Source organism: Loxodonta africana, chromosome 1 (genome assembly GCF_030014295.1).
Source record: "Loxodonta africana isolate mLoxAfr1 chromosome 1, mLoxAfr1.hap2, whole genome shotgun sequence".
NCBI classification, from domain to species: domain Eukaryota; kingdom Metazoa; phylum Chordata; class Mammalia; order Proboscidea; family Elephantidae; genus Loxodonta; species Loxodonta africana.
This window is the reverse complement of record NC_087342.1, coordinates 24,870,737-25,131,381: the sequence shown is the minus strand read 5'-3', so window position 1 is coordinate 25,131,381 and position 260,645 is coordinate 24,870,737. Positions and strand designations below refer to the sequence as shown.

General features: G+C 40.2%; 1 protein-coding gene across 1 annotated transcript; it reads right to left on the bottom strand.

Annotated features, from left to right (window-relative positions):
- Positions 1–68,720: 68,720 nt before the first annotated feature.
- On the bottom strand, positions 68,721–239,304 carry P3H2 (prolyl 3-hydroxylase 2). The gene is made up of 15 exons (XM_003412919.3): positions 238,840–239,304; positions 106,846–106,998; positions 105,658–105,847; positions 101,874–102,005; positions 99,278–99,420; positions 98,839–98,928; positions 96,778–96,818; positions 95,873–95,967; positions 89,002–89,129; positions 87,732–87,827; positions 86,681–86,831; positions 85,517–85,634; positions 82,784–82,859; positions 77,333–77,473; positions 68,721–70,879 (listed from the first exon to the last, which is right to left on the bottom strand). The coding sequence occupies exons 1-15, from the start codon at positions 239,302–239,304 to the stop codon at positions 70,787–70,789; spliced, it is 2,112 nt and encodes a 703-aa protein (XP_003412967.1). The 3' UTR covers positions 68,721–70,786.
- Positions 239,305–260,645: the final 21,341 nt, after the last annotated feature.

The following is a 260,645-nucleotide window of genomic DNA, read 5'->3' as shown; positions in this document are numbered from 1 at the left end:
ACCTTAGACTTAAAAAGAATTCAACAGACTAACATATATAATGTCAGCTTGCTTTTCAATTTATAGATGTAATCACGTTATGAAGATACTCATACAGTCATATCGGCAAGGTAGGCTCAGCTTAAGCTAGGAGTATCAATAGATTCCAATTCTTTTTCCTGAAAATATAGAAAATGGATTCCAAGAAATGAAATTGTTGATAGAATGCTGCCATTTGAATAAAAGAAAATTAAAGAATTATGAACTTCCCATTAATCAATGATGATGTAGAGTATATCAGTGATTAATGATGTTCACAGTTCTCGCCAGTATAATGCCATTATAATGTGACATTTTGGACCCCAATTTAGTTTTGGATTTCTCTTTTGAGCAGTTGTAATCATTTGTTACAGTTGTAACCATTTGCATTGCATAATGTGTTTTAGATTTATAGGAGGGCCCAACAAACCCTATGATAATTGCCTGAAAATGAGTTAGATGCTTTTTTAAAAAAAGTGGCTTTTCTTTTCACTTCAGAAGAAGTGAACTGTTAAATCAGAAGATACGTATAAACAGCCAGCAGTACCCTAGACTCTAATGATGATGGTGAAATTGGTGTTATAAATTAAATCTCAGACCCAATGTGATGATATCCTAGGTGAATTTTCTCAAACACAAGGTTCAATGATTGATCAATATTGTTCTGAAGCTAAAAAAGATATGTAGTCATCTCATTCTGTTAGTCATTTAATAGGAATTATTTCTCTGTATAATATTTTGAGACAATAACCTGATCATTCTGTTTTTCTGAAAGGATGTTATGACAGTATTCTTTCATCCCTTATGATGCTTATGCACCAAACTGTACCCCCTAGGGTTCACCAGTGGACACATGCCGAAGGCAGGGCTGTGTCAAAGATAACTGGAATGAAACGAAGGATACAGAAATTTTAAACTCATCGGATTTATCCTAATTGGTGTTTCTAAATCTAAAAGTGTTTTACAATTTGGAGCAAAGAAGATGGTCATCCCCTCCGTGACAAAATTATGAGCCATCAAAAGTTCCAAAATTATTTTCAAGTATTTCATTTTGGAGTTGCAAGTGCAAGAAGAACAACCAGAAGTAACGACAATCTAGAAACTAGCAGAAACGTATTTGAAATCAGTTTTACGAGATGGATGTGTACCAGAGTACATGATAAATGATGAACAGTTCGTTGCATTCAGAGGATATCTGCTCTTTTGTGTGTATGTACCTCTGAAATAGGAGCCCTGGTGGTACAGTGATTAAGAGCTTGGCGGCTAACCAAAAGGTCAGCAGTTTGAATCCACCAGCTGCTCCTTCGAAACCCTATGGGGCAGTTCTACTCTGTCCTATGGAGTAGCTATGAGTTAATAATAAAGAACAAAATTTTAGGTTTGCTGTGGAATCGACTGGAAGGCAATGTTTATTTGTTTATGCTTGATTTCTTATTAAAATTTCTCATGTTTTTCACTACCTCCTTACTCTTCTGTAAAAAGCTCTCGTGAAATTGCTTAAAATATAAAAAATAAAAAAAAGTTTATTGAACCCAGATCCTAAATGATGCCTTTTTTTTCCTGATATACTGAGCATTATTAGAATAAATTACCTAATATTAATCGTTAAAAAACACCAAAGACCTAATGTTGATTAAATATGCTTAAGTTAGGTCAGATTTACACAGGCTGTCTCAGATCCAACAACTACATTTCTGCTTTTGTGTGAAGCTTCTGGATGACCTAAAAAGGTAGCCAAGGGATCCTAGTTGATACGCAATGCACTTCTCATGGCAAAATGAAGGTATGAAATAAAGGATTGTACATGAGTGGTGGATACACATTGGAGCCTTCCAAGACCCTGGGAAGACACCCATAATATTGAGTCGGAGCACCCGCTCTCTAGCGGGAGGCAGTGTTCATTCTTCCTTCAGCCATTTTTTCTCCTTCACGTTACTAGGTAAACTAGAATATAAGATACCTCCAAGCCTTGAATACAGATTCCTACCATCCTCTTTGTACCCATAAGAATCTTACTGTCCATTAACACGTCTCTGAATTTGATTGACACATCTCTTTTTTTTCTTCCCTTGATGCTTCATACTTATTCCAAAATCAGTTATACAGATGAATAGATTTTCATGGAAATGGGGGGAGGCAGAGTGGACATTGTAATGAATGACGTATGGTGAGTTGGGCCAGGTTCTTAACTTTCTGCACCTCAGTTTCAGCATCTGTAAAATGAGGGCTTTGAAACCCTAACTTGTGTTTCAGTAATATCCTTTCTGGGGGAGAACTGAAGGATGGCATAAAACATCTCTGCATTATAAACATAAGGTTACTGTTTGAAAACAATTTCCTCTGTTAAAGCTATAAAACCCACTGCTGTCCAGTCGATTCTGACTCATCATGACCCTATAGGACAGAGTAGAACTGCCCCATAGGGTTCCCAAGGCTGTAAATCTTTCTGGAAACAAACTGCCACTTCTTTCTCATGAGGAGGAGATGGTGGGTTCGAACTGCTGACCTTTCTGTAAGCAGCCAAGCGTTTAACCACTGCACCAGTAGGCTCCTTCTTTAAAGTCATAATCTTCACTAAACGGGGAACTAAAAGTATCTGGAAACTTGTTCCTTCTTTAGAGAAACTTCTTAGATCCCTACACCTTTTTTTTTTTTTTTTTTTCCGTCAGAGAAGAGTAGTTCATTAGTTTAAAGTGGTGCTTTTAGAGTCTGTGTTGGGTGTGCCCTTGACATTTATAAGATTTGTAACTCCCTTCACTAATCCTGAACCTGTCTATGTGCCAAGTGGACAGCAAGTACAGGCAGGTGAATTTCCCTTTTGCGATTCTAGAGGAGAATCTTCAGCTGAGGACCTTGGAGGAATAGCATTTTGTAATTTGAGTAAAAGTTGGATACAGAGGGTGAATTGTTGGGAAGAAGTTTCTAGCAGAGAAAACTTAACTTAGGGAGCAACAGATACGAAATTAAGCATTTTGCGGGCACTTTAGTTTGTCTGACATTTGCTCTATAATCTTGACAATATGGCAATTGGATCTGTACAACAAACTATGGTGATTTTGAAAAATAGATTGATATCCTTCAACTCTAGGTACTACCTTCTACAAATCATGTCCCTGTTGAGCATTCTGTCCTACCATTTATTTAGCTCAGTTCACATCATTTGTGTCCAATTTTCCTCCAATTTACCAATACCTTCCATTGAATATTGCTGTACCCCATTAATGGCAGCCCTGGTAGCGTAGTGGTTAACTGTTTGGCTGCTAACCAAAAGGATGGCCGTTCGAATCCACCATCTGCTCCTTGGAAACCCTATTAGGCAGTTCTACTCTGTCCTATAGGGTCGCTGAGTTGGAATCAACTTGAAAGCAACAGGTTTGGTTTCTTTTGGTGCCCCATTAATGAGTAAAGATTAGAGAAAGCACTCAACAATACCTAGGATAGAGCAAAGTTGGAACTTTAAATGAGAATGAAAGGAGAAAGAACACAAAGATCAGCCCACTGTCAGGTTTTGGGTTGTGAAATAATAGAGAAAATTCTGCTGTGTCATTCCGCGAGGCCTCCTGCCAAATGCATTTTGGAAAAGTTCAGAAAGTTTGTTCTCAGGAATTCTGGAAGTCAAGAGGCATCAAGGCACCAGCACATTTGGTGTATTAGAATAAATTCTTGGCTTTGTAAAAACCCAGCAGAGAAGTCATAAAAGAATGCTCTAATAGTACCCTTTTGTGAATCTCACCCAGGCAGGAGAAGCCTAGGAAATATTTGTGTAAAACCTGGTGTTCAAAATGGCTCTCAGGCCACTGGGAAGTTTTTTGTTTAGTTTTGGTTTTGTTTTGGGGTTTTTTTTTTTTTTTGGCTATTTAAAATTTTTTTTTTTAACTATTTTTGTAATAGAGACATCTCAACTTCCTTTTCCCTTCCTTTTTTTTTTTTTTTTCCTTTCTCAGGGACTCTAAGGTGTTCTCACCCTAAGAGACTTACTACTAAGCAGCATAAACTCTCAGTAAAATATGAAACTTGTCCTTAGAAAATCCCCTTTCCCTGCCTGTTTCTCTTTCTTCCTCTTTGCCCAAGACATCTGCATTTTACTCCGTCTTCCACTCAAACCTTATGTTCCTGCTTGGCTGGCGATTCCCTCTATGGTGCGTAGGGCACCAGGATTATTTGCATTTTGCCAGGAGTTTTGAATCATTTCTAGGAGGTCATTGCTTGCTACTTCATTTATCAGCCCCTACCCTGAGGCCTCTGATACCTTCAGATTTACATGCAGGACAGGAAATCACGTGTAAGCTGGTCTCACCAAAGGCTCAGCAGAAGGCACCATATTGTCCCATTACTGGCTAGTGTTCAATCAACATTTGGGTATCAATGGAAGTTCTGTCTTCTCCTACACTGCCCTACTTCTTTACTGGCTTAATATCCTATTCACGGTAACCTAGCTTGGCTGCTTCACCCCTTCATCTTTCACCTCCTTAGCCTCATTAATTCTTGTCCTGGGGTACAATACCACAGTTCTTTCCTCATCATCACAGCCTCTGTAACACCTTGACCTCCCTTGGTGAGGGTAATAGGAGCGGTGAATGTCTGCCTGTCTCATGAGTGTCATGCATTCTTTCCTCCCCCCAGGAAAAGAGCTCCCCTGTCTCTTGGCTGAAAGACTACTTTCTTACAAACTCCACTCTAATTATTTCCATGGTACTCTTGTGTAATGCCAGGCTCTCCTCCTCACTTTGGCTGAGTTGGGTGCATTCATGGTGAGATCAGAGGTGGTAAACTTTGGTGAGGTAAGAGAATCTGTCGGTGAGGCAGAGCTTGTCAAATGTCTGCACAGAGGTGGCACGTGGGCTTTGTTGCTATGAGAGCTCTCTTTGTGTTTCCTGGCCAAAGGGTTACTCAACTTCCCTCAATACCCTCTGGTCAGTGCAAAAGTCTGTGGGAAATTCAGAGCGTAAGAAAGACACAGCCCTAGAATCATAGAAGCACAGACTAAGAAGGATCTTAAGAATCATCTAGTCCAACTCCTTACTTTATGGAGTAGGAAACTGAGTTTCAGACAGGAAATGGAACTATCCAGAATCTCATAGCAAGGCTGCATTCAACTAGCCAAAAGCAAGTAAGAGCCAGCTAGGCCACACACCTTCCTTTCTCATTTTCAGTGAAATCCAGTCCAACCTCTACTTAGGAGAGGTCTCTCTTCCATGCCAGAGTAAGACCCTTATTGTTTTTGCTGTTTTTATTATTACTCTCTCTTTCTCAGTGGAACTAGGGTGCTGCTTACAAGCAGGTCTTTCTCTGTTTGCTTTATTGTATTTCCATCCCCCATGCTAGTGTTTGTCCACGAACACCCAAGGCCTTAAGCAGTCCTTGGAATTCAAACAAGGAGGTGTGTTAGACCCAATCTGGATTTTATGTTCTTGGTGCTGTGCAAATGATCTCCTTCTGCCTCTGCCACTTGTTTAATCCTTTTGATTTTTTTTTTGCTTTTGATTATGAATACAAAGGAAAACTTGGTGGCTTAGAGGTTAAGTGTTCAGTTGCTAACCCAAAGGTCAGCAGTTTGAATTCACCAGGCACTCCTTGGAAACCCTGTGGGGCTGTTTTACTGTGTCCTATAGGGTTACTATGAGTTGGAATTTACTAGACTGCAATGGGTTTGGTTTTTTATTTTTATGAATACAAAAGAAAATTTTCACTGTGGTACCTGGGTTAAGGATGAACAATAAATTTGCCTACCCTTAAGAAAGAAAACGAAAAGGAAAAATTCATATATATAAGTATACTTCTCAGCTACTGCCAGTTAGACCACCTATCTATCAAAAATTTCTTCTGGAAAAATCCAGGTTTTTCTTGACCCAAGAGCAACATCATTTTAGCCCTAGGTCTGGCACCCCTTAGAGAGACTGAGGCAAATGTCCTTCCCAGATGGACAATCTCCTAAAGCCAGGGGAAGACTAGGTCTAATAATTTTGTACCACATCTTTCATACTACAGGACTTTAGAAAGTCTGTTTGGATGACTTGTGATGGGTTGATTTCATGCTACCTCATTGATTGTTCTGACCTCCTAGCCTATAGGCAATAGTGCAGACCTGAAAGGCAATATAATCTGACTTGGGCACATCATGTATATACCAGAGGCATCCAGACACCATCATCCCCCGATAGGCACCTCAGGAATACCGTAGACCACCTCCAACCAGCCCAGGGCTTCCCTAACTGGCAAACCCAGACATCTTCTCTAGCCAATCAACCATGCTTGGAGCCTTTGCTTTCCTAATGTGGGATAGAGACCAACATGCACTCTCTGGCTTTAAAAGACTTACCCATTCCTCCCCTGAATCTCATTCTTAACAACCTACCTAGACTCTGTGCTGGATTGGTTTGCTTCTGGACAGTAAAACTTTGTCACTAAAGACTCAGTGTTTTGTCTATATGCTCGGCCTCAAGTCGAGTCCGGCTCACGGCAACCCCGTATGTTACAAAGTAAAACTGCTTCATAGGGTTTTCTCGGCTATAATCTTTACATGAGGAAACTTTACATAGATCAAGAGGCAGTTGTTTGGACAGAACAAGGGAATACTTATTGGTTTAAAGTCAGGAAAGGTGTGCATCAGGGTTGTATTCTTTCACCATACCTATTTAATCTGTACGCTGAACAAGTAATACGAGAAGCTGGACTATACAAAGAAGAATGGGGCATCAGGATTGGAGGAAGACTCATTAACAACCTGCATTATGCAGGTTACACAACCTTGCTTGCTGAAAGTGAAGAGGACTTGAAGCACTTACTAATGAAGATCAAAGACCACAGCCTTCAGTATGGCTTACACCTCAACATAAAGAAAACAAAAATCCTCACAACTGGACCAGTGAGCAACATCATGATAAAGGGAGAAAAGATTGAAGTTGTCAAGGATTTCATTTTACTTGGATCCACAATCAACAGCCATGGAAGCAGCAGTCAAGAAATCAAAACAGCTATTGCATTGGGCAAATCTGCTGCAAAAGACCCCTTCAAAGTGTTGAAGAGCAAAGATGTCACCCTGAAGACCAAGGTGCACCTGACCCAAGCCATGGTATTTTCAATCGCAGCATATGCATGTGAAAGCTGGACAATGAATAAGGAAGACTGAAGAAGAGTTGATGCCTTTGAATTGTGGTGTTGGCAAAGAATACTGAATATACCATGGACTGCCAGAAGAACGAACAAATCTGTTTTGGAAGAAGTGTGGCCAGAATGCTCCTTAGAGGCAAGGATGGCAAGACTGCGTCTTACGTACTTTGGACATGTTGTCAGGAGGGATCAGTCCCTGGAGAAGGACACCATGCTTGGCAGAGTACAGGGTCAGCGGAAAAGAGGAAGACCCTCAACCAGGTGGATTGACACAGTGGCTGCAACAATGAGCTCAAGCATAACAACGATTGTAAGGATGGCGCAGGACGGGGCAGTGTTTCGTTCTGTTGTGCATAGGGTCGCTATGCGTCAGAACTAACTCGACCGCACCTAACAACAACAACAATCTTTACAGAAGCAGATTGATAGAGCTTTCTCTTGCAGCACCGCTCGGTGGGTTTGAACCACTAATTTTTAGGTTAGCAGTTGATTGCAAACCATTTGTGCCACCCAGGAACCCTCTTTGGTCTATAATAGTCATTTTTTCCTTTAACAATTGGGAAAGTCAGAAATAAGGTGTACAGAGAAGATGTTATATGCACAAAACTAGATTCCTTGAAGACAAGGACAAACTAATGGAGTGAGTCTTGGAGACCTGGGTTTTGACTATAGGTTTGCTAATCACTAAAGGTCAGTTGAAAGTTCTGGTGGTGTAGTGGTTAAGAATTATGGCTGCTAACCAAAAAGTTGGCAGTTCAAATCCACCAGGCACTCCTTGGAAACCCTATGGGACAGTTCTACCCTGTCCTCCAGGGTCGCTATGTGTCAGAATTGACTTATCGGCAAGGGGTTTGGGCTTTCGATTTTAAAGGTCAGTTTAGGTCAATCAAATATAGTGTAAGGGTCTCATCAGTCACAGGGTCTAGACAGATACTTACAAACACAAATTCCTTCAGGGGCTGATAATTTAGTGTAAATGCCTGAAGTGGACTGGACACAAGACAGCACATTATTAGGCTGATTTTATTAGGACTAATTGCAACATTGAAAGGAGCCCTGGTTGTACAGTGGTTAAAGCAGTTAGCTGCTAACTGAAAGGTTAGCAGTTTAAACCCATCAGCTGCTTCACGGGAGAAAGATGTGGCAGTCTGCTTCCGTAAAGATTAATAGCCTTGGAAACCCTATGGGGCAGTTCTACTCTGAGTTGGAATTGACTTCATGGCAATGGGTTTTTTGGTTTAATCATAATGTCAGACAAGCTGTACTGCCTTTAATACTCAGTACAGACCAAAGAAAATGGTCAAATACAAAATGGCCTTATATAGCCAGCAACAAAGCTCTTTGCAACCTTAGTATTTCGCATTGAATCTTGTCTACGGAAAATGTGTGTTGAATAAGAGGATAAATGAGAGCTTAGGCTCTGTAGTCAGATTCCCTATGTTCCCAACCTGACTTCATCACTTGGCAGGCTTGGAAAAGTTACTTGACATTCTCTTTGCCTCATGTGTAAAATGGGAACATTTCTGGTACAACCTAACTTTGTTGTGAGACTACCCATAATCCATAGCTGTCGAGTCAATTCCAACTCATTGTGACTCTATAGGACAGAGTAGAGCTGCCCCATAGGGTTTCCAAGGAGTGACTGGTGGATTGGAACTACTGACCTTTTGACTAGTAGCCAAAAGCTTAACCACTTGTGTTATCAGGGCTCCATTGTGAGGTGAGATGAATTAATACTGCAAAACATTTTTTAAGAATGGCCTAACATGTATTTAATGACCTCACAGTGACAGTTTTATTTATTTATTTATTTTAATGAGAAGACCTCCATGTGTCTGCTGTGGGTGAATCCTTGGATTTTTTTTTTTTTTTTTTTTTTAGGTTATTCATTAAAAAAAAATGAAGATTAGCAAAGCAAAAGAAGGTCTGGTAAAAGGTCTTACGGTTTAGATTGACTATATTAAGAAAGAATTCATCTTTATACTGTTCATTTATACTGATTCACAATTTTCTAAGAAATTTCATATAAATTATATTTTGACTCCAAAGAACAGCCCTTGAAATAGGTAGAGCAAGCATTATTTGCTGCATTTGACAGTTGAGGAAGCTGAGCCTCTGAGAGGTTACATGCATGTCCAAGTTCGCAAAGCCAGTTAGTGGTAGGATCTGGGGTCGCACCAAGTCTTTTGGTTCCAATTCAGAGCTCTTTTCCATGGCACCTCTATCTCCAAATCAGCACATAATTTTTTAGTATGTCATTTCCCTGAACCTGAATGCACACATACATCCAGGAAGCTTAAGCCTGTGGTCTGGCACTAGGTGGGACAGGATAAGTGTTCTAGAATCTGTCAGCCTCAGATTACACCAATGCACCCAGGTTCCTCAAGCCCTTCGTTGAAGGAAAACTCTTCGATGGTTGGCCATTGCCAACAGGATAACGGCCATCTACAGCCTGTCACTGGTTTACTCCTTAAGTCTAATTCCATCTGATCCTCCAGCCAACCTCGGCTGCTCAGTATTTTCTGCTAAAATGTAGCATCACAAGGCAGGATTCCTTTTATCGTTCACTGATGAATCCCAACCTAGTAGACACTTAATAACTATTTGTAGAATGAGCAAACTATCCCTGAATTTTCATACTCCTGTGCATTTACTATGCTATTCTCTCCAACAGAATGGCTGGACCCTTCCCTCACCTGTCTCAACATATCTTTCAGAGTGCTGCCTCTCCTTCAAGAACTAAGTCCAATCACACCTCCACAACAAGCTTTCTTGATTGCGGGCCACTAGAATGACTATATATAACACTCAGTTTTGTCCCTGTTTTATGATACATTACTGATGGACCTCTGCCACTTAGTTTGATCTTGTTTTTGTTCCTGAAAGCTAAAAAGCATTTTAAATATTGTGAGGCAGAAAACGAATATAACCTCTACACTTCAGAAAAAATATACATACATAAATCCCTCACTTAACGTTCAGTTACACTGCCTGTCTGTCAAACATTCCTTTTGAAAAGCCCAGGTGCTTTTTGACACAAGATAGATGATGCTTGCCTGAAACCACTCACTAAACATTTATTTTTTTTAGCACAGGCACGCAATCTAATTGGTCAGTGGGTGTGTTCTGAATGGTTTGTGCACATTCTATTAGGGTTATTAAATATTTTTAATATAACCTTTGTCTTTTTGGATGTTACCAAAATCAGCTTTGTGGTTTGGTTTTGTTTTGTAGACACATATACATTGAAAGCTCCTTGTTCACTGTGGCCATTTAATACTCAATTTTCTACTCCAAACCCTAGAGGAAGTTCTTAAACGTTGTTGTTATTGTGTGCCATCAAGTCAATTCCTACTCATATCTACCCCTTGTGACAGAGTAGAACTGCCCCATAGGATTTTCTAGGCTGTAATTCTTTAGAAGCAGGCTGCCAGGTCTTTCTCCCAAGGAGCTGCTGGGTGGGTTCAAACCATCAGTCCTTCAGATACCAACCTAGTTTCGTGCCATCAGAGCTCCTGGTTTAAAACCTGCTGTTGTTGTTGTGTGTTGTCCAGTTGATTCTGACTCATAGGGACCATATAAGACAGAGTTGAACTGCCTCATAGGGTGTTCTAGGCTGTAATCTTTAGAGAAAAAGACTGCCACACCTTTCTCCTACACAGAGCAGCTGGTCAGTTCCAACTACCAACCTTTCGGTTAGCAGTCGAGGGCTTAACCATTGAGCCACCAGGGCTTCTTCTCTTAAAACATACTAGGTGCTTAATAAAGGTTTGATAGATTATTTTTTAAGTTAATAATAAATACTGTGAAAAAATGCAGGTAATATGTTTTTCTTCCTCTAGAGTGGTTTTTAGTAGAAGGAAGGGAAAAGGTAGACAGTAAATGGTATATTCAAAGTGTATCTTCACACAAACATATATTTCTTTCTGTAAATTTTCCTTTTTAATTACACTGATGTGTGGCATCAGCTGTGGTTCAGCTTCTGTGTGTAAAAGGCAAGAACTGTGGCAATGAGATGGCTCTTTGTTTCCAGCTGGGAAGTACTCTCTTGGGGGTTTGCAGCTCTGACCGGCCATTGGCATCTTCAACTGGACTCTTTCTGGAAAGTGAAGCCCCACTAGTACCTACCGCATCTTCTCCCCAACTGGTCATTGGCTTGCCGGTGGCACGCTTCCTACTGAAGAAGAAGGATGTAGTGTCAACAAAGAAAACCTTACCTTCTATGATGCCATATGGAATTTTCATCAATAAACTTAGAATGTGTACTATAAAAAAAAATGGAAAACTTTAAAAAAATAATACAACACTCATCCATTTACCTATCCCCCTCGAACCTATGATTAACATTTTTTCATATTTACTACAAACCAATGTCTGTGCGTGCACACGCAACTGTGTGCATTTTAATAAATCAAGCACTCCATCTACAGGCCTATATAGCTTTCCCTGTCATTTCCCCACATGAACTCAGACCAAGAATTTAGAGTATTTCCTCCATTCCATTTTTATGTCGATTTCCATTGTAGTTGTTGTTGTTAGTTGCGGTCAAGTTGATTCTGACTCACGGCAACTCCATGTGTGCGGAGTAGAACTGCTCCCTAGGGTTTTCATTGTACAGATAGATACATTCTCATAGACATAGAATAATAATCATAAACATAATTATAACAGCTGCCACCATCTATTGAGGTCTATTATTTACATTGAGCTTCTCTTATACAACCCTGGAAATTAAGTGTTGATATTGCCATGTTACACACAAAAAAGCAGAGATCCAATGACTTGAAACAACTTGCCCAAGGTCACACAGACAGTAAATAAAAGAAACAGGATTAAAACACACTTTTTTTTTTTTTTTTTTTAAACTGCAAAGCTCTGTTCTTCTCTCTGTATCTCACTGCCTCTTTTGACATGGTTGAATAAAACACGTGCCAATGCTACTGGGCCTGGAAGATCATAATGGCCACTGTATGCCAGTGTCTATGAGTATCTTCAGGAGTGAGATAAACCTGATCCTTGCCCTTTAGGTGCTCATAGTCTAGGGTTTGGGAGAAGGTAGTGGATGTTACAGATGTATAAACAAATATCTATAAGGCTTTCCAGAGTGAGAAGGAGACATAAGCAATTAAGTAGAGCCTGGAGGAAAAAAGATGCTTTAGATTAGGGAGTTTGAGGGTAATGTCGGAGAGAAAGAAGTATTTGGACTATCTCATGGGATGAATAGCACAAGCAAAGCTGTGAGGGTGTGGCAATGTAGGGAGTCAGGCAATAGGTGGCTTCATTTGGCTGGGAACATACACAAAGGTGTATGAATAAAGGCCAGGAGGAGTCCCTGGATGGTGCAAATGGTCAATGCACTCAGCTGTTAAACAAAATTTGGAGGTTCAAGACCACCTAAAGGTGCCATGGAAGGAAGGTCTGGTAACCTATTTCAGAAAAATCAGTCACTGAAAACCCTATGGAGCACAGTTCTACTCTGACACACGTGGGACCAGCATGAGTAGGAATCAACTATGTGGCAACTGCCGTTGGTGGTGGAAAGGCCAGGAAGGAGAGACCACTGCACCTACTTTGGGAGTTTTTGCCTCTGAAAAGATTACAGTTTCAGAAAATGCCTAGTTTCCTGGTGCTCTACAACTCAGTTAAACATCTAAAAATTACCAGTGGGGCTGGCCACTCCTTATAACATTCAGACAGTGGCTCAGTTACCCCTGGAGCATCTTGTAGTTTCTATAATTTTTCAAGATGTGGGGAGGGAGCAGAAAATCTCTAATGCCCTGGAATCAGTGACATACATGGAGTTGCTCATTCTGTGTTGACACCAGATGATCCAGAAACCATTAAATGTCCATAGAATTCTTCATACTACTGAAAGAATTTCAAAATTGTAGAATCTTGTCAATGGCTGAGCTCATAGAGACCACCTCATCCTGGGTCTCCTCACAACCAGTGTAATACTCTTTCATTCACTCCGTGGTGGTGGTTCCTAAATGCTTCTCTGATTTTCTTGGGCAAAGGATAGTTCAGTTTGTCTTGAACCAAGCAATAGTACACTAGCACCATCCTGACAGTGAAATTACTTCCTAGGATGTTAGGTGAGAACTACAATCTGCGTTCCCTGTTCAGGTCTTCTTTCCGGAAACCCCCCTAGTGTTTGAGAACCCCAGGTGGGCCTGAAGGGAGAGGACCTGTGTCATCAGATGCAGTCAGCTTGTGCCACTGCACCCACATAGCACTGTACCTGGAGGTTCCTAATGCATAGACAGAGATAACACAGGGGAAGGTGACTTAACTTCCCTGGGCTCAGTTGGAGAGACAGTTCCCATCAGCCTTGGAAAATGCCTGCATTCTTCAAAGGTCTTAAGTATTCATGTCTTTCCAATATAGCCGAAGGTTTTCCTTGAAAGGAAACCCAATGTGCTTTTTTGCGGCAAAGTTAATCCCACTGAAAGCTTCTTCAATTAAAGCAAACTCTAGGGGCCAAGATACAGACAAGTGAATTAAGCCTTGGTGACTCAGCTCCTCCTTCCTCTCTGCCTTTGTCTACCAGCCAGGAATGTGGGGAGGAAATGAGTTAGGTCAAATCTCTGCTTGAACTCCAGGAAGCAAAGGAACCAGGACCTATCCACGCCCAAGGTTATTTTCCTGCAAAATGCTATTACTTTACAGTAAGGCTTCCCTTGCACTTGGCTACAGTGAGTAAGAATCTTGCATTTACAAGTCTTGGAAGAATGTGAATGGAGAGAAAGGCATGGATGCCTATCAAAAGACTACTGAGGTGTGGCCATATTATTCTTATTGACATTAAACGGGAATTGGGTGAGTCACTATTTTAGGTAAGATCCTCTAACATCAGACCCAGAAACAAGAATTCCTAATGTACAAATGATTTATTAACAAAGTGCTGCAAGGAAAAAAACAGTAAGAAAGTGGGGGAAGGAGGATAGGAAGGGGAGCGGGGAGCCAACAAAGCAAGGATAGTGTTAGGTAAAGTCCTGGAGACAGAAGCTTCAATGTGAATTTCAAAATAAATTACCTCAAAGTTGTTCCAGTGTGGGACCACGGAGCTTGAGCTTTCAAAATCCTGTACCTCCAGTCATTGGCAAAGAGCCATCCCTGGGGTATGTAAGCTTCCAGACAATTCCAGCTTTCTCTGTGTTCCAGTAAAGGACTCCAGTCGCCCAGGGGAAGTTCTCCAAAAGAAGTCACAATTGCTGACTGTGGGAAGTGAAACATGCCCAAGCCCAAGGGCACACATGAAAAAAAAAAAAAAAAATTAATCTGAAAAAAAAAAAGTTTTAAAGGCACCTTTTTTAGGGTCACTATGAGTTGGAATCAACTCAACTGCAAGGGGTATGTTTTTTGGGGGTTAGACCTTAACACCAATAGCATACTATCACTAAAACCAAAAACCAAACCCAGTGCCGCCGAGTCGATTCTGGCTCAGAGCGACCCTATAGGACAGAGTAGAACTGCCCCATAGGGTTTCCAAAGAGCACGGGGAGGATTTGAACTGCCGACCTTTTGTTTAACAAAAGGTAGCACTTAACCATTACGCCACCAACGTTTCCTACATCCCCTCAAATTTTCTTTTGACTTGGAACTCTCTGTTCAAGACAGTTACCTTCATTTATCAATTTTCAGGCACTGCCAGATGCTTTCATGTATAGTCTGGCGTACTACATATGCTTTATTATGTATGGTATAGCAAGATCATTGGAGCTCGTCAGTCTTTGGGTTAAATCTTGTTTCATCCACTTACTGGCTGTGTGACCTTACTTAAGTTACTTCACCTCTCTCTGACTCAATTTCCTCATTAAGTAGGGAAGTGGTTGCCAGAAACAAGTGACATGACCAAGTGCAACTTTCAACCCAATCACACCAAATGGTAAAGTCACAAAAAATGTTGATTATTAATAATGATGATGATAACAATAATAACAACACAACTCTATAAGGCAGAAAAGGTATTATCTAGATTCTACACATGAGCAACTGAGGCTTGGAGTTATTATTTGAACAAGAAAAGAGAGCTAATAACTGCTGTTGTTAGTTGCCACCCTGTCCATTCTGACTCATGGCAACCTCACAAATGCAGAGTAGAACTGCTTGATAGGGTTTTCACGGCTGTGACCTTTCAGAAGCAGATCCCCAGGCCTTATGCCTGAGGCACCTCTGTGTGGGTTTGAACCAGCAACCTTTCTGTCAGTAGCCCAACGCTTAGCCATTTGTGCTACCCAAGGACTCATATAACTACTAAAGCATCAATATTTAATATGGTCCTCAGTCACCTGATTATCCCTGAGACTCTTTCAGGGATCTGTGAGGTCAAAACTACTTTCATAGTATTACCGAGACATGAGTTGCCTTTTTCGTTGTGTTGAAATTTGCACTGAAAAGGCAAACTTAATGATGGGTAAAAACCTTCTGTCACCTTCTCATGGATCTTCACCATCACACATTCACAGGGAAAAAAAAAAAGCCACAATTTTCTTGAAGAAGTAAAAAAAGTATTAAAAATTATTAAATCTCATTATAAATATTCTATGCATGAAATGGGAGGTATGTATAGAACACTTCCGAATATGGTTTGAGTAGTGAGCTGCACTACCTGCTTTTTTTCTGTGGACCATCATTTTACTTGAAAGACTATGTGCAATGTGATTAATTACTTTTGCATGTGGCCTTTCTAGCCGTGGTCTTGTAACTCCCACCCAGGTGACTGTGTGATAGGATAATTGTAGCCTACCAAGGGGATTGGTCAGTTTTGCCTTAAAAGAGAGCCAATTCCAGAGCAGAGAGGAGGAGACCACCACCACCACCACCACCACCACCACCACCACCACCACCACCACCACCACCAACCACCACCACCACCACCACCAACTACCACCACCACCACCACCACCACCAACCACCACCACCACCAACCACCACCACCACCACCACCACCACCACCACCACCACCACCACCACCACCACCACCACCAGGGGAAGAGAGCCAGTAGGAGAGACCCAGCAGCAGGAAATGGTACGGTGGGCTTCTCGGCCCATGGAGAGAGAAAGCAGAGTGCCTTTGGGCAGAGGCTGAGGGCCAGGGAGAGGCATTCCCATGAGCATAGCTGGGGAGAGTCTATCCTGATGGAAGAACTGTATCCTGAGTGTTCCTGAACCCGAATGGTAACTGTTACTTCCCATAATCATGAATGTGGTCTGTGAGTTCTGTGTCACCACTGCAATGAATTAGAGAGTGCTGTGAGGAATGGCTGGGTTCAGAATTAGTAAAGATGGATTGTCTGGGCTCTGCCTCATGGGAGTCAGCCTTGCACTATTGATCTTGGGTCTCCTTTCCCCTTGTGGGATTGGAGGAGATTAGGCACTGCCCCCAAGCCGTTTTTACACTATGGTTATTCAGGACATGGATTTGGCTGATATTTTCTTGCAAATGAATAAAGTGAACCTGGTGGCATTTGTTACCAGTGATAAAATTCAAACTTTCAAGCAAAAATTAGAATTTTAGAAAACTTGTGTCTGCCGCTGTGATCTTGACAGCTTCCCAGCACTTACTGATTTTTCTAATAAAATCAGTGACGATGAAAATATGAATAATGTGATTTTTTGGATAGTGTGGACACCATCTGAATGATCTACTAAATTCAGTGAACCGATTTTTTGCTACATGGCCAATGCATTATGTTACAAAATCACACATGGATAGAAGAGCCACACAAAATACAAAATAGATCAATAAATTTTAATGTAACAGAATATAAAAGGTACTACTTTCAGACAATATAGTTTCAGATTTCACATCACACATAGCCTTAAGAAACTATCCCTTGTTGAGTTGCAGTGCAGTATAAAAATGAAATATGCAAAATTATCTGTAAAAGCTATTGAACTACTCTCTTTTTCAACAATACATCTACATAATGCTATATCTCTTCATATACTTCAAAACAACATATTGCAGAGACTGAATGTAGAAGCCATAAGAGAATCTATCTGTTTATTAAACCAGACGATGCCGCTCTTCTAAAGTTTTTGTTTTGGAAGATATAGTTATTCTTCCTAAAAAAAGAAATGTTATTTTTGTTAACATGTAATGGATTTATTATCGTTATTTTGAAATAAAAATATATTTTTAAATTTCCACTTTTCATTCCTCATAGGCAAAATGTTGATAGACACAACACACATGAACAAAAACTTTCTGAAGTCCTCAATAATTTGTAAGAATGTAAGAGATTCTGATCAAAGAGTTTGAGAGCCACTAAAATAGAGTATTTAAACTCAATCTTAGCACTCTAAGTCCATGGTTCTTTCCAATGACAACATAGTTATCTTCCAGGAAGTTTCTGGAGTAGGAATATTGGACATAGGTTGAATCTATATTTGTTAATAAAGCAGTATCAAATTTTGTGGCTTAGAATTCCAGGAACCATTGATTTTGCCAGCTGATCCATGCTCGATAATGAATGGAAGAGTATATGGTCCTTCATAGCTCAAGTCAGGGTGCTTGGGTTCTAGTCTTGCCACTTTTGGCAAACTATTTTTCCTTTTCAGAACTCAGTTCCCCAGCTGTGAAATAGGAAGTTTAGGCTATACGACCCTTGGTAGCCTTCCAATTCTACCATGTTCTTCATTTATTTATTCATTTGTATGACAAATATTTATTGAACTCCTATTAGGTGTTCTTCTAGGGGCAAGACTTACAGAGATGATAGACAAAGACCTTACCTCACAGAGGTTTATGTTCTAGTAAAGAGATAAATAATAAGCATGCAAATGAGTCTATAATGTCAGTTACCGATGCAAGGCCAAAAGAAAAGCGTAGGGTTGAAGAAGGAAATTATTAATTAGATATGATGGCCAAGAAAAGCCTGTGTGGTAAAATCAACTGAGCAGAGAACTGAAGTGAAGAGGTGAGCCATGTAATGATCTGTGGAGTCATGCTCTGGGAAGAGGCAATATTAAGAGCAAAGGCTGGGGATAGAAATATATTTATTTGTCTTGTGCAAGAAATAGGAAGAAGTGTGGCTCCAACAGAGTGAAGCAAGCCAAGAGTAGCAGGAGATAATGTCAGAGAGACTGGTAGGCACCATATCAGGTCATGTGGAGCCAAGTAACCCATGGTAAGGACCCAGGAAAATCAATACCAAATCAGTTTCTAGGAACAACCCTGGAGCTCACATAATTCTCAAGTTCAATGAACAAACTAAACTCCAATTGTCAACATGGGTTACTCATTCATTCACGTTACAATGCTGTCTTTTCGATAATAAGAGCAAAACATGTTCATATAAGTAATCTGTAATGTAAAGATACACTACCAGTGAGTCTTTGATATTTAGTAGACCCTTTTTCCCAGTTTCCAGTTTGTATCTTTAGTTCTCTGCCTTTTGAGTATAGCCTCTCCCATTCCACTGACTGTTCTAGAGTGGTTGTATGTAGCAAGCCCTCCTGGTTTCCTAGAAGCATACTTACATATTGTTGGGAATTAATTTTTTGTATGTATTTATTTTCACAGGATGTTCCTCTGCTTACACACCTCTGATGGCCCCTCATTGACTCCAGATTGAATTTCAACCTCTTAGACGAGTATGATTTCATGCCTTTGCTCCTTGAGGAGTCTCTGGGTGGTGTAAATGATTAACGCACTAGACTGCTAAACAAAAGGTTTGATATTCGAGTCCACTCAGAGGTGCCTTGGAAGAAAGATCTGGTGACCTACTTCCAAAAAATCAGCTATTGGAAACCCTATGAACGAGAAGGCAGAGGGGACAGGATCTGGTGAACGGACATGGGGAATACAGAGCAGAGAGAAGGAGCGTGCGGTCGTATTGCAGGCGAGCAACCAGGGTCATAGAACAATGTGTGTGTAAGTTTTCGTATGAGAAACTGACTTGAATTGTAAACTTTCGCTTAAAGCACAACGACACCAACAGCAAAAAGAAAACCCTATGGAGCACAGTTCTACTCTGACACACATGGGGTCACCAGGAGTTGAAACTGACTCTGTGGAAGCTGGTACTGTTACTGGAACCATTCCCTGGACCAGGCGGAAACAGTTATTTCCAACATAAGGGAGCCATCTGTCCTAATGCAACTAGCCTTCACTCTCCCTCAAAGGCACCATGCCCCATCCTTACCTCTGTGCCATTGTTTACTTCTTTTATTTGCTTAAGTGTTATGCTTCTCTGAAGGCCAAGTTCAAGACCTACCTCTGTAGTCAGGCCTTTTCTGGCTACCCAGCCTGCACTGATCATGCCCTCATCTGAGTTACTTCTGTGGTTGTAATATTTAGCAAATATTCCCTTGGATCATTACTGATCTTTTGAAAAATGAATCTGGCTTTACAGACCAACTATAGCTTCTTGAAGGTAGAGGCTATGCCTTACATGTCTTTGTACTCCACACTCTCTGCATATAGCACTTGGCTGTCTCATTGGTAATTCAAGCTCATCATCGTTCAATCATCCTTTGTCCGCACCTCCTTCTATGCCCAGTAAGCCTAGTCTTCACTTTGTTACCAGTTGTAGCATATTGAATCACAGCCCACAAATTTAGACGTGCAAGAAATTCAATGTTTTAATTTTTATTAAAACTTGATTTAATTTTTATTTCAAGCTCGCAGTTTGTCAATATGGGAGAAACAGTCTTGGTCAAGTCAGGCTTTCTTCTTCTTTGTCTGAAGTTCAGTCTGAATTGTGGTGGGATTGCAGGTCTGTCTACTCAGCCATCTGTCCACTCAGATATCCACTACGGATTTCATCATCCCATCTAGTCCTCAGTCATCAATTAGTGAAAATCATTTCTGAAAGATTAATTTTTCCCATGCCTATGGCGACACAGGCATCTCTCTCTCTCCATGGCAGGCTTAGGAGCATGCTAACCTTTCTGATCCTGTTTAGGGTACCATCTGCCTAAACTCACAAACAACCATGTCCATATGGAAGTGTTGTTAATTTCCCAGTACTCCCATTTTGGAGCAAAGAACATGGCTACTTTCTCCAATGCCCACCAATGCCTATATATTCATCTTTCCTTCTGAGTGATAATGGGATACTCTGTAAACTTGAAACTCAAACCACTCCCAGAGATCACCTTTTAGCCAAGTGACAGATTGGCCCATAAAATAAATAATATCACCAGTGAATATTGTATTTATCAAGAGGAAACCAAATGGTAAACATTTACCCTAGACCAAAGATGAGAAGGCAAAGGGTGGAGAGGGGGAAGGTAGCGAGGCTAGATTAATGGAAAGAGAGCAACCAAAATGGAAATAATAAGAACACTGATATATTGCGAAGAATGTAACCAATGTCACTGAATGATGTGTAGAGAAATTGTTACATGAAAACCTAATTTCCTGTGTAAACTTTCACCAAAAATACAATAAAACATTTAAAAAAAATAACACAACAAAAATTTCTATGGGCTGGAGGAATCCAACTCTCATCTTCTTCTAAGTATTTTTTTCTGTGCTCAAATCCTCTAAGCTACTTTAAGAGATTTAAAACCGAAATCCAGGTAAACACTAGCAAGTAATAATCTAATTCTTGTCTTGAAACTTCTCTATCTTAAGGCAATAAGGCCAGGATCAATTATTGTCTCGATTAGTCCCATGTGTGCACATGTAGATTAAATTACCAGAAAAAAATTGATCATGGGTTTAAAATGTTTTCCTGTCACAATTATTGTAGTAAGTAGCATCATCTTCTACTTCTCATCTACCTAATCCAACAACTTGGGAGTCATTTTAGGCTTCTTTTTGCCCATTTCAATTAGTCTTGATAGGCATAAAAACAAATGATAATGCTATCCATCTGCTGGATTGACTTATAATTTTCTTTTTCTTTGGGAATCTTATTTTCTTTACACTAGAGAGCATATTATCTCTCTAAAAACCCACTATATATTGTCATGCAGGTTGAGAACTGTACATGGGCACGACAACCAAAGATTGTAACCTTTTTTTTAGATATCTTATATACCATATATATATATATATGTCCTATACATCTTATATATATATCTGTTGTATACTTATTACAACAGTCAATATACAATGATAATTTTTGAACAGTCAGAAGTAAAGAGTCTTGAGAAAAGGGCACCAATTTATTATTTATACAGTTTCCATGTAGGCTACGGGCCATTCTTAGTCCTAAATATCAAAGAGCCCTTAATTTGGCCCTTAAAGTTGCAATTTTAAGAACCATCTGAGCTCTGTACTTCATTCATACCAGCAGGCTATAAGAGTGCACCAAGGGTCATCATTTAGTTAGAAATAAAAAAGACATGACACCAAAAACCCCAGGCCTCTTGCTTCCTTCAACAATTGTATATTAATGTATGCAAAACACAATAATAGGCACCAACATAAAAGGGACCAAAGCAAGATTATAGAATTACATTGGGCCTGGCCTTCAGCTTCAGAACATTCACAATCTATTTGATAAACTGACACAGAAGCAGAGTTACAGTATAATATGACAAAAGCTATGACCAATGTAGGGGCAAAGTGCTGAAGGAACACCAAGGAAATGACTAACTCTGCCTTAGGGGGAAGAAGAAGGCTTCAGTGAGGAAGTGGCATTTGACCTGGGTCTTTAGAATGAATGGGGACTCTCCAGGCAAAGAATGCATGGAATTCATTCCAGAAAGAGAAAAAGCACATTTATATTTCAGATAAATGTAGGATTCTGCTACAAAATACTAACTGTGCTGGAGTCTGGGGTGCGTGAAGTGGGAAGAGGGATGACAAAAGGCAAATCTGGCAAGGCTAGATAGAGTCTGGTAAGATCATGGAAGGCTCTGTCTGCCAGGACTTCTAACTTGGGCTATGTATGAAAAGGAGCAGAGAAATACAACAGGTAAAGAAATTTCGCAAAATGTTGGGAGGAGTGAGGTATTCTAGGAGCTGGGTTTTGGAAATATCTCTCTGGCAGCACTGCAAAGACAGATTGGAAGAAAGTAAAGGACCAGTCAAGGAGGTAGTCCAGGTAGGGAAGGACTAACCTAACTTCTGGAAATCCTTAGGAACCTCTGGACTTGCAGGTTATCAACAATGGAAAAGCCATAATTGTCATGACAGCAAGAATCTCACTCTAAGATTCCTGTTCTCTCCCCAGCACCAAGAAGCCAGTGTTACCAATTCACTATGTACCATCCACTCATGAGGTCAGCAAAGGGTGGAGAAATTTATTTATAATACCTTTATTATTGGCTCTTGCAGAATTGTGCTTCTTCCTTTCCAGCGCATTTATCTTGATTGGTAATTTTTCTTTCCTAAGTATGACTGTGGCGTAGTAGTTAAGTGCTACGGCTGCTAACCAAAAGGTGGGCAGTTTGAATCCTCTAGGCGCTTCTTGGAAACTCTACGGGGCAGTTCTACTCTGTCCTATAAGTTAGCTATGAGGCGGAATAGACTTGACAGCAGTGGGTTTGGTTTTTTTAAGTATGATTACTTGATAAATATTTGCTGATCCTCTCTAGCCTCTAAGCTCCAGAAGATCAGGGGTTGTGACTATATTTTTCTTATCACTCTATTTCTGGAAGTTAGCAGAGAGCCTGTCATACAGTAGGTGCTCAATAAATGTTTGCTGAAGGAATGTTAACTGAAAGAATGAGAAACAGTTGAAGTGGTGGTATGCTACCTGGAAACATGGATCGCTTTTGCTTGTTTTTCAACACGGTAAACAAAATATTCATTGGTGATTCAATTTCTCCTTAATATATACAGTTTTTCTTATTCTCTATATTCACATTTTCTCTCTAACACTGCATTTAAACATTAGCTCTGAACATTAAGTCCCAGAACTGAAATTCACATCAAACGGGAAGCAAACTTGACCAACTTATTTTATTCTGTAAACTCTAAAATCCCAAAATAAAATAAGACCAGCTGCTGAATCTGGCTTTGATTTTTGATATTCTTTCTTTGCCTTGATCCTTTCTTTTATTTTTCTTCTGTAACCAGAGAGACCTTCTTTAACCTAAGGGGAACAATTTTTCAATCATAGCTTTAAATTTGATGAGATTCCATTAAAAAGTTCCATGCATGTCCTACTTCCAACAGGCACTCACATAAAGAGACAGTCGAAGCAGTTCATTACAGGCAGCAAGATTAAGGGAGAAGATTACACAACAAAACCACCCACATTCAGTTTTGCAAGTCTAACAGTCAGCCTGAGTCATCACACTAGAGCGGGCCTGCATTCCGTTCCAACTCGTGGCTTCAGCTACACCATTCAAGACACAAGAAACTAAAATATTACTACTGGTGACCGAAAAGGCAGGTGTGTTTCCCTTTGCTTGGTTACACTCATCCCTGGAGGCAGTCATTATTTCTTGCTTTTTGCTTAGTAAACACATCTCTTGGGAGGTAATTAAAGAACAAGTACAAATATTAATATCACCAAAGAATAACACTTGGTCGTATTTCCTCCAGGAGAATCACTGGCATAAGAATAAGTAGTTTTTAGATCAGCCTTACCCACCCTTAGTTCATCCCCACAACAATATCCCACATTATCTATTCCATTCTTTAGACAGATTCTTCTCTCAAAATGCCCTATTTTTCTCTTCTTTATACCTTTATTCTTGTTGCTACCTTAGCTCAGAGTAATCACCCTCTGCTAGTAATTCTACTTATTCTTCATATGTCTGCTCAATGCTACCCCCTCCATGGAATTTCTCCCTCATCATTCCATACAAACTGTATTATGACTTTATTTGTATTCCTGCAGCAGGTTGTTTATGTATCTCTTACATATTCTTTCTACTTTCTTTTATTCCGGTCACTGGTTTGTCTAGTTATTTTCCCCTTATATGATTTCAAGTCAAGGAATGTAGAATTCATTCCCATAGGTCTACTTAGAACTCAATTGGTGCCTTAAATAATATAGGGAGCTGATAATAAATGATGAATGAATGAATTCTAGAAGGCATTTCAGAATATTAACAATAATGTACACATATTGTAAATTATTCTCAAGTGTTTTTTAGAATTCATTCATTCATCATTCATCCATTCATTCAACACAATTAAATTACAAATAGAAGAGGTATTTGTTACAGGAGCAAGAAATAAACATACAAAGCAAGGTTAATAAACTTATAATATTTGAGCATTAAGCTTAGCATTGAAGTTCCTGGAAGAAATGGGAAAAGAAGAGAAATAATGGATTACATAACTCTTATGATTCTTTAGGAGTAAAGGCAAACTGAAAATAGACCATTCCTCACAAAGATTGAAACTTAGCCTGAAATTATTACAATCCCTTATAAAATTCAAATTATCTGCTTCTAACCTATATGTGATCCAAAAGAAAATAAAAGATAGTCCAGAAAAAAAGATATACAGAGGTGCATATTTTATATGCAATGTCCAGCAATGAATCCAAAATTATAGATTATTCCAGGAGATAGATCAAAATGGTCAAAATCTAAGACAAAAATAAATAAATAAACCCTAGAAACAGTCCTACAGGTGAAACACACAGAGAAAAAAGATAAAAGAATTCTGCAAAACTCACAAAAGAAATTAAGCCACAGATTCAAAAAGCTTTATGTACCTCAGTCCGGATAAATATAAATAAAACCACACTTAGACACAGCAAAGTAAAATTTCTAAAAACCAATGGCAAAAGAAAATCTTAAAATCATCCAGAAAAATGGGCACATTTCTTTCAAAAAAGCATCAAAAAGACTGATAACCTAGCTCTTCAATTAAATGATGAAAGCCAGAAAAGAACAGAATAATATTTTTTAATTACTGAAAAATAAAAATCATAATTTAATATTGTATGTTGTTGTTGTTATTGTTAGGTGTCAAGTTGGTTCCGACTCAGCCATCCTATGTACAACAGAACAAACACTGCCAGGTCGGGCACCATCCTCATAATCATTGTTATGCTTGAGGCTGTTGCTGCAGCCACTGTGTCAATTCATCTCAATGAAGGTCTTCCTCTTTTTCACTGACCCTCTATCAAGCATGATGTCCTTCTCCAGGGACTGATCCCTCTTGATAACATGTCCAAAGTATGTGAGAATGCTTCTAAAGAGCATTCTGGCTGTACATTTGCCAAGACAGAATTGTTCATTCTTTTGGCAGTCTCTGGAATATTCAATATTCTTCACCAACACTATAATTCAAAGACTTCAGTTCTTCTGTCTTCCTCATTCATTGTCCAGCTTTCACATGCATATGAGCTGATCGAAAACACCATGGCTTGGGTCAGGCACACCTTAGTCTTTAAAGTGACATCTTTGCTTTTGAACACTCGAAAGAGGTCCTTTGCAGCTGATTTGCCCAATGCAATGTGTCTTTTGATTTCTTGACTGCTGCTTCCATGGATGTTGATTGTGAATCCAAGTAAAATGAAAGTCTTGGTGACTTCAATCTTTTCTCCATTTATCGTGATATTGCTTGTTGGGCCAGCTGTGAGGATCTTTGTTTTCTTTACATTCAGGTGTGATCCATGCTGAAGGCTGTAGTCTTTGATTTTCATCAGTAAGTGCTTCAAGTCCCCTTCATTTACAGCAAGCAAGGTTGTGTCATCTGCATATCACAGGTTATTAAGGAGTCTTCCTCCGATCCTGATGCCTCTTTCTTCCCCATATAGTCCAGCTTTTCTGATTATTTGTTCAGCATACAAATTGAATAAGTATTGTGAAAGGGTACAACCCTGATGCACACTTTTTCTGACCTTAAACCACACAGTATTCCCTTGTTGTGTTCAAATGACTGCCTCCTAATCCATGTACGGGTTCCTCAAGAGCACAATTAAATGCTCTGGAATTCTAATTCTTCATGATATTATACATAATTTGTTATGATCCACATAGCTGAATGTCTTTGCATAGTCAATAAAACACAGGTAAACATCCTTCTGGTATTCTCTGCTTTCAGCCAGGATCCATCTGACATCAGCAATGATATCCCTGGTTTCACCTCCTCTTCTGAAACTGGCTTGAATTTCTGGCAGTTCCTTGTATACTAAGTAAGTACATCTTTCAAATAAAATAAATTTTCATATTAAAGAGTGAAAAAATTCATTGTTAGCAGACAGGCCCTAAAAAGTACACTAAAGGTCATTCATTTGGGTAGAAGGAAAACGATCCTAGACAAAAATAAGTAAGAGGGGGAAAAAGTAAATAAAAAGGTAAATACGTAGGCAAAAAGAAATGAATACTGATTGTACAAAACAATAATGGTATTCAATGAGAGGTCTACCATATACGTATAATTAAAATACTTGACAATAATACCACAAAAGACAGGAAGGTGGGAAATGGAATTGAACTGGAAATCCTTGCATTTTTGGAGATGTGGAAAAAATGCTAATTTAGAGTAGACACTAATAATTAAAGACTCATGTTGTAATCTCTAAGGTAAACTTTAAAAGAAAAGAAAGAAGAATTTAAAACCAATAATAGGTGAGAAAATAAAATAATATTTGAAAAATATATATAACTAATCCAAAAGAAAGGAACAAAAGAGAAAAAAGGGAACAAAGAACAGATGGAACAAACGAAAAGCAAATAGCAAGGTGATAGATTTCATTTTAAAAGTATCATTGATAAATAACCTGTGAACAGACAAAATATTTCAAACTGTATAAAAATAAAAATACGTATTCAATTTATAAGAGCAAAATCTTAAACATAAGGATACGGAGAGGTTGAAAGTAAAGAACAGAAATAAGACACTATGCAAATATTAACCAAAATTTACCTGGTGTAACAATATTTTTTTTTAACAATATTAATAAGAAATAGATTTTTAAGGCAATAAGCATTATTAGAAATAAAAAGAAACAATAATTATAACAATTATAAAGCTGTCTTCTACTTTACCTAATAACACCATCTTAAGATTATATGTATATAATACACATATGTGTATATATATAAAATAGGTATCAACCACTAAATAATTTTAAAAGAAATAATAGATATGCTAATGAAGATAAAATGGAATCATATAAAATTCTCAATGAAAACCAGAGAAGGTGGGGAAAAAAAAGCAAAAAGAAACAAGAAATAAGGAAAAAAACAAACAAGCAACCAAAGAGTTAAAAACATGGTGTATATTAATCCAACTATACTAATAACTACGTTCTATGTGAATGGTCTGAATAGAGATATTCAAGTGGAGAAAGAAACGAGATGCAACTACATGTTGCCTACAAGAAACCTATTTTAAATATAAAGATTCAGATAGGTTAAAAGTAAAGATACACCGGGGTAACTTCAATAAAAAGAAAGGTGGGAGTAGCTATATTAATTACAGATAACCCGCTGAACTCGAGTCAATTCCAACTCATAGCAACCCTATAGGACAGAGTAGAACCGTCTCATAGGATTTCCAAGGAGTGGCTGGTGGATTCGAACTGCCAACCTTTTGGTTAGCAGATTTAGTTCTTAACCACTGCGCCACCAGGACTCCATTACAGACAAAGCGGGCTTTGATACAAGGACAATTATCAATGATAAAGGAGGCATTACATGATGATAAAAGGATCAGTTATTTAAGAAGACATAACAATCCTTAATCTGTATGCACCCAACAGCAACATCCAAATATGTGAGACAAAAATTGACAGAACTGCGAGGATAAATAGACAAATCAGTATTAGAGTTGGAGACTTCAAAACTTTTCTGTCAGCAATTGACAGATCAAGCAGGCAGAAAATCAGTGAGGTTATAATTGACCTGAATAGCATTATCGATCAATTCAATCTAATGGACATTTATAGAATACTTCATCCAACAACAGCAGATCACATGTTTTTCTCAAGCTTATATGGAACATTCACCAAAAAGACCACATTCTGGACAGTAAAACATACCTTAACAAATTTTCAGTAGTTGAACTTATACAAAGTATGTTCTCAGACCATAAATGAATTACGATGGAAATCACTAACAGATATTTAGGTGAAACATCTCTAAATATTTTCAGATTGAACAACACACTTCTAAATAACACATGGATCAAAAAAGTCTGAAAGCAAATTAAGTACTTGGAACTAAATGAAATCCAATATCTGTGGTATGCAGTGAAAGAAGAATTAAGAAATTTAGAATTGAAAGTATACATTAGAAAAGAAGGACTATTTAAAATTAATAATCTCATCTTCCACTCTAGGAAACTAGAGAAAGAAGAATAACGTAGCCCTAAAGCAAGCAGGAGGAAAGAAATAATAAACTCAGTGCAGAAATTAATGAAATTAGAAACCAGAAACAATAGAGAAAACCAACTAAAGGAACACTCGTTCTTTGAAAATTTCAGTAAAATTGATCAATAAAACCTTTAGCCAGCTAAGGAACAACAACAAAGAGAGAGAGAGAGAGTGAAGACACAAATTGCCAATATCAGAAGTGAAAGAGTTCACCATTACAAATCCCAATGTTGATGTTCAACCATTTCAGGAGGTGGCATATGATCAGGAACCTATGGTACTGAAGGAAGAGGTACAAGCTGCACTGAAGGCATTGGCAAAAAACAAGGCTCCAGGAATTGATGGAATACCTATTGAGATGTTTCAACAAACAGGTGCACCGCTGTTGTGCTCTTGTCTACGCCAAGAAATTTGGAAGACAACTACTTGGCCAACCTACTGAAGAGATCCATATTTATGCCTATTCCAAAAAAAGGTAATCCAACCAAATGTGGAAATTATTGAACAATATCATTAATATCACCCAAAAGTAAAATCTTGCTGAAGATAATTCAAAAGCAGTTGCAGCAGTACGTTGACAAGGAACTGGCAGAAATTCAAGCCAGATCCAGAAGAGTACATGGAACCAGAGATATCATTGCTGATGTCAGATGGATCCTGGCTGAAAGCAGAGAATACTGGAAAAATGTTGTCTTAGGCTGGGTTCCCTAGAGAAGCAAAACCAGTAAATCATATAAATATATATATAAAATGCCACCAGGTTTTCCCATAAAATATATATAGAGAGAGATTTATATCAAGGAAATGGCTCACACAATTGTAGAGGCTGGAACCTCCCAAGTCTGTGGATCAGGATAGAGGCTTCTCCAGATTCATGTAGCTACAGAGGCTGGTGAATCCAAGATCAGCAGGTCAGAGAGCAGAGCTCCTGCCCACAGGCTGTGAAGATTGACAAATCCCAAGATTGGCAGGCAAGACCACAAGGCTTCTCTTGATTCACATAGCTGCAGGGGCTGGTGAACCCAAGATCAGCAGGTTGGAGAGCAGGGCTCCTGCTCTCAGGCTGTGAAGATCAATGAATCCCAAGATCAGCAGATAAGCTGACAGCTCAAGTTCCAAGAACAGGAGGTCAGACCAACAAGAGGCAGCTGCAGGATCCAAGGTGAGAAAAAAAGCCAGAAAGCTGCATATATTCAGATGCAGTCCACACACCCGAGGAAATTCCCTTTCAACTGACTGGTTACTCACACCAGATCCCATCATGGGAGTGACCACATATAAATACTGAAAATCATGGCCCAGCCAAGCTGACACTCAATCTTAACCATCACAGATGTTTACCTGTGTTTTATTAACTATGCAATAGCATTGGACTGTGTGGATCATAAAAAATTATGGACAACATTTCAAAGAATGGGGATTCCAGGATACTTAATTGTGCTCATGAGGAACCCATACATAGACCAAGAGGCAGCCACTCAAATAGAACAAGGGAATACTGGGTTGTTTGAAGTCAGTAAAGGTTGTATCCTTTTACCATACTTATTCAATCTGTACGCTGAGCAAATAATCTGAGAAGCTGGACTACAAGAAGAAGAATGGGGCATCAGGAGTGAAGGAAGACTCTTTAACAACCTGTGTTATACAGATGATACAACCTTACTTGCTAAAAATGAAGAGGACTTGAAGCACCGATGAAAATCAAAGACCACAGCCTTCAGTATGGCTTACACTTGAACATAAAGAATACAAAAATCCTTACAACTGGACCAATAAGCAACATCATGGAAAATGGAGAAAAGATTGAAGTTGTCAAGGGTTTCATTTTACTTGGATCCACAATTAACATCCAGGGAAGCAGCAGTCAAGAAATAAAATGATGCCTTGCATTGGGCAAATCTGCTGCAGAAGACCTCTTTAAAGGACTCAAAAGCAAAGATGTCACTCTAAGGACTAAGGTGCGCCTGACCCAAGCTGTGGTGTTTTCAATTGCCTCAGATGCATGCAAAAGCTGGACAATGAATAAGGAAGACCGAAGAAGAATTGATGCCTTTGAACTATGGTGTTGGCAAAGAATATTGAATATTCCATGGACTGCCAAAAGAATGAACAAATCTGTCTTGGCAGTACAGCCAGAATGCTCCTAGGAAGCAAGGATGGCAAGATTTCGTCTCATACACTTTGAACATGTTATCTAGAGAGATCAGTCCCTGGAGAATGACATTATGTTTGGTAAAGTAGAGGGTCAATGAAAAAGAGGAAGGCCCTTAACAAGATGGATTGACGCCATGGTTGCAACAATGGGCTCAAGCATAACAATGATTATGAGGATGGCGCAGAAGTGGGCAGTGTTTTGTTCTGTTGTACATAGCTGACTTGGTAGCACCTAAAAACAAATTCCAAGGACATTAATAGCATATGAAGAAATACAATGAACAATTCTATGTTGGATACCCTAGAAAACAAATGGGCCAATTCCCTGAAAGACACAAACACATAAGGAAAAATATTCTGAGTATGTTTATGTCTATCAAAGAAATTGAGTTTCTTTGACAGATACAAGCATATTAGTAATATAATTATATTACTATCCAAAAAAAAATCAGTTCTAGATGGTTTCACTGATAAATTCTACCAAATATGAGAAAGAAATTACGCCAATTCTTCAGGATCTCTTCCCGAAAATAGAGGCAGAGGAAACATTAACTCATTCTATGAAGTCAGAGTGACCCTAACACTGTTACCGCAATTTTGCGAGATAGAGCCACCTGTCGCAAATAGCCTATTCTTGAGACAGGGGTGAGGTGGGTAGCAAGAGCTTTATTAGATATACCGGTATATGGAGACAGAGGGGAATGATCTCCTCCTAAAGTCATCTGTCTCACCAGACTATCAAACATGTTGATCTTTTCCTGCCATTATCCCATCAGCTCAGGGAGTAGGTGGCACCACCCCTCGTCTTATTTAACAGGCTTAGATCAATATCACTTGTTTTCCACAGTCTTAGAGGAAACATTGGTTAACACTTAACCATTTGGGGAGCTAACATCAGGATCTTACTTGGAGGCAGGGATGGGCTAGGGGAGGGAAAGGAGAGAAAGAAGAAGGAAAAAAAATTGGCTCAGGTACTATTCAAGATATGGCTGAGCAGCCTGTTTCAATACCAGAGCCAGATAAAGATAATACAAAGAAAGTAAACTATTGTCCAACATCACTGATGAACGTAGATGCAAACATCCTCAATAAAACACAAGCAAATTCAATTCAATAATGCATAAAAGGAATTATACACCACACCAAGTGTTATTTATTCCAAGTATGCATGCTAGTTCAACATTTGAAAATCCATCAGTGTCATCCACCTCAACAAAAGGCTAACAAACACCTTTGACAAAATCCGACACCCATTCATGATAAAAATTCTTAGCAATCTAGGTATAGAGAGGAGATTCCTCAACTTGATAAATAACATCTCCAAAAAAACATGTAGGTATCATCATATTTTAGTGGTGAAAACTGAAGTAAGAGGACTTAACACAACACATATAATATGCAAATATAGTCAATGTACAAGTTGTAAAGACAATTCAATTGAGAAAGCACAGTTTTACAAAAAATCATTCAGGAATAATTGAATACCCATTTGCAAAAAAAAAAAAAAAAAAGAACCTAGACACAGACCTCACACTTTTCATAAAAATTGACTTAAAATTGGTCATAGACTTAAATTTAAAATGCAAAAGTATGAAACTCCTGGAAGAACAGATAAGAGAAAACCTACGTGACTTGGAGATTTGTGATGAGTTTTTAGATACAATACTAAATCCATAAAAATCCATGAAAAAAATTGGCAAATTAGATGTTATTAAAATTAAAAACTTCTGCTTTCTGAAAGACAATGTTAAGAGACTGAAATTACAGGCCACAGACTGGGAGAAAATGCTTGCATAAAGGACTTGTACCCAAAACATACAAAGATTGCTTAAAACTCAAAAAATAAGAAACGAACTACCCAACTAAAACACAATGGGCAAAAAATGTGGACAGACACCTCGCCAAAGCAAATACATAGATGGCAAATAAGCATATGAAAAGATGCTCAATGTCCTTTGTCGCTGTTGTTTTTAGGTGCCCTCAAGTTGATATTCTACTCATAGCGATCCCATGTGATAGTAGAACTGCCCCCAGAGGGTATTCTAGGTCATAATCTTTACAGTGGAGCCCTGATGGCGTGGTGATTATGGACTACGGTTAACTTGTGCTGCTAACCAAAAGTTCTGCTGTTTGAATCCACCAGCTGCTCATTGGAAACCCTACAAGGCAGTTTTATTCTGTCCCATAGCATCTCTATAAGCCAGGATTGACTCTAGATGGCAATGGGTTTGGTTTTTGATTTTTTAAACTTTTTATGAGAGCAGATCGCCAGGTCTTTCTCCCATGGAACCACTGAGCAGGTTTGAACTGCCAAGCTTTCAGTTCACAGCTGGTTAGCTGCTAAACACTTAACCTTTGCAACACTAGGGCTCATCAACCCACTGCTGATGAGTCGATTTCCACTCATAGGATCCTATAGGACAGAGTTAGAGCTGCCCCATAGGGTTTCCAAGGCAGTAATTTCCAAGACTGCCACAGCTGGAGTTGCTGGTGGGATCAAACCACTGACCTTTCAGTTAGCAACCAAGTACTTAATCACTGCACCATCAGGGCCCCTCGGGGGTTCATAGTGATTGCAAATTAAAACAACAACGAGATACTACATCACACCTATTAGAATGGCTTCAAACAAACTAGCAAGGCCAATTTCTGACAAGGCTACAACAAAAACTCTCATTCATTGCTGGTGGGAATGCAAAATAGTACAGTCACTTTGGAAGACAGTTTAGCAGAAGCTTACAAAGCTAAACTTAGTCTTACCATACAATCTAACAATCACACTCTTAAGTATACACTCATCTGATTTAAAAATGTATATAAATACCAAAATCTGCACGGAAATGTTTATAGCTGCTTTATTTGTGGTTACCAGAAAGCCTGGAAGTAACCAAGATGTCCTTCAGCAGGCGAATGGGTAAACAAACTGTAGTATATCTATACAACAGGATGCTATTCACTGATAAAAAGAATGAGCTATTAATCCATGAAAAGACGTGGAGGAATGTTAAATGCATATTGCTAACTGAAAGAAGTCAGTCTGAAAAAGCAACATTTTATATGAATCCAACATTCTGGAAAAGGAAGAACTATATAGAGACTAAAAAATTATAAAGAGAGAGGTTGGCTGGGGTTTGGCAGGAGAGGGTTAAAGAGGTGATGCACAGGTAATTTTGCAAAGTGAAACTATATTCTATGATACTGTAATGGAGGATATATGATATTACACACTTGTCAAAACCCATAGGACTTTATAGCACAAAGAGTGAACCATACTGTATGCCAATTAAAAAAAAAAAATTCAGGAGGTTGGGTGGATCCCAGGAAGAATGCAGGTTATGACAAGAATATAAAACTATATTAAAAGTGTCTGAAACAAGATCACTGAAGGAGGTGGGGGAAAAAGTGCTGATCTAATTAACTTTAGAAATAAGTGGAATTTCTAAAACTAATAGCAAAAGAAACTGTGCATAAGCTCTGTACCCATGGGGGTCCAAAAAACAAAAAGCCAAACCCACTGCTGTCAAGTTGATTCTGACTCGTAGCAGCCCTACAGGGCAGAGTAGAACTGCCCCATAGAGGTTCCAAGGAGCGCCTGGTGGATTTGAACTGCCAGACTTTTGGTTAGCAGACGTAGGTCCTAACCACTACACCACCAGGGTTTTCCCACCCATGGGGGTACAAGTTACCAATTGCTTATCTGTAAACTCCCACTCCAATAGTAGGAAATCTGGCTCCCAACATCCATCCTCCAACTCATTTGTCTAATTCCTGCCTACACGTTTAGGAGTATCATAATTGGTAACTCACGAGGGTACAGGAAGTGCTCAAAGAAAAAAAAAATTCCCATAATGCTGAGGGTATATCAAAGGGACAAAGAGCCAAGTGAAAACTTCCAATGGCTACAGCTAGAACAATTTTAGCAACAAAATTAAGTAATATCGAGTTATACCTCAGGGTATAAATTAAATATCCACAAGTCAATACTAATATAAATAATTGAATAAATAAATAATGGAGCTGAAGAGACAAAGCTTTCATGCAGGATTCCAAATAATTTATGTTGATGCTCTGCCTTTGTGGAGTTTCATTAGCTTGACCTAAAGAACTTGGTCTTTCTCCTTGGTCATAAGAGATAATTCCTAAAACTTTGGAATTTTCCAATTAGTTTAAGTGTTCTCCATAAGGACTCCAAAATGGACAAGTTACACAGGAAAAGTAACTCTGGGGTAGGAGCTGGCTAGACTAGAGGAATTCACCTTGTGATGATCACCTGTTGACATGGCAAGAGGGATCCACCTCCCGATGAATCACCTCATGATGATCACCTCACATGACATGGCAAAAATCCTCAATAAAAACTCTGGGACTGAATTTCCATGAGCTTCCTGGCTGGCAAAAGATATTTACTTTTGGGAGGGTGATTTTCCCTCTTTGGGACACAGAAGCTTTGCATTGGGAAACCTCCCAGACCTTGGTCCATGTGTCTCTTCTTTGTAATAAAGGCATAATTGTAATTAGAATGCTTTCCATGAGTTCTGTGAGTAGGTCCAGTGAATTGCCTAACCCAAGGGAGTAGTGGGAGCCAGGAGGTCAGAAATAAGGGAGTTGAGGGCCCCCGAGATTGAGGCTGGTATTCTGAGGGAGTAGAGGGAACCCCCAATTTTGTAGCCAGCAGGTCAGAAGTGAGGGGATCCCACAGGACTCCCAAGATTATGGCTGGCACCTGAATTCTTAGGTCTACTTGGCTGTCTGGAGTATTGTGTCTTTTAACTTGCAAGATCTCACCTAGCTCCAGGTGGTTAGAGTCAGAGGAAGAAGCGCTGCATGTGTAGCTGGTGTCAGGACACAGAAGTAAAATGTGTGTAATATACCAATATTAAAAATATAATAATAGAATATTATGAAAAACTTTATTCCAATAAATTTGACAACTTAGATGAAATAAACAAATTTCTTGAAATACAAAAACTACCAAAGCTCACTCAAGAAGCAATAGATAATTGAATAGTTCTGTTTCTATTAAGAAAATTGAATTTTTACTTAAAAAGCCACCCACAAAGAAATCTTTAGGTCAACCCAGATGGCAGTGTAGTGAATTCCACAAAATATTTAAGGAAGAAATAATACCAGTTCTATAGAAAATCTTCTCAAATAATTGAAGAGTTTACTTCCAATTAATTCTATGAAGCTAACATTACTCTGAATCTAAAACAAAAGACATTAGAAGAATGGAAAAAAAGAAGAAAAACAAATTTTCAAGTATGCAAAATACATCTACCAAGATAGATCATATTATGAACCACAAAAAGTTTCAGTTTACATAAAAAAGTTAAAATTATTCCAAGCATGTGTTCTAACCACAACAGAATTAAATCAGAAAATAATAACATATATATCTAAAAAGTCCCTAAATACTTTGAAAGTAAACAATTTACTCATAGGTCAAAGAAGAAATCACAAGGAAAACGAGAAATTATTTTGAATTTAAGGAAAATGAAAACACAGAATCTCAAAACTGGACGCAACTCAAGCAGTACTGTGTTGAGAGTTTCCAAAATCACCCCCAAATAAAATCAGCAAAGGGAAAAGGTGCAAAGTCTGGAGGAAACCAGGCACAAGCTTCCAAGTGTCCTGTCCCAGTGAAGTCACACAGAACACAATTAACTCCCCCCAACGAGGAGTTGTGGCAACACATGTGAAATGTTGTCTACCAAGGAAGCCCATTAGAGACTCAGCGCTCAAGGCTTTTATTGGGGCTGGTTACATAGGTATCCTCTGCCTAACCAAAAACAAAAAAAATCAAACCCATTGCCATCAAGTCAATTCTGATTCATAGCGACCTTGTAGGACAGAGTATAGGGTTTCCAAGGAGCGGCTGGTAGACTCAAATTGCTGACCTTTCATTTAGCAGTTGATCTCTTAGTCGCTGCACCATCAGGGCTCTGCCTAACATGTACCAAAAATGCCATCCTCCCAGAAGAAAAGCAGTTGTTCAATATAAACCGTATTGTTTGCAGAAACAGTTTAGGCAGAGTGAGCTGCTCTTACCAGTTAGGTTTGTGGGAAGCCTCCTGAAATCTAACTTTCCAGGTGTCAGCCAAGGTCCAACCTTGCAAGTTAGGCTTTGTAAGGATAGCAGTCTCAGGCCTGCTATATCTTTTCTGCACACATTCTTAAAGAGAAATTTTAACTTTAAATGTTTATATTAGAAAAATAGAGGGCCAAAAAGCTTTGACATTAAGAAGCTAGAAAAATAAGAGTAAACTCAACAGTGGAAGCAGAAGAAAGGAAATAATAAAGATAAAAGTATAAATGAAAGAATTAGAAAATGAACAAAGGATAAAAATAAATCAATTAGGCCAGGCTGGTTCTTTGAAAAGGTTAACACAAGTCAGCCTATCTAGACTGAATAAGAAAAAGAGAGAACACACAAAATATCAATATCAAGAATGAAAGAAAGGATATCACTGAAAAACCTACTAACATTAAGAGGATAATAAGTGGATATTTTAAATAAATTTATGCCAACATTTAGGTAATCTAGGTGATCGTCTGTTGGCACAATGATAAAAGCCCTTTACTACTAACTGAAAGGTCAGAGGTTCAAACCCACCAGCTGCTTCATGGGAGATCATGGTGATCTGCTCCCATAAAGATTACAGCCTAGTAAACCCTATGGGGCAGTTCTACTCTGTCATATAGGGTCACTATGAGTCAGAGTCTACTTGACAGCACCCAACAACAACAGATGAAATGAACTACTTTGTTGAATGAAACTAAAACTGACACAAAAGAAATAGAAAAGCCAAACAGCCTGACATCTGTTAGAGAAATTGAACTTATAATTAAACCTTCACCCAAGTAGGAGTCCCTGGGTGGAGTAAAAGATTAACAGACTCGTTGGTAACCGAAAGGTTGATGGTTGGAGCCCGCCCAGAGGCCCCTTGGAAGTAAGGCCTGGAAATCTACTTCTGAAAAATCAGCTATTGAATACCCTGTGGAGCACAGCTCTACTCTGACACATATGGAGTTGCACTGAGTTGGAATCAACTTGTTGGTAACTGGTTCACCCAAATAAAACTCCAGTCCCAGATAGCTTCACCAGTGAATTATATCAGACATGTATACAAAAAAATAAAATCAATCATATACAATTTTTTTTCATAAAATAGAAGACTGGTGAATTAGTTTCATGATGCTAGCATTATACTGATACCAAAACCAGATGAAGACATTAAATGAAAAAGGGTGAAAGATCAATGTTTTTCATGAGCACAGATGCAAAAATTCTTATCAAAATATTAGCAACTTGAATCCAGCAATATATAGCAATGATAATAAACCATACAAAAAATGGAGTTATCCCAAGAATGCAAGAATCATTGAGAATTAGACAATCAATCACAGTAATTCATAGTATAAACAGAATACTTAAGAAAAATTATCATTTCAATGGATACAGAGAAAGCATTTACAAAATCCAACAGCCATTCATGATAACTCTCATCAAATCAGGAATAGAAGGTAACTTCTGCAACTTGATAAAGGGAATCAAATTGAAGTAGAAGCTCACTTCATACTTAATGGTAACAGAAAATGTGAAAACTGCACTGATACATGTAAAAGAAGGTTTGAAGAAAACAAGGGAATTATCTTTTTGTATTTTGTTTGTGAATTGACAATAATTAACTGCTGTTGCAGGCAAGGCCAAATGAGTACTTTATTCATTTCGATGTAAGTATATATTAGTGCAGTCTTTAGAAAAGCAAGTTGATCAACATGTTGAAGGAGCTTTAAAATAATCATATCCTTTGACCTAGAGTTTTTACTTCCTAGGGTCTACTAGAGAATCTTATCAAAGATGTAGGTAAATATTTATGTATAAGAAAGTTCACTGAATAAAAAAAATAATAATGATCATAGAACCATTTACTAAACTTGAACTTTAAAATTCTGATACTTGTAATTTTATAACTTTCCTTATAGAGTGCACTATTTACCTCCAAAACTATTTAGGATTTTTTTTCTCTTTCCTCTTCTTATGAAGAGAAAGGAAAGGCATTTAACTATTCTCCTATCTGTTTTTAAACTAGGAAAGAAGGAGTCACCTATTGGTGGCAAAACTGGTCTGGGGAGGCTCTCAACTTGTGGGCAGATAAAGAGAGAAACAATAAGTATGTTCCTCAAGGAGCTCCAAGGAAGAAAACATTCTGTGAACCTGCCCTATCTTTGGATAGCTTGATCAAGATCTTTATTCTATTCCAGAGAACATTTATGTGACAAGTGCTAATCAGAAGCTGGGGCTCTAGGTTCTACCATTTGGACTCTCTCTTTTAAGATAAGGGTCCTTTTCTCTCCATACACTTTTGGGTCACTTCACCCATCTTCTCTAGATTCTAGGTGCTATCTCAACCTAGTGCTTTTTTTTTTTTTTTTTTTTTTTATCATTTTACATTATCTGCAGAGGTGCACAGTTCACTAAATAAAAATAACTTTATAATTTTATAACCCCAAGCCATACACATGTGTATGCACACATATACATGCATACATATGTATGAACATACACGTACATTATATTCTACATATAAAAAAAAATTTTTATATACACATTATAAATGTCTATATGTCTATAAAGGAGCCCTGGTGGCACAGTGCTTAAGAACTCAGCTGCTAACCAAAAAGATCAGCAGTTGGAATCCACCAGCAGTTCCTTGGAAACACTATGGGGCAGTTCTACTCTGTTCTACAGGGTCACTATGAGTCAAAATCAACTTGAGGGCAATGAGGTTTTTTTTCTGGTATTTTTATGTGTCTGTATATGCATTATATATCTATATATATACACATTATATAGACATGCATTATATATATGCATTATATATCTATATATATACACATTATATAGACATGCATTATATACATACACACATACATTTTTTTATACATTATATAGACATGCATTATATACATACATATATACATATATATGCATGAATAATATATACACACATAATTATCGCAACATTGCTTAATATGAAGTATAAGCTCAAGGGACCCAGGAAGGATCCTCTGAGCAGTGAGGATTTGCGCTGAGACCTCACCCTATAATAACAACACAAAAACAAACACAAACATTCTAAATAGCCAATAAGAAGAGATTGTTCAAGCGAATTGTGGTATCAGTATATTATGGAATATTTTCCACTGAACCAGTTATGTTTATGAGCAATGGCCATGAGAACGCTTCACAACTGTGCACAGTAGGTATTCAAAATGTTTGTTGAATTAATTTATATTTTGTATCTTTTGTTATATTGTCATAATACAATATATACAAGTTAATATACTGCTTTTTTTCGTTTATCACTATATGAGCATGTCCATAAACATTCTTTGAACACATGGCTTTTAAGTGACTACTATATTTCTTTACATATTTATTAGTTAATAAATTACAGCTAGTGATAAAAAAATATATATTATGCTAGACCTATGGTAAAAATACAGACAGTATTTTTCCCAGATTTATCTCATTGTACCGTATTGATAAATATGATAAAAGGAATTTCCTCTTGAGGTTTATACATCTGTGTTTAGAAAAATAAAGTGCCCAACTGAGAATTCTCTAATTCTCCAAGGCTACTCTCTTGGTCATCTGGTGCTGCTATGACAGAAGTTCCCCAAGTGGACGGCTTTAACAAACAGAAACTTATTCTCTCACAGTCTAGTAGGCTGGAAGTCTGAATTCAAGGTACCAGCTCCAGGGGAAGGCTTTCTCTCTCTGTTGGCTCTGGAGGAAGGTCCTTGTCATCAATCTTCCTCCTGTCTAGGAGCTTCTCAGTGCAGGGGTCCCCAGTCCAAAGCACGAGCTCTGCTTCTGGCACTACTTTCTTGGCGGTATGAGGTCCACCTATTTCCCTCCTTGCTTCTCTCTTTTATATCTCAAAAGAGATTGACTCAAATTACAACCTAATCTTGTAGATTGAATCCTGCCTCATCAACATAACTTCCTCTAACCCTGCCTCATTAACATCATAGAGGCAGGATTTATAACACATCGGAAAATCACATCAGAACAAAATGGTGAACAATCTCACAACGCTGGGAATCACAGCCTAGCCAAGTTGACACACATTTTGAGGGGGGACACAATTCAATCCATAGCAGCCATCAAAGAAGACCCCATTGGATCTACTATGAAATTATCATATTTATATAAAATTAGTTTATTCTGCTCTTTCACACTGAATATATCATTTGTATCTTAAAACAACCTTATTAGGTAGGTATGCTAAGCGTTGATCCCATTTTGGAAATGAAGAAACTGAGATCAGAGAATGTAAGTGATTTATACAAAGTCTTAATGCTAATTAGTGGTGGCACAATGGATCTATTCTTCTGATTCTGAATCCAGTTAACGTTCTCTTCACTATATCTTGTAGTCTCTCCGAATATTGTTCTGTGACAAATGGAAAACCTTAATAAAACGGTTTTGCCAAAGAAGCACAAAACCACGCCTCGACTATACATAACCAGTACCTATAAACAAAACCAGTACCTATACAGAAGTATAAATACTTGTTTTGCAATTCTGGTTTTTACCGGGTTTGTCTGGCTGACCTTGAGATATCTTGAAATTCTAGGAGGATTATTTCTAATGCCTCAACTTCCAGTTTTTGAGGAATGTTCTAGGGTCTCACTTTGCAATAGAATTGGTAGAAAAGACTTGACAGATTACCAACCTGAATTCTAATGTTTAGTGCAAAGAATCATAAGAATCTAGATTGAGAGTGGGACTATGGGCAGCACCGTTTGAGTACCCAAGTATTTCTCCACAAAGCTGTTACCATTAACTTTCATATAATCATGTAATCTGCACCCTTTACTCCAAGGAGGACGTTGACTAATGGAAGAAGATACCAAAGAAGGAATAGGACATTGGCAGCTGACCAGCTGTGTGACTTTTATACCTACAATAAAATGGAGAGAACAATACCTGTCTGGACCAGGACACACCATCATTGTGTCAATGATATTGAATAACAGACATGAGAATGTTCTGAAAACCGAATGCCAAAAAAAGGGCATTGATTGGATTAGTGGTTGTCAAACTCTACTTCTCATTAGAAGAACCTGGATGGGGGCTTTTACTATTTCTGATGCCCAGGCATTGGCATGTTTTTTTTTAAAACTCCCCAAGGGACTCCCATGTGCAACCAAGTTTGAGAACCAAATGATTAGACCAAACCTTGCATTATCACCTCCGTGTGTGGTTCAATCTCATTAGAAATGACTAAACTCCGATAAACCACTGCCGTAAAATTGCTGTATTGGGTACTATGGAATCCATTTTACTCTCACCATAAATCAGCAGTGCTTTATGACGGGCATGAGGAGAGTTGCCAAATGGGACATTTTCTTATTGCCCTTCAATATGGCTTCTTCTAGGTACTAACTAAACTTGGATTAAGGAAATTGACAATCAAGTCAGGGGAGTCTCAGGAGAACAGCTGTCATACTGTACTGTGCCTCGAGGGAAAAAACCAACCCTCACTTCTGGGAATGCTTAGTCACAGACCACATATCCATCCACCTTACCAACTGCTCAGCTCCATTTCTCTTCAGGTGAGACTGAGTCACTTTTTCAGAAGGGTGACAGCAATAGAACATGGTAGAAAAGAGATATGTTACCAACACAGTTATAAGGATAGCTTATCTCACTTAATTTATTCAACGTACATGCCTCTGGGTACAATTAGTTCAGAAAACCATTAAATTATTCAGGCACCAGTCTAGATAAGGCCCTTTACCTCATAAAAGATTCATTTCAGTTTAAGGGAGGCAATGGTTTGTTCCTGATAGAGATCTACACCTAATACCTAACCCTATCATGAAAGTAAGAAGAAGCACCATGTGACTAAGGGAGCATGTCAAATCAAAATGCACCTGGCAATAGACTTTATTTGTCACTCACAGTCCCCTGATAGCTTCAGAGATATTTGGACCTACAATATTGCTTCATGTCTCTTCATATTTACCTGCACCAGAGGGTCAGTCTCACCAACCCACTCTCTTAACTGTTCTGGCAGAATATATGTCATCTTGGAATTATCTCCAACCCCATTCTACCACCCTCACCACCACTAATTCTCTCTGGAACATCACCAAATGGCAACTTTCTTTTCCACAGCCTTTTAAAATTTAATTCCATGTAAGGAATGTGAAGAGCTATATGTGGGTGTAGCCATATAACTGTGAGTAGTTTATTTACTGTCTCTGAGTCTCATTTTCCTCAACTCTAAAATGGGGATAGAAATTCTGACTCTAGTACTTCAATAAAATATCAGGCTCTTACAATGGAATTTTAAAGTGAAGAAGGTACTTTTTAAACTATAAAATTTCTGCAAATGATATTACTATTATCAATATCTAGGAGCCCGAGATAGCCAAGGAGTCCTGGTGGAGCAGTGGTTAAAAGCTTATCTGCTAAGCCAAAGGTCAGCAATTCGAATCCACCAACCACTCTTTGGAAACCCTATGAGGCAGTTCTACTCTGTCCTATAGAGTTGCTATGAGTCGGAATCCACTGGATGGCAATAGGTTTGTTTTTTGCTTGTTCATTTTAAAATACCCAAAGGATTTCTTTCTTCCTGTGGAATATCATTCCGTTATCCTATCTTCTGAAGAAGTCCCAGTGTATCAGGACCCAAATCAGAATGACTCCCTGTATTTGGCCATTCTGCAGCTCCCATTTTTGAGCAAGGCAACCTTAGTGTGATGTAGTAGCAAGAACATTGGATAATCCAATTTCCTTACCGGTGAAAATAGAGATTAAAAGACCTATTTCAAAGTTTTATTTTAGGCTTTACGTGGCATAATGTATGTGAAAGTTCCTCATAAATCTTAAGCTATATTAATAAATCATAAAACTAGACAATCATGATACAGGATGAAGGTTCTTACTCATTAGGAAGCTGCATACCCTTCATCAGGCAAGTCTCTGGGTTAATCAGGGTTTAGTCTCATCTCCATATCTCTGGAACGAGTGGTTATAATACTGAAGATCTAGGGTCTAGATATTGGCCCGGATTAGAGTCGGAGCCAATGGCCTTTAAGTCATTCCAAGTCCACCTCACACACATTCACATCCACACCTTTTATCGCACCCAGCATCTGGGTTTTCACTTTGATCCTTGCTTCCAAGACCCTCTTGTCCTTCTTCTTCTTTCCTGTTAATCTCTTCTTTTCTGTCAATAATCCTTTTGGGTCTGTAAAAATAATTGTTACAACAAGGTTTTATCCTTAACTTCTTTTCTTCTCCTTCCATACGTTTTTGTGAGAAAAGCTTATCCTTGTTCATAGTTTTGACTATGCACACACGTTTATTAAGAGTATACTATCAGTCAGTCATTGTGCTTTATGCAGATGACTCCTAAATCTATATCTATAGTGCTTCAATTTCTCTTTATTTCTAGTCCCATAATTTCAGCTCCCTCCTAGACATCTCCTGGAATGCCCATTAGCATAAATACATATATGTGCAGAATGTTTATAAATATATATAAACAAACTTCATGGTGCCTAACAAAAAAAACACCAAACCCTCTGCCACTGAGTTGATTCCAACTCATGGCAATCCCATGCACTACACAGTAGGACTGCTCCATACAGTTTTCTTGCTTGTAGTCTTTATGGAAGCAGATCACAAGTCCTTTCTTCCACAGTGCTGCTGAGTGGGTTCGAACCTCCAACCTTTAGGTTAGTAGATGGCCACAAACTGTTTGTCTACCCAAGGACTTAATAAAACCCAAGCCCATTGCCACTGAATAGATCCCAACTCATGGCAACTCTATGCTATGTGTTAGAGAGCAGCAACAAGCATATAACTGTTTCTTGAAGATGTTGAACAGGAAAGTTGACACCTCCTTATACAGCCAAGGGTAGGGAAGGTTGGGAAATAAGAACATTAAAAACAACATGAGAGATAAAGCAAGAGGAATAGCAACATTAAGAAACATGTATAGACACTGATGGCTGTTGGGTGGTTCCCAACCACCCTGGTGTAAAATTACATCAAATAATTAAGTTGGGAGATGGAGTGGAAGAATCTTTGAGAGCCACCTTGGGCTTGGCTTCATGTTACTTCTAAGACAGAATAGCCTGAAGTCTCAGAGTGAAAAGATGTGGGCTTTTTTTGAGAAAGATCTAATGGCTCAGCTCCTACCTTTTCCCCCTTTCCTCCCTTTTGATTTGTTGGACTATTTTGGGAATACTAGTCTTACTGTAAATTTTAGGTAAAGAGGTGAAACTTCCATGAAAATTTTAGAGAATGACATGATTAAGACCTATGGAATGGTTAGGAGATAAAATGAATTTTCAAAAGCTGGAATTTTTATGTTGTCTTATTTGTTCCCATTTATTTTCTTACGCACATGCTTCTCCAAGTGGTATGCTTTTCAGTGCCTGGCAAACTCATACTCATCCTACCAGACCCAATTCAGATTTAACTCCCATGTGAAACCTTTACTGATCCTCTTGGGTTGTTACTAAGGCTTTTTGTATAGAGCTTCATTTATAGCAATTATTGTTGTTGTTAGCTGCCATCAAGTTGGTTCCGACTCACAGTGACCCCATGTGTTCAGAATAGAATTGCTCCGTCAGGTTTTCAAGGCTGTGACCTTTCAGAAGCAGACCCTCAGGCCTGTCTTCCGAGGCTCCTTTGGGTGGGTTCAAATTACCAACCTTTTGACTAGTAGTCGAGGGCTTAACTGTTTGTACCACTCAGTGACACCTATAGCAATTGTTACAGAGCATTTAATATTTTAAGGTCAGCCTTTCCAATAGACCTGAGAGTCAGGGTATCTAATTCATCTTTGTTTTTCCTATAGCATGTACCACAGCCCTTGACACATTAAGGCCAGATAGTATACTTAGGAGCAGACAATCTATACTAATACAATTTTTAAAAAATGAGTTAGTGAATTGGTCGGCATCTTCCCTTCCCTTCTTGACACTAGGGTGTAACTAGTACTTTCTCCCGCACTCTGAGGGCCTGCCACACCCATGCTATGTCCTCATGGCTGGCCCCGTGGGAAGTTGCCTGGCCTTTGCCATGTAGGTCACCCACTTGTTTGGCTGGGGAGTGATCAGGTCTGGGAGCTGAGAGACAACTCCACCACTGCATCATGGTGCCCCTGGGCTCTATGGCTCCACTCCTTGTGAAAGGTTTCTCTGTAGCATTCCTACGAGGTGAGTTTTCTAATTAGCTTTGCCTTATAAGGTGCCAGAGGGGACTGTTGGTCAGCATTGGGGCCCACAGATTGGGAAACAGAGGCCAAGAGACTTGGCCTAAGGCTATTGGGTGGGCTGAAGTCTTACAGCTAACATCTGGTGAGAATTGAATGACTCAGTGCTCTATTCCCCACCCCAGGTGTCCTCACCCAACTGCTCTCTTCATTCTACCAGACCTGGACCTCAATAGCATGACACAGAGTGATGTGATTCTGGACTGTGCTACTGGCCATGTATTGCACTGGAACAGAAAGGCATAGTTTAAATGATTTTTGTTTTTAAATGGCTGTAAGAGAACAGAATGATTCTCCGCATACCCTTTGAATCAGCATCTTTGGGACTATTGTCTGGTAAGACCTAAGAGTTTACAGAGTGGGTAAGAAATTGACTAGTGACTAAACAGCAGTAACACTCACTCAGTATGCTTTTTGACTATCTAAAGCTCTTTTGTAGGGCACTGCAGACAGCCTTAGTAGAGATGTACTTTTTTTTTACTATATTTCTTTAGAACAAAATTCATAAATTAGTCAGTGTTCAAAATTAGAAAATAAGGGAAAAAAAAGTGTTAATTTATAATCCCACCTCTAGAAGTAATCATTGTTGATATTAAGGTATTTCTCTTTTCCATTTTTTTAACACAGTTCTTCCTACCATGAGAAAGGGGTAATTATGATCTCAATTTTATGGGTGAGAAACTGAGTCTCCAGGATGGCTGTAAGAATAGGAATTGAGAGATTAAGTAGTTTTACTCACTTCTTATGTGATCATGGTCTAAATCTTAAATTTTCTCCAAGTTCTTAATATCCTCGGAAACCTTGGTTGTGTAGTGGTTAAGAGTTTAGCCGCTAACCAAAATATCGGCAGTTCAAATCCATCAGGTGCTCCTTGACAACCCTATGGGGCAGTTCTACTCTGTCCTATCGGATTGTTATGAGTTGGTCTTGACAGCAATGGGTTTGGTTTTTTGTTTTTGTTTTTTAATGTCCTCACCTAAAGAAGGTAAGAGAATTCAGAGGTAATGTCAACACAAGCTCCAAGCCTTGAGGTGAGAGTTGATCCATAAATTCCAAATATTAGTGTGATGAAGAGTTCATGCATATTTAAAGGGCAGAGTCACCAGTTAAATTAACCCTTAACCTCAGACATGCTGCCAGGATTCCTATGAACTAAAGGACTGTTTAGTGAATTAATTTTTAACCTCATCCACATCCTTTTTCATTTTGCCCAAATTTTCAAGTTGTCGGGGTCTAAGAAGGAAATGGAATGAGATGGCTCTAATTAAAGACAGTGAGAAAAGGGGATCTGATGTCATTTTGATCCAAGAAATATCCAATGAGTGGAACATTACATCGACTAGTCCTACATTAGTTAGCTGAGCTTAAAGGGTAGTTTTCTGCATTTGAATTATCGCATGTTTCATGATTTGAACATACCTATTAAAAAAAAAAATTTTTTTTTTTTTATTCTGTAGGTCTCACACCCTTTCTCCTGATGCCCAGGAAACTGAACCAGAAATAGGGAGAGATTGCAGGGGATAAAAATACCTGCCCTGGGCAGATGGAATGGCACCCACCTTCACTACTTACATCTCCAGACTGGGAGAGCTACAGTAGTTGGAAAAGCAAGAGACATCTAGTTTTGTGTGTTACCGACCTGTGATCTCTTGAGATTTTCTTTGTTGTTTTTGTTAGCCTGTGCCAAGTCAGCTTCTGAGTCCTGGGGACCCTTGACTCATGGCTACCTCATACACAAATGCTAAATGGAACACTGCCCAATCCTGCACCATCCCCAGGATCGGTTGAGGACCAGCCCATTGTGATCCACAGGGCTTTCACTGGCTGATTTTTAGAAGTAGATATCCAGGCCTTTCCTCCTAGTCTTAGTCTGGAAGCTCCACTGAAACCTATTCAGCATCATAGCAACACGCAAGGCTCCCCTGACAGACAGGTGGTGGCTGCACATGACGTACAGTGGCCAGAAATTGAACCTAGGTCTCCCATGTGGAGAGGCAGAATCCTGCCACTGAACCACAACTGCCCCCTGAGATTTTCTTACCATCTTTTTATTTTGTCTGAAAGTCACCTTCTACTTAGGGGAGAACTTTGATTCTATAGGACCAGAGGGACTAAGTAAAATCTGGAAGAAAGGGGTAAGGGCTGGAAGTGTAGGCTTCATCTTGGGCTCTGGGCTCAGGGAGAGAGAAGGTCTTCTTATATACTTACTTCTCAGTGATATAATCCTGTTTAGGGTGGAAAGGAAGAGGCTTTCAGGATAGAAGTTCTGTTCGGAATAAAGACTGGGCATTAGTGGAGCATTCCATGTACTGTATTATATTGTGGATTGGCAGCAAAAGATAGAGAGCACCTCAGATACTTAATCTATAAAAATGTCTAACACTGGTGAGTAATGGTGAGTAAATGGTGATGATGATGATATGGATGATCATAATAGCTGCTATTGAGTGTGTTCTGTATGCTAGGCAATTGATGTCCATTATTCTGTCTACAGCTCTGTGACATAGATATCATTTGTTCCATTGTAGAGATGAGGAAGATAATATTCACGTGGAAGGTAAACAGCTCTTCCAAGATCATCCAGCTAGTAACTGGGCCAGAATTTGGGGCTTTTCTTTCACCACTTACTCTCCCCAATTTGGCTTTAAAGCCTTGAGTTTGGTCCTTTACCACTCTGCAGGCCCTCAGCAGAGACTGCAGAACTCAAAAGCAGGGTTCTCTGGAGACTCCTGCACCTAAAGTGTCTGGGTCCCTGATCGGAGAAGCCCTCACAAGCAGAGCCAACCTCACTGGGTGGTACAGTTAGATGATGTTATGCAACAAAGGATGTAAGACTGAAGGGAAGACTTTCTGTTGTTGTTGTTCGGTCGTGTCAAGTCAATTCTGACTCAGAGCTACCCCCACGTGACAGAACTACTCCACAGGGTTTTTGAATCTTTATGGAAGCAGATCTCCAGTACTTTCTCCCATAGAGCTGCTGGGTGGGTTGCAAATTATTTCTTCAGGTGTCCACAAAGAGAAGACAGGCAGAGAGTCTCAGGATGATGGGGAGAAGGAGCTGCAATGTGACCTGGCAGAAGTAGGAGACCTATAACTATTTCCTGGATCCTTCAGGGCAGGTCACAGCTCACTTCACTTCCTTCAGCCCCAGACAAGTCTCAAGTCCTTTATTTATTTATTTTTTATTTAGAAAAGAGATTATCTTTCAGACAAAAGTGGCACCAACATCCTGCCACCCTGATTTAAAAGCAGGACGAAGATAAAATGATTTCTCTATCCCTCACGGCCTGCAATGCCAACACCTCCGAGGGAAATGGCCCTCTTCCAGCGGCAATCCAGGCTCCACCTTTGAAGCTGCTTTTAAACCTATTTGCTTGCAGCGTTCCAATAAGACGTGTGCTCCCTGCTCCAGACTGGTCAGGCTAGGCTGCTTATGCTGAGACCATGGCTGGCTTCTCAGGAGAACAACCACAAATGTTAATTACATCAACCCAATTAGCAGCAGCAACCACCTTGTGCAAGCCAGGCTCACCTGCAGTCTTACCCACTTCTGGAAAAGGGCCCCCAGGGCTTCGGGGGAAGCTGGTGAGTCGGGAGGCTAAATGTTTAGTAGTGCCCTCCTCCCAGAACCCTCTTGTCTTGGAGGTAAGTGAGGCAACTGGAAACAGACCAATCTCTTACACCATGGTCTACTAAGAAGCCTGCAGATCATAATGGTTTTTGGATTATTCCGTTGGGTAGGAACAGAGTCTTCCCTCAGCAGCTAGTGAATGATCAGAGGTGGAGTTTTATCAGATGGTGCCTTCGGTAATGAGGCAGTGTCTGCCCTACCTGTAACAGAACATTGACTGGGACAGAGTCCCCTCTATGGAAGGTGACATGTGAGCTGAAGAATGTAACGTGGCAGCTACTTTCCTTGGCTCCACACTCATACTTTGCGCCTCTACAGGGAATCACAAGTGTTGGGTTCAAAGGCAAAATCTCATCACCCACCCACAAGCTTCTTACCTTGAGCAAGTTACTTAAGTTCTCTGAGGCTTGATCTCTTTTATTTGTTAATAAATATTGAAATTTTGTTAAAATTCTACAAAAGTATACAGAGCCGGCCAACAAATCAGTGATTGCCAAGGAGTGGGGATAGGTTGGTTAGCAGCCAAACTTTTAACCATTGAGCCACCAGGGCTCCAAAGGGGTAGTAGGAAGCAATTTGGGGGGAGTGATGGGACAGTTCTATGTTATAGTTTGGTGGTGGCCACATAAGTACGCATTTGTCAAAACCCATGGGACTGTACATCAAAAAGAGTGAATTTAACTACATAAATTAAAAAAATAAAATTTTCTAAAAGTTTGATAAAAAATAACTTTGCAAAAGTCAGTTACAAGCATAAAAATGATAAAGGTTTGAAAGTTCCTAGCAGAGTGAGTGGCCCATAAAATGTTCTAAATATGTATCAGATTTTTTTCCCTTTCCCTCTAGTCTGTTTTCCTCATCCATAAAATAGGAATAAAAGTATTACTTCTCAGAGCATAGAAAGTCTTCTCTTCTTCACAAGCATGGCAAGAATCCTATAAGATTAAAATGCTAATACTTTATAAGCAGTCAAGATGCAGCAATTCCTTCACTTATTCATTCACTCATTCATTTACATGTTTTGAATGCTTTCATGGTGTTAGGCCCTGTGTTAAGAGCTCCTTAGTCACGACAGAGCCAGTACCTCCCCTCATGTAGCTCACAGTCTGGGGATGGAGCAGAGACAGAAACATTAATGCAATGACTATTACATGAGGCTGTAGAAGCATTTCTAAGGTGCATCCAATGCAGACTTCGGAAAATCAGAGAAGACTCCTGGAAGAAAATAGTATCTAAAATGAGGCAGGGAAGACAGGAGATAGGCCAAAAAAGAAGCAAGGAAGGAGGAAGAGTATTGCGATTTGAGGAAACAATCTATAGACATATTGGAAAGTGACGGAGACCAGGTCATCCAGAAAGAGTGCATCTTCCAGTCTCGATGAGGTTGCAGATGATTTATTTTGAAGATTCAAGTCTTACATAGGGGTTGGACCAAGTGACCACGAGGGAGCCTTCTATTCCCATGCGTATAAAATTCTTTGATGATTCTTGGCTCCCTGTTTATGGTCCCACCCGTGATCAGCTAGGACCTCAGCTCTTTGCTTCCCCTTGTGCCTGGATCAAACTCTGCGAAAATGTTTCCCTTGAGGAGTGTAACCTTTCAGTTCCCTTGCATTTGCTTTTGCATAATCACCAGCTTCCAACCTGGAGTTTTCATCACCAGATGGGAGGTGACAGGAATTATGAAAGGGATTCAAATCCTCTCAAGCTGCTAGATGATGTCAACCTAATTACTAGAGACAGCATTATCTGTAGGTCAATGCCCCTTAGAAGCAGTCTGCACCTGTGTGGATCTGGGTGGAATTCCTTGATGTGACACTTACCTGGTAGAAATTCTGCTCTCCTGGCCCCTTTTTTTCCCACCTTAAAAAGAAGCAGTATTAGCAGTGGGACAAAGCCTCAGTAGCCTTAAAAATAAGTTTCAGCAACTACAAGAAAACCCTGCAACTTTGGATTCTATTGTTGAATAAATATTTAAAGGCTAAGACTGATATTCCACTGTTATGCACCAGAATGGCTATGCCAGTTATTAAATAATCCCGGATCATTTACAAATAGTCATGTCCTCCAGCCCCAGACCCTAGACTACCCCATTCCCTGGTCACCTCCATCTCTCCTCCTCCAGTACTTATGGGACCTTCTCAGAATCCAGGAACTGAAAGGATAAGGCCTGACATAGAGGGATCCCTTGGATCCTTCCCTAATGATTTACTTTTTCAGGTTGGTTAGAACTTACTGGTTGTTATATGCTGCAAATATCACCTTTTTTGAGTACAGAGGATAGCTGATAAAGTAGAAGATGGCTACCTAGCTGTCTTAGTTCTCTAGTCTGTTAGTGCTACTATAACAGAAATACCACAAGCAGGTGACTTTAACAAACAGGAATTTATTCTTTCACAGTTTAGAAGGTTAGAAGTCCAAATTCAGGGTGCCAGCTCTAGAGGAACACTTTTCCTCTCTGTTGGCTCTAGAGAAAGATCTTTGTCTATTCTGAGCTTCTGCTCCTGGGGGGTCTTCATGTAACTTGGCATCTCTCTTCCTCCAACTCTACTACTTAGCCTGTTTATTTAATCTGTTTTATATCTCAAAAGTGATTAACTCAAGACACACCTTAATTCTGTATCACTAACATAACAAATACAACCTAATCTTCATTAACATAACCTAATCCTGCATCATTAACATAACAAACACAACACATTCACAAATGGGATTATAACCACAGACAGAAATTAGGATTCACAACATATCACAAAATGGAGGGTAATTACATCAGATCACAAAATGGAAGACAACCACAAAAGACTGGAATTCATGGCCTAGCCAAATTAGTACATATTTTGGGGGGACACATTTCAATCCATGACACTAGTTCATTGTCTTGGGCAAATAGTCTCTCTGAGACTTCATTACTCAATAAAAACAAAAACTCCCATCTAAAACCCATTGCCAAGTCGATTCTGACTCATAGCCACCCTATAGGACAGAGTAGAACTGCCCCATAGGGTTTCCAAGGAGCAGCTGGTGGATTCAAGCTGCCAACCTTTTGTTTAGCAGCCTCCTTCTTAATCACTGCACCACCAGGGCTCCAAAACTAGAAACAATTGCCATTTTATTAGATATGTGGAGTTACTGGGCTAGTTCCTATCTAAGGTCTCTTCCACCCTTAACATTTTATGATTCTGTAAACTAAGAAGACATTTATATTCTTGAGTCTGAAGTCTGACTAGTTGCAGTACTGATCTAGAGGAGAGACTTGATAGTCTGCATTTGGATATGAGTAGAGATTTCTGAGAACCATAAATCTATAGTAACTATCATAGACCTACAGTAAGTGCCATAAATCTACAATGAGCACCATAGATCTATAGTGAGAATCATAGACCTGGAGTGCTTTAGAGCTGGCAGTGACTTCGAGCTTACCCAGAAGAGCTTTTGGAATGTATTACTACACAGAGCTCAAGGGATACCACAGAGCAAGACGAGGAGGGGCAAGTGGACGTAGCTCCAAATTCCTAACCTCTGGTTCAACTCAAGCAGCCCTGATTATCCCTGTCTCACACAGTGGTAAATATTGGCAGTTTGAATCCACCAGGTGCCCCTTGGAAACTCTATGGGGCAGTCCTACTCTGTCCTACAGGGTTGCTATGAGTTGGAATCGACTCGACGGCAACTTTTTTTTTTAAGCAGATGAAGAAACCAAGGACCAGAAAGGTAAAGCTACAAGAACATGCAGAAGGCATTGTAGAAAGAACAGTGTCTTTAGCCCAGGTCTCCAGTCTGGACATCATTGCTTCTTCTTCCATTTCATGATGAGGCAGCAGTAAAATGGAAACAGCATTGGACTTGTAGTCAGAGATTCAGCTTAAATCCTGGCTTGTCAGCTTGCTCTTAGTAGGGCCTTGAGTAGGTAGCCTCTCTGAGCCTCAGTTTCCTTATCTATACTATCAAACCAATGGTACTAGTTCAGAAGGTTTTGAAGCAGCACAAAACAACCAATACAACCTCTGGCATGAACTTGGAATTTGATATATACTAGTTGAATCTAAATCCAATCCATGGTTACTTCCTTGTGGTGGAAACCAAGTTCCCAGAGCTGCTCTGTAAAGACTGGGTAGGATGGCCAACACACACACACACACACCCACATACCCACACCAAGAGCTGCCAAGAGGACATTTCAACAGCAACAATTGCACTTGCAATATTTGCCATAGCCGTACTACCAAACAAGGCAACAACAGCAAAATCCCATTCAACCACAACGGCAGAGGGAGATCACCCCGATAATCATCACAACAGCAGGGATTTGGTTACCGCGGAGTAACTCGCTGACCTTACTGAGCTTGAGTTTTTATCCACACAGTAGCTATACAGAAGAAGTTGAATAACCAGTCTGGTCCCTTGCACTCCGGGTGTGGCAGCTGTAGCACTTGAATTGTCTCTTTTAAATTTACTAATCCAGCCCTTGTACCCTCTCCCCACATACCCACTTTTAAATGAGGGTTGACTCGTTGCTCCCACCTGAGACAGCAAGCACGGCAGGAGACAAAGTTGTATGCATAGTGCGCTATTTGCTTTTGTTGAAGGGATGATAGTTTTTCAAATGGAACATTCTAGAACTTCTGTCTCTCTTCTGTTAAACTCTGTGTTCTCATATGACTAATTTGAGAATACACCCACACTGGGAGCCATTGGATGGGTGTGAAGAAAAATTTCCAGGCAGTGTTCTAATCACAAATTGTATCTGTACAGGGCTTTGCAATCAGATAGTGATTGGCCCTTCCTCGGTCTCATTTTCCAGGCAGCTAGAGTAATTTGCAGCTGGGATGAGGTTTCATCCTAGCCCTACAACAAATTATCTGTGTCAGCTTGGCGCAGTCACCTGCCTTCTTTGCATTTCCTCAGATTTGGGATTCTCCGGTTCCTAGTACATTGTTTTTTTTTTGTTTTTTTCTCAATTGGAACTTGCACAAGGTTGCTCTTTCTCTTGCTATTGTTTTCTTGCTTTTGAATCCTACTTAAAAGTTTGGATTCTTTTCTTACCTAGCATTGACACATGGTCTTTGACAATACCAGTACTAGCAGAATCACTAAGAAGTATTTATCCCAACCCCTTCATTTTATAGAAAACCCTGGTGGCATAGTGGTTAAGACTTACAGCTGCTAACCAAAAGGTCCGCAGTTTGAATCCACCGGGTGCTCCTTGGAAATTCTGTGGGGCAGTTCTGCTCTGTCCTACAGGGTCGCTATGAGTTGGAATCTACAGCAGTGGGTTTTCTTCATTTTATAGGTTTAGAAAATACAAAACTAGGATGAGGAGGTAATTTTCTCAAAGTCACCCAAATTCTGCCTGGCTGAGCTAAAACTTGTGACTCTCAGTCAGTTGCCTTTTCCACTGCGTTTGTTCACTCCTTCATTTAATCACGTGTATACATATTCATTTCCTCACTCTAAATATTTTTGAGTTTCTACTCTCTGTCAGGCACTATTTTAGACTCTGGAAATATAGAAGTGACTAAAAGCAAAAAAATTCTACTCCTACGAACTATATTCTGGGTGGAGGGAATATTCAATAAACAAAATAAATTAAGTAAGACATAAGTAGCATGTTAGATGGTGGTATGTGCTATGAGAAAATGAAGCAGAGAGGGGAAGTGGGAGTACCAGCTGCAGGAGACCTATAGTAAATAGGGAGGTCAGGGAAGGCCTCTCTGAGAGGATGAACTTTGATTGTGACTTGATGGACATGACAGATGAGCCATGTGGACACCTGGGAGAAGAATGGTTCAGGCAGAAGCAGTAATACAAGAAAAGTCCCTGAGTCAGCAGCATCCATGGTGTGTCGAAGAAAGAGTAAGTGGACCAGGGAAGTTGGAGCTAAGTAAAGGGGGGAGTAAAGAGGAGATAAGAACCGAGAGTTAACTGAGGCCAGACCTTGTGGGGCCTTGCAGTGATTAGTGAAAAAAACTAAACCAAACTCACTGCCATCGAGTCGATTCCAACTCATAGAGACCCAATAGGACAGAGAACTTCCTCACAGGGTTTCCAAAGAGCACCTGGAGGGTTCAAATTGCTGACCTTTAGGTTATCAGGCATAGCCCTTAACCACTGCACCACCGGGGTTTCCAATGACTTTGGAAGTACGCTGGAAAATCATTGGAAGATTTTGAGCTGAGGAGTGATATTATCTGTCTTATGCTTTAAAAAAGTTACTTTGGCTTTTGTGTTGAGACTACACTGAAACGGACAAGAGTGCAAGCAAGAAAATTTAGGCTACTGCAGTAATTCAACAAAGAGATGATGGTGGCTCAGACCAGGATGGTAGGAGTGGAGGTGGCACAAGGACAGCTACTTAGATAAGAGGGAAAATGGGTATGAACTTAGTAATCACGAATGTGAGAAGAGTCATGAAAGGGGAGTGAAGAATAGGGCTAGACTACTCAGCAGGGAGACCTAACAGTCTAGAACTTCAGGGGCTCAGGGAAAGCTTCCTAGAGGAAGAAGTATCCAAGCCTAAAGCTGACAAATGATGTAGGGTGACCAGTTCTCCAGGTTCATCCAGAACTATCTTTAACACTAGAAAAGTTGCATCCAAGAAAATGCCTTACTCCCAGGGATGGTTGGCCACTTTACCTGTGAGAAGATGGAGCAGTGGTGCGATGTAAGAGTTTTCTAGGCAGAGAGTTCAGAATTTAAATATCTAAGAGACAAAGGAGTACAATGCTACGGGGTAGGGAGTGAAGGGGAGGACTTTGGCAAGATGTCAGGTTGACGAGGTAGACAAAGATTCAAGTGTACAGAGCCCTCTAAGCCATAAATATACTGGAATTTATATTTATGCCAATGGAAGGATTTTAAGCAAGAAGTGGTTAAACTTGGAAATTTTATCTCTTGCTTCAGTTTCGTTACTTGTAAAAAGAGTATTTATAAGTTTCAGACAAAGAGAAAAGTGAAAAGCAAGCAAAAAATTAACAGACTGAGTAGTAAATATGTTTGGATCAAAATATTCCAACTGAGAGTTCAGTTGCTACTTGAAAGTTCTCAGGTCCAATAAGGTCACTTTCCCTATGAAAGCAGTTTATTTTTTCCCTCATTTTCTTATTTGCATCAGTGGTATCACTGTTTTCCTAAGGTCAAAATCTTAGGCTCATTATTGTTTATATATATTTTTTTCCTTTATTTTCCTTTCCGTGGTGATTCTGTTAGTCACCAAGTGCTCATTTATTTTTCCTTTAGAATCCATGAAATTTGAAATGCAAGTCCTTGACTGTCAAGTTCATCGCTCCCAGCCTAGTCCAAGCTTTCTTCACTTCCTGCCTTGGACAGAGGATTACTGAGGGGGAATGAAGGCTGGGCAGGCAGTGGGACTGGACCATCCTGGGTACAGGCAATGAGGGGGGGTATTGTCCACAGAGTGGGCAGTACTGGCTCAGTGGTAGAATTTTAACCTTCCGTGTGGGAGACCCAGGTTCGATTCTCAGCCAATGGACCTCAGACACAGCCACCACACACCCGTCAGTGGGAGCTTGCATGTTGCTATGATGCTGAACAAGTTTCAGCAGCGCTTCCGGACTAAGATGGACTAGAAAGAAAGTCCTTGTGATCTCCTTCTGAAAATCATCCAGTGAGAAACCTAGGGATCACAACGGTCCAATCCATAACTGACTGTGGGAATGGCACAAGATTGTGTGGCATTTTGCTTCCTCGTGCATGGGGTCGCCATGAGTTAAAGGCCAACTTGATGGCAACTAACAACAACATTGTCTGAAGAGAATGTGAAACCAACATAAAATCAAGTAAAAGTCAGTCTGCTTTTTATTATTACTGTACGCAAGAAATTATAGATGATAACAATGATGAAATATCCTCTCCATCAGAGCAGACTGCTCCCGTACCCCCATCCCCGCTCCCATCACCAGCCTTTATTACTGTAACATTTTCTTCACTGGCCTGTCTGACACCTGCTGTTTTTCTTCTGGCCTCTCATGTACTAACTTTACTAATGTATCAATGACAGCATGTAATCACCCTTATCTGCTTTCCCCAAACCTCAGAATACTCCCTGCTTTCCAGGCTTAAGCCCCCAATACCGCAGCCTAGCTTACGGTCGAGCCCTCAGTAGCCCGAAGCCATTCAACCAGCTGAAACTCACTCTATTACTGTGCGTTATAAACCCTCTTGTCCATGACAGTCTGTGTCATGATTCTCAGAAAGGACAACTAGTTTTGATCTCAGCACTACCACACTACTCGTGTGACCTTAAGCAAGCGACTTTCCCTCTAAGGGCCTCAATCTTCTCATTAGTTAAATTGGAATAATAAAGTCTGAGAACTGAAGTCACAGGACGGCAATAAGGGCCAAATGAGGTCATGGTTGTGAAGACAACCACCCACGTGGGCGATGATGGTTATTAGAAGCAGTAGAGGTGATATTTGTCAGAGTAGTGGCTGTCACAGTCATAGTGTGAATTTTCTTGGCCATGGATTACTCTCCTTTTGCTTGGGTTGTCCATTTTACCTTTTCCCTCTTTCCTCTTTGCTGCTCTGTATTCTACTCATCATTTAAGGCACGGCTATAAACCAACTCCTTCAGGAATTCCTCTTGGGCTACTTAAGCCTACCCTGAACTCTGAGGAAACCCTGGTGGTGTAGTGGTTAAGTGCTACGGCTGCTAGCCAAAAGGTCAGCAGTTCGAATCTACCAGGTGGTCCTTGGAAACTCTAGGGGGCAGTTCTACTCTGTCCTATAGGGTCACTATGAGTTGGAATCGACTAGAAGGAATGTTTTTTTGTTTTTTTCTGAACTCTGAATCTCCAAACCACATGTCATCTCCATTTAGGCAAGTACTCCATATATTGTCTTATATTGTGCATAGTGTACCCACCTGGGCTGTAAGCGCCACATTCTAGGTTTCTTTAGTATCTCTCTCAACGTTGATCACATTCAAAAAAAAAAAAAAAAACAGCAGTTAAGTCTATTTTAACTCATTATGACCCTAAAGGACAGAGTAGAACTTCCCCATAGTGTTTTCGTGGCTGTAAATCTTCACAGAAGTAGACTTCCATATCTTTCTCCTGAGGAGCAGCTGGTGGGTTTGAACTGCCAACCTTTCAGTTAGCAGCAGAGCTCTGTACCACCAGGGCTCCACTGAATACATAAAACCAAAAAAAAAAAAAAAGCCAAACCCATTCCCATCGAGTCGATTCCAACTCAGTGACCCTAAAGGACAGAGAAGAACTGCCCCAATACAGTTTCCAAGGAGCACCTGGTGGATTCAAACTGCTGACCTTTTGGTTAGTCACTGAACTTTAACTGCTGAACACATAAAACCAAAAAACCAAGCAAACCCAGTGCCGTTGAGTCGATTCCGACTCATAGTGACCCTGTAGGACAGAGTAGAACTGCCCCATAGAGTTTCCAAGGAGCGCCTGGCAGATTCGAACTGCCAATCCTTTGGTTAGCAGCTGTAGCACTTAACCACTATGCCACCAGGGTTTCCGCTGAACACATAATAGATGTTAAATAAAAACTTGCAAAAACAAATGAATGAACAGAGGCATCTCTTTTTTTTAAACCCCTCAAAGCAAAATATGCTAATAGTGCCCTCTGCTGCTAAAGAATTTGTTTCCCACAGAGTGGAAAAATCAAGGGAGAGAATGCTTACTAAAAGGAAGAGATAAAAATGCTTGAGCTTTCAAAGTGCTTGGGGCAGAGAAGCAGGTAATGCAGCTGAAACATCACCATGGAGATGACGATAGGAAGTCAAAAGGTCCAGACAAGGTGAAAGCCAATTGGAAAGCCAGGTGCCTCCTTTCTAGACTACTGATTGGTAACTAGTTTGGAGTTAGAATACCCTCTCCATGTTTTATAACAAGTTGCACTTCTCTGGTGTCCTTGTTCTGGCAACAAACGTGTCATCTATGGCCAGGCTCTTTTTAAATGTAATTGTATAAAAATCCTCTATTTAAGTAACTTATTTAAAAAATATCAAGAGAGCTGGAAAGGCATTTTCGTCTTCCTATTTTCCTTCTTTTTAGGTGTTCCGGTATAGTAAAAGCAATAATTGCCTTCTATGTGCTTGGCACATACACTCTCTCAATTAAATTTCATGATAACTCATGAGATATATTACTACCCTTTATACCTGTTGCCGTCAAGTCGATTCAGACTCACAGTGACCCTAGAGGACAGAGTAGAAAGTCCCCATAGGGTTTCTAAGGAGCGCCTGGTAGATTCAAACTGCTGACCTTTTGGTTAGCAGCTGTAGCTCTTAACCACTAAGCCACCAGGGTTTCCAAGATATGTATTACTAGCTCTTTGTTTATAGATGAAGACTTTGAAAATATGATGATAAAAAATGTGTCCGTTAACAGAGGGCTGGTAAAAGGCAGCAAAGTGTCCCAAGTCTAGGGGGCCTAAAGCCTGGGCTCTTTCCTGTTGTTCTACAATGACTACCATGATGAGTTTCTGGGCTAGGAGTCAGGTGACCTGTGCTTGAGTCCATATGCTACCACTAACTTTGCGATGCTGTTGTTGTTGTTGTTAGGTGTTGTCGAATCAGTTCTGACTCACAGCGACCCTATGTATAACAGAGCAAAACACTGCCCCTTCCTGTGCTATCCTCACAATGATATGTTTGAGCCCATTATCTCAGCGACCGTGATAAAACTGGGTATATCACTTCACTCTCTGGGCCTCAGTTTCCCCAACTCTAAAAGAAGGGATGCAGAGCCAGGTGCTCTGTAAGGCACCTTCCAAATTGGAGTCTGTTATTTTCAGGGGCCTTAATTTGTTGAGCCACACCAATTGTGACTATACGGGCTCCTGAGTGGTACAAACATTTAAGCACTCAACTACTAACCAAAAAGTTGGCAGTTCGAACCCACCCAATGGCACCTTGGAAGACAGTCCTGGCGATCTGCTTCTGAAAGGTCACAGCCGTGAAAACACTATGGAGCAATTCTACTCTGCACACGTGGAGTTGCCATGAGTCAGAATTGACCCCACAGTAACTGGTTTGGTTTAGTGTTTATCCTGATGATGATTCTTCCTTTGGATCCATAATTCGGGCTTAATTTTCCTAGTTGAACTGGTTCTGGATAGTTAAATGTTAACCTCAAGTAAACAATGACCAAAAGAATTCTGTGCTGAGCGTGGATGGCCATTCAAGTGACTTCTATTTAATTGGCAAGTTCCTTTGTATGTAAATGATGTTTTTTTGGTTTTTTTTTACAGAGTTCAAAGCATGATGATATATTCTATGATGATTCTGAAGGCAGGAGGGGTTTAAGTTTTCAGGATGCCAATTTGTCACATTTGATGTACTTTACAACTAGGTCGTTACTTGGTAAGTGCCTTGGTGTGCAGTGTGTCCCAGCTTGATAGGCACCCCTCGATAGAACAGAGTCCCCAGGAACAGCATCTCGGCATAGTGGCGAGCCTTTGAAGTGGTTCACTGATGCTTCAAAGCGAAGTTCATGGTACAGGGAGCAACATCTGATGTGCTTTTATTACCCTTAGAGACAAAAAAACATTACTCAGAAGCCAAACTTCTGGAAGAGAAATCTGTACCTGTACTCAGCCCTGCGGCTTGGAAGTTCAGAGAAGACTCAAAGAGCTCCCCATGAGGAAACCAAGGCATGTCTCAACAGAGCTTTAATCATACCAGGCAGGCTTAGAGTAGTGGTAGCAACCATCTTACTGAAAACAGTTGCCTCCTCTGGATTTCCACTGGGGTAAGGACAAGTAGATGAGATGTGGGGTCAGATAAGCTCAGACTAATTCCTCCTGTGTCCTAGCTACCCAAAGGACAACACATGGGCAGAACTGCAAAATGGCCTTAGAGAGTGCAATCACTTATTTTACTTGTGGGAACTGACATCTACGGTGACTTTGATTTAAGTCAAATTATTCATGATCCAGTCTCCAGAGATGTTGTGAGAGGCTCAGTAACCACAGCGGTAAACAGTGAAGGCAGAGTGGAACAATCTCCCCAGAGTCTTCACTCTGTCCCATTAAGGGAGGCCAACAATGCCTTTGCCTGTTCTTCACTTGGTATTCGGGAGCTACAGGTAGAATAAAGGGCAAATGTAGGCTAGTCAGGATCCACTTGTGCATAAAGAATGTTTTAGCACCTTTGTCTTGGATACTGAGGGGGAAAAAAATCCCTAAGTTCTCTTTATTTAATTACCAATATTAATTTCAAAGCAGTATAATTCTAGTTCCTATTACCTTGCTAGAAAAATACATCCTGAAGCTGTAAGCTTTGAATATAATAAAAATACTGGTGTCTGTTCAGTAAGAGTTGCTAAACACTGCAATATCATGAGGCACCAGAACGTCACTCTGGTGACCAGAAGCCTTGAAGTCTGCTTCTTAGCCCTGAGGACTCTAGACGTTATTCTAAATCGTGGCATGTCATTGCTTAATACCTTCAAAGGCTAAGAAACCAAAACCAAATACAGAGAAAAAACAAAATAAAAGTGACTTGATGCTTATTGTGTCACTGCTATTGGGCCTTTTGGTTTTAAAGGAGACAATGCAGCCCCATTAATTCCAGTTGGAGATGGCTTGTTTTCAAAGATTTCCAATGTTTCTGACATCCCGCTCTCTGACATGGGAAGGATAGAAGAGAGTTCTTAAAACATTTGCACAGCTTTCTGGTTTTACTAAATGCTTGACTGATTTTACTAAATGCATTAGGCTTTCTGGATAGCACACCTGTGGTGTGGACTATGCTCATCATTCCCATTTTTCAGATAAAAGTGTAAGGGTTTGAGTTTGTAGACTGGCTATAGGGCATGTGGGGTAAACAGTTGCTTGGACTCTTAGGCAGAGGGAAATTCTGCTGGGTAGAGCTCCGTAGGAGGCCTTATACCCACCCACTGCCATTAAATCGATTCCAACTCATAGTGACGTCATAGGGCTTCCAAGGCTATAAATCTCTACAGAAGCAGACTGCCACATCTTTCTTCCATGGAACTGCTAGTGGTTTTGAACCACCAACCTTCTGATTAGCAGTCAATTGCTTTAACCACTGGGCCATCAGGGCTCCTTGGGTTGCGAAAACTGTCTACTAGCTGAAAGTTTGATGGTTTAAGCCCACCCAGAGACGCCTCGGAAGATAGGCTTGGCAATCTGTTTCTGAAAAGTCACAGCCTTGAAAACCTTATGGAGCAGTTCTACTCTGCACACATGGAGTCACCACGAGTTGGAATCCACTTGACAGCAATTATCAACAACAGGAGCTCCTTGACTTATGTCTTAACTTTGAGATGCACTTCCACTTTCCCTGACACTGGTAGCTCTTCTGCTTTACAGTAAGAAACATGGCCCTTGAGGGCTTCACCCCACCCACTTAAATAATACCTCCCTCACAAGGGAATAAAAATAAAACTTTCTTTCTCTGTAATTGGCATTTATTTGAATTTTCGCAGCATTCATTAAAATGTTTTCCCAGGGCAATAGGTAGTAAAAAGCCCATTTTGCCCCCACCCCAAAATACCAACTTTAAAATGAACTGTCCCAAGTTCTCTAAAGGCTAAATATTTTAAAACTCAAGATATCATCTAGTTTAGAGCCAACATTTTTTCAGTTGAGAATATCGTGTGAGATGCAAGGCCATGCGGTTCATTTCTACTTATTGGTGGCACAATAGTGCTCAAGACTCAACTTCGCTGTCTCCTTCTCAATAAACCTTTCCCTACCCCAACCGCTATGAGTCGGAATCAAATCGACAGCACTGGTTTTTTTGGGGGGGTTTACCCAACCACTCCCTCTCTGAACTCACATGGCCTTTTGGGCCCACCTCTATCATAATCCTTATACCGTAGCACTTACCTCCTTCTGTATATATCATTTGTTTACATCTGTTTTTTTCCACTTTGAGTTCCTCAAACAGAAGGATGAAATTTATTGAATTCAAACACCTCGCTAAGCCCACTACTGAGTACTCACTCCAAAGCTATCTGAGGAATGACTTCATGAGTGACCAGACCTTTACTAAGCCACGTTCCTTGTGGCCTTTCATTTTTCCCATTTACAATGAAATTGCACTGTGTCTCTCTCAAGAAAACTGTGTACTTGCGTATGATTGCCAAGTGCTTCGAGGCCATAAAAAAGCTTTATAAATGCCAACCATGATTACACTCCTTGAAACAACGGGATTTATTATTTATAAGTGGAAAAAGATGAGGCATAGCAGGTAATGCCCAGTCCCCATTTTCACCACCTCTCTCACCAGATAATAACTTGGCGGTAAAACTATAAACTTGGGAGGAGGGATGAAGGTCTACTTAGAATCTAGATAGGATTTCCAAGGCCAATGCCATGGCATTGTCTTCCTGAGGGAAGGCACCCAAAACTCACAGGGAGGGCCAGGGAAAGAGCTCCCAGGTAGATAGGTCACACCTAGTTGAAATAGAGACTGATGAAGAAGGTTTGGTCTCCTCCATTCAAAGTTCATAGGCCTTTTGCGAGCAGTAGATGAGACAGTTAGGAGAGGTACAGCTAAGGTAGGAAGGCTGTCAGACTCTACCCTCAATCTCCTCTGTGGTTGGTCTGCTAAAGGAAAGAAGGGCAGGGCATGTTTTGTTCATCTTTTGTTTCCACTTCCCCCCAGGTATATCATACAGAGTGGCCAGAAAAGGTGTTTTGTGCATTAGATAAATGCATTATTCAAGCTTTCCTCCCCAGCAATGTATCAGAAAAAAAGAGAGGGCCGGGACATCTTGTTTGATTATTTTTATTGTGAGCCCTTAACAAGATTTTTGAAGGCAGAGGTGACTCACTAAACCAACTTTTCACATGGCTGATGCCATCCATTGTAGAGCAAGCACAGATCAATGAGCATATTGTTCCAGACTCCACATCGTCTGACCTCAGAGGTCAGCAGCAGGAGCAAAGCAGTTTGTGATTTACCGGGAGGAGGGGGTGAGGAGGGCGCTCTATCCTAGCATGAGCTCAAAGAGTGGTGGATGTCACTTGTCTCGATGTGTCTAAAGAAAGCCAAGCCCCAAACAAAATGAGCCCTTATGTCTCATGTTGGAAACATGGAATTATCTGGTGGTAGAGGATTTGTGGGTGGGCTGTGGGACTGTGTAAAGAGGTCACTTCACACCACAGGCTTGCTTCTTGGCAGGAGGTGGAGAAGGATCATAACCATGGGCCCAATCTAACTTGTGGTTTGCAGTTCTTGCCAGATGGCTCCTGTTTCCCTGAAGAGTTCAACGTTTTCCCACCTCTCAGCCATACCACTGTCAGTCACCTCAGAATGTTTCATGCTTTGGCATAAAGAGCTGGTGAGGTGGCCTCCATTACCTCCTCTCTTGACGTCAGTGGGGAGGGAATTGTTCCCTGTGGCTCTCTTATGTGAAATAATCTGGCATTTGTACTTCAATTAAAATTCGTTGGTATATATTATTAAATCATTCCACGGCTTCTCCTCAGCTGAGTAAGTGCCAAGAAATGTTACATACACATTAATGATGAAGGCTGTGTTAAAACTAAGAGTTTATTGTCAAACATTGACAGTCAGGCCTCTGGTCTACTTTAAGAAAAGCACCCCACGCAACCAGGGAGATCACAGTGGCCTGTGTCACCCTTTTCTAAAGAAGAGATTTAAAGTCAAGATTATTTTTGCCTTTGCGAGTAAGAAAAATGACGCTGGATTAGAATCCTCCTCTCTTCTGTGACTACCATAAAAATAGTGCCTAGAACACAGCATGTGCTCAAAAAAGGGCTAAGTCAAATTAAATTATTCAATGCATATTCTCTATATCTCAGAGGAGAAAAGTATGTCTTCACATATTACTTAGCAGCAAAATAAAAGAGGAGAAAATAATTTCTTTGATTTCATAAAAATCAAGCATTTTTCTTTACCTTCATTATTATTTTGTATTTAATATGCTTGCAGGCGTGGTGATGAGAACAATAGCCCTGGCATTTGTTTGCTTTCCGTCCTCCTCTGGTTCAGAGGAAACCCTGGTGGTGCAGTGGTTAAGAGCTAGGCCTCCTAACCAAAAGGTCAGCAGTTCGAATCCACCAGCTGCTCCTTGGAAACCCTGTGGGGCAGTTCTACTCTGTCCTGTAGTGTCGCTATGAGTCGGAGTCAACTCGACGACAACGGGTTTGATTTTGGGTGGTTCAGAAAACTGTGCTTCTAGTTCAGTCACGGGCACTCCAAGCTCGGTGAATACAAGCAGTTATGTCACCTCACTGCTCTCCATCTCCTCATCAAAATGGTCATCATAACCCTTGCCCAAATGTCTCCTGGGGCTCCTAGTGTGTGAACACACTCTTCAAACTGTAACAGGAGAGAAACTTCTGTTGCTTTTACTACCCACTCACCTTCTCCTGTTGGCAGTGAGGAGACGAGTCCTCTCGGCTCTGAAGGGAATGAGTCTCTGAGAAGTCCTAAACTCATTGTATCTGAGAAGACTACTTCCCTGGCTTTACTTCTCTCATATCCAGTCCTAGACATCACGGACATTCAGGAAGTGGTAAGGTCATGAAGAAAAGGAACCAATGATGTAGATTGCTTGGGAATTACGGAGTCTTAGAGCTATGGGTGGCGTAGTGGTAAAGTGCTACGGCTGCTAACCAAAAGGTCAGCACTTCGAATCCACCAGGCGCTCCTTGGAAACTCTATGGGGCAGTTCTACTCTGCCCTACAGGGTCGCTATGAGTCGGAATCGACTTGATGGCAACAGGTTTTGGTTTGATTTAGAGCTATGGGATCCTTCAGTGCCATGTCCCTATATCACACCCCCTCTCCTCAGTTCCTTTTTACAGATGAGGAAACCAAAGAATAGATTTGGCAGCTCAGTGCAGAGTTGTAACAAGAAGGGAAAGATACATAATCTGGAGCCAAGGAGAGAGGGCACTAACAGTATGCTCTGGCCTTGGTTTCCTCATATGAATGTGAATATGGGGCCTAAAGAGCTGATGTGTACAGATGTGGATGGACACAGAGAACTGGGATATGCTCTCCACATATGAAAGATTATGAATACATTTTATATCCTTAAAAGACCTGAACAGTCTCAGTTCTCTCTTTTAAGTAAGATGAGTACCAAAAAACAAGTCTGGCTTTACATGTCATCAAAAGAAAAGAAAAGAAAAAAATATCCATAAGGGAATCCTTTTGAAGACAGGGATATAGTACACAGGCATATTTGGAAATAACTACATACGTATCAGAGTTTTCTGTCTCGTCCATGGTCCTGACATATGTTCTACCCTAAATTGAATGCCAAGATTTCAAAGTACTGAGCAGTTAGGTAATGTTACGTCAATGATCTGGCTTCTTACTAATTGTTTGATCTTGGGCAAATCACGCAGCCACACTGAGCCTCTATTTTCTCATTTGTACAATGGGAATAATACCTATCTCAAAAGGGGGTTATAAACATTCAATGTAACAGTATAAGCAAAAAGAAAAGCTTTGTGAACTGTAGGCTCTTTGCACAAAATGGTGGTTCTACAAGTGATACAGACGAAGAGTAGTAGACTAGAAGTCATAAAAATTGGCTTCAGCCTGGGCTGCATCTTTGTGTAAGCTGGAAAAAGGTGCCCTTGACAAACAGACCACATCTACCACATCCTCCACCAGACTGAGTCCAGTACAACTAGATGGTGCCCGGCTACCACCACTGACTACTCTGACAGGGATCACGATAGAGGATCCCGTACAGAGCTGGAGAAAAATATAGAACAAAATTCTAACTCAAAAAGAAAGACCACACTTGCTGGCCTGAGAGAGATTGGAGAAACCCTGAGAGGATGGCCCACAGACACCCTTTCAGCTCAGTAATGAAGTCACTCCTGTGGCTCACCCTTCAGTCAAAGATTGGACAGGCCCATAAAACAAAACGAGACTGAAGGGGCATACCAGGCCAGGGGCAAGGACTAGAAGGCAGGAGGGGACAGGAAAGCTGATAATAGGGAACCCAAGGTTGAGAAGGGAGAGTGCTGCCATGTCATGGGGTTGTTAACAAATGTCATAAAACAACACGTGTACTAACTGTTTAATGTGAAAGTACAGTGTTCTGTAAACCTTCATCTAAAGTACAATAAAAAAAAATTAAAAAGAAAAGAGAAAGGTGCCCTTTCTGGACAGACATAGCCCTGCAGGTGCATAGACTACTGAGTAAGTAGAATTTTTGGCCAAAGAAAAAAAAGCACTCTTTCCTCTGCGTGGGCATAGCTTTGTGCAGGACCCCAGCCCCCAAGTACCCCATATCTGGACATTCTTGCACTGCCAAATATAGCAGCCCTGACATTAGCCCTAGCTGTGCCTGCTTGAATTTCGTAACCCTGGAATAATCTTTCCTACCTCTTGCCTCAGTTTCCTCTTGTATGGAAAGATGAGATTGAATTACGACTTCTATGACCCCTTTAGGAAACCCTGGTGGCGCGGTGGTTAAGTGCTAGGGCTACTAACCAAAAGGTGGGCGGTTCTAATCCACCAGGCGCTTCTTGGAAACTACGGGGCAGTTCTACTCTGTCCTATAGGGTCACTATGAGTCGGAATCGACTCAACGGCAGTGGGTTTGGTTTGTTTTTTTTGGTATGACCCCCTTCAGCTCTAAAAACTACAAACCTTCTAATGGGTTTTCCTCCCCTCTACATAAGGAACTGCAGAGCACACACACTGCCGTTTCTGAGCTTGATTTTGGCAAGTCATGCGATAGCACTCCCAAAACACGTGAATGACATGATATGGATGGTTTGATGTGGAGCAGATTAAAATAACAAGTGCTTTAGCGTATACATGTTCCAGGTGGAAAACAACATGGTCGACCTGCAAAACAGGAATAACCACTCTGTGCTGTCAGTTAAATGGCACAAGCTGTGTGTCTAACACAACCACATCTCCCGGGGATTTCACCCACCTTCTGTGGGGCTGAACACCAGAATCTGTGCCCAAGTCTCTGCCTCTCCCAAGGCGACACTGCACCCAGGAAGTAGGAATGCAAAGAGCAAGAACTGCTTTCTTTGTTGATCCCTTGTTGCCAAAAAACAGAAATTAGATCCTTCCCCAGATCTTCCTATCAGCAAATGTGGGTGCCAGCAAACCCTTCCCAGTGGAAGAACAAATAAATAGACATCTACTTTTTCAACACTCAGGAACTTTTTGGCTAAAAATTGGGTTTCCAGGTTTTAAAATTGCACACAAACATAAGGGAGGTAGTCACCGTTTGCAAAATGTTAGCAGAAACCAGTTTGGTTCTGTTTATCAGTGTTTCTAAAATCAGTTTTGTCTTTGGTTTGTTTTGTTTTGTATTCAGAACAAAAGGGAGGGATTTGGAAACAATTGCAACCAATTATGTCATTTTCAGAAAGGAGAATTGAAGCCCAGAGAGGGAAAGAGACTACCTCTGGGTCACACAGCAGGTTATATCTGGTAGGGCTGGGATTAACATCTAACATTCTTTCCACTCTTTGTGATGAAAATGCAACCACAAGGTTGGGTGGAAAACAGATGACATGAAAATCACTATAATCAACTTTTCAATCTCAGAGAATGAAATTTTTTACATTAACGAAGATCATGAAGAGAAGAAAGTAAATCTGAATTTTAGAAAATGTTTGGAATGCTAGTTTTCTTAAGGGTCACCTCTGTTACTGATCACCACAAAGGCAAGTGCTTTCCTGTTAGTTGGTGTTGGCTGGCCCTAGCCCCTCTGAACAATATTGTTGCAGTGTCCTCTTGGAATTGGGGCCAAGGACCAGACGTTCTCTGGAATAACACCCCTGTGTGCCAACCATCTCTCTTTTTTCAAAAGCAGCGCTCCCACCTTCCTTCAGGCCCTGGAGTGCCTGCCAGCAAAACTAGCGATGGCCCCACCTTGCCCCTGAGTTGTCCCAAAATCTCCTGTGGGACTAGAAAACCATTATCTGAAAATATTCCAAAATATTTGGGAGAATACATACAAATGCCAGATATTAAAATAAGGCTCCCTTTATTTAATGAATAGGACCCAAGCACAAGTCCAAGTGCTGGGTAGCAGCAAAGAGGAGGGGTGCCAAACTACATGCAGATGAAGACTGGAATCAAACAGAAATCAACTTTTCTAACTTAAGTACAAAAAAAATGTCCCTTTTCGCCAGGAGATTCCCCTCTCAGGCAACCTGGCAATGGTGTCCTGATCCAGGTGGGGTTTAAGATTTTCCTCCAAAGTCACTAGAGTGAAGAGCCAGTCTTCCCAGCCCCTATATGGGCGTTTTAAAGACACAGCTCATAGGGCAGTCCTTTCCAGAGCACTGTGGAGGGTAAATCGAAGCTTCCAGTGTAAGTTTGTTCTCTGGCGAAAACGCCAGAGCCAAAAACTCCACCAAGGCCCTGAAAAGACTGTCTCCTCCAGTACTCATCAGAGTGGTTCCTTCTCAGGGCCTAGATGACCCTTTGGCCAGTGACAGCTTAGGCAGTGTAGGCTCCATTCAGGGCTTCAACCAGTTCTTTTCAGTTCAGTCATGGTCAACAAGAAGAAACTGGAACGGAGTCGAATTTGTAAAATGTGGGTGAACTGGAATGGGAAAAATTACACATTGACGCCCTGCCAGAAATTTAACCTTCCTTTTAAAAAATAAGGGCAGTGTGCATGTTGTATGGCAACCACATCTCTTGACCAGCAGAGTCGGAAACAGTGTGCCCTGCTCAGAGATGGCGGTTGACCGCACCACTCTGAATGTGTGTTGTGCTCCATATTCCTGGCAATAATCCAATCTCCTGCATCAGGCTCCTGAAAGGGCTCATTACACCTCTCCTGAGTCTCCCGTTCCAGGGCTTCTACCTGTAATTTTTCCTGTTCCGGTTATCGTTCCACATCACCCAAATTCTAGAAGTTTGCGTCTACTGTGATTTCACTTCATCGGCCATGACTGAACGGGTTTGAACCAGTTTGAAACCCCGACTCTGCCAGGGCTCCTCAGACTCCAGGCTGAGCTGGCTCCAGAGAGTAAGACTTCATGGCCGTCAGCACGGTGAGAGGATGTAGCTTAAAGGCAGAAAGGTCTGAGACCAAATCACACGGTACTTTTCGAACTAGAGCATACATGAAAGCTGTAGCTTCTCCAAGAACAAACTTATGTTTTCTATTTCAGCTTTTAAATCCACGACAAATGAATTGTGTGTGTGCATGGGGGGGGAGCGGAGGAGGGTGGTTGACTGGGCTTTGAGAGATGAATTGATGAAAATCCAGGAAAGATAAACTGAGCGAGGCAAAGCAAGCACCCTTGGGAACAGAAGGGAGATCTGGTGACTCATATTAACCTGTTAATTTATACCACAGCTCTGTACAAAAATAAAAATGTTCTCATAAGATTAACAATTTAAATAAATATTTGATAGAACATTCTTTCTCATTTTTATAGCTCATCTTTGGGGTTGATATTCAGCTCATGTTTTCTTCGCTGCTCTTGATCCAGGATTGCGATCACTTCATCGGCCTGTATTCGCTCCTGCAAAAAAGACAATTTGCACATTTCTGTTGCAAGCATAATAATAAGCCCAGTGGCAGCTGCTTCCCAAACACTTCCAGGCATCCATCTGGGTTGGTGCTGAATCCAGCCGAGGATGAGACCTCATCTTTGTCTCACACTGCTGCCTCTCCTGACTTCCCTACGTCCTAAGTAGTTACTCTCCAAGATTTCTCTCCTGAGGAGGAGTCTCGTATGCTCAACTGGTATTCCATAGCCATTGCCAACTCAGTACGGTGTGTAAAACTCAACTCACCATTTTCTCCCCACAGATCTGCTCTGTTCTTCACATATTCCCTCTCTCAGAAAAGACCACCACTGCCCGGCCATTGTCCTTGTTTAAGAGCCTGACCGTGGTTTCTTGCATCTAAAAAGTCACTCTACTCTACCTCTAGTGGTTAAGTGCTACAGCTGCTAACCAAAAGGTTGGCAGGTCGAATCCACCAGGTGCTCTGTGGAAACTCTGTGGGGTAGTTCTACTCTGTTCTATAGGGTTGCTATGGGTTGGAATCGACTCAATGGCAATGGGTTTTTTATTCTACCTATTTGTACCCTTTTCTCTTCAGTGCACATAACTGTTGCCTTAGTTTAGGCCAGGGTTTCTCAACTTTGGCCCTATTAATATCATAGGCTGAATAATTCCTTGTGGTGGGGAGCCATTCAGTGCATTGTAGAATGATTAGCAACATCCTTGGACTCTACCCATTAGATGCCAGTAGCACCTGCCCTAAAGATGCGACAATCAAAAATGTCACCAATGTCCCTTGGGTGGCAAATCTGCCCCAGATTGAGAACCACTGGGTTAAGGCCCTCATCACCTCTTAACCCAACTGCTTCAGCAGCTTCCAGAATGATTCTCTTACTTCACCCCCCAGCCCCACATTTTTCTAATGGATCCTCCTCGCTCAAATCAGACCATATCAGTTCCCTGCTCACTGCTCACCCTTTAAACCAGATCAAAGTATTCCAACTGAGAGTTCAGTTGCTACTTGAAAGTTCTCATGTCCAATAAGGTCACTTTCCCTATGAAATCAGTTTATTTTTTCCCTCATTTTCTTATTTGCATCAATGGTATCATTGTTTTCCTGAGCTCAAAATCTTAGGCTCATTATTGCTTCTATTTTTTTTTTTTTACTCTATTTTCCTTTCCGTGGTGATTCTGTTAGTCACCAAGTGCTCATTTATTTTTCCTTCAGAATCCATGAACTTCAAAAAACAAGTCTTTGAATGTCAAGTCCATTGCCACAAGCCTAGTCCAACTCCAACTCGTGGATCCCATGTGTCAAAGCAAAACTGTGCTCTGTAGGGTTTTCAATGGCTGATTTTTTGGAAGTAGATCACCAGGCCTTTCTTCTAAGTCACGTCTGGACAGACTCTAACAGCCAACCTTTCCGTTAGCAGCCCAGCACGTTAATAATTTGTACCACCCAGGGACTTGGACTTGGTTTCCAGTATACCTCATGCTTTTTCCTACTCTCCCGACTCACCTTAGTCTGTCAGGTCTGGATGGTCATCTCAAAGCTTCCATATCTTTTCGCCTTCTCCCTTACTGCCTTAGTCTAAGCCCACATGTCAGCTAAAGTCATTGTTCACATCCTGTAACTCCCTGGGGCTGGGAATGGTGTAGGGCAGGAGGACCACAATAGCTTCTCACCAGAGCTAGGACAAAATTCACAATTCTTAATAGGTCTGTGGAATCTGGACCCTGCATCCTCTGCGTCCTTCCATGCTCCTCTCCCTCTGGGATACCATGTCCCAGCCAGTCTGGCCTTTCTTCTGTTTCTTGACCACTCTGAGCTCCCTTTTGTCTTCTGGGCCCTTGCAACGTGTTCTCTGCCTGGAATACTCTTCCCCAAAAGTCCATCACAGTTGGCTTCTTCTTGTCCCTCATGCCACTTCTTCTAAGAGGCCTCACAGTTTGCCACCTCCCCTACCCCTTACTCTAAATTAGTTACCTTGCTCCATTTTTCTCACAATACTTAGCACTATCTGAAAATCTCTTATCTATTTGTTTATGTTATCTGTTTTCTGTCTCTTTCCACCAGAATATACACCATGATAGCAGGGCACCTTGCCTTCTTGGTCACTACTGTATTTCAGAAAAGCGACTGACATTTGACAGAGGCTCCATTAGATCTGAGAAATAAACACGTAAATGAAAGGCCCTCTCGGTCTACAATGCCTCTGCCCAAATAACTCTTCTCATCTTCTAAGGCTTATTTCAAATGCTGTCTCCTCAGTGAAGCCTTTCCTGATTGCTTCTTTATAACCCCTGAACACAAGTCTTATGTCTCTAAGGTTCTTGTGGGTTTCGCCTTGGATTTTCATTATTCGGGCCTCTGTATTATCTCTCCAATTTGACTTTAAGCTCCTTGAAAATTGGGCTTATGTCCTTGACTAGCTTGTATCTGCTCCAGATAGCTCCTAACACAATGCCTAGCACAAGGTTGTTTTTACTAGGTGCCCACTGACCCAGATTCACGGCAACTTCAAGCACAATGGAGTAAAATGTTGCTCGGTCCTGCTCCAACCTCATGATCGGTTGTGATCCACAGGATTTTCACTGGCTGATTTTCAGAAGTAGATTGCCAGGCCTTTCTTCCTAGTCTGTCTTAGCCTGGAAGCTTGCTGCAAACCTCTTCAGCATCACAGCAACAGGCCTGTCTTCCCTGACAGAAGGATGGTGGCTGTGTGTGAAGTGAATTGGCTGGGAACTGGGCCCAGGTCTCACAAGAATTCTACCTAGGACAGTAAGTTAATACAAATACCAATTTTATGCCTTAAAAACAAAGCCACTTTCCTTCAAGGACTTGCAACTGAAAATGATGTTGATATAAAGGCAACTAAAAGGACCAAACATATTAAAATAACAGAAAACTAAGCTGCCTTCATAAAGTCGAAACAAAATGCCTGAGTACTACTGTATGGATATGGGTGAAAACAATATCGATGCTTGACAAATAGACACACCTACAGCACTTTCAGATCTGATGGCCACAGGAACCTGTTGCAATCATGTCTCTAGTGAAGGGAAAGAAATCAGAGTGCTGGGACCAATTCATATGTATACACAAGGAAGTACAACTTGTAATATCTTTGTAGCCTTAAGAATTTATGATGCTAAGTACTCCTTGGGAATGAGCGCCTTTAATCTACAACCAGCATGGAAATCTACCCACTGAAATGCCTTCTTCATAGGCAGGCTTTCCTTGCTCAGGATTCCATCTGGGAGAAGCTACCTAAGTGACTCCCAAACGTTCCTACATATTACAATCACCTGGGGAGCTTTTAAAACTCTTGATCACCAGGATTCGACCCAAACCAATTACACTAGAATTTATGAGAGTGAAAGCTAGATAGCAGTACTTTTTTTTTTTTTTTTTTAAGAGTCCCAGGTGATGACAATGCATAGGGAAGGATAGGAGCCTGCCCACGGGCTAAATTATCAGTTAGTTGCTGAAGAGGCTTTGGTCATTTTACACTGCAGCCACTAGATGTCGCTATTGCCTGAAGACTGGAGATGCATCCTGGTACTTTTCCATCAGAGGGAGGAACTTTGGCTTTGGTGTTTCCTGATTAGGTTAAGAGCAGAGAGAATTTACTTTGTGCCAGCTTATTCTGATACAACAGTACCTTGGAAGACAGGGTTGGGATACTGAATAATGAAATATATTAAATGTCTGCTGAACTGAATGTTAAAGAGGGATACTAGGTGCTTTTCAATAATTTGTTATCTTCCCTGTCTACTAATCTACCTAGGTTCCTCAGTACAAAAGGAGTGCTTTGGGGAAATGCTGGCATTTTGGAGGTTTAGAACGGGGCTTGGAACAGGTTCATTTGGTTCAAACTCCTGCTGAGGCCCCTGTAGGGTCATTATGAGTCAGAATCAACTTGACGACTTGACAGCAATTTTTTTTTTTTTTTTTTTTGGTTAACAAGTTCCCAGGTGATGCTAACGAATTAGGGGCCAATTGTGAGAAGCACTAACAGCAGTAGTTCTCAAAATTTATTATATATAAGAATTACCTGGGGATCTTGTTAAAATGCAGGTTCTGATTCAGTATATCTGGGATGGAAATGCAATTCTCAGCAGGGGTTCAAACTGGAACGGACCAGTTTGAAACCCTGGCTTAGAAGCACAAGGAAAGAAAGAAATTATAGGTGATGGAAATTGTTCAGTGCCACCTGAAGCTTTCAGAGCTTACTGTCTGTGTTCCCTCTGCCAGGACAATGATCTTCTCTGTCCTAGTTTTTTTTTAGTCTGCCTATCATCTTCTCCTCTTTTGGATCTGAGTTTATATAAGCCTCCCTTGATATCCCCCTAGGAGCCCTGGTGGCATAGTGGTTAAGAGCTCAGCTGCTAACCAAAAGGTCAGCAGTTCGAGCCAACCCGCTGCTCCTTGTAAACCCTATGGGGCAGTTCTACTTTGTCTTATAGGTTCACTATGAGTCGGAATCAACTCGATGGCCATGTTTTTCTTTTTTTTTTCTTTTTTTATACCCTCTACAAAATACTTATTGCTATTTTCTCACTGCCTGTTCATTTGTAGATCTCTCCAGGCTCCTTGTGGTCAGGGACCATGTTTTTTTAGCTTTGTATCCCTACGGCTTACCTAGCAGAGCTTCCCAGACATATAGCAGGTCTCTTATTAAACATTAGTTATACAGGTAAAAGAATACTTAGGAAATGTGATGTACAAACTTTGTGAGTTAGGTTTGATGGAGAAAACTATACAGAAAAGAGAAATTATTTTGAAACAGTATATGACGAAGTTGGATTCAAATGTATTTAAGGGACTGAAGAGGAAAATGGGATAGAATGCCATTTTCAAGAATGGAATTTCATGGCTTTACCAACACTTGGGGCTGGAATAGACCTTTAAAGCCACCTAGTTCAACCTCTGCTACAATGCTCATTTCCATTTCAGCATTCCATGCCAGGCAGTTGCTGAGGCTTTGATTGGACATATTCAGAGACAAGGCACTTACTACTTCCCAAGCAGATTATTCCATCAAGCAGTGGTGACTATTTGACAAATTACACAGCTAGGAGCACACCCATTCCTCATTTATCAACATGATTAGGTTCAAAGACCAGGTCGTTACCTGAAAATCAGTGTTATAAGAAAATGGAGGATGATCACTTCAGATCACAAAATGGAGGATGACTACATCATTGCATGACAGCCAAATCACATCATTACATAACTGCCAAATCACATCATCACATAACTGAGAATCATGGCCCAGCCAAGTTGACACATAACTTTAGCCATCACAGCCAACATTACCCTTGCCTCACACCTCAGCATTTGTTCCTGTCAGAAAGACATATGTTGTTAATGCCCAAAATAGTTGGATAGTAGATCTTTTACTATTTGAAATGCAAAATGTCATATAATGAGATAGTCAGTAAGGAGTAGGTGTATTTGGAAGTTATTCCTGATGTTGAGCCCAAATTTTCCTCCCAGGGTCTTCTACCCATTGGTCCTAATTCATCCCTCTGCAGCTTCACAGACAGAAACTATCACCTCTGCCCAAGTGCAGCTTTTCAGATAAGGATAAGATCATGATCTCTTATCTAGGCTAAGTGTCCTCAGCTACTTCAAATATTCTTCATATAATAACCTTTAAGGAGTGAGTCTGTGCGTGGTGCAAATGGTTAAGAGTTTGACTGCTAGCCAAAAGGTTGGTGGTTCAAACCCACCCAGAAGCACCTTGGATGACAGACTACGTGCTCCTGAAAGATCACAGCCTTGAAAACCCGGTGGAGCAGTTCTACTCTGCACACATGGTGTCACCATGAGTTGCAATCGACTTGAGGGCAATCAATAACAACAACAATAATCTTTCACGTGTCTTCACCCTCTTCTACATTGTTATTGTTGCTGTTGTGTGCCCTCAAGTCATTCTGACTCAGAGCAACCCTATACATGTTTCACAAATTACTTCATGCTCTTTTTAATGGTTTCTTGAAAGAAGATATTAGTCTTCCTCGTGACCAGTAAAAATTTATTCCTTTCTCCTGATGCTACAGTTTGTTAATAAAACTCAAAATTGATTAGTGATTACCAAATATACTGACATATCCACTTCCACAAACATGTCTACTTATTAGAGCCCATCTAATTAAGGATGGCCTTCATAGCCCCTCTTCTTTTCTCCAAGCTCACACTTTGAAAGTTAGATGTGAAAATGCCAGGTCATGGATCCGATCAAAAAATTTGCACTTCCTTAGAAAACAGGGTCAGTATCAGAAACCAAAGAGAAGACAAGAGGTTCTATAAGAGTTTTTTTTTTTGTTTTTTTTTTTTCACGTTCTTCAAAGTCCCTGAAGAGTTATGGAACAACTTAATGGGCTTTTCAGATAAATCAGTCCATGAAGCAGGTTTACATAAAACCTAGTTGGCTTTCTGGATGGATCAGGAAACTCACCAATTCTCTGTAAAGTGGGTTCAAGGTAAACCACAGTGCCACAGCACACCTCTGGCCCTTGGTGACCGCCTTCACCCCATGTGGGTTCTCTCCTCCTGATGAAAAGCTGATCATACGCCCACACTTTGGTTTTATAGAGGCCTGGGACACGAAGCAAAAATTAGACTTTGGATTCTAACATCATGAACATTTTCACAACCCCCTTCTCTAGCCTTCCATGAGATTGTTCAGGTCAAGCTTTAACTTTGAGTGAGAAAAACGATGGAATCCTGGGCCTGGAGAATACATAGATTGTCTCAATCTCCCCATCTATAAAACAAAAATATGGTCAAAATAACATCTACCTGACAAAATAAAATAATTCGGATAAAATTCTTTGCACTGTCCATGGCACATAGTAAGTGCTTAATAAGTGCTATTTTGACAACCTGGAAGCTCCGTGAGGGCAGTCTTTTTTAAATTCACTTCTCTAGCTTTAGCACTAGCACAGCCTTTGGCACACAGTAGATGCATATGTAATATCTGTTGAACGACAAAACCAAATGAAGGGGACATCTAGAGTTCTGGAGATGCTTTAATTCCTTAATTGTACATTTGTGGTTCGTGCACATTATACAATGCAAAGATTTCTAAAAATCAAGCCTAATTGCATATGATACTTTAATTTCCTTCATAATATTCCTGCCGAGTGGTCCCTCTGCCACTGCTTTAATGCCTCCAGTGATGAGAACACATTACCCTTTGGGCTGACCTATTCCATGGCCACCAGGGGCTCGGAGATGACGACATCATACTTCCAAGCTTGTGATTGGTGAGGTGGAGTTGTCTGCTGATGTTTAGGTAAACGAGTGTAGTGAAGGGACAGGAGATAACTGCTGGGCTCACTGAGCCAGGGCATTAAATCAAAAGAGTAGGGTAAGTTGAATAGAGTTTAAGCAACTAGATATCAGGGGCCTTGCTTCTATATTTAGAGAAAACATCTAGTGTCTTATGTGAGTAGAGTTTGTTTTTCTTCCTTGGAAAGTAGAGGAACCTTAGTCAGTCCATATAGACCTTGGAAAAGTGAAGTGAAAGCAAAAAAGTGGTTCTACCCATTATACTGGAAACCGTGCTGACATAGTGGTTAAGAGCTACGGCTGCTAACCAAAAGGTCGACAGTTCAGATCCACCAGGTGCTCCCTGGAAACCCTATGGGGCAGTTCTACTCTGTCCTATAGGGTCGCTATGAGCTGGAATCGACTTGATGGCAATGGGCTTTTTGGTTTTTACCCATTATACTATTTGACAAGATGGGTCTGTTTAACCAGCTATTTTCTGAATTGACTTGAGCAGATACATGCCTATTAGAAGAACCTTTGATGTCCTTCTGAATAAAACGGGATGCCTATGCTTTTCAGTGGAAATTTTGGAAAATTTCCTGACATCCTTGAACACCACATAACGTAGGTATTCCCAGAATATGTGACCTACACATGGAAGGTTAAGGGTAGTACGAGAAGTAAAAAAATGGAGACCCAGGGATGTGTGTGTATATGTGTATGTGTGGTGGCGGGGGCCTAGGGGAGAGTTACATATGTGGGTGCTAAGGGTAAGGGTGGTCATTTTCTGATTATTCTCCTGTTCATAACTTAGAGTGCTTTACCTTTGCTAGATAGAACTGCTTTTCTTTAGCAGCTTTACCAAAGCGACTTTTCTAAAGAAAATCTTGTGCTTCACTAGTTACACGTGCCTTCAGTATCACTCTGATTTCTTTTGGTCTGGCAAGAGAACTCTCTGATGCATTTCCACATGTTTTTGTTAGTTGCCGTCAAGTCAAGTCCAACTCTTGGTGACCCCACCCGTGTAGAGTAGAACTGTGCACCACAAGGTTTTCAAGGCTGTGAACTTTCTAAAGCAGATCACCGGGGCTCGTCTTCCCAGTTTCCTCTGGGTGGGTTCAAACCGCCAACCTTTCAGCTAGTAGTTGGGCACTTAACCATTTACACCACCTAGAGGCTCCTTGAAGGGTTATGAAATAGGACAGTATGTGGCCTGAGGATCTGGTGTTTCCAGTTTTCTGGGCTGCTCATTCCCTGATGGTGACCGGGATTCACTTAAGCAGATATGGTTGTCACTGCTTTGATGTAACTACGTCTTTGTAACTACATCTTTCAACATAGTAAGGGTCAAAGAACAGGTTTGGAGACAACTGGATGTTTTCTGTCTGATGGAATTAGAAGAATTGAAAGTATTTAAACAGGAAGAACTTTGGAAATGTTTAAGAGAAGTTATCCACTGGCTGAAGCAGATTGGGTTAGGAACTGGTTATAGGCCTGCGGGTTCTCGAAGGTTTTTCTCTAGGACTAATCTTATCCAGTGAGGAGCAGCACCTGTCAGAGATCAGGTACATGAAGGAATAAACAGCCTTTAGTCAGCCAGTCTCTACATATGATATTGTTTCTATGGGAAAATATACTCTGAAGTTTAGATAAATGATTATAAGCATACTTTAGGAACACAGCCCATTCATACAGAATTTAGTTTTTCATAAAGCAAATGGAACTCATTAAATTTTATTTTCTTCCAACGTGCACGGAAAACCAAAATCTCTAAGTCCCCATATTTCACAAATAAAAGCTGCTGTTGAAGATAATCCAAGTATGTCTTCCAAGTATGATTAAAAACAAAAAAAAAAATCCATCTAACTGATGAGTAAGACTCAGAGAAGCCTTTTTTTCCTGTGTTTGCCTTGAATATATGTAAATTTCCAGCCAGCATTCAATTAGTTATACAATTTCCAGATTCTTCCAAAGCAAAAAGCTTAGAAAACTTTACTTCCTTGTGTGGTACCAAGTTAGGCCACTCCCCCGCTCCATTCGTCCCTCCAGAATTAAAGAGGGGAATGATTAAAAAAAAAAATTATCAATTACTCTTTGTTATTCAGACAGGTGTGTATATTTTAATTATCTATTTGGAAACCATGGTGGTGTAGTGGTTAAGTGCTACAGCTGCTAACCAAAAGGTCAGCAGTTCAAATCCGCCCAGCGCTCCTTGGAAACTCTACGGGACAGTTCTACTCTGTCCTATAGGGTCGCTATAGGGTCACAATCGACTCAATGGCAGTGGGTTTGGTTTTTGGGTTTTATAGGACGTCGTAAAAAGTATCCATGATGTGCATTAAACTGAAGTAAAACTGATTTTGGAAAATAAATCTACCCTCAGCTTGAGGCTCTTGGAATATATATACATATGGAGGGAGCCCTGTAGTAGTTACGATAGCAGTTTGAACCCACCAGCTGCTCCTTAGAAGCCCTATGGGACAGTTCTACTCTGTCCTATAGGGTCGCTACAAGTCAGAATCGACTCTATGGCAACGGGTTTATATATATATATATATATACACACACACACATACACACACAAGTCTCTTTTCTTTTTATTTTGGGGGGATGGGTAACGTTTAGTGCTTGTGACTTTTTTAAAAGAATTAAACATTTTTAAGATTATATATGTCTTAAAAGATTTCAGATCTTTAAAAAGCAGAATTCCAGTTAACTTATATTCAACAATTTATGAAGTACTGAGTCATACATAGTATTTAAAAGGAGTCCTGGTGACACAGTGGTTAGGCGCTCAGCTGCTAACCGAAAGATTGGTGGTTTGAACGCACCAGCTCCTCTACGGGAGAAAGACGGAAGTCTGCTTCGGTAAAGATTACAACCTGAGAAGCCCTGTGGGGCAGTTCTACTCTGTCCTCTAAGGTCGCCTTGAGTCTGAATCCACTCGACGGCACCAGGTTTGGTTTTACTACCTTGAAATATTGAGCGTTTCCAAACTTGGCCACTAGAGGGAGCAGAAGCAAAGAAATCTTTTCAACCACCTGTCTGAATTTCTTTGAGATTTAAGCATATTCGCACTTCAGTGCTAGCAGAGCTCAGAAATCAAATGCTTTCTACACAGACTCTTCAAAAAGTGAGAATCTTGTGTAGGGATTTTAAACTCCCACCCAGATCATCAATCTCTGTTTAATTTCCCACATCATGAAGTATCACAATATTCTCATGTTAATATTTAAGCTATTTATAAAAAAGTCAGATGTATCATGGCCTTTTTAGAAGGTTATTGCATTAAACTGTATGAATTTTTTTTTCTTAATTATCACAATGTTTCTCACCAAGTTTAGGGAGACTCCTCATAGGATTCACCTTGATATCCAGAAATATATAGTTTTTGTATCATTTTCTGAGACCCTGGTACCATGTCAGAGATGACATACGGCTGTTTCACTATTGAGAAAAGAGTGCAAAATGTGTGGAAAGTCAAAAAACTCAGAACAAGTGATGAAAATAGCTTATGATCAGGGGAAGATTAACCAGTAAGCAAGGCATGTACAGACTCTCTTGCGCTTACTTACTCATCTGTAACGTACAATTTCAAAACAGGTGAAATTGCGGACTACAGATTAGATTATCTTCACAGTTGAAAAACCTGTTTTTCTACAATGGTCTATATTCTTTAGCTTAAAGGCCAAAGCAGCTGGCTATCTAGTCTATAAGCGCTAGGGAAACTGGTTTTCCAAGGGTGTTGGCTGGCTTAGGAAGATGGGGCGTGAATTTAACTTTTGATTTTTACCTGTGAAGGTGCGTTTAGAATCTCATGCACACCTAGCCTGATATATATATACACACACACACACATACACATATATGCATATATACATATATAAAACCCAACCCATTGCTGTCGAGTCAATTCCGACTCATAGCGACCCTACAGGACAGAGCAGAACTGCCCCATATGGTTTCCAAGGAGTGCCTGGTGGATTCGAACTGCTGACCTTTTGGTTAGCAGCCGCAGCTCTTAACCACTACGCTACCAGCATTTCATATAAATATATATATACATGTATATATACACACCAAAACCAGTTGCCATTGAGTCAATTCCGACTCACAGCGACCATACAGAACAGAGTAAAACTGCCCCACAGAGTCACTATGAGTTGGAATCAACTCGACGGCAACAGGTTATATACAAAGATATTTATAATGTTTGAAACTAAAGGTTAGGAGGCCAGAACACCAGATTACTTAAAAGCCGTCTATAAAATCATTTGACTTGCCCTAGGCTTGAATGTGTTAGGAACTGATGATTTTGTTTCTATCAATTTAACCGGTAAAGAATCAGAAGACCTAGGCTCTCTGTCCAAATCTAACACTCACTAGCATATGATCATAAGCAAACCCTTAATCTCTCTATTCTGTAATCTACCCATCTGTAAAAGGGACTAGAAGATTTACGGACGCTTCCGTTTCTAATATTTTAGGATCTATACACTCGCTGGGACTCTCTTGACCTTTTGAATTCCTGACCTCAGAAGTATTTGAAAGCTGGCAGTCCGTGAGTTCTTGGGAAATGGCAAAATTAAAGTTAAAACATGACCAATACACGTAAAGAAACAGGTATACCTACCGTCACAGTCTTAGCATCCATCTCGGTGAATATGAATTCTCCTCCTTCAAAGTCGTCATTCATATAGAGGAGAGCACTATGAGAAGAAAGGAACATTCTAGTCAGGTCACGTGCCACAAGCGTAGCCATGACCACTACGTTCTTAGGGCAATTCCCACTGCATTTTCTCCAGCTAGTCGCTGATCAGAACCAACGGATCTGCTGAGTCTTTCCAACCTCCCACCGGGCAGAATCTGGATGGGAGAGTCCAAGACAGCAATGCCTTAGCAACATCTGTGTCTATTTACATCGACAAGCCGTTCCTATGCGCCTAGTACATGCCAGATACTGTGATAAGGACTGATAGTGATGTAGTGTGGGAAAGGTGAATACAGAGGTACGTGAAATGCCATACTGATTATCTGGAGGTGGTATAAAGTGGTGGCAACTAATAATAATAATAACTACCTTACATTAAACACTTTCTCGGTAGCAGGCACTTTGCACAATAAAGAACGTAGATGTTCGGTAACTTGCCTAAATTTGAGCTAGGGTTCAAGCCTAGACGGACTCCAGAGCTCCCTCCTACCCTCCAAAAAACAAACAAAAAATAAGCCTCGAGTCGATTTTTGACTCACAGCAACCCTACCGGACAGAGTAGAACTGCCCCAAAGGGTTTCCAAGGCTGTAATCTTTACTGAAGCAAACTGCCGCATCTTTGTCCTGTGGAGTGGTTGGTGGGTTCGAACTGTCAACCTTTCTGTTTGCAGCTGAGCACTTAACCACTGCATCACCAGGCTCCTTCTCTAAAGCCCACCAGAGTTCAAATTTCAGTTTATGACTTACTGGCTATGCAAACCTGGCCAATTTATTTAATTTCCCTAAGCCTCAGTTTCTTCACCTGTAAAATAAAGACAAAAATCCCTTCTTTATAAGGGTGTCTGAGGATTAAATGACACACTGCCCAAAAGACACACAGTTTTGTGCACAGTTGAACAACTGATAGCCATTGTTGTCATCATATGCTTATAACAACAGTAGCATCGTAAAATACTGAAGACTGGCAATGAACTGGCCAGACTAAACAGTACATTTCCTTACAACTAGATATTGAAGCACTTGACCCTCCTAGCCCTTTGGGTAAGTACAGATGTAGTTTGGGTCATGCTCCTGGGGTATGCCTTTATTCTTGGTATGTTAAAATTTAAACCGAAACTCAGTTAAATTTTAATTGAAACTCAGAAGAAAAGATGTTTTCTATTGCTGAAGTGGATATTTTGGTGTGTAAAGAGAAGAGTCCAGAGTTGTGGTCACTGAGTATGTAATAATTTATTAATTGTTGTTACACCGCGCTCTCTACAAAGACACTTACTGAGCACCCCCTATCTGCAAATAATCATATTTCAAAGCTCATCTTACATTTTACCTCCACTATGGGAAACTTAGAAACCTTGGTGGGGTAGTGGTTAAGTGCTACTGCTGCTAATCAAAGGGTCGGTAGTTCGAATCCGCCAGGTGCTCCTTGGAAACTCTATGGGGCAGTTCTACTGTCCTATAGGGTCACTGTGAGTCGGAATCGACTTGACAGCACTGAGTTTGTTTTTTTCTTTTTTAATGGAAAACTTGGAAACCCTGGGGACTACTGGTTAAGAGCTTGGCTGCTAACCAAAAGGTCAGCAGTTTCAATCCACCAGGTGCTCCTTGGAAACTCTATGGGGCAGTTCTACTCTGTCCTATAGGGTCGCTATGAGTGGGAATGGACTCGACTGCAACGGGTTTTCTTTTTTTTTTTTAATTATATAAGGGAAACAGAGAGTTGTAAGTAGTATGGGCATATGGGCAGGTCCAGCTAGATTAAATTTGATTACGTTTTCCATACAAAACAACAAAAAAAAACCTAAACCCGTTGCTGTCGAGTCGATTCCGACTCATAGCGACCCTGAAGCACAGAGTAGAACTGCCCTGCTAGGGTTTCCAAGGAGCGCCTGGTGGATTTGAACTACTGACATTTTGTTTATCAGCCTAGCTCTTGACCACTATGCCACCAGGGTTTCCGCCCTTAAATAATAGTATCTCTAAACAATGCCTCCCCCCCGCCCCCCCCCCCAACTAACTGGGTCGCTATGAGTCAGAATCGACTACAATGGGTTCGTTTTTGTATTTTTTAAAACTGGAGTGCTCCTTGTGAGCTGGACCAGCCTTGCAGATAGGGGGCGCTCAATAAATGTCTTTGTAGAGAACACAGTATAACAACAATAAATAAGCTATTATACACATAGTGACTACAACCCCGAGGCTTCCCTTGACACACCAAAATATCTATTTCAACAATAGGAAACATCTTTTCTTCTGAGCTTCCAGTTCCTTATTTATGAAGCGCAGACACACTTCTTCATGTATGTGGACCAGACATACGCGCTCTTATGTTCTCAGACTGAGGGACATGGACACATGGGATATACTTCCGCGAATGTCAAGAAGTGTTAAAAAACAGAACATAAACTTTACTTTTTATATTAAAACGAAAATGTGCACTGTGGAACAGGATGCAAAACATGAGTGAATTTTTTAAGATAAAAACACGAGATGATAAAGTCATTTCTTATTTGTGCTAGCTGCTTCTGGAAATAACCTGAGAATCTGGGATTCACGGAGATGAATATGATAGCAAGCAACACAGCAGCTTTTTAGGTTCCATGGGTTTTTGATAACTGTGGGAGCAAAGCTTGGTTTTGAAGCGGGTGCTGACAATACCTATAGTCCCGGAACGTGTAAGCCGGAGGCTCCTTCCAGCATTCATTGGCTTCTGGATCCAGGAGGCAGTTGTCAGCATGAATGGGGTGACTGAGGTCATTTCTTCTGTCTTGCTGACCTGCCAGGAAAGGAAACAGGGAAGGATGAGCAGGGGAGTGTATACTTCAACAGAAAAGCTGACAATCTGACCATCTTCTCCCGTTCCTGGTGTCTCTGGCAAATTTGAGGAAGCAGAAGGCATGGTAGAATTAATGAATGAACACTGGGCAGGCAGTTAAGACACTGGTCCAGCTTTGGCACTGAACTTGACATGAAACCTTAGGCAGGTCATACTTGGCGGCCCAGCTCTAAAAGTGCCCGGATATACATATGCACATATAAACTCTACGCATTTCATGGGTTTTACTTCATATGCTGCAGCAGAAAGATGAGAATGCAAAGAAAATGTAAAAAAAAAAAAAAATTTCTGGTTCAGCTGAAACTTCATGAGTGTAAAAGTCTACTCGTGTGACGTTCTCCCCTTCCTACTCCGCAGGAGGTAGAAGAAACGACACATAGAAGAAACCATGACAAGTAGGGAGTGAGGAGGTCTCTGTCTTTTTAAGAACATTTCTCTCAACAATCCCTTCGTTTTGTATGATTCCACTCAATGCTTTGCGGACATAATGAACCAAAAACCAAACCCGATGCTGTCGAGTTCATTCTGACTCACAGCGACCCTACAGGACAGAGCAGAACTACCTCATAGGGTTTCCAAGCAGCAACTGGTAGATTTGAACTGCCGACCTTTTGGTTAGCAGCTGAGCTCTTAAGTACCACGCCACCAGGGCTCCTGTGAATATAACGGTGACTGTAATTTCCAGGTTGCTGGTTCTCCAAAAACGGAAACCTAGTGAAGTTTTAAAAAAAAAAATTTTGACAGGAAAGTAGAAACGGGGTTACAAAAGAAAATAGGCGTAATTGAGGGGTTTCTGGAACTTCAAGTGACCAAAGAGGAGAAACTGAGGGAAGGAAAGAGTGAGCATTACCAAGCTTCTTTTGTGTTAGGACATTCGCAGTCTTCTACTCTCTTAGTCTAAAACTCAACGGAGCTTTGCTTTGCATTGGTTTCTTTCCACTTGCATTGTGGGCAGAGTGGAACAAGTTTGGACCCCAGAATCTCACCAGACAGAGCTGTTCGGCAGACCATGTGTGTGTAGGAAAAATACAGGGTTGAGTTCAGCATGAAATAGGATTCTACAATCTTTCGAGCCTTCTCGCTGATGTCATAAAACAGACGGGCACTCTTCAGTGGGACTCGGCCTTCATAACCAAACTGAAGAAAAAGAAGAACATTAGAAACCATGGAGCTGATCGAAGGGCTTGAGAAAACAGACACTAGGTTTCATTAAGCCAATATATTATGGCTGTCTCTGTGTTGACTAGTGGGAATACTGCTACACACTTGTGGATTTTACGTAGGACAATAAGTAAGCTCTTCTCAACTACAGTTAATCACTTCCGCCTCTCTTCTCTCATAGAATTTCTTCATTCCTCTCTGACAACAACTCTTGCCAAAAAAAAAAAAACCAAACCCAGTGCCATCAAGTCGATTCCGACTCATAGCTATAGGACAGAGTAGAACTGCCCCATAGAGTTTCCAAGGAGAGCCTGGTGGATTCAAACTGCAGACCCTTTGGTTAGGAGCCATAGCGCTTAACCACGACACCACCAGGGTTTCCAACAACTCTTGCAGTAGAGGATAATTGCTCATTTGGGTATGATTTTACTATTTAACCATCAGCTCTCTGAGGACAGGGGTTGCATATTACTTGTCAGGTACAAAGCTAAACCAAAAAAACCAAACCCAGTGCCATCGAGTCAATTCTGACTCATAGCGAACCTACAGGACAGAGTAGAACTGCTCCACAGGGTTTCCAAGGAGCACCTGGTGGATTCGAACAACCGGCCTTTTAGTTAGCAGCCATAGCACTTAAACACTACGCCATCAGGGTTTCCAGGTACAAAGTTAGGAAATATAAAGTTTAGTAAATGGATGCGGGCATAAGGAATGAATGAATGACTAAGAACAACAAAGATGCCATTTCATACTTGTTCCCTTCCATTGTCCTGGTAGGTGGAGATCCTAAACTCTCCTCTTCCCAGTGTCTGTCATTCACAGAAGGTCTTGGATTGACACTTAGGAAGCCAAACCCAAAAGAAGTTAAGACTTTACCTTGAGGGCTTTCAGGACAGTTGCCCCTTCAAACTTTTCATTGGGAGTATGGGGTGAAGTTTTTCCTCTGTACCCATCACCAACAAGCATGATTCCCTGGAAGCAAAATGCAAGAAGACGCTTTATCAATGACAGCTATGGATTCATCAGGTGTCCCTTTTTGCCTTGGCTACGAGAAAGCTGGGAACTGAAGTCAGTACTCAGAATCATGCCAGGCTGACTACGGGTTCTTCGTATAATTAAGTTTCCCCATCAAAGGCAATATCTTTATTTAAACTTTATGTTTTCAGTATAAACTATAGCCTCTTTTTTTGTAGAAACGGGTAGCATGTAAATGATTAGTATTAATTATTTATTAATTAATTATTGATTCAAAATACTTATGTTTTTTATTGCCCTTTCTATTTTTCAGGGCATCTATATTTTCATTGGATTTTCCCAGTGACATTAGAGCACAGGGCACACACTGTGTGGCTATTGTTTCAGGAATTAACTCTTTAACAAACGATGGTACATATATGTTCCGGCTACATTTTCCTTCCCTGAAGGTTTACTGTCAGGCATTTGAGCCACTTTACACGTCATGTTGGATACTGGTGCAACTGTCTAAAAACAAGTTGGTCTGCACCACATTTGAGTGTTGAGAGCCATTTGTATGAGGGGATGCTTCCCAGAGGAATGACTGTGTGAAAGTTTTGTGTCTTTTGGCTTCTGTACAGTGAGATAAGGCTTCCAAGTATGTTTACCATTTCCTTTGTGTCACCGGGAAGGTATGGTTACCAGCTTTCAGAAATATTCAAGTAAATGTGTTATTTTTGGGGTGAAAACAGTTTGTGATGCACTTCCTGGGCCATGGGACCAAAATGTACCTCGTGTGTGATGTGCTTCATGGAACATGGAACTGATATGGCCCACCTGCAACTGGCACCCATTTTTTCAAATAATAAAAAACCAGCAACAATGATTCAGCATCCATTCCATTAGCGAAAAAACACGGCATCACCAAAAAATTCCCCCCCCCCAAAAAAATTCACCCATGAAAGGGTTAAGCCACTGGCTACTCCAGATCCCACCTGAACAAAATGAAAATCACCCCAACCCAAAGGCTATGAATGTGACTCTGTAAACAATGTCCCTGCCCTAAAGACAGTAAAATTTCAGGTCTTGTTCCCTGGCTCCAAATGAGACCGGAACCAAGATGGCACCAAAGCACTGCCAGGCTCAGGCCAGGCCGGCAGAGTTGGGCTCCCCTCCCTCTTCCAGTCCTCACACTGGCCACACTGTGGAGCTCCCGGCACTGTTCTTCCGATAGAACATTATCCAGAAGAACCCGCTGAGTCCCGTTCAGCTGCTCCGAGTTATAGACGAACGTGATGTTCTCGTAGAGCAGAGGGCCACCTGAAAGGACAGAGCACGTTCCCTTTCCTGTTACTTTGTCACCAAGGGGGAAGCCCAGAACACCCATCAGCTTTCAGTGTGCAACTCTGGGAGGGTCATGAATACTTGGGAATGCAAAGGAAAATTATAAATTGGGGAGTTTGATAAACACAAACATAGATTCAGGAAAAAGGCACATGTCTGACTGCCAGGTTTCCCCATATGTCATGAGAATATATTACATTTGAATAGTATTTTGGGATTAGTGAAGTATTTTTTCACTTGATTCCAGAGTAGATTGGGCATCTCATAGGATCGTCCTCTGAGAAGACAGCCCAGAATTCCTTGGGCAGCTGGGCTCACCCTTCTCCACTGCCCTGGGTTCATACTTCTGTTACATCATATGCAATTACTGGATGTTTGTGTCTCTCAGGTATGACATTGTATCAGTTTTACTGTTACCTAGAACAATGCGTCCACCAGGTAGCTGAGGTAGTAAACGTGCTTTCAGGCCTGTCACACCTAAGTCATCTGACTTTCCTAGTCTTCTTCCCACCCCCAAATGACTTCATATATTTTTGCTTTTGGAGTATTTGTTTTTCTGTGCTCTCTGGGCAAATTCTTTACATTGCTGTTTTACGTCAGAAGGTTTCTTTATGGGCACCTTCTCTCTCCCCAGGTAGAGCCCACGACTTTACGAAATTAGACCCACGGAGGCTCTTCAGAAGTTGATGTTATCGGACATGTTTTAGGTGGTGAAATTACAAAATCCAGACTTAATAAGATCTTTTCCTTGCAGAGAGTAGAACTCAAAGACAAATCCTCTGGTCTTATGGTGAGGAAATCAGAAGTTTTAACAGAGTACAACCATCTTGAACCATACATACTCAACAGAACAGAAAGCAGTGTTTCTCAACTCTCTATCATATTCCCAGGGGATCTGAAGGGGGCAGTAGTGGTTCAGTGGTAGAATTCTCACCATCCATGCTGGAGACCCAGGTTCAATTCCAGCTAATGCACTTCAAGCTCAGCTACCACCCTGTCTGTCAGTGGAGGCTTGCGTGTTACTATGATGCTGAACAGGTTTCAGTGGAGCTTCTAAACTAAAATGGGCTATGAAGAAAGGCTGAATGATCTAATTCTGAAAATCAGTCAGTGAAAATCCTATGGATCACACCTGTCTAATGCCATTGTGCATGGAGCGTCCGTGGGTTAGGGGCTAACTCCACGGTAACTAACAACAATAACAACGGATGAGACACATGCTTGTCAGTAACAGCCGTTCCCCATGGAGTGAGTGGGGATAGCACGGCTCCTCCCTTCTCCTCCCCGTGTAATAATGACAATCAACACACTGGAGAAATCGATGTCTACTTTATAAAATGGATTAGTTACACTAGGGAACAGCACTACTAAGTCTTTCTCAGTGTAGTTAAAAGAATACTAACAGACCATGAGTAACAGAGTATGAAAAGAATAAAACATTATCTAGACCAGTGTTTCTCAAACTCAAGTAATATATGGTTATCTGTTAAAGCAAAACGTTCCCCAAGGGACTCCAGAGCTGACAAATTACTTTTACTGTAATGTTACTTCATTATATGCAATCACAAAACTATGTATACATTATTTATTTTTATACTTCTATGGAGCAATAATACCAAAACCAATTTACAAGATTAAATTAGCGCCAAGCCATAAAACCAACTAAATTAAAATGAACAATATTAGTGAAATGATTATCTTATTCAGTTGAAACTAAAAACAACTTCCAACACGAATCTTGTACTAACTCCTCTGGCCCAGCTTCTTTTGAGCCAGCGTTCTTTGGAGTCCCATGTTGTGAGATGACCCTATTCTATCACAACTTTTTCTGCTGAAACTAATACAAAGTCTTTATTCATAGAAGCATACTGTGATGCTACTTGCCCTTCCTCTACTGCTAGTATGTTGTTTATGCTATAAGTTCGTTCCATTTTACTTCTTGCTAGTCTGCATTGACCCATGGAATCATTTGTACCTGCTGGTTCTAATGTGACCGTAGATGCATCCACACCCACTAAGGTCATAAAACTCATGGTAGTACTTGGCTACGAGATGGTCCTTCAGACAACCTACTAGTTGCCCTGTTTTTAATTTTTTTTTAATTTTCACCAAAACTTATAAATAGAGAACTACTGTATTGCAAGAATATACCCACAAGCCCCCAATTTCAGGATCATATTCTCTCCTTTTGTATGAATAATAACAATAATATGTTTCTCTAATGCAGTGTTTCTTAAACTTTGTTCTGAAGAAAGTATTTTGCTAAAAAAAAAGTTATTTGATCATACATGATTGGAAAGTACTGAGTTACATAAAAGTTAAGAAGACTTCTTGGAACTTTTAATGTATGAAATGGAATTGTAGATTTCCTAAAAATTGATCTAACACACAGAAGTTCTCACACTTTAATTGCGTATAGTATCCTTACTCCTTCCCTCCTTTCTTCACTCCTTCCCTTCCCTTCTCTTAACATAGAACACGGTTTGGGGAAGGTTTCTCTACATCTATATAATTGATGGAGTCATAGCCAAATTAAGGCTCTCGAATATTTGAAAATATGATCTGCATGTTCTTCTCCCATTTAGAAATATAAAAAGAGCTATCCCTTGATCGAGAAAGGTATGGCTCTTTTAGGTTCACTGAAAAAGTACATCCTATTGGTTTTTAATATAAAACTCAAAAAGAAATGGAAAATACCTGAGGGCTTTAATGAAATGGCTTGGTTGGTACTTTGCCATGTTTTCCTAGTTTTCTATATTGAGGATATATTGCATTAAGTATATAATTGGCTTATTTTCAAAATGCAATGTGAAAGTTACCAAAACTAAAGCATTTAGAATGGTGGCTACCACCCTTATGCTCTGTGTATTTACGCTTATTATTGTAATTATTGAGAAGCCCTGGTGGCACAGTGTCTAAAGTTCTCGGCTGCTAACTGAAAGGCCGGCAGTTCGAGCCCACCAGCTGCTCCACAGGAGAAAGATGTGGCAGTCTGCCTCTGTAAAGATTTACAGCCTTTGAAACTATGGGGCAGTTCTACTCTGTCCTACAGGGTCACTGTAAGTTAGAATCAACTTAACAGCAATGAGTTTTGGGTTTTTTTTCTGTTGTTGTTGTTTATTATAATTATTATTAACTTTATTAACTGCTTGGTACACTGTGTTCTGTTCTGACTGACACACCTGAATAAGCATATGTTATAATGGAATATATTTAGAAAAAATCTATCAGAATATTGCAAATTCCCCCAACCATGCTGTAAGTAACACGCAAATACCAGGTGAAGAAACAGAGTGTACTTTTAAATGCCTAAACCCCAACAGGCTCGAGGAGAACCTGTATTACTCGTCTGCCTTTCCTGTAGCTGGACAATTCTCACTGAGCACAGAGATCTATACGGATATTTCGATAGTCATATTAGAACAAAAACTAACCAACTACCCACCCATTAACCAAAAGGAAAAATAAACTCTGCCATTCGAAAGCCAAGGCTACCAGTCTACAGATGACCAGTAGCACACCAGACAGAGGAGAACACTTGAATGAAAATAAAAATGTAGTCCAATAAGTTGTGGTTCCTGGGGTCTGGTTTGATGGTTCCAGCCAACCCTTTTAAAAAACCACAATCCAAGGAGATTTAGCTAAACAACTCAATTCTTCTCTCATTCATAAAGTATGTGCTTGGCTTTGATTCTCTGGTTGCAAGAAAGAGGGATCATCTAGGAAAATACTCCTTTGTGAGGAAGGTGGTCCAGTGCTCACTGCCTGCGTCTCACTGCAAGAATAATCATCTTACCATAAATATCACAGTGTCACTCAAGGCATCACAGGGGGCGTGCAGATTAGGAAGCCCTCATATGAGGACATTCCTTTACAGTATGTGGAGTCCTGGTGGTGCAGTGATTAAGAGCTTGGCTGTTAACCAAAAGGTCGGCAGCTAGAATCTACCAGCCGCTCCTTGGAAACCCTATAGGGCACTTCTACTCTGTCTTATAGCGTCACTATGAGTCAGAATGGACTCAACTGGCAATGGGTTTGTTTTGTTTTTATTCAAGTTTATAAAAAGACTTCTCACATTCATCATCTCACAAACATTACTTGTACAGCTGAGAAGCCTAAAACCCAGAGAGACTGAGTATCTTGCCGTGCATCGCAGAGGAGCACAGATCAGACAACACTGGAAACTTGGCTCCTAATTCCAAGTCCAGCATTATTTCTACTGTACCTTTACTTCCAAGACTGCTATCCAGCAGGACCTTTGGAAAACGTGGTTGAAGGGAGAATGGATGAGTGACAGATGTATTTAGTAAGTTGACACGCATGTTCCACAGGCTGGAGTCACTCTAGTCAGTCTCATCTTAATGCTTCAGCTCCGTGCAATGTACAACTACTACTAAATACTGCTAGGAAACCTAGCAGGAGACAATAGCTCTTTGTGGAAGATGAGAAACGCTGAAATACACTCTACCCTCTGAAGCATAGCTTCTTTCTGGCCTCCCTGACATTTGCTTTCAGCCTAACTAATACATAAAAGTGGTTTTTATTTTCGTTATGATCTTTGTATCTATCACTGTTCTTAATTCAGATCCCATCTGGATGTCTGGTGATTGGACAGAAGGCTTTGTAGTGGTCCCCAAAAACCCCAGAACCAAACCCATTACTGTCAAGTCGATTCCGACTCACAGAGACCCTACAGGTCAGAGTAGAACTGCCCCGTAGAGTTTCCAAGGAGTAGCTGGTAGACTCGAACTGCCGGCCTTTCGGTTAGCAGCTGTAGCTCTTAACCACTATTCCACCAGGGTTTCTTAAGATCTATTAGCCATCTCCACTAAAAAAAAAAAAAAAAATCCCAGAAATGGTAGAATTTGGTGACCCAGCCAGTCATGAGCTTTCTCCATCAAACGTCGTCTTCCAGTCTTCTCCTTAGCCTTCCTAGTCAGTTGCTGGCCATTACCTTCCCTGGTAGCCAGAGGGAAAAATGCTTTGAGAGTTGGCAAGTGCACTGGAGTTTCCCAAACCTTCACAGTAAAGTGCTGACTTATCCGCATGCGCTTCCTGGGTGATTTCTTGGCCTGAAAAGCAACATGAGCTCTGGCTGACCAGGAATCTCTCTGGTAGTTGTAAAACACCCTGGGCTTTTGTGGCTACAAACTGAGGTCCAACTCAGATCAGATGAGCATATTATCCTGTTTACAGCTTCAGACTGACTTGGAAGCTGGAAAGGGATGGGAAATGTGAGAGCTGTAGAGTGAGACATTTTCAAATCAGCTGGAGGAATGCGGTGACCAGCTCTTTTGTTGGGGAAGGGAATACTGTAGGTTTGTAAAAAGCTCTTCTTATCTTACAATTAATTATTTAATCAAGGGGGAATGCATTTGGTATAACTGGACATTTCTATGTTTCATGTGCCAGGTGAAGCATAGAAAATTGGGTGCAGATTTTGAAACTTAGGTTCAAGTGCTTGCCCAACCTGTTATACCCTGTGAGGTTTTGGGCAAGTCAATCTCCACAAGCCTCAGTCTTCTTGCCTGTGAAATGGGAAGGCTTGTCTCACATGAAGTGCTGCTAGTATTAAAATAAATTACATGTAAATTTGTTTGAGAAATTAAAAAAACACACAGAAATAATAATTGTTAAGAATTAATACTGCTGTTAGTGCTATTGCTAACAGTTAATTACTATAATTATCGTAGCACTTAACCACTACATCACCAGGGTTTCCATAATAATGTTTAGGCCTATTTAAAAGCTATTTTTGGTAACACTCCACCTGTGTGGAGCCCTGGTGGCACAGTGGTTAAGCATTAGGCTGCTAACCAAAAGGTTGGCAGTTTGAATCTACCAGTTGTTCCTTGGAAATCCTATGGGGCAGTTCTACTCTGTTCTATAGGCTCATTATGAGTTGGAATCGACTCAATGGCAATGGGTTTTCACCTGTGTATCCACTAATTTTGCCCTTACACAAGTAGCCACATATTGTTTTGCTCTTTTGATATTTGAGCCATGCTTCATTTGTTTTTCCCACTTTAAGGTTCCCTCCTACCCATCTCAATCCAATCTAAATTCCACTTGTCTCTTAAAGCCCTGTTAAGTTCCTATGTGTTTGAAGCATCTTAGGCTAACCAATCTGATGCCCCACATGACCTTTCTCTTCTCCAAGTTCCTCTGAGAGATAGTTTATTCCTCACTGCCTTCACTGACTCACTCTGTGACAGAAGTAAGCATGTGAACCTTGGGTTTTCAGCTGAGGATGGTGATACTGTCCCTGCCTGGTGACAGGCTCCCTCCCTGCAGAAACAGCTGAGAGTAGATACAGAAGTACTTTTGTGGAAACCAAAGGTAACGATAGGGAAATCTGAGACATTCTTGTTTTCCAGTCTTCCTTTCAGACTTTCAGGAATTGTAATAGCTTAGTTCTATTCTTTGGAAGCCCTGGTGGTGTAGTGGTTAATTGTTGCGTCTGCTAACCAAAAGGTCAGCAGTTCAAATCCACCAGGTGCACATTGAGAACTTTGTGGAACAGTTCTACTCTCTCCTATAGGGTCGCTATGAGTCAGAATCGACTCGATGGCAATGGTTTTTTTTTTCGTTTTTTGTTTTTTATTCCTATTCTTTAATTTCCAGAGAAAGTGGGCTCTGTCTTGACCTGGATAAAAACTGGTCAAGCCCCATTCCCTCCTTCCTACCCCATCTAGAGTGAACAATACGTAAGTACTTACCCTCTCTTAGGTCTCGTTCTATCTTGGATGATGACTTTTTTCCCATTGACAATCCATGAACTTCTGCCTCCTCCACGTTCACTCCAGAAGGAACCCTGCCCATTTAAAAAGTTGACATAGCAACTTCCAATTGAATAAAGATGTTCAAAGGCAAAGGATACTTTACCTAGGTAGGCTATGATTCCAATATCGGTGTATTTTTGTTGTACGGAAACAGAAGCTCACCTGTCTTTCAAGGTCAGATTAAATGTCACTGCCTTCACGAAGTTCTTCTCTATTTTCCTTAATGAGTGTGCTTTATTTCACTTCTCTAAATCTTCCTTACAGCTTTTACTACAGTTAATTGCATGGATAATTTAACACTCTCAAGATGAGACTCTGAGTCTCAACAGAGCAGGGAAAGAAATATCTTGTGCATCTTTGTAATGCTCTGAGCATCTAGTATTGTGCCTTAAACATTGTACCTCACCGTGTATTTTATCTTGCAGTAAAATGTCCTGCGTTTCTTGCTTTTAAATAAATACAGTAAGAAAATTTCACCATTAAAAAGAAATTTCAAAGATTTTCTATTAATAAATGAAAAACCACATGCGACTTTCTCTTATTTGGAATCAGAGAATGTTAACTCTCAGGAATCACTTAATTCAACCCTCTCACTGGAAGAAAAACTTGAGACCTCGAGCAGCAGATGAATTACTTAAGGTCAACCCCGAGTGGTAGATGAATTACGTAAGGTCACACAGAAATAACAGGAAGAGCTGGAACCAGGATGCAGAGCTCCTGGTTCCCAGCTCAGAACTCTTGTAATTATATATCCTTGCCTATAGCAAGTGATAATAAGTTATGACTGTTAAGTATTTCTCCTCATTAAAAATAAACGACTGTGTCCTCAATGGGTGACTCACCGGTTCTCATCTTGTCGTCCTCCATATCTGATCCAAAAATTCTGTTTTAAATGAAAAACGCCTCTGTAATTTTGTCACTAAAACATCATTTACAGAAATAAAATCAAATAGACACTTAAATACACAAAAGGCCCAAATATTAGGAAGCTGGCATATTTTCCAAAGCTACAATATAGATTTAAAAATTTTTTTTAATGAAAAAGAAGGCCAAGGCTGATGCAATTTTGGCAAAGACATAAAAGGAGGCACCAGTGGATTAAATGAATAAATAAATAAAATATAAAATCATGGAATTAGCTGAGCAGCCATCCTTTTGCCCAAAAATGTGACTTAGAACTTCTATAAGTAGACACTTGAAAGGTCACTCAGTCTAACTCCTTTATGTTTTTTGGAGAGCACAACAACAAAATAACAACGACAAAAAAACCCGGCTTGGCTAGTCATCTGTACCGGATCATAAAGTAAGTGATATTTTTCAGGTGTTTCTTGGGATAACACAATTTTTTAAAAAATAAAATTAGAGGATGGATATAAATATTAAAAATGTTACATTAGAAATTTTAGGTAAGAGAGAAAAGTGATGCAAGTAAGACAGAAAGGAAAGAACTATGTTGCAAATTATATTATAAATTATATTATCATTAAACAAAGAACTTACATAGTACCCAACAGATAAATGAACAAAGGGTACAACCAAACCAAACCCAGTGCCGTTGAGTTGATTCCGACCTGTAGCAATCCAATTGGACAGAGTAGAGCTACCCTATAGAGTTTCCAAGGAGTGCCTGGCGGATTCGAACTGCCAGCCCTTTGGTTCGCAGCCGTAGCACTTAACCAGTACGTCACCAGGGTTTCCGAACAAAGGGTACAGCCAGATAATTCAAATAAGAGGAAAATTAATAATAATAATAATATGGAAAAAAGGTTTATTCTTGGTGACCTTTGAAGGAATCCAAATTAGAACAACAATGACATACCATTTTGTACATTATATATAAGTAATACAAGTCATCTTAGAATGTTAGTCTTCACTGCTGAGAAATGTGTAGTAAAGCGATATTTTTAAGCCTTTTTTTTTTTTTTTAGGAGTAGGGAAGTATCAGAAAACTCTCTTAGGGAACCAATTTAGTTTCAAGAGCTTTAAAACTTTTCACACCCTTTGATGACAACAGTAATCCCACTTCTGTGAATTTATTCTACAGGTACCACTCAACAGAGGGAAAAAATACTGAATGCATTAGGTATGGTAGAAAAAAAATCAGAAATAATTCCAGAATATCCAAAAGCAGAATGGTAATTTAATTACTGTACATCAACTCTATATATGTAGCTAAAAATAATTTTGAAAGATATGAAATATAGAAATTGCTTATGTTATCTTCCTAAATAATAGTGAGAGCACAAACACATAAACTTATTAAAAAGGATTAGAAGTCGCCATGGAAAAGTGGAAAAGAGTCAGCACGATGGGTCGTAGAATTGTGACTGATTTTGTTCTTTTTGAAGTGCCTATAATGTTTTTAGGAAAGGAGCCCCTGGTGGAGCAGTAGTTAAGTGCTTGGCTTCTAACCAAACGTTTGGCAGTTCGAGCCCACCAGCTGCTCCTTGGGAGAAATCTGCTTCCAGAGCCTAGGAAACCCTATGGAGCAGTTCTACTCTGTCCTATAATACCGCTATGAGTCAAAATCTACTTGATGGCAACGGGTTTGGTTTGGGTTTTTTGAGAATGTTTAGGTAATAAAACATTAAGAAAAAATATAAAATGTTGCATCTAGAATTCGGGAAAATAAAACAATCTGGGGCCAATGAATCATGTACAAAATAAAGATCTCCTTGTCCAAATACATTTGCTTTTGGCTTTGGATCTCAGTTATGTGGAAATCTCTTAAAGCCTTTTAATGTTTTGTCATATATCAAACAAACCTGTTTCCTCCAGTCTTTGCTAACTCAAGGCTGGAGTGTAGAATCTTCAGAAATGGGGGGTGAGGAATGAAAATATAAACAAAAAGTCTACTTGGGAGTTCTTTTAACAAACATTTTCTCTTTCTACTTTGTTCTTACCGGTTCAGTGTATGAAAATCCCAGACCCTCTGCCGCTGATTTTATCAGTTCAGATTCCATTTTATGACGCTTCACAAACATGGTCAAATCCTGGAGGGGGAAAAAAAAAGAAGGAAAGGAAGAGATTTATATTTATATTTAAATAATAGTCAAGGGGTATGATAAATGCTTAAGTGGAGATATTTTTCATTAGGTGGTTGACAACTGGGCTAAAAGAAATACTCAGAATTATAAAAAATACCCCAGCTCAACAGATTTTCACAAACCATCCCTTTAGAGGAACAAAGTGCTTCTGGCAACAATAATTAAAGCTCAAAGGAATTGAATACTAGAACCTTTATTAAGTTGCTAGGTATCTTTAAGAGCAGTAATGTGTTTTTACTCTCTCTTCTGCAGATACAACGGAACTAAGAGTTTCTTCTCAGATCACTGGCCTCACCTCTCTGGCCTCAATGGATTCTGAGTCAATGCTGTCATCCAACAGACTCTCATAGTACTCCACGTTGTCTAGGACATCCTCGTCATCCGGATGGAGCAGAAGATAAGCCTTGGCACACTCCAAAGCTTTTATATATTCACCAACTGAAAGGTCAAGGAGTTGCAGCATTAGAGTCAGCCTAGGTTTGCTCAAAGGATTTTCTAGAAGATACTTCAACATGTCTATGAGAGGTCAGCTTTAACATCAATAAGGGGGAAGATTAGGAGAGGCTGGGCTGAGTAAGCAGAAACAGTCACGGATAAAAGGAAGGACATGATTTCAGATATTCAAAAGGTACTGCCTATCATAAACTTTGGTGTTAGATGTTTTGCATAAATCATCAAAAGTTTCCCCCTCAAGATGTTTGTTGGCAACTTATATTCTCTGATACAGATAAACAGCAGGATTTTAGGAGTTAATTCGGATTTTCTTAGAGTTTGGGTTAAGTAAACATCTTACGGTGACCTCCTACCATAGTTCTTCCAAGGACCCCAATGCCCCGGAGGACTCTTCCCACGCCATTTCCTCACTCTACCACTACAGCAATTCCACCAGCAACACATTACTAACAGGAACTCTGAAGAATGTTTAGACTGTGAACTCTTTGCTATAGAAACATTTAGATATAAAAGGGGAATTGTGAAATACCGTATGCCTTGTTTTCAAACAGATGACAACACTGGCTTTCTTTTACACTGATGTGTTCCTTCAGACATATATAATCTGAGAGGACTCTGATTTTTTTTTTTTTTTTAATAAGAATGCTTACAACGAAGCAATCCTCTCAACTTCTTTGCATTCACTGCCCATGACTTGAACACATGATTTATTATCTGCCATCCGTGCCAGGATGATGAGTAATGTTTGGCTTTAGGAAAGAGTGAGATTTGCCAAAGTAGCTTAAAAATGTTGGCTCAAGGCTGTTTCTTATGATTTTAAAAGGGAAATACTTTCCTTACTACTGACCTCCACACAAGGCAGCCTGATATTGGAGCTCCTGAGAAATAATAAGAAGAGCACTGAAGCAGGAATTATCATTAAGCTATGTGACCTTAAGTAGGTCACTTACCTATAAAAAAATGACAGCATTAGCCTACGTGACGTGCAAGGTCAAATTCAGGCAATTAAATTCTATGGATTGTTCTTACACTTAAGAAAAGATATCCCATCTCTTTCTCAATAAGACGAACAAATTTTACCTATGTTTAGATATCGTATTTCACCTAATGGAGTCAGAAGGATCTAGAAGACTGATACTGTATTCTGTTGATGAGCTGAAGGAAACATGTTTCATAAGGAGGAAAATCTGGAACGTTCATCAAAATTACAAATAAGTAAAAAATCTTTGACCCAACAGTCATACTTCTAGTAATTTATCTATCCTATTTTTTTTATAGGTATTTGCGGAAACCCTGGTGGTGTAGTGTTTAAAAGCTACAGCTGCTAACCAAAAGGCTGGCAGTTCAAATCTACCAGGGACTCCTTGGAAACTCTATGGGGCAGTTCTACTCTGTCCTATAGGGTTGCTATGAGTCGGAATCGACTCAACAGCAGCTGGTTTGGTTTTTTTTTTTTTGAATAAGTATTTGTGTGTAGATGTGAAATAATATACCTCAAATGTTATCCATTAGAACACTGATTATAATAGCAAAAGACGACAAACAACACAAATGTCCATCAATAAGGAGAAACATTAAATAAATTATAGTACAATAATAAAAAAAATAGGCAAATGTAAATAAAAATTACTGATGAAGCTTTCTATGTCTTGATACAATTAGGCTGAACTATATAAATTTGTCAAAACCTGACCATTTTTGACCTAAAAAAATAATAATTTCATAGGCCCAACCCTCTCAAAAGATATCTGATATATATTTATAAGTGAAGAAAGCCATGTATAGAATAGTATAGATAATATACTACCGTTAGTGTAAAAGCAGGAAATAAATGTGTGTGTATTTGGTACTTAACATATAAAATTTTGGAAGGATAAATAAGAAACTGTGAATCGTAAGGCATGGAACTAGGTTGACGGGACAGGGGAAGGAGAAAATCTTTCATAATTTTTGGTCTTTGAACCATGTGAATACATTATTGTTGTTGTTTGTTCTTGAGTTAATTCGACTCATGGTGACCCCGTGCGTGCAGAGTCAGCTCAATAGGACTTTCAAAGCTGTGACCTTTCCAAAGCAGATCACCAGGCTGTCTTCCCAGGGGCCTCTGGGTAGGTTCAAATCACCAACATTTTTGCTAATAGTCGAGCACTTACCACTTATATTAAAAACAAAATTATGTTTAAAAATCATATAAAGTATGAGTCTAGTGTAGCTTTCAGGAAATATCACAACTTTAAAATCTCACTCTGCCTGCACGTAGTGGCACCTCCTGCTTCTCTTATCCGAGATGCAGTGACATGAAATAAGAGAGAAGAGGCATACAATCCTATTGCTTTGGGGATAAACTGAGTCACATGAAAGACTGAACCACAAAAACACCCTGTCCGTAATGATGAACAACAACCTTGCAAAGGTCTTCATGGTTATCTACACTTTACCTCGATAGTAGGCAAACTGCAGGTAGTCGTAATGCAGGGGAAGAAAGTTCTCAATGGGGGAGAGCCGGCCAGGGCGGGTGGCAAGTTCCCTCACACATTCATGCTGACAAACTAGCACCTGTATGTAGTGATCTGGAAGATAGGACCAAGAAGTGTGTCACTTCAGACGGCTGAATCCTTAAGCTTCAAAGTCACAAAGCACAGTTACCACACACTTGGAGACTGATGACATTATTATTCTCACTTGATAACTCAAAAACCTTCTTATAAATAAAGTAAGTGGCTTGTGAAGTTCTCCTAGTCAGACAGCAATAGAGCAAAGTTGTTGAGTTTCATCGATTCTAACTCATAGCGATCCTATGGGACAGAGTAGAACTGCCCCAGAGGGCTTCAAGGGTGTAATCTTTATAGAGACAGACCGCCATACCTATCTCCTATGGATCAGCTAGGGGGTTCGAACAGCCAAACTTTTGGTTAGCACTTAACCACTGAGGCACTAGGGCTCCTTTTCTACCCAGTTATGAATTAGCCCAGCATCTAGAAATTTTATACTCTAATACTGTAGGGACTGACAAAGTAGGGAGAAAGATAAAAGCTAGAGAATTCGATCAAGCCCTTCATTTTTCTCTTTATTCTTCTTTCTATTGCTCCCATCCTCCTCAGCTTGAAAAGAGTGAAGAGTCTAAAGTGTATCCCCCTTACTCTGAGCACTATCTCATCAAAGCGTGAGCTGAGAAAACACAAGTGACAATGTTCCAGAGAAGAAAACATCTCCTACACTTCCCCCTCAACTTTGCTTTTTACAGTGAAGATGGAAGTACCATTTTCCAGAAAGAGAATGGTTCATTCATGCTTGTGCCAAACAAGTTCCCTTGAGGATGTGATAGAATCATCTGACCTCATGGCTTTACAACTTTATTTACCACAACTGCCTTCTTTCAAAAGGTTCTCTGTTTAGGGGGAGTTCGTTTTGGATCTCAATAACATTGCACAGGGATAACAAAACACTACAGGAAGGAAATGCGTGTTTTCTGGTGCATGGGAGAATGTGCCAGCTTTCACATAACCTGGCTAAGACAATCCCATATAGGACAGATGATAGAATCCCTAAAGACCAACGGTTCTTAACCCCAGTTGGAGGAGGTGAAGGAAAGAATGAGTTCTGTTTATTTGATCGTTTTTGTTGCTATGGGGAGCTCTCAAGTCAATTTTGACTCGTAGCAACCCCATGGGACACAGGAGAATTGCCCCATAGGGTTTTCTAGGCTGAAATCTTTACAGGAGCAGATTGACAGGTCTTTAAGTTGCTAGGTGGGTTCGAACCACCAACCTTTCAGTTAGCAGCTGAGCACTTAAGCACTGCACCACCAGGGCTCCATGTTTATTTGATTAGCAAGTTAGAAATAAATAGCTAATTGTTTTATTTCTTAAGAAAAAAAAACAACCTCCAACTGTTTTCTCCTACTTAACTAGCTATTTGAACTCTTTACTTTATATATACACCTCTCTTAATTCCAAATGATAGGCAAAAGGAAAATGTGGGAAATACTTACCAAGAATCCAACACCTGAATGAAAATATTTTTTCCAAGGCAGGATATAAACAGTAGTAAAGTAGTGTAACACAATGATATCATTTAGGGCTTCACCAAGCACAGCTAGTAATAAATAACTGCATCCAGAAGCCATTGGTAATTTTCTCCACTTTTAAATGTCTCATCGAATGCTAAAATTCAAATATTTTGGGTTCCTATATACATTCTGAAAACTCTGGTGGCATAGTGGTTAAGTGCTACAGCTGCTAACCAAAAGGTCGGCAGTTCAAATCCACCAGGTGCTTCTTGGAAACTCTATGGGGCAATTATGGGGCAATTCCACTCTTTCCTATAGGGTGCTATGAGTCGGAATCAACTCGACGGCAATGGGTTTATACTTAGGTACAGAGTTAAGCACTGAACAAGACAGGAGTTAGGCAAGTGACATAGGAAAGCAATTATTTTGAAGGCCTGGAAGTAAAAACGAGCATGACATACATAACAGATTGAAAGCTGTCCAGTTGAAATGGATTAAAGAAAAAATAAAATAAGAGAGAAGGGATGTTAACATACAGAAGGGCCAGATCAGTCCTTGATAAAGGTTTTGGGTTATATTACAAGAGCAATGAAAGTCATTGGAGGGTTTAAGCAAATGTTTAAGGAAAATGTTGGTGCTGGAATTAGACTTTCATCTTTCCAGAAGATGCTCTGCCTGCGTTCAGAGTAAAAACTGACCAGGACAAGAAAACCAGCAAGGAGGTTATGATAAGGGTTTGGCTAGATAATACTGTTGATTTGAACCAAGGCGGTAACGAAAGGAGTGGAGACAAGCAGGAATTTTTTTTTTTTTTTTTACTAGGAGGTAGTATATGTCAGTTTAGTGGTAAATCAGATGAGAACAGAAATTGAGGGAGACAATAGATTGAAAGATAACGAACGTCCTGGTATTTTTGGCTTAAGCTACTAGGTGGATGGCACTTTTTTATGAGTTAGGAAACGTTGGAAGTTGGGGAGAAGATAGGAAGGTCATTAATCTGCATTTCTTTGAGTACCTGTGAAGTAGATCATTGTTGTTCATATGTTTATAGCTTGGGACACAATATGTGCTCAACAAGTATTTGTTAAACATTTATCACTGAATAAATTATTCTTTGCCAATTTCTCAGTTGTATAGATCTTAAAACTATGGAATACAGAGTGAGAAACTTGTGGGTCTCATTACCAGTTTCATCTTGGGCACATTACTTAATCATTCTAAGGTACAATTTCCTTATTTAAAAAGGAGATGGGAAGGTGGGTAGTAGTAATATCTACCCACCTTTATGTATTAAGGATGCATACTCTTTGTAAAATGCTTCAGTTTTTTTTCCATTTGTCATTTGTAAATCAATTTGGTTCATTATATTTTTGCATTTATAAATCTGATGTAAAATCTATATTTTTCTCGGCTTTTGTTATGCTAAGAGGAGCTTCTCCTTTCCCAATATTATACAAATATTCTGCATTTTCTTCTAGCAGTTTTATGTTTTTACACTTACACTGTTAATATAAAAAAACCAAACCCACTGCTGTCTTTTAATATACATAGGATTTACTTTTGTGTATGATGTGTGGCAGAGAACTCATTTTTTCTTCCCATAAATGGTTAGCTAGTCAATACCCCAATTACTGTATGATGAACATTACTCATATATTAAATTCCTATATGTAATAAAATATAGTATTAAACATATATAATTATTATTACATAAATAATAAAATATGAATATAGAAAAGTGTTTACTGCTATATTGATTATAATAATGAAAAGCTGCAACCTCCATAATATTCATGAATAAAAGATTGGTCAAATAACTTATGACAAACCCATATAATTGAATATTACCCTATCAGGAAATACAATACGGTAGATCTTCATGTACTTACATGAGAAGCCCACAATATATTGTTAAGCAGAAATCAAGAAAAAAAAATTATGCTAAAAAGTAGTATTTACAGTACAGTCCTATTTTATACAAAATTAAGTAATAATTATAACTAAATACATAAACATCTACACACACATGAAAAAGTTTGGGAGGATATTCACAAAAAATTTAATATAAATTTATCTATGGGAGATAAGATGGGATAGATATATGGGACTTTCACATTTGACAAGACACACTTCTATATTGTTAGAATATTTTTACAGATTGCACGTAGTGCTTTCATAATCCGGATAAAAAGGAAAGGAAAAATCAGCTTTACCAGCAATGGCTTCATAGAGTCCAGCTTTATACCCTAAATACTCATACTCTTCAAATCTCTGAGGCCCCTCACACAGGGCTCGGCACTCCATATCTTCACTGAAATATTCACTTAAAGCTTGTTCAAAGTACTTGATAGCCAGCTCAAAGTCATCAGCCTCATAATGTTTAACTCCTGCATTATAACTCTCCTGCAAAGAAACAGAAAAAACAAAAACTTTTTTTTTTTTTTTTTTAATTTTTTTCAAGAGCACTCGAGAGGTGCTTGAATAGCAGGATGAAGATAGGCTCAGGGTCACTCACTTGAGCCCCAGAAGGAAAAAGAATTGTTGCGCAGGGAGATGAAGTATAACTTCCTTGACTTCAACTAACTGTAAACAATGAGAGGCGATTTACTGAGCAAGTAGATCCCTGGTGGCACAATGGTTAAGAGCTACAACTGCTAACCAAAAGGTTGGCAGTTCGAATCCACCAGCCGCTCCTTAGAAACTCTATGGGGCAGTTCTACTCTGTCAGAACTGACTTCAAGGCAATGGGTTTTAGACCTTTGTGTTAGGGGCATCAGTTTCATTGTCTTCGGAGCATAAGCAAGGACTGTAATTCCAACCCCTCTGCATCTAGGTAGGACCATGTAACAAGTGTCAGACAATGGATGTGGGTGGAAGTGACATCCACCTCCAGAGCTTGGCCAACTTAATTGGAAAGGAAAAAAAAAAAAAAGCCTCCATGTAAAACCTTCCTCTCTCATCCTCTTTTACAGTGGTCTTGAAGGTCACACATTAAGAATGGAGACATCCCAAGATGAAAACCAAGTCCTTTCAACATACTGTGATTCCAGGTAGGAGTTCATGTACAGAAAATTACATGGCTTTAAAAAGCAGAGTATGAAAAGTTCAGGTACAATGGAAAAACCACTGGACCAGGAGCTGGGGTACCATAGTGTGGCCTCCACCACTCACAGAGGCCTCAGCTCCGAATGTAAAACACAAATGTCAAAGGGTTAAGCCCAGGCTCAGAGCGGCTGACTTACAATAATATTTCATCTGAGAACTCTGAAAGTATAAAAATGTTACTTTGTGGGAAACTGGGAATCAATTGGAGATAGGCAGTCACACAAATGTGCTTTGAACCAAATGAAGCTTAGATGCACTTAGCTCCACCTGGGCAGGTGCGGGTGCCCAGAGCTCACCAGGTGCGCCTTGGCTTCTCGATCTACCACCTGGAACGTTTCCACGCCGGCCATAGTTCTGTAATTCTCAATGTTCTGCTGCATTTCCATGTGCTCAGGGTTGGCCATGAAGAAGGTGTGGGCTGCTTCCACTGCCTTTTCCAGCTGGTTAAGCTGGGGAGGAAAGAAGAGCCCAATGAAGGCAAGTATTTCCAAACCAAACCCAGGGAAGTAGCGACCAACTCAAGGTCCCCCAGCATGAGAATGGCAAGGCCAGGATTCCTGTTCACATTCACTCTACTAAACCTCTAGACTAAAGTGCTGGGAGATGAATTAACAACATTCCTAAAATGATAAGTGGAAATTCTGGTTTTGGTGAAAACACATAAAGGGAATTTGCTCCAAGGTCATTCTCATCCTTCTGTTTCCTAAGCCATCTGTGTTTTCTGGGAAATTGAGTCTAGATGCTTCCGTTTGTTTTATTATTGCTCAAAATAATGAACTGTCAGAGCTATGCCAACTCCAAGTTAAGTTTTCAAAACACTTCCGTCTTTTTTTTTTTTTAATTCATTTTGCCTTTAATTCTGCAAATTGGAGTGTAAATAAACCTATGATTTCCCAAAGGACTGGATATATTTTTCCCTCCACTAATTTGTTCTTGGGCTTTAAAAAGTGAAGGATACACATTTGAAAGCATTAAATTGTTTCAGTACACACAAGATGCTAAATGCAGCGCAAGAAATGATCTACCACACTCCTCTGATCAACGGATTTGATTCCAAACTTCCAAATTTTGATTCTCATTCATAAAAAAGGAAGGATTTTTTAAAATGACTACACAGGCCTATAAGCCTCCACCTAAGCCACTTAATACATTGCTCCCAATCTAACAAGCAATGAGGTATTTATTTTAAACAAAATTGGAATTAAATGCCCTCAATTTAAGATATCCTGCCACATGTTTAGCCTTGGAGAATGTCTACAGACAGATCACTTACTCCATGTCAGAAAAATGAATATTCTTTTTTCACAGTGAAATCCAAAGTATGTTACATCTATTTTAAAGTGTGAAGAAATGAAAAGGTATTCTTATTGAACAAACCAAAAAAAAACCAAACAAGTAAATATAAAATCACAGAACAGTAGATGAGGCTTAGCTGGGGCTCAAGTAGAATTAACCAACAGAAAGAAGTAGGTACATAGGCCACCCCCACCCCAATCACTACACTTGGGTGATACGTAAATAATCTTAGCCCTCACCACAGAAAAACATAAACTACCTTATGTTAAAATCCGCCACCTTTAGGTTTTAATAAACCTTCCCCTTTTTCCCTCTAATTTGCATACTCTCAGCTACCAGCCTTCCTGCCATTAAATCCTGCCTGTAATCAGATCTCCCAGTCGCTTTAACCTCTGTCCTCCAGTCTGGACACTCAGAATTATTTTGGCTGTCAAGCTCACTAATTTTAGTCCTGGTTTCTTTCTCAATTTCGGATCTGGTTTCTTCCTCAATTTCAATTTTCTCAATTTTTCACACACCACTACAAATAAATATGAATTGTATGGACAGGAACCTAGGTGGCGCAAACTGCTTGTGCTCGACTGTTAGCCTGAAGGTTGGTGGTCTGAACCCACCCAGTGGTGTCATGGGAGACAGGCCTGGTAATCTGCTTCCACTAAGATTGCAACCAAAACATCCCCTGAAATCATCTTAAAACCAAACAATAGTTTAGTTTAACTAGTCAAGAATGTCTGCCTTGAGCATTGTGCTCTTTTAAGATCTATCTATACAGGATCAAATTGACAACAGCGACTTGAAAGATAAAATAGGACACCTAGGGGGCAGTGAATTTATGTTAGTGGGGGAGGAACAACTTGGAAAAGGAGGGCGAGTTGGTTGCACTGCTCAAAGAATGTAATCAATGTAACTGAATTGTACGTGTAGAAATTGTTGCATTGGTGTATGTTCTGCTGTGTATATTCTCAACAGCAACAAAAATAAATTACAAAAAAAAAAAAAAAAGATTACAATGAAGAAAACCCTATAAAGTAGTTCTACTCTGTGACAAATAGTTTCACCATGAGTCAGAATCAACAACAACTACATAGTGACAAATGTGCAGGTAGACAGGAAAAAAAGGGGCTGTAAATTGGGTGTGGGTAAACACTTACTAGTCAAGTCACTATGGAAAAAGCCATTTAATATCATAACATTAATATTACATGCAAGCAAAATTCTGCTGAAGATAGTTCCAAAATGGTTACAGCAGTGTATCGACAGAGAACTGCCAGAAATTCAAGCCAGATTCAGAAGAGAATGTGGAACAACGGATGTCATTGCTTATGTCAGATGGATCTTGGCTGAAAGAACAGAACACCAGAAAGATGTTTACCTGTGCTTTATTGACCATGCAAAGGCATTTGACAGTGTGCATAATAACAAATTATGGATAACACTGCAAGGAATGGGAACTCCAGAACACTAAATTGTGCTCATTCGGAACCTGTACACAGACCTAGAGGCAGCTGTTCGAGCAGAACAAGGGGATACTGTGTTTTATAATCAGGAAAGGTGTGGATCATGGTTGTATCCTTTCACCACACTTATTCAATCTGTATACTCAGCAAATAGTCTGAGAAGCTGGACTATGTGAAGAAGAACGGGGCATCAGGATTGGAAGAAGAGTCACTAACAACCTGCTGTATGCAGATGACACAACCTTGCTTGCTGAAAGTGAAGAGGACTTGAAGCACTTACTGATGAAGATCAGAGACTACAGCCTTCAGTATGGATTATACCTTAGTATAAAGAAAACAAAAATCCTCACAACTGTACCAATAAGCAACATCATGACAAATGGAGAAAAGATTGAAGTTGTCAAGGATTTCATTTTACTTGGATCCACAATCAATGCCCATGGAAGCAGCAGTCAAGAAATGAAAAGATGTCCTGCACTGGGTAAATCTGCAAAAGAACTCTTTCAAGTGTTAAAAAGCAAAGATGTCACTTCAAGGGCTAAGATGTTCCTGACCTAAGCATGGTATTTTTAATCCCCTCATATGCATGCTAAAACTGGACTAGGAATAAGGAAGACCAAAGAAGAATTAATACCTTTGAATCAAGGTGCTGTTGAAGAATATTGAATATACCATGAACTGCCAGAAGAATGACCAAATCTGTCTTCAAAGACATATAGCCAAAATGCTCCTTAGAAGCATGGATGAGGTGACTTCATCTGACATACTTTGGACATGTTATCAAGAGTGACAAGTCCCTGGAAAAGGACATTATTCTTGGTGAAGTAGCTACAACAGTGGGCTGAAATATAGCAACAAACATGAGGACGGTGCAGGGCGGGGCAGTGTTTTGTTCCTTTAACAAAGGGTTGATATGAGTTGGACACGACCTGATCACACCTAACAGCAACATATCTGTTTTTTCCAGTAGAATTCTCTGAGGACAGGGACCATATGGCTTATTTATTTTCAAACTTCTTTACATATAGATAGTGACTATGATATGTCTAAGAAAAGAGAAGGGAAAAAAACTTCCAACAAGTAAATTTTTTACACACAATTCAAAGATATATTACATCTGACTATGCCTCATAAGCTATAATGTGCTAGCAGAATTTAGTTCAACAAAAACATCTCTGAAATCTTGTCATACACATTGAGAGCTTCTGATACTGGTTATTACAAATGGGAATGCGATTTAGTGGCTCCTGAAAACTCTCAGCCACTGTTGTTATCTGGTTCTTTCTCTCAAGTTTGACCATATTGATTTTCTTTTTTTGCTTATTTGTTGCTTGCCCACTTTACAGCTCAGTATTGAACATGATACCGTCTTCCCCATTATAAATATAAAACAGATTTCATGACTTCTGGTTGAACCATAAATTTGTTGATGAACTGGCCATGGCTTTAAATTATTGTCAGCCAGTTCATGAAACTGGAATTGGCGCTATACGCTATAAAAATAGGCCATTGTTTTAACGGGAAGCCTGGTAGTTTTGCACTCCACTTTTTAAATTATATATTTACACACACAGAAGGTAGAAGGAAAAGTCCAAGTGAACATGTTTGTACGACATGTAATGCCACATGATCAGATGGCGATTCCAAAGGCCTTGTAAGTACAGGAAGAGTGTTAGCAGCTAGTCCAGTGCAACACAAAAAGCAAAGTGGATTTAAAGGCTCTAAACTGGACTTTCTTTGAGACTTAAACACACACACACATATACACACACATGCACAAAGAGGAACAAGACAAAAAGCACTAATATGAGGATAACTCTATGCATTAGAAAAATAAATTCCAAAATAAAGAATAGCTGAGGTCAAGGGAGTGATCTGACAACAAGATGGCATTGAACTTTTAAGGGAGGCCCTGCCTTGATGAAATGTGAAAAAGCTAGTAGGAAATGCCTTCGAGAAGTTGAGTCATTCCCACTCAGGCTGTGAAGAGCTCAGGCAAACACTCCCTCCTGCCAGCCCAGAAGCACCCTCTTAGGCAGCAGTCACACTGCCTGGAAAAAGAAATGAACACTGGCTAAATCAACACCAACATTCAGAAGTTACTCTGTCATTGACCTGGTGAGTGAATGAGCCTCTTCTGACATAAAAATAATTTTCTATAGCTAGTAAGTAATGAAGAAGGCATTTGTAAAGACACACTGACTACTCAGAAACCTTCAGTAGCTCTCCACTGTCTACAAAAGAGATTCCAGACACCCTGCACCAGGACATTCAAGAACCTCCAGGATTTGGCTCCAGCATAACCTCTTCATATCTGCCCTTATGCAAACTTTGCCCCAGTCAAACTGAACTTCTGCCAGTTTTATAACACACCCATCTTCCTATTAAAGAAATCACACACAGGCCCAGTATTCAAGTCATGTCCGAGTTTTTATTTCACTCATTCACGTATTCAGCAGATATTTATTTTACACCAGCTCTGTGCCAGGCACTGTGGTAATCCATGAGAATACCTACAGCGTCAAGATAGACAAAGCCCTGCTTTCTAGGTACTTACATTCTCATTGCAGGGGACAGGTACATATCAAGTAAATAAATAATTTAAGAGAGTAATTTCAGAATGTGCTACATGCTATGAAGAAATAAATGACCAAACAACATTGTGGACACTGGCAGCATTAAGGTGGGAGGATGACGTTAGAAGAACTGGTCAAGGAAGGCCTCTCTGGGATGTGATTTTTGAGCAGAACCCTAAATGTTGAGAAGCCAGTCATGAGCAGAACAGAAATGAAGAGCCTTTCAAGCAAAAAGAAAATAAAGGGGAAAAATCATGCAGTAGAAAGAATAAGCCTTGGCATGTTTTAGAAGCTCGGCAGAGACTAAGGTGGTCAACATTTAGCGAAAGATCTGGGAAGAAGTTGGAGAAGAACAGATTGCTTGTACACTCTGGTGAAGAGTTTGAATGTCATCCTAAGTCCAAAAGGAAACCACTGAAGAAGTTTAAGGAGGGGGGGAAACAAGGTCTGATATCCATTTTTAGAGATAACTCTGACTGCTATGTGGAAAATAGAGCTTTGATAGGAAGCAGGAGAGGACTGCAGCAATCCAGATCAGAAAAAGTGCTTTGACTTTGCAAAATTTAAGGGTAGGACTGCCCATCACTCCCTTTTTTTTTTTTTTTTTTTGTTAAGTCTCCTGATCCATAAAGTGTCTGGAAATAACTGATAGGGGTGTGTGTGTGTTATAAGAACTCCCACTATATATCACAGGTAAACAATTAACAATTCTCTCCCTGGGGTGAGGAGCCCTGATATTGCAGTGGTTAAAGTGCTCCACTACTAACCAAAAAGTCGGCAGTTTGAACTCATCAGCTGCTCTGAGGGAGAAAGATATAGCAGTCTGCTGCCATAAAGATTTACAGCCTTGGAAACCCTATGGTGCACTTCTACTCTGTCCTACAAGGTCGCTATGGGTTGGACGCTATGGGTTGGAACTGACTCCACGGCAGTGGACTTGATTTTTTGGTTTTCCCTGGGATATACTGTGAATATAGGAAATGCTGGAAAATTGTGATAGTAAGTCAAGGGAAGAACCAAGTTTTCTTCCAGGTTTCTTCCTGGAGCACATCTGTGATACTTAAAGCCAGGAGATTGTTGAGCCTAACCAAGGAAAGATGGGGTGCTCCCAGGGCACACCTTCTATCTTCTCATCTCTCTGCTTTTACTCTTGCACTCAGGATGCAATTCTTTCCTGTCTCTGCTAACTGGAGTCTCTGAGACCAGCTGTAAGGCTCCTTTCTCCAGGATCTCCACCTGCCCCAACAAGTGACTCACATTTCTCTCCTTTCCACTCCTATAGTATTTGGTAGGTCCATGAAGTAGTCATCACACCATCACACTGTCTGCATATAGCTTAAAACCTGAAACCAACTGCCGGCGAGTCAATTCCAACTCATCTCAACCCCACAGGGTTTCCAAGGCTGTAAATCTCTATGGAAGCAGACTGTCACGTTTCTCCCACAGAGTGGCTGATGGATTCGAACCACCAACCTTCAGCAGCTGAGCAATTGATCACTGCACCACCAGGGCTCCTTACGTATAGCCTACCACCAAAAAAAACAAATTCCACAGGAAAGGGCCTGCGCCTTCTTTCTCTCTTTCTCCCTGTATATATATATATGCACATGTGTATAGATGTATACTTACACACACATGTGTATGTGTATATGTATACACCACGGGAGTGTATACATAAAGTATATAATATACTATAAATATATATGCATTACATAAGTATAATAGAAACTTTGTGTTCACTGAGTTAAACTGAGCTCAGAAGCCTTTACTTTTCCCCACAATTTTACTCCTTAGATCAGTGGCAAATATTCCAATTCCTTTTTTAGGATTAGAAAATCCTAAACCGAAAGAGGCTCTGGAGGCCATCTAATCCAACTCCTGTGTTTAAAGGAATTAGGACACTGGCAGTTTAAGTAACTTGACATTTCAAGCTCATTCAGCAGAAGAGTGACAGCGCTGAGAATGTGCCATCATCACCAGTTGACTGGCTTTACAAACAATAGCTCTTGGAGCACTCAATAGCAAAAGCAAACACAATGGACTAATGTTTCCCTCTTCTATTCTCTTCATCCTCTTTGTTTTTCCCATTCTTCCTAGAGCAATTTGTCTCGATTCAGTAGGCAGGCACACAGCACAAAGGAGAATACATATATATATATATATACACACACATACATATACGTATATACATATATACATACATACGTGTGTGTATATATATATTATTTCCAAATGGAGTGTAGGAAAAACATATAAGTTCCCTCCCTTCTGAGTCAGGAATGGTATAAAGCTCAAATATTCTGAATATGAAATTGAGAATAGCTTAGGAGATGTGCTCACAAGTGGTTAATTTACATTAACGTAGAATGGTTTTTACATTAAAAACATGTAGAGACCACTGTGTACTTCTAAAATAGAATATCTGGTGTTTTTTTTCCCCCCCTGGAGGCTTGTTATACACTCAGGGTAAAGTACCCATCCTGCAACAATTTCCATTCTTCTACTAAAACATCACCATTTTCAATAAAGTTGGGAATTCCTTCTCTCCTTTCACCACCCTAACTCCGGGATTTTATCCAACATTATGGATGACATTTTGATGAAGTGTTGTATTTTTTTGCTTGGCTCTTTCGATAAATTTCACAATATAGCAACTTTAGGGATCTTTAACCCTATGTGTATTGGGTTTCTCCCCATCTGACAAGCATGTACGTAGACACTGACGACACCCTGCTTTGAAACCACAGCAGCATTTTTAAGTTCTAGCTAGCACTATAAACAGAAAAGCTGGAGAGAAAGAAAGTTAGCAGATCATATCACGTTAAACACCGAAAAATCGCAGCTGAAAACGTTAAGTCTTTTTTTTATGGAGCTATAAGCTTTCTTTCTTTTCTTTTTTTAATAATTATGGCTGCATATATTTTTATAGATGGCTTAGCACTTGCTAACATCTCCAAAATGATCTCAATATTTTGCCAGCCTAACATTAATTTCCCTTCACAAAACCAACTAATAATTTTTTTTTTTTTTTAAATAATACAGCAAACAACATATTGAAAAATACTCCTAAAGGCTCATCAAATTTGGGGACAAAATTTGGGAGCAGTTTGTTTGATCTACTGGTTTAAATGAAATTCTGTGACTCCCTCTTTCAAATGAAAAGAATGGTCCCTTTAAGGAGAAGTCAATCTTATCTAGAAAACTCCTAAACATTGCCATACAGAGCAGTCACATTTTTAGTCAAAATAAAACAGCCACATGAAAAACAACTCTGCATTCTTTTCTTTTTTTTTTTTTATGATTGATGGTGGTGATACCATTCTTTATGTTGTTAATACCACTGGTAAAATGATTCCTGTGTAATTATTTTCATAATTCAGTTATAGAAAAAAATGGTGGTTTCTCTTGACACATTTACAAAATTGATTTTACTGAACATGGAAAACTACATGATATATAGTGTTGTTCTTTTTCTCTTGACTAACAGAAAGTTCAGAATTTTATTCTCATTTACAAGAATATATTATTTTGGGTTCCTAGTTTATCAAGTGGAAGCTGGCATATTTCCTTTTTTTTGTTTCCATTTCAAAAATCTAATTATACAAAAAGTCACGTTACCAAGGTAACTCAAAGTCCTTTTGGGCATGGGAAATTTATAATTTATTAAAAAGATCTTTCTCCATCGTAAAAGGACATTGCTAGGAATTGTATATATTTTTTCCCTACATCAATTTAGAAAATTTAGAAATCTGTATGCTTCAGTAACACATTAATTCATAAGTTAGGTGTCCACGCTAATGTATGAGATTAATTTATCTTTGCATTGAAGCGATACTGGTCTAAAAGGTAGTCATGGTTATAAGCAAATATTTAGAGCTTTAAAAATGCTATTTGGTAAGGATTAGATGCAAAATGACATTTTTAGAGAGTAACATTTCCTCCGTGGAGTAACTTGGAAAGGAAGACTATTTGTCTTTAAAATACTCTTTTTTTTTTTTTGCCAAACGGCTTATACTCTTTCCTTCAATTATTTACGGCCTTGAGCCTGGTTAATAGACTTCTGCTCTTTCTAAACCCTCTGGTGAAGTTTTAATCTGCTGTTTACATCTAATGCTAAACAGTGATGATGGACAGTCACTCTCAAATGAGGTGACCCCTATGAGCTCAGCGGAACAAGAGATTCCATTAGCTAAGCTTGTTAGAAGCCTTCCTATCTAAATAAAAAACCATCTTTTTGGGTAAGGAAAACACTAAAGTGAAGAAGCAGAAGTTTTAAACCTGCTCTATTAGATTAGAGACTATTTAAAACAGAAAGTCCTTGATTTTTTTGAAAAGAAGAAGAAGAAAAAAAGACCCAAAGTATTAGCCAAAAATAAGTGCATGCTTAAATGGACAAAATTCCTCAAGCTGTCTGTGTATTGTCTAACTTCCTAAGGAGAGAACAGCCAAGACTTGGAAGCCTTCTACGTATGGTAAGGGAATGTGAGCAAGTCCTAGTTCTCCTATCTATCTGCCCCGGATCAAATGAGATTAATGGGCATGGTTTATTGGTATGTGGCTGTTGTTTTGGGTTCTAAACATGAGAGGAGGGCAGGCATCTTAACCTCCACGGTGTTTGCACAGCAATCTCCCTAGATGTGTCAGAGGATGACTAATGGTTACCGAAAAGAAGGTTCTGGCCAAGGCCTCTCTGACGTTTGCTTCCTGCTACTGTTTTTGGAAACATAACTTTAATCCTCTCTATTTATTTGATTTTTTTTTCTTTTTTTCTATTTATTTGACAGTGGATGTCACTCATATCAAGATTCCCATTAAACCAAAGTCCCATGACTACTGTAGCTGTCATCCTTTTAACACACAAAGAACCACACTCATGTTGGATTTTGAAAAACACACAGATAAAAATCTAATGTCTCTCTACTAGAGCTCAGAACTGAACTCCACTCACACATGACTCCAATATGGGTGGCGGTGATCTTGTTCATGAGGTTGCCCTTGGACATTGCTGTATCATTTACAAACCGCATTACAATGATACTAACAAAAATAAAAACAATAAAAGTGGTTACTTACTAAGTAAGTGTCTACTAAGCGTGGGCCCTGTGCTGGCCATTTGTACTACTTCAATTTAACATTATCATTTCTTATTTGAGGTGACGAAGGATCAGAGGGGCGCACTTCAGTAACTTCTCCCAAGGTCCCACGGCTACCAAGTGGTAAGACCTGGATTCAAACTCACATCTCACTCCGAATCTATACTTTTCCGTTTTAATGTGAGATCGAACCAGTGCTCAAACAGATATAAGGCTAAAATCAGTGTCCTGCACTTTTTTTTTTTTTTTTGCTTCGGTAGTCTTTTAGTGACAACTAGATACCTTTTTCTAATGTGAAAAAGTGTCATATGCACACTTCAATTCTGACTCATACCGACCCTATAGGATAGATTAGAACTCCATACGGTTTCCAAGCACCAGCTGGTGGATTCAAACTGTCAACCTTTTGATTAGTAGCCAAGTGCTTAACCACTGCACCACCAGGGCTCCATGCATAGTATAGGCAGGCACTTTTGTCTACATTTGAAATGTGAGCTAATTGAAGCCTAAGTTTATGATTAAGTTCCCTGCCCTTCGTCCCCGGCTGATAGGAGGCAGAGCTGGACTAGAAGCCACGTCACAAACACAAACATAGACTCCTGAAGCTTGATGGATCTAAACTATGTAATCTAAACTTTTTTTTTTTTCTGTTGATGAGGAATCCAAAGCTCAAAGACAGTAAGAAAATTGCCCAAGATCACCTTGCAAGTAACTAAAACTGGATTTCTAACTCCTCTGATTCAGATTCTCTGTCTAGGGGTACAAAACTGAAAGTCTGTCTCCATTTTGGACAGCCATTCATTATTACTTGTCGGAAATAAACGTTCTCTGTAATTGGTTCAAATCTTGGGTGGGTTGTCAGGATAATAGGAAAGCAACACTCTTTTCAAAGCTAGGAAATGAACCCCTACTTCAATCTGGGGCCCAGGGCAGAAGTAGTTAATCATTATTGACGAAGCCTCATTACGACATAAGCAATTATTTATAGCACCAAGTAGAAATTTGGACTGGTACAAACTGAGTTGCCCTTAGTGAACTTCATGGTAAAATAAATAAAGAAATAAGTTGTGTTGTGCTAACCATTCATTCCCAGGTTGCTTCGGCCTGGTTTTCATTAAGAAAAATGGAGATGGATGTTGTCTTTCCCTAGTGACCCATTAAGAAAGTTCTAGCTGGCCATCACTGCACTAGAGCCAACAGCCAGATCTCTAATTGCTCACTACCAGTTATGGCTTTGCAACCACTAGCAGCCAGGTCATATTTTCTCCCAAACTGTAAAATGTTGCAATTATTTGAATTTATTTGTCAAATATGATAGCAAAATGACAATTAGCTGCGAATTTTGGCTTTCTGCTCCTAAGATACCCTTTAAGCATCGGCAGAGAAACAGCTTAATTTAGACAGTTGATTTTTCTGCTTTCGACAATGTAAGAATTTTCAAAAGTGTGCCTGCAACATTGCTTTGTGAAATAAGAAAGGTACAAGCATAAAATGCAGGTCATAGGCTACAAGGAGTGGGAGGCCCAAAGACTGAGCATCAACGTGTGGGTCTATTTCCTGTTTCTCCCCATAAGTACCTAAACTTCCTGCGTAGATTACAGATGGAAGGCATGTGGGTCTGGGAAAGAAACAAACAAAACACCCAAACCAGTTGCTGTTAAGTCAGCTGCCCCATATGGTTTTCAAGGAGCGGCTGATGGATTTGAACTGCCAACTTTTGGTTAGCAGCCAAGCACTTAACCACTGTACCACCAGGGCTCCAGGTCTGGGAAAAGACGTAATCTACTGGGATCTGCCCTCATGAAAATTCAGTTCTAAGGTAACAGTAGAAATAAAAAAAGGAAAAAAAAATTTTTTTTTTTTTTTTTTATAAAAAGAAAAGAAATAGTCTAGCAAAAAATGATGTTTTGGGGGGAGGGGCTTTAGAGCTTAATGGGCTGATAGATAAATTCTCTCATTGTGATTTATAATGTATTTGGCCGCCCAACCCTGTTGGGTTTATGAGACAATTTTGACATTCCACCCACTCCACTGTGAGAAATGCAAGCAAAGCAAACAAGCAAATCAAAAGCTTTTTCACTTGTGCCTTTCTGATGTAAATATGCCACATTCTTCTGTGAAATGCAAACTCTCTCCTGCACTCACAGGGGTGGGAGATTTACTTTAAAAAGCATTTCAAAACAGATACTTCAGCTCACATAAAGGAATGCATTGTGGCTGCAAGCCAAAGGAAGTTTCACTCCAAAGACCCCTCCAGGAGGGGACTTCAAAAAGAAGCTAAGATCCCCTCAGGTATTTCACCCATCAAGCTAATAGGTGTTCCTACACTGACAGACTACATGGTCTTCTTACAAAGGTGGCCTTGAATATGAAGTTCTTCCAACGTTTCATAAATATCTTTAGCATCACACCTGCACTTTTAAGTATTTGATCATAGTAATAACCTTCAGAAAAAACCTTCAGACTGTATAATAAATGAAATATCCTTACTGTATATACAGATTAAATATAAACCCAAACATTTTTGAGACCAGCAGACTGCCCACCATCTTGAATAGACAAAGGCGTGTGCCTGCCATCTGTGATACAGGAACTAACTTTAAGCTATCTCCTTATTTAGGTATGCTTCCTGTTTCTGGCCAAGATAAGAGAAACTGGAGGCTAAGGTCTGCAGACCACAGAACCAGTTAAGACCAAATCTGGCCTGCCTGACATGTGCAGAACCATCAACACCTCCTGCCACAACCCCGTCCTCTTGGTGACCCCGGGAGCTTTTCTCTCACAGGATGGAACCAAACTTTAGCACCCAAAGATTGTGGGAAGACTTTCTGAAGTGAGGGTCGTGTCTAAGATTTGGTTTGCGAGACCCCCCACTCCTTTCTAGACTGAGCAAGCGCAGAAAGGCAGAACTGACCCTGGAACGCCTTTTTGGGCCAGACCAATCAGCAAGCTGACCTCTCCTTGAGATGTTCCTGAAGACCCCAGAGCTGATTTACTTCACCCATGTAAACCCCTTGGGCTACTGTTCTGGGAGCCATCTTGGCAGTGCAAGTTCCAGTGTGCTACTTTGCCTGGCCAACCAAATAAATTTTCTTCTTTCGCTTTCACACGTTTCATGTCTCTACGGCTGAACCGAGTGGATCTGAAACAGTTGAGTTAAATTTTCTCTGTACCTCAGCCAACAGTCTGTACTGGAAAGGAGGTCCCAGTCCATCTGAATTTCTGAGAACATAAATGCTTGCAGAAAATACTCTTACCAACTGAGCGTATCAGGTAGCATCAGCTCTTCTGTTACTCTGTGGCCCTTGCATTGGTCTTAACACTGACTTCCACTTACTATAGAGAACTAGGGATAGAAAAGCCCTTTAAATCGAATAGTCCCACTGCTCCATTTTACAGATGGAGCAAGAATTTACCCAGAGAAATTAGTGGCAGAACTATGGATACAATCTACATCTTTCATTAAAACATTCACAAGTACACACTTGGAGTTGTAGTCTCTGCTGACTCAAAGCAGAGGTATGTTTGTGTATGCCTAGACCGTGTAACAAGTGTTTGCTGATCACCTCTGCCAGAGAAAGAACTGATAGATGCCAGACATCTGAGGATATGAAATGACAGGGAAATGATCCACAACCTTTTATTAACTATAGCCCAGTTAGGGCATGCAGATATCCACAGAATTGTTAAAACTAAAGTCATACAGGATTAGAGGTCAGGATGAGTCAGTGGCAGGCAACAAAGGGCTGTAGAAATTGAGAGAAATGTGGAATCACATTTCTGGAATGTTCAGGGAAAGCCTCATTGAGAAAGTGGAACAGGGCTGGGTCTTGAAGAACACAAAACAAGTGGGTATCTCAGATGCGGAATAGTAATTTGGCTGTCCTGGCTCATGTGTGGTAACCCTGGTGGCATAGCGGTTAAGAACTACAGCTGCTAACGAATTTACCAGGCGCTCCTTGGAAACCGTATGGGGCAGTTCTACCCTGTCCTGCAGGGTCGCTATGAGTTGGAATCGACTCGACAGCAATGGGTTCGGCTCATGTGTGAGATCTGGATTGCAAAGTAATGGGAAACAAGGATGGCTAGGGTGGGATTGTGGGATCCTTGAACACGATCGAAGTATTTTCATTTTTATTCTTGGAAAAAGGGGAGCAGAGATATCTATATACGTGTGTTTATATGCATGTAGTCATGAAAATCTACCCTGCCTCATTGCAGAAAAGACTTCTACAAGTTAAAAACTAAAATATGTGAGCCCTCCTGAGGCCTCTTGAAGGAGCCCTGGAGGTACAGTGGTTAAGCACTCAGCTGCTAACCAAAAGGTTGGCTTCAAACCTACCAGCTGCTCTGTGGGAGAAAGATGTGGCAGTCTGCTTCCATAAAGATTTATAGCCTTGGAAAACCTATGGGGCAGTTCTATTCTGTGGTATAAGGAGGCTATAAGTTGGAATTGACTCAACAGCAGTGAGTTTTTTTGTTTGTTTTTTCATGGGGACCTCTTGAGGTAGCTGTAGAAGACTTTTTTAAGTGGGAATAAGAGTATGAGAGTAAAAGGATACGATCAACTTGATGGTATTCTCTCTATTTTGGAAAGGTTAGCCTGGTTATTGAAGGATGGGTTGGGAGTAAAGAGAGACTGGAGGAGAGAGGTAAAGTTTTTGGAGAAACCACTGTAATGTCCTTTCTCACATACAGAAGACACAAGATGGTCAACCCATTGCTGTCGAGTCCATTCCAACTCATATTGACCCTACAGGACAGAGTAGAACTGCCCCATAAGGATTTCCAAGGAACAGCTGGTGGATTTGAACTGCTGACTTTTTGGTTAGCAGCCACGCTCTGAACCACTGCACCACCAGGGCTCCCAAGATGGTTAAAGGAAATGGAAAAGTCAAGGGCATTTTTTAAATTTCAAAGCCAGTCAAATAAGAAGATGATGATAACAGCAATGGAAATCAGGTTTTTTTGTTTTGTTTTTGATGGATGCTAATTTTGGGTTGTGGGTTGGGGTAAATAATAATTTCATTTTGAGCTAAGTTCTATTTACTATTATGGGAAGGCATCCAAAGGATGACATCTTCTTAGCAACAGAGGACTTTGACGGTACCAAAATACCAAACCTGTTGCTATCGGGTCGATTTTGACTTATAGTGACCCTATAGGACAGAGTAGGCCTGCCCCATAGAGTTTCCAAGGAGCACCTGGTGTATCTGAACTGCCGACCTTTTGGTTAGGAGCTCTCAACCACTATGCCACGGTACAGTTGATCAATTGAATCCTTTCTGGGCAAGGTCTTCACTTGAGGTCTACAGCCCAGAGAAAGTGAGAGAGAAGAGTTTTTAGAATGAGGGAACAATCAGTTATTACAAATAACTTAAAGCAACAAGAAAAATGGACTTTTAGTTTGTATCCAACCCTTATCTTGCTAAGAAGTATATTCCCCTGAGGTTTACAGAACTTAAAAAAAGGTTTTTATAGTTAATTATGTTTAAGATAAACTGTATTCAAAGCTAAACATATTTCATTACGGTAGGACTTTGAGTCTTTAATATGCTACTATAATAGTTGATTTCCATGAATAGGACATTGTGCTCCACAATTTGTTAAACTCTTTTGACCAAAGAACCTTCCTGTCAGCTTCAGAGCAGCTCAGAAACTGATCAGCCTTCTGAGGCTCTACTTTCTTGGTATATACAGGAATATGAACTTTGGGTAAACTTTTGTAACTTTGATCAAAGAATGGTCTTAGTTACCTAGTGCTGCTGTAACAGAAATATCACAAGTGAATGGCTTTAAAAAAGAGGGATCTGTTTCCTCAGAGTGAAGTAGGTTAAAAGTCCAAATTTAGGGCATCAGCTCCAGAAGGCTTTCTTTGTCAGCCTTCTCATCAATCTTCTCCCAGACCAGGAGCTTCTCGGGCGCAGGGACCCAAAGGATGTGCTCTGCTCCCAGCACTGCTTTCTTGGTGGTATGAGGTCCCCAACTCTCTGCTTGCTTCCCTTTCCTTTTATCTCTTGAGAGATTAAAGGTGGTGCAGGCCACAACCCAGGGAAATTCCCTTGACATTGGATCAGAGATGTGACCTAGTAAGGGTGTTACAATCCCACCCTAATCCTCTGTAACATAAAATTAACAATCACAAAATGGAGGACAACCACACAATACTGGGAAAAAAAAAAAAAGGAATCATGGCCTAACCAAGTTAATACACACATTTTTGGGGGAGGACATCATTCAATCCATGACAAATGACTTTAATTGTAAAATCATCAAAAAAGTGGTTCCAGAATGGAAAGACTGAAATGACCCTTAGCTAGCATCAGGAATAGCACCCCTCCCCCATTGTACTAATATGAATAAGATAACTATTGAGTAAGAAATTGTTCTAGAGGATACATGGATTCTGGTGGCAGAGCTGGAATCCACGATCTAGTCTTTCAATACTACCTACTTAGCAGGAAAATGGAGTCTACCATTTTTGGAAAAGTGCAAATACAAAGGTTATAACCAAAATGTATCTCTCCAAAAGTCAGTGGCAGAAATACCTTTCTCCATGCAACCCAGAATAAGCCTTCAAGTTGCAAAGTGACTGTTAATAAGTCTAGAAGAGAACTACAGAACTGTGTTCGAATGAAGAGATGAGTTTGAATTGAACCACAGCCTAGAAAAATCATATCAAATAGACTGTGAAATTATATTCAGTGGTTAAAAAAAACCAGGGTTTCTGATTTCGATTTCGCACATACTGTGGGGTTTACATTGGCTTTCTTCCCTTTGAAATGTTACACTGTGTCACAGTTCAGCAGCTGCATGTTTGGTCTGTACTAAGAAAAGACTGTCATTATGAACTTCCCACATATGGAGTCCAATGTTCCTACTTTGTCTAAATAGGGTAGCACAAGCTGTATATTTCTAGGGGCTCTGAGGCTCAGGTTACTTCAATTCTTCTTTCAATTCAACCTAACCAACATTTAATGAGGGTCATGTGCTGGGCATGGGGAGAGGGGGAATTGCATGGGGAGGAAATAGAAATAATTCCTGTTTTTTAGCAGCTAATCTGGGGATGCGATGGGAAACTAGACAAATAGCTACAATTTAAGTTTGACTAAGTTTTTTTTTTTTTAAGAGATCACCTCAAACCCACTGCCGTCGAGTCGATTCCGACTCATAGCGACCCTATATGACATAGTAGAACTGCCCCATAGAGATTTCAAGGAGCGCCTGGCAGATTTGAACTGCCAACCTCTTGGTTAGCAGCCATAGCACTTAACCACTATGCCACCAGGGTTTCCTAAGAGATCATAAGAAAAAAAAAAAATACTGTAAGGATTCTGAGTAAAAGAAAGCACTTCTGAATAGATTAATTTAAATCTACAAAGACTTTTTGGAGATTTTTTTAATGAATATGGTACTTGTGATGGACCTTGAAGGATGGATGGAATTCCAACAGGCAGAAGTGATAGGAGGGGCATTTCGCCAAGAGTAAGTAAGACACAGAGGGAAAGTGCCATCCATGTATGAGGGTTAGTTTGTTAGGACTACAAGTTTCAGGAGGAGTAAGGTTTGAAACAGTAAAGAATACTATAAAAGTCGATGGGGGTCAATATGGTAAAAAAAAAAAAAAAAAAATTTTTTTTTTTTTTTTATGGTAGGTGGCTTGAAAACTAAGCACATATTTTGTCATATGTTGGGGAGCATGTGAAAATTTCAGAGCAAGACTTGATTCTTTGGAACCTGCCTTCCAGAAACATCTCCATCTGACTGGAGGGGAGTAAGTATAGGTTACCAGGTTGTACCAGTAACATAGAATGGTGTGGAGTGAGACAGCCAGGTAAAACCAACCCCACAGAGGTTCACATGACAGTACACCCTGACTCTCTCCCACCAGATCTCTACCTGGCCTTGAACCTTAAGAGTTAATGGAACCAGGCCACACACTCATGCTCCAAAAGTATAGTTGGTAGAACACGCCAATAAGGTGCTGGATTGCCTCATTTCCCATTTTTGGAAAAGTCACTTTCTGTTATACTAAAGCTATTTTATATTTTAAAGACTCTATAACGCGCTCAATTTTAAATGGGAGAGAAATCCTAGCCAAGTAATTAAAATGAACATAGCCTTCCATCTGGGAGTTGCCACCTCTACTTCTCCCACCCAGGAGAACATGTGGTCCTATTACAAAATCATACGAGCAGCTTTGGTTCTTTTCATTGAAAAACATTCCCATGTGGCACTAGAGGAATTCTTAATTGCCTGTACTTGGTGATGCTAAGGCAGAGACACTCTTTACGTTTTCTTTAATTTTGCCCCATGCTAACAGAGGAAGTCACTATGAAAAAGGCTACAGGAATTGGCAATTATGAACCTTGTGCTGTCCTATTCTTGGAATTAAGGCTGCTGAGACTATATAAGAATAAAAAAGAGATAAATGAGAACCTAAAGTTCACCTTTCCTATTCCCAACTTAAGGTCAGAGGAGCTAACAGCAAACATCTCGATGCAATGTGCATACTGTTAAAAAGAGGAAGGTGAGTATGTACGTGTAGACCTAAACAGCAGTCTCCTGCCATTTATTTCAAAAGAACTTTTACCCAAATTATTTCACGTTATCATCATATGGTAGGCTGTGTAGATATTATTATCCCAATTTCACAAATGAGAAAAACAAAGATCAAGTGATAATAGCTGCTACTATTTATTGAGCAATTGAATATGCCAGAAACCTGCAATTAATGTCTTACACATACATTAGCTCACATTAAAACAGATAATAACAGTGAGGTAGGGGCACAATGGTTAAGCACTTGGCTGTTAACCAAAAGGTCAGTGGTTCAAACCCACCAGCTGCTCCTCGAGAGAAAAGACCTGGTCGTTGGCTCACTTAAACTTTACAGCCTAGGAAACCCTATGGGGCAATTCAACTCTATCCTGTAGGGTCGCCATGAGTCGGAATTGACTCGGCACACAACAACAACAAGGATCATTACTCTCAATTTACAGTTGAGAAAACTAAGAAACAATAAATCAGTAAATCTGACTTAAAACCCAATTCTGTCTTATACCAGAACTCAGACTCAATCTTTCTGCTACCTCCCAAGTGACCCAGGTGGTCAGCAACAGTGCTAGCCACTAAATTCGGGTATTTTAGGTTTTAATTCAGTGTTCTTCCCAAGCAAGGGTCATGATGTGACATTAGTAGACTCCTTATGACATTAAAACATGATGGGAAACAAAGTTAAGGAAGAACAGAGTTCCAAATGAAAACTAAAAACCTGCTTTCTTTCAGAATTTCTCTGCATAAGACTAAAAAATTCAAGGAAAATGAATTATTTTCTTGTAGCCACTCTAGAGTGATGCATCTGCTTTTATTTTATTTAAGGTACTTAAAAAGCCTCCCATTTTGGTTTGTTCTGAAAAAAGAGTTTGATGAAAACCCCCTTCTTCCCTCTAAGCACCTCGTTTTATTTTATAGTAAGTAAAAGGTCTTCCTCACGCAGACAAACTCCCAAACAGAAGATACTTCCCTGGTATTATTTTGATTAGCTAGTAAAGTTCGTGAAAAAAGCTAAACACTCAGAATGCCAGAAAACCAGACAGAGAAGGCTGCCCGGGAAATACCATCTTAATTTTGTGAAGAGGGATCTCTAAGACTCCATATAAACTCTAATCAAATTAAAAGAGAAGTTTCTAACAATAAACCCAAACCCCTTGCCATCGAGCTGATCCCAACTCACAGCGGCCCTGTAAAACAGAGTAGAACTGCCCCATAGGGATTCCAAGGAGTGGCTGGTGGATTCGAACTGCTGACTTTTTGGTTAACAGCTGAGCTCTTAACCACTGGGTGCCAATAGGGATGACCTAAATTAAGGCATAATTATATCGTAACCTATTATAAGTCCACTGAAAATAATGACACATGCAAAGAAGCTCATGATGTAGTCTTGAATAAAAAATTTTTAAAAAGCAGTCTGAACCACACTATGCTTCCACTTACGTAAAATAAATAGGTAAGAAAAATGTACACCAATTTTTAGTATTATTTGTGTCCAAGTAATACCAACCAACCAACCAACCAACCAACCCATTGCCATTGAGTCGATTCTGACTCATAGCGACTCTATAGGACAGAGTAGAACTCACCCATAGGGTTTCCAAGGAGAGGCTGGTGGATTCTAACTGCTGAAATAGCCATAGCTATGTCATAACAGCCATAACTCTTAACTACGGTGCTACCAGGGCTCCTTTTGAGTGGTAAAAAACCCATTGCCCTAGAGTAGATTCTGATTCATAGCAGAGTAGAAGTGCTCCATAGTGCTTCCAGACAGCACCTGGTGGATTCGAACCACTGAGCTTTTGGTTAGTAGTCAAACTCTTAACCACTATGCCACCACGGTTTCCATCTGGGTGGCAGCAGGGACTTAACAGAAAACTTGATAAGAGACTTAATAATTAACTTTTTCTCTAATTTTCAAAAAAACCAGCATAGGGCATATATGTGTTATGAAGCAAGAGAAATGGAAGAAGAATGAGAAAGTAATCATGATTTCCCAAATAAAGAAATATCTCAGGCAAGGAAGGGCATCATCTGGTAAGAATGTCCTGATAATACAATGAGTAAATTAATTTATATAATCTATTTATTTAAGACAAGAAAAATGATGAACAGCTGTGTGTGTGTGTGTGAGATATTTAAATGTATAAAGAAAAGTAGCTGCGGGGAACTTTTTTATGAACTCCTGCACCCCTTAATCTATTTACCACACTGCATCCACAGTGATCTTTCTAAAATGCAAATCTAATTCGATCTCTTCATAGCTTTAAATTGTCAATGGCTCCCCACTGATCAGAAGATAAAGTTCGAATTCCTAACATGATTTACAAGACCCTGCCTGACTGGTCCTAGCTTATCTGCCCAGAGTCACTCTTCATTCTCCCTGCTGCTTTCTAGACAGAATTGACTCCACAGCAATGGGTTTGGTTTGGTTTGTTTTTGGTTTGGTTTGGTTTGGTGTTGCTTTCTAGATGAAGGTCCTGTTGACATTCACTCTCTCCCCTTCTTGGAAAATTCTTCCAAATCTTTGCCTGATTATTTCTCACTCATCCAGACATCATTTCCTCTGATACGCCTTCACTGAACAATCAAATCCCATGGGCTCTGAGAGAACCCTGAACTTTCCCCTCACACTGCCTCCCTCATGGTATTACAATCACCCATTGACTGGTCTGAGTCCTTCATTGGTTCTTTGGGGGAAGAGTTTTAAAGATCTTGTTTACCAAGATGAAGAAGATTAACCTTAAGAGATTTCGCCAGTTAAAGAATAATTAAATCATTTGTAGGAAAACAAAACAAAACAACGCCCCCTTCTTTCTTTTAATGTTAGTACTTCCTTAGCTTCCATAAAGCCGAGGCTCTGTCACTTTGATTGACTGTTGTATTCTCATGACTACCTCTCCACAACACATCATGGGCTCTCGAGGAGAACTTGATGAAAAGCTGTTCATAAAGTTGTCCATTCATCAAACATTTACTGAAAGCCCTCAGTGGACCACTGTGGACTAGTCACTAACCATACACAATAGACACCCATCACACAGTTCCTACCTCAAGAGATTTTATACTGTCAGGCTACAGCAAGTAAATAACAACTATCGGGTAGTAAGATAAGAGCAAAAAGGGTGATTCGGGAGCAGACAGCAGGAACAACTACCTCAAAACGGAGTCGAATTTATTATATCACCAAAGTTTTTAAATTGATGGTAGCTATTTAAAAATTACAGTACCCTCCTGACAGTTGTATTTTTTTAAAGGGGAATTTGGTTAAACTTGAACTAGTAAGTCACTGTTAAGAACCAGAAAGAAAGAAACCAGTGATAATGTTGATGTTCTGTTAGAAAACTGATTGACTGAAAGGTATTTTCTTGAGTAGACACAGACTTCGGCCATCCATTCACAGACGATGGCTTCATCTGTGATAAAATAAGAGAATCTGTCTTCTTGCCACGTGGGATAGGGCAAGGGTGAAACATGTAAGAAGAGAAAAATAGGCAAATAAAACCTTTAAATTCCAAAGAGAAAACAGATTTTCCCTGTAAATATTTCCCCTTAGGACTTCTGACATCCTTTAGGGAAATGATGAGTTTAACAACTCTGGATTTGCCTGCTGCTGGATTTTCAAATATCTTTTCCAGAACGAGAGGGTAAGTGGAATGGTCCTGGCTGCCAAATGCTGATGGTTTGAAAATCCTCCACAAGGGAAAAAAACAACTAAGACTCAATTAAATCATCACCTCACCATTTCTGCATATGAAATCCCACTAAGACCAAGAATTTGGTTGGGTAATATATCAATAAACCTCTTCTTTGTTCTTATTTAGTTTTAAATAGGAAGCAAACAATGTGTTATCTTTCCTTGGTCAGCCCTCCTCTCCCCAAGGAAAATAATCTGGGAATTTGGAATGGCAGAGGACTGGGCAGTGTTTCATTCTGTTGTGTATGGAGTCCCCTTGAGTCAGGGGTCAATTCGATGGCAGCTAATAATGACAAGGAGTAAAAAACTTAAGGTGGCAAATTATAGACAATGAATAGTTGATTTATGAAAAAGCATTTATCACTTATATGTAAGGAATTATGGAGAGGTTTATGAAGAATATATCTGCTGTGCTCGTCTTTGAGGGAAACAATGTGATTTGAATATGAGAATTGGGTGCTCCACAAAAGTTTGTTAAACTAAATGACTGACTAAATGAATACCTATTTGCCATCTTCAGGAAGTTGAGAAATGTATGTTTAGTTTTTTTCTTGTCAATGAAATGACTTTCTCCTACTTTTATCCAAATAATTTTGATTCCTAATGAAAGAGTAGTAGAAAGGTTATGACTGTATGAGACAGCACGTCATCAGGGAAAGAAAAGAAAGATTCCATAAAGGAGGGGTCACATGGCTCAACCCTGACAAAGGGGCAAGGTTTGACAGTTGGAGGTTGATAGAAAAGGGTATTCTAGGTGAAGTAATTCCAAGTGACAAAAGAGTGGAGCCCTGAAAGTGCAGGCTACGCCTTGAGGAAGAAGTTTCAGTTGGAATGATAGGAGTCGGAAATTAGGATGGAGGGAGGAGATTTATATTGTGAACGGACTTCAAGGAAGGTAGAGACCAACACTGAACCTACAATATCTTCTGTGCTTGAGTCAAAATGAAAGGCTCTCTGTCTTTGCCACTCCTAGCTTCATGGCTTCCTCAGTGCCTTGGCCTTGGCCTGGGAGCCTGCTTTATCTATCATTCTGCTCTGCCTGGAAGCATGGCTGGGAAGAGGCTGTCCTGATGGAAGAACTGTATCCTTGAGTGTTCCTGAGCCTGAATTGTAACCTGTTACTTCCCTAATAAACCCCATAATCGTGAGCATGGTCTGTGAGTTCTGTGTGGAAGCATGGCTGGGAAGAGGCTGTCCTGATGCAAGAACTGTATCCTTGAGTGTTCCTGAGCCTGAATTTTAACCTGTTACTTCCCTAATAAACCCCATAATTGTGAGTATGGTCTGTGAGTTCTGTGTGGCCATTACAACGAATTATCGAACCCAGCAGAGAAGTAGGGAATGCCGTGGGAAGGATGGTTGGTGTCAGAAATGGTAAAGATGGCGGAGAAAGGAGGCATGCCTGATCCCCACCTCATAAGAATCAGGCTTGGGCTGCTGATCTTGATTCTCCCTCCCCCTTGTGAAGTCAGAGGAGGTCAGACCTCACCTCCACACCATCCTTACACTCACCCTAGGCTCGTTCTATAGAGGGCTGAGATTGGGACCTTCACTAGTTGAATCTCTTGGGAACTCCCTATATGAGCTGGAGTTCAACCAATACCTTTGGAGAACTGCTTTGGAAAAGATCAGAATAGCTCCTCTCTTGACAGAACTGAAACACTGCCCTAAAGAGAGGACTGGAGATAAATGGTCCATTGGAAGGAAAGCAGCAGTTGGGGGAAGGTTTGATGAGAAATTTCTGTGTACCTATGTGTGTGGCACAGTGGAGGAAGGGAGGAATGGGTGGGTGTTTGCATTCTGCTTTTTGACTGAATATCTTCTTCCTTTACCGTTCAGGCATGATAGTAAGTCTCTATTAAATGCTGATGACTCCAAGCCCTTTCTAAATGCCCTTGCTTTTTAATCTGCTGTTTTTCCTCTTAATTCTCTGCCTCAAACATCAACCACTAAATCTGTGACTTTTTAACCCTGGAGGGAGAAGAAATGCACAATATATATCATTGGTGGGACTTCCTATCCTGCTGGTTTTGGTAAGTGATAAATTCTAATCTGTCTTAATTTAATTGCCCCATGTGTATAATGAGAATAATAATACTAATGCCTGATTCTTACTTTATTTATTTTTAGTGTGGAATGTGATTTGTGTCAAGAATGCCAAATTTTTAAATTACAAATCCAACATAAATTTCATATGTTCCCACTGCTTTTTCCATTGAATCTCACAGATGGAAGAGACTTAAGGGTAACCTGGTCAAACCCTGCCCTCCCATTTGGTGCTTAAATCCTCTGCAAATTTCTGTCCATGGTCAAGTGACATCTTCTTAAATATCTTCAACAATAGGAAATGCATGACCTTGCAGAGCAGCCCGTTCCACCTTTGGACAGCCATTCTGAAGTCCTCTCTTATGCTGACTAGAATTTCTCTTAAAGTGTCTACCTACTGGTTTTTGTTCTACTGATTGTAGCTATTCCAAATAGGTGTAAAGCAGCCTTTCAAATGTGGGCACACTGAATCAATGTGTTCTTTCAGAAGACAATGTTCTTCCTTTAAGAATATTTTTATCCTAGGTTACCTATACCTGAGATCCGAAGCCTGGAAGGTGGCAGCATTATCTCAATCATGGAACCTGCCACAACTTCTCTCTCTGTGTTCCCTTGCATTTGTTCCTTAGTCCCTTTCCCAGCTGTCCTGTCAGTCAGAAGTGGTCTCCCCAAATCCTAAAAAATCTTGTTCAAGGAAGGAGTATATCATATGCCACTGTCATTTCTTTTTCCTTCATAAATCAGGCAGCCATGACCGGAGCAGTGAAATTCTATTAAGTAGTATAAATTTAAGCCACCTCAGCTGCTCTCTCAGAGGGGAAAAAAAGTCTATTTTACTGTTGGTTCTCCCGTTACAAAAGTTTGGGAATCATCCCAAGAAATATTTCAAAAGGAGATATTCTTTCCAGAGGCGAAATGGCACACACATGGGACACAAAAGATCTGTTGACTCTATGGAGCCAGCAACAGCATGGTAAATGTATCTGGCTCCTGACAATAACCAAAACAACTCCCAAAGACAGCTTAGATAATGGGAAATGGATTTAAAAAGAAATTCTCCTCTGGATTTCTCCTCAGCACATTCACTGCCAGCGGTACACAGTCATGCCTTTGCCATTGAGCCACACCCCCTAAGCCACAACGCATTATGCATGTGGTACGAGATGTTGAGAGCTGCTGGTGCTATAGCCTTTGTTAGTCTTGGAACAGGGAGGCAGGCTTTGTTTGTGGATTCACAGGCAAATAGAATATTGTATCTCTCTGCGGTCTATTTCTGGAAAGGTTTCTCTCCTTGACTTGAAGGATCTTGTCTTTGTGATCACAATCAAATTACTAGGGAAATTGGAACGGTGAAAATTGACCCCAAGAGGACAAAACAGTACTTTAGTGCCAGAGAAAACTTGCTACATGTCATAGGACCCTACGCCCCCATACATCCTCATACCTACTATGCCCAAGTATATCAGATCTAACCAAGCCAGGGGAAGTGCTGAACTGATTTTTCCCATGGATTGTCCAGTGGGTGATGTCACAGTGACTGATTCTGCAGTCCTTTCTGGATTCGTCCTCTATTATACAAACATTTACATGCAGCCACTCAAGAATTACTGAAGGCTTTATAAGGAAGTGTTGTTCTACTCGGCAAAGATAATTTCTAATGAAAAGACAGCCACTTCATGTTCCCTCAGTCATTATGACCTATTTCACTGATTCATTTATTCACATTCTCTCACTCGTTAAATCTCTCCTGCAACCAAATACACATTTCCACAAAGTAATAGTAAAAATAATAAAACTTTTTAAAATAATGGTTATTGCATGCTGTGCCACTGTGCGGGTAAGCACTTAAGGACTTTAAGTGCATCATCATTTTTAGTCTTTAGCACACCATAACGTGGTTGTTAATAGTCCCACTTTACAGATGAGAAAAACCAAGGCTTAGGTAAGTATTTCAGGTCTGTCTAGCTCTATTACTTCACAGGCTTCTAGCTTATTTTGATATAAGCATAACAAGGGAATGAACTGGAAGTGTGCATGCACACTTGGGATTACTGCACTCCCCTCTTTATTCATTTTAGGGCAGAGCAAATATTTCTATTTTTCTTTCTAATACAGACGTCTGCAAACTCCTTACATGGTAACGGCCAGAAGTATTATGTAAATATCTGTGATAATCATAGCGCCACTGTGACATATGCAGAAAGAAACTCTTGGATTCTGTAACACTCATCCCTCTCCAAAATATACAAGGAAGACTTGGAACATGGCTTGACCAAGGCCTCCCTTGAGAAAGCCAAGAAAAATGACCATTTATTTCAATAACCAGGAAGAGTCAATGCAGTCACTGCTCTGACATGGCATTTAAGGCAGGGCTACTTTGACAAACAGGAGAGGAAAGCCCAGGGGAGACTACTCCTCCCAGTGTCTGTGAACACAGACTCTTCTCAGGCCATGGAGGCTAATGATGCTGAAATTATTTTTAACCACATTTCCCACCGAAATGAAGGCTTAATTTTATGCCAGAATACAAGGTATTTCTTTCCATTCCAGAAGCGAAGTATGAGAGCTTCATATTCAGAATGCCTGAGAGAGGTTAAGCTTAGCTTCCAGAACTGAGAAATGGTCAAAATACTCAACTGTTGAGTGACATATTTATTCTTACATGAGAAGGTCCTTTTATCCTCATCCATATGTGTGAGGCACCTATGACCATTTTCCAATACCTTTCATGTGTCACTGTGTACCAGTAAGAAGCAGATAACCTGGGGTCATGTACCAGCTCTCCCATTTGTGGGACATCAGCAAAGTCACTTGACTTCCCTCCTAGTTTACATAACCTCATTGATAAAATAGCAATTACAATCCCTGCCAGTCTATCTCATGGAATTGCTGAGAGAATTAAATGGGAAAATCCAGAGGATATTACTTAGGAAAAAATAAAATATACACACAAACCCACAAAGGCTGTGTCTGTAATTATTTCTATTTAAGCATGCCTTCTCTTCATCTTGATGACAAGGATTTATTGTATGTCTTGTTATCACCATTGCTGAAGAAGAACAGGCATTCAGTGAATGTCAATAATGATGAGGACGAAATTGGGCATGCCTTGCCCAGTGGACACAATTCCGCCAAAAGTCATGATCATTGGAAGCAAGAGAGGAAACAAACTTGAAGACTTCAATTAGAACAGTTCAAAATTGATCTACTTCTGCAGTAAGGAATGAAGCTATCAAATTAATTCAAAATGTCTTCCATTAGCTGTGGTGGTATCCAAATCCAGGTTTCTGACGAGAACAAAGGTAGAGATTCCAGAAACCTGCATCAGGTATCACAACAGCACTGGATGTGAAATCGGGGATATGTTTTAGCACACAAACACGTCACCTTTTTTTTTGGTAATGTAAAAAGTCAAAGAGATTCAGGAAAAACTAAAATCAACTTAAATATTCCATTTGAGTGGGAGAACTTCCCTAATGACCAAGTTTGCCTCTTCTTTTCCACTTTCAAAAAAAAAAAAAAGAACAGTTTACTAGATCCCCAAATATAGTATCAGTGGCAACTTCAAAGAAGCCACCATGAGTCCTTCAAAGACTTTCCCTTAATAAGCATCAGTTTTTAGGACTGAACAAGCCTGACCTCCAGGTCTCATCTTAAAGTCAAAGCTTTTCCATTTCATGAAAGCCTCCTTTTGTCTGTCCAGTCTCAGATACATAGTAAAGTTAAAAAGAGACAGAGTTAAGTGTGGGTCTCTGGTCTGAAACCCATCCAGGGGGCGGGTGATTTTCTCTATGCGTGGTTTGGCTCGCAGCTGCCACAGACACATGTTGATTGCTTTAAACCTGCTGAAGTGCTTGAAGCCTAACTGGCCTTTCAGAACAACTTCCTAAGAAGTCCTTTTCCAAGGAGAAGTGGACTCTTGTCAAAAATGGAAAACAAAAGAAAACAATGTCTACAATGTCTACATAGTCCCTGTAAAACTGTGGAAGGTTGGAGGGTTTGGAAGCAAAACTCGCTGGTTATACAGCTGCAAGGAGCTTTTAGACACATTTTAGGCTAAACGCTTACATTTTATAAATGGACAAACTGAGGCTCAGAAAGGAGAATTTCTTTTCCCCAACTCATTGGGAAACCCCAGCCCCAAGAACCTTAAGTGACCGTCTTTACTTATACCAGGCTACAGTCTTCCAGATGTTTAATAATAATGCCAAACTTACAGACATCTGGAAACCTATGCTTACACAACATAAAATGTTTCCAAATAATCAGAAATTTGGATTGAAATATTAATGTAACAACAAAAAATTTGGATGGTTGCAAAAATTTCACATCATTTATGTAGATGTTTTAATCTGGTAAAGAAATAAACATAATCAGAAAGTTCAAAAGTGGTTCCATTTCTTGAGCATCTATGTAACTTATTAAAATAACAATAATCTGACCCTGTCTCAGTTTACTTTTTGGCATTTTCTTAAGCCTGGAAGAGTGAAATTCAATTGGCCTATTTTGCTTGGTTTTTAAAATCTTCCTTGTTTGATTTTGTGGTTTTATAATAACTAGATTTTCAACATTGTTATAGTGTACAAATCCAAACCAAACACATTTTTCTTTGATAATTCTCTTTTTTAAAAAAAAGTAATTTTCCCTTCTTTGCAAATATTTTATGGTTAGATTACGTAAATTTTTTCCCATCCAGTTTGTTTTAAATAAAATCCAAACTTCAAGCTCAAGTTGCCCAAATTTGTAATATTCATGCCAACAGATATCTATCTGTCCAGTAGTCCATCTGCCCATTCATCTATCCATCTCCCATTCATCCATCCATCCAATGGTCCATCTATCTAATCATCTATTTCTTTCAGTAAATTTTTAATGAGTGCCTTTTATGTGCCAAGCATAGTGCTACCTACTGCTGATCTAGTGTATAGCAGATAGACAACATCCCTGACCTCATTAATCTCATGGTCTAGTGGTATTAAATTTGGAAATGTTGGACTCTGTTAAACCAATAACTATGTACAACAGTACACTGATGCTTGTATTCCTGCAGTATAGCTGCCATTTCAGGACGGTTTTTAAAAGCTGTCAATGATACTCCATTGTTGCTGTTGTTGTGTGTTGTTGAGTCTATTCCAATTCATAGCAACCTTGTAGGACAGGTTGCCCCAAAGCGTTTCCTAGGCTGTAATCTTTTAATCTTTACAGGAGCAGATAGCCAGGTCTTTTCTCGCTGAGCAGCTGGAAGCTTTGAACCACTGATCTTTCAGTTATTAGCCAAGTACTTAACCACTGCACCAGCAGGGCTCCTTGATATTCTATTATCTACCCATTTATTCAACAAATATTTACTGAATACACATTACGTGCCAAGTACTGTTTTAGGGATGCATTAATAAAAAGACAAAAATCCCTGCTTTCTTAGGAATTCTTAATGAGATTAGCATCTAAAGGGTTTTGAGGATACTCTGGTTATAAATAACTGTCCAAGCAACTTTTCTCAATATCTGAAAAACACATTTTACCATAGGATCATTTTTCTCATTATATACATCTAACAACAAGCCCCAAATGATACTTCATATATAAAATGTTATATTAGACCCTAAAAATATGCAGCTGTAACATGTGTGACTTCAGCTCTCTGGGAATGGCCCCAAAGCCATTGGAAGGCAGTAGGTTTGTAACTTAGCGAAGGCACAAATGAGCCCTGCAGGGCTGGAGTGTGTGTGAGGGAGTGGATCCAGGAAGGGGGCCAGCAGCCTCAGTTCTAAGTGGCTTTGTTTTGCTCAACTAGTGGTAACTAATGAAGTAACGTCCAGGATTTAATAAGATTTTGGATTCTTTACGAAACAAAATATAGTAAAGTGAAAGTTTTCTTGAGGTCTTTGATACAAAATAAAATTGCGTACATATATTTAAAACGTAACACTCAAAGAAATGTGATTTGAAAAGCAGTTATGTGCCCGTACACAAGCTTCCCTATTTGCAAAGTTGGAGATTCAAAGGATCTCGGGATAGGTCAAAAACTCAAATACTGTCAGAAGCCAGGTGGGTAAAGGCAATAGTCATGAGGACTCATCGTAAAACCATAAAGCAGAGGCTTTCCAACTTTGATATTCATCAGCATTGCCTGGAGGTCTTGTTAAAACAGAGACTGCCAGTCTCCATCCTAGAGTGTCTGATTTAGTATGTTTGGGACGGGGCCAGAACAACTGAATTTCTAACAAGTTTCAAGGTGAAGCTGTTGCTGCTGGTCTATAAACCACAGAGAAGTCTGTTACAGAAAATGGTAGGGACTGTGACAAATTAAAGAGTGCAAGTCAATTGCTGCCTCGGGAATGGAGGTCAAGTACTGGCAGGTGTTCTACTTTTTATAGAGATGATGGAATAAACCTAGATACCTATATAAAATTGGATGGCAAGTAATTAAAACCCTCGACAAGGATTGTACAAGTCCACACTTCATGGCCAGAGATATTGAGTCCGTCAATTGGATTTTCCCTGAAAGCTATTTGTACCCTTTGTTCTACTGTATATAGTTATTTTAAGTTCAATGTGTCAAGTTTTTACATAGAATTGCAAAGGCAACATGATGTCATGAAGCTCTGTCTCCCAAACCACTTGGTTGTATGTATTTACCACAAGCTTGTGTTGTGGTCCAGACAAATGCTCTGCTGCGATGGCCCTCAGTTTCATCTTCTGTAAAATAAAGCCTATAAACACACTTGCTTCAAAGGCCAGGCTTGTTGTTGTTGTGTATGATTGAGTGGGTTTTGACTCATAGCAACCCTACAGGACAAAGCAGAACTGCCCCATAGAATTTCTAACCTGCTCCCAAGGAGCTTGCTGGTCAATTCAAAGAGCCAACTTTTCTGTTAGCAACCTTTGCACGACCAGGGTTTGGATGAAGTGAGATAAAGGTGAGATACTGGTGCACCTAGAGTTGTACAATGCAGAGGTGCTGATTTGGGGTAAAATAAATAAAATAGTGTATATCCTTTTTTTTTTTCCTAAATTTTAAACTATCTATCACAGTACTAAAAACCCTGGTGGCATAGTGGTTATGAGCCACAGATACTGACCAAAAAGTTGGCAGTTCAAATCCTCCAGGCGCTCCTTGGAAACCCTATGGGGCAGTTCTACTCTGTCCTATAGGGTCGCTATGAGTCAGAGCTGACTCGACGGCAATGGCTTTGGTTTCTTTTTTTGATCATAGTACTTGGTGCATAGTAGATGTCCAATACATAAATGTATTTAAAATATCAGGAACCTTGTTTTTTAAAACTGATGGATTTCACAGTCTGAATTTGGTTTTCCCTTTCATACGCATTGATAGAGCTCTGCTAAATATATCTGATGCCTTCTGTCTAATTCGGGAGCCTTTACAGATTATTGAAGAAGCCCTGGTGGTGCAGTGGTTAAAACATTCAGCTGCTAACCGAAAGGTCTGCTGTTCGAACCCACCAGCTGCTCCAAGGGAGAAAGATGTGGCAGTCTGCTTCTGTAAAGATGGCCGCCTTGGAAACCCTATGGGGCAGCTCCACTTTGTCCTATAGAGTTGCTACAAGTTGAAATTGATTCGACAGCCAATGGGTTTGTTTGGTTTTACTGATTATTGTACCCATACTGTTGTGAAAATACAAGGCTAGCAGTAGAGAATCTCCTTTATTTCTCCCATACAAGAAAAAAATACTGGGAAGATAAAGAATTACAAACAAATGACATGACAGAAAATACATGGGTTATATTTTTCTCAAAAACAGTGTTAATATCGGATTCATTTCAACATATCTATGCAGGGTCATTCACAGAAAACCTCTCTCCACCTCAGTGTTTACTACCCTAAATGTCACAAGGACTTTTGTCCTTGATACCCTGAAGAAAATACAGTCAATGAACAGATGGACTTATCGAAAGACAGGAAACTTTAAAAAAAAAATCTTAGAAGAATTACAAAACAAACATCGTGTTAAGCCCTTGATATATAGTACCTCACTTAGCACTTAAAATAGACCTACCAATATATAAATCACACAAAATGTAGGCTTCCCGCTTAATGAATCATTTCTTCATCTGACTTTTGCACCTACAGACACTAGTAGAACATTTTTTTCCTTTTGCCTCTAACTTAATGACTCTAATAATTTTCCCCCAGACGGAGCTGCTTGTCATCCTCTGCAGACCAATAGTCCATAAAGCTGTCACCTCTTATTTTTCTCTTTGTAGCTAAAAAAAACAAAATAGCTTTTCCTCAAAAATCCCAATCTTTTAGTTATTTATAGGCAGCGTGATGAGGTTGTTAAGACTGTAGACTCAAACTGAACTGGCTGGGCTTAAATTCTAACTTTTTTGCTCACTAGCTCTGTTTCCTTGGGCACACTACTTAACCTTTCTATAGCTCAGCTTCTTCATGTCTGAAATAGAGATAATAATTGTACCTACCTGTTATGGATTAAATTGTGTTCCTCCAAAATACGTGTTGTAAATCCTAACCTCTATGCCTGTGGTTATAAAACCATTTGGGAATGGGTGGTCTTTGTAATGTTAATGAGCAGGTTTAGTACAGGGTATGTCTTGAGTCACTCTATTACAAGATATAAAATGATTAAGATTAAGAAATGGGGGAAGAGAGATGCCAAGCTACATGAAGATCACCCAGAAGCTGAAGTTCAAAGAGACAAGGACATTCTTCCAGAGCCAACAGAGAAAAAAAGTCTTCCCCTAGGGCCAGCACCCTGCATTCAGACCTCCAGCCTCCTAAACTGTGAGAATATAAATTTCTGTTTGTTAAAACCATCCACTTGTGGTATTTTTGTTATAGCAGCACCACATAACTAAGACACCGCCTTTGACTGTTGTTATGAGGATTCACCAAATGCATTAACCAAACCCATTGCAATCGAGTCGATTCCAACTCATAGTGACCTGATAGGACAGGGTAGAACTGCCGCATAGGGTTTCCAAGGAGCGTCTGGTGCATTCGAATTGCTAATCTTTTTTGGTTAGCAGCCTGAGCTCTGAATCATTGTGCCACCTAATCCTCTGCTATGAGGACTGTTATTAGGTGCTGTAGAATGAAACATTGCCTGGTCCTGCGCCAGCCTTATAATAGTTGTTATGCTTGAGCTCATTTTTGCAGCCACTGTGTCAATCCACCTCCTTGAGGGTCTTCCTCTTTTCCGCTGACCCTGTACTCTGCCAAGCATGATGTCCTTCTCCAGGGACTGATCTCTCCTGACAACATGTCCAAAGTATGTAAGACACAGCCTCACCATCCCTGTGTCTAAGGAGTGTTCCGGTTGCACTTCCTCCAAGACAGATCTGTTCATTCTTTTGGCAGTCCATGGTATATTCAGTATTCTTCACCAACACCACAATTCAAAGGCATCAATTCTTCTTCGGTCTTCCTTATTTGTTGCCCAGCTTTCACATGCATGTGACGTGATTGAAAATACCACAACTTGGGTCAGGTGCACCTTAGTCTTCAAGGTAACATCTTTGCTTCTTAACACTTTAAAGAGGTGCTTTGCAGCAGATTTACCCAATGCAATGCGTCATTTGATTTCTTGACTGCTGCTTCCATGGTTGTTGATTGTGGATCCAAGTAAAATGACATTCGTGACAATTTCAACCTTTACTCCGTTTATCATGATGTTGCTTATCCGTCCAGTTGTACGGATTTTTGTTTTCTTTATGTTGAGATGCAATCCATACTGAAGGCTGTGGTCTCTGATCTTCATTAGTAAGTGCTTCAAGTCCTCTTCACTTTCAGCAAGCAAGGTTGTGTCATCTGCATAATGCAGGCTGTTAATGAGTCTTCCTCCAATCTTGATGCCCCGTTCTTCTTCATATAGTCCAGCTTCTCGGGTTATTTGCTCAGCATACAGATTGAATAGGTATGGTGAAAGGACACAACCCTGATGCACACCTTTCCTGACTTTAAACCAATCATTATCCCCTCGTTCTGTCCAAACAACTGCCTCTTGATCTATGTATATGTTCCTCAGGAGCACAGTTAAGTGTTCTGGAATTCCCATTCTTCGCAACGTTATCCATACTTTGTTATGATCCACACAGTCAAATGCCTTTGTGTAGTCAATAAAACACAGGTAAACATCCTTCTGGTATTCTCGTCTTTCAGCCAGGATCCATCTGGCACCAGCAATTATACCCCAGGTTCCACATCCTCTTCTGAAACTGGTCTGAATTTCTGGCAGTTCCCTGTCGATATACTGCTGCAGCCATTTTTGAATGATCGTCAGCAAAATTTTGCTTCCGTGTGATATTAATGACATTGTTCTATAATTTCCACATTTGGTTGGATCACCTTTCTTGGGAATAGGCATAAATATGGATCTCTTCCAGTCAGTTGGCCAGTCTCACCATCTTTACCTCCAAGGATCATTCTGGCTGTGCTTCCTCCAAGACAGGTTTGTTTGTTCTTCTAGCAGTCCATGGTATATTCTTCACCAATACCATAATTCAAAGGCATCAATTCTTCGGTTTTCCTTATTCATTGTCCAGCTTTCGCACACATATGAGGCAGCTGAAAATGCCATGGCTTAGGTCAGGTGCATCCTAGTGCTCAAAGTAACATCTTTGCTTTTTAACACTTGAAAGAGGTCTAGTATTGAGACCTCAGTCTCTCAGTCAGTGAAATGCCTGGTGCTTACCAGGAGCTCCATGAATATTTGATGGGTATATGAATCTACAAAATGAGAGGGTTAGACTAGGAGAGAAACTTTAACTTTTACTTCAAATGTCAATACCTTCTCATGCCAAGTGCTGTTTTAAGTGAATTACAGTCATCATCTACTTCACATAATAATGTAATTCTTATTTACATATCAGGGAACTGAGGCACTAAGAAATAAAATTAACTTGCCCAAGGTAACACAGCTAGTGCTATATTCTCTATAGCTAATAAAACCCATTGCCATCGAGTCGATTCCAACTCATAGTGACCGTATAGGAGAGAGCAGAACTGCCCCATAGGGTTTCCAAGGAGCAGCCGGTGGATATGAACTACCAACGTTTTGGTTAGCAGCCTGAGCTCTTAACCGCTGTGCCATGAGGGCTCCGTATTGCTAACAGAGAATGGAATTTAAACTCAGACAGTCTGGCTCTGAGGCCTGTGATTTTAATCTATGGCGCCTAGCTAAACCCTTGCCACTTAGCTCTAGAGAGATAAGCAGCCAAACAGATAATACCTCACTATAAAGCAGAGATAATATAGAACTGTCTTGTGGGATTATACTGCTATGTTCTATCCAGAGGGCAACAAGAAAAGGGTATCGCAGTCACTAATTCTGCCTCTATGTAAAATAGAGTAATCCCTCATTAACCATGGTGAGGAAGGGTGGTTGGGTACCCAAAAGCCTTGGGATAAAAGAATTAATTCACTCTGAGGAATTAATGAGCTTATAAGGAAGCAAAAGATTTGGAGAAGGCGATCATTAATTAACCTATAAAAGCATTTGTAAATATGTCTCTTATTTTTACAAAACTAAAATAAAACAGCCCTCTAAATAAAAACAATATTGTTAATACTTAGTGAATCTTAAATGAGTAATAGGCTCATGTATTATTCGTTTCTCTTCATCATTCTTTCATCAGGATTTCACTCCACATCTGTTTCTACCTGATATTGGTATGTGTGTTTTGCATGCCAGAGGTCCTCTGCACTGGGTCTGACCATCCACTCTTCTCTCTGACATCACCAGAATATAGTTCTAAGACCAGGCTTCCACTACCTTCTCTGCTCATATCATTCCCTAGGTCTCTCTGCAGTCTACTCCTTGGCCTTTCATTAGAGGTGGCTTTTCTCATCTCAAATATAGGTCACCATATTCCCTCTTTTTCCACTCATTTCCAGAAGATTGGCTGATAATTCTGACAAATTCCATGATCTTAGAACTAAAATTTCATAGTACCATGCCCAACAGACACAAATCATAAATGCCAACCTATTCTTAAAGGGATATTACCATATTTAGCAAGAGGAATAGGAAAGTCATTTTCAACTGGGTAATAATAATTCCTTGACTTTCTTCTCAGCCAGGATACCAAAAGGAAACACAGGCAATTGGTAGTTCTCTGGAACCCTGCTCTGGCAAACGGTGCAAAGCCAGGTTTAGGGGCTTAATCCAAGGTCAGAACTGGAAGGAAGAGGTAAGTGGGCTTGAAGGGCTGTCCAGTCAAGCTCTGGAGACCAGAAATCCTCCACCTCTTCTCAGTTGATACATTTGGAGGTGGATATGCCTTGCCAGATGTTTCCATGCTGAGACATTCTCACAAGCGTACACCCAGATCTGTAGCTGAAGCTCAGATGAATAGTCTATTTGAGCCCAGGTGCCAAGCTTAATCTTCTTAGCGCCTTCCATAGGGCTAGACAATCAGTGAATGTCACCAGAATTAACTGAAGTTCTGTGGTCTTTAGAGGGGGGACCAAATGTTCTATTACAATTTTATTATAATCTTTTTTTTTCTCTTAGTTTTCTAAAAAAGTCTTTCCTTAGAAGCCCAAACATATCTCTGCTGATGTAAGAGATGTGTCCGGACCTGGGCTGAGTAAGCACTTCAAGGAGAAAAGAGTGAGAGAAGCAAGGGAGAAATTTTCAGGAAGTCAAGGTAGAGCTGGAAAGCCTGAAATTACCAGTGACTCACAAAGTCACTTATAGGCCCCTGCCAACTCCTAGAGGAAAAGCCTGATTTCCTACGTATACATGTGATTATCTCTTTAGGGCTGAAGTGAAGGTGGCTAATATTTAAAACCAAGTGCTGTTGAGTTGACTCTGACTCATGGCGACCCTATACGTGTCAGAGAAGAACTGTGCTCCCTAGGGTTTTTGATGGCTAATTATTTGACCTTTCTTCTGAGATCCCTCTGGGTGAACTTGAACCATCAGCCTTTTGGTTAGCAGCCAGGCACATTAACCATTTGCACCCCCAAAGGACTCAGTTAATGTTTACCAAGTGTCTATTGTGATCTTGGCATCTTACTAACACCTCATGTATACTACCAGAACTTTCTATGTCTAAACCTAGTTGCCGGGTGTTGATTCTAACACATGGCAACCGCATGACACACTGAAGCTGGTTATCCCAGCAGCTGAAATCATTGATTCAATTCACCACAAAGTCCTTAAACTAGAGGCAGACCCCTGATTTAATCTGTCTCTTGCTGATAACTACAAAGATGAAAGTCTTAGAGATCAGATAAATCCAGAGCTTTTAAAATTTGCATGCTGTTACCCATAACCCAAAACCAAACCAAACCCAGTGCCGTCGAGTCGATTCCGACTCATAGCGACCCTATAGCGACCCCATTAAAAAAATATATATATATATAAAAAAATATAGCTACTCTTAAATATCCCCAACTAGACATTTCATTTGGTGAGAATATGCAAAGTGGTTGTCAGTCCCTTACAACTGATCATCCTGTGAAAATGTGGATAGGCAAAAGGAAATTGTCGGCTTTCTTTTTTTTTTTTAATTTAAGAATCTGATTTACACTTTGCATTTTATTTAATTTGTGTGTCTCAGTGAAGAAAACAGTAGAAATATAAAGAATAAAAATATATAATTAAATTCAACAATCAAAATCACATGTAATGACAAAATATTAGAAGAACTCTCATCCTCAATGTTATTTAATTCTGTTCTGAAAACTCTGGTCAATAAGGCAAGACATGGCAACAAAATCATAGAAAGAGGCAAAATTTATCATTATTTGAGAAAACGAAGAAAATTGGATGCAATATTAGAATTCAGTTAAGTAGCTCTCTAAAAATAATTACATAATATGTTCAGCTTTCTTATATTTAATTAATGATTTAAAAAATATAATAAGAAAAATCTACAGATTTGATACACAAAACTTTAAAACAATGTCTTTGTAAGAAATGTGTCATAGCTACATAAAGAAAACTACACAATTTCACTAATTTCAAACCCATTGCCATTGAGTGGATTCCAACTCATAGCAACCCTATAGGTCAGAGCAGAACTGCCCCACAGCGTTTCAAAGGTGTGCCTGGTGGATTTGAACTGCCAACCTTTTGGTTAGCAGCCATAGCACTTAACTGCTACGCCACCAGACCTAAAAGGAGGTCTAAATAATTGGAAAAACAATGAGATTCTCCTAGAAAGTGATAAAAATGATTCTCATGTTCATGTGGAAAAACGAAAAGGCATAAGAAATAATAACATTTTGAAAATGAAAAATAATAAGGGTGAACTTGTTATAATAAAGCCACTGTATTTAAAATAGTCTATTTAGAAAATTGGACAGAAAGGCAATGGAAGAAACTAGATAGCCCATAAACAGATCTTACTGCACAGAAGAACTTAATATATGAATAAGACAATACCAACCAATGAGAATAGTACGTGACATCACTAAATTATGTTAGAAAAGTTAATTACTTGGAAAACATCAATGCTGATCTTAGCCCGATATTGTACTCAAAAATAAACACCCATGGATTAAAAAGTTACATATACTAAATTCATTTTTTCAAATTATATAAATAAAAATCACTAGAGTAAAATACATGCATTTCTGACCCCTGAATAAGGATGAATTTTTTATATTTAGAAGCAACAGAGGATAAAACTACAAATGTAAGATAAAACTACAAATAAAAATGAAACACCTTAAAATAAACAAAATACAATAAAATATATGTGAATATTTCTGATGTCTTGATAACAGAGAATTTCTTATGGTCAAAAATGATGGAAGACATCACAAGGAAAAGGTCAATCAATGTGACCACACAGAAACTAATAAAAAAAAAACTATGTACAGCAAATGACAAAATATGTTTTCTACAGATGTAACTTACATTGCTGTTAGTCGCCATTGAGTGGATTCTATTAATATTCTTATATATAAAGAGCTTTTCTAACTTTTAAGAAAAATCACTAAAGCTATAATAAATACAATCAGATAATTCACAGAGGAACAAATAAAGATTGCTAACAAACACCTGGAGCCCTGGAGGCGCGGTGGTGAAGAGCTTGGCTGTTAACCAAAAGGTTGGCAGTTCAAATCTACCAGTTGCTCCTTGGAAACCCCAAGAGGCAGTTCTATTCTGTCCTATAGGGTTGCTATGAGTCGGAATCGACTCGACGGCAATGGGTTTGGTTTGGTTTTCGCTTTAACGAACACTTAAAAATCTCAGCTAATATGGCTGTTGAACATTTTAAAAGTTCAACCACAAATAACTGACCAGTACTCATCAAAAGTGCCAAGGTTGAGAAAGACAAAGAACTGTCACAGACTGGAGTAGATCGAAGGGGCAAAATACCTAAATGCGATGAGGGATCCTGGACTGGATCCTGGAACAGAAGACGGATATTGGTGAAAAAACTAGTGAAACTTGGATAAGGGCCATAGGTTAGTTAACAGTATTATTACCCATATTAGTTATGTGTATTTGGTCATTGAACCATGGTTTTGTAAACTGATAATATTAAGGAAAACTGGAAGAAGGGTATACATAAATCCTCTGTACTATTTTTGCAAGATTTCTGTGAGTCTAATATTTTCTCAAAATAAAAGTTAAAAAATTAAATTACTGTGTGAATGAAAGGAAAAAGAAAGCAGAGTGGAATTTTTGTATACTTACCAATGAAGATAAATTGCAAAGATTTTCTTGAGGGGGGACATCTAGCTCAATTACACTGAGTCAAATAATTACAAACTTAAATTACACAAGAATGCTGCCAAAGCAAGAATGGAAGTAAAGCTATCATAAAAACTATGAACAAGGTTTCTCTGTTGGTATGGGCTTTTTTTCCCTCACTTTTTTTGTTGTTGCTATTTTTAAGAAAGAGCAAAGATTATTACCATAATCAGGAAAAAAACAAAAAATGAAAAATGATTTTTTTGAAGCAAGAAGAGAAAGACAAATTTAAAAATGCTGGGAAAGACAATTTACAATTATTCAAGGTATAAGAACCAACATTAATTTTTAAAGCCAAAGAGGTATTGATACAAATGTATTCTCTCAAAAAACATAAGAGATTTTTATCAACAGCGCCATCATCTTTGTAGGTCAAGAAGAGGACATCGTGCAGGAATGCATTTAATTGGGCAGATCAAATGTTAAAATGAAACGCTGCCAGATATTAAAAATGAAGAATATCTTACAAAATAGAGAAATGCTTTTAAAAAACAAAAACTCTACTTTCCAGATAAAACTGAGAATTCAGTGGCTATGTACAAAATCTGAGAGGGAATTAACACAACTCGACTGGAACTCAAATATCTTGGGCTGACAAACTGTTGTATGTCTTTGCCAAGACCCCTTTTTGCTTTACTCTTTTATACTTGCTTGTGCTTTTTCTTTTGCTCTGTACGTATTAGATTGTTCAAAAACAGGCATTGAGTGCCTATTAAGTTTCAGTCCCATCGCTACCACTTGGGGTACAAGAATGGTTAAGGTAAGTTCCCTGCCCTTGAGGAACTAAAAAAGTATTTCATTGACATTTGCTCATGTTCCAAGAAAGTATGCCCAAAGTGACGGAGGATATGTGCCTTTCCACATTCTATTCTGAAATGGGATTTTATAAATTGTTATTTCTACAATTCCAGAAATGTCCATGGTAGCACTCTCTGATTCACATAACTCACTTTTAAGGATAAAATATTTCAAGTCACCATATTCCTTCAGATGTGGTGTCAAAACACTAATTCATCTGCTCAAGTACCTGATATACTATATGGATTGCCTTAAGAATCCGTAGAGATTTTAAATTCCTTGCCCTAAATCAACATGAGAATATTGCAATTCCACAGTTTCTGTGATTTGTTGTTTTTGTTGTTGTTAGGTGCTGTCGAGTCTGCCCTGACTCATAGCAACCCTATGTACAACAGAGCGAAACACTGCCCAGTCCTGTGCCATCCTCACAATCGTTGTTATGCTTCAGCCCACTGTAGCAGCCACTGTATCAATCCATCTTGTTGAGCGTCTTCCTCTTTTTCGATGGCCCTCTATTTTACCAAGCATGATGCCCTTCTCCAGGGACTGGTACCTCCTGATAATATGTCCAAGGTATATGAGACATAGTCTTGCCATCCTTGCTTCCAATGAGCACTCTGGTTGTACTTCTTCCAAGACAGATTTGTTTGTTCTTTTGGCAGTCCATGGTATAGTCAATATTCTCCAACACCACAATTCAAAGGCGTCAGTTCTCCTTTGGTCTTCCTTATTCATCATCCAGCTTTCCCATGCATAAGAGGCAACTGAAAACACCATAACTTGGGTCAGGCACAAGGTGACATCTTTGCATTTTGACACTTTGAAGAGGTCTTTTGCAGCAGATTTGTCCAGTGCAATGTGTCTTTGATTTCTTGACTGCTGCTTCCATGGGTGTTGACTGTGGATCCAAGTAAAATTAAATCTTTGACAACTTCAATCTTTCCTCCATCTCAAGAAATTCAGAGTAAAAAATTCAATGTTAAAGTTTTGGTAACACCATTAGGGAAGGGGGGTGGAGGAAGGAAGGAAAGAAGGAAGGATTTTTTTTTTTTTTAACAAGGACTTGACATAAAAAGACGTTTGTTTCTTGGCTCCTATATTATTTATTGCATGAATTCAGGGAAGAAGAAAAAAAAAAAAAACTTCCCTGGTTCATTATATATAAAAAGGGGTATGAGGATAATTATTATTTTACCCACCTCATTGTATTTGGTAATTGAGTGGCTTCAACTATATAAAAATCTATTAAAATTATCAGATTTTATATGAACATAATGCTTACTAAAGAGATACAGTCTTAAATTCTTAAATAACCTTTCTCTGTTCTGAACTCCTTATTGAATTTCTCAGTAGATCCTCTTTGTCATTCCCTTTTGATTCACCACCTATGATCTATACAGCAACTCTCTCTCAACCATCAATAATCCTACGCTATTGTCTTTTATTTCTGCTATTTAGTTGATGCCACTATTGTTTTTCATGCCCTATGACTTAATTTGGAGCCCCAGTGGCGCAGTGGTTAAGAGCTATGGTTACTAACCAAAACGTTCGCAGTTTGAATCCACCAGCCACTCCTTGGAAACCCTATAGGGCAGCTCTACTCTGTCCTATAGGGTCACTATGAGTCAATTTCGACTCAACAGCAATGGGTATGACTTAATTTACACTAAAAGACAGCAGGATGAGAATATTGCACTATTGATAACTCAAAGTTGTTCCCATTGAAAACAAAAGACAAAAGGCGGAGAATCATCTGTTGAGCTTGGGGGGAGATTTGGTAGATTGGAAGCAAACCAAGATGTCACACTGAAATGTCTTATTGGACTTTTCCCCTTAACATGTGCTGCTAACTAGCAGTGGGATTTAAGGCGGAGGGTAGTAATAGCAAGGAACGAGAGGTACAGACAGGTGATGTACCCAATTGTTAGTTTAGTTTAAATCCTACAGTTACCTAGAGTGAAGAATCCCTAGAAACTATTTGGCAGTTGGATGAGTATTTCCTACCAATTATTTTATTCTGTTGTAATCACTTTCTCTGTTCTCTCTACTTCCCCATCATTTGGCTTCCAGATTTCCCACATTAGGAGTGAAAATCTCTTCTGAAGTCCTAGCTGCACAGCCACATCCTTCCCATGTATGTGGTTTCCTACAATTACGTGGCAGTTTCAGTCTTTTTTTACTACATGACCCTCCCTTTTCTCCCAAACTCTTACTGACTCGTTATTAAGCTTGTGATACCTCATTGAGAAATTTGCTTTGAACTAATAGGACATCCTATATATTTCTTGTGCCCACAAATACATACATACAGACAGCACACATGTTTAAGTAAATAAAGTACTAGGGAAATCCCATGATAAGGAACTCCCAAGGCAGTGATCAAAATATTTTGCTCTTTGGAATTCTGTTAAAATGGTTATTCCTTAATAATTAATAACATTGAAAATGGTATATTACTTTAGAGTTGACAAGCTGCATTAAGAAAAACCAAACCCATTGCTGTCAAGTCGATGCCGACTCATAGTGACCCTATAGGACAGAGTAGAACTGCCCCATAGAGTTTCCAAGGAGCACCTGGCAGATTCGAACTGCTGACCTCTTGGTTAGCAGCTATAGCACTTAACCACTACGCCACCAGGGTTTCCACAAGCTGCATACTATAGATATAATTATCTCATGATTATCATCATCTTGTGAGGTCATTCTTTTTGATCTCCATTTTAAAAACAGTAACACTGAGTCTCAGAGACATTATGACTTGCTTATGATTGCCTGGTGGTAAGGAAGTGAATTTAGCTCCTTCTCTCTGCTATGATGTAAACCAGGCAACAGCCATGGCATATTCGATACTTATACTGAGTCATTTAAGAAGAAAGGTACCTAATGGTATTCTTTACACATGGCAGTGCCTCTGGGTTCCTTGTTTGGGTGCCCATGTGGGCACCACAATTTCTGTATAATAATATCCCTCATCAGTGTAATCTCATCAATTCTATTTATTATTGATATCATGCTGTGATCAAACAAATCACTATGTATCTTCAAAACTTTTCTCAATTAGCAACTCCTCCATAAAGCTTTCTGGGTCCCTACCAACTACTAAGTGAGGCAGATATTGCTATGTATTCACTAATACCCGTGTCCCTTTCCTCCTAGAACACAGCTAGACTAAACTTCCCAGTATTATCTGGGTCTCTGTGCCTTTTTTCTGACAAATGGAATGAGGACAGAAGTGATGTTTGCCCCTGCCAGGCGCAGTCCATAAAATCCTCCTACAGTGGTACTCAATAATGAAAGCCAATGGTTAAGAACAAGAATGTTTGAAATATTCCCCAGTGCTATTTTTTTTTTCTTCTTTCTCTCTTTCCTTTCAATGACTAGAAGCAAAGACCTAAGACCTTTTCCAATTATTGATCATCAAAATTGAAGGAAACTAATCAGTGAACTTTGGGTTGTTTTTACAGACCTATGCACCCTATTTGCATAATAGTGTCCTGCTTTCTTCATAGAGTTATTCATCAGCACGCTTTTTAAGATTATTTTAAATTGCTGTCGTTGCTGTTAGTTTATATATGTTGTTTTGGTTTATATATGCGGTGAATGAAAGTACCATGGCTTGGGTCAGGTGTAACTTAGTCCCCAAAATGGTATCTTTGCTTTTTAACATTTTAAAGAGGTCTTCTACAGCAGATTTGACTAATGCAATACGTTGTTTAGTTTCTTGATTGCTGCTTCCATGGGCGTTGATTATGGATTGAAGTAAATTGAAATCTTTGACAAGTTCAGTATTTTTCCCTTTATCATGATGTATATAGGCCAACTTGTGAGGATTTTTTTCTTTATTTTAAGTTATTGACACATTAATAATTTGAAATGTTAATGTTGATGCATGGGAGAAAAGACTTGGCAATCTGCTCCCTTAAAGCTTACAACCTGTGAAAACCTATGGGGAGTTCTACTCTGTCCTATATGGCCACTATGAGTCAGAGTCAACTTGACGGCACACCACAACAATGTTGCTTTTATGGTAAGACATTTCAATAAATAAACATGTAAGCAATCTGCATAGTACTGGGTCTAAATTATTTTTGCATCTTCTTTAGTGTCATGTATTACAGACACTAAATGTTTGTTGAACTAATTCATTTTTTTAATAAAACAATGGATCATTCCTATAGCAGTGTAATTCTTATAGCTCAAATAGTGTTACCTCTAAGTCATTATGCATCCCTGCTTGTGCAGTGGTTAAGAGCTACAGCTGCTAATGAAAAGGTCAGCAGTTTGAATCCACCAGCTGCTCCTTGGAAACCCTATGGGGCAGTTCTACTCTGTCCTATAGGGTCGTTATGAGTTGGAATAGACTCAACGGCAATGGGTTTGGTTTGGTTTTATAAGTCCATTACAGACATGTATTTTCATAACAAAGCCATTTTCTAGGCTGTGCTACATTTGTACTTCTCTGATCTCAGGGGCCTCCAAGATCTAATAACAAGCCTGAGAACAGCTAATTCACACTGGTAATGGAAACTATTAGAAGTCCATACTGAGATATCTAAATCCAAGAGTAAAACAGAGTAAACCTTGGTTGATTCTCCACTTAAAACTGATCCATAAGATATTCATTTAAACTGTGGCTAAAGACTCAGAAAGTCAAGACTTGGTACAAACATGGAGCTCTGGTTGATCCCAAGCTTCCTGGAGGCGGTAATGAAGCAACATGATGATACACACTGAACCTATTTGCATTAGAGCTTCTGAGGCCTCTGCAGCCTCCTGGGCGCCCCCTCCACCTCCAAACACAAGGCACAGATTCGCATTATCTCAGTCGCCTCAGGTGCCTCCCTAGATAGAAACCTAGAGGTGAACAAGAAGACAAACCAACACCAGAATCTGAAAACCAGAAACAGGAGTGAAAAAAAAAAACTCATATAAAATAAAAGCTGATTTTCTTTTTTCAGCTCACATTTCTTTTAAAACTCCTGGAGTTTATATGGTAGAAACTGACATCCTAACTTAAGAAAAGTTCTTCCTCCAGGATGTGTTAATCACTGAAACTAGACATGGAAAAGACTGCATAGGCCGTTTATTTCTTCCTCAAGACAAGCCAGAAACATACCTTACAGTTCCCTTCCCGAAGTGCATACAGTATTTACCATACCCTGAATGGAGCCATATGCCACAAGAATGCACATTCTATGGACAACACAGAGGTTAAACATTTTAAAGAATACGTTAGACTTAGTATGCTTCCTTAGGCCCTGCTTTTTAAAATCTATTTATTTTTAAACAATTGAGTATTATGAGGAAGGAAAATTTTATAAGGCACGTGATGGCTGAGTCTTCCACCAACAGCGATACCCTTCAGAATCCTTCAAACATCACTGCCAGTCTCAGTTAAATGACAACTCATGGTTAAGTGAAAGCACTTACTCAGTTTTAATAAGAGTGATTCTGTAGTTGGTACAGTGCTTCATGGTTTACAAAATTTAATGTATTTAAATTTGTTATCATAACTTTATGTACAATGCTCAGTTACAGATGCAAAAACAGGCTCCTAGAAATTCTAATTATTAGCCAGTGTCTTACAGATTGTTAGTGGCAAAATCATAGGGTCATTCATTCACCCATTTTGAAAAAGTGTGTTAAGTACATAGACTGTACTAAGAACCAAACTGGTAATCAAAGGAACAAAGATGAAGAAGACACTGTCTTTGCCTTCCAAGAGTTCAGTCTCTACCAGGGAGCATGAAAGAAATATACATAAAACTCCAAAGTAAGATTCTGACTCACAGCAACCCTATACAACAGAGTAGAACTGCTCCGTAGGGTTTCCAAGGCTGTAATCTTTATGGAAGCCGACTGCCAATCTTCCTCCTGAAGAGTAGCTGGTGAGTTCGAACTGCCAACCTTTTGGTTAGCAGCTGAGCGCTTAACCGCTATGTCATCAAGGCGCCTCTAAAGCAAAAAAAAAAAAAAAAAAAAGCAAGATAGGCAATGGTAAATCCAAATCCCCCTAAAGCTTTCCAAAATGGCATGGGGACTCAGTGGAAGGAGGAATCGATACAAGAGATTATTTAAATTTACTTTTTACTGATTGTTAACTTGTTAAGGGTAGAAAATGAGGCATATTGATTCTTGTTTACCACACAGCCCAAGAACACTCTGTAGGTACTGTAGGTACTCAGTACATGTGGTTGAAAGGAATAAATAAATATATGCATTTAGCTGTCTGTTCCCCACATTTCCTTTATATGAGATTGCTAGAATTATTAATTTGCACTCTAGGAATAAGGAACAGATCAAAAACAGAAATGACAATTGTGATTTCAGTAGCATTAGAAATACCTTAAATAAATGTTCGGTCTCTTTATCCTTTTCCATGTAATAATTCAGCATGCCTGCCAAAATGCCCAGAGTAACCGTCATCACTGCGATTGGTCTTACACTTTATCAAATGGCATGCAGGAGACCACAGGATGACTGCACATTTGACAGAATAGATTCCAGGGATGAGTCGAAGGATCTGGGATGGAGATGTTTGCAAAGTGCTGCCAGAACATTTAAATAGGTTTTACTGGGTTTACAAACTATGTTGTGGCATATTTAATCCACAAACCTGGTGTGGACAGAGGGGTTACTTCAGGCTGGTAAAAGAGAATGCCAACTAATGGTTACTGAATCTGCCACCTGGAGAATAACTTTGGAAAAATTAGTCTGTCCATCAGAGTCAAGAAACAGTGTGGGTCATCTCTTTATAAAGCAAGAAATCTGATTTGACTGGTCATTTAAGGACACCAGATATATAGATTAAAAAATAATGTATTCGCCATCATCTGTGAAGGCAACACTTTCATCTTCATGATCATAAACATGGAAATTAGCATTTTTTTCCAGGAGTAGTGATGGTTTTTCTTTGAGTCATGTGCAACCTTTGGTTTCCTGGCTTTACACAAAGTTGCCCTGACTTAGGACAAACTGAATTATTGCCTGTAGAAAGCTACTGGACTTGCAGATAGAATGGATACATATCTGTTATAACCCACCCAGTGCCGTCGAGTCGATTCCGACTCATAGCGACCCTATAGGACAGAGTAGAACTGCCCCGTAGAGTTTCCAAGGAGAGCCTGGCGTATGTCTTAATTTCCTAGTGGTGCCATAAGAAAAAAGACCACACATCGGTGGCTTTAAAGGACAGAAATTTATTGTCTCACGGTTTTGGAGCCCAGAAGTCCAAATCAAGGCAAAAGCTCTAGGGGAAGATTCTACCTCGTTAGAATCCTCGGCATTCCTTGGATTGTAGATGGTTCCTTACGTGGTCTCTTCCTGAGAGTGTCGTATCTATTCTGCTTTTAATAAGACACCATTCAGAAGAGATTAGGTTTAGACCCATCCTATGCTGGTGTAACTTCATTAACATAACAAGAAAAACCCTTTTTCCAAACAGGGTCATATTTATAAGTAGAGGGGTTAGGACTTCAACAGAACTTTTTTTTTTTTTTGAGGGGGCCATGATTCAATCCATAACATACTACATACAAAAGCTAAGTTGATCTACATGAGATCCATTCAACAAATTTTTACTGATCACCTACTACAAGGCTGGTATATAACAGTCATAAACCGAAGTTCCGTATGGTGGGGATGTGACCTTTAGGTAAGCACTAAGGTCTGCTTTCTGCACAAGTTCCTCGTCTATTATTCTCACACCCTGTTGCCTTTAAGCTTATTGAAAGTGGAGTTTGGTCAAGAGGGTGGGAGTGAAGAGAAGAAAGCATTACTACCTACTTAGGAAAATTTTAAAGATCATAGTCCAACAAGGGTTCTTGGGAAGTCAGTCCACTGTTGGCTTCCGCTTAGTGCAATTACAGAAGGCAAATTAGCACTTTCGTCAGAGCCCGCTTAAAACCTCCCACGCCTGACTTGTAAAGGCTTAACAGGAGTAGGAGCAATTCTGCACGCTGGAAGTCCCCCAGGGTCCTCATCAAGAACTCAACATCTGGCGTGGCCACTGGGTGCACGCCATTCAAAATTTTAAAAACTTAAATTGAAGAATTTCTCCCAATTACTTTTATAAGGTTTTATATATCCCCAAGGATAGGGAGGCACTTTGCCTTTACTGGCCACGAGGACAATTTTTAATTTCTAAATGGAAAGCAAGACTGTAAACAGAACTTAAGAATCCATGGTTATGGAAAGTTTAAGTTCTTGAAATGTCTCCATATATTCTTAATATGTAAAGAATTACTTCATTTTCCTTACTGAGTTTGTTTTTTCACAGTTTAGAATCACACACATACTCACACACAGCATTGCCCAAAGGGAAATACCTTAATGATTAAAGCTTATAACTGGCTCTAGCAATGCCATCTGGTAATTAGTTACTCTCTAAACCAGCTCCTATTGTCTGAGTGCAAAGGTGAAGGAATGAAGGGAGAAGGAAGAAAGTTATTTATTTCATTGAAAACTTTTATGGGGAAGGATCTCCAGATGTGTAACTAACCTAATAGGCATGAATACTAATCAGTGAGACTCTGAATTGTGTTGGGAGCTTGGGCATTAGCATATCTGATACTTTTTGCTTAATGGATTCAATCCACAAAGTTTGTGACCATGTCCATGAAACTGCAGTGGAGACAGTCAGAAGAGTACAGTATTTGGAGTCATGGTTCTAAGTCCTGGCATTACTTGCCTACTCTGTGTGCCCTTGGTTAGAATATCATTTGGAACTTCTATTGTAAACTTGTATTGTCTTGTAAAATAAAATAAATAAATAAATATATAAACTATACCAGCCGCCTTGGAAACTCTGGTGGTGTAGTGGTTAAGTGCTACAGCTGCTAACCAAGAGATTGGCAGTTCAAATCCGCGCCAGGCGCTCCTTGGAAACTCTATGGGGGCAGGTCTACTCTGTCCTATAGGGTCACTATGAGTCGGAATCGACTCGACGGCAGTGGGTTTGGTTTTGGTTTATACCAGCCGCCTAGCTCACAGGGGTATTATGAGATATATCAAAGATATCAGAATGTATTACAGACTATAAAGCTATGCACCAATATAAGTGATTACTACATTTGTGAGTAAAGATTTTAGAAATTAATGTAGCATCTTCCTTCAGAACAACCTTACGGGTAAAAACACTATATTTTCTACTTTGCATTATTTTCATTCCCCACATTAAACCTTTTGGCCTGAATTCAAAAGAGTGGTTCCTATTTTACACTGGCATAGTTACTCTTCCCTTTTAAGGGTGTGATTCCAGCATGCTGACTGTTCTTAGAAACAAATGGCAGGAGAAAGCAGTCAGCCTCATAGTCTAGTGAACACTGGTGGGTTGTTATGTTTAGGGTTCATTCAAATAAAACTTGGATAGGAAATCAGAGTAGAAAAGAAGGTGTCTTAGTTATCTAGTCCTGCTATAACAGAAATACCACCAGCAGGTGGCTTTAACAAACAGAAGTTTATGTTCTCACAGTCTAGTAGGCCAGAAGTCTGAATTCAGGGCACTGGCTCAAGGAGAAGGCTTTCTCTGTCAACTCTGAAGGAAGGTCCTTGTTATCAATTTTCCCCTGGTCTAGGAGCTTCTCAGTGCAGGAATCCCAAGTCCAAAGGATGTACTCTGCTCCTGGCACTACTTTCTTGGTGGTATGGGGTCCCCCTGTCCTTCTGCTCACTTCTCTCTTTTATATCTCAAAAGAGATTAACTCAAAACACAACCTAATCTTTTAGGTTGAATCCTGCCTCACTAATATAACTGCCTCTAATCTTGTCTCTTGCACATCATAGAGGTAGGATTTACAACACATAGGAAAAACACATCAGATGACAAAATGGTGGACCATCACACAATACTGGCAATCATGATCTACCCAAGTTGACATACATTTGCCGCGGGGCGGGGGGCACAATTCAACCCATAACAGAAGCCTAGCCATTTCTAACGTTGAAAATGAAGGCAGATGGATCTTTCCTTTTAAAATATAATTGTTAGACATGGTCATTAATTATTTTTCCTAAAATAATCTCCAGTAATAGAGTAGAACCTGACACATGGCCTGTTGAGCAAAGGGTTGCTCAGACATATATGGAATAAAACAGAATTCCAAAATCGCTTTTATGGGTATGTGTGTGTGTGTGTGTGTTTTAAGATAGAGCTTTGTATTCTAGTTAATTATAGTAAGATCTCATATGAGGCTCATTATATACGCTCACGGAAAAGCAGGCACTCTACATCTTCTAAGAACCATGTGTAACAGATTAAAATTAATGAGCCAGAGTCACTGACATCCAGAAGACCATGTGGAACCCACTGATGAATGGAGATGATGAGGCCACAGACTGATGAATGGAAAGAGCGCCAATTGACTGTGGGCTACTCAAGGCTCTCAGCATCTCCTTGAATTAGTATTTTATGCTGGCCAGAGGAAGAATGGCAGAATGCAGGTCGCTTGTGAGCCTGGCACAATTTCATTGCACAGGAATTTCTTATTAGAAAGATATTAAAAGCTTCTATCAAGCACGCATACTGTTCTTGGTATCAACCAAGTGTTAATAGGTCTTGATTAGGAATGGTAATGAAAGTAGTGGTAATGAACCCAGAGCCAACGGACTCCACAAATTCCCAGCTTCATCTTCCAGTTAGGTGGGGGAGCCTGCAGTCACAGAGTGACAGAATCTGAGCTGAAAGGCAACACAGAGGTCCGCCAGTCTGACCTCCTCAGGAGCAGCACAGAGACCCCCCGGGGGGAAGGGTTGTTTGAAGTTCCTGAGGGTCAACAGCAGAAGCTGAGCTAAAACCCAGGTTTTCTGACCCCTAGTAAATGTTCTTTCAGCTGTTTTCAGTCTCCTTTGGTTTAACCAAAAGGTCGGTGGTTTGAACCCACCAGCCACTCAGCTGGAGACAGATGTGGGAGTCTGCTTTTGTAAAGATTATAGCCTTGGAAACCCTGTGGGGCAGTTCTACTCTATGAGTCAAAATTGACAAGATGGCAATGTCTCTGTCTTTTTGTTGTTGTTGTTGTTGTTGGTATTAGGTCTCCAGCAACCACGGGAAGAAGAAGAAGAAGGCAATCTAATTCATTAGACTGCTAATTCAATAGGTTCATTTTGATGTACCAAGGAAAAAACAAATGGAAATAAACAAAAGCAGCTTTGAAGTCAATAAAGCCTACCTTCAAATGCTAGTTTTATCAACTGCTTGGCAAGATACTCAGCCTCTGTGATTCTTACTGGCTTATCTAAATCTTAAGTAGGATATAACATACCCATACATTCTGTCCCTAATTTCTAGGAAAGTAATTTGCATTTAGCAACTACTCAGTCGATGACAGTGCCTAAGGGAGGTGTGAAGTCACACAACAAATTCAGGGTTTTATAAATACTCCATGAACCCTGGTGGTACAGTGGTTGAGAGCTACAGCTGATAACCAAAAGGTCGGCCGTTGGAATCTACCAGCAGCTCCTTGGAAACCCTATGGGGCAGTTCTACTCTGTTCTATAGGGTTGCTCGTCAGCAACCGTTTTTTTTTTGTTTTATAAGTACTCCAATCAATTTCTTCGGGTATAGATTTTGCATCTATACTGGCAGGTGGTTCAGGTTCTGTGTGAATACCTTCAGGCCTGGGAAGTTTACCTATTAGGTTAGATGTGACTGCCAAAAAAAAAAAAAAAAAATTGCCATCAAGTCAATTCTGACTCACAGCAAGCCTACAGGACAGAGCAGAACTGCCCCCATAGGGTTTCCAAGGAGCTGGTGGATTCCAATGGCCGACCTTTTGGTTAGCAGCTGAGCTTTTAACCACTGCACCATCAGGGCTCCAGGTTTGACTGCACTGAGCTGTAATTCTGTAAAATCCTCCCACGTGCACTAGTTCTGACTTTCAGGGCCATTTCTAAGAAGACTCATCTCATTTCTACCTCACAGCCTTTCCTGAACTTGAAGGCAGCTCTCGGCTCCCCACATCATCCGTTCTCCAGGTTAAACTTCTCCCATTTCTCAGACCTGAATGGATTCCGTCTTTTTCACATCAGCAATTATTATGATTTGTGTTTTTTGTAAGGCATGGGGCTAGGATACGCCACTGGTGAGACAAAGGCAATTCAGAATTACATTTAACTGCTGAGTCAGGACACTGGAGGAAAGTCATTTGAAGACATTTTTCCATCCTGTTCAAAAGGTGATCCAGAAATCTGTGTAAATCACTGGCTGCAATTTGGGCCTCCATCTGTAACATGTCTTTCATTTACTCTTCGAGGTTTACAATTACTGAACCAATTTCATCTAAGAAGATAATGCTTTCGTAATCCATGAATGTTAGCAAAGCTACCAACCGTGGATCAAGGTCAATCACTTAAACATTACAAAAGCCTATGCAAACAAATACAAGTTACAGGCCTTTAGAGCTAGTGAAAAATTTCCAGGAAGAAAGTAAGAGCTAGTCAACTGAATTACTTCATAAATCAAACAATACTAACGATGTAGGTGGCCCTAACACATCTAGATAGAGGCAGAAAGTGACATTCTTGCAAAAATGACTTCATAAAAGCAAAGAGCGTTCAGGGAATCTTTCTCCCTCTGAAACTAGAACAAACACATCTGCAGAAGAGAAGTCACAAGTCACAAGCATTGCTTCTTGGTAATCATGGAAAACATCACTGTCTCTTTTGACTTTAGTCCTGCCTGGCATCTATCGCCCGCCTTGATGCCCACCTTTTTCTGTATGTCGGAATAGGAGTTGTGCAGTTCTACAGAGCCTGATTTTCTCTGAGAACTTCCTAGAGAGAACACAATCACTCATTCATCACCCAAAACTGCCCTAATGATATACTGGTAATCTGCACAGGTTCATGTCCCTCCCACCAGCGAACAAGTTAGGCAAGAGGAAAATTAGACTATCACGTTTCTCATAAAATGTCTGCTAGCTACGCCAATACTTTGAAATTCGTGATCAGCCATCTTTTCTAACAAATCTGCCCTGAAGTCAGATCTCTGATACTAAAATAGAGGTTTCGGAAAATTATCTGTATGAAACTTAAGAAGAAACAGAGTAAAAAAAAGGAAAAAACAGAAATATCTTGCTTACTGGACTTTCCCAGGTAATAATAAACATTGTAAAAATAAGTATAAAATCAAAGAAAAAATAGTTTATGTTTTTTCTTATTCTTAGTTAACATATTGCACATTTGTTAAAAGGTCGGCAGCGTCAAAAAAGTGTTTTTATAAAATAAAAACACAAAAAAAGCACAAACAAAGGAAGGACTAGGTGACCAACTCCATTCCCAAGCAATTTTTAAAAAATCAATGGCCAACTCTTCTTCAGTACTAGCTAGAAGTTATGCCCCAGATATTCTCTGCCTTCTCATTACACTTCATAGTCATAACATATGACATGTGAGTTTCAGCTGAACCAGATGCCAAATGGGAGAAATTTTACAGTACAATCAGCGAGGTGGAATGATACAGTAACTTTCAGCCAAGGCACATTCTCTCAGCTCTCAATTCCATTACAGCGGCCACATGTCTTCTTAGAACATATCACACAACAGAATGTAGTTCTGGCATTTACTTCCTTTGTGGTCCCAACCAGAACTCTAAAACATTGACATATTATGTTCTACTCAGGAATGGAGCATGACGATCCTCACCAGGGACACTTGATTAATTCTGAAAAGGACACGATTATCAATAGAGTACACAATTTCCAAAAATAATACTGTAGGGTAGTTTACAATAAAAAAAAGGAAGGACAAAAAAATCATACAGAAAAGGGGTGATTGATTGTACCCAGAAAATGGGGTGGAACGTAAGCGCTTATTTTTGCTATGGACTACCAAAAACTAAACCCAAATCCATTGCCATCAAGTCGATTCTGACTCATAGCGACCCTATAGGGCAGAGTAGAGCTGCCCCATAGGGTTTCCAAGGAGCAGCTGGTGGATTTGAACTACCAACCTCTTGGTTAACTGCCGAGCTCTTAACCACTGTGCCACTAGAGCTCCCTATTAACTGTCTGATAAGGCTATGGTCACTGTGATTGGAAGAGAAAGAAAGAGGGTTTCAGTTCTCAAAGGTATAGATAAAGGGAAGCTAATACTAAGAAAACTGTCAAATCACTAAGCTGATGTTAGGTGTAACTTTTCACTACAAAAAATTAAAATCTGGGATGGAGTAATGTGGGGAGGGGGCACTCCTTTAGAAAAGGGGGCTAGGAAGGTCTCTCTGTTGCTTTTGTTAGCTCCTATGCAGTCAGTCCCCGGCTCATGACAACTCCATCCACAACGAAATAAAACAGTGCCCGGTTCCTGCACCATTCCCATGGAGGACTACAGATCCACCGTTGTGATCTATAGAGTTTTCACTGACTAATTTTCAGAAGTAGAAGGCTAGGCGTTTCTTCCTAGTCCATCTCAGTCTGGAAGCTCCACTAAAATCTGTTCAGCATCATACAACATGCAAGTCTGCACTGACAGACGGGTGGTGGCTGCCCTTGAGGAAGGTAACTTTTGGGCTGAGACCTCAATAGCGAGAGAGGACTAGGTGAAAGAAGACTGAGAGGAACGTATTTAAGGAAAACAACAAAACAAAAAACATTAAGTGCAAAGGATCTGGGGAGGAACACTTTTGTATCTTGGAAGAAAACAAAAAATATCAGTTTTTCTGGTATTTAATACGAGATTAAATTGGAAACAGGACACAGACCATCTAAGACATTGCAGGCCAAGGTAAGGAGCATGGATTTATATTTAAATGATGAGGAAATTGATGCCATTGGGCTTTACACTTAGATATATGTTTCCTGGTAGCTAAGATTTCTAAATTTCCACCTTCTTTAGCGAGGAAAAATAGGACATTATTTATTTTTAAAAAGCATCTGATGGTGGGAATGTAAAATGGTACAACCACTTTGGAACTTGATTTGGCACTTCCTTAAAAAGCTAGAAATAGAACTACCATACGATCCAGCAATCCCACTCCTTGGAATATATCCTAGAGAAATAAGAGCCTTTACACGAACAGATATATGCACACCCATGTTCACTGCAGCACTGTTTACAACAGCAAAAAGATGGAAGCAACCAACAGGGGACATCTAGGTCAACTGGCATAATAAAATCTATTAAGAAAACATTCTGCATCCCACTTTGGAGAGTGTCATCTGGGGTTTTAAATGCTAGCAAGCGGCCATCTAAGATGCATCAATTGGTCTCAACCCACCTGGAGCAAAGGAGAATGAAGAACATCAAAGACACAAGGTAATTATGAGCCCAAGAGACAGAAACGGCCACATAAACCAGAGACTACATCAGCCTGAGACCAGAAGAACTAGATGGTGCCCAGATACAACCAGATGGCTGCCCTGACAGAGAACACAACAAGAACCCCTGAGGGAACAGGAGAGCAGTGGGATGCAGACCTTAAATTCTCGTAAAAAGACCAGACTTAATGGTCTGAGACTAGAAGGACCCTGGAGGTCATGGTCCCCATACCTTATGTTAGCCTAAGACAGGAACCATTCCCAAACACGGGTTGGACTGGACTATAGGATAGAAAACGATACTGGTGAGGAGTGAGCTTCTTGGATCAATTAGACACATGAGACTCTGTGGGCAGCTCCAGTGGGGAGGGGAGATGAGAAGGCAGACGGGGTCAGAAGCTGACTGAATGGACACGAAAATAGAGGGTGAGGAGGAGTATTCCGTTTCATTAGGGGGAGAGCAACTAGGAGTTATAGCAAAGTGTATATAAATTTTTGTATGAGAGACTGACTTGATTAGAAAACTTTCACTTAAAGCACAACAAAAATTAAAGAAAAAAAAATCAACTCAAATTTTCTTCTCATTAACATGCTTTCCTGTTTACTGAATTTTATTTCCTTTCCCAGAACAAAATTCCTTTGTATATTTTGGTTCTCATTTTGCTACGTAGAGAGAAATGGAGAAATAGAGAATGAGGTGTGATGGTCAGTTTCTTGTGTCAACTTGACCAGGCTCTAGTCCTCAGTTATTCAAGCAAACACTAATCTAGGTGGTGCTGTGAACGTATTTCGTAGATGTGTTTAAAGTACATTATCATTTAGCCCTGGTGGTGCAGTGGTTAAGAGCTTAGCTGCTAACCAAAAGGTCAGCAGTTTGAATCTACCAGCCGCTTCTTGGAAACCCTATGGGGCAGTTCTACTCTGTCTTATACGGTCACTATGAGTCGGAACCAACTCAACAGCAACAAGTTGTTTTTTGTTTTTTTTTTTAATGATGTTGTAGGAGATGACTTAAGAATATTGAAAACCTTTATGATATATTGGTAGGTGACAGTGTAGGTTACAAACAATGTAAGAAACATGATTCCATTTTTTAAACAAATATTCATAAGCACTGAAAAAAAAATAGACTGGACGGATATACCTCACAATGTTATCAACAATTATTCTTGGGCATTGAGGTTATCTAATGATTGTGATTTTCTTCATGTTACTTATCCCTGTCCTTTTTTTATTTTCTTTTGCAAGGAATGTTCTATTTCTTTTAAGTCACTATTTCTCAAGAAATTTCTTTTGAATAATGGGTTCTCTTGATTAAAAAAAAGATAATTTGAATACAACTGTACTAGATTTTGCTTCATTTTTTAGAGCTTCTTTTTACCTGGTAAATTATTGATGAATTATGACATTAATAAGTATATTTTTAAAAGAAAACCAGAGAAAGAATCTAAGCTTGACATCCTGTCTTTGGCCGATTCCAAAGCTATTATTTGTTAGCTCTTTGGGTAAGTATATTGAAGTGTATAGTATCTGCATAAAATATTCACAAAAATATTCACTCTTATTGGAGTAGGTTATTAGATTTGGAGACTTTTAATGTTTGGTTGAAATACAGGGACAACAACTGGAAGCCATATTTCTTCTGGGTTGGCATCTTATCATACACAAGTTAAAAAGAAAAAAAGTTCTGTAAGAAACAGGAAAGGGATTTCCCTTGCTGCCTCCTACCCACATATCCTCCCAAGCCCCAGAACCTTCCAAAGGAGCAAGAAAAAAACAGCTGTGCAGGTGTGTGCCTATGTGTGTAAACAGCATTTCAAGAGTGGTATGGCTGCCTGTCACAGCTGCATTGGAATTTGCTTCAGATTCTGGCTTCGAAATACAGAAGACATGAGTAAGGGTATGTCCGTGACTCAGTCCTTCACCCTTGCCAAAGTGGTAGTTTTCTAGAAAGAAAGCTACAGGCCAAAAAAATAGAAAGTCAGAAAAGAGAAGAGGCAAAGAAACTCCTATGCATGTTCATAAGTCCTGCCCATAACTGAATCTTGAAGGTGTAATGAGAAAAGCAGGATCACAGCATGTTTAAGAAAGAGAAATGCGTACCCATGAGGCACTACCTAACGTTTCAATGGACACATGGTTATTTTCAGTCACATTAATTACATTCTGTGCACGGTACTTACACATAAATAAAACCAGATGTTTAAGATGTGGTTCAACCATTCCCGTCTTCCCTCTCACCCCTCCCGCCCTTCAGAACCACTTTTAAGAAATTGGCATTTTGCCTGAACAGCGGGGGGCGGGGTGGGGGAAGGAACAGAGAAGAAAAAAAAAATAGTCTGGGGCTATCACCTTACTTGTCCCGTTGATTAACGGTTGATGATGTGTGGTGAATACATTTGGCTCTCAAGAATTGTGATTTTCTTGAGGCAGTTGGGACTGTCAAAGGATTGTTTACTCTGCCTGCTATCAATTTATCAACCTCTGTGAAAAATGCATTTCAAAACTGTCACCTATATGTAAACGTGTCTTAAAACCCACCCTCCACTGCACACACACACACACACACACACACATATTTATAAGAATGTAATAATACACAGATAGAGAATGATTTCACGGCATCAAGGTAATCGGGTCCATTTCCAGTAATTGGATTTCCCAGTGTGGGTACTGAAGCATACTTGTTCTGTAACATGTGGGAAAATCTGGTGTTTTAAATGAACTTGGAAAATCCTGAGTTGCACAAAGTTAAACAGGTTTCTTTCTTTTGAGACTTTCAGAGTCTCTAATATGTTGGCGCACATTGTGAATATTCAAGAGGGAAAGAGAGTACATGATATCTCGCAAAGCTAGTTGACTCAGAGTCTTGTGGAATAAGTTGTGAGGGTAGGGATCTACAGGTCAAGCAGAAGAATGCCAATCTAAATCACCCCTGGGTGTTTGTCCACCCTCTAGTTAAATCTTCCCTGAGAGGAAAATCAGTACTTTCCAGAAAAGCCCATTCTGTCCCTCAAAAGCTCTGAAAGTCAAAACGTAACTTTTCTTACACTGAACCATAACCTAATAACTTCCACCCACTGCTCCTGGTTTTGAAATTTGGGAGAACAACAAGGGTAATGCAATCCTTTTTTCCTGTGATAGCTCAGCAGATATTTGAAAGCAAGGATTATGCTCCCACACAGTCTTCTATTTTGCTGGAAAAACATCTCGAGTTCTTAAGTGAATGTGTCAAAAAATAGACTCTAACCCCCTGCCTTTGTCCTTGTCTTCTTTAAGAAATGGGGCCCAGAATTGAACACAGAAATCCAGGGATGCTTCTATGGATGCAGTTCTAGATATCTCTGTTGTCATTGTTGCTGTTGTTAAGTGTCATCGAGTCAATTCCAACTCATAACAACCACATGTACAACAGAAGGAAACACTGCCTGGTCATGTGCCATCCTCACAATCATTGTGGTGCTTGAGTTCACTGTTGCAACCACTGTGTCAGTCCATCTTGTCGAGGGTCTTCCTCTTTTTCACTGACCTTCTATTTTACCAAGCATGATGTCCTTCTCCAGGGACTGGTCTCTCCTGATAACATGTCAAAGGTATGTGAGAGGAAGCCATGCCATCCTTGCTTCTAAGGAGCATTCTGGCTCTACTTCTTCCAAGACAGGCGCATAGTCAATATTTTTCACCAACACCATAATTCAAAGGCAGCAATTCTTTGGTCTGCCTTATTCATTGTCCAGCTTTCGAATGCATACGGAGCAGGCACACCTTAGTCCTCAAAGTGACATCTTTGCTTTTCAACACTTTAAAGAAGTCTTTTGCAGCAGATTTGCCCAATGAGTTACAGTTGACTTGATGGCAACAGTTTTTTACATCTTCTTAGATTGAGGGGCGGGGGCAGCAGGGAGGAGTTGGGGTAAGCACATCATTGATTTCTATTAATTTACTAAAACTTTTGAGTCCTTCTCATATGTATGCTGGCTAGGTCAAGTCTCTGTGATTGTATAACTAATGAACATTTGTGTGTATATGAATTTCTTGAGAAGTGTTGAAGGAACGCAATCCACTAGATTAAATTTACCTCCCATCATAGAGACTTTGCCACACAATATTTTTGTTTCATTTTTTCCTCCATTTTATGCCCTCTGCAAATTTTATCATTTTAAGAGAATGAGGAGAAGTATCCTGAAGCAAGCTACCAGAGAAGCCCTTCCAGGTTAAGACTAATTTATTCGACACTATTCAGGTAAACCCTTCCATGCGGTAACAAATCCACTTAACACCAATCAGAGCATGTTTCCCCAGCTGGTGGTGAATATTAGAATGCAATAAAAGACACTACCAAATGTCTTTTGAAATTAACATATTAATATATCTATAGTCATTTCCTGATCTGCAAACCCAAATATCCCAGTATCATAGCTGTAGATGATGCTGGTCTTATTAATTCACCATATACAACATCACGTAATTTGGTATTTCATGCATGCTTTAGAAATTTTTTTTTTAGAAATAGAATAATGCTAATGGCAATGGATGTAGGTGTATAATAGAATCTGAAGGGTCAATAACCAGAAAGTCACTTTGGACTGACACAAGCGTGAGAAAACAATTGAAAGAAAAAGTTACCACAGTCAAGATGATGGACAACCAGAACGCAGTAAAGCTTTTGTTTTAGTCTTTTCTATAGAACATGGGCGGGGGGGGGGGAGGGCACATAATTTTATGGCATTAAATAAGCAATGTCATTTATAATGCAATTTAACATGAAACAGGTTAAATATCTTGCTTACCATTCTATACCACTGAACTCCTTAGTTAAAAAATAAACACGCAAATCCTGGATAGGTAGGAGCTACAATAATAGGATATTATTTAAAAAATAGTTGACTTTTAAAAGTTATAGTTTAGTCTATTTTCTTCTTAGAAATTAAAAGTTATAAATTATTCTGTGTTTAGTCTTTTTTTAATATTAAAAGAAGCAAAAAAAAAAAATCTGCCACTTGGCAATTAAGCGTCTTCCTGTCGCTGAGCTGCAAAATACTCAACATTTTAGTTGGAACACAGAAAATAACAGAATCTTTGCAGTGCTTGTTTGTCAATTTAAAAACAAATGTTACTTTCAAATCACTTTCCCTCCCCAAGATTAAATCTGCCAGGTTTCAGCCCACAGTGAGTTCTTGCAGCTGTGTTTAGGATCACCCAAGAAAGGGCGTTCAAAACACAAATGCTGAGGAAGACATTTCAAACAAGAGAGGCATGTTCACTGTGGAGGAGGATGGAAAGTTCTGAGCACAAGGACCTTCCCTTTCAGCCTGGGAATGTCATTTTGAAAGGCACTGTCACCCATTTCTTCTGTTCACACTTACAGGGGAGTTAATTCTTGTAAGAAAAAAAAAAAAAATCTACAAAATTTCTTTCCTGGTAGCAAACACTTCAAAAATAAAGAAAAAAGCATAGAGGCAAAATAAACAAATTAACAAGTTTTAAAAAAATAAGTGAACTAGCATCAAAGAACACTATCAAGAAAGTGAAAAGATGACCCATAGAATGGAAGAAAATATTTGCACATCCTTTATCTGATAAGGTTGTATATCTGATTTGGTTGTATCTGATAAGGAGCCCTCGTGGCGAAGTAGTTAAGAGCTCGACTGCTAACCAAAAGGTCAGCAGTTTGAATTCACCAGCCAGTCCGTGGAAACCCTACGGGCAGTTCTACTCTGCCCTATAGGGTCGCTATTAGTTGGAATCAACTCAACGGCAACAGGTTTGTTTTTTTGTCAGGTATCTGATAAAGAGTCTAGTATAAAGACTCTAAAAAGAACTCTTACAATTCAATTGCTCTGAGATAATTTTTAAACCTTAAACCAAAAATATCCCCTGAAATCTTCTGTAAATCAAACAATAGTTAGCTTAATTAGTAACGAATGTCTGCCTTGAGCGTTGTGCTCTTTCAAATATCTACCTATATGGGATCAAACTGACAACAGTAACTATAAAGGTTAGATAGGAACTTAACGGGCAGTGAGTTTATGTAAACAATGGAGGAATATTCTGGAAAAGAAGGATGAGAAGAATACATAAACTGCAGAATGTAGTCGATGTCACTGGATTGTACATGTAGAAAGTACTGAAATGGTATGTTTTGCTGTGTACATTTCCAACAACGACAACATATTATTTTAAAAAATGGGCAAAGAATTTTAACTGAGATTTTTTTCAATTAAGATGCCAGTGAGCACATGAAAAACTACTCCACAGCATTAGTCATTAAGGAAATGCAAAGCAAAACCAAAAGGAGGTACCACTTCACACCCACTACGATGGCTATAATCTAACAAAAAGAGAAATAACAAATGTTAAGAGGATGTGAAGAAATTGGAACCTTCAACCACTGCTGGTGGGAACGCAAAATGATGCAGCTGCTGTGGAAACCATCTGGTGTTTCCTCAAAAAGTTAAACAAAGTATTACTATAAACCAAAACCAAACCAAACCCAGCGCCGCCGAGTCGATTCCAACTCATAGCGACCCTATAGGACAGAGTAGGACCGCCCCATAGAGTTTCCAAGGAGCGCCTGGCGGATTTGAACTGCTGACCCTTTGGTTAGCAGCCACAGCACTTAACCGCTACGCCACCAGGGTGTCCTAGTATTACTATAAAAACAAAAAATATGACCCAGCAATTCCACTCCTACAGATAAACCGAAAAGAACTGAAAACAGGTGTTCAAGCAAAAACTTTCGCAAAAATGTTCATATCAGCACTATTCACAATAGTCAAAAGTAAAAACAACCCACATGTCCATCATCAGGTGAATGGATAAACAAAATGTGGCATATCCAGAAAATGGCATATTCTGCCATAAAAAGGAATGAAGCGCTGATACGTGCTACAACATAGATGAACCTAGAAATTACACTAAGTGAGAGAAGACAGACACAAAAGGCCATGCACTGTATGGGTATTTATCAGAAATAGCCAGAATAAGCAAATCCATACAGACAGAATGCAGATTAGTGGTTACTAGAAGCTGGAAGGGAGAGGAGAGAGCAGGAAGTGACTACTTAAAGAGTACAGGTTTCCTTTTGGGGAGCAAAAGTGTTTTGTATCTAAATAAGGGTGATGGTTGTACAACACTATGAATGTACTGAATGCCACTGAATTGTATACTTTAAAATGGTGGACTTTATTTTATGTGGATTTTACCACAATTTAAAACAAAGATATTGTATGACCCTTTCTGGAAACATTAATAATAAGTGAAATATCACCACAGGGTAATAAATAAAGCTAACATTTTTGAGATCTTGCTATGTGCTTAGCACTGTGGTTCTTCATGAGATAAGTAATAATACTGTATCCTTGTTCCCTGGTAGCATAGTGATTAAGTGGTATGGCTGCTAACCAAAAGGTCGGCAGTTCGAATCCACCAGGCGCTGCTTGGAAACTCTATGGGGCAGTTTTACTCTGTCCCATAGGGTCTCTATGAGCCGGAATCGACTCAATGGCACTGGGTATTTTACACATGTGGAAACTGAGGATAGAAAGGTCATTACCTTGTCTAAGGACATATGGCTGTGTATACATACCTTATAAAAACAAAACCAAAAAAACCAAACGCATTCCCTTGAGCCAATTCCAACTCATAATAACCCTATAGGACAGAACAGAACTGTCTCATATGGTTTTCAGGAGCCCTTGTGGCACAGTGGTTAAAAGCTCGAGTGCTAACCAAAAGATCGGCAGTTTGACTCTACCAGCCACTCCTTGGAAACACTACTTGGCAGTTCGACTCCACCCTGATGGGTTGTTATGAGTCGACTCAATGTCAATGGGTTTAGTTGTTCTTGTTGTTTATACAGGGTTTCCGAGGCTGTAATCTTTATGGGGGAAACCCTGGTGGCGTAGTGGTTAAGTGCTAAGGCTGCTAACCAAAGGGTCAGCAGTTCAAATCCGCCAGGAGCTCCTTGGAAACTCTATGGGGCAGTTCTACACTCTCCTATAGAGTCGCTATGAGTTGGAATCAACTCGATGGCACTGGGCTTTGGGGGGGTTTACTCTTTATGGGAGCAACTGCCACATCCTTCTCCCGCAGATTGGATGGTGGATTTGAACCGTCAACCTTTCAGTTAGCAGCCAAGCACCTTAACCACTGTGCCACCAGATCTCCTTACATAGCTTATACATAGATATTATTCATGGCCAATAAATTCACATATTAAAAAATAGTATTCAATGAGTTTTAACATATCCATACACCCATGGAACCATACATACATACCACAATCAACTAATATATCCATTGTCCTCAAAAGTTTCCTCACACACTTTTTTTAATGCATCTCTCTCTGCTCATTCTGAGGCAACCACTTATCTGCTTTCTATCACTATTTATCACTATAGTTTTCATTTTCTAGACTTTTATATAAAAGGAATCATACAGCATGCACTCTTTGATTTGGTTCATTCCCTCAGCAAAATCACTTTGAGAGTCAACCATGCTGTTGGACCTATCAAGAGTTTATTCCTTTTTATTGCTGAGTAATATTCCATTGCACGGCATTACTAAGTTTTGCTTAGTAATGTACTTGTTGATGGACACTTGTTTCCAGTTTTAACTACCACAGATAAAGCCTCTATGGGCATTCATCTACAAGTCTTTGCAGGCAGATGCTTTTGTTTCTCAAATGATGCTGAGCAACATTTCATTTACTTATTTATCAACCATATATCTTCTTTGATAAAGTATCTTTGCCTGTTTTTCTTTTTATATCAGGCTGTTTATCTTCTTACTGAATGGTAAGAGTTCTTTATATATTTGAGATACATGTCCTTCATCAGAAATAAGTTTTGCAAATGTATTACCCAGTCTATGGTGTGATGTATTACATAGGAGTGTGAAGAAGTATTTGAGGGTAATCGATAAATAATTTTGATTGTGTCTTCTGAAGAGCACTATTTTTCATTTTAATTTTGATGGGTTCCGACTTATTGATCCTTTCTTGCATTTCATGTCTGTCTTAGTTATCCAGTGCTGCTATAACAGAAATGCCACAAGTGGGTGGCTTTGACAAACTGGAATTTATTTTCTCACAGTTTAGGAGGCTAGTAGTCTGCTAAGGGTGCTGACTCTAGGGGAAGGCTTTCTCTGTTAGCTCTGGAGGAAGGCCCTTGTCTCTTTTGAGCTTCTGCTCCTGGGCGATCTTCACGTGGCTTGGCATCTCTCTTCTTCCACCTGTTTCTTTTGCTTGCTTATTTCATCTCTTTTACATCTCAAAGGAGATTGATTTAAGATCCGCCCTACCTATATTCTGCCTCATTAACATAACAAAGGCCACCCATTCCCAAACAGGTTTATAACCACAGGATTTACAACACATATTTTTAGAGGACAAAATTCAATCTATAAAACCTTCACTCAGTTATCAAGCTATGACTGGATCCCTGTAGAGAGTCCAACTCATTCCCACACTTACCCAAGACAACTCATTCATCTAAGGAAAGTCCTGGCTGCTATAAAACTCTTTCTCACACTGTACTAAATTTTAGGATCTTGAAACTTTCACCTATTAATCCAAGCTCTGTACCTCCATATGGATTCTAACTCCGTGGCCACCTGGCATATGTAGATACTCTCAGGTACTTCCCATCCACTCAGTGTTCTCTTCCTTATGCTTAATATTTTCCTCTCTTCACATGAGAAAGTTGCATGTCCCTTCTCCATCTTTCTTTTCCTCTCGAATAACTCTCCTTCAATGTCCCTCAAATTGTGAGGCAAAACTGAACACAATTCTCTAAGAATAGCTCCAGAAGAAGCAGAATGGAAAAGTCCATTTTCAATCGTTTTTAGGCCTCCCCAAATCTTTTCCCCTCCCTCTGAGTGAGATGCACACCTTTCTTCTGGAGGGAGGAGCCTCAGTCAAGCAAGGGCCTCACCTATCATTCCTAAGAGAAACAGGGAAGTGATGTAGGGCATCATACTCTGAGAACACTGCCCTCTAGGCTCATCAAAAAAGCTTTAATCTTGCATTTTCGAGGCAGCAATAATAACAAGGTGCACGTAACACACGGTCTCCTGTTCAGCAGTCGCCTTCTTACTTACCCAGGCTTTAATTTGGATGAAAACCTCTAAACTTTTGCAAGTTGACGTTTCGTCTGCCAAAGAGCCCAGTTACGTTCAATTTGTAAAACTAAGTTTAAAAGTTGAAGTCTACATTAATGCATCCTTAATGTTCCTCCTTTATTATCACACCAACAACAAATGTTCACCATTTATGTAACAGGGACCTTTAGATCCTAAGCAAAACTCTGAGATAGGAACTCTTGCCAGATATGAAATGTTACTTTTTTCCATTTCTCTAGTTTCACTGAATGCCAAGGGACCAGTACTTAGATATGTGAGGCATCTAGTAATTACATTTCAAGAGGCAGGCAATGGCCATAGTTATATTTCACAGAACGATCATATTCTCCTTGAGGAATTCAAGGATTATTATGTGGGCACTGAAGCAAGCATGAATAAAATAGTCTCCGGGTTTCAAAAAAAAGGAATGCAGAATACAAAACTTCTCTTAGGAAGAGGAATGATCTCATCCCATACTCAAGGCTATCCCCCTGACTCTCCCAAATGATACTTTTAGTGGATAATAAAAATAATCTTCATAAACCAATTCCATGGACTATAGTTCTAAGAAGGGCATCTATCCTTTTCCTTCTTGGCATGTAGCATACTTCATAACCAGGCATTTAGTAGTGTGTTTACTTAAGTGGTAGAGCCCTGGTGGTGCAGTGGTTAAGAGCTCGGCTGCTAACCAAACCAAAAGGTCGGCAGTTCAAATCCACCAGCCGCTCCTTGGAAACCCAATGGGGCAGTTCTACTCTGTTCTATGGGGTCACTGTGAGTCAGAAACAACTGCTGGCAAAGGGTTTATTTAATTTTTTTTTTTCTTAAGTGGTGGTCTCCACAGTTAGTCGGTAAGAATATCAGGAAGGAAGCCCCACTTCCATTTGGTTCACAACTGTGTTCCCAAATACTCAGCCCAGGAATGCCAAAGACTAGATACTTAGTATCAATGGGAAAACATGCAGTTTTAAACTAGATCCTTTTCAAATGAATTTTAGAAAACCTTAAAATATTATGAAGCTGATTCAGAATATCTGATATTGGGATACTCTCTGAAAATCTGTATCTATAGAGAACATAATTTCAAGAAGAGATGCAGGATAAGCTGGGTTAATAAACTCCTTCTTAAGAAAAGATTCTTAAGTGGTTAACCATGATTAACTTCTAGGTAATGATAAACAACATTATAGATTTCTTTTTCTACAGGCCACTGGGTCCTTGAACGTGAGCACACGGTCGATTTCCATAAGTTCAGGAGGCTGGATTAGGAAAGCACACGCAGCTGCTGGGCTGTCCCTGCTTCTGCTGCCTGGGGAACGTCTTCAAATCCATGTTCTGTCAGACTCCGCTCTGTCTACAAAGGAGACACGTCCCAGGCGGGTATACTTCCCAGGCCTCAACTGTTCAAATAGGCCCTCCCCCGTCACCACAGACTAGAAACATGTTTTCGGAAAATATGACCTCATCCCAGGGTAACTTGGGTTCGTTTATAGCAGAAGAGGGTTGATGAAGCTGCTGCCAGCCCTTCAGGCGAGGGAGGAAAGGGAAAAGTGGGGACCAGAGCAGAAAGAGATGGAATTGAAAAGGGGATGTCAGCACTACCTATAAATCTCTTTTTTTTTTTTTTGGAAGGCCTACTTTTAAATAACTTCTTATTGTGCTTTCTTTCATATAGTAATGGGTAGTTCAGAGTCTTGCTACTCAAAGTGTAACCCACCAACCATCAACAAAGGCAAAGGCATCACCTGGGAGTTGTTTAGAAATCCAGAATCTCAGGTTCCACCCCAGGCCCACTGAACTGAACCTATGTTTTAAAAGCTCTCCAGGTGATTTGTATCCACCGTAAAGTTTGAGAAGCACTGGTTTAGAGGGTTAGGAGTAGGAGTCGTAAGAGGCTAAATTCCTGGGGAAATGTATGAGCTTCACTGATTCCAGAGCCTCCTACTATGCCCTGGGATGAACGTCTTCACTCCTTCTCACAGCGGTCTCTGCGGTCCTGTGGTCTACCCTCAAGCAAAGCTGTCCCTCTCTCTGGTCTCCTGGAAACAGAATCCTGCATCATGCCTCTCTCTGAATGAAGCAAGCACCTGGTCCTTTGGGGCTTTCCTATGGGTGTCTATTTGGGGTAATGATGCGGATTCTGAAAGAAAGAAGCTGCCACATTTTACCTCACTGGATCTTCCTGTAGAGAGAGAGACATTCAAACAAAGTAGAGACAGGGTGGGGGAAGGGGTCTTCATTTCAAGCAGAATTTTAAATCCATCTGATTTCAGTAAACACCCAAACTTTGGCTACACCCAAACTAAGAAAAATTTTCCGCAGAAAATAATGACAGTGAAGAAAAAGATGAAGGGATAGAAAAAGTATCCAATGATACGAACTGACTTTAGTAGTATAGGGAAGATGGGGGAGGGCCACCACTGAAGATTTCTCACTTCTCTTCCCTTCTCTTTCTCAGTCACTCCCAGCACTAATTCATAGTTGACCTGCAACTTGAAATAGCCAGAAACAAGAAAAGAATTTGGGATCTGGCTGTGAAAGACCGGGGTATTGGAGACGGAGAAGCAGCTGGTGCAGATTAAAAACAGAATGACAGGCCCATCTCCACTCCCCCTCAAACAAAGACAGAGTACAAGGAAGAACATGGGAAGTCCCAAGATCACCTCAGCCATTCCTGATTTAATACAATTAGGAAAGTGTGTGTTCTCGTACATATATTCTCAAGGGGCAGGCACAATGCCTTATGCGTCTTTGTTGTTATGTGCCGTTGAGTAAATTTCAACTCATAACAACCCCCTGTGACACAGCAGAACTGCCCCATAGGGTTTCCTAGGCTGTAATCTCTACAGGAGCAGGTTGCCAGGTCTTTTCTCCCTTAGGGCCATTGGGTGGGTTTGAACCACCAACCTTACAGTTAGCCGCCAAGCAATTAACCATTGTGCCACCAGGGCTTCTTGCCTTATACATAGAATATTTTAATCTCTGTCTGTTAATTGTCTTATTGAAGACCTAATAATAACATAATTATCTTTCTTCATGTCTGTCTTCAAGGAATTTTCCAATAAGATAGTGATAAGTTATCATGTCCCGTGTGTAAGTAAGTAGTAGCATTTATCAAGCTTCTTAGGGGTCCCTGGGTAGTGAACATGGACTCTTAACCAAAAATTTGGCTGGTAGTTCAAACCCATCAAGAGATGCCTCAGAAAGAAGGCCTGTGATCAGCTCCCAAAATATCAGCGCTTTGAAAACCCTATGGAGCACAGCTGTACTCTGCAACACGTGGGGTCACCCTGAGTCAGAATGGACTTGATGGCAACTGGAAACCAAGTTTTCTATCAATCAACTTCTTAACTTTGCAATAGAGAAAATGGGTACTGATGGCCCCCTCAGAAAGTTAAAATTATTCCCTGAGCCAAGGTACAAACTCATGAGATCCACAGAGATTGCAAGAGTCAAAGTCTTGGTGTTTCAAACATGGGTCAAAGTTCTAGGATGGAATGGGGAGTAAATGGTTCCCGGAATGCTAGGAATAACTTGGTAACGGAGTGGGAATGAAAGAAGAAAGGGGGGATGACCGGGAAGGCAAGGGGTGAAATGTTCATATTAACTTACCAAAACAAAAGAGACTTGATTGCCTTGATAGGTTCAACAACTTGCTGGAAGCTGGGGGTAGAAGGGCCCCCCTGTTTTGCTGAAGTAGACAGCCAGTTATAGAAAGGATAAAAAACAGTCAGCAGAATTCAACCCCAACTTGAGCTACTGCTATTATTTTAACCCTGTGCAAAGGGTCACAGTGTTCTGTCCCTGATAACAAAAGCATGTTGGGAAAAGACCAGAGAAGGCACACACACAAAGGAAACTCACTAAACAAAGGCCAGATTTAGTTCAGCAAGAAACCAAATGGCTTTTGCTGGAAAGTCTTTGTAGTGAAACACTGTGGCTTCCTTCTCCCGGTGCTGTGCTGTCCTTCCAGTTTAATGGATTAGGGAAGGAAGGCATTCTTATTAACTGCCAACAACACACACCCAGCTATGGAAGCCCTGCTTTGATAATCACCTTTCTGGATCTCCCCCTGATGCCCAGGACCTCCCTTGGACAAAGGCTGGGCCACACAGAGGGCGCTGCATCATGGCAGGTGTAGAGGCTGGAGTGGCTTCCTACCCTGTGCTTCTGTAGCCCTGTGGACATGCCTCTATCATCAACCAACTGTGCTGTGATAGCAGAATCATCCCTCTTCGTGTCTGTCTTCCTCGCTGATTGGGTGTTCCTTGAATAACATATTTGTGTACAGGTGGTCCCGACTTACAATGGGATTCTGTTCCAATGACCCAGTCATAAGTTGGTTCTGACATAAGTCGAATACCTTTTTTTTCTCTTTAAATAGTTTTCATTATTATTGCCTTTTATTATCAGTATCTTTGTAAATCGTGCTCGGTAGTCCCCCCTTATCTGAGAGTTTGCTTTCTGCAGTTTCAGTTACCCACAGTCTGATAATGTTAAATTAGTAGCATGGTGAAATCTCGAGCCACTCCATCCCTTCACATAACTTTTATTACAGTATATTGTTATAATTGTTCTATTCTATTATTAGTTATTTTTGTTAATCTCTTATTGTGCCTAACTGATAAACTAAACTTTATCAGAGGTATGTATACACAGGATAAAACATAGTAAATATAGGGTTTGGTACTCTCCTCCACTTCAGACATCCACGGGGGTCTTGGAACATATCCCCCGACAATAAGGGCGGACTACTGTAGAGGGTCAGCGAAAAAGAGGAAGACCCTCAACAAGACAGACTGACACAGCGGCCACAACAGTGGGCTCAAACACAGCAACAATCGTGAGGATGGCACAGGACTACGCAGTATTTCGTTCTGTTATACATAGGGTCACTTGCTGGCACTTAACAACCAACAACATCTTTATAAATCCAATCTTTATTTGTCTTTGGGGGTTGGGAACATTACATATAAACATCAGCAAGTTATGAGCTACAACATTGTATGTAGTATATATTACTAATGATATGATGTTAAAAAAGTTGTAAGCACGATTTGTTGTAACTCGAATACATCATGAATTGGGGACTACCTGTACTCTGCACTTTGATACAGCTGGTGCACACAGAAGGTGCTGAAATGTGCTACAGAAAGATAGTCTCTATGAGTAAGGAACCCCCAACCCAGCTGCACTGGAGAGTGGAACTTTTAGCACAGCTGTACCAGGCAGCATCAAAAGCGTAATAACTGTCATCCAACCGTGGAGAATGGAAAATTGGAAAGACTTCGGTCACTGAGGTGTTTTCCTTCCTCTGCATCTCAAACCACAATGTCATGTTGAAAGAAGCAAGACCATGTGAACAAGAAAGTTACGAATCGCCAGGGTTGGAAGAAGTGGCTGCTTCTTTTCATTTCACTTACTTCACTGCTCTCCTTTGCCTCCTCCAGCTCCATTTATTTCCACCCCTTCAACATTTGCCACCAATTTCCACTACCACTGACTTCTACATTCTGGTAGCAAAGAAAAATGGAATGCCAATGAAAGAACCAGAACAATATTCTTGAAATTTCTTTAATATCTTGCAAGGACCCCAACCATGCTCTCTTCCCATTCGACTTCTTGTTTTTCACATTGTGGAAAAGTGGGTTCCTAATCTGAGCCTTTGCAAGGTCAAAGGAAATACCATGGTCTAAACTACCCAGCGGAACTCTCGTATGTATGGTCCCATTTTAAGAGAAAAGACAAGGAATTTTTAGCATGTATGAGAAGGTTGATGAGGAAGAAATTAGAGAAATATTGGACTCCTATTACAGCTTTAACCAAAGTCAAGATTTTTTTTTTTTTTTTTTTTAAATAAAACTGGCTTTACCTAAACCACTTAACCTAAGGATTAGGTTTCCAACATTTTGATGGAAACATTTTGCTTGAGGCTAATCCCATGCCTGAGAAATACCTTGGTTTTACAACAAATCGCTAAAAATGTTTGCCCTAAAGCCTTCGAAAGTACTCAAGTTATTGAAATCCAATGCTTTGAAGGCTCCAAAAATATCTGGAGGTTAAGAAAAAGAAGTGGTCATTAGAAAAATACAATATCCACTTCACCAATGGATGCTAATTAAATAAATCCTAACAGTCCCTCCACAGCATAGCATCTATGGTAAAATTAGGCTTGAGATTTGTAAGGCTTCTCTTATCTAATTTGCAACTCATTCAGGAGCCTGAGCTACAAGGTATCTGAAAGTTATAGTGCACACAAAATCTGTTCCAGCTCACGTACTAATTTTGTGGCAATTAGAGAAACGGTGAATGCCAAATCAGACAAGAGAAAAGTTCCTGGATATTGTAAACAGCCAGTGACTCATGGAAGTATTTCCTTCTCAATGGTTCTAATTCCAACTGCATTTTATTTTAATAGTTGTCAGTCCTTTGGTCAAGTCATCATTCCTTTGTTTTTAAGTAATGGGATGATGTACTGTACCTTAGTCTCACTGCCTTAATTTAGGTGATGACCTCTGTATCCTTAGACAAAAACCTCTCCCCAAGGACAAAGCATTCATATAAAACTATAATTTAGTGTTATTTGGTTCCCCTGTCTCATAAATAATGTGAGTCTCCTTATAAAACCTTTAGGGGAAAAAAATAACCTCTTATAAACCAAAATCTACCTACGAACAGGCCAGGAGCATAGGAAGGAGAAACCAGTCGCTGCAAGCACAATAGTATGGTTTGACTTTGATCGCTCTTCTGAAACACTAAGGGCCTTCTTCATCCTTGAATGAGGGGCTCTCAGGATAACCAGTGCCACTGTTTCTAACCCTAAGGCATTCAAAAGGAAAAGTACAGTGGAATTAAAAAACAAAACTATAATATCTTCCTTCCAGGCTCTTTCTTTCTACCCCTATACTGGCTGAGAATCCCTCTCGCAGTTTCTTTTCCCTATTTGCATAATATGCTATCTTTGGCAATTTAGTATGTAATAATCTCAACTGACAGAAGGTCAACATGTCATCAGAACATACATTCCATTCAAAGGTTGTTGCAAGAGCTTAAGCATAGATTTTATTTAGTGCAATGTGGTTCTATGTTTTTAATGCAAGAAGTTGCCATCAAGCGGTCTCTGACTCATGGCGACCCCATGTGTATCAGAGTAGAACTGTGCTCCACAGGACTTTCTTTTTTTTTTTTTTAATTTTATTGTGCTTTAGGTGAAAGTTTACAGCTCGAGGTAATTTCTTTTTCAAAAATTTACACACATACTGTTTTGTGACATTGGTTGTAATCCCCAGAATGTGACAGCATGCTCCCCCTTTCCACCTCCAATTCCCTGTGTCCATTCGTCCAGCTCTTGTCCCTTCCTGCCTTCTCATCTTGCTTTTGTACGTGAGTTGCCCAGTCTCATATATTGATTGAACTGAGAAGCATGTTCCTCATGTGTGTTATTTTTTGTTTTATAGGCCTGTCTAATTTTTATCTGAAAAGTGGGCTTTAGGAGTGGTTTCAGTTCTAAGTTAGCAAAGTGTCCAGGGGCCACAGTCTCAGGGGTTCATACAGTTTCTGTCAGACCTGTAAGTCTGGTCTTTTTGTGTGTGTGTGTGTGTGTGAATCTGATTCTATTCTACATTTTTCTCTTGTTGCTCCATAGGGTTTTCAATGGCCGATTTTTCAGAAGTAGATCACCAGACCTTTCTTCCAAGGTGGATTCCAACCTCCACCTTTAGGTTAGCAGCTGAGGATGTTAACCATTTACACTACTCAGTGACTCTTTTTAATGCAAACCCTGGTGAAAAGGTGGAAGTGTGAATATCAGGGACAATAGCAAAGAAAGATTGGGAATTATAAAGACCAGCAGCAGGATGATGGGAACGCAGATTCAGAGGCACCCAGTTTGTGTTTTCCAGTATCTCCTCCCACTCTGCTGTAAAATCTAAACAATTCGAAGCCTTGCAGAGTCTAATTCCACATATGCCCTCAAAACCATTCCTCCCTCAATTACCTGCTTGAGGCCACCAATATCTTAGTCTTGTCTCCTTCCAACTCATTAGGTAAACCGGTGCCAGTTACCACGTACCCTCTTCCTAAGAAAGAATGCCTCAATGCCTCCAATAGAAAGGGTATGTTGGAATGGAAAGAGTGGTTATGTGAGTGATCCAGCCAAGTCTAGATTCAGATCCTAGTATACTACTAATTGACTTTGGGTAAGTTGCCTGGTCTGTATAGGTCTCAGTTTTTTCCTTGGTATAATAATAGGGATATAGAAATATATTAGTAGCATAATAGCCTATATTTAGTAATGTAATAACTTAGTAATTATTATACTTACTACAATATAGATATGCTATATATATAAAATTATAATTAAAAAAAAAAAAACATTGCCTTCAAGTTGATTCTGACTCACAGCAACTCTGTAAGACAACGTAAAGTTGCCCCATAGGGTTTCTAAGGCTGTAAATCCTTACGGAAACAAACTGCCACATCTTTCTCCCATGAATATTATAATAATATGTTATAGATACTACGCAATAGTAATTTGGTAATATATAGTAATAAAATAGGAATAATACAACTGTTTGTGATTGTGAAAATTATATGAGACAAAGCATGTAAAATACCTGGCATATATTAGGTACTGACAGAAGGATTTTCCTTTCTCCTCAGGGTCCTCTATGATACGCCAATTTAGCTCTTCTACCTCAGACTACTCTCAATGCCTCAACATGTAGCAGTCAACAGAATTACATTCTTCCTCCTTATGTTCTCCCCCAGCTGCCTGGAACATCCTTATCTGTATATTAGTACAGCCGTCCCTACCTTGATTGTTCAAATGTCACCCACCCTTCAAAACCCAACTGAAATATGATCTGTTGTTCTTGAATCTTTCCCTGTTCTTTTCAACCTAATCTTCCCCCTCTGAATCCCATGACTCCTTATGTTTACTTCTCTTTGTACACTTACTAAGTCTGTGCCTTATATCACAATCCTTGAGGGCAAATATCATTTTATTTAACTCTTTAGTCTCAAAGTGTTTTTTGTGCAGAAAAGCCCCATTTAACAAATTCAAATTGAATGTAAAAAAATAATTTCTCGCTCTCAAGAAATAGTTGTAATAATGGAAACCTGTGGCCCATGCATATTACTCAGTGCTCTTTTACTGGATATTTAATATCCCTAAGCATGTGCCATGAGAAAGTAACAAAACTGGGAACAAGAGTATGGAGGCGGGTGGTGGGTAGAAGTCAAGTACAAATCGTATTGGACAAGTATGTTAATGTTTAGTTCTGAGCTTCCATTACCAAAATCCTTTACTAGTTTAGAGACATGACATTGAGCATTTCTTCTGTTAAGCCAATGTATTGGGCCCAAACCATAATCCATAATAAATGGCTTCTGAGATTGCTGTAGCTTAAGTTAAGGGTTCTACTTTACAAATCATTTCACAACCGATGAAGCCCTGGATGGAATATGCCAGGGGTGGAATGCAGCTACTGTTAAAGGGCAGGCTGCCTCCAGTTAGTCAGTGACTGATAGTCTGCAGATAACATGAGCTGTGGATTATTAAAATGTAAGCAGTAACTCTGACACAGACAGAATGAATCTTTCCCACGCCTGAGCACATAATCCTACTTCCCGGAATGTGAAAGGCAAAAGCGAATGTTCTTGGGGCTAAGGCACTTTGCTAAACTCTTGCTCTGTTCAATTAATTTGGCTATTATGCTATTATACTAGGGACAGATTGAAGTACTCACGACTGTCTTTAAATAGCACAACCACAGCAGACACTGCTTGGTACAAAAGTTATGCTTAAAAGTCACAACGACAGTTGCTTCCAGGCTTCTGTTTTGCATTTTTAAGTCTGAAAGTCTCTCTCTGCAGGTTTAATGTGCTATGAGATAACAAGTATAGGCTTTTTCAGAAATTCAAATGATGATGTGCCAATAAAGTTCCCATACAAATGCTTCCTGACGTGCAAATGTGTTCAAGACCTGCTCCCCAACTCATGGTTCTGGTGGGTGTTATTCATCACATCACGTGGTATTATATTATATACATTTATATTGCATGTAATATAATTAATATTTTCTTGGAGTGGATGAAGCCTGTATGGTAGCCAGCAGAGACCCTCTGAGCTGCCTCTGGAACTCAAAGCAACCACCTCAGGACCTGCAGGAAAAGAATTGAGAGGAGAAAGCAGAGGCCTTAAAGGGAACAGCTAATTTCTTAACTCATTTTTTTTTTCAAGGAAAGAAATTGGGCAATCTCCATTCTCTTTCAATGATGAATTAGCTTTGAGACTATATTTCACTACATATCTATTCAAATCGGCTTTGTTTGTTTGTTTGTTTGTTTGTTTGTTTGTTTTCCAGTTGTCATGGAGTCGATTCCAACTCAGCCGTTCTTCTCAGATGCCTCTGGGTAGACTCAAATCTCCAAACTTTCAGTTCGCAGGGGAGCCGGTTAACATTTGCATCACCCTGGGACTCCATCTATTTAAACAGTTAAACTGAAATCAATCCCAAATAGAATCAAAACTATAATTTTAGAATTAACATTCTCAATAACAAAATTCTAGGATACAATTAGGTAATTTTGTTTCTCAATCTATCCCAAAAGTCAGTCAGCAGACAGGGCAGTGCTGAAGGGACAAGGCTGTCAGCTGCTAAGTAAATCTCATCTGGGTATGAATACTGAGAGGGTGAAAATGATATAAACACAATTAATATCCCATGTACATTACTGGTTTCTCTCCTGTGCATTTATATACATTTTTAATATATTTAATCTATTTTTATTGAGGCTGAAGGTATGCTAAGCACTCTGATAGGCACTGAGGGTAGGTGGTGAGCAAAAGCTGCCCAGTCCCAGGTTCACTGAGGTTACAGTCTAATGTGTGTATTCATAACCACAAAGACGTCCACATTTAAAAATATATAAAATCTGAGTAATTCTATATAGTTTTGTGAGTCCTTTTTTCCAAATTGGAGCCCTGGTAGCACAGTGGTTAAAAGCCTGGCTGCTAACCAAAAGGTCAGCCGCTCGCTCCTCGGAAACCCTATGGGGTAGCTCTACTCTGTCCTGTAGGGTCACTATGAGTCAGAATCAACTCGACGGAAACAGGTTTGGTTTGGTCACCCTAAATTAACATGGTATCATGAGTAAAAAAAAAAAAAAAGTGTTTTTTTTTTTATGAGTATGTTCCCCGTAGGATGACACATCAGAGGACATAAGTTAGGTGCCCTTTTTTTGTGCCTGTCAGACTTCAAGGACAAACAGAACTGCTGTTCAGCTAATTTCATCTTCAAGGTAAAGCCCGTTTTTACATAAAGGGCCTGGTTTCTCAGTTTCTCGGTTCTGCTGGGCTGGCTCCCGCTTATCGGAGGACTGCCTTCAGAATGCATGGTGCTCAGGAGAGCATGGTCTCCATGCAGGGATCAAGTCTCCTGGGGATCAGTGACAAACGGGAATGTCGGTGTGGCAGAGGCTGTCTGGTTACTCTCTAAGACTACTTCCCATGCACCCTGGGCACACAGTTACAGCATATTTTGCAGCTCCTCTGAGTTAATTGTGACTACAAGACGGAGTTATAAGCAATAGAATGAGTGTGGATAATACAGACCATTTCCAGGCATAAAAACTTCCATGAGACTCTTCACTCTCCCTCTTTCCCCTTGTCTATCAAGTGGATTTCAATACCCAGAGTGGTCTTAGAAGCCATTTGTTGAAGACGGTAAAGGAGCAGTATTCCCCACTCTCACCCAACCCACCACACTTGGACTTCATATATGAGAAATAAATGTCTATTGTTTTAAGTCATCAAGACTTAGGGGTTTCTTTTTTACAATGCCAGAATTATATAAGCACTAGTGGCACAGATATTGTTCTTCTGTACCTGCTCCTATGGAATTGGGTTCTAACTGAAAGCTTTCTCTCTAGCCAAAACTTTGTTTAACATGGGCTTCAAAAAGAAACACTTATCGTTACGGAACTGCAAATTAAAACAAGGAGATGCCAATATACACCTATTGTTGTTTTTGTTGTTGTATGCCATCAAGTTCATGCAGAAAGCCAGGTCTTTTCTCCCACAGAGCCGATGCTTGGGATAGAACCACCAACTTTCAGTTGGCAGCCTAGCGCTTAACCACTGCACCACCAGGGCTACTTACACACCTATTAGAATGGCTAAAATCCATAACACTGACAAAACCTAATGCTGGCAAGAATGCGGAGCAAGAGAAACTTTCATTCACTGCTAATGGAAATGAAAAATGGTGGTCACTTGGAAGATAGTCTGGCAGTTCCTTACAAAGCTAAACATAGACTTACCACGCAATCCAGCCACCCTGCTCAACCAAAATGAGTTATAAATGCACATCCACATAAAAACCTGAACATAAACATTTATAGCAACTTTATCCATAATTGCTGAAAATTGGAACCACCCAACCCAACCAAAAAAAAATCAAACCAGTTGCGATCAAGTCAATTCCAAATCATAGTGACCCTATAGGACAGAGTAGAACTACCCCATAGGGTTTCCAAGGAGTGGCTGGTGGATTCGAATGGCTGACCTTTTGGTTAGCAGCCAAGCTCTTCACCACTGCACCACCAGGGATGTTCTACAATGGGTGAATGGATAAACAACTGTGGTACCTCCATAAACTGGATCATTACTCAGTGACTAACAACAGTAACGAAAGAGCCACCAAGGTATGAAAAGTCATAGAAGAACCTTAAATACATATTCCTATGTGAAAGAAAAAAATCAAACCAAACCCGTTGCTGTCAAGTCAATTCTGACTCATAGTGACCCTATAGGACAGGGCAGAACTGCCCCACAGAGTTTCCAAGGAACACCTGGAAACTTTTGGTTAGCAGCCGTAGCACTTAGCCACTATACCACCAGGGTTTCCATGAGTCAAAACTGACTCGACGGCAACGGGTTGGGTTTTATGTGAAAGAAACCAGTCTGAAAAAAGTTACATTCTGTAGGATTCGAACAATATGGCATTCTGCAAAAGGCAAAGCGCAAACAATAAAACGATCAGTGGTTGCCAGGGGATCAGGGAGGGGAAGACGGAGAGGGATGAATAGACTGAGCACAGGGCATTTTTAGGGCAATGAAACTATTCTGTATGATACTGTAATGGTACACAAATGTCATTATACATTTATCAAAACCCACAGGACTGTCAAAAGAACAAACAAGTCTGTCTTGGATGAAGTACAACCAGAATGTTTCTTAGAAGCAAGGATGGTGAGAGTGCATCTTACATATTTTGGACATGTTGTCAGGAGAGATCTGTCCCTGGAGAAGGACATCATTCTTGGTAAAGTAGAGGGTCAGCGGAAAAGAGGAAGACCCTCAATGAGATGGTCTGACACAGTGGCTGTAACAATGGGCTCAAGCATAACGATTGTGAGCATGGTGCAGGACTGGGCAATGTTTTGTTCTGTGGTATACAGGGTTGCTATGAGTTGGAACCGACTTAACAGCACCTAACAACAACACAGGACTGTACAACATAAAAAGTGAACCTTAATGTAAACTTTGTAAAGTATGGACTTTAGTTCATAATGTATCCATATTGGGACAAATACACCACAGAACTGCAAGACATTAATAATAGGAAAAGTAGTATGGGGGGAGGGAGGAGTTGGAAAAGGGTTATATGGGAACTCTCTGTAATTTCAGCATTTTTATCTGAGCCTAAAACTACTCTACAAAACCAAGTTATTTAATAAAAGAAATATTAAGATTGTTTTATTTTGCTGTTTCCTAAATTTTGTGTAAAATGCCCCAACAATATTTGGTCCTTCATATCTGCCTTGATCACCATCATATAAAAGACTTTCTCAGTTACTGCCATAAACCTCCCATTTGGTCTCCCACCAGTCTGTCGTCCTTTAGTCTATCATTTATGCAATTTTAGGAAACAAATTTGATAGCGAAATGTCTCCACTTTGCCTTTGAGACTTACCACCTACAGTTCAAACATCTTAATGTAACATTCAAGCTCATGCGCTATCTGGCTCCAACCCACATCTCTAGCTTTGTCTAGCCACAGGTCCCCGAAAAGCCAGAGAGTCCCTCATCTACACATTTTCTCATGCTGTTCACCTGCCTACAATGTCTCCCTACGTCCATTTCCCTTCTACCTTTCAAAATGTAGCTCAAATATCATTTCCTGGGTAAAGCCCTTTCTGACAGTCACTGACTAAAAAATAATTATCTCCACTATATTCACAAGAAGTTTATCTTTACAACTAATTATAATTTGTATGTTTTAGTGAATGACGCCACCATCAGACTCCTGGCCCTTTTCAGACATGATTTGAGTTTGACCCATTTTTTGCAACATTCAGATGTCTAACACTTGGCACTCAAGAAACATTTATTGAATAAAAAGAGAAGAAAAAAAGGGAAAGTGATAAAAAGGAGAGGGAAGAATACAAATTATACCTACTCCTTACTTACCGACTATCTCTATATCCAACATTTCGCATTTAGACAATAGTAAAAAATCCACTGTCCCACTATTTTGCACATTAATGATGTATATCTGGCAGTAACGAATGACAAGGTACAAGGGGAGGGTAACACTGGCTGTGATGGTTAAGGTTATGTATCAACTTGGCTGGGCCAGGAGTCTCAGTGGTTTGGCAGTTATGATGTAATTTGGCAGTTATGTAATGATGTAATTTGACGGTTATGCAATGATGTAGTCAACCTCCATTTGTGATCCGATGTGTTATCCTCCATTTTTGCATAATGCCAATTTTTGTATAATGACCTGGCCTTTGGAATTGTGAGGAGTGGGTGTACTGTAAAGTGGGTGGTGCAAATGGTTAAGTGGTCAACTACTAGACAAAAGGTTGGCAGTTCAAATCCACTCAGATGTGACTCAGAAGACAGGCCTGGTGATCTGCTTCTGAAAGGTGACAGCCTTGAAAACCCTACGGAGTAGTTCTACTCTGCACACTTGGGGTCGTCATGAGTTGGAATTGACTCAAGGGCAACCATCAACAACAATGAAGTCCTCTTCTACAACCTACAGAATCAAGCTCCAGTTTCTTCCATAAAAGCAAAGAGAGAAGTCTTTGTATGATTTCCATATCCCTTTTACTAATTATTTCTCCCACACGCACAAAAGGGAACAAATCAGCAACACAAAAACTCCTTATGACAAATCCTCAGTGTTATTTCCACCATACTATTTTTTCTCCATTTCTCTAGGGTTTATCCCTTGGATAATAGTGATTATGTGTTGCTCTCTAGTATTTAACATGAATTTACATACGGAGCTGATATATTTACCTAACAAGCATATACTTATGGTTTTCATGCCCCATGGGCATCTATTACAATTTTTTTTAATTATTTACAAAAGCTATTTCTAAGACAAATTTTATAAAACACTTTCTCAGATCTTTAAAGAGAATACTTGTTACAGGAAAAAAAAAAAAAACTGAAAGGATATTCAGAAAAACATTAACCTGGCTGAGTTTCAACAAGCAATTAAAACTAAATGCAACAGCTAAAGGACAAGAGCTAGCAGGAAGGCTGGCAGGGTTAACCTTGTTCTTGTCCGATCCTATGAAACATTATTAGACTCCAGATACCTCAACCCCCCGCGAGCACTCTACAATTCCCTAGGTAGTCTGGCCACATAGAGTTACCTCAGTCTGCTGGACATATCTATATATATTGGTGGGAAGTTGTCCAACCATCTCTTCTTCTACAAAAGTTGCTGGATCTTTAAAATGACAAATTTGGTAAACTGGGTTCCCTCTAAGCCCTATGTGATGTCAAACCTGAAGACTTTGCTATTTTACCACATCCAAGGTGCCTCTAACCAGGTGCCATCGAGTCAATTCCAACTCTAGTGACCCTATAGGACAGAGTACAACTGCCTCGTAGGGTTTCCAAGGAGCGGCTGATGGATTCAAACTGCCAATCTTTTGGGTAGCAGCTGTAGCTCTTAACCACTGTACCACCAGGGCTCCCAAGGCACCTCTGGGTGGATTCAGAGCTCCCATCTTTCAGTCGGCAGCCGAGCATGTTAACCATTTCCACCATCCAGATAACTCCTCATTCCTCTTATATAAGGGGCTGCATCTATCCCAAGGGGCCTTGGTGGCACAATGGTTAAGCGTTCAGCTGCTAGCTGAAAGGTCAGCAGTTCAAACCTACCCAGCAGCTCCGTGGGAGAAAAGACCTGGCAATGTGCTCCATCAAGATTACAGCCTAGGAAACCCCATGGGGCTGTCCTACTCTGTCACATAGGCTGGCTACAAGTCAGAATTGACTCAAAGGCACACAACAACAAGTCTATCCCAACACTTTTTAGTGATAATATGTACTGGGTCTGTTACCCTGAGCCATGACCTAGTCATCTTAGAAATCACAGCACATTAGGAGAGAGAGAAGGGGTTTGAGAAAGTATCTGGTTCAACTTTCTTGTCTTGCATTTGGGACCAGAGAGTTCTCCAGGTAGCTCAAGTAAATTCCTAAAGTCACACAAAACTGAGTATGTCTTCTGAAAGAGTACCAGAGACTTCTCCTCTTAGCCATGTTCTCGCCCCCTCTTCGCCAAGCCACTGTAATATAATAGTGTCGTAATCCAGAGCACCTCATCCAAGGAAGTGATCATGGTTCCAGCAGTAACAGCTTATAAGGCAATAATTCTTGACTCTCTGTATAATCACTTCCCCTTCCTCCATCAAACACTCTCGTTATTATAAAGCCTCCTCCAAAAGTTATCTTTAGCAAAAACACATTGCCTTCCTGAAGTGAGAATTTCCATTACTTCAAACTTGTCTCAACTCCCAGGCCTTTGCTAAAGCTTCACTTTCCATGCTTCCGTTGCCCTGACTTCCTTAGCGCCTTTGAATCGAGTCCAGAATGTTTGTCTTCAAGCTGATCGGAGCAAAGGGTCATAATCGTGTTATTTCATGGAGACTACACAAGGTCTTTTAAAACAATTTAAAAGCAGAATAAATTAAATCAAGGAAAGGAATTTATTAGAGGCATTTTACAAAGCAAGACAACGTTGGCTCTAATTCTGGATTCTAGAACATTTCTCCCCTAACTTCTGAGAGATCCAGCAAATATGAAGCACCTCGTTTCCTCAGTAAACACCAACATGTTCCAGGATGACATATGTCCACTGAAATTGAAGAGCTAAGCAAACCCCCACACCATGGGCTTTACCTGGCATGGTTTGTTTTGGGCATTCAGGCAGTGCCCAAATGTTTACTAGGGAAATGATGAAATAAACATCCTTCAAAGAGCTTACATTCATTTTTAAATCTCCTATTTCAAACCACAGAAAACAGGTTTTTCCGTGCCAGTCCCTAGAAGGAATCTGTCACCTGGAATAAACAGTGAATTAAACTTAAAATATTCAAAAAGTGCTTTCCTTGGACTAGCATGGCAAATCAGTGAAATCTGCTCGAAGTTCTTGGAATGTGTAAATCTAGCTAACTTGTGTAACTCCTGACAAACTCTGACTTACATGAATCAATCAGCAAATATTGGTTGATAGCCACTAGGAATTCTTATAAGTTAAAAATAGGACAATTTCATCCATTCCAAATTATTCCAGTGAGAACTTTGAAAGCATTATTGGGCTATTTCACTACTTTCCACTCCAGGAAGGATCGTTTCTAGGCAAAAGCATGTTGAATTAAAAAAGTGGCAAATATGACATAGTCTTCTGAGTGTAAGAAAAAAAAGATCATTATTTTTCTAGTACCTAGGTGTCATGGATTGAATTGTGCCCCCCCAAAAAATGTGTCAACTTGGTTAGCCCGCAATTCCCAGTATTCTGTGGTTGTCCTCCATTTTGTGATTGTAGTTTTCTTTTTTTTTTTTGGTTTATTTTTATGTTAAAGGGGATTAGGGTGGGATTGTAACACCACCCTTACCCAGGTCATACCCCTGATCCAATGTAAAGGCAGTTTCCCTGGAGTGTGGCCTGCACCACCTTTTATCTCTCAAGAGACAAAAGGAAAGGGAAGCAAGCAGAGAATGGGAACCTCATACCACCAAGAAAGCAGCACTGGGAGCAGAGTGCATCTTTTGGACCTGTGGTTCCTGCGCTGAGATGCTCCCAGACCAGGGGAAGACTGATGACAAGGACCTTCCTCCAAAGCCAACAGAGAGAGAAAATCTCCCCTGGAGCTGGCGCCCTGAGTCCAGACTTCTGACCTACTGGACTGTGAAAGAATAAATTCTCTTTGTTACAGCCATCCACTTGTGGTATTTCTATTACAGCAGTACTAGATGACTAATACACTAGGATTTACTTCAAATTAGCTCGGGGTAAATCTGCTGATCTCAGGTCTGAATCTGGGTGAGAAACAATTCAAAGGACAATGATGAACTAGGAAAAATAGATGCAGGATTAATATTTTTATCCATAAAAGGAAATGACATAACAATAAGAAAAATAAGAAATTACCTCACAAAAGTGGACAAAAGACATGAAGGATAAACATATCGATAAATTTTTAGATTGAGAATAAAAACGCAGATTAAGACGAGTAAATTTTCATCTGTCCAACTGTCGGTCACCTTTAATATATAATCCACAGGTTCTAACAAACAAAGACGCTGGTTCGCCACTCTTTAAAGTATTAAATGGTAATTCTCATCCATTGCTGGTTAGGTTTTCTGAAGGTTAGTCTGAAAATATATATCAAATGTCTTAAAGTATGGATACGGTTTGATCCAGCAATTCCACGTATAGAAATGTACTCTAAGATACCGATGAGGGATGCGTACTTGAATGCAATAATGAACATCGGGCAATACTGATGAGAGAGCAAAACTGTAAATAGTTCAAATTACTAGAGTGGGCATCTGTTATACAGATGATAATATATTCATTTTCATATAAAAGTATATACTACAGCCATTTATAAATTGTAATGAATTCATTTAATAAACTTTTAATTAATGAAATTACAGAACAACACACACAATATGATCTTACTTTTGCATAAATATATACATATATGTGGCGTGTGTGCGTGTTTGAAATGGTATACATCAAAATATTATGACTGGTTAGGTCTGGATCGTATGCTTTGCGTGATTACGAATGTCTTCTTCGTACTCTGCTTTTATTTGGCAAATTATTATGCATTATTCTATAAATAATGAATATTATTCTTAACCCACTATTCTAACAGTCTCATACCAGAGTCACAATCTTCCTGTACTATTTTGAAACTGTGTTTATTTTACTCTACAAAGTAGAAAAAACAAAATCACATGACGTAGAAACAGAGCATATAAATAGTAACTTGTGGTAAACCCTGTAAAAACATTCGTTATCAGAAATTTGGCACTGATGAGCAGACCCACCTAATCTGGAGTTTTGAATGGATTACAAAAAGTCTTTGTTAAATGGATGCATACTTTGTGATTTATAATCTATGCACTTTTCTGTGTATGTTACACTTGGTATAAAAGACTAAAAATAACTCCAGCCTGGGATCTCTGGCTCAGTTATTACAGAGTCATAGCAGGGAACCTAGAGGAAATGTACTCCAACCTCCCACAGCACTTCTTCAGTGCTACAGATAAGAAATCCTCACCATGGCTTGATGTCATTCCATTGTTGGATAGCTCTGACTGTTAAACACTTAGCCCTCATCTAAAAAAAAAAAAAAAAAATTGTTGTAGAGTCTATTCTGACTCATGACAACCCCAAGTGTTACAGAGTAGAACTGCTCCATAGGGTTTTCTTGGCTGTAATCTTTATGGAAGCAGGCTGCCAAGACTTTCTTCCATGGTACCCTGGGTTCAAACCACCAATCCTTAGATGAGTAGTCAAGTGCAAAGATAAACCACAAGCAATCTGCCTTTTTTCAACTTCCAAGCAACACTGAGCTAATCAGCTGGAGGCATACTTAAGCGTCAGTGCTAAGAGGATCATCAACCACCAAGGCCTAGAATGCACCCTGTCATTTGGCCTGGACACTGTGGTTGCCACAGCAGTTCTGGTGGGCAAAACTAAAGGACGAGGACCACAGTGTACCTAGAAACTGCAGTACGGTCAGCTAAAGCAGGACAAGTGCAAACAGCAGGGCCAGAAAGTCTGAGGTTCAGCTGATAGCCAACTGAATTTCATCTTAAGAGCCAGAGGTACAGCGGTGTATCAGTGCCCAATAATAAGTATGTGCTGAAAGGAAGCGATGCTTGCAAAAATGCAAGCAGATAGTTCAAGTGCTACCAAAGTTTTTTGCTGTGTTTGAACTAAGGCTATACCATAAATGAGCTACAAATAAGACCTTCTGGTGAATCGTGTCTGCACCTGTATTGACTTTTCCTGAATTTTTTAAGTGATAAGACTCTGGAAGAATGCTTTTGAGGACAGCTAAGTTTTTTGAGAAAGGACCATCTATAAAAGCAGAGCATGCAGTGAATGGCTTGTCATTAGATTAAGAAATATCCCTACAGAGGGAAAAGACAAGACATTTAACCTAGAGGTCAGGACGCTTGGATTTCACCCTTGATTTTTCATGAAAAAGCTATGTGACCCTATGTGACTCTAACTAAATCATTCATCTGAGTTCTGTTTCAGTCTATTCACTGGCAAAGTATAATGGGACCACTTGATCTTAAGATCCCACTTATTCTGATAATTTCCAAATCTACATCTAAAACACTGATTCTAAATGTAAAATCTCACGCTGAAAATATCATTGTAAAGAGAAAGAGATCTCCCTCTAATTCTTCAAAACACAACATAATGTACCTGAATAAATACCATAGAACCAACGCCATCGCATTATAGTCACATTGGGGAAGATAAAAAGGGACAGAGGATAAGCACAAGTGAACACAAGTCTATGATAGCCTCAGTCAACCTCTCTTTAAATCCCAACGGTTTGTTTCATGGCTTTTTCTTTCACTTCCTTATGCATTCTCTTAGTTCCTGTTAAAAGATGTTAAGGGCAAAATTAAGAAAGGAAAGATATGAAAGTACAAGAAAGTGAGGAAAATACACACAGAGTCAAATCCTTGTACAACTAGGACACCTCGTTTATCATCTCTTCTTTTTAAAACCTCTCCTCTTGGATGGGGATTTGCCATCTAACTACACATGCTCTCCACTCTAACCTGAATGAGGATCACCAACACACTGCATTTCCTTCAGCTATCACTCATCCACTCCACTATCACTTATTAGTAGCTAAGATGTGCAAGCCTTTGTGCCAACTCCAACTGTTGGCAACTATAACTCATGGTAATCTATGTGTATTTTTTAACTGAAACGTTGGAGATTTGAGTCCACACAAAGGCACCTCAGAAGAAAACCTGGCCATCCACTTCCGGAAACTCTGCCATTGAAAACCCTACGGAGCGCAGCTCTACTCTGATACACGGGGGTTTGCCATGAGTTGGAACTGACTCCATGGCAACCGGTAATATGTATAAGACACTGTGGGTGTACACTGATCAATACGGAAGCAAAACTGATGGGGACTTTGTAGTGAAGAGAAGACCAGAGCACAAAACAAGAAACCATGATGCAAAACAGAAAAGAATATATGCACTAAGCGGGATACAGATAAAATATGGAAAGAGAAAGTATTCTTCCAAACTGCAGGGGTCAAGAAAAGCTTCCTGGAAGATAAGGCATCAGAGAAGGCTTTGGAAAAAAAAAAAAAAAAATAGCATTTGGACACGTGGAGATGAAGGGGAAAGGTACCAAAGGAAGAAAAAGGTAGGAGAGACATCTGGTTGGAACTTAGGGTAATTGGAAAGGACTAGTGGAAAATTAGGCTGAAAATCAAGCTAGGTCAGATCTTGGAAGCCTTGAATCCCAGCTAACACATATTCTTTATCCTATATAGGGGCCATTACAGATTTTACATTGGAGGAACAATATTATTAAATCTGTACTTCAGGATGATTCATAGTTAAACTTCCCAAACTAAAGCATTTCTTCTGCAGATTTATCGACTGCTATTCAGGGAAATCCCTCCAGGGAAATTTGAACAGCTTTGCCTTGTACAGCTCATAGTAGCACAAACTGTAGCTCTGGGGTATAAAATGTGGATTCAGTCAGATTCTATTTCATCTATTTAGTTCATATTTCTTGGAAAATGTTGGGTTTGTTTCTTTCTGAGCTCAATCCTCACTGTCAGTATGGGTTGGTTCCATGTGAGGGAAAAAAAAAAAAATTAAAACTGAAGCAATTAAGGATGAGTGTCCTTAATTTTGAGATATGTATGTGCTTTGGCAAGAGCACACTCTGGATTTTGAGAGCCAAGTGCTCCCTGCTTCCTGGACTCTTGACAAGAAAGAACATTCCCTGAAGTTCTTTCCTGGCCCTGGGAAATGGAATACTGGTAATGCTTAAATACAGTGAAGTGCTACTCTAGTCATGCAAAGATGAGGCAGTTCCCCAACCATCATTTTACCTCCAAAAAAAGTGGGAGTGCTAGGGACATAAGCATCTACATGCTTCAAGATCAATATAAGCTGATCTGGGTTGGGGTCAACTGTTTGTGGTCCTGGAACCAAATGAGAGTGAATGCTTCATGAGCTGTAATCCATAATTCTCACCTCATTCATCTGAGGAAAAGGAAACCCACAGAGAGAAGATGCCATGTCCAAGGCCACAGGGCTGCTTGGTGGAAGCACAAAGATTAATACTGAGTTTTTCAGGGTCCAAATCAGGACAGGTCATGTTGCCTTCTCTTACAAAGAGTGCAAAGAGTCTAGACTTCAACTCAGAAATGATGACTCACATAATCAATAATTTCAGCTACCTCAAAGGAACTCTGAAGGCAAACAAGTGAAAACTCTCCTGGGCTTACTCTTTTGGGAGAAGTGGTTTCTCATTCTGAATGGTGTTTTAAAACATAGTAAATCCACCTCAAGATGGCACTAAACATTTCCAAGCATCCCGTAGCCAGTGCTGAATCTTTAATTAGGAGCTCGTAACTAAAAATTAAATTAAGTTAAAAAGAGAAAAACAAAAAATAGGTAAAAAAAAATGTTCCTGAACGTTTTTAGCTCTGGCTGATTCTGACTCACTCCCACCGGTATGTGTGATTCAACAGTTTGTGTCAAACACAAATTCCAGCCCAGTGCCCTCCATTGGACACATTCTCATTCCTCAGCCTGACAGCTGACCTGGTCTCTTAGCAACAGTTAACATTTTCTCTGCCTAGTCATCTGTAGCAATTGGCTCCATCTCATGGGTGTCCTCTCATTTCTGTCCAGTCAAACCAAAAACCTTCCATATTGCCAAGGTATCTGACGTCTAGCTTCAGAGCTGGTAAATCAGTTGAGAGTAAATTTTTTCCCTCCCTTCCTCCGTCCCCCCTTTTCTCCATTCCCTCCCCTCCCCTCCCCTCCACCCCCCTGACTTCCTCTTCTCTCTCTCTCCCCGCCTCCACACACACACACATACACACACACACAAACCAACAGACAGAATGTCTGTGAAATGTGCCCCAGGCCACGGCAATACCATCTAGTACAAAAAGTATGGAATACCCCTTACCTAGTGGTGAATTCAGTAACGTTTCTTCACCTCATTTTGGTTACCTCATCATGTAAAATGGGGATGATAAATATCTACCTCACAGTGTTGGTGTGCGACTCAAAAGAACGTTAGTTATTATAATTAACACAGATCCAGGCAACATCTGAGATGGAGAAGTAAGAGGGAATGAAATACAAATAGCCATCTTCCCATCTGCTGAATTCACAGACACCTTCTAGAACCTCTTAATTAAATAAAGAGAAACATGCTGATTTTTTTTTTTTTTTCCCTACACAACAATTTACTTCAAAAGAAGGTCACGGTTAGATTACTATGCTTATGTGAACAGCTGTGGCTGATATTCACACCCAGTTAAATGCCAGTGCTTACAGGGATTCTGAGAAAACAACTGTCAGTTCTGTGCCTCAGCAGAATTATTCCTGTGTTTTTCATACAGTTTTAAAAATTATCAAATAATATGATGACTATAAATCAATTTGTACGCTATACAGCCTTTATATATTTTCTCATACTTTTAGCATTGTTCTAAGTTCATGTATATAAAGTACATGACACATGGAAGACCAGAAATAGAGAATATAGAAAGTATTACACACATATATGAAAGTTTTCAAAAAATTCTTGTCTGATTTACTTTTCATACTCCAGTATGTAATTAAGATGCAAAAATATATAGTTTCATCTTACCATTGACCCAATGTAAGTGGCTATAATAGAAGGGCTTTCTACATCGTGTTATAGATTATACCTTTGCTAAACTGAAACTGAATATAACTAGAAAGCAAAAGAGTGATTTGGAAAAAGAAGAAAGGACTTCCAAATTTCTTCAGGAAAATGGGTCTGTTTCCTAAAAGTGAAGTACCATCCAGTTTGACCATTTTCTCCTCTTCAGGCCAGAGAGAAGAAGTGACTCCCTAAACTGTCCTTCCAGTCTGGAGGACGGGCACTTGGGGACACCTGCCAGCATTGTTTCTATGCCTGTCCCAAGCACAGTAGCTTTCTGCATTGCCTTGTCTTCCTCAAACTCTTAAAGACTCATTTACTTTACATCAACTCCACTTTAGAACACAAACTGAGTTACAACATGAAATGCAGAAAAGTTGAAGTGACTTAACAAATCAATGATAGGATCGGGGCTGTAGGAAGAACAAGGAGACAATACCCAGCCACTCGTTATGAAATCGTGGCTACAAAACAAAACAAACAAACAAAAAAATCTGAATTGCTTAGATTTTTCTGAGACATCAGACGTAGAACATTGCTAAACAAAGTAATGGTTGAAACACTGACGTTCGTGTCAGATGAACCTGGGTGCAAGTCCCAAATCTACTTCTCCTAACTACATGACTATGCTGAACGAAGCCTTGGTTTCCTGTCGATAAAAAAAGGAATAATAATACCTCAGGGTTCATCAGAGGAATAAATAAGTCCACGAAGGGAATGTGCTTAGCATAATGCTTTGCGTACAGTAAATGTTCCAAAACAGGTAATTACTATTACTAATATTAACGGTAAGGGAAATGGAGATAGAGACTATACACACATTTCTTAATGGAAATTAAAATTTTACTGCAATCATATTTTGGTTAAGGAACATAATACTCCAAGTTTAGGCGACTATATATATTATATATATATATATATATATATATATATATATATACAGTCACCTAAACTCATATATACATTCACCTAAACTCTTTCTGAATATATACATTCAGGATCCTGCAATGCAGGTTATCATGAAACTTATCTACATTCACCCAAAATCATAAGTAACTCAAAATCAAGTATACTGTTCGTCAAAAACCAAATCCAAACACATTGCCATCAAGTCGATTCTGACTCATAGCAATACCACAGGACAGACTAGAACCGCTCCACAGGGTTTTCAAGGAATGGCTGGTGGATTCTAATTGCTGACTTTTGGTTGGCAGCCAAGCTCTTAACTACTGTGCCACCAGGGCTCCAGCAACTTATAAAGATGTCCAGGTCTTTCTCTTATAATTTTCTGTTATAATAAAATTAATTTTCTTCATATGGAAGGGAAGGAGGCCCCAGATAAGTAAAGCATTACTGAAAAAGAAGAACAAAGTGGGAGGCCTCATTCTACCTGATTTTAAAACCTGTTACACTGCCACCATAGTCAAAACTGCCTGGTACTGGTACAACAACAGATACATAGGCCAATGGAACAGAATTGAGAATCCAGACATAAATCTACCCACATATGAGCAGTTGATATTTGACAAGGGCCCCAAAGCAGTTAAATGGGGAAAAGACAGTCTTTTTAACAAATGGTGTGGACATAATTGGATATCCAACTGCAAAAAAACTAAACAAGACCCATACCTCACACCATGCACAAAAACGAACTCAAAATGGATCAAAGACCTAAATGTAAAATCTGAAATGATAAAGATCATGGAAGAAAAAATAGGGACAACATTAGGAGACCTAATACATGGCATAAACAGTATACAAAACATTACTAACAATGCAGAAGAAAGAGTAGGTAACTGGGAGCTCCTAAAAATCAAACACCTATGCTCATCCAAAGACTTCATCAAAAGAGTAAAAAGACTACCTACAGACTGGGAAAAAGTTTTTAGCTATGACATTTCCGATCTGCGTCTAATCTCTAAAATCTGCTTGATACTGCGAAAACTCAACTACAAAAAGACAACCCAATTAAAAAATGGGCAAAGGATACGAACAGGCACTTCACTAAAGAAGACATTCAGGTAGCTAATACATACATGAGGAAATGCTCACGATCAATAGCCATCAGAGAAATGCAAATAAAAACTACAATGAGAATCCATCTCACTCCAACAAGGATAATAAGTGTTGGAGAGGTTATAAAGAGACTGGAACACTTATACACTGCTAGTGGGAATGTAAAATGGTACAACCACTTTGGAAATCAATATGGCGCTTCCTTGAAAAGCTAGAAATAGAACTACCATAAAAACCAAAAACCAAACCCAGCACCGTCAAGTCAATTCCGACTCATAGTATGATCCAGCAATCCCACTCCTTGGAATATATCCTAGAGAAACAAAAGCCTTTACATGAACAGATATATGCACAGCCATGTTTATTGCAGCACTGTTTACAATAGCAAAAAGATGGAAGCAACCAAGGTGCCCATCAGTGGATAATTGGATAAATAAATTATGGTATATTCACACAATGGAATACTACGCATCGATAAAGACCAGTGATGAATCTGTGAGACATTTGAATCCGGAAGGCATTATGCTGAGTGAAATCTGTCAGTTGCAAAAGGACAAATATTGTATAAGACCACTATTATAAGAACTTGAGAAATAGTTTAAACTGAGAAGAAAACATTCTTTTGTGGTTACGAGAGGGGGGAGGGAGGGAGGGTGGCAGAGGGGTATTCACTAATTAGATAGTAGATAAGAACTACTTTAGGTGAAGGGAAAGACCACACACAATACAGGCGAGGCCAGCACAACTGGACTAAACCAAAAGCAAAGAAGTTTCCTGAATAAACTGAATGCTTTGAAGGCCAGCATAGCAGGGGCAGGGGTCTGGGGACCATAGTTTCAGGGGACATCTAAGTCCATTGGCATAATAAAATCTATTAAGAAAACATTCTGCATCCCACTTTGGAGAGTGGCATCTGGGGTCTTAAACACTAGCGAGCGGCCATCTAAGATGAATCAATTGGTCTAAACCCACCTGGACCGAAGGAGAATGAAGAACACCACAGACACATGGTAATTATGAGCTCAAGAGACAGAAAGGGCCACATAAATCAGAGACTACATGAGCCTGAGACCAGAAGAACTAGATGGTGCCCGGGTACAACCAATGACTGCCCTGACAGGGAACACAACAGAGAACCCCTGAGGGAGCAGGAGAGTAGTGGGATGCAGACCCCAAATTCTTATAAAAAGGCCAGACTTAATAGTCTGACTGAGACGAGAAGGACCCCAGTGGTCATGGCCCCCAGACCTTCTGTTGGCCCAGGACAGGAACCATTCCCATAGCCAATTCTTCAGACAGGGGTTGGACTGGACAATGGTTTGGAGAGGGATGCTGGTGAGAAGTGAACTTCTTGGATCAGGTGGACACTTGAGACTATGTTGGCATCTCCTGCCTGGAGGGGACATGAGAGGGTAGAGGGGGTTAGGAGCTGGCGAAATGGACACGAAAAGAGAGTGGAGGGAAGGAGTGGGTTGTCTCATTAGGGAGAGAGCAATTGGGAGTATGTAGCAAGGTGTATGTAAGTTTTTGTGTGAGAGACTGGCTTGATTTGTAAACTTTCACTTAAAGCACAACAAAAACTTTTAAAAATTGTTCAACTTTACTCATAAAAAAATTAATTTTCTAAAGCTTTGAAAACCCAATTATGAAAATAATTTGTAGTCTTTCTTTTTCAGCATAATTTATCCAAGAACACATCTGGCCTGAGGAACGTAAAACACCTTAATGTATTTTAAGGGAAAGACAAAGAGAAGGGTGGGGTGCCCTTTCCAAGTCCTAACAACAGAAAACACTAAAGCCAGGAGAAGTGTTAGGAAAGAGGTGTGCCCCATCCCCATCAAAAGAGGACAATCTAGTCCCTTTCTATTTTGGGTAAGGAAAAGAGATCTTTCTGACCAAAATCTATAGCCTACACCAATCTCCTCAAGACTGGGAAAAAAAAAAAATCTGCGCGTATAAAAAGGACCAAACTATTTTCAAATGGTTTTTAAATGGTAATCATTTAGCTAGGGAAAAATAAGTGGGTAGAAATTACATCTGTCATCAAAAGAATCTTCTTTCTAAAAATGTGTAATTGTGGTATGGCCTGCCCCATCACAGGCATAAAGGCAGCTCTAAATAAAAGTTCTTGCTAAAGTTAACTGAATGTGAGAATTCCCTAGACGCCTCATAGAGCTCTACCCCACTGTAACATCATGGATGGCCTTTCAGAGACATCTGGGTTAACATCAAACCTCTTCTGCTTTCCAGTGGCATCCAAGAGAAACCCTCAGCTCCAGACAAGGGAATCCTGCCTTGTGGTTCCCAACCGAGCCTACGGCCCATTGTGACTTCTTCAAACAAAGTAACTATTGTTGAAAAATAAACAAACAATAACCACAGACTTTGTTGGATTTTAAAATGGGAATTTGGATGTTTCCATTATAATAACAATAAGTTAAGAGCCTATTCAACAGGCTGAATGTAGTGAAATAAAAGAATGTCAAATTGAAAAGCTATTTGTCAAACCAATTTGAGAAGGTGATTTGAAGAACAGCGTGTTACATCAGGGAAACGCTGGTGGTGTAGTGGTTAAGTGCTACAGCTGCTAACCAAAGGGCCGGCAGATCGAATCTGCCAGGCACTCCTTGGAAACTCTATGGGGCAGTTCTACTCTGTCCTATGGGGTCAACTATGAGTTGGAATTGACTCAACGGCAGTGGGTTTGGTTTTGGTTGGTATTACATCAGTGACTTAGCCGAAGTCAAATGGCTACTAAAGGGCAGAGTCAGGATTTGAATCAGAACTTGTGAGGTTAGGAGTCGAATGAGCTTATTGTATAAATACTGTGTATGCTGTGTCTACAGCTAGAATTCCCTGAATGATTATTCCTGCGCCAAACTCCCCTCAATGTTTGCTGCTCACAAGCTTCAGAATAAGAAAACCACCAAAACCAAACCCACTGCTATCGAGAAGATTCCAACTCATAGCGACCCTATAGGACAGGGGTAGAACTGCCCCACAACGTTTCCAAGGAGTGCCTGGTGGATTTGAACTGCTGACCTTTTGGTTAGCAGCCGTAGCACTTAACCACAACGCCACCAGGCTTTCCTCAGAATAAGAAGGTGACAAATAAGAGGTCTCTGGGGTTTTTTTGTTGTTGTTAACAAAGGGAATACAGATGGCAATTCATCAGATAACTTTTTAATCCTTTGCCATCATTTAAAGTATCAACTAAAAGCATTCTTTTGAGGCTAAATTATTCTGAAAGTTGTCTTCATTTTCTCCATCTCTTGGCCAGTAGACATGTTTTTAGCCTTAGCTCACAATTTTCGCAAGATTTAAAGGCATATTTGCATGCAAAGGCTGGACAATGAATAACGAAGACAAAAGACGAATTGATGCCTCTGAATTATGGTTTGAGGAAGAATGCTGAATGTATCATAGACTGCCAGAAGAGCAAACAAGTCTGTTTTGGAAGATAACACAGCCAGCGTGATCCTTGGAAGAGAGGCTAGAGAGACTTCATCCCACGTACTTTGGACATGTTATCAGGAGGGACCAGTCCCTGGAGAAGGACATCACGCTTGGTAAAGCAGAGGGTCAGCAAAAAAAAATGGAAGACCCTTGACGAGATGGATTGACAGTGGTTGCAACAACGGCCTCAAACATAGCAATGAATGTGAAGATGGCGCAGGACTGGGCAGTGTTTCTTTCTGTTTTACAAAGGGTCACTATGAGTTGGAATCAACTCAACGGCATCTAACAACAGCAAAGGCATATTAGAAAGGGAAGGAGGCCCAACCGTGGAGATCCTGCAAGACCCAAGATGTGAGCCTGCAAAAATAATGGATAAATAACCCAGTGCCGTCCGGTGCTAAAACCAAAACTGTTATTCTGACAAATGTTTTTGTACTTTTGAAATGTTATCAATATGCAATGTTGAATACAATATTAATATATAAAAATACACCAACTCTATGAAATGCATTTATGCCTTTTTTTTTTTTTAATTTTCCTAAAATGAGACAATGTGAAACAACGTAAAATATACAGACTTTGGGGTCAGAGAGATCTTGGCTTGAATCTTAGGTTCTAAGTCCAGCTTTTTTAACAGCAGTCTCCTCAACGTGTAGCGCAAGCTTAATAATATCTTTCTCATTAACCCATTGCTGTCGAGTCAATTCTAACTCATGGCAACCCTATAGGACAGAGTAGAACTGCCCCATAGTTTCCAAGGACCATCTGGTGGATTTGAACAGCCAACTTTTTGGTTAGCAGCCATAGCACTTAACCACTACGCCACCAGGGTTTCCTCTTTCTCACTAGGCGATTGGAAATATAAGACCGTGTATGCAAAGCTTATAAAACTCTGCCTAACATTAATTTCTTCCCCCTAACTTTATTGAGGATAACAACATCAAAACTATGAAGCACTTGGAAGAAAAAAATTAGGATTATGGTCATTCCAAATGTGCAATTAGGGAGTGTATGTAGCCTCTGCTTCCTGTGCTTTGTTTGGGGAATAGACATGGTTGGATTACGCCTGTGTTGCTCCTGGGGAAATGACTTCATTTCACAGGCACAGGATCTGAGGCACAGAGAAGAATCATAATTTGCCAAGGATCACACTAAATCAGGGAGAGAGGAGACAGCTAAGCTCAGTGCTCTTTCTCATATACAAAATTGTCTCTAATGATACAATGACACAGTCATTTGTGATGTCTGTCTTTTGGTTTCTTTGGGGAGGGGAAGGGCAATGGTTAGTGTAAGCATGATGTTAACAAAGAAGGCCAAAATGATGACATATCTGTGTTTATCAATACAAAGGTATTTAAAGACAACTACTACAAGTCTCTGAATGTGTGTGGTTAAATACACAGGCTTCTGAATGGAGAACAGAAGGGTTACCGCAGCAAGACAACGATTGATTGGCCAACTGTTTGACAAGTGCAATTATCTAATCACCTGCAGCTCCACACAATCTGTTAGATTAAATATGCTCCTTGTAAACAAATGGCTCTTAGAATTGTGGTCCCTGTTATTACCCGGTGTCATTTAGTCAAGTCTGACTCATAGCGACCCTATATATATAGGACAGAGTAGAGCTGCCCCATAGGGTTTCCAAAGAGCGCTTGGTGGATTCAAACTGCCAGCTTTCTGGTTAGCAGCTGAGCTCTGAACCACTGGGCCAACAGGGCTCCAGGGCCCTTATTAGAGCTAACTATATTTTTCCCTCTTGTTGCTTATTTGTCATTTTTCAATAGCAATTAATTTTTAACTTTATAGACCAGAAAAACCAGCAGGAGAAAATACTAATGTTTATGTCCAATATTGGCTTCTGAGTTATCATTATATTTAATATATTCATGGAGATGCTCCCTTAATTCATCAACATAGATCATAAAATATGGTGAGCTTTTATTTGTAGTTAATGTCCTCCTTACCTGACTTTTTTTTTTTTTAAATCTATGCTTTTATATATTCCCAGTAATTTTATAAAATTAATATGTAATGGTCTGATTCTTAAATTTCCAGGGTAGCGCTATTCACTAGAGCGGCAAAGAGAAATGAAAATGTTCTACTGGACACAGCAAAGTTTACTGAAAAAATTTAAATATCTAGACTTGCTGGACTTTCCTCAGATAATCTTTAAGCCTTAAACCTTAAACAAAAAATATCCCCTGAGGTCTTCTTAAAACCAAACAGTAGTTTAGCTTAACTCGTAAAGAATGTCTGCCCTCAGCAGTGGGCTCTTTTAAGAAGTATCAAAGTGACAACAGTAACAGGAACCTTAGGGGGCAGTGAGTTTTGTTATTGGGGAAGGAACAATTCAGAAAAGGAGGGTGAGAAATGCTGTACAACTTGAAGAATGTCATCAGTGGCAATGAATTGTACATGTAGAAATTATTGGTGTATCTTCTGCTGCGTGTATTCTCAACAACAAAAATAACATAAATTACTTAAAAAAAAAAAAAAACTCATTATTCACTACCAGAACTGGCCTCACTAGATTCTCCCCAAACCCATTACCCTTAAACTGTTTATTTTAACTGATGGCATCACTAACTATCCCATCACCCAAGCCACCAACATTGGTGCCATTCCAAGATAAATCTGATCCTGCAATTCATAATTCATCTTGGACCCACTACCTCCTCTTGTTCCCCAAAGCCAGTCTCCTATGTTACCACCTCATTTTCAGGCACATGGACTCTCCTAAGCAGTGTCACTGAACAGGCTCTCTGTTCATCAGCAAAGAGGATGGACAGCATAGAGTGGAACCCCTGCAGAAAGAGACAGATATCTATGAAAGAACCTACCAAAACCAAAACCAAACGTACTGCCATTGATTGGGTCGACTCAGAGCAACTCCATAGGGTTTCCGAGGCTGTAAATCTCTATGGAAGGAGACTGCCACATCTTTCTGGTGGTTTCAAACTGCCAACCTTTCAGCTGGCAGTCGAATTGCTTTTAACTGCTGTGCCACAAGGGCTCCTTATAAAAGAACCTAAACACCCCAGAATGAGATCTGCTTCCCTGGTATCACCTGGGGGAGGCTGCTGCCCTTGGAGGCCCAGATCTTCTCTCTGCCTCACAACCTGCTGTGATCCTCCTGGTTTCCTCAACCTGCATATGGCTTGAAGAGGATCCAGAACTCCAACTTCCATGTGTGAAAACTTAGAGTGGATAAGATCATGGCTGTAGTTTCACAGATAACTGATCTGAAAGATACCTTGTTATAGCTCACACATTAACAAATATTAAAAACCGAAGGCACTGGCTGGAGTTTTTAACAGATTCTTAAAAACGATTGCCTTCTAACCTTTTTACACATGAAGTAGACTGTGAGAGTTGTTCTTATAAAAACTTAAGCGCTGGATTTTCAATTTAGCTTTACTCAAGGGTAATTTAACAGAGACCAGACACAAAATTCCATATGGTACATGTGGGAATGATCTTTATTTCAAGAGATCTAAAGTCTCACTCGATGATAATCATAAACATTGAAGCCATTATTAAAAAGTCTCCCCGCCCCTTAGGACCTTAAAATGAATACATCCCCTGCTAAAAAATTTTTAATCAGCAAACCTCCGCATCCTGAGGCCAGGTTATATAGAACTACTTAACCTCAGAATGTAAATATGCCTAACATTGCATCTGGATGGGCTTGCGGTGGGGTAAATCCCTTGACTATACCGAGTGAAATAACTCAACTGGACCATGTCAGAAACTTCAGAGATGTCTTGGGAAGAAGGGACAGGAGGCAGATTATTCATTAAGCTCAAAACTTCCATATTTCTTTGTTGGTCTGAAAAGTGGTAAGTGCAAATAAGTCTGGTGGCATATTGGTTAAGAGCTTGGCTGCTAACCAAAAGGTCAGCAGTTCGAATACACCAGCCACTCCTTGGAAATCTTATAGGGTAGTTCTATTCTATCTTATAGGGTTGCTATGAGTCGGAATCAACTCAATGGCTACCGGTATGGTTTGGTTTGGTTTATGATCCTTTCTTCATCACCGATGTGTAAAGAAAATATGTGGGTCCCTCTAGAGACTGGATTGAGTGTCAACAAAAAGAGTCACAATTGGGTCTGGAAGAATGGAAAATTGACTCTAATATCGTACCCTGCTCTTGGCTAATATTTGATAATTGCAGTACTGGGGTGAAAATTCAAGACACGTATGAGACCAGATTGGAAGGAGAATAAATGGGAATTGGTCCTGTTTCTAAGGATAACAGCTATGGATTTGTGAGAACTTCAGTTGAGTTTGAAGTGAGGGGTCCCTGCATCAGAAATTTTTTCATGTTTCAAAAAATAATAAACTTTGTTAGTAAGATTCATTTTTATACAATACGGCTGCTATGAAAACTATCCCTGTAACACCTGCAGACGCTCATGAATGAAGCTCCCTCCAACTCTCCCACATCCTGAGTACTTAGAGTGGGTTAGAGCAAGAGGAAACAAGAAATAGTTTTATAAGAAGTCTTCCCTGAGGCTCCGGCAGCATCTCCCAGGAAGATGCCCTTTGTCTTCGAGTCAATTCCGACTCAGAGTACCCAATAGGGAAGAGTAGAACTGCCCCATAGGGTTACCATGGAGCCGCTGGTGAATTCAAACTACTGACCTTCTGGTTAGCAGCCATAGCTCTTAATCACTGCGCCACCAGGGCTCCCACTGCACTCTAAGCTCAAACTATATGCTCTGGCTCTTTATTTTATCTCCCTGCCACCACCATTCATGCAAAATGACTTAGGAAGCTCCCAACTGAGTGAATCAGATGTTAATGTTAATTAAAATTCCTAAGAAATTATTTGAAATAAGAGGGACACTGAATGGGCAATTGTTATAGTACTGCTTAACCTCTTCTTCCTTGAGACCTTCTGCTCCTGCCCTCCAAGTCAGAGGCAGGACCAGGTGGATGGTCTGTCCAGGCTCTAGATGGTGGTCACAAATGGTGATCTTATATCCTGCCCTTCACCTCCCTCTTCCTGTAACTTGTCAGTGTAGGAATGGAGTGCTCATAGGAACAGGCCATGGAGGCATTTGGGGCATGTGAAGGGAAGCATGTCAGAAACTAGGAGATGAGTGTTGGTTGTCACGCTGGGGCTCCCCAGCCCCACAGAGACATCATCATATGGGCTGGACAAGATGGGTGTCCTATTTGTGTGGTCTGTTAAAAAAAGACTTGGATACCACAAAGCTGCCATCCTAGTGCAATCTGGGTTTTCGATCCCATATTTAGCTAGTATTGGCTGATACCACATGACATTTCAATCATGGAGTGAAGGAATGATGAATCCAGGTCTTTGTGAAAGCTTTATGAGGCTTTCTGGGCCTGGGCAAGTCTGAGTCCCAGTGGTTGGTGAGGTAAAGGACTCGTGGTCTGCAGTATGTGTCATCAAGTGGAAAGAATGTGAAGTCAATGAATCTTCTCTGTAGGTAGGGTGAACTAGGACCTTGTGGCTAAGTCTTTAAAACTGCTCTCTCCTCTGGGCTTCAATAGCATCTTTTCAGCTCTCATTATACATCAGGTCAAACATGTTTTTTTACATAAACAAACACGTCCCCGAAGAGACTGGAAGAATTTTTAGAAAATGGCATTTGTTTCCTTTTCTTTTTCTCTTTTTCCTTTTGGTGTCCAGCAGATCACAGGCACTCAGTAAAAATGTTAAGGAAAATGCTGACTGAAAATATTTCTTAATATGTACGGAAAGGTAAATAGACAAACATTTTATAGACATAATTTTGCCACTTACAGTGGGCATACTTTGGACTTTCAAACAGTCTTAACCACCTGATTTCGTCAGAAAACGCCCTGTATGACAGCCTCATAAAATTCCTCACCAGGCACTCAAACACCTCCAAGCCTTTTTACACATTATTCCTCTTAGCTGGAGCTCCTGCCCTATTTTCTCTGTCTCATTTGCAAGGCATGACTTCAACGCTAACTTCCCAGAGAAGTTTCCTTAACTCACCAATGTAGATGCTCCCTGTCAGTATTCCCATAGTACTTCTTACGTTATATTTCTAATACTGAAGTGTGTGTTTGCCTGCCCTCTCAAAAAATTACGAACTCCTAAGACTGGATTCTGTCTTGTCTAGGCGTTATTGCTGTATGCTGTTGAATCGATTCCAACTCACAGCAACACTACAGGACAGAGTAGAATGGCCCCATAGGCTTTCAAGGCTATAATCTTTACAGAAGCAGACTGCCACATCTTTCTCCCAGGGAGTGGCTGGTGGATTCAAATGGCCGACCTTTTGGTTAGCAGCCAAGAGCTTTAACCGCTGTACCACCAGGGCTCTTGTCTTGTCTAGTACATAATGCTTACTGCATAAATGAGTTAAATATCTCAGCTAGTTTTCTATTATGTAAACGAAGAGAAGTATCATGCTTAAATAAAAGAACAGTGATTCAAAAACTATAGGTGTTAAATTCTAGTAATAGACCAGACTTAATGGTCTGACTGAGACTGGAGGGACACAGAGGTCATGGCCTCCAGACTCTGTGAGCCCAAAACTAAAACCATTCTTGAAGCCAACTCTTCAGACAAAGATTAGGCTGAACTATAAAACGTAAAATGATTCTGGTGAGGAGTGTGCTTCTTAGCTCAAGTAAACACATGCAACTATGTGGGCAGCTTCTGTCTGGAGGCGAGATGAGAAGGCAAAGGGAGACAGAAGCTGGTTGAATGGACACGGGAAATTTCGGGTGGAGAGAAGGAGTGTGCTGTCACATTGTAGGGAGAGCAACTAGGGTCATATAACAATGTGCACATAAGTTTTTGTATGAGAAACTGACTTGAATTGTAAAGTTTCACTTAAAGCACAATAAAAAAAAAAAATTACAGGTGTTAGCTTTGGTATCAATTCTGATTTGAGGAGACAAATTTGCCTTCCAGATTGTGTTTGCCAAGGGATAACATTAAGCTCACTACTGCTGAATGCCTTCTGGCCTGATGTAGAAGGTAGTTAATACTAAAGAATTCAGATTGATGGAAGTGGTTCCAACAGTCACTCTTGCCATATGGAAACACAAAGTGAACACATCTGTTATCTTAAGAGTAACTTATCTTAATGCCTATATGCTCATTCAACTCTCAACTTTATGCTTCTCCCTAATTTGTAACTAATGAAATAATATAATACGCTGTACCAGGCTATATTTCAGTCTAACTAAGAAGAGAACCAAAACCAAACCCACTGCCGTCAAGTCGATTCCAACTCAGAGACCCTGTAGGACAGAGTAGAACTGCCCCAGAGGGTTTTAAGGCTGTCATCTTTACAGAAGCAGACTGCCACATCTCTCTCCCACAGAGCAGCTGGTGGGTTTGAACCCCGACCGTTCGGTTAGCACCCGAGCATTTAACTACTGCACCACTAGGGCTCCAAGGAGAAAAAGGGAGTGTTATTACAATATAGGTGTACCACTGGCAGCAATTTAGGTTAGAAAAAGGTACACCTCAATGTCTATGGCATCATATCTATTTTATGTCATCAAGTTTTTTGTTTGTTTTTTTAAAGTTCAATCTATACAAGTTTCAAAGGAAAGATGACAGAAACCAGACCACTAACAAATCAGCCACTTGGAGAATTCTCAAAAGAATGAGGACAGATGAAATTTTTAAATAATACATAGACTAGGAAATTTTTAAATAACACATAGAATAGCAGAGGAAAACGGCATTGTGATGGTACAAGAGCAAAAGACATTGGAAACTCAACATCTGTTTCTTATGTCTTGACATTCTCCTTGCAGCGGGGAGGGTAGGAGACAATAAGCCTGAGATTTTAAAGAAAACACTCCAGAAAAAGAAGTGAGAACCTTATCTGAGTTTTATGTGTAGGAACAACCTGGACCCCAGGTTCCATTTATCTGTCATTAAGCATGTGTGACCATGTTTTAGATTAAGAATGTCTTCCCTATGGTAATTCTGAGTCCAAGAGACAGAAAGGGCCCCATAAATCTGAGACTACTTCAGTCTGAGATCAGAAGAACTAGATGGTGCCTGGCTACAACCAATGACTGCCCTGACAGGGAACACAACAGAGAATCCCTGATAGAGCAGGAAAGCAGTGGGATGCAGACCTCAAATTCTTGTAAAAAGACCAGACTTAACAGTCTGACTGAGACTAGAAGGACCCTGGTGGTCACGGTCCCCAGACCTTCTGTTAGTCAAAGACTAGAACCATTCCCAAAGCCAACTCTTCAGACAGGGATTGGACTGGACTATAAGATAGAAAATGATACTGGTAAGGAGTGAGCTTCTTGGCTCAAGTAGACAAATGAGACTATGTGGGCAGCTCCTGTCTGGAGGGGAGATGAGAAGGCAGAGGGGGACAGAAGCTGGCTCAATGGACACAGGGAATACAGGGTGGAAAGAAGGAGTGTGCTGTCTCATTAGGGGGAGAGCAACTAGGAGCACATAGCAAGGTATATATAAATTTTTGTATGAGAGACTGACTTGATATGTAAACTTACACTTAAAGCACACACACACAAGAAGAATGTCTTCCAGGAGGTCTTAGCCACACTATATTTCTACCAAAGACAAAAGGTTTGACCTGGAATAGTACACAAGTGCCATGTAGACACGCAGGTCGAGCTGATACTGAAATAACCCCATGCTATCTGTCACTTCATCACCAACTCTGCCAGTATTTGACTTGTTAAGAAGCAATACCCTCTGAGGAGATAGTCTAGTCCTTAAGGCAAGATGCAAAATCCTGAAAATATTCTCCTGAAGAACTGCACTCGTGTACATGACTGTTTTTTGAAATAAGAAGAAGGACAAGGGACATATGGCATTTTTCCAATGGCAGAATGCTGGCCTAGTGACCTAATATTTGAAAGTGTAAACGTGACATATTGAGGGGATTATTCTTTTGGGAAATCAGGACCTGATCGCTGTTTAGTCTTTCTGGTATGTGCCCTTTGACTTTGAAAGTTCATTCATTTCAGACAATAATTTGTTTTCTGTTTTATTTAAGGCAATTAAGCACAAATAATTAGGGTTTTTAAAAGGGTCAAGAGGAAAAGAGGTGGCAAGGGAGAACAGCATCCTTTCTCTCAATTGCCTCTCCTGTTTTTCTTGGTTTCATTTGTGGAATCACAATCCATTGGTCTTCTAGGCTCCAAATTTTGGAGCCACTGTGATTCCCTTCCTTTACCTTCATATCCACACACAACATACAAAATTTGATTAACTACAACTGCTTAGTGTCTCATCTAGGTGCCCTCTCTTTTCCTTTCCCAACACAATGCCCAAAACTCTACACCTTATGCGAGTTTACCTTGAATGTAATGTGGGAGATAGTGGCATGCAGAGAATGCAAGATCGCAGATTTGGAACCTATAACAATCCTGAATATCAACTCAGAGAATAAACTGAGCAACGATGGCAGAAAATCGCTAACATGAACACCCTAGCTGTGATAATGTGTAGTAAGCATGGATATGTGACACCTGTCTGCAGTGTTCAATGGATAAAAAGACAGGTGTGAGCACTTAAAAGTTCAACAGGACAAACTTAAGGAAAAGATGCTGGACAGGTATGGACAAGTAAGATTAGAGCAAGAAGTCAATCTTTACTGCAGTGGAAATGGTCATATGTCTCTCTATGCAAGCGAATAGCTAACTTCTTTAGTTAAACATGATGCCCTGGTGGCACAGTGGTTAAGAGCTGGGCTGCTAACCAAAAGGTCGGCAGTTCAAATCCACCAGCCACTCCTTGGAAACGCTATAGGGCAGATCTATTCTTTCCTACCGGGTGACTATGTGTCACAATCAACTCAATGGCAATGGGTTTTTTTTGGGGCGGGGGGTTAGTTGAACTTGGAGTTGGTCTGGGAAGAAAAGTAAGGCGAGATAGAAGAGAAGGGAGTAGAGGGGATGTTTTGAGATCCTGGATTGGTTTGAACAAGAGTAGAGCAAGAAATGATTCTTAGAAGCAAGGGGATTTCAGGTTCTTAGGAAAAGAGCAATTCCCAAAAATGATGAAATCCATGCTTTTAGGGCAACAGAGTGGGAATAAAGGCTAAGAAATCTAAGAAACTGAGAAAATTAAAAAGAGCTGTTGAAGCAGTTCCTCGTGATTATTGAACTCATGGAGGTTGACAGCTGGAAAGCAGATAAAAAGCAAGACTGTGACAAACCATGAACCAGAAGCTGAAGTCATCAATTAAGGTTAACAGATGACACAAATGAGAATGTGTCAGGGTGTGCGAAATAAAATAAGTGACCCAATCTGGACTGTTTGTTTCCTCTGTTTTGTTTTAAAATCCTTGTCACTAGGACTAGCAATAGATACCCTGGAACAATTGAAAAGCTGTTTGTTTTCTTTTCTGTTTTTTGAAGTTTTGTAAAACTTGCCCACCATTTAATCTTTAACGGAAATTAAAAATTAAATGCTACAAGTGCATACGGTTCACCAAAAGATACCACTGAAGTCCCTTTTACGTGATGAAAAATTCACATCCTTTCTCCATTATGTCCGCTTTCAAGAAGAAAAGCTGTGTGTAGCATAAACCAAAAACATTTAGATAAGTTCTGAGAGTTTTACAAACATTGATAAGGAGTAATGACCAACGATGTGATCTACTGTACAAGCAGAGCTGAGAAAGAGCTGTTCTGAAAAATGAATCTGTGTTTTAATGCCTGCAACAGTGGTGCTCCATACATTGCAAAGACACTAATCTGCAATCCAGTACTGATACTATTTCTTCCACCCAGAAAAGCAGAAATCTTGGATCACATCCTCATGTCTACATCTGCATCCGTTGTGAGTAACAAGCAGGAAAGCCGTTCTACGTAGCTTGTATCAGCACTGCCGCTATCCTTGAGATTCCTGCAGTAGCGTTACTTTGGGAAGTTATTTTCCATTGCTCTAGCGTATCTGGTGCCCTTCAGTTCTATGACCCAGGTTGCTGGTGGCAATGGGACTCATTCTAGACAGATTTGTCCTGACTTATGAAACAGTGAAGTAAATTCAGCAGCCAACTGAAACAGTCCACTGACTCACATTTTCCTTGCAACTTCCCTGATGCCAGGCCCAGTTCCATAAGCACTGGAACAATGGCAGCCTTGGAAATGCTGACTCAAGGTCATAGTCCTGATATAACTGTTTGATTGTGCCTGTGGAAACGTACCGAACAACAGTGGGATGCCAGATCCCTTTGACATTCCAATAAATCCAAAATAGGAACTGATAAAGCTGGGATAACATGAAGTCACATTTTATAGTACTTTGCCATTTGCAACATGCTTACACGGCTAACGTAAAGAAATACCCTCTCAATAAACTTGAAAAGGCAGAAAGGCAAGCATAAGTGTGCCACTTTTTTTCCAACAGAGGAGAAAAATGAGACAATGAGGTAAAACGAATTGTCAAAAGCCATGTGCCTAGAAAGGGCATGACAAGGGCACTTACCCAGGTTTCCTGATAATCTATAATTTCTTCGGTAATATCAGGACAATTCTGCCATAGCCAAGTCAAACATTATCTATATTAGAAGTTTAAAAACTTACTGAAAAATAGTGCTTCATAGTTCAATCATGTATATGAGACGAAATGGGCGCACCAGCCTAAAAGCCAAGGAGAAAAGACAGGAAAGGACAGGAAAACCAGATGAATAGAAACAGGGAACCTGGGGTGGAGAAGGGGAGAGTATAAACATTTCGCAGGATTGGCAACCAATGTCACAAAACAATTTGTGTATTAATTGTTTAATAAGAAACTAATCTGCTCTGTAAACTTTCACCTAAAGCACACACACACATACACAAAAACCCTATGGATCACAATTAAAACAAACAACTTATTGAAAAATAGAGTCAGCATGGCCCAAAGTGAGATTCACTAGTTTTAACAGGAAAGGCAACATGTTCTTCCTACTTGTGACTTGCCAGGTATATCTGTGCACAACAGATGCATTAGTTCATTCAGCTAATGACACTTCTAAGAGTTGTCCATTTTACAGACAGAGAAGTGTAAACTTATTACGTATCACACTCATTTTACAAATGATGAAATTGAGTCTTAGAGACATTAATTAACCTGCCCAAAGTTACAGAGCCAGTACACAAGAGCTTGAAGTTCAGCCGTGTCTCAAAGACAAACTCTTCCCAAGCCTGTAAAATGCGAAGAGATTGCTCCTCAGAAGGTTGAGTAACGAGCCCAAATCTACACACAAAAAAAAATGTTCAACATTTTGCTTATAATTCCCCAATGTCAAAGAACAACAAATCCCATTCAAAGTTTAAAAAAGCAGAGATTTCAACTGAAATTTCTGTTGGGCCACATAGTGAGCAACAAGAAAAGGAGGTGGAAGCCCATGAAGATACGTCAACTTAGGGCAAAACTAAAGAGACAAAAACAAGTCTTAATACTAATTCAGTACAATTAAAGGGAAAGACATACAGATAGTGCATAAAAGGCAAAACAAACACATGTAATCATAAGGTATCTCTTTCAATGTACTTCTTGGATTCTGAAAATCATGCTTTACCTGATCAGAGAAGAAAGAAATCCAGCACTTTACCCCCGTGTTTATACAGAGCACAAACCAAAAACCGAACAAATAGATTTAGGCCCATACAACCATCATTTTGTTTAAGTGAAATTAACAAATTGGAAATATTAGCCCAAGGGCTCAAGAAAGAAAAAAATGAGGGGTAGGAGGTGGGAAGAAGGGCTCCACCTCAGGAGAGAAAGGCTTTTGGGTGAGCCCACATTCAGCTGTGCCACTGGGATAGCTTCTGGCTGGAAACAGTATTTTCACACTGACTTACTCCCCAGGATTGTCGCAGATCAGTGAGCAGAGATGCCCAACACAGCCAAAAGCTTCCCATATACTGAAGCATGAGGGAAACTGACTGAGTTGTAATCTCTTTAGCTTGAAACTACCACATATCAGAAAAGGTGAAAACACTTAAAATCAGCATCAGAAGGGCCTTGAAATGGAAGTTTACTGGAGTTTGTAGCTTTGTGGGTACAAAGAATTTCACATTGGAACGAATAGCTGTGACGTGTTGGTAAGAACAACGGCCTTGGAGCAACCAACCTGTGTCTGAGTCACAGCTTTGCCATCCTCTCAGTGTCTGCCTGGACAAGCCACTGACCCTCAGCTTTCTCAAAGGGCTCTCAAGATTTACTGAGCACATGCGTTAGTGTACTTCACAAACGTCAAAACATGACGTAAAGGTGAGAAGTGGGTCTCTTCATTCCCACTGTAATTCTTACAGGTAGGAGGCAAAGAGAACCAATTCAGGAAGCTGTGGGCCACAGTATGATCTGCTTGCCCTGACTCTGTCACTGATAATCCTGCATGACTTAAAGGAAGGAACTGCTCTAATTTTTCCAACAGTGATTCTTTCCATACTTTGGAAAATCAAAAACAATGTTGCTGGCTTTTCTCATGTACATGCAATATAGATGCTGTCTTAGGCTGGGTTCTCTACAGAAGCAAAGCAAGTGAAGCATAGAGAGAGGAGAGAGAGATTTATCTCAAGGAAATGGCTCATGCCGTTGTAGAGGCTGGCATGTCTCACGTCTGTGGGTCAGGTGTCAGATTGGAGGCTTCTGGCTCACTAACTGCAAGTGCTGGCAAACCCAAATCAGCAGGTCAGACAGCAGGCTGCTTGCTCACAGACTGTGGAGGATGACCATTCCAAGATCAGCAGGTGAAACAGCAGGCTGCTGACTCACAGGCTGTAGAGCCAATGAACCCCAAGACTGACAGGCAATACGGCAGCCACTGGCACAAGTCCCAGGAATCGCAGGTCAGATGATGAAGAGCTGGATGCAGGGTCCACAGCAAGCAAGCGAGCTTTGCTAGACCATCCATATATATATATATATATATATATATATATATATACTGGACACAGGCCACACCCCCGAGGAAACTCCCCTTACAACTGATTGGCTGATCACATCAGATCACATTATGGAGGATGACTACGTCATTATATAACTGTCAAATTACATCATTACATAACTGCCAAACCACTGAGAACTGTGCCCCAGCCAAGCCAACACATAACTTTAACCACCATAGACATCAATAACAGACTCACTCATACACAAACAGGCTACTGAAAAAAACAAACAATAAACCCACCTCTTAAGAGGGCACAGAACTGATATCATTTCAGCCCTATAATCCGGCCTGTTATGACTTGAAAAGTAGGAAGACCCTTATGTACTATACTATGGGCCAACTTACATCTCTCTAACACGGTCATGTTCCCTTCATTTCCTCCTTCCTGCCTTGTGTGCCATATCTAGAATAAAGTGTTTCTTCAGGACCCAATTTTTACTGCTGCTAGATTGCCCACGAATTGCCAGATAATTGTTGGGAAGCTGATATTATCACAGGAATTCAAAACAAGAAGCTACAAATATTCTAACCATTGACCTTACCAAACTATCCCTGCTCCAAGTGTTGTTTTAAGCAATGGCTTCCACCTCCCCCCACCCTCCACCCTCCAGGGATACAGGCATGCATGGGTCTGGAATGTATTAAGGAAGTCAGAGCCCTTAAAAATTTCAAGGACAAAAAGAAACCTCTACCTACACTCTCTTATGTCTAAACTACCCATATTTGATTTATGTAGCTTAAAAGCATTTGAAAAAATACTCTTAGGTCATATTATTGAGCTTTATGGTCAGTACAGGTCTTGTTATTGTTAAAGTAAAAATAAGCAATTCAATGTGGTGAAAAATAAAAAAAATCTATGGGAGTGGGTTTTATGAATATAGTAAAAGTAACTCTATAAAGAAAACAATTTTATAAACTCTACATTTTTATATAAATAAGAAACCACCTCACACTTACATTTGTATACTACTTAAAATTTTTCAAAATACATTCTTCAATCCTTATAGTAAGCTTGTTTCATAGATAAAATAAAGATCAGTAGTATACCCATTTGACAGAAAGACAAGCTGAGTTTCGAAGAAGTTAAATGCTTTTTCAGGGACCTGTAGAATCAGTCTCACGGTTTCACAATCACACTGTGTACAATTTAGGTTCTAAGTGACAACACGGTGGTGTTAGACTCATGCCAAAAAACGAAAAATTAAGAGATGAGGTTTAAAAATGAAAACTGTCACAATTCTCCTTAATTTATGTAAGTGACACGAGATAATTGATAATAGATAGCCCAACCGAAAAATTATAACATCAGTCACCATGGCATTTAGTGAGTTCTTACTATGAACCCAGTCCTGTTCTAAGTACCTCTCATGTATTCACTCATGAAATTCTTACAACATCCCTATGGCTTAAGCTGGCTTAACCGGCTTCACAGATAAGGAAATAAGAGGAACAGAGATTTTAAGTAAATTGCCAAAGATCACATAACACCAACTCATTTTTTTCTCTAGATCACTGTTTCTCAAAATACATCGATCATCCATGGCTGATTATGTGAGCCTTCAATAGGTTCCAATGTAAAAACGATTTTGTTCAGGTGTATTTCACGAATTTGAAGTGCAAGATGAATTGCAATTTTCATGAATCCCATTAATAATCATGCTAGTCATTGGTCACACAAGTTCTTCACCAGTCTGCACTGTGTGGTTCCTTTCAGCTACCATCCAGTTGTCAAGAAGTACTCAGTCTTGCTCACTCTGTATATCATTTACACAATGTTGTCTGCCCTTGTTCAATCTGTCACTTTATTATTATTACTATCTCCATATTGAAACCCTGGTGGCGTAGTGGTTAATTGCTATGGCTGCTAATCAAAAGGTTGGCAGTTCGAATCCACCAGATGCTCCTTGGAAACTCCATGGGGCAGTTTTACTCTGTTCTATAGGGTCGCTATGAGTCAGAATTGACTTGACAGCAGTGGGTTTTGGTTTTTTGTTTGTTTGTTTCAATATAGCTCCATTTTACAAAGATGGTTCCTTACTGATTCAACGAAGCCCAAGACTGGAGATAAAAATAGTAACAAATACTAGAACTAAAGATAATGTATGTAGTATATAGTATACAGCAGACATGTAAAGCTCAATCTCCTTGTGCTGGAAAAAGTGAAACTGAAAGTATGATGATTTTGTACCATAAACAACAATAAAAATAAAAAAAGAATGGTGTAACTCAAAAGTATGAAGTCTGACAAAAGACAGCTGAACTGTGGATTTCAGTGAGCCATGTACTTATTCACCCCTGGTGCCCATGAAGATATATTGAAATGATGCTCAGTGGTCTCTCTGGCAAACCAATCATGTATCCCCCTCTCTAAGAAACTTAACGTAACACTTTCTAGTCATAAAACTGAGGGAAAAGAGACCAAAACTACAAAAGCATTTTTCACAAAGTTATGTTCTCTGCAGCAAGAAATAGTTACATTAACTCCACGAAATACTATTGCTTCTACGCTTATACAAAGAGCCTCCACATTAATAACAGGCATTATGATTGGAAATGAAGAATAAGCTTCTGGTAAAATTCCATTTTCAAATGACTCTTCAAGAGATCACATAACAGAAATGCATACGAGGAGGAAAGTCAATTACTATCACACGTTCAGACAGAACAGATGGTTTTCTGGATGGACAAACCACCAGAGGAGAATCCCATCTGGACAACTGGCACAGACACCAGGGAGAAGTGCTGGATAAGTTCATGTTAATTTATCACTGAACACCCATGCATCACGGCAAAGAATTTTGCTGCTCTTTTTTAATTAATGATATTGTGTGTATCAGAACTTATCTGTGGGGAACAAAATGCGTTGGAATGAAAATGGATGACAAAGCACCAATTCTTCCGTGTAGTAAAAAAAAAAACAAAAAAGAAGGGTGTTTCAAGAGGTCTCACCTGAATGCCAATCCATACACTGCTTTATTCATTGGTGTTAATAATTTGCAAACTGTTCTTGAACGAGCACTGCAGGAAATACTGAAAATTTTGAATAAAAGTGAATATTAACCACTGGCTTACATCATTTCAGAGAGGACTATGCATAATTGTGCAGCAAGTACAACACTTTTTCTAACACTGAGGTTAGACAGAACAGAGGCGGACACTAGTTTCTGAATCGAGTGATGAGAATAAAACATTCCTTCAGGCACTACCACGCCACAAAGGACCAGTTCCATGATTGCGATGGGCTTGACCAAGTGGCTTGCCTCTCTAATGCATTCAGTATTTTGTATTGCCTTAGGCTATCATTTTGAAGCTCTGGTGGTGCAGTGGTTAAGTGTTTGGCTGCTCACCAAAAGGTTGGCAGTTCGAATCCACCAGCACTCCTTGGAAACCCTATGGGGCAGTTCTACTTTGTCCTATAGGGCCACTATGAGTCGGAATTGACTTGACAGCAAAGCAAAGGGTTTGGTTTTGGGGTTTTTTTTAAGCCTATCATTTTTGTGTTTAAATATCATCTTTTTTAATGTTTCAGGATATGAAAATATTTTTTCTTTAATTTGGCCTTTATTAAGGCCAAACTGAGGAGCAAAAACACTCAGCTGCTGAGGTCTCCCACTTTAGTAACACTTAATGACTTTGTTCATCAGAGGAAATATGCTGCCAAATATTAAAACATATTAAGGCTGGTAGAGGCTTTCAAGACTACATATTCCAACCACCTCATGGCATAAATGAATAACACTATGGCCAAGCAATGGGGGAGTTAATTGTCATAAAGCCATAGAGAGAGTTAGTGGCAGAATTATCAGAGCCACAGTTTCTTAACTCCTTATCCTAATAGTGTTTTCAATGTAACACTCCCAACTTTATGTTAATAATTTTAAATTGACCTAAGAATTCAACCTAATGAAAGAGCTGTCATAAAAAATTATGATCAAGTGCAGGGGAATACATTTTTAAATACCTAACTCTACAGAGAATTACAAGGACAAGTTCCTGCCTGAGGAGAATGGACAATTCAAATTCCACAAGCTTGCGTGGAATTCCTACCAAGTGCAAAGAGTCAAACAGTAATGTCAGCCATGTGTGAATGTTTAGGGTATTCACTCATGCGTAATTATCTGCGAAGAACTGTGGAGCTGAGTAGGTATGGATTATGGGAATGCCATATTTATGCTGGAACAATGAGAAAGGAAAAAAGTATCATTACTTACGAGCGATGTTTCCCTTACTCTAAATCCTAAGCAAATTCGTTTTCCATATATTACACAGTAGACAGACCTTTCCAAGCTACCCTGTTGTGAAAATGGACCGAGGTGATCAAATATTTATTTATAAAGAGTTAAATCATAGTATTCCAGAGGAGCCCCCTCTACGGACCTATAAGTAAAAGGGCAGACTAATGGCAACTCAGCAAAGTGCTCTGACTTTTCCACACCTCTAAAGCAGGAACAGGAAAGAACACTTTTAGCAATTTGATTCAGTAGTGGTGACAGAAAGTTGACTAAAGATTTTTGTTAGGGATCTGAAAGGCTTTTCCGTAGCTTTTTGGTGTAAGGCATTGGTAACAAAGCTCTGCTGGAGTTTTGAAATCAAGTCCATTCCCAATTGTATTCCCTTTCTTCATCATCATCATCATTTAAAGAGTATGCATGAAGACTTCTGATTCTGGACAAGATGGACTAAACTTTTTTCTCCCTAGAGTTCCCCTTAAATACGACTAAAAACCCTGGACGTAATACAACAGGCACCACAGGAAGACTCTAAATGGTGGAAAGAAGAGGTAGACTGGCTGGGAATCTTAGCACTTGGAAGAACCACATGTTGGTGAGTTCCCTGGGTTCTGTTTTTGCCTCTCCCATATATTCAAGGAGGAGCCCTGGTGGCACAGTGGTTAAAGCACTGGGCTACTAACCGAGAGGTCAGTGGTTCTAATCCACACCAGCCATTCCATGGAAGAAATGTGGCAGTCTGCTTCTGTGAAGATTACAACCTTGGAAACCCTATGGGGCAGTTCTACTCTGTCCTATAGGGTTCTTATAAGTTGGAATTGATTTGACGGCAAAGGTTTGGGTTTTGGGGCTATATATTGAAGACTGACCTCTGGAGAAGCAAACAACCCAAAAATATCAATGGGAGCAGGCCAAAAAAAAAAAAAAAAAAGCCTGCTCTTTCTATTCAAAAGATTGGGAAAAGTTAGGCGTAGCAGAACAGAAACATGGGTGGGGGGGAGCATGTCCCTCCCCCGGTATCACAGGGTAAGCAGACAGCCTGGACTTCCACTGTCCTTCTCCTCCGCCCCCGCCCCCTGCCCCCTGCCCAGTGGTGGAAGGTGGAACTTCTCTTCCTCCCAAGGAGAGAGTGAGGGGAGGATTTCAGAGAGGAGGGATCTGGATAAAGAGTCATAAACCTGCATATGAAGTACTGGGCAGACCCCCTAGCAACCCACATTTAAAACTGACCAGAATTAACACCATGAAAAGGCATGAGAATTGAACTACAGCGTGGAACACTGCTCAGGCATCCGATTGGCCTCTGGGTAACACACAAATGAGGCCGACCAGAACATCACTGCAAGGGCTCTATAAACTAAATTGGTCTTTTTCAGTATATCGCGATTTACTTGCTAGGGGAGGTGTACCACATTCAACTCCTAAGCATAGATGTTTTGATCCATTGTAATAAATTTAACTTAAAACTGCCAATGGTACTACGTAACCACAACTAAATCCATTTCAGATGTTATCTCAGAGAGGTCTGAGCCAGAAATCGGAGGGCTATGCCGCTCACACATGTGGACATTGTTACTGCTCAATATTCCGGGAGTGTGTGCTCCTGCGCATGTATTTTCAGGTCTCTGTATTGTTTTTCCTCTTTTCTTCTTTGCATCATGTAAGTTATTTACAGGGAGTCTGCTGGCGCCCCTGGTCTAAGATCACATTAACCAGAGCTACGAAGCAGGGTAGACAGAGACCCGGAGGGCTTTTCCAATGGAGAAGTCTAATGATCCCAACTGTGGGTACAAGACAATTTTTCATTTCATAAAATCATGGAGTCTTAGTGTCTCTGGACTGGACAGTACATTAAACCTCATCTATTTCAACATTAATTTGATCCTTGAACCTTAAAGACAACCTGCATGTCAAGAGTCTGTCTAATTCATGTTTGAACACCTCCAGACAACAGGGCACTCAATGCCTTCTGAGGCTATTATATCTTAGAACAGCCGTTTCTGTGAGAAAACCCTCTCTTATCTGAGCCAGGGTCTTACTCCTGGTAACTTCTATTACTTAGACCTAGTGCTTCACTTTCTACATTCCCTAAGACGAAAAACAATTGTCCCAGATGGTGGCCTTTATAAAACCTTAGAGATGTCTTTTTGTCTCTAGTCTTTTCTTCTTTAGTCTTCTCAATTCCATTGCCACTCTTCCTCACGTAACATGGTTCTGAGTCTTCCTTACCCTTGTGCAAAATGCCCTAGCTTACCCGTGACCCTCTTAAAGCTGTCGTTAGGTGCCATTAAGTTGGTTCCAACTCATAGTGACTTTACATATAACGGAGTAAAATGTTGCTTGATCCTCACAAGAGTAAGCATGTTTGAGCCCATTGTTGTAGCCACTGTGTCAGTCCATCTTATTGAGGGTCTTCTTCTTTGTCATTAACTTTACCAAGCATGACGTCCTTTTCCAGGGATTGGTCCCTCCTGATAACACACCCAAAGTAAGCAAGATGAAGTCTAGCTATCCTCACTTCTAAGGCACACTCTGGCTGTACTTTCTTCAAGACAGATTTGTTCATTCATCTGGAAGTCCATGGTATATTCAATATTCTTTATCAACATCATAATTCAAATGCATCAATTCTTCTTAAGGTAGCACCAAATTAAATATTAATGTAACCTCCTTTCAAGTTTTCTTTAAAGTGATTAATCATTCAAAGATGAGGACAAGCATCAACCATGCTGGAAGTACTTCCTTTTCTGTCATTTTTAAACTTCTTTTATCTCCATCGTATCTTACATTCTATTATATTATCTCGTCACTTTTCTCCTTCCATAGGTGGATTGTTGGCTTGCTGCAGGACTTCATTAAATGTTTCAGGATCCCAACTTGGCAGAGGTAGAAGAGCCCTTATAAACTGTCTAGTCCAATGCTGAAACGTGTTTGAACAGAGTCCATTTTTTGAAAAAGGTAAAGAAGAGGCCACAATCTCAAGGAGATTGTAAAATCAGGGTGGGAGAACGTAAGGGGGAAGGGAGAAAAAAGGCTTTTCTCACCATAGTAAACAAACAGTCCCAAGCTTCCATGAAGAGGGTAATTTTTGTTTTAGAGTGTTGGTACAAGGAAGCTGTTAAATACCTGCTCCCACGTGCACAATGAAGAGCTGGAAGCCAGTGCCTCAAACTAAGTCAAGTTCTTTGGTTTGTCCTCAAGTTTTCTATGTACCTACTTTACATGTAGCTGTCTTCTCAGTTTACAATGATATATATTTGTCTAAGTATTATTTGCCTTTCATCTTCCCTAACAAGTTTTCACTCAGCCTAGAAGCTGTGAAATAAGGAACAATTAATTCTGTGTAAATGTGGACCTAAGTAAGTCCAGGATATATATTTTTTATTTTTAAATGTGGTGAATATATATGTAACGGAACATGTTGTTCAACCATCACCATCATCCTTTTCCAGGTTTTTCCATCACCCTTATCAGAAACTCAGAGTCTCCTCAGTAACAACTTACTCCTTCCTACCACCCCTCCCTGGTAACTACTCACAATTTTTTTTTTAATTGTTGTTATTAATTGCTATCGTGTTGATTTCAACATATGGCGACCTATATATGTGGAACAGGACTGCTACGTAGGGTTTTCAAGGTCGTGACCTTTTAGAAGCAGATCACCAGGCCTATTTTCCAAGGTGCCTTTGGGTGGGCTTGAACCACCAACCTTGAGGCTACTAGTCCAGTGCTTAACCATGTATGGTACCCAGAGACTTCTTTTTTTAAATTACCTTCTCACAAGAACTCTAAAAAGTAGGTATAATTATCTCCAATATCCAGACTAAAAAAGAAAAAATAACATATAGGTGAGCTTTCTCAGAGTCAAACAACTTGTGAAAGGCAAGTCTTTTTTGAATTGAGGTCTATTTGATGTGAAAGTCCAAACTGTGGGAATGGAGAAGAACTCAGGGTTTGTCATTAGAGAGACCTCCAGTCACATTCTGGCTCTGTTGCTTACTAGCCGTGTGATCTCAGACATATTTAACCTTCATCTGCGTTCCTACTGAAAAATGAAGATTATACTAGGATCTGCATCTTAGGGTTGTTGTGAGAATTCAATGGGAAAATTTTCACAAAGCTTTTGGCACACTACCTGAAACACAGTAACTGTCAATAACACGTAGCATGTTGGCTAGTCACTGAAAGGTTGGAGGTTCAAGTCCACTCCCTCAGTGGTGCATCAGAAGAGAGGCCTGGCGATTTACTTCTGAAAATTCAGCCAATGAAAACCCCATGGGGCGCAGTTCTACCCCAATACACAGGGATTCGCCAGGAGTCGGAACTGACTCGATGGCAACTGTTTGGTTATTATTACTCCTAAGTATTGGTATAAAATATACTGCCTCAAAGCCAGGTCCAAGTAAATTTTGGTTCCAGTGACTTGTTTATTAAAGGCAATGTCATTTTACCATTTCAGGTATCTTTGTAATCTGTTTTACAAACACAATGTACCAAGGAGATGTGATGTAGACTTTCACAGTTTAACTAATATCTGCCCTGAGTCAGCCGGACTCATAGTGACCCCATGGAAATGGAATGAAACATGTCTGGTTCAGCGCCATCCCCACGATTGGTAGCGGATTGGACCATTGTAATTAATAAGGTTTTTGTTGACTAATTTTCGGAAGTAGATAGCCGGCCTTTCTTCCATGCCCATCTTGGTCTAGAGGCTCTGCTAAAACTGTTCAGCATCGTATCAACACGCACGCCTCCATTGAAAGACAGGTGATGGCTGCTCACGAAGCACACTGGCTGGAAGGAAGGCAAGAATTCTACCACTGAACCAATGACTTTCTTGACAATTTTACCTTTTTTTTGGTTAAAAATAATTCTACAAGCTATTGTGAAATAACAGGAAAATTCTTTGACATGTTTCAGCCGTGTGAAGTGATGGAAGCTTTTGCTCTTTGTCCTCTTCTGAGCATTGTTTTGTACAGCAGTCTTCTACTAGGGATTTTAATTTGACCCCTTTCTGACTCCTCGTCTTTTGTGTATGCTTATCCCATATAAAAGGCTGCTAACCAAAAGGTCAGCAGTTCGAATCCACCAACTGCTCCTTGGAAACCCTATGGATCAGTTATATTCTGTCCTATAAGGTCTCTATGAGTTGGTATCCCTCATAATTGACTTTTAGAGACATGCTCTCATTTTATCCTTACATCAGCCCTGCGAGTTAGGTAATTTTATTATTATCTTTTCACAGATACAGAAATTGAGACATAAAAAGGGTGAATAATAACTGGTTGAACTGTAAGAGAGAAGGTTGAGCTATACCTAGAATTTTAAAGAAACCTGAAATGGGAAAATTGCGTTTCACTTAATAAGTCACGGAAACCACAATTCACTTGGACTTAGCTTCGAAGCAACACATTTTAACATTATAATTATTAGTAAAATTTCCTAAAAGGTATTGCTTCATCTATTACCACAGTAGATTTTTCCAAGCCTCAGAACAGTACATTCTCCAATAAAATATCATCCATCAGATTATTCTTAGAACACCCTGGAAAAAAAAAAAAAACCATCGCAGTAGAGTCAATTCTGACTCAGGGCGACCCTATAAGACAGAGTAGAACTGCCCTATAGGGTTTCCAAGGAGTGCCCGGTGGCTATGAACTGCCGACCTTTTGGTTAGCAGCCGTAGCTCTTAACTACCACATCATCACGGTTTCCAAAACACCCTGAGATCTTGATTAAACGAATTTTCCCGTTATCTCTGCTTTTAACAGCTTTTACTTTTATATACCTTTTTCCTATCTAAAAGGTAAAAATTACTAGTATTTTTTAAATGGTATTTTTTCAGAGACCACAAATCTTTCATTCCAGTCCTTTCCATGTAGAATTATACTGCTTTTATACAAAACATTCCAGAACAGCCACTTCATAAGCACATCGAGGTATCTCTGCTGCTCATCTACAGAGTAAATATTACAGCGATGCCCACATTTGTTTCTCTCAATGGACTGTGACTTGCTTGAATGCAGACCAAGTGTTTATTCACATCCCCAGGGCCTAATAGAGGATGTCACACCTAAAAAGGCTCAATAAATCATTTAATTATTCACAAAGAAGTATAATCAAATGAAGAGTGAACATTTATTTTTATTAGGAATCCCTCTCTCATTATAGCTATTATTTGTTGGCTTTGGGGTTTTGTTTTTGTTTTACTTTGTTGTCTTCTGCTTTGCTTGGTTTTGTGTGCCCTCTCCCCTCTTTTGGAGCCCTGGTGGCACAGTGGTTAAGAACTCGGCTGCTAACCAAAAAGTCAGCAGTTCAAATCCACCAGCAGCTCCTTGGAAACCCTATGGAGCAGTTGTATTCTGTCCTATAGAGTCACTATGAATAGGAATCGACTCGATGGCAACGGGTTTATTTATTTTTTATTTTGTTTTGTTTTCTCCCCCGATTGGAGAGGGTTCAGATCATTTGCTAAATACTAAGTTCAGTGCTGGTCACGTAAATTCTCATCCGAAAAGGGATTCTTTCCACCCTGGGCTTTATCAAGGTAAGCACATCTCAACAGACTAGGGGTCTATGGCATTACAGAACTAGAGAAAGATCACCATCTGCTTCTGAATTATTGGTTCTGAAAGAGACATGGATATCAGTGTGTGTAGCGTCCAGGTTTTGTTTGGTGCAGTCGCTTCCTTCCATGCCTGGTACTGTTTTTACTTTGATTTGACTTCCTGCTTTGTCTGCCATCTCTCCATCCTTCGTTGTCTATTTCCGTCTCTCCCTCTGACTCTATCAATCTGTCTCCAAGGCATTCGTTCCTTCCTCTCACGACTTCTTATCTTTTCACTTTCCAGCCTTCTCTAAGTTGCCATTTTTGTTTGAGTCAAGCTGCTTTCTGAGAAGAGCTGTGATAAAGAGCTAATCCCGAGAAAGTTAAGGGTTATAGCAGATTACTTTTACATGATTGGGTTGGGGTACTTTTCAAGTTGAATGAGAAAACATATTGATCCAGGTGCCTGCAGTTCATGGTTCAGAGGTATCAGTTGGTATCGTAAGAAGCAAGCTGCCCTGTCATGTTAGGACAATACCTAAAAGGAAACCAAATCCTCTGGTCTTTTCTACAAACCGTTACACCCACAAGAGAGGACAAACTATGGGATAACTCCCGTATCATATGAGCCCAGAGCTTTGAGTGCTGGCAGAGAGCTCTATTTCCAATTCATTTTTCCTCATGAAAGCTGTCAAGCTGTAGCCAAGCTTTTTCACAAATAGCATCGTTCATCAATGGGTATATTTTATCACCTGTATATTGTCAAAAACTTGAATTGTACTTATCTAACCTCGATGCCCAGTCATCTAAAATATGGCTAAATGTTTAAGTCAGTGGTTCTGAGTCAGATGCAATTTTGCCCCCCCTCAAGAGACATTTCACAATGTATGGAAACATTTTTGTCGTCACAACCTGGGGACAAGAGGGGGGCTAGTGGCATCTAGTGGGGACAGGCCAGGGATGCTGCTCTGCTAATCATCCTGAAATGCACAGGACAGCCCCCCACAACAAAGAATTATTCAGCCTAAGGTGTCAGTCAATAGGTCAAAGCTGAGAAACTCTGGCTTAAATGCTCACTGACCTGAAAACCTGGAGACTCCACTGTTTGTTTAATTGAGCCCTTGGTAATCTCACAGAAAAAAATGATTAACTGAGAAACTCTCTCCCTGGTGGAATTCATAAATACTTTGGGCTAGAATCAAATGCTGATTGGTAATCCTGGATTCAGTCTGAAAAATATGACCAAGAAATGGCTCTTGTTTCAGTGAGGAAATAATTAGTACGGCCTACTGGCTTTTTTTACTGGCTTAGTTTTTCATACTTTAATTTGAGATCATTTTTAAAAACGACCAAATCTGGTCTTAAGGTAATTCACTGTCTGGAGTTTTGTGTGTTGATTTTTCTAGGGAAGCATATTGATCTTGGCAGAGCTAAAGCTAATAAATTGAGCATTCAAGCAAGAAGAATAAATCAAATTTGGCTATATTAACTTTTCTCTCATTCAGGGTCTGTTAACAGTTTCTTTGTCTGGAATTTATTTATTTTATTATATCTGTCACTTTTCTTCATTCCTTTCCACAGTTCCAGTCCAAATTCACCGCAACCTTCTGCAGCGTTCCGTTACTTGCACAAAAGCTGAAACCATTATTTACAGATAATGAATTCCAGCAAAATCATCCTTATAGCCCTGAACTTGTGGAAACTCTGACATCTTGGATATCCCTCTTTTTGGCTCTTATTGCTTCATTTTCCTTCCAAAGAAGATTCTTTGCCTCATTCATCTTAGGCTTATTGGGGAACAGCATTGACCTAGGTCCCCTTTCCTGAATTTTCCCACAAGTGGGCATAATACTAGCAGTAGGGCAAGGAATAACATTGCGTAAGAACATTTCACAAATTGTGCAGGCACCGTGCTACGAGTTTAAATTCTGTTGAGTCTGCGTTTTCAGCATGGGTTTCACATAGTGGTCAAAGGCAATGTCATGGAGGTGGGAGTCAGGATTCTTAAATTCTAATCCTTGCTCAGCCATTAAATAAATTACTGGGTAAATTTGGGCAACTCAGATCTCTTTGGGGCTTTATTTTCCCATCTGTAAAATGGAATCATTGGAACACTAACCATGAATGTGGGAGGGCGCAGATTCAAGAAGTTGAGGAGCTAGAGTCAGCCAGAAGGACTCTAATATATGTTATAGAGAGGTTTCAAGTAAGGTTTTGCTTGAAAACAAGAGGAGAGGCTTAAGTGATTTTTAATTTGTTTTAATTGGATTCCTTTTAAGAATCACTCCAGATCTTTATTCTCAATCTATGAAGGAATATAATAGAATTCAGACAAGGTTCTGTGGTCCATAAAATATCAGATAAAATTGCATTATCTGAAATTCAATAATTATATTTTTAAGAAAGCTTTTTTTTTTAATTCATATATACCTAGAAGAGAAACAAATTCAGCTACCTAGCTGTTTGCTGGGGAAAGTTCAAGAAGGGAGAGGTATCATGTCTATGGACAGCGAGCAGGTTCATAGAAACAGCCAGTAGACACAGCTTTGCTTGAACTTTGCCTGTAAAGAAAAATGATGGAGGGAAAAAGCAAGAGGAGGATATAAGATTGAAGGAAGTCTTTTTGTTCTTTCAGTAAAGATGGAGGACTTGCACATGTAATGGTTATCCATGAGGAAGGAGAAAGAGGATGATTATACAGGTGAGAGGGGAGGTGACCCTTGAGCAGGTAGAAGGGACCAAGATCTAGAACTCAAGGGGACTCTTTTCCAGACCTCAGCTCTCTCACATGGAAAACAAATGGAACCAATTAGAATTATGAATATATCTTTTTACCTCAACTCTTTCCGGAGTCTTAATTCCATTCCCTAACTCTCTCCGTCTCACTAATAGAGTCTGCCCAAGGAAGAATTACCCAATAAACAACATATGTATGGGCTTTCTTTGTGTTTACTTGCTAATCTGTAGTGCACAATTTCACCTGTTTTCACCACATCAAAGATTTCATTTCACAGGGATCCATAATCAACACCCATGGAAGCAGCAGTTAAGAAATTAAGTAACACGTTGCATTGAGCAAATCTGCTGCAAAAGACCTCTTTAAAGCATTCAAAAGCAAAGATGTCACTTTAAGGACTAAGGTGAGCCTAACCCTATCCTTGGTTTTTTCAATTGCCTCATATGCGTGTGAAAGCTAGACAACGAATAAAGAAGACCAAAAAAGAACTGACACCTTTGAATTATGGTGTTGAAGAATACCGAATATACTATGGACTGTTAAAAGAACCAACAAACCTTTCTTGGAAGAAGTACAGCCAGAACATTCCTTAGAAATGAGGATGGTGAGATTTCACCTCATGTACTTTGAATGCTATCAGGAGGAATCAGTCCCTGAAGAAGCACATCATGCTTGGTAATGCAGAGAGTCAGCAAAGAAGAGGAAGACCCTCAAGGCGATGGATTGACATAGTGGCTACAACAATGGGCTCAAGCATAACAGTGATCATGAGGATGGTGCAAGACCAGGCAGTGTTTCATTCTGTTAATCATAAGGTTGCTATGAGTCCGAATAGACTCTAAGGCACCTAACAACAATTATATATGAGCTCTTTGAGGGTAGGAACTCTATTTTGGTTTTCAGCATCTTCCCCAAACCCACGCCCAAGTCTTACATTAGGCACGTGGTGGACAGAGTCATAAAAAGTTTTCAAAGGAGCAGGTGCTTATGAATGTTAATCAAATTAAATAAGAGGCTCTGTGGTCTTCATTCTATCAGAGCCAGAGACCTCATATTGCCTCTACAGTGGCCTATTTTTCTCTTCCCCCATCAATCACCTCAATGTCTTCTTTTCTGATGTAATTCTACCATCTAGATCATTAATAAGGAGCCCTGGTGGCACAATGGTTTAGTGCTCAGCAGTTACTAACCAAAGATTAGCAGTTCATGGAAGAAAACATCCGGCAATCTGCTCCTATAAAGATTACCCGTTAAACCCATTGTTGTTGAGTTGATTCCAACTCACAGAGATCCTAGATGACAGAGCAAAACTGCTCCATAGTGTTTCCAATGCTGTAATCTTTATGGAAGCAGATTGCCACATTTTTTTTTTCCCCAAAGAGCTGCTGGTGGGTTCGAACCACCAACTTTTCACTTAGCAGCTAAGCACCTAACTATTGCACCACCAGGGCTTCCTCACATAAAGGAAACCCTGTGGGGCAGTTCTACTCTGTCATCTATGGTCGCTATTAGTCCGAATCCATTCAATGACGCACAACAACAACAGAATCATTAATAGGACAGGGATGGAAAGGAAGAAGGCGGGAAATAAATTTAGAAAATAAAATAGAGGAGAAAGGAATGTGGTCAGGTCAAATCAGCTTTTTTCCAACAATAATCTGCAATTCTCTTCAGTACTGAAAACAGATGATCATACACACAACATTAGGGACACCACTCAGTAGTCTGACTACAAATCATTTCTTTTCAAAGCTGTGTTTGGGCCACTTGGCAAATTAGGGCCAAGTCCGGTGGAATTACATAGCTAGAAGGTCAGACAGCAAGAAAGGAGGGATGAATAAAAAAACAGAAAAACAATTATAAAAGAAAAGCTGAATGGAAAAAAGGACAGGAGAAATTACTTTCCCTTAATGAGAAATGCAAAATTTTCCACCAGACAAGCGTGACACTTGGCTGAATAGCCTTATGTATCCTGTAAATGAAAATACAGTCTGGGTGAGGCAGTCCAGGAAGCTCTGCCTTGTGTCTGCTCTGTCTCTGTGAACAGTAGGTCCTCCACAGGTCTCAACTGCACCAACGATTCGTGATTCACCAGAATGCTCCTCAGGAGCTGGCTGTGCCAAATGCATTAAAAAAAAGCAAAAAAAAAAACTTGGCATCAGGTTGATTTCAGCTCATGGTGACTCCATATGTTTCAGAGTAGAACCGTACTCCATAAGGCTTTCAATGGCTGTGACCTTTGGGAAGTAGATCATCAGGTCTTTCCTCCAAGGTGCCTCTGGATGGATTTGAACTGTAAACCTGTTGGTTAGCATATAACCTTTTTTTTGCACCACTCAGGGACTCCTGCCCATGACAGAGAGTCTAGAACGAGCACTGGACTATACATTAGAATACCTTCATTCTGGACCCAGCACCACTGGCTGACCCTTGGGAAAATCAAAGAACCTCTGAGGCCAGTGTCATCAATCAGTTAAATGACAGCGATAGAGATGTCTTCGTGATCTCTGAGGGGCCAGTGATTATCACTCCCCTCTCTGGCTTGACCACATTTCTATGATCTTGAGAAAAATACTTATCCTCTCATCTCGACTTCACCACCAAAAGCAGTTATTTTCCTTAAAGGTAGAGAGTTGACCAAGACGCTCTCTTGGTGTTCCTCCCAGCTCTAAGATCTGTGGTTTTAAGAAATCCACCGTTTACTCAATTCCTTAACAATACAAAAGAACCGTTATTATACCAAAGGTGATGAGTTTTCATTTTAGGTGATCCATCCAGCTTTCAGAATTCATCAAGTTCCGCCCAAGAGGCAAACTGACATTTCCAAAAGCATTCCACACAGATCAGATATCTCTTTGGGGTTTATCAGTGAGCAAATGATATTAGTGACAGAATACATTGGACTCTCAGAGATGGGATCTGTAAAGACAGATAAGCTTTATTAAAACCTGTAAAAGAATCCCTGATTCACCCGACGAAGATGAGAGAAAACCTGTAAGCACTTGCTACTCTCCGTAACTGAGTTTTAAGCCTCTACGGCACTCACTACTTATAAGGATAGGGAATGACTTATAAACAGCTGGCTGGGCCTTCAAATGGGCAACCCCTTACAAGGAAACAATTGAGATTCTAACTCCTTAGCACACAGGGCCTAAGAGCTGACGAGGCAAGCAATTTCCCAGGTTTCCTTCCTAAGGAGTGGGACAGAAATGTGGTGACTAATGGATTTTGATGATGCCAGCAAAAAAATAAAAGTCTCCATTGTGAGGAGAAAAAAAAAAGCCTTATACTCTGAAAAAAATACCCCTTCAGACAATTTCAGAACGGCTATTTCAAGAAGGCATAAAATCAACCTCCTTTTCAAAACCATCTGTGGACAAAGAGTGTATGTTCTACATATCGACAAAAAAGAGATTTAAATACAAGACCTAGGAAGAGGTTTTTATTCTGCGCTAACAAGATCTATATGCTGCAGTTTGGGCCTCGGTTTTAAATTTCTTCTCTAAGGCATTCATTGTAGAAACGGAAAGTAGGCAATAAACCAGGAGAAGAATGAGGAAATTCCTTGACCTTATTTATTTATTTTCTGGAAATACAAATTAAACGAATCCCCAGAAACCACTAGTAAGATGGATCACGGACAAAATAAGGGGGGCTCAGGGAGATGATTCTGACAGGGAGATGGAATTGCCTAACTTAATGGCATTTTATTTTCCTTAAGCCTGAGAAGAAAAACAAAGGTCAACCAGCGCAACACACCAAATCAGAAAACTCAGAAACAAAACATGCAGGGACAAAGTTCGTTATAAGTAAAAAAAAAAAAAAAAAAACACTTTTTTTCTTTAAATAGCCAGAAACCGTGAGAGAAGAGAAACCAAAAACCAGATATCGTCAAAGCTTTCCTTATTGTAAAGGACACACACAAGAAAGTCTCTCTCACATTTGTTTGAAGTCAACAAACGTACATAAAGCAGGCGAAATGTGTCAAGGATTTTCTGATGTGCCGTGTTAAGTAATACATTTTAAATTCACCCCAGGTGATTCTAAAAATCACCCAGATCTAGAAACATCTACTTTAAAAAAAAAAAAAACCTGCTGCCGTCGAGTCGATTCCGACTCATAGTGACCCTTTAGGACAGAGTAGAACTGCCCCATAGAGTTTCCAAGGAGCGCCTGGTGGATTCAAACCGCCAACCTCTTGGTTAGCAGCCATAGCACTTAAGCACTACACCGCCAGGGTTTCCCCCCTACTTCAGGAGATACATAAATGACTAAGACAGCTCTTGATTTCCAGGAGCTCACATAGGGGATAAAACTCGTAAAAACCAAAGCCATTGCCGTCAAGTCGATTGTGACTCACAGTGACCCTACAGGACCGGGTAGAACTGCCCCATAGGGTTTCCAAGGAACACCTGGTAGATTTTAACTACCAATCTTTTGGTTAGCGGCCATAGCTCTTAACCACTACGCCACCAGGGTTTCCCACATAGGGTATAGGCAAACGTAATAGTTAACCCAAAACAAGGCTAAAAATGAAAAGCAGTACAAGGGAGAAAGGATGGCCTCTGAGAGAAGTGCCAGGAATGAAGGCAGGTCTCACGGGAATACTTGTATTTTGTGTTAGGATAGTTATGATTTATACATGTAGGAAAGGAGGAAGAAAAAAAAACTAATAATGAGTCGGAATCAACTTGACGGCACACAACAACAAGAAGCATGTCTTGAGTACAGGCCCTGTCCCGGCACTGTACATAAATCAGCTCTTAAACTTAAAATGAACAAACAAACAAATCTGTTACCATCGTAGATTTTCCCTCATAGCAATCCTATACGACAGAGTAGAACTGCCTCATAGGATTTCCAAGGCTATAATCTTTATGGAAGCAGACTGTCACAGCTTTCTCTCGTGGAGCAGCTGATGGGTTCCAACCGCTGACCTTTCAGTTAGCCATGGAGCACTGAACCACTGTGCCACCAAGGCTCCTTCTCTTAAACTTAACCTAGCCCAAGTGGGTAGGTCCTATTATTATCCTATTTTTCAGGTGGAGAAATCAAGACTCAGAAAGGTTATGGAATTTGCCCACAGGAACACTGCTGGAGATTGAAGGAAGCTAAAATTGAATCCCACATCTTTTCCGTTCCAGAGGCCACGTCTCTTCAAAAAGAAGAAATGAGGCCGCGAAGTAGAAAGCGTCAGCCACATAGGAGTAAGAGCTGACCGTTCCCTTTGGCTGGAAGGTGGCAGGGTGAGAGGAGAGGGGCTGGAGACGTGAGGGTAGAGGCAGTCTCTGAAGGCTGGATTAAACTATTTGGGCTTTACTAAGTAGCAGGGAGACAGACACCAATGAAGATTCCTGAGCAGAGAATGATATGATCAAAACTACAATTTAGGTTTCAGGCTATGAATCAGGAGTCATACCTTCCAATTTAAATGATAAAAATCAAAAGTTTGAAGAGTCTTGCCCTGACTTTAAACAATAAGTGTGGACAGAAGCCAGATGGAAATACCGCCTCACAGCTGTCCAGACAAATTTCCAACATGTCAGGTCTTGAGGAGAATTCTACTGAGCAGGCCTTAGGATAAATGCAGCAAGTGTCTCTTATCCCATAGAACAAGGACCCATTCATCTCTGGAGCTGTCCAAATCTGGCCACAAGGATAACCCTAGGCACTACAGCCTTCCTTGGGACCTGAATCCACCCCCTGGGGCAGTGGGCACAGCATATGCCTGGGTATTAGTTATAGCAGAGCTCAGATTCCTAACTGCCAGCCCGTCCTGTACCCATTCCATAATATCATCTTAGCTCTGCTGCCAAGTACATGGCACTGGCTCAGCCCATTTTCCTCACTGAGCCTCCCTTTCCTCATCTTTGAAGTGAGAAATTGAACTCGATAGATCTCATAGCTCACAATTCTCCCTTCTTCCCCTACGCACCAGCAACAGAGAACATCCACTTCCATCCACGGAAACACTGGGATTTGGGGGAGTGGCAACACCTCTGAGGGCTTCTGCAGTTTGCAAACCCCATAGCTGACAGTTACTGTGTTTCATTCTCTATGAAGTCTTCCCATCTGACCAGCATTTCTGTTTCACAAGTCTCAAAACCTGGCCACAAAGTCCTCACTGAATTCAATCTGACACAACGTTATCCTTTTCAGGTACAAATTGGGCACTGATGTCAAAAGCAGTTCAACAATACAGAACTCCATGATCATATCCAGGCATGTGCAAGAGAACTCACGCGTTCTATCATTAGGAATGGCCGCCCCAGGATCCAGACCTGTCAGACCCTCAGGCTGCTCTTTTATTATTCGAGAGTTTTGTTTTGGTCTCAAAGAATGGTGTGTGGGGGTGTGTGGGTATGTGGGTGTGTGGGTGTGGGTGTGAAATTCCCAGGAAGCTAAGCCAAGGCTACAACTGTGGAGTTCTTCTTGGCCAGGTCAGGTGTGGCACGGGGGACATGATGCATCTTGTAAGATGCTCACGAAGACACTACTGCAAACTCCAATCATCAAAAACGAATTCCTAAAAGGGTAAAAATCTTTCCTCCTAAGAGATTATCAAGTCCAGAGATCCAAGAAACTTTGCCTGTGGGGGCGGAGGTGAAGTTAGGAGAAGATACAAGACTTTTGTTCTGCCTTTAGACACCTTAGCGTGAGGACAGAAATCAGCACACGCAGTTGCATATTTCTGAAAGAACTTCCTAAACGACACTGGCTCATCAGACCACAACAAGGTACAAGAGAGGTGCCCGTGTGTGACTCGCTGCTGTTATCAATTCACTGCAGGAATGGACGGCATGGCAAACCTATGCTTGCATGGCTTCACCTTCTTTGACTTCCAACCAGAGGACACAAGCTGGGGAATGACTGACAGGTGCTGACATTCACCTTGAGGCAAGCTTAGTTACAAAATCAAAGGAACTCACGTTTTGAGAGTTACCTCATGGTTATTTCTTTTCATAGAACTTAAAATGAATACATGTTCTATCTCCAGACCTGAGAAAGCAAAATCTGTCCAAGGTGTGTGACAGAACAATCAGTAGGACTGCAAACCTCACATTTGAGACTCTTGGGAGGCCACATTACAGGGACCAAACTCTACCACCTACGTACTGCTCTGACTTGTGGTATCTCCTACGGTCAGGTACTCAAGGTCTCCTCTCTGCTTGGTATTGCTGATTTCTGTAACACAAGTAAAAACTGTGTCAATCATGTAAACAATACCAGATTTATACTTAACATATGCCTGAGCAAATCCATGAGGTGGCATAAGACAGTGTAAGACAAGTTCTGGAAAGGACTGGGGTTTTCCCCGTATTCCCTGTCCAAGATGCCAGTCTAGAAAACTCCTTAGCCACAGCCCTGGGAGTTAAAAGTTAGCCTCAGTTGTGACTTCGTGACCTCCACAGACAGCTGCAAATTTCAAGAGAGCCCTGTCAGGTGTGAGGGCAAAGACTTCGTGGAATGAGCAGCAAAAGGCATTTGGGTGTCTGCACGTGGTATGTATTTGCACCGCTTCAAAAACACAGCCTGGTCCGTTGCAAACATGACTGACCAACCAGCCCTTGGAGCTGCCACTTCTTCAGCAGCTGCAGAGGAAATGCTGACATGCCGACACAGAAAATCAGAAGGGGGGCGGGAAACAAGTATAAATGCAAAGCCTATAATTTCTATTTTGAGCAACAAGACGGAGGGGTAGTTCCAGGAACTAAGGCTAAAATCTCTTTTTAGAAGCATCTAGATAGGTCTTCAAAAACATAGATGTGGGGAAATAAGCCAGTACCCACTGAGAGTGTACTGGCTATCTGACACGGAATCACCCAGGCCAATGCTTACCTCCTGAAATTGGAAGCCTACTGAAGGAGAAAAAGGCAGCACTTTGGTGAATATTTTTGGTGAGATTGTCTCACAAGATTCCCCTCCTTCAAGTGTACCTTCTCTTTCACCTCTGATCCTTTATTTACTCTTAACTCTGCTGTTTTGAGGGTACTTTCTTTTAAACTTCAGAGAATAAGGAGTAGACTAGAATGGAAACCTGGTGGCGTAGTGGTTAAGTGCTACGGCTGCTGACCAAACGGTCTGCAGTTCGAATCCACCAGGCGTTCCTTGGAAACGCAATGGGGCAGTTCTACTCTGTTCTACAAGGTCGCTATGAGTCGGAATCGACTCGATGGCAACAGGTTTGGGTTTGGTTCGAGTGTAGAGCGGGATGAGAGAGTTCAGACAGTTGAGATCCAGTTCTGCCAAAGTCTTCAGAATTTGGTGCCGAATGAACTTAAGCATCAGCTTATCAGTACGCTCCTCTGAGAGAAATTGATGCCGACACACGGAAAATGACTTGCCCAAATTCATCTAGTGTTGGCTGCGGGTTTAGTTCACCAGATGCCTACACCCGCAAGCACACGACAGAAACGTTTAAGGAGATCAAATCGGAAAGACTGAAGAACAGTGGAGGCTGAAAGCAAAAAGACAGAAGCAAGTGGGGAGGGCTCCAGAGAGCATTCCGGAGCCTCAGGGAGCGCTAGGTGTGGAAAAGCGTTCCCTTCTGGGTACCTTGATGTAGGCCCGTTGAAGGTAGTTGTAGGGCACCCTGCGCTGGAAGTCGCTGCGCACATCCTCGCTCACGCGGTGGCGGGACTCGGGTCCCCCGAGGCGCTGGGTCTCGCAGCTGCGGTAGCAACGCGCCCGCTCCAGCAAGGCGCGGAAGAAGGGCAGCTCGGCCCCGGGGCCGGCGCCGGGGGGCGCGAGCGGGCGGCGCGCGGCGCAGTGGCGGGCGCAGCGCGCGCGGATCTGCCGCAGGCGCCGGTGGCTGCGCAGCGCCGCTTCCAAGTCGCGCACGGCGCTCTCGTAGTCCCCGCTGTAGTAGGCGGCCACGCCGCTGGCGTAGAGCAGGTCGAAGGGCTGCAAAGGCCCGGGCTCGGGCTCCAGCTCCAGGCGCGGGCTGTCCGGGGGGCCGCCCCACAGCGGCGGGGGCAGCAGCAGCGGCAGCAGCAGCGGCGCCCAGATGCGCTCCCGCATCCTCCGCCGCGGAGAAGCGCGGAACGGCCACGCTCCGAGACGGCCCTGGGGAGCCTCAGGTTCGGGCCCCCTTCTCCCACCTCCGCGGGCGATTACGCCGGCCCCGCCGCGATCTGCCTGCCCTGCGAGCCCCCGGTGACCGCTGGCGCTCGGCGGACAGTGTGGCGGAGGCCCTGCCCGAACGACCGCTCTTAAAGGGACGCCCACTGCTCACACGCTCCTCCTGCTGCCCGAGCCTCCGCGAGCCGCGAGCCGGCACTCAGCGCGCGCCCTGCAGGCTCCGGGGCTGCCAGGGGCGGCAGACCAAAGCGCCAGAGAGAAAGCGAGCGCCGCCGCGTGAGGCCAGTGGAGGAGCTTTCCACGTGGGGTCCCTTCTAGGTTGCAGAGCCAAAAACAACACAAACCCCTTGCGGTGCAGCCGATTCCAACTCTGAGCGACCCTATAGGCCAGAGAAGAACTGTCCCATAGAGTTTTCAAAGAGTAGCTGGTGGATTCGAACTGCCAACCTTTTGGTTAGCAGTGGAGTTCTAAACTACCAGGCTGCGGAAGTGGATACTCCAAACCCACTGCTGCCTAGTGGATTCCGACTCATAGCCATCCTACAGCACAGAGTAGAATTGCTCCATAGAGTTTCCAAGGAGCGCCTGGCGGATTTGAACTGCTGACCTCTTGGTTAGCAGCCCTAGCACTTAACCACTACGCCACCAGGGTTTCCAAGTGGATACTATTGCCCTCTAGTTGTTGTTAGGTGCCCTGGAGTGGATTCAGATTCACAGCAACCCTTTGTACAACAGAATGAAACACTGCCCAGTCCTGTGCCATCCTCACAATCTTTTGTGTTTGAAGTCACTGTTGCAGCCACTGTGTCAATTCATCTCGCTAAGCATCTTTCTCTTTTTTGCTGACCCTCTACCTTACCAAGCATGATGTCCTTCTCCAGGGACTGGTCCCTCACAGATAACATGTGCAAAGTATGTGAGATGTAGTCTCGCCATCCCTGCTTCTAAGGAGCGTTCTGGCTGTAGTCTTCCAAGATAGACTTGTTGGTTCTTCTGGCAGTCCATGTTATATTCAATATTCTTCACCAACACCATAATTCAAAGGCATCAGTTCTGTTCCCTCCGCCAACCCCCTTCAGTCTTCCTTATTCATGGTGGTGGAGTGTCCAGCTTTCACATGCATATGAGATTGAAAATACTATGGCTTGGGTCAGGCACACTTTAGTCCTCAAAGTGGAATCTTTGCTTTTTAACACTTGAAAGAGATCTTTTGCTGCAGATTTGCCCAATGCGATCTGTCTTTTGATTTTTTTACTGCTACTTCCATGGGCGTTGACTGTGAATGCAAGTAAAATGAAATCCTTGACAACGTCAATATTTTCTCCATTTGTCGTGATGTTACTTATTGGTCCAGTTGTGAGGTTTTTTTGTTTGCTTTTTGTTGAGGTATAATCCATACTGAAGGCTGTGGTCTTTGCTCTTCATCAGTGTTTCAAGTCCTCTTCACTTTCAGTAAGCAAGTTTGCGTTATCTGCGTATCACAGGTTGTTAATAAGTCTTCCTCCAATCCTGATGTCGAATTCTTCTCCATATAGTCCAGCTTCTCAGATTATTTGCTTAGTACACAGATTGAATAAGTATGGTGAAAGGATAGAACCATGACACACACCTTTCCTGATTTAAAACCACTCAGTATCCCCTTATTCTATTGGAATGACTGCCTCTTGGTCCATGTACAGGCCTTCTTATTAGAGACGGAGAAAAACCTGCTTAATAAAGTTAGGGCACCAGTCATTTTCTGGAACTTGTACATGACTTCACAGTTTTCAGAGTCTTCCCACCTCTGCTGGCTCATTGAAGCTTCATCTCAGGCCGTGAAGAAGTGATGCAGGGTCTATTGGTCCATTTACAGATGTATGAGAAGAGAAGTGATTTGCCCAAGTTTGTAGAGCTGAGAAACATCAAAAGAAGGACTCAGTCTTGGGCTTCTGGAATTGAAGTTTACTGCTCCTTCACTTGGGGGAGGTCGCATGCTACTTTGTGAGAGTATACACGTCAACATGTTGGAGCAGGGGAGAAACGAAAGTCTACCTTTCTGTGCCCGTTACCCATTGCCTCTGAGTCAGCTCTGACTCATGGAGACACTATAGGATGGAATAGAACTGCCTCATAGGGTTTCCAAGGAGCAGCTGGTGGATTCAAACTACGGACCTTTTGGTTAGCAGCTGTAGCTTTTGAACACTGCTCCACTAGGGCTCCACTCCTTTCTGTGCAGAGGGTGGTATTACAAGACTCCGAGAATTGTTCAAGGAAGGATCACCTGTACTTTCATTCTGCCTCTGTCAGTTTAATAATTGTGTGACCTTGTGCAACTGAGCCTCAGTTTCCTCATCTCCTACAACTGCCATATGTTACAAATCATCAAACGGTATTCAGATATATATTCTTAGAGTAAGAATTGAAGAAAGAGGTAGTTTAATGAATCCAATGTCCTCAGGACTTAAGCAATGAGCATCAATTTAAGAATGGGAAAGCTGACAGAAATTGTTGCCAGACTCTAAGGGACTAGCTAAAGGCTTTCCTGTTCCTCTGCTTCTCTTGCTTCTCCTCCTTAATAAATAAACTTCTGTGCCAAGGTATGTTCCTTCTTCCTGTTCCTTGGCTCCACAGTCTTATAGAGATGCCTGTGAGCTTATACGCTGGATTCTTTAACTCCAGTCTGCCTCCTGGAGGCATTCCTGTGGTCTCCTGGTGCCTGTGGGAATTTCACCAGAGCCTCTCTGGCCACTGGTATAGTGAGTGGGAGAGAAAGGCAATGAGAAATAACCACATATATCATCTAGTTGATAAGAATTTCCCAAAGAAGGCTTTCATGTGGAATTCCCATTATGCTGAGGAGGTTTTCAGAGTTTCATGTTCATTTCTTCATTTACTTTGTTGGATTTGACCACTCTAGCCATGAACAGCCATGACTATATGACTTCAAGGGACACTGAAGAATCATGCTTTTATTGTTTTTCTTCACCTAACCTCACTCATGTGGCTTATCCCACTGATGGAAAAATTCCAGTTTAAAGCTGAGTGAATGCCTTGGATGTTTGGTGTTCCCGAATTTGCACTTGGGTTATTTCTCCAGGCTTTTCCTCCAGGGGTTGTCTCTGATTTCAGATAAAGACCCTGAAGTCCAGAGTTATCAGTCCATTTGTGAAGGTTTAGAAGCACATTAGGATAGCAAGTCCTGCTTTGGGACTGTGATCAAAATGTCAGGCTGCTGTGCTATAGACAATCTCTAAATTTTATGACATTGTCCCATTGTTTAATGTACACCAATTAAATTAACATCTTTGGAGGCCTACTATCAAAGTAGGTATTCTGAAAGGAAGGGGAGATGAATAAACTAAAGTCTTTGTCTTTGGGGAGCTCACAGTATTCTAAGAGGGACAACCATGGTATACAAGACTATAATGCAAGACAGAATGTGGTATATGTGGGTTAGAGTTGAAGTGCTGCAGGAAACCAGAGGTTACAACGATCGCTTCTGGCTGCAAGGATCTAAAGGAAGAATTGACATTGGCACAGAGTCAAAAACCTACAAGACACAGCCACATCAATTTTGGAAACTTTCAAACCTTCTCCATGTCTTACTTACCTTATCTCCTTCTGTACAACCTCTACTTAATTTTAGAGAAACAGCTCGATTCACACTTTAAATTTGCCTGAACATTAGAATCACCTGAGGACCTAAAAATACTGAAATCTAGCACCTACTCAGAGAGATTATGATTTATTGATCTGGGGTATGGTCTGAGCATTGAGGTTTTTTAAATCTCACCATGTCATTCTACTTTGAATTCAAGGTTAAGAACTACTTGTCTAAAATCAGTGCTATAGCCCAAAGAGTAAGGCTATGAGTAGGGGCTTTAGCTGCTGTGGGGAATTCATGAGTTTTTTAAGATACGAGGGTAGACAGGATTTTGTGATATCCCTCAGGTATCTCCTCCTCAAGGACTAGCTGATCAGCCTTTTAAGGCTGGATCGGAATAAAAACTTCATGACCATACTGTGATAAGAGCTTTGTAGTGTGGAGAACTTTATTCCAGGCCAGGCTGTGCCCAATGACCTTCTCTGTGTTGGTAGAGACAATCCTCCATGGATCTATCACGCTCCTGAACATCTTTCTGGGTGTGTAAAGAACGCAAGGTCCTGAGAGGGTGGGGTAGGATGGAAAAATGAGTGGACGCTCCGTTTACTCCCTCAGCAAATAGCTCACTGAACAAAGAGTAAAACAAGCACAGACTGAGATCTCAGAACTCTGGACAGCAGCTGAAGTATTGGAGAGTTGGGATGAGTCCAGAAGCAGGGTAGAAGAGGAATGAGGTTGGCTAAGAAGCTAGGAGATACTAACCACTAACATCAGCAGCACTCGCTCATTGCAGCAGTTTCGGGACAGGGCTGGGTAACACCCCAAATAGGGAACACAGAAAAGGAGCTAATCTGAAGACTCTCTAGCCTAATCTTTTTTTTTTTTTTTTTTAGAGTAATGCAAATTGGCCAAGGGAATTCACGGGCTGAGCAATTGGGAGGGGGCAAAAGGAGACTGTGGTGCTGCAAGAGAATGCTCTTCACTTTCGTCAAGGCTTGAGATGGCAGGCACTAGGACTAGGGAGAACTACAGGGGCAACAGGGCAGGCAAGGGGAATACTTTGGAATGACAAAAACCACAACAACAAAAATGGCCCATAGCAGGGCAACGTGGGAGTGCCTGTGCAGGGGTGCCAGTGAAGGAAAAACACCAAGAGCCCCACACCATTGCCACAGGAAAGTCAAGTGCCACTGCTTTCGCCAGTGTCTCCAAACAACTGAACCCCCTTCCCACACATGAGTATTTAATTCCAGAGACCAAGCATACAGATCTCCTGAACCAGCACTGAAAAAAAACCTAAGGATAAGAGTGCAATCTTGTGGTTCTCAGGAGAAAATACAAGCCACTGGATCATTCTGTCTCATAGCAAACAGATAGGACTGGGGAGGAGCTGCCACATGGGATTACTAGGGCTGTAAGTCTTCATGGAGGCAGTCTGCTGCATCTTTCTCCTGCAGAGCAGCTAGTGGGAGCAGACCCCAACCCTTTGGTCTGGCAGCTGGGAGTTTGGCTGCTATGCCCCTAGGGCACTCAATCAGAAATTTTCCCACAATAAACAGAATGCAAAATTTGATGCAAAATCTTTTAAAAAGGCAACTAAATGGCCCAAGTCCGATGAAAGATAGCAAAACACACAAAATCACAAGAGAAGAAGGAACAATCAAAAGCACGACATGAAGAAGAGGAAATCTTTCCTATGGAAGACGGAGTAATGAAAAGAATTGATAATTTTCAGACTGTGGTGCTAAATATGTTTAAAGAAAGCAAAAAGCACACAGAGAACAAAATAGCAGAGATCAGGAAACAAACGGAGGAACAAAACAAAGAAATTGAAAACGTTAAAAAAAAAAAAAAAAAAACCCCAAAGAGAACTACTGGAACTGAAGAATAAAACATCTGAATTAGTAAAAGCAAGAGAAACACTCAACAATAGAGTCAGACACAAGACAGAATAAGTGAGCCAGAGGACTAAATAACTAAATTTTCCAAGTCTCAAGAGAGAAAAAAGAACAAGGAAAAGCTTACAAACCCAAAAGGAAATATGGGATTCGATTAAGAAATCCAGCCTTAGAATTATTGGAATCCCAGATCACTATGACAACAATAAAGCCACAGAAACAATTTTCCTAAAAGATAATCAGAGAGGATTTCCCAGACCTGTACAGAGAGCCAAGGCTGCAAATACAGGAAGCTGTACAAACTCCAATTAGAGGTCAACTCCATGACATATCCAAATAAAATTATTAAAAACCAAAGGCAAAGAGAGAATTCTGAAAGCAGCAAGAGAAAAACACAACATAACATACCAAGAAGCTTTCATAAAAATCACTGCGAATTTCTCCCCAGAAACTTTAGAGGCCAGAAGATGATACAGCAACATATACAAACCACTAAAATAATTGCTAACGAAGAATTGTTTACCTGGCAAAGTTATCATTCAAAAATAAGAGGGGAAATCAAGACATTCCAAAACAAACAGAAAACCCAAAAAAAACCAAACCCATTACTGTCGAGTCAATTCCGACTCATAGCGACCCTATAGGACAGGGTAGAACTGCCCCATGGAGTTTCCAAGGAGCACCTGGTGGATCTGAACTACCACCCTTTTGGTTAGCACCCAAAGCTCTTACCCACTGCGCCACCAGGGTTTCCAAACAAACAAAAGTTCTGCAAATTTGCCACTACCACCAGCTTTGCAAGTATTACTTAAGGGAGTACTTCAAATGCAAAGGCAAGAATATTAAGAAGTAAGTACAAAGTAAACTTCCCAAATATAGGTTGTATATTTATATTAATGGAGACACACCACCAGAAATGGGGGAGGGTGGAGCATATCAGGAATAAATTTCCTATGTTAAGGTTGTATGCTAACTGTTGTTCATAAGTTAAGCATTGTTGCAGTTGCAAGTTGTCTAACGTAACATATGTGGTAACCACTAAAAAATCACCAAGAAGAAACATTCAGAAAATCAGAAGGAAGATAACAAAAAGACTCATCACAAGAAAGCACCCAAATACAAAGAAAAACAGAAAAAGCAGAATTAAGAAGATACAAAACACTCAAAAAGCAAATAGCAAAATGGGGGAGGTAGACACTTCATTTTCAGTAATAAGCTTAAACGTAAATGGCCTTAATGCCCCATGGAAAAGACAGTGTGGCAGAATGGATGAAAAAACATGACCCGCCGTTTTTCTTTCTACAAGAAACATGTCTTAGACGTAAGGACAGAAATAGACTGAAAGTACAAGGATGGAGAACAATATTCCGTGCAACCAGTAAACAGAAAAAAGCAGGGAAGGTCATACTGATATCAGAGAAAATAGACTTTAAATCAAAATCTATTACAAGAGATAAAGAAGGACATTACATAATAATAAAAGGGTCAATTCAGGAAGAAGACACAGCAATTATAAATATATATGTACCTAACAGCAATGCACCAAAATACATGAAACTGTGTAATTTCAATGGAGAAATACACAACTCCAACTCCACAATAATAGTAGGGGACTTCAACACACCACTTTCAATTATAGAACATCTAAAAAGAAGATCTCTAAAGACATTGGGAACTTAAATAAAACCATAAGCCAATTGGACTTAGATAAAAAAAAAAAAATTTTTTTTTTTTTAACGTATGGAACACTCCACCCAACAGCAGAACAATACACATTTTTCTCCAGTGCACGTGAATCATTTTCAATAATAGACCATATGCTGGGACTCAAAATGAATCTCAACAAATTTAAAAAGATTGAAATCATACAAAACATCTTCTCTGGCCATAATGATTTGAAGCTAGAAATCAACAACAGGATAAATAAGGAGAAACAGAATAAATACATGGAAACTAAATAACTCTACTAAAAAAATACTGGGTCATAGAAGAAACCAAAGTGAATTTTAAAAATTCATAGAATCAAACAAAAATGAAAACACAACATATCAAAATCTTTGGGACACAGCAAAGGCAGTACTCAGAGAGAAATTTATAGCAATAAATGCTTACAAGAAAAAAAGAAGATCCAAAATCATTGATTTAAACCAACAACCTGAACAAATAGAAAAGGAAGAGGAAAAGAAGCCAAATCGGAAAAAAAAAAAAAAAAAAAGAGAGAAATAATAAATATCAGGGCAGAAATAAACAAAGTTGAAAACAGAAAAACAACTGAAAGAATTAACAAAACCAGTCGATTCTTTGAAAGGGCCAATAAAATAGACAAGCTACTAGATAAGACTGACAAAAGAAGAAATTAGAAGAGGCAGCTATCCAAATTAAGAAATGAAATTGGTGACATTACAATTGATCCAACAGAGATAAAGAAGACAACTTACAATTTTAACTGAATACTATGAAAACGTGTACTCCAACAAATTTGAAAACCTAGATGAAATGAATAAAATACTAAAAACACACTACCTACCCAAACTAACACAAACAGAGGTAGAAAATTTAAACAGACCAATTACAAAAGAGGAGTGAAGACGTCCTCAAAAAACTGCCAACAACAACAACAAACCCAGGACGAGATGGCTATACTGGAGAATTTTACCAAACATTCAGAGAAGAGTTGACACCAGTCCTACTCAAGAAACACTACTGAACCCTTTTTATAAAGCCGGCATAACCCAGACACGTAAACCAAGAAAAGACATAACGAAAAAAGAAAATTACAGACCAATATCCTTTATGAACATAGATGCAAAAATCTTCAACAAAGTTCTAGCCAATAGACTTCAGCAACATATCCAAAAAATCACATACCATGATCAAGTGGGATTCATACTAGGATTGGTTGTCACAACTGAAGGGGGCGAGATGAACTACTGGAATCTAGCCAGTAGAGGCCAATGATGCTGCTAACCATGGTAGAATGCACAGGACAGCATCCTCACTCCCCCAAATGTCAACAGTGCCGAGGTTGGGGAACCCTGGGATACAGCATAGTTTCAGCGCTACGGGTCTGGTCCAATTCCCTCATTTTAAGAAGGAGGGAACATAGGTCCATGGGTCACATGGGTGGCTCATGGCAGGAGTAGGATGCTTAACTTTATATACTGAAATATAAAGCATATATGCTAAATGGGTGGCTTTTTGGTTTGTTTTTTTATGCTAAATGGCATGGAAGATTGGGTGATGGTAGTTTTGTGAATTTTTTTTTTTTAATGAGAAAGAAAGCAAAAATGCATGAAAGAAAAAGAAATTATGATTTGAGAAAAGGAGCCATTAGAAGTATAAGAGGTGTCTGCTAAGACAGATACAAGCTGGGAGCCTGCGATTTCTCTTTTTTTCTCTGTTCCTTACAAATTCAAAGAACAGCCAAAGCACAAGAGAACCCAACCAAAAATTTTACAAAGGATTTAATCACTTCCTATGTTATTTTTTTATGTTATTATATTTGGAATGAGTCTTGACAGAAGCTTGAATTTCCTTTTGACTTCTATTTAGAAGTCAACAGCATCATTGCAACCACTGGCTTTAGGGAACCATCAGCAGGAAGAAATTCGGAGAAGAAAAGACTTTCAAATGCTTCTTATTTTCCCCAGTCTGCTTAGCTTTTCAAAGCTGACTTTTCTATTTCCTGCAAAATCTTTACAGAACAATAAAAAGTGTGCTCAGACTTCAGCAGTAGATTGAATCAACAGTCTCCGTAAGCAAATACGATATTACGTAGGTTATTTTTGGTCATGTGCCTTTTTTTTTTTTTTTTGTCATCAGGGCTTTTGCTTGCCCCAAACATCTTTGATTCCTTTGAAATGAAAGGAATAGTTCTCACTGTGTAGCAACCCAGCCCGTGTTCAGCTGCTGTTGATGCTGGCGACAAGGAAGTTGTTTTAAAGACTTCTTTTTTTCCTTACACAAATAGGATCATCTGAAGTCACCCCTCCTCAACCTGGCCCCAGATAAGTTAGTGTGAAAGGCAAACCACCAACAATCTGTCAATATAAAAGAAAAAGAGAGAAAGGCCTCCCCAAGGAAAAGTTTTTTTGGAAAAATTAATATTTAACTTCTATTTCAAATCAAACAGGAGCTGCCACATTCCAGAACTGTCTGTTCCTTTCCAGTTTCTTTAATAGCTCAGTCCCCGTGCTTACCTTCATTCCTGATTTAGCTTAAAATTCCAACCAAACAAAGCGTGCAAACATTCTTGCCTCCACCTCCGTCATGGAGGCAGTCTCACCTTGTTCTTTGGGAGACAAATTTAGTTGGACAAGAAACAAGAAAAATAAATAATGCTATATAAAAAAAAAAAACAACTAGTTGCCATTGAGTGGATTCTGACTCAGAGCAACCCTACAGGACAGAGTAGAACTGCCCCACAGGGTTTCCAAGGACACCCTATAGGACAGAGTACAACTGCCCTGTAGGGTTTCCAAGGAGGAACTGGTGGATTCGAACTGCCAACCTTTTTGTTAGCAGCTGAGCTCTTAACCACCGCACCACCATAGCTCCTGTCAAAACTCTGCTTCGGTTCAACTTGTACAGATGGCATTTCTTGTTTAATTGCCAATTTTGATTTATATTCATCATTGGTGTAGAGTCAAGGACTTAAGAAATTTTGTAAAATATGGAATAGTCCATGATGTTGTTGTTGTTGTTAGGTGCCGTTGAGTCGGTTCCGACTCATAGCGACCCTATGCACAACAGAACGAAACACTGCCCGGTCCTGCGCCGTCCTTACAATTGTTGTTATGCTTGAGCTCATTGTTGCAGCCACTGTGCCAATCCACCTTGTTGAGGGTCTTCCTCTTTTCCGCTGACCCTGTACTCTGCCAAGCATGATGTCCTTCTCCGGAGACTGATCCCTCCTGACAACATGTCCAAAGTATGTAAGATTCAGTCTCACCATCCTTGCCTCTAAGGAGCATTCTGGCCGCACTTCTTCCAAGACAGATTTGTTCGTTCTCTTGGCAGTCCACGGTGTATTCAATATTCTTCGCAAGCACCACAATTCAAAGGCGTCAACTCTTCTTCGGTCATGTGTCTGTGTGTATATTTGTGTGTATGTATAAAACCGTATGTGTTGGACAGAGGCTGAATATGACTGTGAACTCAACTCGAGGGCTTAAGATAGGTGACGTAATACATAGAGAAAAAGACCTGACCACAAGGATAAACAGATCTTAATTCATTCCTACGTAAGAGAAGACAGACTTCTATGCACAGATGCAAAGAAAAGTCTTACTATCAACTTCTGGGGGACATGAATACTCTGAATGCCTGGGGTGACCCATCATTCTGAGATAACCTTCATGCCCTGCCTGTCTTTCAGACCCCTTCCCATCTCTGTCCTTGCAGGCTTCACAGTAGGGGTACTTCGTTTGCACGTTTTAGGTTCAGCCCTGCTGTAGGCTCTGGGGACTGAGTCTGGCTCTATTCACCCAGTAGTTCAAAGAGGTTGTGTTCCAAGGTCAAGTAGTCACCACCGTTCTTATTGGCCGTGCCCTTGAATCCTGGTTTAGAAATGGAAGCCTTGTTTTCTCCCGTTTGGAAACATTAGACTTGGTAATTCATCATTTCTCTTTTCCCAACTTCAGTTTTGGAACCACTTGAGCAGACCCAGAAAGGGGAGAGAGAAATACCCAGATATTACCTTTATCGATGAAAAAGCAGGTTTGGAGAACGCGGCTTTGATCTCCAGCAATTGGTCTTTCTAATACTCTGCCGCCCCCACCATTAAATTAAAGGTACCGGATTAATCACAGGCTGAGCTGCAGAACATGTGAAGTGTTTCTGGCTAGAAGTTTCCTCATGGAGATAAATCAGGAGAATGGGGCTTCGCCTCCAGCATCCTACTTATCTGAATAGAAAAAGGATCAGCCCACCTACTCTGAAGTGGGTCCCCTGCCTTTATCCTGATGGCTCTGAGGTTGTTCCTCAACCCAAGCCCCTCTTCCCAGCTGTGATGCATCACTAATGCCAGTAACTTGCTTGGACTTAAACCTAATTCTTGTTGACAGACTCCTTGAGAGCGGGCCTCATCTCTCTGCTAGGACACCCTCCTGTCTCCTCTTACAGCCACCCTGATACTGTTTACCACTGGACACCTGGCCGTACTTCATCCTGTAGCTTATTGCTTGTGTGACCCTTAAGTCTAGCCTACCGAAGTGTTTCAGTCAGTTATTAGGACCTCCCCCCTGGACCTGCTCGGACCTGCTTCAGACTGGGCTTCCAATATGACACCCTTCGCTGGGGCCTGGCAGGGGTGTAGGGAGGGTAAGGAGCGCCCAGGGGCAATTTCTAAGTTGTGACCCAACCCCCGGTTTCAAGATGTATACACGTTGAAAGCGGTGATAAGTCAACAGAAATGCCTTTCCACCTATTTCCTGGCCGCCTCAGTCAGGCACCTTTCATATTTGTGGTACCTCAGAATTTAGTTCCGCGCCTCATTGAGACACGTGTCTGGGGTCCCCTTGGACTTGCACCTGGGGGCAAGTGTCCCCCCTGCCCCAACCCCCCCCCACCTCTGGGGCCTGGCCCAATTACAGCAGAGGTATCAGTGTTCTTACTTCTCTGGCCTCAGGTTCAAGGAGAAGATCACTTCAAATGAATAAACTCTTGTACTCATTTCCAGCAAAATGAAAGCCTAGGCTGCTGCAGCTTCATATTTTGTCGAGGACCTGGGTGGAAAGCCCAATTAGAGAAAGCACAGGCAGAAATATAAATATAGTATTTAGCTGGTAAAGAGTCACATTAAATTCTCTGGTAGCGTTAAATTTTCATCGTTATTCAAGTTCAACTAGTACTAAAATGAACACTCCGAGCCAGAAACATTTTGGAATTTTATTTGGTTCTTGATGTTGGGCTATTAGGAGAAATGAAGAGATATATTGTTATATAAGTTTTTAAATGAAGGAATTTAGAAAAACTATTTTTTTTTATAAACAAAAAAAAAATTTTTTTTTTTATAAACAAAGCTCACAATGCCAATAAGTTGGGGTGTCATGATTTGAATCTGAATCCTGAGCCCACATTACTGACAATATATTCCTTCTCCTTTCAGGCTCTCCAGATAGGAATTCCTTTTAGCACCTGCCAACAGACTGCTGTGTTCCAGTCAACTTCTCCAACCATCTTTTTTGTAGTCTCCAGGCTTGTCTTCTGGTAGGATCACAGGGATATAAGAAGAGCCAAAAACTAGAGCAATAAACCCTCATCTACTAAGATTCACTGAATTCCATTTCTGGATATCTCTCTCTCATTATTCTGGTCTGCTTTTCCCACACTTTATCACCATTTCCCCCTTTTGAACACTTCCCTAACAAAGTCCACATCATTAATGGTCTGACTTGTGGCACCCTGCATGATGGCCTGGAGTCTCTCCAATTGGTCCTGCATGCCTGTTTCTCCAGATAGCATTTCGAGGTGCCTCCACCAGGTCTCTTGAGCCTGCATCTTCTATTTTCTATTACTGGCTGATAGGCACTCACAGCCCATGCCAACCAGTCAGAGGATGCGATCCCTCCAAGTCTCAGGGAAACGTGTTAGCCCTTCCCTAGCCCTGGCCTCAGAAATCTTAGCATCTCATTAATTAACAGCTTTGTTTGCCTATGGCACATCTAGATCAATTGCTTTCTAGGTAATAAAGTGACATGTACATGGACTGCCAGAAGAACGAACAAATCTGTCTTGGAAGAACTACAACCAGACTGCTCCTTAGAAGCAAGGATGGCGAGACTGCGTCTTACATACTTTGGATGTGTTGTCAGGAGGGATTAGTCTCTGGAGAAGGACATCATGCTTGGCAAATACAGGGTCAGTGGAAAAGAGGAAGACCCTCAATGAGGTGGATTGACACAGTGGCTGCAACAGTGGGCTCGAGCATAACAACGATTGTAAGGATGGCGCAGGACCAGGCAGTGTTTCGTTTTGTTGTGCATAGGGTCGCTATGAGTCGGAACTGACTCGACGGCACCTAACAACAACAACGTTAGATTTTTATTATTTTAAATGTACATAAAACCTCAGTGCCTCATCTTTTGCCAAACTCTATGTAGTCACAATATTAGTTACTCAACTGATTCAATATCAACTATAGAAAAAAAAAAAAACTAATTAGACTACATATATAAAAAAAGAGAAAAGAGAAAGCTTTGTTTTGCTTTTGAATAAAGTGTTCTTAATTCACTTTGCAGAAAATTTCTAACTGTTCAATAACCTTAATGATCAAAGAAAATGATCAAGCTAAAAATACCCAAAATAAATATCTTGAAAATTAACGATTTTGCTTATCATAGTGAATTTAAAGAATTCATTCAAACAAAAATGTTGGCAGAGGCCATAAAACTCACCAGTATGGCTTTGCTGGAGAACTCCTTGCTCATCACACCTCAATAATTTCTGACCTCAGAACTCATTTTGGTTCCCCTGATAATAGATTCCAGCTTCCTGATTACCTGACCACCTGGTCCTCACCAGCCTCCCTGTGTTTTCTTCATCCAGGCTCCTCCATACACCAATCTGCTCGTGCTGGGTCCACTTCCAAACTACCTGTCAATAGCAGTAGCAATTGACTACCTACCGGTCAATGTACCGATTGCTCAGATGGGATCCTATCCATGGAGATAAAATCGTGGTCATCATTCTCTTAACTTCTTGGGCAGAAAGGTATTTACTAGACCTGAATACTGTGTCTATGCTCTATCAAATGTGACTTACAAAACAGAACAAAATGAATTTGTATGTAGGAAGAAGTGTGCACTTAAAATTACCCTGGACAGGAAGTCAGAATACGTCAGATCTGGCCCTTGGTCTGCCATGAACCAGTTGTGGTACCTTAGGCCAATTATTTCTCTCAGGGCCTCTGTTACTTCCATAACTAAAGATCTCTGGGATTCCTTATACAGCTTTAAGTATTCTCTGATTTTTTCGTTTAGTAAATGGAATGTTATCACATTCCCCAAAAAGGTCCCCAAAACATTACTCCCCTTTTCCCTACATCTCTCTGGGATTAAGTTAAACTTTGATTCCCAGGAAAATTTCCACGCTCCCTCTGGGGTCATTAGAAATCTCAGCTTACTCAGAGCTTGTTTGTTTTGCCTAGAAATACCAGTTGGTCTCAGCTGGTCAACAGGAGACTGCTGTTATTGTTTTGAGCCAACCTGTGACATAGTAACAATTCTAGGCACCATGGTGGAGTGGATCCAGATGCCCCAGCTCCCTAGGGAGCCTCCCCTCTTCAGCCTGCCCAACATGTGTGTTCTCCTTCTGTCTCGGTCCTTCACACACAGGAGAGAAGAATCATGAAGAGGACCCAGGGCTGAGGGAAAATTGGAAGTAAAGTTACAACTATTGTACTCTCCCTTTTTCATTCAATAAGTAGAGAATGCAGTGAAGTGGCTCACCTTAAAAAATATATATATAAACAACAACAACAAAAAAAAAACCCAGTGCCGTCTAGTCGATTCCGACTCATAGCAACCCTATAGGACAGAGTAGAACCGCCCCATAGAGTTTCCAAGGAGCACCTGGTGGATTCGAACTGCCGACCCTTTGGTTAGCAGCTGTAGCACTTAACCACTACATCACCAGGGTTTCCATATATTTATATAGACATATAGATATGTAGATATATATAAACTCATTCTTTCCATTGGGTATAACCCTTCTACTACTCTCTTCCTTGGAGGAGTTTAGAGTATAAGTAGTAAACTGATCTGGGCCAGTTTATTTTTTGAGGGGGAGGGGGCAACTTATGTTTTAAAGTAAACTTAATTACCTGCAAACAATTTTCAAATTTTTTGTTTTGTTGAAAATATACACAACAGAACATACACTAATTCAACAATTCCTACATGTACAATTCAGTGACACTGATTATAGTCTTGAAGTTATGGAACAATCCTCATCCTCCTTTTCCTCCACCATTAACATGAACTCACTGCGACTGAATTTCTTCCTTAAGCTTTCTAGTTGCTGTTGTTGATTTGCTCCCACATAGATGTTTTTTCAAAAGAGCACAAAGTTCAAGGCAGACAGTCGTCATTACCCATTGCCGTTGAGTTGATTCAGACTCATAGCAACCCTACAGGACAGAGTAGAACTGTCCCACGGGGTTCCCAAGGAGCTGCTGGTGGATTAGAACTGCCAACCTTTTGGTTAGCAGTCGTGTTCTTAGCCACTGCACCACCAGGGCTCCAAAAACTTTTTAGATGACTCTTTCTTCTTACTTTCAATAATGCGAATTGTGTAAAAAAAATTTATTCTTTTTTCTTTTTTTGACTTCATTCTGAAGTTATCCACAATAAAACATGGGTTACTGATATGCCATTCTGCATCTGAAAGATGGTCAGGTCTCGGGTTCTATCACACAAACTATCATCATGAGTTACTTTTAAAAAAGAAGCATAAAGGCAATTGTGTAGTCAACATCCTTCAAAGAGAGACTCCTTGGGATGCCACAGGCCGATTCTCTTGATACCAATGATTAGGAAAGATTTGTGGAGAAAGTTTGCATATCATTGTATTATCAAAGCTGAATTTTTACCAAAAGAGAATCTTTCTTAACTTATTTGCCACAATCAGTTTCAGGTGACATTTAGGTGTTCCTCTGAAATCAGTTGCACTCCAAAGAATCACTCTCGTTAAAAATGTCACAGTGGCTAAAGCCAATTTTCCAAGGAGTCTGAGACTTTTCTTTTGATTCATTAATCATCATTGACTATATAATAACTATCTTTAAAAAAAATAAATAACGTCACTTTAATTTAGGCAGTTAAGAGCTACAGTTGCTAACCCAAAGGTCAGCAGTTCAAATCCACCAGGAACTCCTTGGAAACCTGGAAACCATATAGGGCAGCTCTACTATGTTCTGTCAGGGTCCACTTGATGGCAGTGGGTGTGGTTTTTTGATCCTTTTTAAAACCCTTCCACATATGTAGGATGATAGTGACGCAGTCACTGTCTCTCCACCCGGCTTTGGTCTTCTGGCCATTCTCCCTACAAGGGCTTTGGGTCATGTTGCAGAACCGGGTGAATTCTACTTCTCAGAAAGAAGATAATCTTTAAACCTTAAACCAAAACTATCCCCTGCCATCTTCCTAAAAGCAAACAATAGTTTAACTAGTGAAAAACAAGCATTGTCCTCCTTTAAGAGCTATCTACGTGGGATCAAACTGACAACAGTAACTCGAAAGATTAGATAGGAAACTTAGGGGGCAGTGAGTTTATCTTAAAAGGGAAGGGACGATTTGAAAAAGGATGGTGATAATGGTTGCATAGCTCAAAGAATGTAATGAAAGTCACTGAATTGTGAATATAGAAATTGTTGAATTAGTGTATGTTCTGCTCTGTAGATTCTCAACAACAACAAAAATTTTTAAAAATCTCTCTTGACTCAAAGACTGCTTTTAGAAACCTAAAACAATCTTCTCACCCATCCCGAGGGACTCAGTACTCTAAAATAATTTGTCCCTCTTCTTTTTCTACAACTCCGTCAAATCTTCCTCTTTATCAAAGATTTGAGCTAGGAGAAAAACAATTTTACTAAAGCAATACACTTAATTTTCTCAAGGTATTGCTCTACTTGGACAGAAAAAACAATTAGCTTGAATTAATCTTATATTTTTGGATATACCTAACAAAGTCCTCCAGAGATCTGCTTCTGTATTATTTAAGAGAACAGAAAAGAACAGATGAAAACAGGAGCTTATCCTTGTATTGCACTCACGGTCTCATGTAAAATGGAAGATTATGCCCTCATTAAATAAAGCTTTCTGATAAGGACATTAAAAGCCAGAGATAAAATCTTCATTTATTTATTTTTCTTCAGTGACATTTCTTTTAAGAGGGCCTCTTATCTAATATTTTAGGAACAGAACAATGAGGTCAAATTTTGTATTTATTCATAGTCTCATGAATTCTTTCCCTCAAGTATAAATGAAAGTATCTCCATTTTTCCTAATAATGAAACCAGTCACGATGTGAGTATTTGCCTCATCCCAAATCCGCAGTGAGTCTGAGGTGAAGACAGTCAATAAGGCTCATTACCTAGATTTCTGGTTGAGGTTAACCAACTCACACAGCCTGTTGTTGTTGTTGTATGCCATTGAGTTGATTCCTACTCATAGCAACCTTATAGGACAAAGTAGAATGGCCCCATATGGTTTTCTAGGTTGTAATCCTTATGGGATCAAATTGCTAAGTCTTCCTCCCGTGGAACAGCTGGTGGATTCGAACTCCCAGTGTTTCCATTAGCAGCCGGGCTCTTAGCCATTGCACTGCCAGGGCTCTTTACACAGCCACCTACTATCATACTCGTCCAAATCTCTCCCTTCTTCCTCCCTCTCCCACAACCACACATTCCATTCAAAGGGAAAGTTGAAGGGGTTATCACGATCTTGAAAACCCTCAGCAGAGTCAAACTTTTATAGTTAACCCCATAGGATGTTAGGACTAGGATAAGCTTTTAAGATGATCTAATTGAGATCCCTGATGTAGCTGAATACCCCAAGACCTAGCATGGAAAGTGAATTGTTCATAACCAGATAGTGATTTGATGGCCGAACTAGAATAAAAACACATTTTGGGGGACAAGGGATCTTTTCTTGGGAGAATGACCTTATCAAGGTTGGAAGTTGAAGTCTTCGCTGAAATGACTAAAATAACCTTTAGACCACAATCTTAGGATCCCTAGAGATACCTTAGAATTGCTGAGGCCTCTTAATCTCCAGCTTTTCAGCCAGTGCTCTTGCCTTTTATCTGCAGAGAACACATTAGAAAAAAAAAAAAAAAAAAGATGCTGCCGCAAACAAGTCAAACAAGCCACATCGCCAACCAACACATTCTCGTACGTGTCCAGGCAAGATCTGTGGAAAGGACATTCCTGAGGACAGAGAGAAAGTATTCAAAATTTCTCAAGGGTCCAAAGTTGAAAATGACAATATTGTTCCATTGCACAAGACTTTAGAAGTTGCTTTGCTTTTATTTCGTGTTGCGTTTGTGGTGTGCTCAGATTTCCATAGAAGAAGATATTCTTATTTGCTTTTGGACTTCAGGTCAAGATGACCAAGAAAACAAACTGAGCTACTGTGATCCAGTCTGCAGATGAAACTAAACACAATGGAAATTCCAGGAGGGCTCAGGAATGGCCTCTGAATAATATTTTTCCATCCAAGAGGCAAGCTGGATAAACTTGGGAAAACAAAGTCAGAGCCACTGAATAGATCCAAGGAAACTGCCCTGTAACATCAGAGACATAAGAGAGTACATCTTGATCTTTCCTGAACCACTCACTCTGTCCTTTTCTGGCTTTCCCAATAAGAGTAATCCACTACCATCCAGCTAGTTGCTTAAATAAAAAACTTAAAATCATACTTAAGATCTACTTTTTTCATACTCAACAGCTAATCACTCGGTATTGCAAATCCATAACTCAAAATATGTCTCTAATTCATTCCCCTTCGTTTAACCACCATTCTAGACCAAACCACCATGATCTCTCACTTGGTAAGCTGCAATAGCCTTCTCACTGGTCTCCCAGCTTTCATTCTTTTCCTCCTGCAATGTGTTCTCCACAAAACAGCCAGAATGATCTATCGAATAATGTAAATACGATATCATTCTCTGGCTTAATATTCTTCAGTGACTTCCAACAGATAATACAAAACCTTTAATCTTCCTACAAGGCCTTGCATGACCTAGCCAATGACAAACACATCCTTGCTGTTGCTCTGTGTTGTTGAGTTAGTTTCAACTCATTGCAACCCTGTAAGACAGAGTAGGACTGCCCCCAGAAGGTTTCCTGGGCTATAATCTTTACAGGAGCAGATTGTTAGGTCTTTTCTCTCACACAGCCACTGGTGGGTTTGAACTGCCAACCTTTTGGTTAGCAGCCAAGCACTTAACCATTGTGCCATCAATGCTCCTTAAACTCAGCCTTACCTCTTATAAATTTCTTCCAGCTTACTACTATTTTTACTGGATACCTCTCATTTTTTCAAACACGCCCACATCTTTCACAAGTCAGAATCTTTCTACACGTTCTTCCCTCTTCCTGGAATTCTCTTTCTTCTGTTCTTCACTTGGCTAATTTTCCTTTCCCCATCTATTAGGTATAAACCTAAATATCATTTTCTCAGAGAGATGTTCCTTGCCCTCTGTGACCATTAAGGTTGTGTGTCAACTTGGCTGGACCATGATTCTCAGCTATTTGGCAGTTACGATGTGGTCTTGCAGTCTTATAATGATGTAATCACATCCATGAAGAGATCTGATGTAATGTGATCACCTATATGATGGGATCTGCTATGATTAGCCAATCAGTTGAAAGTTTCCTTGGGGCTGTAGCCTACATCCAACATAACTGTACTTTCTGGCAAGGCTTGCTGACTTTTGCTTGCTCTGGATCCTGAAGCTGGCTCCCATTCATCTGACTTCTGGTTCTTAGGACTTAAGCTAGCAGCTTGCCTACCAATCTGGGCATTCATCAGCCTCCGAGGTCTGGATTTGGGGTTTGCCAGCAGCTGCAGCTACTTGAGTCAGGAGAAGCCTCCAGCCTGACCCACAGACTTGGAACTTTCTAGCCTCTGCAACCTCATAAGCCATTTCCTTCACATAAATCTCTCTCTATACATAGATAGAAAATCTCTCTCTCTATATAGATAGATAGATAAATAGGTGCTTCACTGGTTTTGTTGCTCTAGCGACCCTATAGGACAAAGTAGAGCGGCCTCATAGGGTTTCTAAGGAGTGGCTAGCAGATTTGTACCGACCTTTTGGTTAGCAGCAGAACTCTTAACCACTGCACCACCAGGGCCCTCTCTCTCTATATATATATATATATGTACAGATGCTTCACTGGCTTTGCTTCTGTAGAGAACTCAGCCTAAGACACCCTCCTAACCCTAAATCCGTCTCATTGTCTGTTGCACAGTACACTATCATTTCTCTTCATGGCACTGCCCACGAGGTATGTATTTGCATTTGATTTTTGTCTATTTTCTTTAGTAGACTACATGTAAGAATCAGATATTTTGTTCACCACTGTATACCCAGCAACTAGAACAATACCTAACATATCAATGATATCGACTGACTAATTATTTGAAAGAAAAAATACATGAAGTGTATAGAATGGTAACAAGTATTCAGCTGATACGCATCCTGAAGAAATTAGGGGAAGCTTCTTTTTTTAATCTCCATGGCCCCTACAACTTCCATCAACTTATTTTAATCATTCCTTATGAGAACAACAGAAAAAAGCTAAATCCATTCATTTGACATCTCCTCAGATATTTGAAAACATTTTCTCTTGTTGCTTCCGAATTCTTTCTTCTTTAGTAAAATTCTCTGTGCTTTCATTGGTTCAATACGTATCGTTTTGTGTCTGTTATGTGCAATCGACTTGTTCAATTCAATGGAAAAATATAAGAATAGATAACTGACCCTGTCCTCAGAGAGCTTTCAGTCTAGCGGTCTATAGGCAAACAATCTGAAGTAAAAAGTGACTAGTGCTATAAGAGACTTCAAAAGAACATATTATTTCTGGCTTGGGGGTGGCCAGATAACTTCATGGAAAAGGTGGTATATGAGCTGAACTTTGGAAGACAGTAAATTTCAATAGGATGATATGGAGGACAGAGGGTGGCATTCCAGGGAGAGCAAAGAGTATGACAAGATACATAAGTTTTGAAGGATGGGGCATGTTTGGGAAACAGAAAAGAGTCTGGTTTTCCTGAAGCATGTGTTATGAGAAT

What these genes read in the sequence shown, in the direction of transcription:
- P3H2 (XM_003412919.3), bottom strand. Translation starts at nt 239,304, where the DNA reads ATGCGGGAGCGCATCTGGGCGCCGCTGCTGCTGCCGCTGCTGCTGCCC. An exon ending in TTCAACGGGCCTACATCAAG is followed by an intron (nt 106,999 to 238,839) that starts GTACCCAGAAGG and finishes TTTCCTCCCCAG; the next exon opens with CTTAACCAGCTGGAAAAGGC. An exon ending in GGACGACAAGATGAGAACCG is followed by an intron (nt 95,968 to 96,777) that starts GTGAGTCACCCA and finishes TTAAATGGGCAG; the next exon opens with GGTTCCTTCTGGAGTGAACG.